At 35.3% G+C, this 288,358-nt stretch overlaps 3 protein-coding genes across 5 annotated transcripts; all 3 read left to right on the top strand.

Annotated features, from left to right (window-relative positions):
* Nucleotides 1-55,024: 55,024 nt before the first annotated feature.
* On the top strand, nucleotides 55,025-165,806 carry GGTA1 (glycoprotein alpha-galactosyltransferase 1 (inactive)). 2 transcript variants are annotated; one of them, XM_051979554.1, is made up of 7 exons: nucleotides 55,025-55,492; nucleotides 119,672-119,760; nucleotides 125,102-125,137; nucleotides 131,752-131,823; nucleotides 132,779-132,832; nucleotides 134,385-134,522; nucleotides 163,066-165,806. In XM_051979554.1, exons 1-7 carry the CDS (start codon nucleotides 55,328-55,330, stop codon nucleotides 163,757-163,759), a joined length of 1,248 nt encoding a protein of 415 aa, XP_051835514.1. In that variant the 5' UTR covers nucleotides 55,025-55,327; the 3' UTR covers nucleotides 163,760-165,806. The 2 variants fall into 2 exon arrangements, with proteins under 2 accessions (XP_051835514.1, XP_051835515.1); XM_051979555.1 differs by lacking the exon at nucleotides 55,025-55,492 and adding an exon at nucleotides 96,943-97,127.
* A 57,315-nt stretch (nucleotides 165,807-223,121) lies between these two features.
* On the top strand, nucleotides 223,122-224,743 carry LOC127550539 (uncharacterized protein CLBA1-like). Its single transcript, XM_051979556.1, has one exon. The coding sequence runs from the start codon at nucleotides 223,496-223,498 to the stop codon at nucleotides 224,519-224,521; it is 1,026 nt and encodes a 341-aa protein (XP_051835516.1). The 5' UTR covers nucleotides 223,122-223,495; the 3' UTR covers nucleotides 224,522-224,743.
* Nucleotides 224,744-258,248: 33,505 nt separating this feature from the next.
* On the top strand, nucleotides 258,249-272,107 carry LOC127550540 (N-acetyllactosaminide alpha-1,3-galactosyltransferase-like). Of its 2 annotated transcripts, XM_051979557.1 has the most exons (5): nucleotides 258,249-258,454; nucleotides 260,276-260,364; nucleotides 264,600-264,665; nucleotides 267,237-267,374; nucleotides 271,189-272,107. In XM_051979557.1, the coding sequence occupies exons 2-5, from the start codon at nucleotides 260,285-260,287 to the stop codon at nucleotides 271,868-271,870; spliced, it is 966 nt and encodes a 321-aa protein (XP_051835517.1). In that variant the 5' UTR covers nucleotides 258,249-258,454; nucleotides 260,276-260,284; the 3' UTR covers nucleotides 271,871-272,107. The 2 variants fall into 2 exon arrangements, with proteins under 2 accessions (XP_051835517.1, XP_051835518.1); XM_051979558.1 differs by lacking the exon at nucleotides 260,276-260,364.
* Nucleotides 272,108-288,358: the final 16,251 nt, after the last annotated feature.

Raw genomic sequence — 288,358 nt, 5'->3', positions numbered from 1 at the left:
GCATACAAAGTTAAGTAACTTCCCAAGGATCTCACTGTTTAAAAGCATCTGAGGATGGATTTGAACTCAGGTCCTCCTCCCTCCAGCTCAGCATCTACTGTACCACCTAAACGCCAGGTGAATCCCTACCTCAAATAAGAATCTCTCTATAGCATCCCTGAAAAGTGCTTATGCAGAATCTAATTGAAACTGTACAGAAATGGAGAATTCACTACTTCCTGAAACATGACCTCAAGACAATTTAAGTGTTAAGTTCTTCCTATACTGAAACTGAAGCAGCTGCCTCCCCACATCTTCCATCCCTTGTTTCCAGTCCAGTCTTGCTTTCTGTCTCCTCCCACTGCAGACCTGATTGAGGTCTAGTCATTCCCTTAGACTTGTTCACCATTTGTTCTCCCTCAGCTAGGGCTATTCTGGAGTGTCCAGAGCTTTAGTACAGAAGGCAGTTCTCCTCCTGTGCCTGCTGGCTACAAGCCCAGTACAATGATTCCCTCACACTCAGTGCCTGCTTTCTCACACACACAAAAATCCCTCCCCTCCCCCCCCCAGCTAAATTGCAAAATGATGAGACAATGAAGACTTAAGGCCAAATTTCCAACAGGCCTGCCAGGGACCCACCCCCAGCATCTGCACGCACATCTGCATATGAGGTGCAGCAACTGATCCCGGCTAACATGACTGGAGGAGGTAACTTGGTGATCTGGAAAGTCTCATGTTCTGTTAGGAGCAGGAGGGTGCTGGTAAACATTTAACAACCAGTAGAAAGAAAATATAAATTTAATCTGCCATATTATCTTTTTCTTAAAGTTAAACAATCAACAAAACAATAAACCTTGATTTGTACTGTTTGCTCCTTTCTGAAGTCTAAATGTTCACACTGAATCAGGCAGCTGGTATGAACTGGCACCAATATATTCCTGGTTAACAGGTTTGGTTTCATGGTTGTCTGACCTTGGAAGGTATGCTGAATGGTCTTTAATTTAGCATCAATATTCTGTGTTCTTAGTAATATCCTGCCTTCTCTAACATTCCAGGTTCTAAGGTTCTTTCTTGGAACATTTCAGTAGTCTAACATTGTATGGTCTAGTTCTTTTCCGTGTTGAATATTTTGTGTTTTCAGGTCCCTTTTTCTGTGCCCTAAAATTCTACTTCCCAAGGTCTATGATAATGAAATATAAAGTGATGAAGAAAAAATCTGTGACAAAATGTAAACTACACATAATGATACCACCTAAAGGCATTGTTAAAATCAGATCAGCTGGTTCAAGTCAAGTATTTTGTACAGTTACATTGGCAGACATTCACATATGTGTTTTATAGGTTGCAGAGAACTCTATGGACATTATTTCAAATGCTGCTAAAAGTAACAAAGTTAGACAGAAAAGGGATTATTGGCCCCATTTTACAGATGAGGACATGGAGGTTTAAATAGGGACAATGGATTTCCCCAACTTAGTAAACAAATGACTGTACCCAGAGGCAAATCCTGATCTCTATTGTTCTTTGCACTGTGCCAAAGATTAGAGAAAATTATTAGATTATTATAAAGATTATTAGAGAAAAGGATGGATTATGTTAAACTCAGAAAATAGAGATGGAAATTGTGTTACTTCTTGTAAACTGGCTCTAAACTGTAGGGTTTTTTTTTATCCTGTGGATCCCAACCCCCCCCCCCCCGCCCAGAAAAACAGAATAGTTTCTCCACCCCTACCACACCCACTTTGGTCATGCAAGCCATCCCCCTTCCTAATGTGTATCTATCTGGTCCTTACAAAATAAAAAGCAAAAAGGGAATATTTTTGCAAAGAATACCAGTTATACTGTTAGTTTTGTGTGGGACAGCATACCTTACCCAAATTAATACCCTTACTCTCAAGGTAAAAAGCAAAAAAGGATTTATTACAATCTCGTGACAACTCCTAACAGACAAGGTGTCAGTAGAGGAGTGCAAAGCACAAGTTGCAAACAGGATTATATAGACCCTAACACAGAAGTCCCCAGCTCCCCTTCTGACCTTTTCTCCCATTGCCTGGCAAGTTCTAATTTACCCAGAAATTAAATACGGATCCCAGAATACACTTTACTATATTAAGTACTTAAATGCTAATGAAAAATGGAGGGGTGGAGACAGAAGGGAAATGTTAGTTTATCTAAAATAATCAAATACCTATAGCTTTTAGCTCAACTTGTTATTGCAAAGTCTCAAGACACAATTAGGACATAGAATGAAACCACATTCTTATGAGAGGTCTTCACTCAGTTTATCCTATTCAGTCTTCTAAGGCTAAATGTCTTCCTCCTAATACCCTTGGGAGACCACGAAACATTCTTCCCCTTTAGTCATCACCAACAGCAATATTAGCAAAAGTTCCCATTGACTGAGTGCCTACTAAGGTCAAAACTCAGACTAAGTACAAAGGGGAAACTTTCCCTCTGCCTTCTGACTCTGACATTCTTTTGGAAACAAGATAAATATCTGGTTCCGAGGTATTTTTTAACTCATTTTCCTGCTCAACGTAGATGCTTTCTGAACTCCCTTAAAAATTCTGTCTATATTTTAATATTCTATACAATTCTTCCCAGCACTAACATTTTAAGGTAAATTCTACCATTATATTAAAATCTAGAGACAATAAGATAAGTTAGGATGGGGGAGAAGAATGGAACAGGAGAAGTATAGACTCTTTCAAGGGGCTTTCAAGTGTAAAAGAGATTATCCTGCTTCTGCTCCTGACAGTAATAGTAGGAGCTGTCAGTAATGGGTGTTGAGAGGCGGAATTTGGCTCCATTAAAGGGAAAAAAATTATTTAACAGTTAAAGATATTCTGAAGAGGAATGAGATGCCTTTGGAAATTGGGATTTACTCTAATCTAAAGGGTTCTAGTGAAAGGCTAGTGAAAGGCTCTGAGGCCTCGTCTAAATCTGATTCTTTGATTGTACTTAGTTTCATTTGATTTCTAAAATGTTATCATCTGTGATCCACATTTTATCTTCTAAGGGCTCTTACAGCTCTAACATTCTGTGATCTGAGACTCCTTCTATATAATCTATGGTCTGTGTAGTCATGTTCTGTGTTCTAAGGTCCTTTCTAGTTCTAACCTTCTATGTTCTAAGACTTCTTCTGTGACAACATTCTATGACTATGTGAAATACTGTATATGATTATGAGGTTCCTTTCCTCTTTTACCCAGAGACACATAGTAATTCCCAGATTCATAAACTGTCAAGATTGGAAAGGTATTTAGACCTAAGATACCTTCTCCTCATTTCTTTCTTTATAGAATGAGAAACTTGCCCAGAGGAGCAAATAAACTGTACCCAGTTACACAGCTAGCTAATGGTTAAAGCAAGAATTAAAAGCCAGATTTCATGACTCTGAGCTTATAGTTTTTTATACTACAGCACTGGAGGAATGCCCTTTTTCTGATCTTAAAGCACAGCTTATAGAAATGACTGTGTCAGCTTCTCTTGAATTTTTAGGAGTTGAGTAGTCCAATGTCACTGGATGCTATTGCCCCTATTTGGATGGAAAGAAGTAAAGCATCTTCAAAATACATGGAATATAGACATGTGAAATGCTAGTTACCATGGAAATGAAGCAGCAACCTCTGGCTTTCTCTTTCCCCCAGTAAGGCAAACAGCCCCCAGTGAATTCCCTCTAGTTCTTCTTTAGCTGAAACCAGCGCCTCTCTCTCAGGCTACCCCCACTACACTCCCACGCCCCCAGACACATGTTTTCCAAGACTCAGGCTGATTCCAGATGCTGAAGGAGATCACAGCCAACCACTCCTTTTGTTTTGCTTGAGGAAAGTTGAGATTATTAGTTTCCTATAAATTCCTGAGTAAAACTCTGAGGTCAGAGATAGCTTAGGTGTAAATAATTCTCCAAAGGCAAGATTTAATCAATGTGTGATAAATATAAAGGCATGTTTGTATGACTTTATGCAATACACATATGTGCATATGGACATGGGTATTTGGCTATGTGTGTCTGAGTCTAATTAGCTAAAATGTTTCTTATACATCTTCTTTCCCTCATTCCAAACATAGGAATCTGTTCTTCATTAGAGTAAGACACTCCCAAGGCCTTAGGACATGTTCTACATAGATTCTCAGAGCTGGGAGGAGCTTCAGAGGTCTTCAGATCAACCCTTACCTGAAACTTAAATTCTCTCCCAAATATCCCCAAAGAATAATCATCCACACTCTGACTGTAGACCTCCAGCAATGGCAATGGGAAGCTTACTACCCCACAAAGAAATCCATTCCTCTTCGGGGAGGCTCCGACTATCCAGAAGGCAACCTCTCCATTAAACTAAAACTGTGCTGCCTGCAATTTCCACCCATTCTGCCTTTGTGGGACAAAGCAGAATACGTCTAATCTTTCTTCTACACGACAGCCTCTCAGTTTTGTAAGGTAAAAATCATGCCCCCCAGGCTTTCTCTCTTCTGAGAGAAATACATGCAATCCTTGTATGAAAGACTTGCTTTCTACACCCCTCACCATCCTGGTTGACTTTCTTTGTACACAGTCCAGCTTGCCAATGTATCAAATCAAAAATCAAAATTAAATACAAATTCCACATGTATCCTGACTATAGGAGAGTAGAAAGGGCTATTATTGGTCAAAAACACTTCAGAATTGCGAAAAACTTTGGAGATTACCCAGTTAAACTCTTTCATTGGTAGGAAAAGGAAACGAAGCCCATATGGGTGAAATGACTTGATTCATATCAATATGAGATATTGAGAGCCATAACCAGGGTCCAGATCACGCCAAAGCAATTTAATTCAAAATGCTTTTCAATGTAAAAAATATGTAAATTCTTACTTCAAGAAAGGATTTAAGTTCCTCCTGGATGTAAAGTCATTGTGTGAGACAGAGAAGATACAAAGACAAAGAATGGTCCCTGCTCTCAAGAAGCACACTTTACCGGGAGCATAAAATATTTACTTGGATAGTAAATATGCCACTTGGTACAGTTGATTCAGTGCTGGACTTGAAGTCAGAATTTGAATCTGCCTCACACACTGACTAGCTGCATGACTCTGGGCACATCCCTTAGCTTCTCCTACATCTATAAAATGGGCATAATGATAGCTGCTGCCTTATAGAATTATTATAAGGATTCTGAGCTGCTGGCACAGAAGAGGTAGTTCTGGATTCAGCAAGTGCTTTGCAAGCCTTAAATTGTTATATAAACATTAGCTATTATTAGTAAAAATTCTATGTTCCATATATATTAAATGTAATAACTGGGAGGAGGGGTTCATTTTCAATCCTGTGCTTTTTCTACTACCTCACAGATGACTCTCCCCACCTTTGCTCTGGACATCATACTTCTATTACTGTGTTAGCCTTTCTGGCAGCCACATCTACCAATACTCTCAAGGCCTTCCTTTATTATTTAGATTAAAAGAACAAGGCTTCTTAAAGAAATAGAGAGGGAACATGTGAATCTCTCAGGAATTCTGCATGCATGCTGTTCCTGAGGATTAATGTTTGAGGGGGAAAACAAACAACAATCAAAACCACAACCACAAATACAAAATTCTGATGGCCAAACTCTTGAAAAATGAAGAAATTGGCAAGGGGAAATTTGATAAGTGTGTTGATTTAGAGTAAATGAAAATTATTTTCTTATTTCTCTAGTTTTCAGCACTTGCAAATGTCAGTTATAGCAATTGCTTTCATAAAGTTCATCTCCCCATTTGATAGAGAGAAAAACTTATAGAAAGGAACAAGTTTTGTCAGTTCACAAGGAATGTTATGTTATCCTAGCCATCTTCTGACAGAGTGGTGATAGACTAAATTTTCAGGATGAGACAGATTTTTGGACATGAACCAACATGGAAATTTGTGTCACTATGTATATCTCTTATGTATATCTTTTTTCTTTCCTTTTTTTTTTTTTTGAGGGGGGGAGATGAGAAAGAAAGAAAATAAATGCTTCTTAATTTGAAAAATAAAATTTTATTAACATTCAATTAAATTGAACAATAACAAATGTCAACAATTCTCTTGTACTCTAGAAATTGCAGTGGCTCCCAACTGTCCATTGTACTAAAAAATACTTTAATATTTCAAGAATCTGTCATTTCAACTGTCAATCTTTCCCCAAAAGTTTTGTCTAAGAAAAACAGAGTTAAGTTGTATGTGTGCTTTTATTCCTTGTAAGCAGGCATACATGCATGGGAGCAACAGTTAAAACTGAGCTCAGGGAAAGCTTAAGCAACAAGAGTTATAAAGACAAAAACCACAAGTCAGGGGGTGGGGGTGAGAGGTGGTAATGTATGGCAGTCTTAAGAGATTTGGCCATTGGTTCCTGGGTTGGGCTGTTTCTTAAGTCATATGGTGGCCTAATCAGGTTTGGGCCACTGGATGGGAGTTGATATGAGCCATTCTGAGTTGGTTCTCTAGCTGCTGGCACAGCAGAGGTAGTTCTGGGTACAACAAGCAAACACTGAAAAGGATTTCTGATATTCCCAGATTAAGGGATACTCAGTTTGCCTTCTTCTTGGCTGATTCTGATTCCCAGGTCAACTTGGCCTGGCTAGTAGGACAGCTTGTATAAATCAAAGTCGTTTACAAAATCTTTAACCATTTCATTTTTATGCCACCATGTGGTACTTCACTCCACTAATATAGATTGCAACCCTTTGGTTTAATAGGGTATCATGCATGGAAACAATCTATTTCCTCCTAATCAATCTTGTCTACATTTAGCTGAAATAAAACCTCAGATGACAAAAAAACTTTATCTTATAGTGCCCATACTCAAAGCCTTTCCAGGTTGGTAGGACTTGCCACAGTTTGTGCTTTAAGGATCCTGTGTCACTTCCACCAGGATGAGACATGATGGAATGAGATTGAGAGTTATCTATCTGGAAGAACAACAGGGCAAGAATGTCAAGAGAATTAATGGGAAAAAAATACAAAAGATGGTGGCCTAGCAGAACCAGACCTAAAACTTTATTATAAAGCAACAGTCATCAAAACCATTTGGTGCTGGCTAAGAAATACAGTGCTGGAGCAGGGGAATAGGTTAGATACATATGACACAATAATCAATGACTACAGTTATCTAGTATTTGACAAACCTCCAAACTCCAGCTTCTGGGATAAGAACTCACTATTTCACAAAAATTGGTGGGAAAACTGGAAAATAATTTGTCAGAAATTTGATACAGACCTACATTTCACACCCTATACCAAAATAAGATCAAAATGGATACATGATTTGGTCATAATGGGTGATGCCATAAGCAAATTAGTAAAGCAAGGGATAATTTACCTATCAGGTCTTTGGAGAAGGGAGGAATTTATTACCAAAAAAGGAGGGGAGGACATTATGAAACCCAAAATGAACAACTTTGATTACATTAAATTCAAAAGTTTTTGCATAAACAAAATCAACACAAACAAGATTAAAAGGGAATACAAAACTAGGGGAAATTTTTACCGCCAGTGTTTCTGATAAAGGGTTCATTTCTAAAATATATAAAAAACTAACAAATTTATAAGTATATAAGTTATTCTCCAATTGATAAATAATCAAAGAATATGAACAATTTTTAGATGATGAAATTAAAGCTATCTCTAGTCATATGAAAAAATCTTCTAAATCATTATTAGAGAAATATAATAACAGAAATAAAACATCTCTGAAGTACCATCTCACACCTCTTAGACTGGCTAAATGACAAGAAAAGATAATGATAAATTTTGGAGGGGGTGTGGGAAAACTGGGATACTAATGCATTGTTGGTGGAATTGTGAATGGATCTAACCATTCTGGAGAGCAGTTTGGAACTATGCCCAAAGGGCTATCAAACTGTGCATACCTTTGATCCAGCAGGGCCACTATTGGGTCTATATGATTCATCAAGAAATGTATATTTTATTTTTTATTATTATAGCTTTTTATTTTCAAGATATATGCATGGGTAATTTTTCAGCTTTGACCTTTGCAAAACCTTCTGTTCCAATTTTTCCCCTCCTTCTCCCCACCCCCTCCCCCAGATGGCAGGTAGACCAATACATGTTAAATAAAAATATATGTTAAATATAATATATATATATACATATCCATACAGTTTTTTTGCTACACAAGAAGAATCAGACTTTGAAAAAAGATAAAATTAACTTGTGAAGGAAATAAAAAATGCAAGCGGACAAAAACAGAGGGATTGGAAATGCTATGTAATGGTTCACACTCATTTCCCAGAGTTCTTTTGCTGGGTGTAGCTGATTCTATTCATTATTGAACAAATGGAACTGATTTGGTTCCTCTCATTGTTGAAGAGGGCCACATTGATCATCATATAGTACTGTTGTTGAAGTATATAATGATTTCCTGGTCCTACTCATTTCACTTAGCATCAGTTCATGTAAGCCTCTCTGTATTCATCCTCCTGGTCATTTCTTTTTTTTTTTTTTTTTTAATTTAATTTTATTTAATAATAACTTTGTATTGACATAATCCATGCCAGGATAATTTTTACATAACATTATCCCTTGCAATCACTTATGTTTTGTTTTTTCCCCTCCCTCCCTCCTCCCCCCCCCCAAGATGGCAAGCAGTCCTATATATGTTAAATATGTTGCAGTATATCCTAGATACAATACATATTTGCAGAACCAAACAGTTCTCCCGCTGCACAGGGAGAATTGGATTCAGAAGGTAAAAATAACTCGGGAAGAAAATCAAAAATCAAATAGTTCACATTCATTTCCCAGTATTCCTTCTTTGGGTGTAGCTGTTTCTGTCCATCATTTATCCACTGAAACTCAGTTAAGTCTCTTTGTCATAGAAATCCACTTCCATCAGAATATGTCCTCATACAATATCGTTGTCGAAGTGTATAATGATCTCCTGGTTCTGCTCATCTCACTTAGCATCAGTCCATGTAGGTCTCTCCAAGCCTCTCTGTATTCATCCTGCTGGTCATTCCTTACAGAGCAATAATATTCCATAACATTCATATACCACAATTTACCCAGCCATTCTCCAATTGATGGGCATCCATTCATTTTCCAGTTTCTAGCCACTACAAACAGGGCTGCTACAAACATTTTGGCACATACAGGTCCCTTTCCTTTCTTTAGTATCTCTTTGGGGTATAAGCCCAGTAGAAACACTGCTGGATCAAAGGGTATGCACAGTTTGATAACTTTTGGGGCATAATTCCAGATTGCTCTCCAGAATGGCTGGATTCATTCACAACTCCACCAACAATGCATCAGTGTCCCCGTTTTCCCACATCCCCTCCAACATTCATCATTATTTTTTCCTGTCATCTTAGCCAATCTGACAGGTGTGTAGTGATATCTCAGAGTTGTCTTAATTTGCATTTCTCTGATCAATAGTGATTTGGAACACTCTTTCATGTGAGTGGTAATAGTTTCAATTTCTTCATCTGAAAATTATCTGTTCATATCCTTTGTCCTGGTCATTTCTTATAGAACAATAATATTCTATAATATTCATATACCGCAATTTATTCAGCCATTCTCCAACTGATGGGCATCCATTCAATTTCCAGGTTCTGGCCACTACAAAGAGGGCTGCCACAAACATTTTGGCACATATAGGTCTCTTTCCTTTAAGACCTCTTTGGGATATAAGCATAGTAGTAACACTGCTGGATCAAAGGGTATGCACATCTTGATAACTTTTTGAGCATAATTCCAAATTGCTCTCCAGAATAGCTGGATGTATTCACAACTCCACCAACAATGTATCTGTTTTCCAGTTTTCCCACATCCCCTCCAACATTCAGCATTATCTTTTATTGTCATCCTAGCCAATCTGAGAGGTGTGTAGTGGTATCTCAGAGTTGTCTTAATTTGCGTTTCTCTGATTAATAATGACTTGGATCATCTTTTCATATGGCTAGAAATAGTTTCAATTTCTTCATCTGAAAATTGTCTGTTCATATCCTTTGACCATTTATCAATTGCAGAATGGCTTGATTTCTTATAAATTAGAATCAATTCTCGATATATTTTGGAAATGAGGCCTTTATCAGAACCTTTGACTGTAAAAATGTTTTCCCAGTTTATTGTTTCCCTTCTAATCTTGTCTACATTAGTTTTGTTTATACAAAAGCTTTTTAATTTGATATAATCAAAATTTTCTATTTTGTGATCAATAATGATCTCTAGTTCTTCTTTGGTCATAAATTCCTTCCTCCTCCACAGGTCTGAGAGGTAAATTATCCTATCTTCTAATTTATTTGTAATCTCAAGGAAATTTTTTTTAAATTAATGTATATGTATAACCAGAAAAATAAAACAATTGAAAAAACCAAACCCCCAAAACCCTATTCTAATGGAGAGGAAAGCAAATAAACAAATATAGACACAGATTCTATAGATACAGAAAATAAATGCCAATTTTTAAAAAATGAGGTTGAGAGGAACATCAGTGAAAGGTAATAATGATTTTTTAAAGTTATTTTTTCTAGCACCTCAAAATCCAATAAAGACTTTTCTCACAAAACTCCAATAAAACAGAGGACATGGACAGTTTTATTTTTGCCTTGCTATCATCAATGCTTAGCATTTACCTGGCACATAGCCAGGTAATAAATGTTGGTTGGATTCGATATATCAGCTCTTAAATAAATGCATCATATTTAGAGCTAGGAATTACAGTAGAAATCATCTAACCCAATCCCTTCTTTTTTCCAGGTGAGGAAATTTCAATTCAGAGAAGGAAAATGATTTATCTAAGGCCACACAGACAACTTAGTGAAACTGGGATTCAGATACAGTTCCTCTTTCTTTTTAAAATTTTGTAATTTTTTTTAATGAATAAGCATTTTTTTCTTTCCCTTCAATCTCTCTCCACACCATTGGAAAAAGAAAAGAAAAACAAAACCCTTGTAAGAAATATTAATAGTTAAACAAAATAATTTCCTACATCACCTGTGTTCCAAAACATACATCTCATTCACTCTGTCAGGAAGTGAATAGCATGTTGAAATATGCTCGGAACTTGTGGTAGGTCATTTCATTAATCATACTTCTTAAGTCTTTTGACATTATTTTGCTTTACAATGTTGTTGCTATTATATAAACTGTTATGGTTCTGCTTACTTTCCTCTGTTTCAGGTGACATAAATCTTTCTTGATTTCTTGGAAACTGTCCCTTTCATCTCTTCTTATGGTACAATAGTCTTTCAGTACATTCATATATTATAATTTGTTCAGCCATTCTCCAGATTATGGGCACATCCTAAGTTTCCAGTGCTTTTTCACAGCAAAAAGAGTTGCAACTATTTTTTGTATATATACCTTGGAGTTCATGTCTGGATCATTTGCAAATGACTCCTCATTGGTAGAAAAGATGATGACTCAGTGCTATGTGAGAGCTTAGAAGAAAGTTTCTAGATCAGAGAAAACATATGAGGTTCTAAATTTTCTTCTGGGGAGAAAAAAAACTGGAGAAAGTGTCAGACATTTAGCTAAACTAGGAACTAATCATGTCTATGATCTCCAACTTACCTTGCTGGAGATTTCAAGGAATTTCCCTCTGGGTGTGATCAGTGATTCTTTCCCAATTGGGAAAGAGAGACAGAGAAAGAAACAGAGAAAGGAGAGGGTAGGGGGAAGGGAGGGGAGGAAAGAAAGACAGAGGGAAGAGAAATGAGAAAGAGAGAAAAGAAAGAGAGAGGGAAACAGAGACAGAAAGCCCTTAGCTGGGGCTGATTTCTATATCCTATTTTTGGTCTTTCCTACTAAGGGGAAAACTATCTATTTCTGACTCTGTCTCTGTCTCTGTGTTGTCTGTCTGTCTCTGTCTCTATGCCTGTCTGTATCCCTCTATCTCTATCTCTTTCTCTCTGGATCTGTCTCTTCTTTCTCTCTCTTTTTCCTTCATATTTCTGTTAACTGTGTGATCTAGTGTTGGAGTCTTAGCCGCTATGTCCCAGTGATTAGATTATGCCCAATAAGTTAATCACTTTCTCTCTCTCTCTCTCTCTCTTTCTCTCTCTCTCTCTCTCTCTCTCTCTCTCTCTCTCTCTCTCTCTGTCTCTGTCTCTCTTCTCTTTCTCTTTTTCACTCTCTCTGTATCTCTTTCTGTCTCTCTTTGTCTTTGTCTCTCTCTGTGTCACTGTCTCTTTGTCTCTGTCTCTCTGTCTCCTCTGTCTCTCTCTGTGTTTCTCAGTTTCTGTCTCTCTGTCTCTGTATGACTTTCTCTCTCCCTCATTCTCTCTATTTCTTTTTTTTTTCTCTCTCTCCCCTTCATGTTTCTGTTACCTATGTGACCAAGTGTTGTAGTCTTAGCTGCTGCCTCAGCCCCAATAATCTGGTCACTTACTCTTTCTCTCTGGGACCTCATTAAAACAGAAGAATCTTTTACTTGTTTTCCATGGATAGCTTAATCCAATCATAGGGACTTTAATGAGATTGCCCAAAATGCATGCAAAATTTCCTCTGAAATAGTCCACATTCCCTGCTCTGTCCAATTTTGTTTTTTTTCTTACTTTCCCTTCTTTATATAAACCCTCGTCTCCTTCTGCTGTGTTGCCCCTCTTTCTTGTGGAAGAGCCCTGCAAGGTATCATGCTTTTCTCCCAAATAAATGCTCAAATAAGTGCCCATGCTTGGTTTAGAGATAATTTGAACCTGAACCTGAGATGAAACTACAATATATACCCCATCACCCCAAAATCTTTGGCATGCCCCAACATTTTGGTAGATCACTTTTCTCTGGGCTTCAAATGCTTCATTTGTAAAATGAGGAATTTGGATTAGGTGGTCTCTAAAATCTCTTTTAGCTTAAGACCAATGAGATGATTCCTCCCTCAAAAATAAAGCAGAGCTCAAGGCTTTTCTTTCTACATCTACTTCTATGAAAAGATTTTGTTTTTTCTGTCTTCCCTATGTCCATCTTAGTGACTGAAGTCACTTGAGTATCAAGGTAAATACTGGTTTAATTTTGAGTTACTCATTAAACTCTCCTATGTTTATTTTTATTATTTTGCATCATGGAATACCATAGTCTTAGAAGAACAAAAATTTCAGGTGAGCCAAGAGAGATTGGAAAAACATGTGGTAAATATCACTGGAAAGCTGCAGTATATTCCCAGGAATGACTTGTAGATGAGAAAAAAAGAGAAGGCCATTGTCAAGTAATGGTAAAAGTTAATAGTAACCTTCCTCTCAGCAGTGGATGGAAGGCCATAGATGTGAATACACCATAAGTTACAAATGGTGATTGCTCCATGGATTGGTTTTTGCTTACAGGTTTTTCTCTCTGACAATGACAAATGCAGTGAGAAGTGGAATTTAAGAGGAAATGACTAATATAAAAACAAGAAGTGACAATAAAACTTTTTTTTAAAGATATCAATCAGCAATGATAAAATTAACTGGAAAGAGATGGGCTTGTTGGGCACACTTTGAGAGTGAGAGATTCTCCATCATAAAAGGACATCCTGCTTTTTCCACTAATATCCAGGAAATATGAAAAGAACTAGTGGAAAGCTTACAGTGGGTTGGGAAGATTTAGGAAGATATGAATATGAATTTATAGTACCTAAGGGCTTTGGTAGGCTATAAGCTATACTCATAGAGGTAGTCTCTCTATTAATAAAGTTACAGATTCATTCATTCATTCATTTATCAAACAGTAAAGTACTGACATAGTCTTAATTTTTAAAAACAATGTCCTATCTTCACAAAAGCACTTGTGGTCTCACTATCAAAACATATAAAACCAGAAATAGGTTTCAGGAAGTTGCCTTTAAATAAAGGAGGACTTTGCTAAAGGAAAGCCTGATAACTATAGAATAATATCTCTAGAACGACAAGAGACATCAAAGGCCATCCAGTTCAACCTCTCATTTTTAAATATGAAAAAATTGAGGCCCATGGAAATGGTGACTCACCTAAGGTCACATAAATAATAAGGGTCAAAGTGAAGATTTAAATCTAAGTTTTGTAACTCCTGAACCATTGCTACCTCTACCACCACTTCCTTCCTCTCTTCCAAGGAATGATTGTTCCTGGAGGTCAGGATATGGACTAAATTATTTTTAAGGCCTAGTGAATTCTGGAAATTTGGGGTTATAATGGAAACAGAAGGGAGGAATTTTATGGAGAAGTCTACTAGGACTTAACAAAGGAATCACTGCTAATAGACATCCAGAAATGAAGGCATTTTGAAACTACATAAGAAGTTCTGGACATGGTCAAAGACTCCTTCCTTCTCCCTCTCCTTCTCATCTGCTTACTCTTACAATCATTCTTTTCAATTCCTTCAAAGCTTGACTCAAAACAGTCAGATATTCTCATATTTTCAAGGATGAGGTAAAGGCACAGGAGAAGGAAGAAATAATAACTAAGAGAGATATCTTTCATGTAGTAAATGGTTTCAGAGTCAAAAGACCCAGATTTTAAATCATGACTTTGATTTTGAACAAACAACATCAATGCAACCAAGATAAAAAGAAAAGCAGAAAGCTGAGAAATAATCATTATACCAAGTATCTCTGATAAAGGCCTCATTTCTCAAATATAGAGAGAAATGAATCAAATTCACAAGAATACAAGCCATTCCTCATTAATAAATGGTCAAAGTATATGAACAGACAGTTTTCAAATGAAGAAATCAAAGTTATTTATAAACATAAGAAAAAAACACTCTGAATCACTTTTGGTTAGAGAAATGCAAATTAAGACAACTCTGAGATATCAGCTCACATCTATCAGATGGGCAAATATGACCAAAAAAAGTGATAAATGTTGAGGAGAATGTGGAAAAACTGGGACACTAATGCATTATTGGTGAAGTAGTGAACTGATCTAACCATTCTGGAAAGTCACTTGGAACTATGCCCAAATGGCAATCAAACAGTGCATACCTTTGATCCAAAAATACTAGATCCATTACCAGATTTTTTTCTCAGAGAGATCATCAAAAAAGGGAAAAGGTCCTACAAACACAAAAATATTTGTAGCAACCCTTTTTGTGGTAGCAAAATATAGGAAAATGGGGGAGTGTTCATCAAGTGGGAAATGTCTGAATAAGCTGTGTTACAGGCATATAATGCAATACTATTGTGCAATAACAAATGAACAGATTTCCAAAAAACTTGGAAAGACTCGTACAAAGTGATATAAAGTAAAATGAACATAACCAGGAAAACATTGCAACCATAATTAGCAACATTGTGTGATGAACAACTATGATTAACTCAGCTCTTCTCAGTAACACAGTGATTCAAGACAACTATAAAGGATCCCCAAAGGAAAAATGCTATTCATATTCAGATTAAGAACTTATGTATTCTTAATGCTGAATGAAACATATTTTTTCATTTACTTTACTCTTTCTCATTTTTTCTTTTGATCTGTTTCTTCTACAACTGTAATTAATGTGGAAATAGGTTTTACAGATAGCACATGTTTAAACTATATCAAATGGCCTACCATCTTTGGAAGAGGGAGGGGAAGGAGAAAAAGTTGGAACTCAAATTCTTGTAAAAATGAATGCTAAAATTTTTCTTGATAAGTACCTAGAGAAAATAAATTATTTTAAAAATCATAATTTTATTACTCACCACCTATATAAAGTCATTTTCCTAAGTTGTGTCTGTTTCCACATTTGAAAGATGGACATGTTGAGCTAGAATGTTTTCTAAATTCCCTCCTAACTCTAAATCTTAAGATTTAGAGATTTAAGAAAAAATGGGTTGTTATGCCATCCAAAAGAATGTAAGCTGATCACTGGTGCACTCTTGTTGTCATTCCACCTTCTGAGAATCAAAGCACTTGGCCTTCATGAAGCATTGTGGAACAGAGGAACAGCTTTCTAGATAATCAATAAATCCAATTTCTTAACACTAACTTGCTGTGTGACTTTGGACAATTTATTTGATTTCACTGGACTTTTCTTCCTATAAGCTGAAATAAATGACACCTTTTAATCTAACAATATATGAGTCAATTAAACTACTGTCCATCAACAAGAGTAGGGATATCCCTCCTTTGTTATTACAAATGAACAGGGATCAAAATTTGAGGATGCTACAGACTAAAGGGAAAGGTCTAAAGGGCAGAAGCTTTTGGAGAAATATAAACCAGTAGGCTAACATTCTAATGCTACCACTGCTCTCAACTTGGCTACCCAACTCCCAGCAAAGCCTCTTAATCTCTGTTCCTGAATCTAGGGAGCAGAATTACCCATCAACAACAAGGGTACTATGGAGACAGTCACTACACACTGAGAATGAGCAATTGAAAGACACCCACAACTTTTCCTCAGTGAGAAAAAATTTTCAATTTGTCATTTTTGTAGGAAAGTGACTTTAGATATTACTAAATTTCCTCCCTTACTAGTCTTTTCTTTTTTCCAATTATTTGTATAGATAGCATTCAACATTCATTTTTAAAAGATATTGAGCTCCAAATTTTTCTCTTTCCCTTCATTCTCCCCCCACCAGTAAGCAATCTAATAGAGTTTATCACTTTAAACATGTTTCCACATTAGTCAGTTTGTGAAAGAAGAATCTGAACAAAAAGGAAAAACCATGAGAAAGAAAAACAAAAAAGGAACAAAAAAAAGTGAAAATAGTATACTTTGATCTGCATTCAGACTTCATAGTTCTTTCTCTGAGACAGCACTAATTTTAAAAACAGTTTATCTCCAAGGGAAATTAAGGAAGTCAAACTACCTACTTTTTTTTTCCAGAGTGAATCATGTCAGAAAAACAGGGGGTAGCAAAGGTGATGGCTCCTACTTCTAATCACTTAGTCATTCAAAAAATATAAGCATTGATTTAGTACCTTCTGTGTGTCAGATATTGGGTATACTAGGCAAAGATGAAATAATCTCAGTCCATAAGAAGTTTACATTCTCATACTTGCTATCAGCAACTAAGGCTTGAGGTAGAGAAAGGTATGATAGTAAAGGTGGTGGTGGAGAGGAGAGGGTATTTTCTTTTTTCAATGACCTCAGATCTGTCCTTTATGTCTTCTTTGACTACTACATTATAGAACATAGAATGTTAGAGCTTAAATGAATCTTAGGACACAAAATTTTAGAACATACAACAGTGGGTAAACTGGTAGGTAATTTACAGTACTGAATGTAAGGTTATGAAATAAAGATTGAAAATTTAAATACAGAAAAGAGAAATAATTTGTACAAGAGTGACATAAATAGTGATAACATCTTTAGACTCCCACTCCAATACTTTTTTCAGAATACTACAATCCCCAGTCCTACCCATGCCCTGATCTCAGCTCTGATCAAAACAAAATTCCATCCAAAATCCAGATGTTTCTAAAAATGGGGATGTTTTGCATCATGTAGATCTCACTTCTGTCCTCACTAAGAACATCTTTTTGATAAAACATTAGATTTCCAGCTCTTGGTAAGTCAGAAGAGAATCATTACACATTTTCATATTTCTTGTTTCTAATGCTGGAAATGAGGGGACCTTCTAGTCAAACACAAGATAGTGATACTACAATAATACTACAAAGACAGTGATACTATTAGAGAGTCCAGTAGTTTGAATTACAACCATACTAGTCTTAGACTGCCAATTCCAAATGTTTTACAAGTCATCCACCCTCCAAGGATTAATATTCTGTGTTTTCAGACTATATTGTTAATGTCTTTTCCAACAAATACAATTCCTACTCAACATTCTCAATTATAAGGTCCTTTTAAATTCTTTTTTTTAATCTATGGGAAAAAATTTGTGGGTCAATAACAATATTCCAAAGTTTTTTATTATTAAACAAGAAAGATGTATAGATTAATTTAGAATAGAGAAAGAGGTGAAGAGAGAGAGGATAAAAGGAGAAAAGAATAAAGACTTGAAAGTTTGCAAAAGACAAGAGAGAAATGAATGCAAAAGAAATGAGAGAGAAAAGAGTATAAGAATGAGAGAATAAAGTGAAGCCAAAGAAAATTTGGAGAGAGGAAAGAAAGAATGTGAGAGATGGCCATGGTATTGATTTGTTTTGCTTTATTATTCTTAATTGTTGCAAGGTAAGTCCTATAAGAGGAGGGGAAGGAAATAGAAGTTAGTAATGTTTTTTAAAAAAAGAAATGAAAAAGGAGCATCAATAAAAGAAAAAAATCTATGAGAGAGCATAGGAGAATAGAAGAGAGAAGAAAGGGGGAAAAAAGAGAACCATCTTTACTCAGTGAATTTCACCATCTGGACAAATCTTGTCTGAAATATTTAGCAGGAAGATCCAAGGTCTGGGAGAAACAATAATTTAGAAATTAAATTCAGTTTAATCCATCCTTTTTACCTTAGGCTAAAGGATTAAGGGACCTGTTTAGCTAGTCTCTTTAACTATAATCTTTTATCTGCATTTGGACTTAAAGCTAGAAATCTCTTTATAATATTTCACTGAATATGCATAGCATGCTTCAGAGATCACAGGGAAAAGATTATAATGCCCATTTTACAGAGGAAAAAACTGAGGCCCAGATAGGTAAAGAGATAAATTGAATTGCTTAAGGAATAGAACCTTAAGAATAGAATTCAGTTCTTGAGTGCTTGGAGTCAATTAGAAATAATTTTCTTTCCTTTTAATAAGAATTCACATGGACCAGTTGATGGGATATTAATATAGCTCCTGTCTATTCCTACAGTCATTTCCTATTTGTTAGAAAGCAACCTTTCCTTCTCCCATTCAATACAACCCAAAAAGAATAACTATATTTTTCCCCAGTGCTGGAAAAGAGAAATCAAAAAGTATTCAATATTTACTTGTGCATGCATACATAAGCTTGTATACTCAAACATCCAAAAGACAACACGTACACTCACATACACAGAAATGTTCATGTCTATATGTATTCACCAATGTATGCTTGCAAATGCAGAAATACTACACAACACAAATATACACATTATTCACAGACACTATGCTAGTTCAAGCCAGGGAAGTCATACATATTAGCTTTTAGTCCAGTAAGATTTTTAATCAGAGACTGGTTTTAAGCCAAGAAAGGAGTCCATATTCACTATTTAGTGGATTAGAGTTTTTTATTGGCAAAGAATGTGTGTGTTTTACTCAGAATTGCTTCTGAGAATCACTTAGAATCAGAAGACACTGAATGTTTATGATGATACAACATTTGCTTCTGAGAGGAGCTAATTGCTTTCCACAAAACAGTGGAACATTCAGCTAGTCAGTTAGTCAGTAAACAAGCATTTATTAAGCACTTTAGCATGCACCAGCACTATGCTAAGCACTGATGTTGCAAAGAAAATTAAAAATACCATTCTTGAAATCAAGAATATATATTTTAAAAGAGGAGACAACATGAAAATAATTAGATACACATTAGTTATATACAGAGTAAATGGAAAAATGGGTGGAGCCCAGATGGTGGGGAGAACACTCCTTTTTTTCTGAACTTCTCCCATGACCCTTAGACTAATTAGCAAATCCAGCCTCTGAAATAATTCTGGACTGAAAGAACCCATGAATATTAGGAGTGTAACAAATTACCAGCAGAAGATAATTTCAAACTCTTTGGAAAAGGTCTGTTTCAATCAAGCATGGAGGGAAGCAGGCCAGGTGCAAGCAGGCCGAGCACAGACACGGAGTGCAAACAGCACAGATCTGGGGCTGTGCCCACTCCATGTGGCAGAGAATCTATGGGGAACAATCTGCAGCAGCAGTGTTGGTCACTCTGACCTGGCTGCAAGCCAGTAGATCAGCAAAGAAGTTATAAAACATCCAACACAAACACAAAAGGTAAAGAGTGAATCCCAAAATGCCAGAATTTCATGGGACCTGGCTGTGTCCAAATCAGTACTGGAAGTCAGTCAATGCTAAAGTCAGTCAAGCCCTGACCTAGTACAGCTGCTGCCACTTGTAGAGTAAGCTTGGACAATCTCGCTTATCCTAAAAGCAGATGTCAACTTTTAAAAAAATGAGGTAAAAAAAGCAAAAAGAACTCTGACCATAAAACCCATAGGTAGGTTTTAGGGTAGAAGAGAACAGCAGATTTCAAACTCTGAGGAGATTAAGAGCAGATTGTCTCCAGATGAGGCCTCAAAGTGGGATATAATCTGGTTCCTATTGAACAAGGCTCTTCTAGAAGAAATTTTAAAAGATATTAAAGGAGAGCTAGAAGTAAAATGGGGAAAGGAAATGGGAACTTTACAAGAGGGTTTGGAAAAGAAAACAGAAATTATCTGAAGAAAATTCATTACAAAATAGATGTAGTGAAATGGAAAAAACATATAACTCCTTAAAAATAGATTTGATAAAATGGAAAAAGAAAATAACACCCTAAAAACACAATTTGTGAAATGGAAAAAGAAAACAACCCCCAGAAAAACAGAATTTGTAAAATGGAAAAAGAAAATAACTCCTTAAAAACAGAATTTGTGAAATGGAAAAAAAATTCATAGAACAAAACAACTCATTTAAAAATTCAATTGGACAAATACAAAAAAAATTTTTTTAAAGTAAATAAAGAAAATAATTCACTAAAAATCAGAACTGAATAAATGGAAATGGATGACTCAGTGAGACATCAAGAATCAGTCAAGCAAAACAAAAAAAGAAAAAAGAAAAAAATAGAAGAAAATATAAAATACCAACTGACCTGGAAAATTGATGTAGGAGAGACATTTTAAGAATTATTGGACTTCCTGAAAACCATGATGAAAAAAAAAAAGAGCCTAGACATTATTTTTCAGGAAATCATCAAAGAGAACTGCCCAGATGTCATAGAATCAGAAAGTAAAATAGTCATTGAAAGAATTCACCAAACACCTCCTGAAAGAGACTCCAAATTAAAACTCCAAGGAAAGTGGCTAAATTTCAGAAGTATCAGAGCAAGGAAAAATATTGCAAGCAGCTAGAAAAAGAAAAAAAAACAAAACAATTCAAATGCTGAGGAGCCACAATAGGGATTACCCAGAACCTAGCAGCTTGCACATTAAAGGATCAAAGGGCCTGGAATCCAATATTCTGAAAGGCAAAGGAATTTGGAATGCAACCAAGAATAAACTACCCTGCTAAAGTGAGCTTTTTTTTTTTTTCAGGGAAGAAGATGGACATTCAACAAAACAGGTGAATTCCATTTATTTCTGATGAAAAGACCAGAGTTGAACAAAACATTTGACTTCCAAATATAGAATTCAAGGGAACCATAAAATGTAATAATAAAAGAAACTCTTGAGAAATGTATCTCTGTTTATGGGTATACATATATAGTGCATTATAATTTGATTTTACTATTACAAAAAAGAAACTAGAGGTGGAAAGGGGATTATACTAGAAAAAGGAGAAAGTGGAAGTAAAATGAAGGAAATTACATCTTACAAAAAGGCAAAGAAAACCTATTTTAACTGAAGGAAAGAAGGGAAGGGGATGAATATTGTGTGAATATTAGTCTCATCAGATTGGCTCAAAGAGAGAATATTAGACATATTTGGTTACACAGAAAAACTTCTCTCCTTATAGGAAAGTGGGGAGGGAGGGAAGGGAAAAGGGAAAAGGTAGACTAATAGAAGGGAAAACAGAAATAGTAAGAGGAAAATATAAGAAAGGGGGAAGGGATCTAAAGAGGGAGGGCTGCTTGAGCCAAGTGGTGCTAATAAGTATTAGAGAGGAGGGAAAGGGGAAAAGGAAAGAGAAAAGTATAATTTGGGGTAAATAAGAATTTACAGAAATTATAGAATTAGTAGTTTTAACCATAAATATGAATGGGGTGAATTCTCTCAAAAAAGGGAAACAGCAGACTGGATTAAAAGTCATAACCCTACAATATGTTGTTTACAAGAAACACATTTAAAGCACAATGATATATACAAAGTAAAGGTAAAAGCTTGGAGCAAAATCAATTATGCTTCAGGTGAAGTAAAAAAAAAACAAAAAATGCAGAAGTAGCCATCCTGGTCTCAGATCAAGCAAAAACAAAAATAAATCTAATTAAAAGAGATAAGCAAAGAAACTATATCTTGCTAAAGAGTTCCATAGATAATGAAGCAATATCAATACTAAACACATGTGCACCAAGTAGTATAGCATCTAAATTCCTAAAGGAGAAGTTAAGAGAGTTGCAAGAAGAAATGAACAGCAAAAATATAATAGTGAGAGATCTCAACCTTGCTCTCTCAGAACTAGATAAATCAAACCACAAAATAAATAAGAAAAGAAGTTAAAAAGGTATTGAAATACTAGAAAAGTTAGGTATGTTAGATCTTTGGAGAAAATTGAATGGAGACAGAAAGGAGTACGCTTTCTTCTCAGCAATTCATGGAACCTATACAAAAACTGACCATATATTAGGACATAAAGACCTCATAATCAAATGCAGAAAGGCAGAAATAATAAATGCATTTTTTCAGATGTAATTATTTTCAACTTAATTATTGAAATGCATTCAATAGAAGGCCAGGGGAAAATAAACCAAAAAGCAATTAGAAACTAAATAATCTTATTCTAAAGAATGAATGAGTGAAATTAATAATTTAATACAAGAGAATGACAATAATGAGACAACATACCAAAATTTGTGGGATATAACCAAAGCAATAACAAGGAGAAATTTTATATCTCTAGATGTTTATTTGCATAAAATAAAGAGAAGATCAATGAATTAGGCTTGCAATTAAAAAAAACTAGAAAAAGAACAAATTTAAAAACCCCAATCAAATACCAAACTTGAAATTCTAAAAATAAAAGGATTAATAAAATTGAAAGTAAAAATCTATCAAATTAATAAATAAAACTAGGAATTGGTTTTATGAAAAATGAACAAAATAGATAAACTTTCAATTAATTTGATTAGAAAAAGGAAAGAAAAATCAAATTGTTAGTCTCAAAAATGAAAGAGGAGAACTTTCCATTAATGAAGAGGAAATTAGAGCAATAACTAGTTATTTTGTCCAACTTCATGCCAATAAATTTGATAACCAAACTCTTAAGAAACTATTTTAATGATCATTATCCTATGTTCTCCTAATTTGTTTATAATATCATTCTTTATGTCTAGATCATGAACCATTTTGACCTTATCTTGGTATATAGATGTGGGTCAATGGCTAGTTTCTGCCATACTAGTTTCCAATTTTCCCAGCAGTTTTTGTCAAATAGTGAATTCTTATCCCAAAATCTGGGGTCTTTGGGTTTGTCAAACACTAGATTGCTATAGTTATTGATTATTTTGTCCTGTGAACCTAACTTATTTCACTGATAGACTATTCTATTTCTTAACCAGTACCAAATGGCTTTGATGAATACTGCTTTATAATGTAGTTTTAAACCTGGCAGAGTTGGCCAGGTTTGCATTTTTTTTTTAGTAATTCCATTGAAATAAACTTTTGTTATTCCAGATCAATTTTGTTATTATTTTTTTGTAGGTCAGTAAAATAGTTTCTTGGGAGTTTGATTGGTATAGCACTAAATAAATAGATCAGTTTAGGTAATATTGTCATCTTAATTATATTTGCTCAACCTATCCAAGAGCACTTAATATTTTTTCTGTTGTTTAGAGCTGACTTTGTGTGGAAAGTGTTTTATAGTTTTGCTCATGCAGTTCCTGACTTTCCTTTGGCAGATAGATTCCCAAATATTTTATACTATCGACAGTTATTTTAAATGGAATTCTTTGTATCTCTTGCTGTTGAATTTTATTAGTAAGATATAAAATGCTGATGATTTATATAGATTTATTTTTTATCCTGAAACTTTGCTAAAGCTTTGGATTATTTCTAATAGTTTTTTAGTTGATTCTCTAGGAATCTCTAAGTATACCATCATATCATCTGCAAAGAGTGATAATGTGGTTTCTTCATTCCCTACTCTAATTCCTTTCATCTCTTTTTCTTCTCTTATTGTCCAAACTAGCATTTCTAGTACAATATTGAATAGTAATGGTTATAGTGGACAATCTGGTTTTACCCCTGATCTTATTGGAAATGATTTATCCTCATTACATATGATGCTTGCTGATGGTTTTAAATAGATGCTACTGAGTATTTAAAGTAAAAGTCCATTTATTCTTATACTCTCTAGTGTTTTTAATAGGAATGGATGTTAGATTTTATCAAATGCTTTTCCTGCATCTATTGAGATTATCATAAAGTTTTTGTTTGTTTCGTTATTGATATAGTCAATTATGCTAATAGTTTTTTTAATATTGAAACAGCCTTGCATTTCTGGTATAAATCCTACCTGGTCATGGTATATTATCCTGGGAATGACTTTCTGTAATCTCTTTGTTAATATTTTATTTAAGATTTTTGCATCAATATTCATTAGAGAAATATGGTTTGAATTTTTATAAATTTGAGTCAATTCTTTATATATTTTACATCAGTTTAGATCAGTGATGATCTTCAGTTCTTCTTTGGTCACAAATACCTTCCTCCTCCACAACAGATCTGAGAGATCATTATTGATCACAAAATAGATCATTAACAAAACTAATTCAGACAAAATTAGAAGGGAAACAATAAATTGGGAAAACATTTTAACATTCAAAAGTTCTGATAAAGGCCTTATTTCTAAAATATATAGAGAATTGACTCAAATTTATAAAAATTCAAGCCATTCTCCAATTGATATGAAGAAATTGAAACTATTTCTAGTCATATGAAAAAAGTGCTCTAAATCACTATTGATCAGCAAAATGCAAATTAAGACAACTCTGAGATACCATTACCTATTTCTCAGATGGCTCAGTTGGCTAAATTGACAGGAAAAGATAATGACAAATATTGAAGGGAATGTGGGAAAATGGAATAATAATACACTGTTGAAACTATGCTCAAGAAGTTATCAAACTTTCCACACTCTTTGATCCAGCAGTGTTTCTACTGGGCTTATATCCCAAAGAGATCTTAGAGAAAGGAAAAGGACTCATATGTGCAAAAATATTTGTGGCAGCCTTTTTTGTGGCAATAAAAAACTGGAAACTGAATGGATGCCCATCAATTGAAGAATGGCTGAATAAATTATGGTATATGAATGTTATGGAATATTATTGTTCTGTATGAAACAACCAACAGCATGATTTCAGAGAGACCTGGAGAGATTTACTTGAACTGATGCTAAGTGAAATGAGCAGAACCAGGAGATCATTATATACAGCAACAAGAAGATTATACGATAATCAAGCCTGATAGACATGGCTCTCTTCAACAATGAAATGACAGTGATGAAGAGAGTCATCTATACCCAGAAAAAGGACTGAGGGAACTGAATGTAGTTCACAACATAGAGTATTTTCATTCTTTTTGTTATTGTTTGCTTGTATTTTATTTTGCTTCTCTTTTTTCTTGTGCGATGCAATAATTGTATAAATATATATACATATATTGCATTTAACATATATTTCTACCATGTTTAACATATATTGGACTACTTGCTATCTAGGGGAGAGCATGGGGGAAGGAGAAAATTGGAACACAGGATTTTACAAGGGCCAGTGTTGAAGAATTGTCCACTGTTTTTAGAAAAATAAAAAGCTTTAGTTAAAAAAAAGAAAATAATATTAAAGGAACAGGTACTTTTCTAATGAAAAATTCTAAATGGTCCTAGTGCTATATGTCAGTGATACCTTTAATGATAATAGGGAAATTGAGTAGAGGGATTGTTGTTGTTGTTTACCTTCATTCTTGAAGAGAACCATGACATCAGGAAAATGTCTTGATTTGCAAGTGAATTCTACTGAAGTGAGGGAAATTTGTGCAAAGTCACCAGCCTCATTTTTTTTCTGAAGCTATCTGGATCCAATGGCCATATATAAATAAGGATGACTAGAGATGGCCCTTCCCTTCTAGAAGGAAGGGGCTGGGGGGAAAGATCTTGAGTTCTCCTTTAAGTTTGTGAGTTTGAGATTCCTATGGAACATTTCATTGAAAAATGTCCAAAAGGCAGTAGGTGATTCAAGACTGGAATTCAGGAGTCTGAAGCTAGATAGAAAATAAGAGATTTATTAAGAATTGTAACATACCATGCATTGTAGATCTAGAAATTATCTGAATAGAGATGACATTAGAATCCTTGGGAACTGGTGAGCTCTCCTAGTCAGAGAAAATAGCAGAAAAGAAAAGGGAACTAATGACAGAACCTTAAGAAATATCAATACATAGTGATATGGTTGAAGAATCAAAGGAGATTAAAAAGGAGCAGAGAGGAGAACTAGGGAAAAGCAGTGTCACCAAACCTAGAGAGCAGAGTGTCTAGAAAGAGAAGGTAATCAATAGTGTCAAATGCTGCAAAAATTAGGAAGATGAGAATTTAGAAAAATCCATTAAATCTGGCAACTAGGAGAGCATGAGGGAAGGAAAAAATTGGAACACAGGATTTTACAAGGGCCAGTGTTGAAGAATTGTCCACTGTTTTTAGAAAAATAAAAAGCTTTAATTAAAAAAAAGAAAATAATATTAAAGGAACAGGTACTTTTCTAATGAAAAATTCTAAATGGTCCTAGTGCTATATGTCAGTGATACCTTTAATGATAATAGGGAAATTGAGTAGAGGGATTGTTGTTGTTTTTACCTTCATTCTTGAAGAGAACCATGACATCAGGAAAATGTCTTGATTTGCAAGTGAATTCTACTGAAGTGAGGGAAATTTGTGCAAAGTCACCAGCCTCATTTTTTTTCTGAAGCTATCTGGATCCAATGGCCATATATAAATAAGGATGGCTAGAGATGGCCCTTCCCTTCTAGAAGGAAGGGGCTGGGGGGAAAGATTGGTACCTGGAAAAAGCAGTTTTGATTGAATGATCAGATGAGAAGCCAAATTGCAGAAAGTTAAGAAGAATATAAATGACATCAATTACCATAGGAGATTTTTTTCAAAGAGTTTAGTCAAAAAGAGAAAGAGATATAGGATAGTAGTAGTGATGGTGAGACCTAGGAAAGAACTAATAAGTGAAAAGATCGAAGGTCATGGTGAAGTTGAAGAACAAGGTTAGGGATGTATGGCAGAGGGAAAGATGGAATGACAGTATGTTGTGATGAACTAAAAGAATTTTGGAATTCATGGACATGGAAGTGGAACTTTTGTGAATTATAATAAAATCAAGAGTATGGCCATCTCTGTGAAATACAATGGGAGTAGATCATTGGAATTTAGTAGATTGAGGAACTTGGAATTTAGGCTATTTGAATAAATATCAATATGCATTTTGAAGGTTTCTTTGAATGAGGGCAGGAATTAAGGTAGAGAGAGACAATGAGTCAGGCATGGAACTCACTGAAAAAGGAAGGAGAATATTTAGCAGCTCAATAGATAAAAGCAATCAGGATCTCCATTAAATGATATACATATGTGTATGTATATATATCACAAATCTCAAAAGAAGAGATATTGTTAAGTGATAGTGGTAGAAGGAGAGTCGGGAAGTGAAAATAGGGATTAAGAAGTATTCTTATTTCCCAATCATAATAAACAAATTAGGGGTATGAAAGTATAGCTTTCTATACTAGTACTAGTATAGTACTAGAAATAATGGCAAGGGAAGCAGTATTATCAAGAAAGACATCTTAATCTGTGCTAGAAGTGGAAAAAGTTAAAGAGGAAAGAAAGATTAAAGGAAGTTTTTTTTTGTTTTGTTTTTTGTTTTGTTTTGTTTTGTTTTTTTAGAACAGAGGGCATTATAGAAAGTATAGAGAGATTCATAGCAGGATATTAGCATGGAGTACTATTGTAGTGGATGGGTTTAAGGGAATAGGCAATTGTGGATAGGCATTTGTAGACATTGGTATATATTGGTATATGTTAGTATATATGAATACATATTAATATATACATTGATATACCTTGGAGTATATTGATATACATTGGTATATATTGGTAACTGGGAATGGAGAATTAGTAACAAAGGGAAAGTATAAAGAGGTAGAAATATGCTGACCATTGAAGAATGAATCCTAGAAGAATATCAATGTTTGGAGAGAGGTCTGTTGAGGAGAGAAAAGTTAATAGATGGTTCAATTGCCTTTCTTGAGGTCTAACCTTATGTTGGTGGTTTTGTGCAGAGAAACTCTAGGAGGCCTGCTTTATAAGAGGCAGGAACAGGAATAGGTAAGGCCTTCAATCAGAGATTAGGCTCCTGGTCAGAAATTAGAAAGTGCCTATGTAAAGTGGGTCGTTCAGAAGAATACTCTGAGAGTTAAGACAGAAACTGGGATTTGGGTGGTAGAGTCATATTCTGGGAGGACTGGGTGATTGATGGTCAGGATTCTCAGTGTCAGAGCTCAGTCTAAAGTCTACTGATACTAGAAAATATTTTCTAAATTCAGTTGAATTTTTTTTAATTTAAAATTTTTTACTAAAAATTTCTTTCTTATCATAAACTTAAAAACATGAGCATTTCAATATATGAAGAATAAAAAGGATTATATGTAAAACTATAAATTTCTACCAGATATGGCTTTAAAGTGTAAATTAAATTTAACAAAAGCATAACAAAAGTCCTTATCCTCTTTGGAACATCTTTTTATTTTCTTCTGACTACTTTTTAATGTTTTATTTATTCTTTTTTCTATCCCCTCCCCCATCTCTATCAATATCCTCTAAGGAGATCTTCCACATCCTTTAAATTTATTGTGTATGTACTTACTATCTTCTCTGTTAGAATGTAAGTTTCTTGAGACCAGGACTGTTTTTGTCTTTCTTTGTATTTTTAACACAAAGCCTGGCATATGGTAAGTACTTAAATTTGTTGATGAATTGATTGATTGAGTCATTCATGTTTAATGATCAATCTTCTGAAGTCATTAGTCACAGTAATGATCAGAGTTCTGAAATCCTTTAAAATTGGTTTCTTTTGCATTATTGCATGTAAATATGCAAATTGTTATTCTGGTTATGTTCACTTCACTTTGCATCACATATAATTCATATGAGTCGTCCCAGGTTTCTCTGAATCTATCATATTCACTATGGCATAATATTCCATTACATTCATATATCACAATTTGTTCAACCATTTCCCAACTGATATGTGCCTACTTTGCTTCACTTCTTTTCCATAACCAAAAGTGCTGTTATATGATAATATTATTAGTATCATAATATTTTTATACATATGCTCTTTTTCTTCTGTCTTTAACCTCTTTGGAGTATATGCTTTATAGTGGTATTCCTGGCTCAAAGGAAAAGGTATTCACTGTGAGTTTTTTAATATAATATAATATTATTTTATTATTTTACTGAGGCAATTGGGATTAAGTGACTTGACCAGGATGCTATGTCTCTTAATGAAGCCCAAGATCATATTAGCTTTTTTTTGCTGCCACATGACTTTAAGGGTATAGTCTAAAAAGAAAAAAAAAAAAACAGTTTTTTTTCCAGAGTAAGTATTGTCTAAAGCAAAGCTTCTTAAACTGTGGGTTACAACCCCATATGAGGTAATGTAATTGAATGTGGGAGGGGAGGTCACAAAAAATTGACAATGAAAAAAGATATCAACTATTGGTACAAGATTTAAAAATAAAAACATCCATCTCATTAGCATGAAAATTTGCTTTCTTCTTTAATAAATGGTAAAATTATATATATATGTATGCATACCAAATATCTTTATGATTTATTACAAGTAAATGATTTATTTATATATTTATTTTATATAACTATATATCTGAGGTCATATAAAAATTTCTCAGATGAAAAGGGATCATAAATGGAAAAAAAGTTTAAGAAGCCCTATATTAAACCATGCTTCCCCCAAGCATAAAACTGTATATTCATCCTCATTGGATTTCATCATATTCATTTAAGCCCAGTGCTTCTATCCTAATGGGATCTGATCCTTTTGGCTCTTGATGCTGATCTATCATGCTAGCTACTCTGTCTAGCTTTGAGTCTTCCACAGAATTGATGCCTTTTTTATTTGTGCCTTTATCTAAATCATTGATAAAAATGCTAAATAGCATGGGGACAAGCACAGGTCCCTAGGGCTCTTATACTGACACTTTGGCATTCAACAACCAACAGCTGTTCTTTTAAAAAATTTAATATTTACTTTTCCCATTTACAAGTGAAAACAATTTTAATATTCTTTTTTTCAAATTTGAGTTTCAAATTCTATCCTTCCCTCACTGAGAAGGTAAGCAAATCAATATCAGTTTTACATGTATAATCATGCAAAACATATTTCCATATTAATCATGTTATAAAAGAAAATGTAGACTAATATAAAAACCCAAGAAAAATAAAGTAATAAAGTTCTTATTCAATTTGAATTCAAACTCTATCAGTTTTTTCTCTGGAGATGGATAACATTTTTCATCATAAGTCTTTCAGAGTTGTCATTATATTGCTGAGAATAGCTAGATCATTTACTTATTGTAAGATCATTATCTTACAATATTGCTGTTGTGTGTATAATATTCTGTTTGTTCTACTCACTTCACTTTGCATCAGTTCATATAGTCTTTCCAGGTTTTTATGATAGCATCTAACTCATGATTTTTATAGCATAATAGAATTCCATCACAATTATATACCATAACTTAATTTAGTTGTTCCCCAGTTAATGGGCATCGCTTCAACATCTTCAACATTTGCCACAAGTAAAGAGACAGGTATCCTTTTAATGTGGTTATCCCACCAGTTATGAAGCCATCTAATTGTATTACATTCAAGTTTTCTTTTCACCATCTTCTCCAAGAATAGTTTCAGATACTTTATCAAAAACTCTTCTAAAATTTAGGTAAAATGTATCAAAAGTATTCCCCTCATTCAATAATCTGGTAATACTGCTAAAAAAAAAAAAAAAGGAAATGAAGTTAATCTGGAAAGACCTATTCTTGAGGAAGTTGTGGTGACTTTGTTTATGAGAGGACCAATATCTACCAGGGTTCTTCTCTTCTCCCCAAATACTTTTCTCTAAAAGTCAACAAAGCTCTCCTCAAAAACTAATTGGCCTTTGCCTCTCTTGATGAAGCTTCCTGGTCACTTAAAGACATACAAAAACTCCCCTCCCAACAATATGGAATTAGGATCTCTAACTTGGTAGATTTCTGAACACAATAGATTCACCATTCCCTGTCCTATCGATCTGATTCACATCCAGATAGAGATGAAATTGGCAGAGTCTATGGAAGCTAAGTGCTATTATACCCTTGTTACATCTACTTGCTATGTTAAGGCTAAGTAAACCTTCTTTTGTTAACTGCTCAGTAACTTTCAAGGATTCTATTTAGATCCCCAAATTAAACCGGAATTATCAGGGTGCCTATGCTTATTGGTTAATTATATGTTCTAATATTTAATGTTTTATGATTTTTTCAACTTCATTTTATACTTTTGTGATCTCTTTATAAGACAATTTGGTAACTCAGACAGAGAAGTGAGTGACCACCATATAATAAAAAAGCTGGAAATAGCTCTTAACATTTTGTATTTTGTATTTATGACACTCCCTCCTAATTCTCTCCTACCCATTGAGAAGGCAAGCACTGTGATATAAATTATACATATGAAGTCATGTAAAACATATTTCCATATTAAGCATATTGGGAGAAAAAGAAAAATAAAGCAGTGAAAAAAGTCTATTTCAATTTGTATTCAGAATTTATCAGTTCTCTATCTGAAAGTGGACAATATTTTTTTCATGCTTCCTCAAATATTTTGAAATTGCCACTTCCCTTTCCTGATTTTTCAACTATGTTGATGATAAAGTTAATTTTTTAGCTAAATTTCAATCTGGTTCCCTTTCCTTTTCTTTGAAAGTTGAGACATTTGTCTTTCTCTGGGTATCTCTTGATCTTTCAGATTATCACTGACAGGGCTCAGCCACTATACCTTTCAGTTCTGTCAGTGTTCAGAGACAGAGTTAATTCATTCTAAATGATTTGAATTTATCAAGTGCAACCAAACATAATCAAAATTTCCTTACGTATCTTGGATATCAATTCCATATTAGTGATTTTTATTCTATTATTTCCAGGACAAAGTTCATTCTCAACAGAGAAAGCAGGCTTAAATAAAAATTGAATAGCTCTATCTTCTCTTTATTGTCATTTACCATTATCTCATCCATTCTAAGGAAAAGAAAAAGCTCAAATCCTTCTTTGATCCTGATTTTTCTTTTTTACCCCACCCCCATTTTGTTATTCTTAGCTTCCTCCAAGAAACTCAGTTCATTAAAAACCAATATTCTTCACTATTTTCACATGATGGCACCATGATCTCTTATTCATCCTCTATTGTTTCGTCTTTCTTCCATCTTCCGTACATGACCCTAGATTTGTTGACAAATCTACACTATGCATCCAAATTGATGTCTTCAGACGAATCTCATTCTTCTCCCTCATTGGAATTGTTTCTCTTTGAGTTTTTAGCATTTTATTTTTGAGCATCTCCCAACCAATCTGAGTTGACTTCCCCTGACAGTAATGATTGTTATTATTGTCATTCACTTATGTCCAACTCTTCATAAACCCATTTGGAGTTTTCTTTGAAAAGATCCTAGAGTGGTTTGCCATTTCCATTCCAGCTCATTTTACTGATGAGAAAATCGAGACAAACAGGATCATGTAGCTAATAAGTGTCTAAAGTTGGATTTGAACTCAGATCTTCCTAATTCACAGCTCAGTGCCCTATCCACTGAGCCACCTTGCTGCCCCAATAATAATACAACAGTAATCATTGTTTATATAGCACTTTAAGGTTTGTGAAGTATTTTACATATATGTGTATATGTATTGTGTGTGTGTGTGTGTGTGTGTGTGTGTGTGTGTGTGTGTGTGTGTAATTTGAGCCTTACAACAACCCTGTGAGGGAGGTGCTATTATTATCACTCCATTTTACAGATGAGAAGACTGAGTCTGAAAAAGATTAGGTAATGTGGCCAAGATTACAAAGCTATTAAGTTTCTGAGGCAAGCTCTGAACTCAGTTCTCACAGTTTTCAAGTCCAGCACTCTATCCATAATATCACCTAAACTGTTTCTAGATCTTAGTTCATAGGATCCTGCCTATCTTTTCTCCTAACTCTTTGAAATCCAATTTCCTAAAATCTAGGATGCACCTTAGACTATGAGGATTTCCTCTCCTCTATCGCTACTCTACAAAATTATAGTCACTTTCTCTAAAGTTCTCCTAAATCTCTAACTCCTTTTTAGTGAGATCCCGAATAAAATTCCCCCTATTGGTTCTTCCATCTTTTGAAGGATGAAAGTTCCCTCTAGTTTTAACATTTATATTTTATGAACATTTTTAAAGTTTCCATCAGCTCTAACAAGACATCTTCTGTATTATCTAAGATCATCAGGGAAATGAGGAATATGCACTATTTAAGAGATACCATGATAAAGGAGAAAAAACATTAGGTTTTTAGCCTAGATTCAAGTGCTGGCTCCTAAAACAGCATCAGTAATAGCTAGCATATATATAGTATTGTTAAGTCGGGGTTTTTTATTTAATTTTTTTCAGGTTACACATGTACATTCATTGTTTTTTATTATAGCTTTTTATTTACAAGATATATGCATAGGTAATTTTTCAACATTGACAATTGCAAAACCTTTTGTTCCATTTTTCCCCTCCTTCCCCCCACCCCCTCCCCCAGATGGCAGATTGACCAATACATGTTAACTATGTTAAAGTATAAGTTAAATACAATATATGTATACATGTCCATACAGTTATTTTGCTGGTGTACATTCATTTTTAACATATTTCCATATGAGTCATGTTGGAAAAGAAAAATCAGAACAAAAGGGAAAAACCATGAGAAAGAAAAAAACAAAGCAAAAGGAAAAAAAAAGGTGAAAATAGTATGCTTCAATCTGCATTCAATCTCCCTAATTCTCTTTCTGATGGCAGATTGCATTTTCCATCCAAATTTTTTTGGAATTACTGAAGTTCACTGACTTGCTGAGAAGAGCGAAGTCAATCATAGTTGATCATCACACAATCTTGCTATTGCTATACAAAGTTCTCAGGGTTCTTCTCATTGCACTCAGCATAAATTCATATAAGTCTTTCAAAGCTTCTGAAATCAGCCTGTTTATCCTTTTTAAAGAACAATAATATTCCATTAGTTCAAATATCATAACTTATTCATCCATTTCCTAATTGGAGAGATCCACTCATTTTTTCCAATTCTTTGCCACCACAAAAAAAAAAAAAGATGTTATAAACATTTTTGCACAAGTGGATCCTTTCCCCTCTTTTATGATCTCTTTGGGATAGATACCCAGTAGTGGCACTACTGGATCAAAGGACAGGCACAGTTCCACTGACAAACATTGTTAAGATTTTAAAAGCATTGTCTACATATTATCTCATTTGAACCTCACAACAACCCTGAGAAGTAAGTGCTATTATTATTCTCATTTTACAGAGGAAACTGACTTGACAAAGTTTAAGTGACTTTTCTAGGGTCACATAGTTAGGAAGTATTTTAGTCAGAATTTGATCTCAGTTCTTCCTGACTCTAGATCAATGCTCTTTTTACCACTTAGCTAGTGACTCAGACTCACTGAAACATGGTTTTCTTACCTTTAAAATGGAGATCTGCTTCACAGAGTGGTTGTTAGGAAAGTACTTTGTAGACTTTGGAGCCCAACTCAATCCCAACCAGTTCTAAATTGTATGTTTTAAGCTCTTTTCTAGCTCTAACATGCTATGTTCTTCATTCCAGTCCTGCCATTCGGTGTCGAAATACCTCCCTTTGTTAGCTGGGAAATTATCCAGCCGCTGCCTGCTGGCTCTCTTGGTTGGCTCTGTATGGCTTGTTTAATTGGACTGCACACATTCATCTGTCAAGGATGACTCTGTTTAAAATGGAAAAAAAATCCCATCTCCCCTATGGCCCTTAGCTTCCTGGAACCACTGTTTTCCATGGAAACTTAATCTGGGCGGCTCATCCAGCTTGTCCAGATAGGCCAGTATGGAGATATCCATTTGGAACAAAGTCCCTTTCAAAAATTTGTCCTGAAGACTACTTGGATTTTTGTTGATAAAGAATCTGACATCATTCTTGTACTGTGTGGGACAAACTTGATTCTAAACATCATGTAGGGAATCAAAAGAGTGCCCCACCTTGACCCCTTTTACTTAGTGTCTTACCTTGGACAAGGACAATGGCTTCACTGATGACAAGAGCAAAAAGTAGGGAGATAGTAATAACAACATTTATGTAGCATCTTAAAGTTTGCAATCATGATATATAACATCATCTTGTTTTATATGCATTGACAACTCTGGAATATAGATGTTCGTTTTACTGATAAGGAAACTGAGGCTAAATGAAATAAGTGACTTACCTACGGCCACAGAGCAGTATATGTCTGAGGCAGGATGAAAACTTGGGTCTTCTTGACTCTTCATTTCAACAGCTTTCATCCTAAAGTTTCTTCTGGATCTAAGTTAGAATGGCTTAAGCTCTATGTTCTTAGGTCCCTTTTGATCCTAAAATTCTGTAATTTCTTGTCTTGTTCCAATATTAGGGAGGTATATTGCAGAGAGTAATGGACTCTGACTAGGAGAGAGTTGGGTTTAACTGATCTCCAACTTTTTTTTAGCCTTAGGCTGTTCAGAAAGTCACACAATCACTTTGATGCATATGGTCTTTATTTATTTAATGTAGATGAAATGACTGTAATTTTTCCCTCACAGCATTAAGATGCTTTTTCTGACTTTTAAAAAATATGACAAGAAGAATATAATCTGGAGCAGGTAGATAGTGAAGTATTTAAAGCACCAACTCTGGTATCAGAAGGACCTGAATTCAAATCCAGCCTTAGACACTCACTAGCTATATGACACAAGCCACTTAATCCAGATTGCCTTGCCAAAAAAAAAGAGTGTGCCATGAATGTCAAATGACAGAATGTTTGTAAAATACTTTGCAGTATTTAAAATGGTATAGTATATAAATCTCATTATTAATTAGGTATTATTACTAATTATTAAGACGTTTCAAGATACAGAGAAAAACAGGGGAGAGGATTATATATGAAGCTGTGAACAATTTGATATTGTTACTCAATTGTTTTTAGTTCCTTTGTGAAGCTTTTTGGGGTTTTCTTGGCAAAGATACTGGAGTGGTTTGCCATTTTCTTCTCAAAAAAAAAAAACTTGCTCTTTTTTTACAAAGGAGAAATTGAGGCAAATGGGGTTGAATGAATTTCCCAGAGTTACCCAGCTAGTATGTTTCTGAGGCCAGATTTAAATGCATGAAGAGAAATCTTCCTGATTCCAAGCCCAGTGCTCTACTGGCTTTTGCCACCTAAATACCCCTCATCCTATAGAGAAAGGCTTATATTAAAGGAACAGTGTACTACTTGTGTGCTATTGAGAAGCTATTTATACTACAAAAAAGAGCTAGAGGAGAGCAGGGATATCTCCCGTGTGAGAATGGAAAACTATTATTATAACAAAATGGGCTTAATGTAAAGCAAAGGGCATACTGAAACGACATGGTGGGGGAACCAAATAAAAAGAACATATGATGTGTTAGGCATTATGCTAAGCTTATATTTATAAGCAACAGGCTTAAAATATCTCATTGATCATCATAACATCACTGGGAGGTGGGTGTTATTATTATTTCCATTTTATAGTGTAAGCAACAGAGACAGAAGTTAAGTGACTTGCCTAGAGTCACATAGCTAATAAGTGTCTGAGACTTGATTTGCACTCAGGTTTTCCTGACTTCAGACCCAGTGCTCTGTTCACTATATCACCCTCCCCCAAAGTTCTATACCTACAGTGGTGAAAAACTATCATTAATATTAGAATGGACCACAGCAGGGCAGTTGTACAGTCCACATAATATTGAAAAAATTCCACTCATTAGCATTGTCATATTGAAAGGTGTGTACTTTCATGTCCAGGTTGATAGGTCCCTTCATTGAACAGTTCTAACCTCCTAATTCTTGCAGAATCACACACATGTGCCTGTCTTTTTAGATACAATCAGCTTCTGATGGGCAGAGATTGAAGACATTCCACAATCCTCTTATTCCTGGCTAAATGGTTTTTGGAAACTGTGGGGCTGTTTCATCTTTCTCTTGGCAACATCTAACTTACCTTTTTATTTAGAGTTACCTGTTACTGGACATAACTGATCCTTGCAGAGAGTCCCTAGTAAGGCACTGCTGATGAGCTGAGTAAATTTCTGATTGTTAGCCCTGCACAATTGATCTGGGGAGAGTGAATTAGGAATGGGGTATGGAAAAGGGGAAGCCTGGGCAGAATTCCCTGAATGGCCAAATTATATAACTGACTGTGACAATCACTGCAGAACTGGAACACACATGATACAAAGTGAACATTCGGGGGACCTAGTTACCTTATGGGCCAAGTGCAGAGAAAAGGGGAGGGAATAATCATTTATATCTCATTTATTCTAGGCAAAGCATTATGCTGAAGACTTTATAGATCCTTTGATCCTCACAATAGCCCTGGGACATGGCTACTGTTACTATCCTCATTTGACTGTTGAGGAGTCACACAACTAGTAAGTATCTAAGGCCAGACTTGAACTAAGGTTTTTCTGACTTCAGGGCCAGGGCTCTATCCACTGTACCAATTAGCTGCCAATAGAGATTGTAAACTCAGTGGTTCCATTGGGCAGCCATGCAAGCTAATGCAATATCAGGCTGTATTGTGAGGGCTAATGTTCTGGAATAAAGCGGGAATCACATTTTAGAGAAGGCATTGATAAATGGGAAATTGATCACAAAAGGATAACCAGAATAGTGAAGGAACTTGAAAGTCACAGTGGATAGTATGCTGGCACAGGAGTAAGAAAGACCTGAGTTAAAATACAGACCCAGACACTAGATCTGTGACCCTGGGAAAGTCATTTAATCTTGCTTACCTCAGTTTCCTCAACTGTAAAATTAGAAGTAATCAGAGCAACTATCTCATACAGTAATTGTGATAATCAAAGGAGATAGTATTTGTGAAGTTGCTTAGCACAATCCTTATCACATAGAAGGCTCTAGGTAATGTTTATTTCTTTCAATTTCCCACTTCTTCTCTTCTCCCATTTCATAATATAGTTAAAGAAATTGGGGGTGTTTAATGTAGAGGAGATTTAAGGGGGATGTATTAGCTTTCTTCAGATATTTGAAGGACTCTCATATGGAAGAGAGATTAAACTTTTCTCTTTATCCCAAAGGGCAGACCTAGGAGCAATGGGTTATAAACACATTTAGATTTGGTATGAAGAAACACTTTCTAACAATTAGAATTACCCAAACATAAAAACTACCTTAAGAAAGAGAGAGGACAGTGGGAACTGAATATAGACCATGACAGTATTTTCACTCTTTTTGTTGTTGTATTCTTGCATTTTGTTTTTTTCTTTTTGATCTGATTTTTCTTGAGCAGCATGATATTTGTGGAAATATGTAAAGAGGAATTGCACATGTTTAACATGTATTGGATTACTTGTCAACTGAGGGAGGTAATGGGAGGAAGGAAGGGAAAAAAATTAGAATACACAGTTTTGTAATGGTGAATGTCAAAAATTATCCATGTATAGATTTTGAAAATAAAAAAGCTTTAATTTTAAAAAAAGGAAATAGTGGGCTCCAAAGGGCTATAAAACTGTAGCCCTTCAAAAAAAGATTCAAAAAAAAAAAAAGGAAAAGAATGTATTTGTACAAAAAATATTTATAACAGCTCTTTTTGTGGTGGAAAAAAATGGAAATTGGGGGGATGCCCATTAACTGGGGAATGGCTGAACAAGTTGTGGTAGATGATTGCTGTGGAATATTATTGTGCCATAAGAAATGATATGTAGAATGGTTTCAGAAAAATCTGGAAAGACTTAAATGAACTGATATAAAGTAAAGTAAGTAGAACCAGGAGAACCTTGCGCATACTAACAGCAATATTGTAAAATGAACAACTGTGAATGATTTAGCTATTCTCAACAACACCATGATCCAAGACAATCGCAATGGACATGTGATGAAAAATATTATCCATCTCCACAGAAATAACTCATATCATCTTAGTACAGCCCGAGTCGTAGTATTTTTCATTTTCTTTCTTTTTCTTTGACTTTTCTTATATCAAATGACTAATATGGAAATGTTTTACATAATCACACATGCTTAATCTTTAACAGGTTTCTTATTGTCTTAGGGAGGGGGAGAAGAGAAAAAAAAGAGAATTTAGAACTCAAAGCTAAAAAAACATAATATTAAAAATTGTTTTTACATGTAATTGGGGGAAAATAAAATATTATTTTTAAAAAGTAATGGACTCCTCCTCACTGAAGTTCTTCAGGCAAAGAGTTGGTTATAAAGTTGAAAGGATTCTCATTTAAGTAGAGATTGAAACTAAATGACTTCTGAGATAAATTCTAACTCCAAGAGTCTGTGAAAGTATGCATCATAGATCACAGGGTCCTCGTACTGAGAGATATCCCCACAAATTGTAGCACACACAAATATAAACAGATACACAGGAAAAGGAAAGAAAGAAAGTACACATACACTCTCATACACACTGACATACCTACAATTCATATTAAGATATAAGAGTGAATAAGCCCTTTTCAGAATTGCCTAGTTATTCCTTTAGTCATTCCTCCCTCTCTAACCACTTGATCTAGGATGATTATGAATTTTTCCACTCCCTTCTTACTGTCTTTCTCCCCTGTCCTTGTGGCTACTAGCCAGAGAGAAAGGAGTTGGATCTTCCTCGTTCATTTGAGTTGAATTATGCCTAGAAATTATATGGATTTCTAAACATTCTAGAGAGCAATTTGCAACTATGCTCAAAAAGTTATTAAACTATGCATATCCTTTGATCTAGCATTGTTACTACTGGGCTTATATCCCAAAGAGATCTTAAAGGAGGAAAAGGGACCCACATGTGCAATAATATTTGTGGCAGCCCTTTTTGTAGTGGCAAGAAACTGGAAAATGAATGGATGCCCATCAGTTGGAGAATGGATGAATAGTTATGGTATATGAATATTATTGAATATTATTGTTCCTATCAAGCTGAAGCATTTGTAAGATTGATGGTATTAAAAGGACAAGGATGGGAGCCAGTAGCCCAAGAAGATCGACAGGAACCAGAAGGAAATGAGGAATTAGATAAAGTATATGAAATTATATTACAAAAATTTGAAGAAATCTCAGTGGACAAATAAGAAGAGGGATTGAACAAGATGGAATCAGATCTCTCAGACAATTTGAAAGTCGAATAAGGCTTCACCAACCCCAGAGTTGATATAGGGCTGAACAAACACCTATTAGGACCTACCTCCCTTTTCTGTTATTCTTCCATGACATCATTTGCTTCCTACCTCAACCTAAATCAAATATGAGCAGCTATGCTCTTATTGGCCCAAACTCAATTTCCTGGGGTAGTTCCCACATTTAGAAAGCAAGATCTTTAGCCAATGAGGAGGAAGGTCAGTGGTAGAAGGGATTTTTGTGTTAGAGACTATTTAATCTGCTGTTCTGTCTCTAAGGCACCTGCTCCCTTCAACTGCTTATTTGACTGAAGTGACGCAGCTTCTCGCTAGAACGTATAATAAACCTTCATTTTGCTCCTAGAGATATTTCCAGCTTTTTTATTATATGGTGGTCACTCACTTCTCTGCCTGAGTTACCAAATTGCCTTATAAAGAGATCACAAAAGTATAAAATGAAGTTGAAAAAATCATAAAACATTAAATATTAGAACATATAATTAATCAATAAGAATAAGAATTTTGTATCAGCACTTCCAGTTATAGCAGAAAGAAACTAAGAGGGTTACTTAACAATTGGAAAATAGCTCAACAAATTGTGTTTTGAATTTAGTGGTCTTTTTTGCCATAAGAAATGATGAACACAACAGAAGCATGCAAAGACTTGTGTGAATTGTTGCAGAATGAAGGAGCAGAATCACAATAACAATATCACAATGAGCTCAATAATAACGTGAGGGAAAACAAATTTGAAAGCCCTCAGAATTCTAACCAAACAAGGACTCAGCCTTCAGAAAAGTGGTGGTCAACATCCCCTATCCCCTCCACATGCAGACATGCACACCCACACTCTTGGAAGATAGGTGATGGATTAGAGGAACGGAATCAGAAAAGAATTCTCAGGGGTAGTCACTGTGTTGATTTATTTTATTCAGCTATACATATTTATATCAAGGAAGTGTTGCTCCTCGGGGAGAATATTAATGGATAGGGACAGACATAGGGAGAAAGTATCAATAAAGCACTTTTTAAAAATTAACAGAAAAAATATGGAGGTGATAGAAAGCAATTTTGTTACTTTGATGTTAGATTTCATATATATTTATGTATATGTATAACTGTGTGTATAATATCTATCTATAAACTATCTATAGGCTAACAGGACATCTACAGCAGTGATTCAGATGGATATAGTCTCTCAGCTTTTCTATAGGCAATATAGATCTACTTGAGAAAGAAACTCCTAACTACACACTTGCTGACTTTTTATTTAAGTCACCAAGAAACTATGTCTGAGATTAAGGACTTAATATACTTGGCCAATTAAGTCACAAGACCAATTTTAATACCTTTTTATAAAAAAAAAAACAAAACCTAGCCTCATCTATGGGAGTAGGGGCTTTAAACTACTGGCTATACCAATCACCCCAAAAGGAATATACTAGACCTCTAAAATTCCCTCTAATTCTAACATTCTATATTTTATCAACATTCTTTATGTTCCCATCCACTGAACCATCTAGATGTCCTGTTAGCCTATAGATAGTTTATAGATAGATATTATACACACAGTTATACATATACATAAATATATATGAAATCTAACATCAAAGTAACAAAATTGCTTTCTATCACCTCCATATTTTTTCTGTTAATTTTTAAAAAGTGCTTTATTGATACTTTCTCCCTATGTCTGTCCCTATCCATTAATATTCTCCCCGAGGAGCAACACTTCCTTGATATAAATATGTATAGCTGAATAAAATAAATCAACACAGTGACTACCCCTGAGAATTCTTTTCTGATTCCGTTCCTCTAATCCATCACCTATCTTCCAAGAGTGTGGGTGTGCATGTCTGCATGTGGAGGGGATAGGGGATGTTGACCACCACTTTTTTGAAGGCTGAGTCCTTGTTTGGTTAGAATTCTGAGGGCTTTCAAATTTGTTTTCCCTCACGTTATTATTGAGCTCATTGTGATATTGTTATTGTGATTCTGCTCCTTCATTCTGCAACAATTCACACAAGTCTTTGCATGCTTCTGTTGTGTTCATCATTTCTTATGGCAAAAAAGACCACTAAATTCAAAACACAATTTGTTGAGCTATTTTCCAATTGTTAAGTAACCCTCTTAGTTTCTTTCTGCTATAACTGGAAGTGCTGATACAAAATTCTTATTCTTATTGATTAATTATATGTTCTAATATTTAATGTTTTATGATTTTTTCAACTTCATTTTATACTTTTGTGATCTCTTTATAAGGCAATTTGGTAACTCAGGCAGAGAAGTGAGTGACCACCATATAATAAAAAAGCTGGAAATATCTCTAGGAGCAAAATGAAGGTTTATTATACGTTCTAGCGAGAAGCGTCGTCACTCCAGTCAAATAAGCAGTTGAAGGGAGCAGGTGCCTTAGAGATAGAACAGCAGATTAAATAGTCTCTAACACAAAAATCCCTTCTACCTCATTGGCTAAAGATCTTGCTTTCTAAATGTGGGAACTACCCCAGGAAATTGAGTTTGGGCCAATAAGAGCATAGCTGCTCATATTTGATTTAGGTTGAGGTAGGAAGCAAATGATGTCATGGAAGAATAACAGAAAAGGGAGGTAGGTCCTAATAGGTGTTTGTTCAGCCCTATACCAACTCTGGGGTTGGTGAAGCCTTATTCGACTTTCAAAATTGTCTGAGAGATCTGATTCCATCTTGTTCAATCCCTCTTCTTATTTGTCCACTGAAATTTCTTCAAATTTTTGTAATATAATTTCATATACTTTATCTAATTCCTCATTTCCTTCTGGTTCCTGTCGATCTTCTTGGGCTACTGGCTCCCATCCTTGTCCTTTTAATACCATCAGTCTTACAAACGCTTCAGCTTTTCTTTCCAACCTAATCATTATAGATAATGAATTTTGAACTATTCTAGTGATGAATTGGATTAAACAAGGTATGCATATAGGGAATATTTTAATACCACTAAGCGTTATAAGGCCAAACCAGAGAAGCTGCTTCTATCAGCTTCTCCCAAACCAGGACCACCAGGAAGTATTGAATGGTGAGGTCCAGGTCCGTTCAGGAATATGAGCAAGTTTCCTAATGTCCTGAGTGCTTTCTTTCACTAGATTTCCATTGTCATCATTCGTTATACAACATGTCAATAAATTTAGTTTCACACAAATCCCTCCTTCTTCAGCCAACAAGTAGTCCAGCACAAGTCTGTAAAAATGTAAAATGGACTCTCTGGTTTGGTCAGTTAAAATAGCTACAGATCTTAGATCTACAATTGCTTGAAGTCTAATTATCTCGTTCAACATGTATATTGGGGTTTTATATCCCTAGCTTCCCTCTTGAGCCCAGGTGACTGGCACCCCAACCATTTGCTTTTCCAGTCTGAGTAATGGAGATATCTAAATTCTGTTTCCCTCTTTCCAGATCATTATATAGCTGAATCCCTAAATATTTATCTACCTGTTCAAGAAGAAAGAAAAATTTTGGCCTTATTAATCCAATATAACAGACCCCTGTCTAGTTAAGAGATAGATGGGTATAAGCAGTTAAGCCACAAATCCAGTAGTGACCCTGTAGAGCAAGTTGTTCCCCTTAGAATATGCTTAAGCTATTTCTTATAAAAGGGTAAACTTTGGTTTCTGTTGGTCTCTGGATCCTAGGGGACTTCCCCCCACAAAGGTGACATATTGACATTTCCATAATCCTTGCTCCTTCTTCCAACTATAATTGGTAATTGGCCATTGATCTGTTAAATTAGAGGTACTCCAAAAGGTGAGGAACAAAGTTCCATGTCCCCTAGGTGTCCCTGGGGTCCCATTGTACCAACTCCATTGCTAACTGTATCCACTGTAGATGTCCCCTTTCCTCTTATTCTCCTTTAAAAAATTTAATACATCACACTCTATTCTATTACACTACATTGTAGTAACCTGTAGATAGCAATATCCTTGTTCTCCTCCTGTTTCTGGGAGAGCATCCAAAATACAACTTTTCCAATCCTTCCCACATTTCAATTGGGATTCTTATCCATGTCTCACCAGCAAATAGACATTTCCATACAATTGATCATTTTTGGCTTCAGGTCTATTTTCAAATAGGTCCATTCACATATACTATTCCCTAGTTTCAAGCCTTGTCCCATCTGATTCAGGCAGTATTTCCCCTTTCCTATCTTCTGTAAACTGCCAGTGATGTTTCTCTTCTAAATTCCAGAAAATGGTCCCATTATGAATTTGAAATCAGTTACTGCCATTGGCTCAGATGCTAGGACCCACCACAGAACCAACAATTTGATAAGATAAAAGTCCTTCCTATGAAGGACTGCATGAGCAAGAGGAACTGGTTCTCATCTCTGAGAGGTAAAGGTCTGGTCTCTATAACTGCCATGATTGTCATGAGAAAACAAGTTAACCCAAAGCCCAAGGAAAGCCCCATGAGGTGCAACTCTTATTACACTGCGAGATTAATGTGCACTTCCCAGAGGAAAATATATCAGCTCCCAAACAGGTAAAGAGGCCTAAAGTGATTAATGAAAAAAAGGAAAGAGTAAAAAAAATAATACATAGGCTATTAAAATGCACTGAGTTCAGAGATTGTGCTCTAGATTTGAATTTATGAAGATGAGTCTTCCTGATTCCCTCCTCAAATTTAATTTGAAGTCTCCTTTATTTTCAACTGTCCACTCCGACAAAGATGGTTCCACAAGTCCTTTTGTTCTGGTATCATGTGTCCAGTCTCATTCCTGGGTCCGAATTGCAGTGTCTGAGGTCAGTATCACCAGGTAGGGTCCATCCCAGCAGAGCCAAATTCTCATCCTTCTAGGATCAGATCACCAGCAATCTCCTATCTGAATTCTATGAACAGGGAAACTTAGAGGAGGAGTCTGAACTACGAGCCCTTTTTATTGTAATTCTTGTAATGTTGTACCAGTGATTTAACATATCTCTTAAGAAATAAATCCTTTGTCACTAAAATAGGGTCCCAGTTTCCCATACAATAAGACTTGAAAGAATAACCATAAAATAATTCATAAGGTGAAAGTTCAATTTCTCTATGTGGTTTGGTTCTGTTCCTGACCAGAGTAAGAGAAAGGTATGTAGTCCAAGGTAATTGGGTCTCCAAAGATAATTTGGTCAGTTGCCATTCTAGTTCTTAAGTCATCCTTTCCATTTTCCCAGAAGAGAGAGGATGCCAAGAGGTATGGAGATCCCAAGTGATTTCTAAGACCCTAATCAGATAGATGGTCCACTATAACCAGCAAATATTTGAGGTGATCTACTGGTGGCAGTTCAGTAAAGTCCACCTGGATGCTTTGGAATGGTCTGATTCCCAGAGGTCATTACCCCTTGTGGAACCTGGTGTTAAGCAACCTTGTTAGTCCTTCAACAAATGAGGTGGTCGTCCACCAGTTATCAAGCCATAGTATATAGGCTAGGGGAAACATACCTTGTCAGTACAACATTACACAGGTTTTGGACATCCCAGAGACTGCCCTGGTGCAGTTGCTGAAGGACCTGCCTCACACTTGCTTTGATCAGTATCTCTCTGCCATAAGGGAATCAGCATCCTTCGGAATTCTCAACCGCTCCAAGAGTGGAGGCCTTCTCTTTTTCCTTCAGGGTAAAACTGGGAGAGGGAAGACTCGGAGGAAGTACAGCTATCAAGGCCATTATATGAGTAATCTCCTGGTTTCCAGCTTCCTTGACCTCCTCATCTACTAACCAGTTTCCCCTTGCCTCAAAAGAATTTTCTATCTGATTTCCTTTTACATGTATTACTGCTACATTCCTAAGAGTCAGTGTCTCTCTGACTAGTGTATGGTGGATCAATTCTTTGTCCTTACTTTACAAACCCTCTTTCTTCCCAAATTTTTCCAAAAACATGTACCACACCCCAGGCATATTTCAAATCTGCATATATATTCCCATCCTGATCCCTCAATAACTTCAACGCTTGATTTAAGGCATATAATTCACAAGTTTGAGCTGACCAATGGGCAGGTCGACTGCCTTTGGTAACAGTGGAAGTTTTATCTCCATCAATAATAGCAAATCCATTTTTCCTTTTCCCATCTACCATTTTAGAAGAGCCATCTATAAACCAATTTACTTCCCCAAGTACTGGGGATTCTTTTAAATCCTCTCTTTTGTTTGATAATCAATCAACTCTAAACAATAATGTTCTTTTCCAGGGGATGGTTCTGGTCCAGGGGACAAAAAGGAAGCAGGGTTAAGGTTATGATCTTGAGTGATTACTAGATCATCCTTTTGCAATAGTTTTGCCTCATATTTTAAAATTCTGGGATCTATGAGCCATCTCCCAGCCTTCTGATTTAGTATTGTCCTTACTTGGTGTGAGACACTTACTATAAAATTGCCTCTAAAAGTAAGCTTCCTACTCTCTTCTACCAGTAGGGTGGTAGCAGCTACTGCTTGTGCACAAGTCAGCCAACCTTTGCTGAAGGATCTAATATTTTTTAAAGGAAAACCACTGGTCTTCTCTGCCCTTCTTTTTTTTTGTGCAAGGACTCCCAGAGTTATCCCTCCCTCAGCAATGATAAATAAGTGGAAAGGTGGGGAGAGCCAATATAGGTGGTAAAATTAACAAATGTCTTAAATCCTCAAAATTCTGTTCACTTTCTTGATCCTATATGATAGAATTTGGACTTTCCTACAGCAGGTGTTTATACACGGGTTTAATGACAGCGGAGTAAGAATCTATCCACGAGGGGCAGCTAGGTGGTGTAGTAGGTAGAACACCAGAAGTCAGGAAGACCTGAGTTCAAATCTGACCTCAGACATGTAACATTTCCTACCTATATGACCCTGGGCAAGTTACTTAACCCCAATTACCTCAAAAAAAAAAAAAAAAAAAAAGAATCTATCCATGTCTGGCAATATCTTACTAACCCCAGGAATTTGTATAGTTCTTTCTTCATCTTAGGTTTGAGTGAGTGTAATATTTCCTCGATTCTGGCAGAGTCCAATTTCTTGCTGCCTTCACTGATCAGATGCCCTAAATATTTCACCTCCTACAAACTGCAATTTCTCTTTTTCTAAACCCCAATTCTCCCAAGAAGTTTAGTGTCTTCCCTTGTATCCCTCACTACTCATAGATCATCTACATACTGCATTTCCACCCAAGTTCCCATTACTAGGGATACTTCTATCCCGTACACTTTTCAAGGACTCGGCCAAACAAATTTAGGGACTTGGTATAGCCTTGAGGTAAAGCATACCACCTCCACTGCTGCTTTCTTATAGTTTCTGGTCTTCCCATTCAAAAGCAAAGAGGTTTCTACTATTTTTCTCTAAAGAGCAGTTCCAGAATACACTCTTCATGTCTAATACACTGAACTACTTGGCAGAACTGGGAATCCAGCCCAGTATGGTATATGGGTCCAGAACCATGGGATAGGATGGTAACACAATCTTGTCAAGCTCCCTTAAATCCTGAACTAATCTGTTTTTCCCATCCTTCATTTTGACAGGAAGTATAGGTGTATTGAAGGGTGAAATACAGGATTCTATTAATACATTTCTCAATAAGCCTTGTATCACAAGTTGTAAACCTTTCATTCCTTCTAGGGAAATTGGGTATTGCTTGATCCTCACTACTTCCTTAGGTGATCGTCATAGGGACTATGTTTGCTCTGCCTGGATTATCAGGTCCCATCCAAACCTTAGAGTTTATCCTAATCTGCTCTTCTTCATTCATTAGTGTCATTCTACTGGGGTATATACTGAGTCCATGTGAATCAACACAGTTTCTAGTTTAGTTATTAAATCTCTCAGCAACTTTAGTCCTGCTTCTGAGATGGGCAAAAATCTGTCCAATGTTTTTCTTTTTCCCATATACATTTTACAGGGCATGGTCATAAATACAAGAAAATTTTCTCCTTTAACCCCAGAAATCACCAGTTTCCTTAGACAATTTAACTCTCTCAGGCAAACAGGTAACTAAGAATCTTGATGCCTTGGTGTCTACTAAGAACACAACAGCTTTAAGGGACTCCAACCTTAAATTTATCAAGGGTTCCTGGTGGGAGTCTTTCAAGAACTCCTGACTTCTCTAATCCTCATCAAACTCAACAAGGGAATATATCTTCTGTTTCCTTCTCTGCTGGGATCAGTCTTTTTGTATATGTCCTTCTTTTTAACATTCCCAACATCTCAATGGCTTTCTGCCAACAGGGACAACAAGCCTCCTATTTCTTCCTGAATATTCCTGTCTCTCCCCTTGGGGCCTTGCCCTTTCTGCTTTTCTGTATTCTTTGCAATTCCCTGTATCACCTGGACTAAGATTTTGGCTTTCTGCTTTTGTTTCTCATCATCTCTCCTTACATACATCTTGGTAGACTCTTCCAATAGATTGGAAAGGCTTTTATTATTCCATCCTTCTACTTTCTGCAACTTTTTACTGATATCTGACTATGCATTGGTTAAAAAGTGCAATTTCAAAGTGTCCTCCAGTCTAGGTCATCAGGATCAAACCCAGAGTATTTTCTCATGTGATCTTTTAATCTATTCAGATATTCAGCTGACAACTCCTCTTTCCCCTGAGCTACCCCAAAGGCCTTTTTCATGTTTTGTGCATTTGGAACTGCGTTTTGAATTCCCGTAATTATCAGTTCTCTAAGATCCCTTATACTTCCTCGATGTACAAGTTGTTGTGATTCCAATTTGGATCTACTAAAGAATATTTCTGTTCAGCCAGGACTACTGCAGCTGGAGGATGTCTTCTATCACACTCCTTCATAGCTGCTCCTCTAATTATTCCCCTCTCTTCTTGCAAGAAGAGAGCATTCAAAATAGATATGTCACCCCAGGTAAAAAGATTAGGGCCCAGGAATTGGTAAAATTATTTTGCTAGCCCAATGGGATCTTCTAGTAAGGGCCTCATTTCCTTCTTAAAGTTCCTGACATCTGTGGTATTCAGGGGAATATTCACATATCCTATGCCTTCCAGAGCCAAGGGAACTTCTCTTAAAGGATACTATTTAGTGTTCAGGGTCTTGGGATCCAGAAGGAGGTAATTTTGGATATCCCTTTGAATTTGCTCTAATTCCTTCTATAGTGGAGTATATAGCTCCCATAGGGGTTTGGGAAGAGTTGATTGAATTAAGTCCTTTCCTTCCCTTTTCAGGCCTAGAGGCTATGGCTTCTATGGAAGCCATGGAAGAGGGGGAGATAAGAGTGGGTCCCACTGCTGTGTCTTTGGAATCTCCCCCTTTTCTACACGCCCCTTTCTACTTTGATCCTTGCTTAACATTATTTGGGCCCAGAAAACCATATATAGTCCCACATATACTGCCCCCCTCTGGATTAACAGATTCTTTACTATCAACATACAAATTTAGTTTTTGGCACATGCAATCTTCAGGGGAGCCATATTTAGGTCCAATGGTGCTTCCACAAATATCTTTGTTGCCCTAGACAAAACAACAATATCTTATCTTTTTCTTGCTTTTTCCTTTATATTTTGGCAGCTTGTTACAGTTACTTAACCTATTTCCCAAGGGACTATCTATTGGTATTTTTTATCATTATTCTCCGTGGGTGGGGGTGGGGAGGGAAGGACGGAAATGGGGAGATGGCTGGGACTGAGCCTAACCCATTTTAATTTGAATGGAATCTAAATTCCATGTGCCCAAACATACTAGGAATCACCACCCAACCTTAGTCATCCCACAGGACCTATCCTGTACAGAGCACCCCTCCAGAGTCTGTAACTATCAACTCAAGGGTCTCACAGGTTTCACCTTCTGGGCTTTGTGCACATAAATTGCTTGACTGAAGAGAAATTCCATTTAAAGTAACTACCGATTATATAAAATATTTAGGAATCTATCTGCCAAGGGAAAATCAGAAACTTTATGAGCAAAACTACAAAACACTTTCCACACAAATTAAGTCTGATCTAACCAACTGGAAAAATATTAAATGCTCTTGGATTGGGTGAGCAAATAGAATAAAGATGACAATACTACCAAAACTAATCTATTTATTTAGCGCTATACCAATCAGACTCCCAAAAAACTATTTTGATGACCTAGAAAAAATAACAACAAAGTTCATATGGAAAAACAAAAGATCAAGAATTTCAAGGGAATTAATGAAAAAAAAAACCAAATGAAGGTGGCCTAGCTGTACCAGATCTAAAATTATATTATAAAGCAGCAGTTACTAAAACCATCTGGTATTGGTAAGAAATAGACTAATTGATCAATGGAATAGGTTAGGTTCAAAGGACAAAACAGCCAATAACTTTAATAATGTAGTGTTTGACAAATTCAAAGACCCCAGTTTTGGGGATGAGAACGCATTATTTGACAAAAATTGCTGGGAAAATTGGAAATTAGTATGGCAGAAACTAGGCATTTACCCACACTTAACACCGTACAACAAGATAAGGTCAAAATGGGTTCATGACCTAGGTATAAAGAATGAGAATATAAATAAATTGGAAGAGCATAGGATAGTTTACCTCTCAGATCTGTGGAAGAGGAAGGAGTTTACGACCAAAGAAGAACTAGAGATCACTATTGACCACAAAATAGAAAATTTTGATTATATCAAATTGAAAAGTTTTTGTACAAACAAAACAAATGCAGACAAGATTAGAAGGGAAACAATAAACTGGGAAAACATTTTTACAGTCAAAAGTTCTGATAAAGGCCTCATTTCCAAAATATATAGAGAATTGACTCTAATTTATAAGAAATCAAGCCATTCTCCAATTGATAAATGGTCAAAGGATATGAACAGACAATTCTCAGATGAAGAAATTAAAACTATTTGTAGCCATATGAAAATATGCTCCAAATCATTATTAATCAGAGAAATACAAATTAAGACAACTCTGAGATACCACTACACACCTGTCAGATTGGCTAGAATGACAGAGAAAGATAATGTTGAATGTTGGAGGGAATGTGGGAAAACAGGGACACTGATGCATTGTTGGTGGAGTTGTGAACGAATCCAACCATTCTGGAGAGCAATCTAGAATTATGCCTAAAAAGTTATCAAACTGTGCATACTCTTTGATCCAGCAGTGCTACTTCTGGGCTTATACCCCAAAGAGATACTAAAGAAGGGAAAGGGACCTGTATGTGCCAAAATGTTTGTGGCAACCTTGTTTGTAGTAGCTAGAAGCTGGAAAACGAATGGATGCCCATCAATTGGAGAATGGTTGAGTAAATTGTGGTATATGAACGTTATGGAATATTATTGTTCTGTAAGAAATGACCAGCAGGATACAGAGAGGACTGCCAAGACTTACATGAACTGATGCTGAGTGAAATGAGCAGAACTAGGAGATCATTATATACCTCAACAACTATACTGTATGAGGATGTATTCAGATGGAAGTGGATCTCTTTGATAAAGAGATTTGATTCAGTTTCAATTGATCAAGGATGGAAAGAAGCAGCTACACCCAAAGAAAAAACATTGGGAAATGAATATAAACTGCTTGCATTTTTGTTTTTCTTCCCGGGTTATTTATACCTTCTGAATCCATAAACAACAAGAGAACTGTGCAACAAGAGAACTGTTTGGTTCTGCACATATATATTGTATCTAGGATATACTGTAACCTATTTAACATATATAGGATTACTTGCCATCTGGGGGAGGGGATGGAGAGAGGGAAGGGAAAAATTGGAACAGAAGTGAGTGTAAGGATAATGTTGTAAAAAATTACCCTGGCATGGGTTCTGTCAATACAAAGTTATTCTAAAAATAAATAAATAAATAAAGACAAATTGTTTGACTGCTTTGTCCTCACACAGAACCAACTGGAATTTTGCTGTGGAGTTTCTTACTTTCACTTTGCCCCAGTCTCTACACTTCTATCCACTTTACCTTGGAGAGCAAGAGAAGCCTCCTGGATGCTTTCTGGATGCCTAAAACAGGGCAGGGCACCATCCCACTCGCACCTGAGAGTTTGCCCACTTATCAAGTCATGTGATCCCGGACAAGCCCCCAAAACTGTGTGGCTCAGGCAGAGAGGTGAATGACCACCATATAATAAAAAAGTTGGAGATATCTCTAGGAGCAAAACAAGGATTTATTATAGTTCTCATGAGAAGTGGGTATCACACTAGTCAAATAAGCAATTGAAGGGAGGAGGTGCCTTAGAGACAGGACAGCAGGTTAAATAATCCCTTACACAAAAATCCCTACTACCACTGACCCTCATCCTCATTAGTTGAAGGTCTTATATTCTAAATGTGGAAACTGCCCCAGGAAACTGAAGTTTGGCCAATAAAAGCATAGATGTCTGTATTTGGTTAGGTTGAGGTAGGAAGCAAATGATGTCATGGAAGAATAGTAGGAAGGGGAGGTAGGTCCTAATGGGTTTTGGTTCAGGCCTACACCAATTCTGGGGTTGGTGAAACCTTACTTGATTTCTACAACTGTTTGAGAGAACTCATTCCATCTTGTTCAAACATGACAGATCATTTCTTTTCACCAGAGTGACCTTGATCAGCATGTACTATAAGAGATAGGGTTATCATCTGGAAAAGGCCCCATTGAATTATTATTTTGAAATTTTTAAAGTTGGAAAGAGAAGCCTTTGAAACTTGATGGAATGCAAGGAGAGTTATTTTATTAATATTGCTTGCTTAGGTACAATAAAACTTTGTTTCAGACTACTGGATTCTTGGCCTTCAGACATTGAAATTGAAAAAAAAAAAAACATAATATCCCAAATGCATTTTTTTAAATTGGCTAATCCTCTCTGTTTCTGCCTTTTAAATTTGCCATATGTAAATACCAGAAGCAGAATTTAATATCATTAAAAACAAAAGACTTCCAAGTGTTCGACCAAATAAAAAGATAGGGAGATTTTTTTCCCTCTTAAATGCAATGGTTTTAGCAGCTTTTCTTCAGTTCACTAAAGGCCAAATAACTTGATGAGCTTTTGGGGAGCCAGGCCAGTCTAGATTCCTTATTGCTTGTGAATTCCCCTTTCTTTTGTATATTGCTAAGAGAAAAAAGGAAGCTTTTCTATACAATTCAAGAATATGAAAGTAATTCTTCAATTTTCCAGTGAGAGAAAACCTAGTAGCAAAATGAACATTGAATTTAGATCAGAAGATGACTTAGATTCAAATTCTTCCTCTGTTACTTTCCTCCTGTGTGACCTTGAAGCTCACTTGTCTTAAATTTTAGTTTCCTCATCTAGTTACATAAGTGAGTTAGACTAGATAATCCTTAAAGTCCCCTCTGGCACTAAATTCTAGGATCCCCAAATTATCCTTTTTTTTTTCTCATGTGACTTCCCTTCTTTTTAAAGTTTAACTTCCCCTTTCCTATCCTATTGAAATTCAAACTCTCTGGCATTTAAGAGAAAGAGGGGGAAGGGAGAAGTCATCCATTACTTGTTTTTCCCAGAAGTATACTCCATTTCTTTTGATTTCTCAACATACCAGAATTGTTTTGGAGGGCACCTTCAAAGAAATCACTTTGCATTTATTCTTCCATATATTCTGCATATACTTCTCTGTGAATACAATGTATCTCTACAATAGCATATCAGTTACTTGAAGGGAGATATTCTCACTTTTCCATTAATATTCCTGGAGTTTACCGCAGTCCTTGGCACATAGTACATAAGTGATATATATATGCCTTCATTCATGTTATTCTTCCTGGTGTTTGGAGAATGTCTGAGCTGGATCTCCAAATATAACATGTTGGAGCAAAAAGCTTGAAAGGACTTTAGGACATAGATATTAGGATTAAAACAGGTAGGTGGCACAGTGGATCAGTAATCCTGAAGATTCAGGACTCAGGAACCAGAAAGGCCTGAGATCAAATATGGCCTCAGATACTTATTACCTGTGTAATTTTGGGCAAATCACTGAACCTCAGTTTGCCTCAGTTTCCTTAAATGTAAAATAGGGATAATAATAGTACTTGCCTGAAGTTTACAAATATTATCTCATTATCAAATGAGATAATATTTGTAAAGAGCCTAGCACATAGGAAATGTGAGCTACCAATAATAATTAGGAAGTTAGACTACATAACAGAATACTAGGACTGGAAGGAATCTTTGGACATAGAATATCAGAATGTCAAATTCTAGAATTGTAAAAGACATTTAAATTCACAGGATCAAAGATTTTGACTTGAAGAGACCTTAAATATCACCCTGTGAACTTTCTTATTTCATTGAGGAAGAAATTGAGACAGACTGTAGTGCCATAATCACATAAATAAGAAGTGGAAAAAGTATTTGAACCTAGATGAGCAGACTTCAAATATATGATTTTTTTTTGATCAACGTGTGTTAATCTCAATCCAAACATCATTTTACAGAAAAAGAAATAATTTCACTTAATGTCAGCTTCCCCATCTGTAAAGCAAGTACAGAGGCTTAACTAGATAATCAATTCATCTTGTATCTTCTTTATGCTGGCATTCTGTTTCATATTTTAACAGTTTGAGTTTTAAGCTATTTTCCATCTCTGGCTAAAATGTCTTTCGGATCTAAGGTTTAGTACAACCTCAGTCTAACTCAAGGCGTTCTGTGCAAACCACCATCAGTCAGTCCATTACAGAGAAGACAATGTAACGAGCTTTGGGTTGATTTCCTCCTTCCGGGGGAAACAAGTGGTGAAACAGATAGGATTTGCCTTTGGTAATGTGCTGCGAACACCATTTATTTCTTAATCATTTGGCAGGACCAGAGCCGAGCCCCACAATTATTTTACATCCCCTTTCCCATCAAAAGTGCCACTACTAACCCCTCCTCCAACCTCTGGATTATTGCCCTGTTGTCTTTCCACATCTGCTGTGGCACAGAGTTTAGGCAGGGCAGACTTGCCCTGAATTTTTTTTTTTTTTTTTTTTGCTAGCTTCAGGGTTTTTTCCGCTTGAGTGAATTTTTTTTTAAAGTGGGGGTGTAGCTCGCAGCTGTCTGTCTAGGGTGGGGGCTGGCAAAAGCAGCGAGAAACATTGACGGGGCGGAGAGGAGAGTTCTGGGTCCTGGGGATAGCAAGTCCCAACCGCCCTGCCCGGCATGTGCAGAGAAAGAAGAGAAAAACACAGTCACTCGAACACACAAACACACGCGCGCGGGCGCGCGCACACACATACATACACACTCACACTCACACACACCCAGTCCTATTTGTAAGGGAGGAGGAGATAGCTGGAGTAATGCATAGACAGGAGAGGAAGCCGTGGCCAGCGCCAAGCGGAGGAGGAGGAGGAGAAGAAGAAGGAGAAGGAGGGGGAGGCGGCAGCAGCCGCTGCCCCTCCGAGAACCTAGTCCACCAGCTCTGCTCCCGCACCAGCCTCATGGCTGAAGTTCTGTTCCGGCAGGTGGGTCCTAGCGACCGTCTCGTCCTTCCTTCCCTTACCCTCCCCAAGGTGGCTTGTTTGGTGGTTACCTAGCATCTCCCCCCACCTCCGCCCCGAGCCCCGGGTCGCCTCCAGATCTGGGAGAGAGTCTGAAAGGGCTCAGGACCCCGTTTTCAGTAAAGAGAAGGATGTTGCATTGTACGGGAGCTGGGGGCGAGGGGAGAAGAGGGGGGGGGGGGTTGCAGAGTGCAGCCTCGCCCTATGGGGCAATCTTGGGAGGCGGAGGACGGCGAATAAATCCCTAGGGGAGACCTAAGAACAGTTGGGTTTTCTTTTGGCACCGGGGACCCAGTTTCTCTAGAAGAGGGCTAAAGAACCCTAGCCGCAAGAAGGAGTAGAAAAAAGAGGGGGAAAAGTATTGGATCTCTCTCTCTCTCTTTCTCTCTCTCTCTTTCTCTCTCTCTCTCTCTTTTCCTTCCTTTCTCTGTTTCACGGAAAACTTAGAGAATATTAAAACTTTAAAATAATCTAGAATAGAAAATGTTTCCACATGGGTCATGTGCTACAGCTTGAAGGGACCTTAAAACCAAGTAACCTTTTTTTTTTTTTTTTTTTTTTTAATGGAGACAGAGACTCTCTCTGAGGTCTTAAAGCTAATTAGTTAGGACTTGAACCCAAATCTCCGGCCTCCGGGACCAATACTCTTATTTCTACCAAGGGTCTGGAAAGTTCGAAAACTTTCATTTTGATAGTTACTAGTTCTTGCTCAGCCGAACTTGCCAGAGAGCTAAGGGAACAATTTCAGTAGAGCCTTAAAGCCCTCTTATCCTCGATCTTTCCCCACGAACTCCGGTTCCCACTCTCTCATCCAAATAGTAGAAAAATAAACCGATTGCAAAACTCTTGAAGGATGCCCAAGAAACATGAAAGGGGGCAAAAGAAAAGAAAAGAAATAGAAAATAGAAAAAAAGAAAGAAAGAAACCTCCTGAAACGAAAAGGATGGAATTGAGAGGGGGAGGAAGAGAAAGCCTGGATTTGGATTCTGGTTTCCTAAGACTTTGCAAGGAAAAGTCTTTCCTTTCTTTCATCTGTGCCCCCCCTCTAAAGCTCCAATAGCAGCCAAATCCCCAAATCCTAAAGATTGTCCATTTCCACCTAAATCCTTTACCTGGTCCCTAGGAGCTTTATCTGGATTTTAGCCAAGTACATCCTGAGAGGTGTGAAAAGGAAGCTTCGATCTAAAATTTGTAATTGTCTGCCCACTTCCCCACTCTTCTCCTTCCTTCTAAACGGAACTTTATTTAGCAGCTTCCTGAGCTCAGAATCTTGTTCGTAGATAGTAGATATGAAATACATGCTTGTTTGTTGAATGAATATTGAATGCTGTGCTGTCAGATGAATTGATTTGTTGGTGGTAATGCTTAATTTAAAAAAAAAATTACAACGGAAGGCTCATTAAGGTGCTGCAGGAAGCATTTCCTGAAATGACCAGAAACAAAAAGAATCAATATATCTTTAAACAAATATGTTGAATTGCAGTGCAACTTGAATAAAATTCCCTCTTTGTCCAGGATGAATCTTGAACCTCAATTTTACCATTTGTAAAATGAAGATGTTGGACTAGGAAAAACCCATTTCCCTTCCAGGTCTAAAATCCTATAAATGTATGGGTATTTTAAAAAACTTTTTGATCTTCAACATCCAGCACATATTAAGGCTCTTGAACATATTAAGAACTTAATAAATGTCTGCCCAATTTAATGAAATTATATGAGATATTAAGGTATAAGGATTTCCCAATTTCTCTCCCTCTCTCACTATCATAGGTGGAATGAGTTATGTCTGGAGTTGTTGTGGAGTGTAAGAAAGTAATATGAAGAATAAAAGGAACCAATATTTTTTTAGGTACCTACTATGTGTCAGGCACTGTACTAAGTAAGCACTTCACAAATGTTATTTCTTTTGATCCTCACAAGAACTTTGGGAGATAGGTGCTGTTATTATTCCCATATTCCAGTTATGGAAACTGAGGCAGTTCCTTTCCCCCTTCTTTTAATTCCTCCCTCCACTTGGAACCTTCACCTTAACATAAATACTTGTTACAAAATAAGTTTGCTATAAGCACAAAGAATAGGATTTTTCTAGCATTAAAAATATATGCCTTTATAGAATGACCCTGTTTAGAGTAGAAAGAGACCTTAAGCTAGAAGAGATTTGAGAACATAGGTTTCTTAGAACAGAATACTGAAAATGGAAGGGGAACATCAGAGATTATCTATTCCATATAAAAGAATTTGGGTTGGGGTTGCCACATAAAAGTAAAGACTGCTGAAGTCATCAGAAATAGATGGCTGTAGTGGAAGTCCGAAAACTTGAGTACATGTCCTAGCCCTATTAATTGATTATGTGAACTTAGCAAGTCACTTCACCTCAAGGCTCATTTTCCTTGAGGAAAATAAGGGGATAGACTTGATCACTAAGATCCCTCATATTTGGGGACATTATTGATAGAATTCCACAGAGTCAGAAGCTTAGCTTAACCCTGTTTCCTTATGACTATGTATTCCAAGGGCATCATTAAAAGATAAACAGGCACATTCTTTCTTGACTCAGGATAAGCAAAAACCATTCACCCACTGAAGCACTAGGTGTGTAGATTAAACTAACTGACCTTAAGACTTCTTGATTGTAAAGACTGTTAAGCCCCCAAGCAGTTAACACAGGCTAGTAATTGGAGAGTCAGTGATCTCAATAAAAATCTAGAGCACAACTGAAAGTCTCTTGAGTTGGTGAAGAAAAAGGTGGAGGATACACTGATTATATAGGGAAATTGCATTATAAATATTAATTCATTTTTTACAGTTTACCTGGAATACTCTGCATATGTAAAGGACATTTGAATCTAAAAAGAGAAAATTTTGAAAGAGGCAACAGTGAACTAATATTATGGTAGTTTCAGAAAACTCTTTCCTATAGAAGCCATTGGCACAACTTTGAGAAACTGCATCACATAATGGGATGAGATCTAAAGTGGGCTTGAGGGGACTTGGTTTGGGGTTTTTTATTTTGATTGTTATTTTCATCCTCTGGATGGCAAAGTCTCTTTTTGTTCAATGGAGATAATCACTGCTTCTGTTTCACCAGATTGTGATGAGGAAGATAATGAGGTGTTGGATAAGAAATGCATGGGCAATCACTCTAGCCTTACAGTAAGGATATCTGGGTTCTTGTCTTGGCTCTGATCTTTTATAATGCATAAGCTTGGATATATTACTTCTCTTTGAAACTTAGCTTCCTCTATAAAATGAAAAGATTTGACTGTTGACCTCTGGTTTCCCAGGTTTATTTTGCCCTTGATCAAAATATATGTCTAAAGGCTCGGGAAGACCTTGCCTCAACTGAAGGCAAAAAATACTGAACTGATATTAGAAGGAGGACTGGGCCTAGTACAAGGCCACAGCCAACCTTAGGAGTTAGCAAAAAAGACAGAATAATCCTGAGCCAAAAATAACGAACCTAATTCCTATTGTTAAAGCTTCCTTCCTTTAGATGTCGAAAGTTATCTCATCTTCCAGAGTTTCTTATTAAAATGACTAGGCTCTCCAGAGGAAAGAAAAGCCCAAAGCTTTTATTAGCTAATGTTATATGCATTGTGATATAGCAGAAAGAATTCTGAACCTTAAAGTCAAGAGACTTGGGTGCCATATTTATTAGTTTTGGAAATTTTCAGTTTTCTTATCTGTAAGATGGGGGTTATGATTCTTGGACTTCTTACCCCACAGGGATATTGTAAGAAAAAATATTTTGTATGTGTTGAAGTCCAGATCCAGTAGTGATAAGGGTATAATAATCAGGGGCCAGGCAAAAGGATTTCTTATGAATTCTTCAAATTTATTGGTCAAACATATATATATGTGTGTGTGTGTGTGTGTGTCCTCAAGTACATTTTTTCCCAGATACCTGTACTCTCCATTGTGGGCTGCTTTCCCTGTCATAAGTTCAAAGATATGTCTTTGCTCTATTATATAGCTGAGTTTGCATTTTGCTTCAGTCCAGAAAACCTTTATCAATGTATTTAATAAGTCTGTCTCTGCTATTGTATGTAGAAAAGGGAAGTCGGTGAGCCAAGCTAATGTAAGTTTCAAAACCTGAAATGGATTCTTACCTCCTAACCTCTATATGTAAGCCTTAAAGCAATATATAAATGTGAATTATTATAAGTTAGCATAGACTGCTAAAGCCATAAGGGATAAATTGAGAACTGGAAAAGAGCTGAGAGGTCATCTGGTCTAATTCCTTCAGTTTTGCAGAAGAGGAATCAAGGCCCAGAAAGATCCAATGAATTGTCCAGAATTCCATAGCTGATAGAATCTGAAATGGGGTTTAAGTTCATGTTTTCCTGACTCCTGGTACAACATTCTATTCATGCTGCCTTTCAATATAAATTGTCAGAGCAGAGAGCATAGTATGTTCTAGTAGCAGAGACTCAAGAATATAAAATGTTAGAACAGAAAACAAAAGTGTTAGAACTACATGGGAACCTAGAGATAATTTATTTTAACTTTGTTTTATAGAAAAAGAGACTGATATCCAGAGATAGCATGGTTAGTGGGAAAATGCTGGATTTGGGACCAAAGGAACTTTTAAAATCTCATTTCTGTCACATACTACAACTTGTAAAATGGGTTGAGGTGCTGGAGTGGGATGGAGTGGGTGATCTTGGGAGTTACTTCCAGATATACATCTATTAAATTACATATATTACTTAGAAATATATATATTCAGAGACAATTATGTGAAAAGTTCATTCAGAACTAAAGATTTGAATTCCTGGATATGTTTTTTGGAGTCTTTCATACTAGCTTCTTTATTTTTGCTTGTAGAAGCAGTCTTGCCTGTCCTTATCAATTGTTTGTTAACAATAGTTTGTTAACGAGATCCCACTTGAATTCCTCTTTCTGTTAATAATTATAAAGATCCCATAAGATATTGGCTTAACCCACTACAGCTTCCTCTCACAATTTTGTCTGTCTTTGGACATCTGTCTTTTAGGGATTCAGGAAGGTGTGTGTGAAAGTGAAAAGAGCACTGGCTCTAAGGTTAGTAATAGCCAAATCTACATCAAATGGTAAGTGACAAAAAAAATAGGAGAAGGCAGTTTTCCAAGGGAGAAATCTAAGTTATCAAAGACTGTAAGAAGAAATACTCCAGATCTCTGGCCGAAGTCAGAAAATCTGGATTTGCATCCCTTGTGATTGTGATCACACACATTGGAAAATCTTCTAAACACTCTGGGCCTCAGTTTTCTGATTTCCAAATTGCAGGATCTTGATTACATAAACTAAACTAGATTCTTTCTGATGAAATTACAATGATCTATTAAGTGCCTACTATGCTCCAGGAACTATACTAAACACCTGAGATACAAGAATAGGCAGGAAATAATCACTGTCTTCAAGAAGCTTGAAAGCTAATGGAAGAAAGAAAGTAAACATTTATTGTCCCAGCTATGTATGAGGCATTATGCTATACACTAACAGATATTATGTATTTGATCATCACAACAATCTTGGAAGGTAGATGGTATCACTATGTCCATTTTACAGATGAAGAAACTGAGGCAGACAGCGATTAAAGTGACTAATAAAGATATTAATAAGAATCTAGAACTGACTTTGAACTTGACTTCAGGTCCAGGACTCTATCCACTGAACTTTCTAGCTGTCTGCCTTTGACATGGTGCAAACAACAATCTATGTACAAACAAGATATATACAGAGTAAATTGAAGAGAATGACAAATAGAAGGCAAAACACATGGTTTTGTTGTTGTTGTTGAAAAATACTCTAGATTGTAAAGTGTAAGGAATGGTTGAGAAGACTAGATTGAATGGATAAAGAAATGGATCAATATGAAAGAGAAGGCAACTGAAAGGGGAAATGGGGAGATAGGAGAGAGATAGACTTCAACTTCTGATAACTTTAGTCTTAAGCCCAGCCAGGTTTTTTTAAGTGGCTGTACTGTAAATTATACTAAGTTTTAGAATACTGCTTTGCATATAATGTAAAAAACAAAACAAAACAAAAAAACAGACTTCACTTTGAAGGGAGCAATGTTGAGTTTTTTGATTATTTCAAGATGAACAAAAATGAACACCATTTTATTTGTTCTCATTGGATACCATCATAGTAGTAGTATTACTGGGTCAAAGGGTATACATGGTTTTATAGCCCTTTGGGCATAATTCCAAATTGTTCTTCAGAACTATACTCAAACAGTGTCCAGTAATACCACTATTCAGTCGGTACCCCAAAGAGATGAAAGAAAAAGGAAAAGAACCTATGTGTACAACACTATTTGTAGAAGTTCTTTTTGTGGAGTTAAAGAATCAGAAATCGAAGAAATGCCCATCAGTTGGGAAATAGCTGAATAAGTTGTAGGATATGATTGTTATGGAGTACTATTGTGCTATAAAAATGATAAGCAGAATGCTTTCTGAAAAACCTGAGAAGATTTACATGAACTACAGTAAAATGGAATAAGCACAACTAGGGTGACATTATACACAGTAACAGTAATACTGCATGATGATTAGCTGTGAATGACAGATATTCTCAGTAACACAATAATCCAAGAAATTTCCACAGCACTTATGATAACAAATGCCATCTCCAAAGAAAGAAATGATGAAGTCTGAGTGTATATCGAAGCATATTTTTTGAATTTATTATTTTGGGGGTTGGGATTTGTATTTTCTTTTGTAACATGACTAATATGGAAATGTTTTGCATGATTGCACTTGTATAGTAGGAGAAGGCAGTTTTCAAAGGGAGAAATCTAAGTTATCAAAGACTGTAAGAAAAAAATACTCCAGACCTCTGGCCAAAGTCAGAAAATTTGGATTTGCATCCTTTGTGAGTGTGATATTGGGAAGTCTTTTAAACACTCTGGGCCTCAAATATCAAATTGCTTGTCTTCTTCAGGTGAAGGGAGCAGGAGGAAAAAATTAGATCTCAAATGTTAAAATGAATGTTAAAAAAAAATGTGTATATATAATTGAGAAAAAATAAATGTAAATGAAAAAACAAAACAAAAAAAGAAAAGAAACATCATACAGTATTTACATTGAAATTTTAGAGAGAGCAATGATATGAATGTAACCAATTCAGTTCATGCGACCCCTTTTTGGGCTTCATTTTTCTTGTTTGTAAAATGAAGCAGTGAAGATAAATGATCTCTAAGGTCTCCTCAATTCTAACATTCTCAGAAACTTGGAGCTAGAAGGCACTGAGAAGAGATCTACATCGTTCAATTTGAAAATGAATAAGTTTCTGAGACACAAACATCAAGCCTTCACTTAAAAGACTTCAGGGAAAGAAAAAAAAAAGGAGCCAGCTGGGATGGCACAATGGAGAAAGTGATGGACTTGGAATCTGGAGGACTCAGGTTTAAATCCTTTCTCAGACACTAGCTATATAATCTTAGGCTAGTCACTTAACCTCCATGTGCCTCAGTTTCATCATCTGTAAGATCTGTATAATAATAGCACCTATCCCACAGGATTGTTGAGAGGATCAAATAAGATAATATATGTATATTCTAGCAAACTTAAAGAACTATATAAATTCTATTATTATTATTTTTATTACTTATAGCCCACTACCCTTTGTTGTAACCCTATTAAGTTTTCTGAGGGACTACTACTTAGGAATTTGATCTCAGTATCAAACCTCTTTGCATTTTCTTTCTTTTGTTCTCTCATTCTACTTAATACAAATTTAATTCTTCTTCTCTATGGCAGGTCTTTGAATAAAGGAAGAAATTTATTATATCTTCTTTCTCCTCTTCAAACTAAACATTCTCAGTTCCTTCAAGGAATCCTCATATGTCATGAGCTCAAGGCTCTTCATTCTCCTGATTACTTTCTTCTGGATACTTTCCAGTTTGTCAGTATCCTTCCTAAAATGTGGAATCTAGAATTGAACCTCATAATCTAGCTATGATCTGACCAGGACAGAGTGCAATATAAATGCATAGGAACGTGGGATTTGCTATATAGAATTTTAATCTACTCCCTGGTCCTGTACACTGTGCTTCTCCTATTGAGAATGCATTATCTTTTTTCGTTGCTATTTCTCACTGTTGATTCCTTTTCAGTTTGCAGTTTGTGAAAATTCTCATTTTTGTTTTCATCTCCAGCATTTTATATTTGTGGAGTTCATTCATGCATTTATTCATTCATTCATTGTTCTTTGTTTTTGAACAAAGAAGTGAGACTCTTACATTTATTTCTATTAAATTTCATTTTGTTGGATTCAGATCAGTGCTCCAGGCTGTCAGAATGGTTTTGAATCCTGTCAAGCCGCACACTGTCAATCCATACCTAGCCCTCTCAGCTTTGCATCATCTACACCTTTGACAAGCATGCTGTCTTTATGCCTTTATCCAAGTTGTGCATATAAACGTTCCTAGGCATAGAACTTAAGTGCAGGTCCCTGGGGTATTTCATTAGCTCTTAGCATTTTGCATCCTTAAGTTCCTGCACTAATGCTCTTTGTTTGGACATCCCTTTCACTTCCTAAAACTAGAAGTTTCAAGGTCCTTTTCATTTCCTATACTTTATGGTGTACTAACTAGGAAGCGCCCTGAGGGTGCTTAGGATAGAAAACGTCTGTTTGCTTAGTAAAACTTTAATCAATGACTTTAAGGAGAAATTGGATGAAGTGACTATACGACTTGGTTGAAAGCCCTGTCACCCATCTGACATTGTGACTTGGCAAAAATATCCACACTTCTCCTAGTCTCTTTCTCATCCTCCAAAATGCAAATCATTTCTCATATATGCTTGTCTATGCAGAAGAGTAACTGAACCATCTCAATGCCCTTTAGTATTTTGAAGTTTCTGGGATTTGTCATCAGCAAATATTTTCTTCTTTTAAAAAATAGTATTTTTATTTTAATTTAATTTCCTAATATGACCTTCTCTTTCCCTTAACCTACTCAGATTTTAACCAAAAAAAAAAGAGGAGGAAATTTTGCTGAAATGCTTACCCCCCAATCCAAATAACATATCATTGTTCCATATCATAGTACTTCTATGAAGAAGGTGGGGGTAGATTTAGCAAAGATTTTAGGAAGATATAGGTAACTTGTTTGCCCTGAGGAGGGTGGGTGATGGGGTGGGGAGTGGGTGGGATAGAAAGATTTCAAAAGATTTCAAAGATTTGAACCTGGGTGAATTTTTTTTTAAAGCAACATTTACAAGAGGAACAAGTATGTAGTTAAAATATTATTCCTCATCTTATATATGAGATATCGTTCTCTAAAGGTGTTATTAGAGAAGCAACATTCGGTCTAGCAAATCTCCTTTCCCCATATGCTTATATTAAATAATTGGACAAGTGCTTCAATCCTTAGTGTTAAAAGATTGTGTTCAAAAATTTAAAATTTCTAAGTAGGTTTAACATAGGATTTAAAAATTAATTCCTTAATAGAGATAAAACACACACACACACACACATATATATAATATATATACATATACACACACATTTCATGATATATGTGTGTATATATCTGTATATGTCTGATGTATCTATATCTTTTTGAATTGGATATATGATTTCAGAGTAGAAGTAGCTCCAGGTAAAAAATTTCCTTGACCAGTTCAGATAACATAGTCTTAGAGAGTTATCTGGGTCAGTTGAGAGGTTAAGTTACTTTACATGGTTATAGGTGAAGCTTGTAATAGGTAAGAGTTTAACTCACATCTTCTTAACTCTAAAAGAGTTGGAAAAGGAAATAGCAAAGCACTCCAATATCTTTGCCAAGAAAACCCCAAATGGGATTACAAAAAGTTAGGCAGGACTGATAATGAGTGAACAACAACAACAAATAATTTGGAGGTAACTATGTGGCACAGGGGATAGAGAGGCAGGCCTAGAGTGAAGAAAACTTGAGTTCAAATGTGGCCTTAAACACTAACTAGCTCTGTGACCCTGGGCAAGTCATTTAATACTGTTTGCCTCAATTTTCTCATCTGTAAGATGAACTGGAAAAGGAAATGTCAAATGACAAGATTGTATGGTGATTAACTATGATAGACTTGGTTCTTCTCAGCAGTTCAATGATTAAAGGAAATCCCAATAAACTTGGGATGGAAAACACCACCCATATCCAGACAGAGAATTTTAGAGTCTGAATGTGTATCGACACATGCTATGTTCACTTTTTTTGGTTTGCTTTTTTTTCTTGTGGTTTTTCCCTTTTGTTCTGATTTTTCTCTCCCAACATGATTCATATGGAAATATGTAAAAAATGAATGTACATGTATAACCAAAAAAAAAAAAAGGTTGTTCTATGGGGGGAAATTAAAAAAGAAAAAAAAAAAAAAAAGAAGAAATGGCAAACCACTCCAGTAGTCACTCAATAGAGTCATGAAGAATGAGACATGACTGCAACAACTGAACAACTACCCACACACACACACACACATATGCATATGCATGTATATAGGAATATCCATTAATTCCTTCAACAAATATTTGTAAAGTGCCTATTTTGTGTAAAACATGACAATTAACGCTAGAGAAGATTTTTTTTTTTTTTGGTGGGGGAAGAGATGAAGAATTCACTTCACCAAAGCAGATTGATAACTTATCTATAATGTTTAGGTTTAGAGAGTTGCTTTGGGAAAAATGACTTGCCTTTGGTCACATAATAAGTATGTATCAGAGGCAGGATGTATGTACACAGATCATTTTCCTGTTAAAGCTGATCCTCTTTTCACTAAATCACATTAACAATAAGTATAAAGTGCCTTCCTTCATGATGAATCTGGTTTAGTAGGGTGATAAGACATGTAGATACTATAACAAACAACATTAAATGGTTAGTGCTCTCAAGAGATGTAAAATACTACCTGAAATTGGGCTTGAACTAGAGCTAGAGAGGAAAGTAATTTCTAACTGGATTTAGGGATTGAAAAGGACTGTCATGCATACATGAACTGATGCTAAGTGAAATGAGCAGAACCAGGAGATCATTATACACTTCAACAACAAAACTACATGATCAGTTCTAAAAGATGTGGCTCTCTTCAACAATGAGAAGATCCAAATCAGTTCCAATTGATCTGTAATGAACAGAACAAGCTACACCCAGAGAAAGAACCCTGGGAAATGAATACGGACTATAACATAACATTTCCATTCTTTCTGTATTGTTTGCTTGCATTTTTGTTTTTTCTTCTCAGGTTATTTTTACCTTCTTTCTAAATCCGATCTTTCTTATGCAACAAGATAACTGTATATATATAGTATTTAGCATATACTTTAACATATTTAACATGTACGGGACTACTTGCCATCTAAAAGAGGGAGTGGAGGGAAGGAGGGGAAAAGTTGGAACAGTTTTTGCAAGGGTCAATGTTGAAAAATTACCCATGCATATGTTTTGTATATAAAAAACCATGATAAAAAAATAAAAAAAAAATAAAGGATTGTCATAATCAGACATATATATGTCTAAAAAATTATTGTTAAAGTTTAGGTGATTTTTTTTTCAAGTCATAGTTACTCCTCTTTACATTCATGTATGGCATTGATGAGCACTTACTTTGTTTCCACTTCTTTGTTACCACAAAGAATACTGCTGAATGTAACTGTATCAGGGACTTTTTAAAAAATGTTTTTTGAGCTTCTTGTGGTTTAACCTATCAATGGAATCTCTGAATCTAAGAGTCTGTAACTTTTTGAAAAAAATTTTTCTCAATAGTATTTTATTTTACCAAATAAATACATACATATAAAGATAGTTTTCAGCATTCATTTTTGTAAGATTTTATGTTCCAAATTTTTTCTTACTCTCTCCTTTACCTCTCCCTTCCCCAAGAGAGAAATCTGATATAGGTTATACATGTACGATACTTATTTTTTTGTCTTTTTTAATAATAGCTTTTTATTTTCAAAATAAATGCAGATAGTTTTCAACATTCACACTTGCAAAACCTTGTGTTCAACCTTTTTTCTCCTTCTTTTTCCCCCACCCTCTCCCCTATATGGTAAGTAATCTAATATATTTTAAACATATGCAATTCTTCTATGCATATTTCCACAATTATCATGCTGCATAAGAAAAATCAGGTCAAAAAGGGAAAAAATGAGAAAGAAAACAAAAAGCAAACACACAACAATAAAAAAGTGAAAATACTATGTTGTGATCCACATTCAGTCCCCATAGTCCTCTTTCTGACTGTGTTACAAGTTTATTGGAATTAGTCTAAATCACCTCATTGTTGTAAAGAGCCACATTAAAATTGTATGATGTTCTCTTGGTTCTACCCACTTCGCTTAGCATGATTTCATGTAAGTCTCTCCAGGCCTCTTTGAAATCATCCTGCTGATCATTTCTTAAAGGACTAATAATATTGCACTATATTCATATATCATAACTTATTCAGCCATTCTCCAACTGATGGGCATACACTCAGTTTCCAGCTTCTTGTCACTACAAAAAGGACTGCTACAAACATTTTTGCACATATGGATCCTTTTCCCTTTTTAATGCACTCTTTGGGATACAGGCCCAATAGAGACCCTATCAAAGAGTATGCACAATTTGATAACCCTTTGGGCATAGTTCCATATTGCTTTCCAAAATGGTTGGATAAGTTCACAACTATACCAACAATGTATTAGTGTCCCAGTTTTCTCGCATCTCCCCCAACATTTATCATTACCTTTTCCTGTCATCTTAATAAATCTGAGAAATATTTAGTACATATACAATACTTTTAAACATATTTCCATATTTGTCATGTTGTGCACGAAAAATCAAATCAAAAAGGGGAAAAAACCACAAGAAAAAAAGTGAAAATTCTACACTTCACGCCACAGTCAATCTCTTATTTCTCCTCTGGATGCACATGGCATTTTCCATATCAATTTTATTGGAATTATCTTAGATAGCTGCATTGAATCAGCAAACTTTTAAAGATACAAATAACAGGGAAGAAGATTAAAAGAAATTGTGAACTTCTTTTGTGTATAGTAGGTTAAAAGAAAAGGTTTTCGCATAGTTAAAGCTTAAGAATGGCACTGAGAGTTTGGGGGACACCGTGTGTGTGTGTGTGTGTGTGTGTGTGTGTGTGTGTGTGTTATATAAAATAATAATAAACCATCTAATTTTTCCATAACTTTTTAAAGTACATAGTTCTGAATTGCTTTCTAAAATGTTTGTATCAGTTCATAGGTCTACCAACCTAGCATTTTGTATGTCTATTTTCCCATAACTTCTCCAGTTCTGACTTTCCATCTTTGTTATCTTTGGCAATTGTTGGGTGTGAGGTGAAACAACTAGATTGTTTTAATTTGCATTCCTCATATTATTAATATCCTTATTATTTCTCTTACTAATTCTTTTGAATACTGTTTACTCATATTTTTTTTAAATCACTGGTTTATTGAGGGAATTGTTCTTACAAATTTGTGTTAATTCACTGTATGTCTTGGTTATCAGATACTTATAATTTGATACAAAAAACTTCCTCCTTACTTATTGACAGTTTCCCTTGTCTCAATTGCATTGACTTTATTTGCACACAATCTTTTTAATTTCACAGAATTAAAATGATCTATTTTAATTTTGGTAATCTTCATCCCTTACTTGGTTTAAGAATTCTTTTACTACCTATCATTGGGGAAAATCTTATTATACACTTTCCTTCAATTTTTAAAAAAGGATCAGGCATTTGCCTAGATATGTGCATATATACATGTATGTATATGTGTGTGAATGTGTGTTATGTACATATATATGTTTGTATGTATATGTTCCCTATAGAACCCTTCTTTGTACAAAGAAAAACAAATAAGTAAAACTAGGAAACAAACTTGGGATCCAACTTTGTTGGTGTGTGCAATATTCATTTAGCATCCACAGGATAACCTAGAATAGGGAGGTGTGTTTCATTTTCTGTCCTCAGGAAATCAACATTTGTCACTGCATTTATTTCATTGTTGCCTTTCGGGATTGCTTTCATTTATTCTTACTTTTTACATAGTTCTCTAGTTTCTACTTCTATGAAAGATTTTTCTTTCAATGTGTGAAAGATGAATTGGATCAGTGAGAGGATAGAGACACTTAAGAGGACTTCAGTAATATTGAATGTTAGTGGAAATGTGTGTCTATACTAAGTAGTTGATGGTAAAAAAAAAAAAATAGAGACAGGATTTGATTATTATGTGGGTATGCATAATAAGGGAAAGGAAAGATCAAAGATGGCCTCAACATTTCAAACATAAGATATTTAGTAACTGTCCATAGTAGAGACTTGGAAGACCAAAATTAAAATACTGCCACAGGCACTTACCTGTTATGTAACCCTGGCCAAGTCACTTAATATTTTCCTCATTTTCCTCATTATAAAATAAAAGAAATAATACTCTACCTACCTTTCAGGATTATTATAAGAATCAAATAATACATGAGCTATAAAGTGCTCTGCAAACTTTAAAGATCCATATAGCTATTACTGTTACCTTTGTGATTTTGGTTGACTCATTAGCTCCTCTAATTATCAGTTCCTCCTCCATAAAGTGAAGAGATTGGACTGGAAGAACTTCCAGAGCTAAATTCATGCTCCTATAATTTCATTTATTTACCCAGAGTAGAAAGTAAATATCTTGAGGGCAGGGTCTGTCTCATTTTTGTATTTTGATCTCTGCTGTCTAGAAAGTGCCTGGCATGTCATTGGTGGTCAATTATTTTCAATCATATCTGGCTCTTCATGATCCCTTTGGGGTTTGTTGTTGTTTTGTTGTTGCTGTTGGCACAGATATTGGAATACTTTGCCATTTTCTTCTCCAGCTCATTTTACAGATGAAGAAACTGGGTTAAATGATTTGTCCAGTGTCACACAACTAATAAGTATCTGAGATAAAATTTGATTACAGGAAGATAAATCTTCCTAACATTAGGCCTGGGATTTTATCCAATGCACCACCTAGTTGCCCCACCTGGCATATAAGAAGTGTTTAATAAATACTTGCTGATTGATTGACTTGCACACAATAGTTAAGGTAAGATATGTTCTTGGTGATTTAGTCTTCAAGCTAAGAGGTAGCAGAATGTTTCCAAGACCCCTAAGCTTGCTGCTTGGTACCTGGAAACTCAGTGTCTCAGAGTAACAGTATTCTATTGTACGAGGTGGTGAGAGTCAGCTCTTGAAAAGCTTATAGATTCCAAAATGTCTTTGAACTGAATTTTTAAAAAATTATTTAATACCTACTATATGTACAATTTGAAGTGCAGATAGATCTATAGAATCATTCCAAGAAAAATGTTGTTTTGTATTCACAGCTTTAATTTTTCCCATAATCACGTCCCAAGATGACATAGTGAAAAGCCAAGGTACAGTTTGACAGGTTCCTTCAAACTAGCTCAGCCCAACCCAGTCTCTCCCTGAAAATTGGCTGCTCACAAAAGGATCTCTCACTTATAAGATTGTTCTTTTGGAAGAAACTGCATAACGTTGTGTTTTTATGGAACAAATTAGCACCCATGAAGAACAGTATATGCTTGTATGGTAATAGCAAAGCTAACCACCATATGTAACAAAGTTTTATGAGAAACTGTATCCAGTCTTAGAATTCTGGCACCATGGCTACAGTGGAATTAGGCAGTCAAAGAGTTGGGGGCCTCTAGTTTGAATCCTGGCACTTCTATTTGCTACCTGAAAAGTGAGAGAGTTGGACCCAAGTAGCTCTAATTTCCTTCTGGTTTTAAGTGTTATGATTTCTACTTACGTTGGGTAGCTAGGTGCTAGGTCTAAAGTTAGATAGACTCATCTTCTGAGTTCAAATCTGGCCCTCGACACTTATTAGCAGGATATGCTGGGCAAGTAACTTAACCTTTTTGCCTCAGTTTCCTCATCTGTAAAATGAACTGGAGAAGGAAATGGCAAACAACTTTAATATCTTTGCCAAGAAAATTCCAAATGGGGTCATGAAGAGTCAGACCCAACTGAACAACATCAATCTGTTTCTCTTTTCTTATCATTCCTCTAATGCATCTGGAATCATTTAGTCCAAGAGCACAGAATGAATAAGAGGTAGAACTGGGATCACAGAACTAGAAGGGACCTCCAAGGCCATTTAGTCCAAATGCCCAACGAGGTAAAGTGATTTGTCCAACATTTCACAAGTAGTAAAGGTAGAATTTGAATCCACCTTCTCTTTCCACTAAGCAACGTTGCATCCAAGGGTCAGGACTAGATCCCAGGGCTCCTGATTCTAAGTCCAGTACCATTTAGCTATCTTCAGCTCTTTGGTGTAGGGAGATGTCTAGGGCAGCCAAGATCACTCTAGAGAACTTAGGGTAATTTGTTATTATTGTTTTAAAGGAGCTCTGGCTTTAATGGAGGCAAATAGTCTGCCACATTTGGTGTCCTGTGGCATGAGGCCAGTGAGAAGGAAGGCCTTGCTTCAGCCACTGTGCAGTATAAAGAAGGCCGTGGAACAGAGCTGCCTGAACTGGGGCTGAAAATACCTCCTGCTTTGCTGAAACCACAGCTTGGGTCCACAGCCCACTCTGAGCAAAACAAGAAAGCCCAGGAAGGGTGGAATAAGGATAACAAAGGAGCTTGCCAAGATGGGCGGGTTTAGCGCTCTTTACTCACAGAAAGTGCAAAACTGTATCTTTCTTCCCTGCCTTGCTGTGACTGGAGGGAGATATGCATCTGACATCTGAAAAGGATAGATACATATATATACACACACACATATATATACACATGTATACATATACACATATATACACACACACACATATATATACATATGCATACATATACACATACACACATATATGCTGAATTAAACTTACAGAAAATAGCACCTCTTCATATGGCAGTTTAATATTTACATTGAGAGTTTCCTGTGACCAACCTGTGAAGATGTACAAGTGTGTTATTATCCGTATCTTAGAATAGCAAACAGAAGCTCCGAGAGGATACAGTCAGGTTTCAAACCCAGATGTCCTGGTTCCAGGTCCAGCTCTTTTCCCCTAGACACATGCTTTCTCCTAGGAGAAAATGTGAGGAGGACAGCTACTCGAGCATGTCATAAACAGTGCTTTCAGGTTTACAAGCCCTTCCCTCACAACGGCCTTGTAAAGAAGAAAATATAAATAGTATTATTCCCATTTCATGGATAGGCAAGATTCCAGAATACTTCTAGAATGTCAGTGCTAGAAGTAATCTTATAGATCATAGAATGTTAGAACATGAAACTTAAGAACCGGAGATTTTAGAGACCTTGGAAAGAACTTTGTAAACTTTTAAAAAACATTATAAATTGAAGTAATTTATTAGTCAATCCTCCTTTACAAAGAAGTTAAGGCTTAAAAACTCATCCAACTCAAATTTACATAATGCTTTAGTGTTATAATGCAGATATATTGTCTCATTTGAGCCTCAAAATGCCTCAAGTAATAATTATTAATAATAACAACATGTTTATGGTGTTTACTTTGTGCCAGGCACTGTGCTAAACACTTTACAATTATCATCTTATTTGATTCTTACAACAACCCCTGGGAGGTAAGTGCTATGATTATCCCTATTTTGCAGATGAGGAAAAAATGAAGAGCAGACAGTTGAAGTAAGTTATCCACAAGATGAGCCAGGTATAGGGCTTGGTCTTGCACCCAGGTCTCCAGGTTCCTGGTCCTGTAATCTTTCCTTTAACCCCAGTTTTACTTTTTTCTCTGGAAAAATATACTTTAGAGAAAAACCAATCTACACAAAAACAAGCTACTAGGGGCTGGAAAGAAGTGGGGAATGCTGACAGTTATTACCCAGTTATGTATAATAGCTGCTTATCTCTGATACCAAAGATCCAGAAGAACAATAAATCACATTTATATGTGAAAATTTTTGAAATGCTTTATATATTTCTCCCTTTTGATCTACATAATATCCCTTTGAAGTTAGTAGTACAAATGGTATTATTCCTGTTTTATAGATGAAGAAATCAAGAATAATATGTGACATGCCCAAGTTCACATAGCTAGAAAGCGGTAGAGTCAGTTTTTGAATATGGGTCTCCTGACACTGAGTTCAGCGGTGTTTCCACTACTTCAGCTTAGGATGTTCACTTTCCCAAGGATAATTATCACAGGCTGATATTCTAATGAATTGACTTTCCTTTAAGACATGATGGTGATGGTGATGGTGATGGTGATGGTGACGGTGATGGAGAGTGAAAGAAATTTAGGGAAGGTGACCGAGTAGTATAGCAAATGATCAATTTTTGCATAATTGCTGAGAACTACATGTAATAAACAGAACCTGAGTTCTATCTCTGTTCATTTATTTTTTGTGTCTGTCCCATGTTCGATTTCCTTAGAAAGCTTTGCTCCAAGCTTGCTCACTAATTTGATATTTAGCCTTTGCAAATCAGTTTGTCTCTCTAAAGATAGAGTTCCTAGCCTTTTGCATGTTATGCAATCTAAGGAAACTTATGGATTCCTCAGAATAATATTATTAAATGTATGAAATAAAATGAATAGGATTATAAAGGATACCAATTAAATACACTTATCAAAATATTGAGAGAAAAAAAGCTTATGATCCCCTGCTTTAGCCCCTGTCTCTAAGCCTTAGTTTTATTCACCTGTATAATGGAAAAATAATACTTTGTCACTTTCTTACCTCCCACCCCTTTAAAAAAATAAATTTCATCCACCTCTTTGATTTTTACATTACAGTAATTTCTGAATAATCTCCCCTTCCTCCAAAAAAAGAGTACTTATCCCTTGTAAAAAGAGAAAACCATTAAATAAACAAATCATAAATTATACAAGCAACAGTCTGTACCTACAAGACTTCTGCTTCTTTGGGAAGGAGGGAAGAGGGATGTTTCTTTCTTCATCTCTTTTCTAAGTTGAGTTTCCTTCAAGTATTCTTTTTTTGAAAGCTTTTTGATAAATTTGCATTGTCTCCTAGTTCTGCTCACTTTTCTTTGCACGAGTCTTTGCCTATTTCACTAAATTTTTTTGTATTTGTTATGTTTCAGAATTCAATGATATTCTATTAATTTGACTAGTCATCAATTGATAGTCATCTATATAGTTTTAAGTTTTTGCTCATACACACATACACACATAAATGGTTACTGTGAATATTTTGGTAATCACAAGGCTTTTTTTTTTCTTTTCTGTTTTTGTTTTTTATAACTCTCCTTGACGTATATACCTAAGAGTGGGAAAAATTTAGTGACCTCAATAAATGGTCAAAAAATATGAACCAGTAATACTCAAAAAATGAATCCCAAACTAATAACAACTACATGAAATTGAACAATCATATGTTAATCATTTTCCATAAAGATTAAACCAATTTACAGCTACACCAATAATGCATTAGTATGCCTGTTTTCCCACAGGAGCTCCAACATTAACTGTGCCTATTTTTTGTTATCTTTGGAAGTTTGCTAAGTGTGAGGTGGAACTTCAGAGCTGTTTTAATTTGTAGTGACTCATCTACAGCCTAATAAGTGGCAGATTCTCAATGAATATCCAGCTCTCCTAGCTACTTAATAGATATTCATCTAGCCTTCTCTGATGAGGGGAGACCCACTATGTCTGGAGCAACCTAGTGACCAGAACAGAACTTTTGGATAGTAAACTTCATTAGAAAGTTTTTTCTGATATAAAGACTAATTTTTCTTCAATTTCCACTGCTTGTGAAGACCAAAGAGAATATATCTATTCCATTTTCTACATGATAGCCTTTTATATAATTGAAGAGAAGTATCATGACCTTCCCACTTCCAATCAATCAACAAATATTTATTAAGTGCCTACTATGATCAGGAATAGTTAAGTAGCACAATAAAAAGAGCATGGGGTTTGGAATCAGGAAGACATTTCTTCCTTGGTTCAAATCTGCCCCCAGATCTTTATCAACTCTGAGCACTTAAACCAATTTGCCTCAGTTTTTTCTACCATAAAATGAGCTGGAGAAAGAAATGGCAAAATACTCCAAGATCTTTGCCAAGAAAATTCCAAAATGGGGTCACAAAGAGTCCAACATGACTGAAATTACCCAATAACAACATGGACCAACGCAGTGTGCTAAGCACTGGACATACAAAAAAAGAGGCAAAATACAGTTTTCTTTTCTGTAGGTTAAACATATCCACTTTTCAAGCATCTTTTATATGTCATAGACTGGAATTCAATTCCTAGCCTTGTTGCCTTAATCTGGACATTCTCTTGTTTATCAATGTTCTTTCTAAAATGGAATATTTATTATTACTTGTGCTTTTTTGCAATTTTGTATTTGATTATTAATAGTTTGCAGTTCTTCTTTTGAATAATACTTGCTTATAATATTCTTTAGCCATTTACTAAGGAATGCCTATTTCCTCAAGATTTCCTAGTTCTGCTTACTTCACTTAATATTAGCTCATGTAAGTCTCTCCAGGCCTCTCTGAAATCATCTTGTTGGTAGTTTCTTATAGAACAATAATATTCCATAACATTCATATACCATAATTTATTAATCCATTCTCCAATTGATGGGCATTCACTCAGTTTCCAGTTCCTTGCTACTATAAAAAGGTCTGCTACAAACATTTTTACACATGGGGTCCTTTTCCTCCTTTAAGATCTCTTTGGGATACGGGCCCAGTAGAGACACTACTGTATCAAAAGGTATGTACAGTTTGATAGCTCTTTGGGCATGTTTTCAAATCACTTTTCAGAATAGTTGGATCAGTTCATAACTCCTACAACAATGTATTAATGTCCCAGTTTTCCCACATCCCCTCCAACATTCATCATTATTTTTTCCTGTCATCTTAGCCAATCTGAGAGATGTGTAATGGTACCTACGAGTTATCTTAAATTACATTTTATTTTTCTGATCAATAGTGATTTAGAGCAATTTTCCATATGACTAGAAATAATTTTAATTTCTTCAACTGAAAATTGTTCACATCCTTTGACAATTTATCAATTAGAAAATGGTTTGTTTTCTTATAAATTTGAGTTAATTCTCTATATCAGAACCCTTGGATATAATTTTTTTTTCCTGTTTACTGCTTCCCTTCTAATCTTGTCTGCATTGGTTTTGTTTGTACAAAAAGTTTTTAACTTAATATAATCAAAATCATTTTGCATTCCATAATGTACTCCAGTTCTTCTTTGGCCACAAATTCCTTCCTTTTCCACAGATCAGACGTAGACTATCCTTTGTTCTTCTAATTTGCTTATAGTATCACTCTTTATGTTTAAATTATGACCCTATTTCGACTTTGGTATAGAGTGTTAGGTGTGGGTCAATGCCTAGTTTCTGCCATACTGATTTCCAATTTTTCCAGCAATTTTTTTGCCAAATAAAGAGTTCTTATCCCAGAAGCTGGGATCTTTCAGTTTATCAAATGCTAGATTACTATAGTCATTGATTATTGTGTTTTGTGAACCTAACCTATTCCATTGATGATTACTGCTTTATAATATCAACTTGATATTCTTAAGAAAAAAACTTGGTTTCTTAAGAAAGATAATTAGCTTTGACTATCCTTGCTCCCAACTTGTTCCCTGGGTTGGTCTATTCTTAATCAGTTTTAGCCACTGGGATGGGCTGTTCTTAGAGATTACAAAGTACCCTCTGAGTACAGGGAAGTGGGTCACAGTAAAAAATTTCCTGGAGTCCTTAGTTTATTGGGGGTTGATATGAGTCAATCTGAATTGGTTTTGTAGCTGTTGGCAAAGCAGGGGGAATTCTAGGTTCAGCAAATGAACACTGAAAAGGATCTCTGATATGTCCAATTTATGGTATGCTCAGTTTGCTTCTTGCTGAGCTGATTCTGAATCCCAGGTCTGTCTTCCCTCCTCTGGATAACAGGGGAGCTTGAGTAAATCAAGATAGTAAAGTCATTAATCATTTCCATTTCACAAGAATAATAGCGTTTATCTCACAGGGTTTGTTGTGGTAATATTTGCAAACCTTAAAGTGCTATATAAATGCTATCATCATCATCATTTTTATTAATCACATTTCTAGGTAGCACTGTAACACTGATTATAAGTTACAAAGATGTGGACCCTCATGGGTGGTGGGGAGGGGTGGGAGTGGGGGGAGGACTGTCATCACTTGGGAGTTTTCTAAACCAGTAAATCAAAGGCCAAGTCCCTATCCATATTGAAGAGTTTATGGACTAGCTAGAGAGAGATAATATATGCATATATATATATATGCATATATTTCCCTTGTGATAAAGAATTTCATATACATACACAAGAGATACAGGCAGTTTGGAAGGAAGTCACAGGCAGCTGGAGGTGTTGGGAACAGCATAATGTAAAGAAGAGTATTAGACCTGAGCCTGGACCTTATCCAGAGTTTCTAAGCTGAGGATAAGGAGGTAGTATTCCTGAAGATCATAGATTAAGAGCTGGAAAAAACCTTAGAAGCTGCAGTATTCAACTCCTTCATTTTACAAATAAGTTAACCTGAGACCCAGAGAGGTTAAGTGACTTGCTCACTGACATATAATTATTAGGAGGGGATTTGAACTTAGGAATTGTATTTCAGCATTCTTTCTTTTTTTTTTTTTGAATATATAATAGCTTTTTGTTTTCAAAACATATGCATGGATAATTTTTTAACATTGACCCTTGAAAAACCTTGTGTTCCAAAATTTCCCCCTCTGTTAAGGACCATGCCTAGGTGAAGGGGCAGGTCAAGTCTCCAAGAGCCTCCACAGCTGTGAATCATAAACTTGAAGGAGTTGCAAAGCAGCCTTCACAGAGGTTCCTTGTGGATTGGGAATGAAATAAATTGGAAGCAAGAGGGAAGAGGAGAGGTCAGAGAATGCAACTGCTTCTCAGTCTCCTTATATCATCATCATCATCATCATTATCATACTCTCATATGAAGAGATCCATTCTGCAGGTCTGAGTTAGACCTCCAGCAGCCACTGGCAGGTGGCTCCCATATCACAACACCCCCCCCCCCCACTTTGTTATCATCCTCTCCCCTAGATGGCAAGTAATCCAATATATGTTAAACATGTTGAAAAATATATATGTTAAATCCAATACACACACACACACACACACACACACACATACTTATATAATTATCATGTTACACAAGAAAAATAAGATTAAAAAGAAAAAAAGTGAGAGAAAAAACAAAATGCAAGCAAACACCAACAAAAAGAGTGAAAATGCTGTGTTGTGATCCACACTCAGTTCCCACAGTCCTCTCTCTGGGTGGAGATGGCTCTCTTCATGATAAGATCATTGGAACTATTCTCATTCATCTCATTGTTGAAAAGAGCTACATCCATCAGAATTGATCTTCATATAATCTTCTTGTTGCTGTGTACAATGATCTCCTGGTTCTGCTCATTTCACTCAGCATCAGTTCATGGAAGTCTCTTCAGGCCTCTCTGAAATCCTCCTGCTGATTGTTTCTTATAAAACGATAATATTCCATAACATTCATATACCTTAACTTTTTCAGTCATTCTCCAACTGATGGGCATCCACTCAGTTTCTTGTTCCTGGACACTACAAAAAGGACTGCTACAAATGTTTTTGTACATGTGGCTTCTTTTCTGTTTTTCATAATCTCTTTAGAATACTGACTCAGTAGAGACACTGCTGGATCAAAGGATATGCATAGTTTTATAACCCTTTGATTATAGTTCCAATTTTTTTTAGCACTTTTTCTAGTGTCATCCTGATCCTTATGGGAAGGGAGTTTCATTTTTCTTTCCTTGATATTTTCAGTACCTACCACAAAGAATCATGGATTTATTGGGAAGGGACCCTAAAAGAAAGTTGAATTCAACCCTGCATTTTACTGGCCCCCAGAGTTTTAGTGACACACAGATTGCAGGTGTTTAAGGTTCTGTTAAAGGTAAACCTAGGCCTGACTCCTAACTCCAAATTTAGTGCTTTATTGACTACTCTAGCTAACTGCTTATTAAATTGAATTGAATGCCTAAGCACACTCTCTCCTCAGCTCTCTGCAAAATATTGTATTGTTCTGAAACAAACAACTGGATAGGTACAAGAACAATAAATGTTCATTGCTTCAAGAATTTTTTGTTTCACAAACAGCCTGAAAAATACTAAGACTAAAGACCTTCTCTTCCCAGCATTTACAATTTCCTGTTTTTGTGCCAAGCTAGAAATAGCTTTTTGGGTGAAAGGGTGAGGGGTGGGGGTGAGAGGCCTCCTTGATTTAACTAGTCCCTCTTACTGATTCCCTTTATTTCCCATTCCCAAAAGTAGTTTTAGAAAAAGAGTAAGAATTTTACTCTGGCCCCTCCTCATTTCTTGTGTTCCAGCTGCCTGGCCTCTGTCCCATTCCCTAAGGGCCTGGCCCACTTTTAGACTGTCTACGTAATTCCCAGGTGTTTTACTTAAGGTGTGGCTCCCTTTTTTTTTTTTTTTTGATGGGGGGGAGGGGTTCTCATTTAAATGGGACATTCCTCATAGAACCTTAGAATACACAAAGCATATATATTATATATACACACATACATATGCACATAGTTATATAGGAGAATGTATACTGAATATTCTCTCTATACATACATACGTATACAAACATACTAGTCTTACTCTTTTATCATTACTAGAAGGAGCTTTAGCTTCTAATCTAGATACCTCATTTTACAGATAAGGAAATTGAAAATCAGAATAGTTAAACGATTTGCCTTAGGCTACACTAGCTTGTGACCAGGCTCTCTGGCGTGCTTTTTGTTGGATAAATAATAAAGGAAATCTCAATTACCTGTTGATTCTTCCTTTCACTTCCATTATTCCAATGGGGGTTCTGTAACAAAGAACTAGAAGAAATGTCATAATGATGCATTAGAATGACAAAATTGGAAGGGAACCTTAGAATAGAGGAGTGTTTCTCCAACTGTTTAGTCTCTGGAAACCTTTATTCTTAAAAAAATTATTGAGAATCTTCCCCTGACCTCCCCCCCCTCCCATCCCCGAGGTGTTTGAGTTAAATCTATCAATATTTACTGAACTTGAAATTAAAATATCTCAATATTGTTATGAAAATAGAGTTGACTTCACATATCACATTTTGAGAATCACTGTAAAAGTTATCAGAGCTGAAAGAGACCAGTATAAACCTCTCATCTAACAGTTGAACAAGCTGAGCCCTGCAGCTAGAATCTGATACAGAGTTGGAAAGCAAGCAGCATAAGACTATAAAATCAAATCTCCAAGCTCCCTGGCCAGCTGTTTCTTATACCACCTTTGCTTGAAGTAAGATTAATTTACATCTTAGGGAAGTTCTAAACAGGGGTTCTTGGGAGAACAGCTGGATTGGGTCTTGGAACACATGCAGGAATGTTGTATTAATGGGACCCTAGAAACAATTAGGAGGTATATAAAAGTGTAATTAATGAGATAGTATGGGATTTCTAACTGGGTTTGAGGATCCTGAAGTTGAGCTATATTCCCAAATGCCTCCATGAAGTTTTAACCCTGGTTGGAAGCAGTATCTATAATCCATTTCTTTTCCTACTCTGTTCCAACTTGCTTTCCTGCCTTATTTCTGTAATTCAAGATATTAACTATAATCTCTGAAGGCCTGTTTGATTTGCTTTGTAGATACTATTTGAAAAAAAAAAAGACATTATAGCACTCTGGATACTCTCTGTGGAATGCTTTAGCTATAAATTTCATAGAATCCCTGAGCCAGAAGGGGCCTTAGAACATAGACAATTAGAACATAGAATGTAGGGTCATAGATTTTGAGGTGGAAGAGACTTAAGCCCGTCTGGACCAAAGCTTCTTAAACTGTGGGTCGTGACCTCATAATTGATGTAGGGGCAAAATTTGGCAAAAGTAAAAGGTATCAAATATTCCTCCAAGATTTAATTCTTTATGTAAAATAAAACGAGCATATCCATCTCATTAGTTTTCAGCTTTGCTTTCCTCTTTAATAAATGACAAATAAATAAATAAATTAAATAAATGATAAATAATAAATAAATAAATAAAATAAATGATAAATAAATAAAAATTATATGTATATCAAAGGATTATTTTGAAATAATTTTCTCTATGATTTATTATTAGTAAATATTTCATTTGTATACCTATTTTATACACCTATATACCCAGAGTCATGTAAAAATTTCTTGGGCAAAAAGGGGTTGTGAATGGAAAAAATTGAAGAAGTCCTGATCTAGACTAACTCCCTAATTTTACAAGAAAACTGAGGCCAACAGAAGTTTTAGGACAAAAACAAAGTCACATAGGTGCTGGGTCAGGCTCTAACCAAGCCTCTAATATCCAACTCTGGCAACCTTGAATGTAACAGTTGGAAGGAACTTAGAGCTGGGAGAGACTTTAGAACATGGAATGTTAGAGCTTAAAGAGTTCCTAGAACATAATAATGAATATGTACATTCGAGTAATGCTTTAAAGTCTGCAAAATATTTCATATCCCTTATCTCACTTGTTCCTTAAAGCTTCCATATTGTTATACTATTTTACAGATGAACAAAAATATTAAAGCTTATTTGACCAGTGACAAAATGAGGGCTCAAATACAAATATTCTGACTGAATCACATGCACTTAATTCATTCACACTGCTCAGCCTCTCTTGCATAAAAGATAAAATATGAAAGCTTAAAGAGATATAAAATATTAGGAGAAAAGACAAAGAGCGTCTAAGCGTAGTTCTAAAAGTTTGTCTAGTCTGGTCTTAGTCATTAGACAAATGGAAAAACTGAGAACTAGAGTGATGAACCCTAAGGTCACATAGAGTTAGTAGGCAAGATGGGATAAGAAAAGCCTTCTTCCGGCTTGTGGCTTGTAAAGGAGAGCCTGCATTTAAAATTTTTCCTCATTTCAGAAAGTTCCTCTTTGCAGTTTAGCTGATATCAAGACTTCATTTCTCCTTTAGGCTAGTGGTGCAGCTGTACTGGCTGATAATCTGCTAGCGCTTACTTTTTTTGTGCTGAATGAGTAGTTAAGTTTAGTGCAGCTACTTTATTTCCAAGTTATAACCCAGCCAGGAATCCTTGGACTCTTGAGTTACTTTTATTTTATTATTATCATTTTTATTGATGGCTTCTGTTTTTATATCACCTTTATTTCTGAACTATCTCATCCCTCTCTCTTATTCATCTAGTTATTCTTTATAACAGAATAAAACAAGAAAGAGGGAAGGAAAGCATTTCAGCAAAACTGATAAGCAGTGTTTCATACTCCCTCCTTCTAGGAGGTAAATTTTCTTATCTCTACTTCCTAAGGCCAAGCTCAGTCATTATAGTTATATAGTGTTTAGATTTTCTTATCCTTGCTATTCTTCCCATTCAAGTGGTTTGTAATCATCACAACTGATGTAGCCAATACAATATACAGTAATTCCTGGTTCTGTTTAGCTCATTTTTCATGGGTTCATATCTGGGTTACCTCTAAGTTAATAAAATCCAAAGAGAAAAGCCAGATCTTTCTGCTATAATTATAACTTCAAAATATTATATTTTCAGAACCAGAAAGATCTTTGATTTAATCCATTTTCAATCCTCTCATTTTAATAGAAGAAAAAAAAAAAAAAAAAAACAACCTAAATACTTATTGACTGATTAACTGGCCCAGAAAGGGATGTACTTTCTAAAACAACTTAAGATGCCAGAGAGCTATGAACCTGCTTTTATTTTTGTTTTTGTATTCTTAGGTCCTGGCATTTAGTGCTTAATAAATGCACATTAAATTGAATTGTCCAAGGTTTCACAGATATAAAATGGGTATCATGATAGCTTTTATTTGCCTATCTTTCAGGTTTGTAGTAAGGAAAGTGCTTTGTCAACCTTAAAGCACTTTAGAAATGCTTGTGATTATCATTATGAACATTCTCATCAAAAGTTAAAAATAAAACCAGGCAATCTTCAGGGTCCAGGGAGTGGTACTGACTGTAAATGTTATAGGTGCCTGTAGGAGGGACAATAGACTATGGACTGGGATTGGTTAAGGAACACTTCAAGTAGGAGGTATTTTATTCCTACTTGGGTTTTGAAGGATGGAAAGAATTCATATAGGCATAGAGGAGGAAGAACATAATGAATGAAAAGAAGAGTGACATGTTCAGAATATTATGAGAACACCAAGCATAGATGGAACAGAGGGGAAGATCATGGAAGATCAGCTGAAAAGTGAATTGGAACCAGTATGCCTTTGTCTTATACAAAAAGTTGGGGAATCACCAGAAGCTATTGAGTAGAGCTTATTAATTGTTCTGGCATTGAGCCCAAACTAAATTACACAAACTATCAAATGTTCTTTTCCTCCCATAAAATAACTTATATTTCCCTTATAAAACAAGTAATGTTAGTATTATGAGACCCATTTTATAGATAAGAAAACTGAGGTACAGAAAGGTAAATAGCTTGCTTTTTGTGACAGCCAATGTGTGTTAGAGTCACTACTCAAACCTTTTATTTTTGAATCCAAGGCCATCAAATCATCTTTTCTCAACACTAAGTTTAGAGTCACTTCTCCTTGTTTTGATATAAAGTAATTGGTATCTCTGAACAAAATGTATCTTAAACCTTTCTATATTCTCTGATATACAAAATTTCAGTAAATTAGGGACTTACAAATTCGTAGAGGAAACAAAACATATAAAATATACATGAAACTGCCTGAACTAACAAAGACTTGGAAGTAGAATGGGTTCATAGCTATATTTCACTACCAAAGGAATCTGGAGAAAGGAGAAAAAAGGAGGCAGAGGGATCAAGAAGACCTGTTTCCCTCTTCTTGCTTTAGCATCAACTCTCTGCTTTACTTTGGGGAAATGACTTTCCCTCTGAGTCTCAGTTTCCATATTTGTAAAATGAATATTCCTTTCCAGTTCCAGGGTTGTGGTCTATGTTCCAAAAATTTAGTTCTAAGATGCTTTGAGTTCTGAAATTCTATGATTCTCTGGTGCTAGAAAATTTCTAATACCATATATGCAAAATCCTAAAGGTTTCCCTATGAAATTTGATCAACTGTGGCAGTAATGAGGGGCTGAGTAACTGGGTGAGGTTGGTGAAGAAATGAAGTACCGATAAGATTACTTCCTGAGCACTAATGGGGATTAGTTCAACCTTATAGTCCCACCCTTTGTGGAGGTCATGGGTAGCCCCATTTCACTGTGTACAGAAAGAAATCCAAGTTATGGCAAATTCTTGAGGTTAAATTTCCCTTAGAAACCTGTCTGGCCTATGTCATTTTTGCTGAACCTCTTTTGGGGTTAGCCTGCCATAGCTATGGTGGACATGTGGTGTCTTTTTCCTCATCCCTCCTTTATCCCTCATGATGTTTTTCTTCTCTTCCCCCCACCATGCCTCATTGTATGATGTCTTAAACTCTCCTTCTTATAGCTAACTCTTTAAGGATGCTAAAATCCCTCTATCAATTTAACCTGACAGTCAATGGTATACTCCCACCTCATGGAGTTATTTTCTTTCTTCTGATTCAATGTAAGTTCCACTAGAAAACTTGGCTTTTCCATTGTTAATTGTTAAAACCTCTTTCCTTGCTAACTATATGCTCTCCCAAATCACTTTCATATTTACCATTCCTGGCATCTATTGTATCTCCTCATTTTATCTTCTAAATAAACCAAAATTTTTGTCAAATTCTTCACATGACCAAACGCCAACATTTGGTGCCTACATCAACCTCATCACTTGGTGATGAGCCGCAAACTCATCAGAGGGATCAATGTCAAACAGACTCCAAGCTTAGAACTTCCTCCACCACAAACAAGAGTAGAGGCATGCTGGATAAGCTCTGAGAAGGATGATGGTCTGTGGTAAAAGTCAGAGCCTTCAGATTCTCCCCCTGACAGATATTTGGGCAACTCCAACCTTTCTCAAGGCTAGAGCTTGGACACTGTTTTTGGTTCCTACTTGGGATCTTCCTCCTAGTGGGGCATGGAGAACATGCTTTACAAGAAGGTTCAGAAAGACTGTCTAATGGCTACAGGCAGAAGTCCAAGATAATAGAATAATATTTCTTAAGCTCTGCTTTGTACCCAGAACTTTGCTACATAGTGGGGGATAGAAAAATAGTCCTGTCCTCAAGGAGCTCACAATCCATTGCAGGAAAGGCAACTACGGGGTGCAGTATATAAGACAGTGGCCTTGATTAGATAATTTAATCATTTACCATTTGGGGAATGAGTTTTTTTTGTTGTGTGTGTGTTTTTTTTTTTTTTTTTTTTTTTTTACCAATTTGACTCAGTTCTCTATATATTTGAGAAATGGGGCCTCTATCAGAGAAACTTCCTTCAAATTTTTTTTTCACAATTAAAATTGTTAACTGTATTTCCCTCCATGTCATTTCCATCTCTCTTTATAATATGCTCTCTCTCCTTTCATCCTGTCCCTCCTCAAAAGTGAGTTTTCTGACTATTACCTCCCTTAATCTGCCCTCCCTTCTATCACCAACCCATCTTCCCTTCCCTTATCACCTTCCCCTCCTACTTTCCAGTAGGATAAGATAAATTTCTGTACCCAGTTGAGTGTATATATTAGTCAGTTGCATTTTTCATCATGAGTTCTTTGGAATTGTCTTGTATCATTGCATTGCTGAGAATAGTTGAGTCATTCACAGTAGATCATCATATAATATTGCTGTTACAGTGTACACTGTTCTCCTAGTTCTAATTTCACTTTACATCAGTTCATGTAAGACTTACCAAGGTTTTTTCTGAAAGCATCTAGCTTATAATTTCTTAGAGCACAATAGTTTTACATCAGGATTATTTACCATAGCTTGTTTAACCATTCCCCAGTTAATGGGCATCCTCTCAATTTCCAATTCTCCAATTTTTTGCCACCACAAAAAGAGCTATCATATTTATATATGTAGCTATAAATAGGTCCTACCAGCCCCACCCTTTTAAAATCTCTTTGGTATACAGATCTAGTAGTGATATTGCTGAATCAAAAAATATGCACAAAATTCTCATATTTAAATGAAATTCATTGAAGAATATGATTATTGAAGAGATGAATTAAAGCCATCTGAATTAAGATAAAAAATGAGTGTTCAGAGGGGATTACTGTCTTGGTCCTTTGAATATTTCCAAATGAAGGGCAAGATTCTTTTGCCTTATAGAGTTTCTTCTGATCCTATGCCAATCTCCTCTGTGGTAACAGTACACATATTTATATGAGGATTAATACATTTTTTTTTTTTTACTAAGGTACGTGGGGTTAAATGACTTGCCTAGGGTCACACAGCTAGGAAGTATTAAGTGTCTGAGGTCAAATTTGAATTCAGGTCCTCCTGACTTCAGGGCTGGTGCTCTATCCACTGCACTACCCAGCTGCCCCAAGATCAATACTATTTGAGTCTAGATTGTATCTGCTTTTATAATGGAAAAAGTTCTACTACTGACTGAAGTTCTTTACTAGGAAGTCCTTGTTCTTCAAGGGTTCTTGAAACTTTATGAATGCTAATTGACTAAGGTGTGCATGCCTGAAGTAGCAACCAATATTTTCTGAGTGCTGATTTTCCAGAATGCCCTTGTATATCTCAGGAGTATATTTTCCATACTTGTGATTGGTCTCTGACTCTCATGACTCAGTTGTTGGTACCTACCAAGTGGAGAAATCTGGCATTCCCAGTAATTAACCCAAGAATGATATACAAGTTCATAGCTTTGGAAGTTGGTGGTTTTAACTGAGGATGGGCACTCTCCTCTTCATGAATATTTATAAATAGCCGTTCTTGAGAATGACTTTGACCTGGGCTACTGTTGTCTTTGGTGATGGTGCTGAGAAAGGGCAGCAAGCTTTCCATAAAACTTAGAAGAAAAAAGAAAACACTTATTGAACTTTGGCCAAGCAGATTTATAAGGCTCCTGGAAAGTAGCTGTTCCTCAAAGGCAATGATGAATTCAGCATGGAAACAAAAAAGAATTATAATTAAGCATACTTAATATGAAAAGAAGAATTCTTAGGAAAAGTCTCTCAAAAAGGGAGAAGTGCAATTATAGTTACAATCAAAAATAAGTAATAATAAAAATAATCTTAATAATCAAAGAGGCTTGATCTATTAGTCTCCCTACTATACCTCAAACTGTGGAAGTTCATCAAAATAGTTAAAGTAAGACACTGGCTAATGGAAAATAAGACTATCCTGGACAGGAACTCATTACCTCTTGCCTGAACTATTGAAATTATTTCCTAATTGAGCTTTCTGCTTCATGCTTCCCTTTTTTCTAATTCATCCTCTATGTGCATGTCAAAAGAATCCTGCTCAGTATTATCTGGTGGCTCCCTATTACTTGTAGACTGTAATACAAATTCCTCCACCTGGCACCCCTCAATTTGACTCCAATATGTGTTTCCAGACTGAGTTCATCTTAGGACCTTTCTTACATTCCATATTCCAGTCAAAGAGACCTAATATAGGCAATCAATATTCCATTTATTATCTCTGTTAGAATGAATTTTTTATTCATCAAGGATTTGTTTAGTTGTTTTTGTCAGCAAGGATCTGTTAAGCACTTAGGCTATCTTGTTAGAATCTGGAGGCAAAGTCAAAATGAAAAATAGCCTCTAATCCCATGGAACTTGAATTCCATTGGAATGATTTTAATAGGATATCAGAGCTTACATTAGAACATAAAATGTTAGAATTGAAGAAATAATCAGTGTTAACCATGTTAAAAGGGACTCAAGGAAAAATGGTTGGTACAGTAGGACCCTTCTCTACCCCACTAAAATGCATTCAAAATAATGCTCTTCCATCTTTAGATTAGACAATATGAAGTCCACTTCTTTTTTTTTTTTTCCTGTGAATCAGATGATGAAGGGCATTGTTAACAACAACAAACAAACAAACAAACTTTAAATGTTGAAGGCTTGTTTCCTCAACTGGAATCACAGGCTCTCCTCTCTTAACATAATGGAGATCACCCCAGATTAACCTCTAAGGAACCAAAATCTTGAAGCTTCCAGAATCATACAATTCTTATATCTTTTTCAGTGAGAATTATGGGGAGTTTTAGAACTCTGGGCTTAATTAAATAATTTAATATAAGAGGTAGGAGACCTATTAGAACAGAGAACTGTTACACTATGGAGCATAGAATATCAAAGCCAGAAGGGATATGAGAAATTATCCAACTTGTCCAACTCTATGATAATAACATGTCCAAGAGCATGCAATTAGTTAGTGACAGAAACGAGTTTAGAACCCAGGTTTCATTTCTCCCAGCCCAGTATTTCTTACCCTACAATAGGGCAAAAAAAATAAAATTTCACCAGTAAGAAAGAAAGCAAAAAAAAAAAAAAAAAAAAAATCAACACAGTAGTATTTAAAGTATCCAAACACTGAATGAAATGAAATAAAAAGCCTGAGATAATCATAATCATTCCACTATACTTTTCTGCCTGCTGTTGGCTATTTCACTTGCCTGAAGTTTTCTTATCATATTGGGAGGTAGCATATATGGGCAGAGCCTGTGCCCATAAAAACCAGATAAAGCATGTATTTGTTTGTACTTATATCCTCAGCACTTTAGCATAGTAATAATTGTTTAACAAGGTCTTTTCCTCTCTTTCCTTTTCTCCTTTCTTCTTTCCTTCAGCTACCTTTTCTTTCCCTTTTTTCCTCCTTTCCCATACCTGCCTCCAGTGCTAACTAAACCAGAGACATCAGATTTATCTAAACTAGATAGTATATTGTAACTATGTTGTATATATTTATCTTTCTTGTAACCAGTACTCATTTCTAATGGTAATAGTAATTGCTAGCATTTATATAAGCCTTAAGGGTTATTTGATTCTTATAGAAATCTGTGAGAGCAGCATTATCATTATCCCTTCTTGTATAAAAGGGGAAGTTTTGCCTGAGAGGTACAACAGTTTGCCCAGAGTTATACAGCCAATAAATACTTAAGGTAGGATTGGAACTTAACTCTTCCTGATGCTGATCTAGAGTTCTAAAACACTCTATTAAGAGCTGCCCCTAATAATTCAGACATACCTGGTTAGTTTTTTTGAAGGACACTTTATATGTATTTTCCCTCTGGTCAAAACCTTCAATAACTCTGTTGCCTATAATATTTGTTAGTGTGGCATTCAAAGACTGCCAGTTTTCTTAATTTAATCCAGTATTCTATCTTCTTTATAATACTGCCTTGTGAAATCCAAGCACTTTGAAGACTAATAGTAATCACATTTCTACAAAAATTATTTTCTTTATACACATCTTATAAGGTAGTAATGACCACATTATTCTTGTATCACAGGGGAAGAAGTCACAGTTTAGTGACTTTCCCAGATAGTATTGGAGATGATTCTAAAATTCCTTCTAAAATACGGGATTGTCTCTCTTTTGAAAAAGAAATGTTATGGGCATTTAGATGGCATAGTAGATAGAATACCAGTCCCGGAGCCCAAGAGTCCCAAGTTCAAATGTGACCTCAGATACTTAACACTTATTAGTTGTGTGAGCCTAGACAAGTCCCTTAACCCCATTGCCTCTCAAAAACAAAAACAACAACAAAAAGAAATGTTACTTAGCAACTGTAATGCCAAAGAAACTGAGCAAGACAAGGGATTAGAGACCAATTCAACAGTTTATTAAATGGAGAGAAATACTGGGACCAATGGATCCATGATTGATCCCAGGGCTAGACGAGACTATCATCTCAGAGTCTAGTCCCAAGTATCAGGAGAGCAAGCTTTTTATAGAATAACAAGAATAATGACATAGTGGAGGTACCTAGGTGGGGATAACCTAATGGAGGGAGATTACTGATATTCTAATGACATCTAAAATGGATAAACCTTTATCTTGTCAAACATTAAGAAGGAATGTCTATAAAACCTTTATTTCAAACATTAAGGGGGAAAGATTATAACTAAGGCAGAATAACTAAGTAGGACAATTGGAGAAACTGGGCCATGACATTAAAAAGGGAACTTTGGCACAACAGCAACCATGATAAAATAAAACCAAAAGAACAGAACTAGAGCAAGAGGTCAGTTTCCTGATTTTCCTTAAGTGGGAGACAAAAATCATAGGGTCATCAGGTATAGTGTTTGAAAGGAACTTACAAGCTAGAATGTTCTGATAGAGTTAGAAAAGATTTAAACATTAGAGACGTACCATACTAGAGAAAGTTGGAAGGAGACTTAGAGATTATCCATCTAGTCAAGCATCTCAACAAATGCATAATAAGTTTCATAGGATTCAGAGGTAGAGGAGACCTTGGAGATCATAGTCCAACACTTTTATTTTAGAAAAGTAGAAACTGAGGTTCAGAAGAGTGAAAGTGATTTGCTTAAAGATATACAAAATACCCGCTTGATATCATTCTGACCTCAGCTCAAATGCTTTTTGAGTGTTTTTTTGTTTTGTTTTGTTTTTAGGTAATTGAGGTAAAGTGACTTTTTGTGATTCTTTTTTAAAGGTAATTGGGATTAAGTCACAGCTAGTAAGTATCTAACTTTTGATTTGAATTTAGCTTCTCCAGACTCCAGAGTTGGTATTGTAACCACTATGCAATTTAGCTGTCCTCTACCCCCAAACAGGATTTTCTGTTATCAATCTTACCCTGTCTGGGGAACTCTGAATTTCCAGAATAACACAATGAAAAGAGCCCTGGTTCCTGAATTAGAAGACATGGATTAAAATTTAGCTGTACTACTTAACAAACTGTAAGATCTTGGAATAATTCCTTAATCATTTAGTTTTCACCATTAAATTAAACTCTTTGAGATTAAGGACTAATTTACATCTTTATTAGTATAAACACGTGGCATATAGTGGAATCATTTGGAATTGGAATAAAGACAAATAGTTAAATATATTAACATAATGAGTTTCATGCCTTTTTCATCTAAAAATATTTTAGGCTGGGTATACAGATTTTTATGCCTGATTTGACCTCAAATTCACAAGAATATGACTTGTATTTGTAAATTTTAATCATGAAACCACATCTTGTGCATCAAGCATGAGCTACACCTTTGACAAATAGTCTACCTTTCCAAGTCTAGCTTTGATTATATTCAATAGGGTTAAAATAGGCAAGCTTCCAGATCAGTAAAGCAAACATTTCTATCTCTTTGATGGAGATAATCTTCATTTTTCATGATGCATGTCATGCAGGTTATTTTGCAGTTTTTCCATCTCCATCTGGAATTTTCTGCAATCTCCAAACAGTTCTATTTCTGAGTACATACATGTATTTATCAGAGTTCACCATTTCTTCAAAGGGGGACAAGAGTTACAAGCACACTGGAAGTAAAAGAAATCCCCTATTTTTTTTTTTTTTTTGGTGGATGGTTTGCAGTCTGATGATTTTAATAGGTTCACCTGAATTTCTGAAAACAGTTTTAACTGATTAGTCTTGAATGAAAAAGTGAGTTTCATCAGAAAAAATTACTTCTTCCCCTCCCAAATGTTAGATACTGCAATCTTGTCTTGTCAAAGACATGTGAATTTGTTTGTTAGTTTGTTTTTTGGAGTAAGGGTTAGCAGTTTTTTTTTCCCTTTAAAGTTGTCATTTTACTGCTTTTACAATTTAAAGAATACTCCATACTGAAGAGGATTCAATAGCAATTCTTGCAGCTGTCAGGTCCCTCTGACAGGGTCGATTTATTTTTTGAGGATTATGTAATTTTCAGAAATAGTTTGTCAGTTCTTGGCATTGTTTTTCATTTTCAACTCCACTTTTCATAGCATGTTGGTGAGACTGATTCTCTGTACTGATAGCTGCTGTAATATCTCTTTGAGTCAATGAAATGTGTTATGAGCTTTTTTGTTGTTCAGTCATTTTTCAATCACATCCAACTCTCCAAGACCTCATTTGGGTTTTCCTGGCAAAGATTTTGGGGTAGTTTGCTATTTCCTTCTACAGCTCATATCATAGATGAGGAAACTGAGGCAAACAGTGTTAAGTGACTTGCCCAGGGTCACCTCCCTAGTAAGTGTCTGAAGCTGGTTTTGAACTCAGGTCTTCCTCATTTCAAGCCCATTTCTCTATTCATTGTAATATCTAACTCTTTTTCCTAAGAGTAACATCCATTTTTAGAAGTCACAGAATTTAAAACACAACAAAACAGTCCAATGAAACACATGGAATTCAGCACTCATATTCAACAGAACTTAGAAAAAAAAAGGGAAAATCTGCTTCATCTGGTTTCATCTGATCAACTCAGATACTGTGTCTAGTATCATTAAAACCCAAATGCAAGAGCTTTGCATCTTCACTGGAATAGGGGAAATCCCAGGTGAGAGAATTTCTTCTCCAAATGCTCTTTATCCTCTTTTCTTCAATTTAGAATTTTAAAGTTTCCTAGAGTGTTGAAAAGTTGTTACATTTCTTGGGAGGGAAGAGGTTGGAAGGAGAAAGTGGTGAATGGGAATGCTACCAGTATGTGATAGAGATGCTACTTTTTTGGTTGGACTCTCTGTCCACTGATGTTCACAAAATGAAACTCTCCCAACTACTGTAAATTCCAAGAAATTTGCTTGTCATGAAATAGGTCTAATAAATGCTTTAAAATAGTTTGACTAGTTGACCACAAAGGCGCTTTCCTACATAAGTAGATTGTAGCCAAATCCCAGAAAATTCTCTCCCTTGGAGGAAGATTAGAAAATGAAAGAAATCCTATCCCTAGCTAACAATGGGAAGAACATGCTTATTTATATTACACTAGGGGGAAGTGGGGAAATGGGGAATTTGTAAGGGAACTTGGTGTTGACATTGCAGGCGGATACCAATTCAAGATAACAGTTAAATTAATTGCATATCAGCTAAAGTTAAGCGATAAAGTTAAAAAAAAAAAAAAAAAAAGGCAGGAAGATAAAGTTACCCAATACTGACTAAGAGAAAGAAACACACTGATGTCACTTTATGTCTAAGATATGGGGAGGGGGGTATGTGTGTGTGTGTAAGTTTTAGTTCATTTGATCCTCTCAGTAGCTCTTAGGTAGATAGCAGAAATATTAAGTCATAGTTAGTTCCTAGAATATTAGAACATTTGAAGTCCGAAGGTCCTCTGTGTTCTGCCATTTAGGCATTTAAAGGCAGCCCAGTGGTGCAGTGGATAATATTGACAAGTTAAGCATCAAAATGATGTGGATGATGTGGCCACTAGATGATAGTAAGCACCAAAAGCTAGGGTTTGGACATGTAAAGAATTCACAGTGGCCATTCTCTTTGGCAAAAGATAGATTTATTTAGGGAAAAGGTTACAGACAAAATGAAGGGACACAATAGACTCCAGGAATGGTAAATATGAAATACTCTTGGGAGAGCATATGAAAGACAAGTACTTCAGTGGAACTCACAATTATCCAGTAGAAAGGGAGCACCCCATGAGTTTGGAGCATGTCCTTAGTTGTCAGGCTAAATCCTAAAGGATCTCAGCACCCTAAAAGAGTTTGTTAGCTATAAGGAGAAGTGGGGTAGGGCGTAGGGAAAGGATAAAGGGAAAGATACCATGAGGCACAGTACTGTGGCAGATTGACCCAAAGGAAGGCAGAAGCCATGGGAGGTCCATAAGTAGATGTTAATAAGGAAAATTTAACCTCAAAGACTCAACAGGGATTTCTAACAGGGCACACACAGCAAAGTGAGACTCCTGGAGGTTTCTACAAAGGATGGATCTCCCAGGTTTGAAATAGTTTGGATTTCAGACTAGACAACCTCCCCTGAGAGTGGACAGTGGAACTAAACTGATCTCTTATCTGTGCCTTCTCCCTTGCTCGTCTCTAGAATCAGCTCTTTAGTTTTCTCTCTATCCAAAACCCCATTCAAGACCTTGTCAATGTAGTAGGCCTGGAGTCTGGAGGATCCAAGTTCAAATTTGGCCTCAGATATTTACTAGCTGTGTGTCTCTAGGCAAGTATCTTAACCGCTGTTTGCTTCAGTTTCCTCAACCGTAAAATGTAAAGTATCAGTGCTTTACCTCGGAGGTTTGTTGTAAGAATCAAATGAGATATTTTAAAGTGTTAGCATAGTTCCTGGCCCATAATAAGTATTTTATTCCCTTCTCATTGCATATTCTGAGATAGTTTCTAGTTCATAGAACTTTCTATGTTCAGAGGCTTGAAAAACAACAAAAAAGATACATGAATACATTTGAACCTTAAAATATTGGAATTCTTTTGAATTAGAAAAGACCTTTTAATGTCCCCTTCTGATGTAGGTTTTCTTTGACTACATACCAAAAAATCTGCAAATCTCCCGGTACCCCAGGAGAGCTGATTGTAAACTGCATACATATAGACAATGGAGGAAACCCACAAGCAGTTCCAGTAAATGCTTTCAATATGCATACCCTCTAGCTATTCAGCTATTTCCTTTACATTTTATAGACTTTACAAAAAAAAAAAAAAAAAAAAGGTCAGGAACTAAAAGAAATCCTGCTAAAGGGGCAGTACTTCCTTTTGGCACTCAGACACTCCCCTTAGCACACATTTGAAGGGATCCCATGGAAGGAACAAGAAGGAAGATCATAGGATTTAGCATTGGTAGGGATATTGGGAGATCATTTAGGTTAATTGTAAGCAAATTGAGATCACCAGAAAGAAGTGGCTTACTCAAAGTAACACAGCTAGTAATATAGAATTCATATCTCAGTTTCCTACACAAAATGGAATTATTTCTTCATCACACATTACCCATGACAATCTCATGCTTCACTCCTTTCAGGTAATGTTTAAGCAACAGAGGAGAAATAAAGAGAAGCCAGACAACCAGCAGGGAGGAGGGGAGGAATTATGATTACAAAAGAGAATATCTGTGTTTGACAAATGTGGAAAGAGAGGACATATTTTATTCTCGTTGATATACCCCCATTTTGCTCCGAAGTCATCCCTTTATAATATAGAGGGGCCTGGAGTTTGGAAGAAGGTGGGGGGAAATGAACAATCTCCCAAAACTTGACTCACACCAACTCTGACAATAGATAACATACCATGAGCTACTTTATTAAAAAGAACAATATGTGACAGACCTGTTGACTCCTGCTTCTTTGCCATCTTCTGTCCTTGTCTTCTCCAGGATTTCTCTAGAAGCTGGAAGCACACTCCTCCACAAAATCCCATTTGAATTTGCCTTCCCCCTCCCTCCAGCCAATCTCAGTTATTCCAATATTGTGGAATGTTAGAGCTGGAAGCTATTTTGGAGATCCTTTAGTCCAAACCCCACCCCCACCTCCAACCATAACCTCCATTGTATAGATGAGGAAATTGAGGTCTAGAAAATAGAGAAGGCCACCTTTTGTGGTAAAAGGGGGTACTGGATTCTGTGAGTCTGGGTTTGAAACCTGCCTCCTTTTCTTATTACTTGAATGACTGGTCCCTGGGTCCTAATTTTCTCAGCTGTAATATAAAGGCATGGAACTAGAAGCTCTCTGAAATCTCCTCTAGCTTTGAATACTCAGGATTCCATATCAAATGACAAAACCAGGACCCAAATCCAAATTTTTTTTGAAATCTAATTCCAGGTTTTTCCTGCCACACAAGGTTGCCCAACTGGGGAAGGATGGGATACTTTATTTTAGATCATAAGACTTTGATTCGAAAGGGAATTTAAGGGTCATCCACTCCAGCCTCTTAATTTTCTGAAGGAAACTGAGAGGAGAAAACTGAGGCAGGAAGGACCTGGCAGAGCTAATAAAGCAATGACCAAGAAAGATTCGAACCCAGGCAATCAAATGTATCCCTTCTGCTAAGTAAGTTGCCTATCACACCACTGGAAGAAGTTCAAAAACTACTTTGATCTTAATGCTCAAGAACATCTTTTTAAAAATCCATTTAAAATGTTTATTTCTCCTTTTAAAAGAGAAATGAAACCATAAAGAAAGCAGAGTAAGCACCACAACCCCTGGCAAGTTAATTCCCTCCTTCCTCTTTGGTCTATATTGCTGTAGAGTTTTATGCCTTGGGGAGGTGTGTAAATTCTAATGCTATATTATATGACCCTGGGCAAGTCCCTTAATCTCTCTGAGCCTCAGTTTCTTCATCTGTCAAATGGGAATAATAATGCTTATCCTAACCTGTTTTACAGGCTTTCTTGTGGGGGAAAGCGTTTTTATAAACCTTAGTGTGACATAGGACTGGCTGTTATGGCTATGACTTCATTTTAGCCTGTCTGGTCATTTCTGAGACTTTGTAGGCGGGTTCCCCCACCGCTGTCAGAGGCCCCGGGGCAGACAAAACACGTGAGCCCCTGTGGGGGGGGGGGGTGTAGGAGGAGGGGCTTTCCGCTGGAGTCTCGGCTCGGGCTTCCTTTCTGTTTCTGTACCTGAATTAGCACCCTCATTTCCTTTTCAAGCAAGAAAGTCCCAGGCCCAGGCTCACATATCTCCTCTGGGAAGGTTATTCTGCTGTGCTGGGTGGACCACACAGATGTGGCCCATCCTTGGCATCTCTTGCTTGCACATGGAAAAGAAAACAAGCTTGCTTTGGGACTGTACCTCTGACAGAGTTTCTCCAAGAGTCTGGACAAATTTTGGACTTAATGGGTAGTCTGGACAAGGATAGTAAGGCAGCCTCATTGTCTCCTCTCTGCTGCTTGGACTTTTTCCAGTCTGGAGGAGGACTTGAAGAAAGACTGGGATAGGTGAGTTTGGGAGGCATTGGGCTAGCAGGGAGGCTCCTGGCTCTCTGTGTCTCAGGTTCTCACCGTTCTTGTTTCAAGATCAAATGAACTATTCCTTCTCTCTTTCCTTCCCCATCCATATTTTCCTTCAAACTCATCTTTATTTAGTCCTTTGACCTCACTGAGAGTTAGGATGGGAGATGAGCTCTACTCTACTTGAACCCTTTTGTGTTTTGACTGGGGAAGAAGGAGGAGCAATTTCACCTAGAAGAAGCCATAAATTGTTAGACCTGAGAGGGGCCTTAGAACATAGAATGTTGGATGGGGAGGAGACCTTAAAACATAGAATTTGAGAGTTAGGAGGGCTCTTGGAACATGGAATGTTGGAGCTGGGAGAACCTTTAGAACTTAAAATTCGGGAGTAGGAAGAGGCCTTAGAACAGAGAATGTTGAAACTGGGAGGGTACTTTTAGATCATATTACAGAAAGAGATCTTAGATCCGGAAGAGCCCTGGATATTGTCTAAACAAACTCATTTATAGAAACCTATAGCCCCGAAAAGAAAGGGATTTGCTGCAAACCCTTTTGGATTCTCCTCCCTTCTCATCTCTATAGATAATCTCATTTTAGTTGCTGGACCTGCTTAGTGATTTGAATGTATAAGAAAATAAACAGGATGAAACTTGAATAAGAACTGCAATGAAATATTGTTTCTCCAAATAGATTGTGAGCTCCCTCAAAAGAGGGAGTCTACCACCTACTTTTTTTTTGTGGGGTGTAAGGGCTAGGACATGGAGTGGGCACATCGCACATAGGGCAACAAGATACAAAGTAGACCTTCAGTAAATTAGTATTTGGTTGATTGAAAAAAGAAGATTAAATATCACCCAAAGGAGCTATGGGTGTAAGTGGCTTATTTTGATTGAGGCAGCCAGATGGGACTGTCAGTAAGGGGGGAAAAAAACAATCCCAGAAGCATAACCAGGAAAAAAAAATTATTGAGTTTAGAAATGTCACTCCTTGGTACACTTGGCCCAATCATTCTATTGTCTAGTGTTGTATTCTATGGCTGAAGAGAGCTGTGGAAAATTCAGAGGAACATCAAAGAGCATGAGTAAAGATAATTAAAGTCTTGAAAAAAATCACATAAAGCTGAAAAACACAAATCTGAAGTCTTCTTCCAGTGAGAGGTTCTTACTTAAAGGATGATAATTGGTATTGCATGGACTTTACAGACAAAGTAAACCATCAGTGGCAAGTATGAAGGCAATGGAGCTTAATGACTTGATCACTGGAATTGGAATTGGAGTGGTGAGTTGTGTTTTCTCTGGGTGGTTGGGGCGTGGGAATAAGAATATTTACATTGCTTATCTCCTGATTCTTTGAGGAGGTAACATTTGATAGTGTTATGGAAATGTAGCCATTGTTATTTGGGAAGTTTTAAGGTCTATGCAAGTAGTTGCTGGAGGTGGGATGGTGTGACCCTTTGAACCAAGATTCATTTTTTGCTATGTAGCTCGTAACCCTGCTGAATGGGATTCCTTCTAGACCGGGATATCTGAGTAAGTAGGGGAAACCAGTGTGGGTAAAGGTTCCTAGATATATAAGGCTGGATTCTTAACTTTTATTCATCATGGCCTCTTTGTATGTTGAAGCCCAGAAATACCATCTCAGAATGATTTTAAATGAATAAAATAGTTGAGATTTCAAAGGAACCAATTATATTAAAATGCTGCTATCATATTTTTGAAATCAATAGATTAATAAAAAAAATTAATAGATCCCTGTTTTCAAATCTTTTCTATAAGGGGCATAGTGAGTGACAGATCAAGGAAGTAAATAGTGTTGTCTTTTTTTTTATCTGGAAAACAAAGCAGGGACTAAATCCCAGTGAAGGGGATGTGATAGAAGAAATCTGAGCAAAGAAATAGGAAGTAGCAGGAAACCCCTGCGTAAACATTCCCTTCACCCAAATTCTGGTGACTCCTGAGCCTTCTAGATGTGTTTTCCCTGTAAAAGCTTTGAAGGCTGGAATTGTTCTTCCCTTTTTTTAAAGGTAATAATAGAGATGGGTGCTTCTTCTTAAGACACCAAGGGCAGATTGCACCACTATGACAGATAGGGTGGTACAGTGGGGGGAAAAAATCACTGGATTTGGCATTAGACAATTTGTGTTGAGATTCAATTCAGACTCTTCTACTTATTAAGTGAAAAGCTGAGGGAAAGTCACTGGATGTCTTGAGGCCCCAGTGAGCTTCTAAGAGTTTTTCCAACTTTAAATCCTATAATTAGGAAGACAGGTAGGAAAGCCGGAAAACCAGGAAGGATAAGATATTCAGATTTTTGCTGATCTTCTTGTGGATGGGGACGGCTTAGGAAGAAAGGAGACAACAAACAGGGTTAATTTTCTGGTGGGGAGCTTTTAAAAGAGGTTAAGCAGGTTTGAGAAGAGGGAGGAGAAGAGCCTTCAGTTCCACAAATTGGAGACTTTGGCAGTCCTAATCCTGTAGAAGAGCTTTTAAAAAAGAATGGTTTGACTTGGCAGGGGCAGTGAGTGGCTGCAGGTACAGTTTGGAATGACTTCTTAGCACCTCTAGGATTCCCTGACTGAGACTGAAAAACAAATAAAAAATATTTAATAAGGAGAAGAATAAGAAGTTTAATATGTTTGTGTGATATCTTAAGTTCTCAAAGGTTATTTCAACAGGGTGTCAAGTCTAGCAGGTTCTAACAAGATGGAAAGATCAAGCAATCAAACAATAAGCTTTTATTAGCATGTGGTTAGGTCACATGGATAATAGGACAAAATTCAAACTGACCCCATTCTCGCAGTGCATGGCTTTTATCTGTGGATTCAGTATTTACACATTATCAGTGTATATGGAATAGAAATTAAATCAGTGGAGGAAAAGGCGGGGAGGGTACTAATCCTAAGCATGAAGATCATCATCAATAGAGGGTTATATGTCTATCAGATGATAGATTGATTTCCTTGACTACAGTGGCTCCTTAAGGTTTATTATTATTAGGAAGGTGAGGTAGGACTTCGAGTTACCTTAATGGAGCCAGTACTCAATATCTATCATAGTAGCCTAGATATAGAATTGTAGGGATGCTTAGAATATTTTACTGATGTGTGGCTGAAGTCTGGAAAAGATAATTAAGTCACTTGCTCAAGGTCGTTAAAATAGTGAGTGATAGAGATGGGCTTCAAATCTCGATTCTTGAATTCCAAATCAGTCCCTATATCCATTATATCATGCTCTGCCTCCCCTTAAAATCAGTAGACATTTATTAAGTGCCTGCTATGTGCTAGGGTTACATACAAATATGAAAAACAAAGGAGTTTATAATCTAATGGAGAAAGATTTTAAAAAAGATAAAAAAGAGGTATCAAATTTAGAGGTAAAGTCAAAATAGTGCAAAATAAGTCCTGCCAGAGGAAAAAGAAAGTCCAAAATGAGTGAAATGATTGGAAATTTAAGCGATATCTGAGGGATTAACCCTTCCACATCATGGGAGTTAGAGGTTCTGCACTCCTGCAATCTGGAAAATCTATGCAAAATTTTTTGGGTCTTACCTTCATACCAAAGATATCTGAATTTTTCCTTTTTTTATTCAATGTTTATAGAATTAAAGGATAAAATACATTGATATTATACATACATTTTATGCATTTCTGAGCTAAACTTTTTGTGTGTCATCTGTTGGCCTTCATGTGTTGTCTGAGGCTTCCATAAAATTCCCATTTAATTTCTTATGTCAACCTGTGATACATTGAAACTGCAATGAGGAAAGTCTTGATGTGACAGGAATAATTGTAGTTCAATAAGGGAGAGAGGGAGAATATTTTTATATCCTTCCTAAATATAGTTTTGATATTTGAATATAATTTGAAATTTATGTGCATGTATGTATATATATGTGTATAAAGAAATATTTAATTTATGAAATTATTCAAATGATTCAATTCAAATGATGCAGTCATTCCTATCTTAAAGAGAGCTTTCCCAATGAGTTGCATTATAGGTGAGTAGAGAGAAGCCTGAATCTTGGAATGCAGGATGCCAGAGCTAGAAGGGACCTCAGAACAGAGGATGCTAGTGCCAGAAGGGATCTTAAAACAATGTTAGGGACAGCTAGCTCCTCTAGTTTAACTCCTTTGTCAGACTGATAAAACTAAGACCCAAGAAGATGAAATCATTCAATTAAAATTAAAGTTATACAGGGAGCTGAGATTTGAGTTTCAGTCTAGTGACTAAGGTCAGTCAGTGCCCTTGTCACTAAGCTATATGGCATCTTCCTTCTGCCATGTTTCCTTGGGAATTGAAGCTGAATGCCTCTTAAGCTCGTGGGAGGTTTTTAATTTGGACCTCCTGAAGTGTAAAAGCATTCTTGGGAATAGAATGTGGGTTTTACTGTTCAGCCAGATGGCAGGAGTACCTATTTCTTTGTGAAGGAATGAAAAAAAAAATATATAGACACGAGCTTCCTTACTCCTTCTGACTGGATGAGTTAAATCCAGTGTGGCTTGAGCACCTAGAAGAGAGATCAGTCTGTGACAAATCTGCCTGGGGGAATTCTGAGCATTGCATAAATGTTTCATCCAAATGATTCAATCACCCTCCTTATCTCAGACAGAACTCTTCTAATAAGTTATAGCACAAGTGAGTAGGAAGAGCACTGAACTGAGTCTGTATTTGAGACTCATTTTTGCTCCTCAACTAACCCAGTGGCCTTAGGCCAATAAGTTAAATGATTATAATGGTTCAACTTTATTTAAGACATTAAGACTTAATTAAAAATGGCTTTATTTTTATACTGTCTTTTGATCCTCCCAAGAAGTGATGCTCATCTCTTGAGTTATAGCCTCAATGAGTTAGGAAGTATATTATCACTCTCATTTTTGTTTATTAGTGCTAAGTATTTTCTAATTATCTTTATGTATTGGTACTAATTATTTATTAGTACTAATAATTTACATTTATATAATGCTCGATGTACACTAATTTGTCCCTCATAATAACTCTAGTTATTATAACCTCCATTAAATAGAGGAGAGAACTGAGCTTCAGAGAAATCAAATGATTTGTTCAGAATCACACTATTAATAATCATCAGAATTGGAATTTGTGTCTAAACCTGATTCTCTTCCTATCTAACTTCTTGGCACTATGCCATACTGTTCTCTCGAGGTCTCAGATTCCTTGTCTGTAAAATAAGATCTGTGGTTGGAAATGAAATAATCTTGAAAGTTCTTTCTAACTTTTAATATTCTAAGCTCTGTTCTAAAGCATCTTCTAGCCCTAACTATATGGTCTATATTCTAAAACCTCTTCCAATTCTAACGTTCCTTTATCCAATTTATCTGTTTGTATCTTACTAAAAAGATAGAATTAGTAGAGATAAGCAGATAATAGTCCTGTGGTGCTAAAGAATGAGTCCATAAGAAAGCATTTTTTCCCATTTCTCTTAGTTATGTGGATTCATATATGCAAGACAGAGAAAGGTGGAGTAAGAAACCATTCTCACTTGTCTTCTAACTGTTGCTTAAACTTCCTTGTTCAAAGGCAGCTGTACCTCAGGCTTTCTATTTTCTCTGGAAAGCAGAGCTCAAGTTGGATGAAGTTTTCCCAGGTTCTCAACACCTCTGTATTTTTGTTTGTAAATAAATACCTTTGCTTTCTGTTCAAGGCAAAAAAGTGAGGGGGAGATAATGACTTTCTCAGAAGCCTTGACTTAACAGAAGCGAGGGTTTAAATACTCTTGTCAGCAAGAACTTCTTACATACACACAAATCTGCAAGTAAACTCCCTTATGATTGAAAGCTGGAAGATATTAATTATAAAGACCATATAGCTTAAACTGTTCATTTTACAGATGAGGAAACTGAAGATTAGAGAAGGTGAAGTTGCTTGGTAAAGCAATGTGTCTTATGTATCTTAATGTGTGCCCCCCAAACTAGTAAATTAGATGTCATATAGTAGGCACCTTATTGCTCCAATACTAATAAATTACTTGTCATAAGAGTAGCCACCTTATTTGTGATATGCACCTTATTGCCTCAATACTAGGAAATTAGGTGTCACATAACAGACACTTTAATTGTGAAACAAATTGAAGGAAGTGGTTTTATACCTTGAGTAGTCATGTAATCTCTTTCAGAAAAGTAAAGTTTTTCTCACTGGAGATAATTTAGATATCATCCTGTCTGATGGCAGACAGATTAAAGTCTCTTAAAATCCTTTCAATTTTGGGTTTTTGAAGGTAGAAGCTCATAGGATCATGTGATTTAAAGCTTGGCAGCCCCTTAGAGATCACCTGACAGTTACTAGTACAATACCTTCATTTTACAAATGAGGAAACTGAGGTTTAAGATGTGAAAATCTGGTCTCTGCTTAAAAAAAAAAAAACAAACAAACAAAAAAAAAACCCTTTGTGTATGAAGGTTTTAGAGAAATTCATTTAAATAAACAAATAGTGTGGTAGACTGACCAGGGGGAGAGTCCCTTGGATTCTCCCTTGTTGCTTCCCTAGTTTTTAAATTATTTTTTCCTTCAAATTTTCCGTTAGGCATCAGCTGCAGCAGCTGCAGCAACAGCAGCAAAGCTACTGTAAAAGTATTTGTACATTTTAGCTAAGAGTGGCTGGTTGTTTTTGAGTTTCCAGACCTCTGTATGGGAGGGTGTGAAAGGGGGCAAGCAGATTTGTTTTGTGGTGCCAGGTTGGTGGGAGGCTCTTGTCCCCAGTGCAGGACACTGCCACAGACATGGCCTTTGGGGCCAGGGTGGAGTTTTAGTCACTGGAGCCAATGTGGTCACAGTCCAAGAGTGGGATATTATGGGCTTTTGCATTTGGCTCTGAATCACTTATCCCAGTAAACAGCTTATTTCCTGATGTTCTAGGGAAAAACGTTCTCTGCAGTCTAGAGATCAGTCTTCTGTCTAACCCCCTGCTACTGGCAAAGCTGTTTAGTCTTCACCAGGAGGCCTGAAGCCTGGCAACTTCCTTTAATTCCTGTTTCACCTGATTCAGCAGAGCTGGGTCCAGTAGAACTTTTATTTTCTCTGCATTTATACTTGGAGAAGGGAAGAAATAGACAGTAAAATATATGAAATATGACAGGTAACTATGCAAGTCCTTGAATAATAATGATATCTAATACTTATATGATCCCCTAAGGTTTGCACTTTGCCTATCTTATTTCATTTGATCTTCACAATAACCCCTGTAAATTATGATTCCCATTTTATAGATAAAGAAACAATCTGAGAGAGATTAAGTGGCTTCTTCAGGGTCACAGTTAGCTAATCTTGTGGGCCTCAGTTCCAAAGCAATCCCAATAGACATTGGACGGAAAATACCATCTGCATCCAGAAAAAGAACTATGGAAATTGAATGTAAATCAACACATGCTATGTTCACTTATTTTTTCTGTTTTTTTTTCCTCTCCCATGGTTTTTACCTTTTGCTCTGATTTTTCTCTTCCAATGTGATTCCTAAAGCAATGTGTGTTAAAAAGAAATAAATTTAAAGAAAGAAAATTGAGCATCATAGTCCCCCTGTTCTACAGCATCTCAATGAAGATCGCTGAAGCAGTTACTGTTGGAACTGCACTTAGATGGTGCTGGAAATCATAAGCATGATCTCTTAGTTCTATGAAATAAGGACTACTAGGGCTTGTGTGTGTGTGTGTGTGTCTGCAGTATTTAAAAACATGATCACTGCTAAGAAGCATATGATGGGAAGTTATTAAATACATATTAAAATATAATAATCAGGTTATTAAATATATCTTTGTATATTATTATAAAATTAAGTGTGTGATTATAAGCAAGCTGTTAATTATAATAAATTAAGTAGTGCTTTGGTCTTATGCCTGTAATTGTCTTTAAATTTGAATACTGTAATTCTCTATGATGGAAACAAACTATCCTTTCCTCAGAGCAATCCTGTGAAGTAGGTGGGGCAGGAATGAGTCTCTCCATTTAACAGATCAGGAATCTGAGGGGCCCAAGTGGTTAAACCGCTGGCTGCCAAGTGATGGAGCCAGGACTGAAACCCAAAGCTTTGACCCATTTTCCAGCGTGCATTATATCTTTCCCTGAGGCTTCTGGTAGTTTTGTCAACTCATTTCCATACTTCTATGAGTTGTATGATTTCCTTGTCATGGGTGTATTTGGCATCCTTTCTATGCCCTCTCACCTTGACACAATTTTTGTTCGTGTTTTTCTTTAAAACAAAACAAAATTAAAAAACCCACAACCAGTAGGAAATCTTTTTTAGGTGCTAGAGATTCACCTGGGGCTTTTTGAACCTTTGAGCTTTATCAGTGGATTATTACTCTGAAACTAGATGACTGACCCATCTCTTACTTCTGAAATTTCCTGCCTGAGTGACCTTGGACAAGGCACATCATCTCTTTGATCTTAATATCCACATCTGTAAAATGGAGGGATTAGACTAGATAGCCTCTGACATCACTTTCTTTTCTAAAACAAACCATGACCCTATGATCCCTTTCTAGGCTTTCATGTCCTTAATAATTTATCTGCCTAAGTTTTCCATTGATGCCTCAGAATCACTGACTTTGAAAGTTGAGAGAAACCTCAGGAGCCATGTGCATGAAAAATATATGATAAAACTGACTCATGCCATAGAAGGGATGCTGTTATATCAGCACAGTATCAATTTGGTTTGTTAGGTCCCAGCAACTTGGTAAGACTTTAAATATTGGGGACAAAGCCATATTTAGTGCCCAAAGACCAGTGGAGCTAAGTATGAGGAGGCATGTCTTTGGAAGCTTTGCAATAGGTCATTCTTGAAATACTGTTGTTTTTTTTCAAATACTTGAAATACACAAGTACGATGTGGTTGGAATGACTGAGAGAACATTTTTATTTATTCATATTATTCACCTAATCTTAGATCTTAAACATTATTTAAATGACACTTAACAACAAGCTATTGTGAATAGTGCCCCTATAATGATAAAGGGGCTAGGGACAGAGTCTTGAGCCTAGAATTTAGGAAAATCTGAGTTCAAATATGGCCTCAGATACTTATTAGCTGTGTAATCCTGGACAAGATGCTTTTTACTGCCTCTGTTTCCTCATTTGTAAAATGGGGCTAAAAATAATGCACACCTTTTAGGATTGCTGTGATGATATTTATAAAGTCTTTTTTATGAACTTTAAAGCACTATGTATCATGTGATATACATAATTATTAATGTTCATGTGAAGAATATGTTGTTTTAAAAATTTGTGATTTGCTTAATGAATGTTAAATTCTTTGTTTGAATCTTAATAGTTTTCTATTTCCTTAAAGTAAATATCAAGATGAGAACAAAAGAGAAAAAAATGAGAAAGAAAAAGTAAACAAACAAAAAAACCCATAAAAATAGTATGCTTCAATTTGCATTCAGTCTCATAGTTTTCTCTTTGGATGTGGATGGCATATGGATGGATTGGTATTGTCTTGCATCACTGTATGGCTGAGAAGAGCTAAGTTTATCATAGTTGATTGCCTAATTTTGTGTTATTATGTATAGTGTTTTCCTGGTTCTGCAAATTTCACTCAGCATCAGTAGACTTTTCTGAAATCAGCCTGGTCTTCATTTCTTATAGAACAATAATATTCCATTACGTTCATTTTTTATGGATATATATTTTTATAAAAGATAAATTTTACCATTTATCAGCTATTCTACAATTGATGGGGCATCAACTAATTTCTAGTTCTTCACCATCACAAAAAGAGTTGCTACAAATATTTTTGCACATGTAGAGTCCTTTTCTCTCTTTTTTGATCTTTTTGGGACACAGACCTAGTAGTGATAGGATCAGAGGTGGTATACAGTTTTATAGCATTTTGGGTATAGTTCCACATTGCTCTCCAATATGGCTGGATCAGTACATAGCTCCATCAACAATGCATTAGTGTCCCAATTTTCTTTGTCTACATTTATTATTATCTTTTCATGTAATCTTAGCCAATCTGACATGTGAGGTGGTACCTCAGAGTCATTTTAATTTGCATTTCTCTAATCAATAATGATTGGTTTTAATAGATGGCTTTAATTTCATCATCTGAAAATTGTCTGTTCATATCCTTTGACCATTTGTCAACTGGGGAATGACTTGTATTCTTATAAATTTGACGCAGTTCTGATTTAGTTCTAGTTTTAACCCTAGATTAAAAGCCTTTACGCTATAGAGAATAATCTCTCTTCCATTTAATCAAACATATATTTGCTTCTTCCTCCCACTTCCCTTTTTTAAAAATAATATTTTGTTTTCCCCCAATTACATGTTAAAAGCTTTTAAGTTTTTTTTTTTTTTTTTAAGTTTTGAATTCCCAGTCCTATCCTTTCTTTCCCTACTTGCCCTTTAATTCTAGGTAAGCAATAGTGCACATTAAGCTCACTTAGGATCAGCATTGCATATGCTTTGCTTGACAGTAATCAGAAGATCATAGAATGGAATTTTATCTCTAGGGTTGCATTTATCAAGGATTATTATGTGGTATTAATTTATACCTGAGAATCTTGTTAAGTAGAACTTTAAGATGTTGTTTTTACTCTACACAGTCAAGTTCATTTTTATAATCAACTTAACAATGATTGCCCATGGGGTCTTGTAATCTCTTTATCAATTCAGTCAGATATGTCTGCTAAAAACTGAGTCTATAAAACTCTTCTAAAAACCTGCAAGGTAGGATGGATTGAGTAAGATACTTGAAGTAAGAAAGATCTAAATTCAAATCTTGCTTTTGTTATTTACCAAATGTGCCACTCTGGGGAAGTCCCTTAACTTTTCTGAATCTCAGTTTCATCATTGGAAAAATTTTGATCATAGTAACATCTACTTCACAGGGTTGTTTTGAGGACCACAGGAGATAATATGTTCAAAGAACTTTGTAAATAAGAAGCATTATATGTTTATTAGCTATCATTATTTCATGGATTTTTTTTTAAGAAAATACTAAGTATTTAAATTATCCTCTCAAAGATTTCATAAGGATGAGAATACCGATTAGTAGTTATTGATGTTCTCTTGTCAATGTTTTTGTATGTATATTGTATTTTTATTGCCCTACCACCCTAGCCTTTTGATATTTTTTCCCTCATATAAGATTGTGTTTTCTCCAGAATGGTTTTCCTCAATGTGTGTTGAGGTTTGGTCCAGCTGCTCTTCCCAACTTAAGAGCTATCATAATTTGCTTATACTACAGAGACTGAAATATTAGGGGCCACAGGTAATGATTCTTCAGATATTGATAATAAGAATAAATGGACATTGACAAATTTATTTTACTTTCTGTTCATTTGACATCCTAGTTCCATTTCTGAATGCTTCTGAAATGATGTAGTTCAGTTGACACCCACACTAACCATTTTTTTACAGACTTGTTTTTGTTTCTACTGTTTTAAGCTATTTTATAAGGCAATACTGCTTACTCATAATTTTCTGCTATCTTCCTCTGGCTGTGTTAAAAAGTGATTCTGTATATTAGTATTGTTCTTGTTTATGCATCTCTAATTGAACAGAAGATTAGATTTTGGATGAGTGAACCAGTTTTGAATCAGTTTTCATCTTTTTGTTGTGGTAATCATTTTATAATGTTCAGACAAAAAAAAGTAGTAATCAAAATCATATATTCGTGTTTTTTTCCCACTTGCCTTTTAAAAAATAATATTTTATTTCCCATAATTACATGTTAAAACAGTTTTTAACTTTAAAAAGGTTTGAATTCCAAATTCTATCCTTACCTCTTTCCTTTCCCTTGTATTGCTGAGAACAGCCAAGTCATTCACAATTCTTCATTTATAATATTGCTATTACTGTGTACAGTGTCTTCCTGCTTCTGCTTACTTTACTTTGCATCAGTTCATGGTTAAATCTTTACAGGTTTTTCTGAAGTCATCCTGTTTGTCTTTTTCATAGCATAATAATATTTCATCACAATCATATACACAATCTTTCCAGCCGTTCACCAATTGATGGACATCCTTTCAATATCCGGTTATTAACTACTACAAAATTTTTGTACAATTTGTACATAAATATTTTATACAAATAAGTCCCTCCTTCCCTTTAAAAATGTTTCTTTGAGATACAGACCTAGCATTGAAGGATCAAAGAATATATACAATTTGTCTGCTCTTTGGGCAGAGTTCCAAATTGTTTTCCAGATGCTATTGTGAATCAGTACACAAGCAGTGTGTTGGTCTCAATTTTCCCATATCTTCTCCAATATTTATCATTTTTCCTTTTTGTCACATTACCCCACCTGATGGATGTGAGATGGTATCTCAGAGTTGTTTTAATTTGCATTTTTCTCATCAGTAGTGATTTAGAGCAATTTTTTTTCCCATGTGAATATAGATGGTTCAGATTTCTTTTTCTGAAAACTGCCTATTCATATCCTTTTACCATTTATCAATTGGGGAATGACTTGTATTCTTCTTCTTGTATTCTATGTAGAAGATTTAGTTGAATGTATATTCAATTAAATCTTCTATATATTATATTCAACTAAATTTATATATTTGTGAAATGAGACTTTTAGCAAAGATACTGCTACAAAAAATTCCCCCAATTTTCTGCTTTCCTTAATTTTAATTGCATTACTTTTGTTTGTTCAACCTTTTCCAATTTCATATAATCAAAATGATCATAAATTATACATTTTGTAATGTTCCCTAACTCTTGTTTGATTCTAAATTCTTCCTTTATCCATAGATCTGACAAATAAACTATTCCATGTTCTCTTAATTTGTTTATCACCCTTTATAAAAATTAAAAAATGGACCCATTTTGATCTTATCTTGATATATAATGTGAAATATAGATCTTTACCTAATTTCTGCCTTATTGTTTTCCAGTTTTTTTCAGACGGTTTTCCAAATAATGGATTTTTGTCCACAAAGCTTAGATGTTTGGGTTTATTATACTAGATTATTATGTCATTGTATACTTTATCTATTCTACTGATTCACCACTTTTTTTCTTAGCCAGCACCAGATTGTTTTCATAATTACCATTTTATAGCATTTTGAGAGCTGGTATTGCAAGGCCCCCTTTCTTCAATTTTTTTTTCATTAGTTCCTTGATATTCTTGACTTTGGGTACTTCACATGAATTTTGTTATTTTTTTCTAGCTCTATAAAACAATTCTTTGTTAATTTCATTGGTAGGGTACTGAATAAATAGGATTGTCATTTTTATTTTATATTGACCCAATCTACAACTAATAATGTTTTTTTCCTTCCCAGTTCTTTAGATGACTTTATTTGTGTGAAAACTGTTTTATAATTATATTCATAGATGTATGTCTAGCTTTGTCTGGGCAGGTAGGTTCCCAAGTACTTTATATTGTCTACAGTTATTTTACATGGAATTTCTCTTTCTATCTCTTCCTGATGGAATTTGTTGGTAATATGTAGAGATGCTGATAGTTTGTGTAAGTTTATTTCATATCCTTCAACTTTGCTAAAGTTGTTCATTATTTCCATTTGTTTTTCAGTTGATTTTCTAAGATTCTCTAAGTATACTGTCTTATCATCTTCAAAGGGTGATAGTTTTGTTTCATCAGTCCTTATTTTAATTCCTTAAATTTCTTTTCCTTATCTTATTACTTATAGCAAGCATTTCAAATAGAATATTGAATAATAATGGTGCTAGTGCATGTCATTCCTTCACCCTTGATCTTACTGAGAAGGTTTCTAGCTTATTCCCATTACAGATAATGTTTGCTGATGCTTATTTGTCACTTTAAGGAAAGCTCCATTTATTCATATGCTCACTAGTATTTTTAGTTTTCTTGATATGGAACCATATTACATTCCTGGTATAAATCCCACCTGGTCATAGCATATGATCTTTGTGATATATTGCTTTTATTTCTTTTATTTCTTTCTTTTTAAATTTATTTTATTTTATTTATTTATTTTATTTAAAATGTATCAACAATCAGTAGAGAAATTAGTGTATAATTTTCTCTCTCTGTTTTTATTCTTCTTGGTTTGGGTATCAGCATCATATTTATGGCATAAAAGGAATTTGGTGAGACACTGTCTTTGCATATTTTCTTAAATAGTTTTTATAGCATCGGCATCAATTATTTAAAAGTTGGTAAAATTCACTTGTAGTCCATCTGGCTCTGAGGATTTTTTCTTAGGGAGCTCATTGGTGTTCAATTTTCCCCTTAAGATTGAATTATTTAAGTATTCCATTTTCTCTTCTGTTACTCTGGGCAATTTATGTTTTTGTAGACAGTCATCTATTTCATTTAGATTGTCAAATTTATTAACATATAATTGCGCAAAATAGATCCTAATAATCATTGGTGATTGGTGGTACCCTTTTCATTTTTGATAATGGTATTTGATTTTTTTCTTTCCTTTTAACTCAAATTAACCAATAATTATTATATACCTATATTGTATATTATTTATATCATGTCCATATTTTGTCCTTATATAGTTATATATTATCTATATTATCCATCAATTTTATATCTATATTCATATGTAGATTTCTGTATCCAACTGAATGTATGTGTAAAGAATTCCCTTTTTGGAGTTAATTCTGATGAAACAAAGGTTCAAATTTTACCTGCCATCCTATTCCACTTTCTCCTAAATTATAATAGCTCTTTCATGTCTCTTTTATGTAAGATAATTTACACCCTTCTATCTTCCCCCAACTTTTTGCAATACAATCTTCTTTTTCACCTCTTTATTTTGTTTTTGGGATGCCCTCCCATCAAAGTCATCTTATATGTGTATTTCCTGTTTACATATATTCTTTCTATTTGTCCTTATAGTAATAAAGTTCTAAAGAGTTACAAAAATTATCTTCCCATGTAAGAAAATAAAGTTTATTTGACTGTCAGTTGAAAATATTGACATTTTAATCTTCTTTTTTCTAATTTGATGTCATCTAATCTTTTTTAACTCTTCCAGAAAAAATTATTCATGATATATAGATATGAACCTTCTTAGTAATTTGAGTAAAAGGCATTTTTTAATACTCAAAACTAAGCCACATTTTCCAAAATTCTATTCATTCTCTGTATCTGAGCATTGAAGTCCCTAGGTATATCATGTTGTGTGTTTGTTGTCAAGTTCTTTATGGAATTTCTTTGCCTTTTTATCATGTCACTATTGTTGATATGTAAACTACTGTTAGAAAGTAAATTCCCTTGTGGGCAGTAACAATTCTCTTTTAGCTATATCCCCAGTGCCTAGCTTATAAGCATTGTAGAACAAGATGACAAGTTTCATGAAATGATGTTTCTTGTTGCATTTGGTTAGGATCTCAAGGAAATTAATTGCCAACTTTTCTAGGATCTGAAGAAATTAGTTTGTGTGATTATATTAAACATGGCTAAATGAGTGGTAAAGTTGAGACTAGAACCCAGGTCTCGTATCTCCCAATTCTAATACACTATTATGTAATAACCATGATTAGATTTCCAATTCATAGAATCATCACTCAGTTTCTCTGTTTAGAGAAATAAGTTAAGGAAATTGAAATGAGGAGTTCTTAATTTAAAAAAAAATTTTTTTCCCTGAGGCAATTGGGATTAAGTGACTTGCCCAGGGTCACACAGCTAGGAAATGTTAAGGGTCTGAGACCAGATTTGAACTCAGGTCTTTCTGACTTCAGGGCTGGTGCTCTATCCACTGCACCACCTAGCTGCCCCCAAATTCTGAATTCTTTAGTGCAATTGCTCTAATCTATTGCTGGTATACTTAGCCATTCACCCAGGGAAAAAGTATAGTTAGCTATATTGTTACTCACTTTTGCTGTAATGTTTTTTATAGTCACTGTGTGAATGAAGTACAGCTTATGTGATTATCTTAGCTTTTCCTCTATTTGACTTAGCTGTGGACTCTTAGCAGATCATTATCATTTTTAATTTAATGAGTATTTATAAAGCACTTATTCCATATGGAAGGTCTTATTAGACCCTAGAGGAGCTAGAATAGACAGATAAGTGCTTTGGTGGATAATATTGGATTTGATTCAATGTCTATTTTTGAAACTCATTGAGTGACTCTGGGTAAATCACTTAATTTCTCTGAATCTCATTTTTCTCATCTTTGAAATGAGGGTAATAATACCTTATAATATAATACAATATAAAATATATAATACCTTATAAGGTATATACCAAAAATACCACATATACTTCATACTTTTGCTATATTTGTGTATTTATTCTTATTAATCTTAGGATGTATAGTAGCATAAGATATATGCAAATTTATAATATAATATAAAGATAGGTAGGTAACACAATTGAGCAAGAATTAGATCTGGAGTCAGTAAGCCTGAGTTCAAATCCAGCCTCAGATAATAGCTATGTGATTCTAGATAAGTCCTTTAACCTCTATTTGTATTGCTCTCCTACTCTGTAAAATGGAGATATCACCTACTTCTTCAGGGTTGTTGTAAGGACAAAATTAAGTGATACTTCTAAATTACTTGTAAAGCATTTTGCAAAGTTAAAAGTGCTACAGAAATGCTATTTCAATACAATAATTAGAAGTGCATAAAAAGATGCAAATAAAAGGCTATGAGAGATTTTTTGGGGGAACAGTGCTTTTTTTTTGAAAGATGGCAAAAGTTTCATAGAAAAGAGTCTTAGAGTCTTAAAAGATGAATAATAGGATGGTAACAATTAAGGGGGAAAATCTTTCAGAAAAAGAGAGGGGGAACTGAAACAGCAAAATTTAGTTGAAAGAATATTGGATTCAGAGTTAAAGGGTTTATACCTCAGTCTCTGCTACTTTTTACTTTTGTGATATCCGATGATTTTCTTGCCCTCTATGGGTTTATCACTTGTAAATTTGGACTGCAACATTTCTAAAGTTCCTTCCTGATCTGAATCTTACAATCCTCTGATTTGAGAAGAATTATACTCTTTCAAGTATTTCTCTTCCAACTAGACAAGATGATCAGCAGGCCATCAGCTTTCAGAATTGAGGCGATCTTGAAAATTGTGAGCAGTCTCCCTTCACTCCAGTTTGGCTGCCAAGTAGCTAATTATCTTCCAGGAAAAAATGGGAATGTGTTTCTAAAGACATGTTCTCTGCCAAGAAGTCTCTGAAGAGTCAGTGATATATGTTGTCTCTGAGGCTTGGAATATAGAAATGGATTACTTGCAGATTCAACCAACACCATTCTGAAATGCTTCGCTTAAGAAAACAAGATTGAATCATTCGGGAAATATTCTCACTTTTAAGCCTCAAACAAAAACATCCTTTAGGTGCAGCAAAAACTGGGACAGGCAAACATTTTGTCATGACAGAAAGAAGTTTGTTTTAAGTATTGTCTTTCAAACATCAGCTTTTCGAAACAATTTTAAAACAAATGTTCAGTTTGTCTAAGAGAAATCACGTCAATCTAATTCTGACTCTCCTGCTGAAAAATTTAAAGGTCTCCAATGTGTGGGTCCTTGGCTTAGTTTTCTTTTTCCTACTGTTCATTTGTAAGAGTAAATGTTCTCATGCAACTAGAAAGAGACAATTTCAATTAGCCACTATAATTTACTACAATGTGTAAAATCCTGTGCCAGTCTAGTGGTGAAATGACAAATAACTGTTATAAAAGAGATAGATATTTTGATGTAATCTACAGAGAGCTGGCCACAAAGGCCGGAAAACCTTTGTTCACACTCACCCACAAGCTACTCTCCACAGCTATAAGCTGCAGAGAAGGAACCAATTTGCTCTAGCAGAGAATTTATCATTAGCAATTTCCTATACTGAAGAAATCACAGTTCTGATTTAAAAAAAAAAAGAAAGAAAGAAAATAAGAGAATAAGGTTAAATGCAATAAAGAGGGGAGGTGAAATTCTATGAGAAAGTGAAGGGAGAAGTGATGATTTTCACCAGATATTATTGGCTTCTTGGAAGAGGTAGCATAAGGATTAGATCATGATGGAAGAGCCAGCCTCCAATTAATGAAATTAGGAAAGGAAGACAGATATGAATGTAAGCCCAGAGACAAGAGAAAGCTGAATGAAAACCAGATTTTCAATGGAAGATAATTAGGTTACTGAGTTATTGGTGGAAACTGCTTCCACAGTGCTTGATATATAATAGGTATTTAATAAATAATTATTAATTTTTATTGATTGATTGTAAATGCCACATTTTTCAGATTCTAGCAGTATTATATTATAGGATCATATTTAGAGGTAAAAGATACCTATGAAACTGCATTAATTAACTTCATTTTATAGATTAGGTAGTTGAGACTGAGAGAGTTACTACACAGTAAGTGTCTGGGGTGGGATTTGAATTCTGCTCTTTCTGACTCTTTCAAACACCCCTCATCCCCACTGTTCTTTCATTTTTATTTGTCTTGCATTCTCTTGTATTTATCACAGTTTCCTCTGTAGTCGCCTATCCCATAACAGATCATTCTCTATTTTGTGATGATAGGGGAATGAAAGAGACAAGAGACAGAGAGACAGATGAGAGATACTTTTTGTTTTGTTTTTTCCTCTTAGGACTTGATGTTTTCAAATTTGAAAGAACTAAAAGTTGCAAAAAAATGTGTTAGGTTCTTTTTTTTTTATAAGTCCATCTCTTGTGACAGTTCTTTCATATAATTTCCAAAGTAGTCTGAAAGAGGTTATAAGCAAATCTCAAGTCTGTTTTCTCACCTAATGAAGTGCCAAGACTTTGCATAGCAGGAGCCATATTTGAAAGTGAAAGTTATTATAAAGTTGGTACCAAAGATAATAACGAGTCTATACATTCTCCATGATACTAAGGGAGACACTAATGTTACTAATTAAACATATAAGGGTTAAGGCTACCTACCATATTTAGAGGTGATAATCATCAGGCATTTATTTAAACAACTATGTGTCAGGTCCTGTGCTGAGCATTAGGGATGCAAAAAAATGGGCAAAAGACAGTCCTTGTCCCCAAGAAGCTCAAAGTCTACAGGGGGAGGAAAGAGGGAATGGGGAGAGACAAAAGGCAAACAACTATGGCCATTGAGAATAATCGGGAAAGGCTTTTTGCAGAAGATGGGATTTTGGCTGGAACTTGAAGGAAGATAAGAATGGGAGCCAGCTAGTGAAAATACCCAGATGAAGTAGCTTTTTCGAGCAACAGCAAGGAGACAGCAAGATTACTGGATAGTAGAATGCATGAAGATGAATAAGTATTAAAATCTGGAAAATAGGAAATTTTCTTTTTAAAATTTAACAATTACTCCATTCTTCCTTTCACACAGAAAGGCTATAAGTGTGGTAGAAAGAACATGATTTAGGATTATAGAAACTTGGTTTAACCTTTGCCTCAAACCTTGACTCTTTACTTCCTAGACTATTTACTTGGGCAAGTCATGTAATCTTAATTGGATTAGGTGATTTCTTAGGTGTCTCCTTGCTCTAAATCTATGAACCTGTAATTCCATTCTTCCCACATACATACCCAATGGGAATTTGAGATCTTCTTTGAATTTGACTTTTAGGTTAATTTTCTCTGCATGACCACTGTTGATTTGTTAACTGAGTCACCTTGCAACTCTCTTCCCAACATATCTTGTGTTTTCCTCTCCCTGTCATTCTTAACTGATTCCTTCATATAGGATGAATTTTCTTAGTCTATTCCTCCTTTCCAGTATGAGTCAAAAAATTCCTAGGGCAATGAGGGAAATTGTTTTCTATTTTATCCTGGTCAGATCATTTTAAGAATGACACCAACAAACACCTAAGTGATACAATGAATGGTTGGAGCTTTGGTCTTATAGGAATGAAGTTCTGGATTCAAATCCAGCCTTAAACACTTAACCTCAGTTTGCTTCAGTTTCTCTCATTGTAAAATGAAGATAACAGCACCTATCTCACAGGGTTGTTACAAGGATCAAATGAGCTAATACTTGTAGAAAGTAAAAGTATTTAGCACAATACCTGGCACATGGTAGGTACTCCACAAATGCTAAATACATATTCTTTTTCTCTCTCTCCCCAAACTGCCATATAATAAGGGTACTGGAGACTGTAACATAAGACTTCTTAAGGGAACTGATGACATTCAGCCTGGACATTAGACTTAGGATACTTGTATTCAGGTATTTGAAGAATAATGACATATGGAAAAGGAAATCAACCAATTGTGCTCGCCTCTAGAGTAGAGAACAAAGAACAATAGGAAGGAAGTAAAAAAAAAAGAAAAAAGTAAAACCATGCTTTTGTTGGCAATTGGGTTTAAGTGACTAACCCAGAGCCAAATAGCTAGTAAGTGTTAAGTATCTGAGTGAAATCAGATCCTGACTTCACTGCTAATGCCTTATCTAGCTACCCAACATTGATCTTCATGTAAAAAAAGAAAAGAAAGAAAAAGTGTTTTCTTCAAAAAGTTGATTAAAATTGTGCCAAAATAACTGAGTTCCCTGAGGTAATGAGACGTTCATCCTTGGAGTTAATTCAAACAAAGGTTGAATTAAAACATAGTTTAAAATATAGGTAGTTGGCATAGGTTGGACTACTAATTAATTTTAGAAGTTCCTTATAATTCAGAAATTGTGTGATTCAAGGGCAGTTCAAATATTCTCTCTATCATAAAGCCTTATTTTACTCCCTCTGTAACTGGATATGATTTCTCTTTTGGAGACATATAGATTAAAATATAGGCATGATGGCCTGGCCTTATGATCAAGGATGAAAGGCACTCCATAAGGGCAGGTAAAATATTCCCTTAATATCTTATTTATAGGATTAAGATTTTTTCTAATAGAAAAGACAGGAAGGGAGAAAATTATTTAAAGGTTTCTTCCAAGCTAGATATAAGTTTCTTTAAATTAATTTATTTTTAATACACATTGCTTTATGCGTTGTGTTGGGAGAGAAAACTCGGAACAAAAGGGAGAGGAAAAAAAAACAGAAAAAGAAGTGAATATAGCATGTATTGATTTACATTCAATCTCCCTAGTTGTTTTTCTGGATGCAGATGGCATTTTCTATCCAAAATACACTGGGATTGCCTTGCCTCACTGAACCATTGAGAAGAACCAAGTCTTTCAAAGTTGGTCATCACACATTCTTAATGTTATTGTGTACAATGTATTTCTCATTTCTTTCACTCAACATCAGTTGATGTAAATCTTAACAGGACTTTCTAAAATCAGCTTGCATCATTTTTTATAGAACAATAATATTCCGTTACCTTTATATACCACAATTTGTTCAGCCATTCCCCAATTTGATGGGCTTCTACTCATTTTCCAATTCTTTTCTACCACAAAAAGAGCTGCTACAAACATGTTTGCACATGAGAGTCCTTTTTCCTCCCTTTATGATTTTCTTGGGATCTACACTGAGTAGCAGCACTCAAGCTAGATGCACACAGCATAGAAAATAGCAGATATGATGCAGGAAAAGTATATGATAAAGAGGGTCAGTAATTAACAAGAAGAAGGCCCATGACCTTAGATGCCTATCCTCAAATGCACAACATATGAGCAATTAGAAATTTAGGAATCATCTAAAGAAAAGGAACCAAGATGGAGAAGGCAGAGGTTCATCTATTGAAGAACCTAAAAGAATTTAACTGATGAAGAGAAGACTTGGGAGTTGGGAGAAGAGAGCATGATAACTCTCTTTGATAATTGAAAGACCTTCCTGGAAGAAGGGATTAATAGTGCTCTACTTGACTCCTGGAGGAGGAATTAGGAGCTATGTAGGGATGTGGAAGAGGTGGAATGTTAAGTGAATTTAAGATTGATGGAACATGCTTCCTAAGTTTCAGGGAATAGGAATCTATTTAAAAGGGCACTAAGAAGGGATGCATATGTGCTCCATGGTACTTCTCACGCTACCTGGGAAGTCCACATTTTCAAAATGTTGTAGAAGTGCAGGTGTAAGTTGGATTAATTAGCTCCTGAGGACCCTTTGAACTCTTACATTCTATTAGCTTCTTTTAGGATCATTGTAATATCCTCTTGGCCCTGGGACCTTTTGTTGGCCAATCAGTGAGAACCTGAGTGATTTGGGCTTATCCAATTCATTTGCCTGTCATGGCTTCACCTCACTGATGTCATGGATATCTTTCCAGAATGAAGAACAAACAACAGTTTCCTCTTTAATGACTCTTCTCTCTTCTGAATTGTATATAACTAATGATAATAGCTAGAGCTTCATGTTTTGCTAAGCACTTTACAAATATTACTTCATTTTATCCCAAGCCTGTGAGGTACATGCTGTTATTATCCTCATTTTACAAATGGAGAAGCAGGCAGAAATTAATAGGATTTGCCCCGGATCACACAGCTAGTGTGTCTAAGACTGGATTTGAACCCAGACTTTCCTGAGTCCAGATCCATTCAACAAATCTTCATTCAGTGTGTACTCTCAGAAAGGTCATATGCTAGACACTTATGGGATACAAAGGAGATACAATCTCTGTTTCCCTGCTTCCTTACTATGCACTTAAGTTAATGCATTAATGCATTATTTGTACAGCGAGATAGACAGGTTTTAGTCTGGGCCATTGAATGTTTTATAATTTCTTCTTTTCTTCTTCCCCTCAGGAGAGAATAATGATCTCCAAAGGAAAAATCATTCTATTTCTGCTGATTTTATTAACTGCACTGGTGGTGCTCTGGGGCTATAATAACAGGTAACTCTGACTCTTCAGTGGATGCAACTATTGTTTTTGCCCTTCTGTGCTTTCTCTGCTGAAATAGAAAATGAGAATTGGCAGCAACAGATGATCAATAAGAAATTCTAATTTTCCCTTTCCCCAGCCCCACCTTTGTCATTGTACTTGGATTAAGCTTGATGCCTTTTCTATTTCAGACACAGTGTGGCATAGGCAAAAGCATAACACTGGGTGTTAGAAAGGTGATCAGGTCCCAATTTTACCATTTATTAACTTGGAGGCCTTAGACACGGCACTCGTTCTCTTTGGACATCCCTTCTGTCACCTGATTGCAATTTCATTTCATCTTTAAATTAAAAGATTTTATACTTGAAAGAGAGTTTAGAGTTATTTTCATCTAGTCCCCTTATTTTACAAATAAAGAAACCTAAACCCAGATACGTTGGGTCATTTGTCCAAGGTCTTAGCTAGTTCAGTCCCACAATCAATTATTCAGTATCTGCTAAATAGAAGGCACTGTCTGTGCTGAGGATAAAAAATAACAACAACCAAAAAATAGTTTCTGTCCAACCCTTTCCCACTACTACCATCACCACCATTAATTTCCTATACTATTCTATAGAATTACAATACTATATTCTATTGCCATGCTATTGCTGCTGCTACTACTACTATCATTATTATCACCACCAACAACTAACAGTAATTCACATTTCTATAGCTCTTTAAAGTTTATTGAATATTCTTTTTCAAATAGCCTTATGGAACATAAAGTTTTATTATCCCCGTTTTAAAGCTGGAGATATTGAAAAAGCAGAGCCCAGATTCAAACCTGGTTCTCTGACTCCATATCTCACATAATAGTTTTTATTTTTCCAAATATACACAAAGATATTTTTCAACATTTACCTTTTCAAAACCTTGTGTTCCACATTCTCTCTCCCTCTTCCCCTCTCTATTCAGCTAAAGAAGCTCTTATTTAATTGATTGGTATACACCTACTATCTTGTTTTTGTATCTGAGCAATTCTGGTTGGCTCTAGAAAACGTAAGATCTAATTGAAATTGCTCTTTCTTATATATGGGGTCAATAATTGAAAAGAAACAAGAAAATTAATCCACCATGACTTTTACGAGCCTAAGATGTTTGTAAGAAGACCTACTGGCTCTCATTGCAAATTAACCCAGACTCTTAATCTATCTATGTCTTTGGATAAAACCTGGGATTCTTGCTGGGAAGGGTCTATCATTATTGCTATCTGGAAAATAATCATTTTGTTCTATATTTGCCAATAAAATTACCTCTTTCTTCTGGAAGTTTTAGCAGAAGAGATTCCGGTTATATAGAAGCAATTATCACCAAAAAATTATATGAATCTAGGCAAGATTCTATAATACCTACACAGGTTGGAAGATATGGCTGTATTATTATTGTTACTTACCTTTGGGATTGCAAAGAAATAAGTAAAATGTCATGGGATAAGAGAGATCAAATGTTTTCAAAAAAAGGAAGAAAGTGGATTTCACAAGTCATAATTGAGTGAATTTGATTTCAAACTTGGGGAAAATTCTAGGACAAATTTTTACACAGATAATTTGAGTGCTCAGAATGTAAAACTGATAGCCACAACTAGCCAGCATTACTTAGAATAGCTCATGCTAGAATAACCTCATTTCCTTTTTTTCTTAAAGGATTAATTGATTAGTATATCAAGGAAATGCTCGTAGATAAAATGCATATGGATTTCAGGCAGGCATTTGACAATCTCCCACAATATCCTCATGGACAATATGCAGAGGTGTGGGCTAGATCATGGAATAGTTGGACACATTCAAAACTAGGTGAGTAACTGTACTCAGAGAATGATAATTGATGTTTTAGAGTAATCCTGGAAGGAGACTTCTAAGATCATGCCAGAACCGTAGGGCCTCAGGCATGTAAAACCTTTTAATCAATGACTTGAATTAAATGAGATCATGGCTATAACTATAAAATGGCTTATAAATGTAAAACAATTTTATTAGTAATGCTATACCATTATTATATTAATGTCATAGATATAACATTTTGGTTAATGATGAGAGGGAGTTCTGGAATGATAGGAAACTCCCTCCCTCCCCCCTCTGCCAACTAAAGTCTTTACCTCAAACATCACTAAAAAAACTGAACCCCTTCATGGAGAGAGTTCTTTCTCTTTGTTCCTTCTCATATGAAGAAGTTTGCCCTTTTTTTTTTTTAAGGCAAAAATTCTTCATCATAAAACTTCAATCCCTCCCCTCCTATTTCTTCCAACAAACTGTTCCCTCCAGCATTCTTTTTATTTCTTTCTTTCTCCACCCCCAGGTTCTATCCTAACTTCCCTTTTCTTCTTTTATGTCATCTGCCTTGGTGGTGTCATTAGCCCTTGAATTCCATTTCCTTTTCAATAGAGATGATTCCCAAATCTATACATGCAGTCTTAATTTTTATCCTGAATTCTGCTCTCATCATATTTGCCTTTTAGATATATCAGACTATAAATTATATATATATATGTACATATATATGTGTATGTGTGTATAGATATATATACACATATATCTACATATTTATATATATACACTATAGAAATTTAAAAATCAACATGGCAAGTTCAAGATAATTCATTATCTTTCCTTCCAAATCTCCTTTCTTCCCAATAATAATTCTTTTATTGGCAAGGCCACCAGTATCTTCTTTGTCATCCAAGTTCTGAAATCATCATCAGCCTTGAATCCTCACCTGCTCTCACTCCACATTTCCAATTCTATAACTCTTGTCATTTCCATCTTCACATCTTTCATATATGTCCCTTTTCTTCACTCATACAACTACCTCTTGGGTGTAGGCTCTCATCACCTCATACCTGGATCTTTGTAGTAGCCTTCTAGTTGATCATCTGGCCCACCTCTCTTTACTCAGTATAAACTCCATTAGTTTTTTATCAATTATCTGCAAGATCAAATATAAAGTTTAATCTGAGGCTAGCTAAGAAGGTATTGTAGTATTTTTAGGCAAAGGATGGTGGAGGCTTAGCCAGAATTGTAGCAGTGGGTATAGAGGTTTGCATCTTCAATGGCTTGCTGCTTTTTTCACCAAACTTCTGACATGGTTTCATTGTCTTATTCCATCACTGTCTTATGCCCTATGCCCAGTCAAAAGTTGCAAGAAAGGAATTCAACCTGTGACTAGATGATTAAATATGATGGATGTAAAGGCCTATATTTGGGTTCGTGTCATTAGCTGAACAAGTTAAGGAGAAAGGATGATTGGATAATGTTTTATGTGAAGAGGATCTAAGCGTTTTAATGGATCTTGAGCTTAATATCAATCCATTAGTATAACATAGTAGCCTAAAAAGCAAATGTTATCTTAAACTTGATTGAGAAATGGAATGACCAGAAAAGAGGTATGTGAGAGCCTCAGTTTGTTCTCCCTGAGTTATATCTATAGTAATGGTATTCAATTCTATGCACCACATTTTGTGAAAAACATTACAGCCTACACAACCTTGAGAGGAAACATAATAGATTGACATGCCATGTAAGCATTGTGAAGAAATTAGAAACATGGAGCTTAGCAGAGGGAAGACTTATAAAGGCTATTTTCATGTATTTGAAGGACTGTCCTGAGGAAAAAAGTAAATTAGATTCTTGTTCTCAGAGAGCAGAACTAGGAGTGAAAAAATGAATATAAGTTGGAGTGAGGCAAATTTAACCTTAATATAGTGGAGATCATTGAATTGAGCCTCTTGTTGGTGGTATTATGGAGACAATTCCTTTTCCAAATATCAGTTGAACGAGTTTATCTCTGATAAACCTTCCAAGTCTGAGGTTCTAGGATTCTGTATTTTTTCCCCTACCCAGAAACGTAGAACTGGTGAAATGGGGAAGAAGATATTCCCATGCACATTATTTTCTTTATTTTTAGCATTGCAGCTAAGTTAATAAGATATAAGCAATGATTTGTGTAGAGTTTTAAGATAACAAACGTAAGTCCATTTGAACATAATGATAATAAAAAGTCCCTGAAATTTATTAAGTAGTGAAATGATATGGGCCAGCCTACTCTTTAAACAAATCTTTTAGGCAGCTGTCTTGTGGATGAAATTAAAAGAGGAGAGACTTGAGGTAGAGAGGCAAATTAGGAGGATGTTGTGAAGTCCAGGTGAGAAGTGTTGAGGGCTAGGATGGTGGCAGTCTGAGCGAAGAAAAAGGGGCAATTGTTAGGATTTAGCAACTCATGAGACTTGGAGGATGAGGAAATGTAAGAAGTAATGTATGATTCTAAAGTTGCCCACCTGGGTGACTGAAAGAATGATACTGCCTTTAGCAATAAAAGCACAATTTGTAGAAAGAGATGGGATTTTTTTTTTGGGGGGGGGGGGGAGAAGAAGTGAGGTGATAATGTAAAGAGATCCAAAAATCTGTGAAAGTCCATCCATATTAACAATTGCCTTAGAGTATAGAATTTGCTGGCAAGTTGAGGAACACCTGCTGGAGGAATAAGTTGTTCTGGGAGAAATGAAGCTGGATATCCTGGGAGTGCAGAAGCAAGGAGAAAATTATTACCTTGAACAGCTGCTATTGAAGATTCCAACTAGGTTATAACCCAGCCACCTACCTCCAAGGTGGTCAATCCTGGTCAAAAGGGGAATATTGGTAACTTCAACTGTAGAGGGAATGGATTAGGGGAACTATGATAGGTATGATTGTATGGGAGATAAATCCTACAAATGGTTACTCTGGGTAGGATGGGGTAGAAGGAATTGATCAATCTTCTCAACTTCAGCAAAGCCCTCAGGTTCGGGTTATATCTATGGAGATCACTGGTTTAAAGTCACATATTTGTTTTGTGACTCATGTGAGAGTAAAACTTGTGAGCTAAGTAGCAGTCATATAATTTTCTCCTCATACTCAGAAACCGTTATTAGTATATTAAGAGAACGCATTTTTATCTTATTTTCTCTTTAAAATTTTCAAAATAAACTATTGCATAATGAAGTATATTGGAATACAGAAAATTGGATACTCTTAAAAACCCCTTTCCTCCTGCTATTTCCCTTAATGGTGTTCTCTGCTAAAGTGTGACTGGTGCCCAAGGTCAAATAGAAGTTGGTTTGAACAGAAGCCATTTGGCTTTAGTTGGCATTATACAATTGGCTATACAGTTTAAGAGTAATAATATCAGGCATGTGTCTCCTTAGTTTTATTTCTAGGATGGGGGGATCTTTGAGGGACAGCTAAATAGTAATATCCAGGCATTGCAGGCCAGGATGTTAATTTTTTTTTCACAAAGGATGTTTGCCTAGATTAATATATTGTTTTCTTTTTGTTTACAGCACAGAAGGATCTCTCTTGTGTATATACCCTTACCAGTAAGTGCCTTTGTTTGACAAGTGTCCTGTGTGGAAGCCAATTTTAGTAGGAAACAGTGGAGTGATGGCAATGAATCCCATCATGTTAGGTTAACAGGAAAAAAGGGGGGAAACAAAGTATGGTATAGTGGGAAATACACTGGATAGGGAAAAACAAGTTTAGAATCTTGTCCCTGGTCCTCGTTCTCTGTGTTACACAGAGCAAATCAATTAAGCACTTTGGATTTTAATTATTTTTTCAATTGTAAAATATGTGGATTTGCTCCAGGATCCTATGGTTCACGGGAGAGGGTGACATGAACGGCATTAGCCAGAGAGCACCAGGTATATAACCCTGACAGGGAGATGGGTCAGTGAGGGCTTGTCAGAAACCTTGTTAGGGTGCAGCAGGATTCCAAGAGCACGTTCTGGCCCACGGCTCGGTCACTCTCCAGACACAGCATTCACCCATATGTGGGAATGCCACAGGAATATGAGGACATCTTTCTGTGTCCGCCTCATACAGACTATATTAGTATTTCTGAGTCCTCTTGCTTTTTGTTTGGTTTCTTCCTCAACAATTTCCCTTCCCTAACATTAATGAGGTCACCCCGTGTCTCTTAAAAAGGCAGTATGGCATAATGGATGGTGTTCAAATCCCACTTCAGGTCTTTACTGGGTGAATCTTGGCAAGTCACTTAAGTCTCTCAGCTTCAATTTCCTCATCTGTAAAACAGGGACAACAGTAACCTTACATAATGGTTGTGAGGCTCAAATGAAATAATCATAATCTTAAGATCATCACAAACAGCTAAGTGCTAAATAAGTATTTCCTGTCATTTCTAAATCTCTGATACAATGTCATTCTCACAAAAGTGGTGTTTCTTGTCCGTTCACCATCTTGTCAGTCTTCCATTTCTCACTCCTATAGTCCAGACTTGAATATCCCATTGAGACCCAATGGAGAAGGTACAGCCTGTTTTTGACACCTCAGTCTTCTTTCTGGCGTAATTTATATTAACTTTCTGGACTTTGCTTTCCTATAAAATGAATTCCAAAATATTCTCAGTGTTTTCCTTCCTGGAGTTGGGGAAATCACTTGTTCAAGTGTAAAATATTCTATAGATGTGAATGAATTCTTCTCCATCATTACAGAATTAATGCTAGAATTTTTTATTATAACTACAAATATAATATGTATCTATTCATTTTGAAATTCTAGGCGTGTGCTACATTATTTTCCTCTAACCATGAGGAACCATACCAATATAATATGTATCTATTTGTTTAGAAATTCTAGGCGTGTGCTACATTATTTTCCTCTAACCATGAGGAACCATACCCAGATATGGTTCTTGCTTTTAGGGAATTTATGTCTAGTAAATACAGTCTGTACTGGTTCTTGTGGTCAATGTTGAGTCTGGGATTTCAAGGAACTTGGAAACAAAGCCTCACCCTCAGTTGACCTAACTGTGAAATTTATTGATAGCTTAGAGACTTAGATACTTAAGACTGCTTCATTGTTACCTTAAGATCCCAGTCTGGACTGGCTCTAGGAATTTATGCGGTACAGATAACTAGTTCCAGGAAATCAATTCTACTTAGATCTAATCTGACATTAGATTCCCTAGGGCTAAAAGTCTAAAAGAAACTAAGTATAAAACTAGGAATTATTTTGAAATAGGAGCAGCTAGGTGATATTGTGGACATGGCACCTGGAATCAGGAATACCTGTGTTCAAATTTGGCCTCACACACTAGTTGTGTGATCCTGGGCAATCATTTCATCTTGTTTGCCTCAGTTTCACTGTCTGTAAAATGAGCTGGAGAAGAAAATGGCAGACACTCCATTATCTTTGCCAAGCCCAAATGGGGTCCTTAAGAGAGTTGTTCATGATTGAGCAACTACTAAACAATGACAATATAACTAAAGCAAATTAAGGGACTATAGAACTTTGAAAAATTAATCAAAGATTAGTATCAACCACCTTTAGATACATCAGGCATTGGTAAGTCAGGTAAAGGTAAATAAAGTTGATAACAATTTCTTTGGAATCGCGGATGTTTCAGCATTCACTCCCAGTTATCTTGGCTATGTGAGTGGTCTTAAAAGTAGCTGCACATGGACATGAGATGTGCAAGAAGAGAATACGGACTTCCCTTTTCCTAGGAGGACTGGTTTCTGTCCAGATCTATTCTAACTGGGCTGTGGTAGCAGCTGGTGGCAGGGTCAGTGGAAGACAAGACAGTGAGGGATAGAACCAGGAGCTGGTCAAGGATATTGGCAAGGGAGCAAAACCAAAGACATGGAGGGCCAGCATGTTACAGCACCTAGTGCTTCAAGGATGGTAGGTGCAGCAGAAGCACCTCAGAAGCTGAGATGTGTTCCAGAAACCTGTGAAAATAATGACGTTGTCTCTACCAAAGATTGCTGTTAAGATATTAGGAAGAAAGCAGAAAATGAAGGTGGGAAATCACAAAACAAGGGACAGATATCAGTATCTTGCTTACCTCTACAGAGGAGTCCTTCTTAAGGTTTCATTATGCCGACGACAAAAACTGTGGTCAAATGAAGCTTCAGCTCTTCAACAGATCTCAGCCCTCTTTGGAGTTATGGGCCCCTGGCCCAAGCCCTTAAACAGGCATCTGTATCATGCCGGTTCAATATGACTCCTGTGTTAGTCCAGACTATAATAGCCCCTTAAAGCTTCTGCAGATGGAATCAAAGAAAATATAAAAGACAGAGAGCTGATTATGCAGATGAGCTGCTTTTTGGGACTACTCTTCAATGCAATTTATGTGCTCCCATTCATCTAGCGCCCAGATGAAAAAATGGACCTGGGCCATGTTCTTCAGAAGGTCTTCAGAAAATTGCTCCCTCATGGCAGCCAGCTGTGGACCATTTGAATGAACTAGCACCATGGCTAAATTTAGATGCTACTATAAAAGAGAAAGATAAACATCTCTAAAAGTTCAAACATCTCAAGACCCCAGGTCCAAGAAAGACAGAAGACATAGTCCAAGAAGAAAATATTTTTGAAAAAATAAATCTCTGTGGTTGAAGAAAAGGGCTTAGAATCTGGATAATCACCAAGTATATTCAAAGTGTGTTCAAGGGAAAGTTTGTAGGCTGGCTGGACATCATGATTGCCTAAAGGAAAAACAAAGGCCTGAGGAATCGTGATTGCCTCCAGTTAAAGGGGAAGACATAAAATAAGGTAATACTTGAGGGAAAACTGTTTATAAATGTCACAGGCACACCCAGTTCAGTGTCTCAGCAGTGTAAGTAAAGCAAGTCGACCTCTACTTCAGATAAAGTTGACACAAATTAAAGAGGTATCTGTTAATCAAGCATTCCTTTCAGCCTAGAATTTTAATTACTTGACTTCCTTCAGCAAATGAAAGATTGGCCCACACATTCTGTGCCTCCATTTGTCATTAGTAAGATCCAGGTAATATTTGAGCCCTATTATCCATTTACTGCAAATAAGGCCCCATTATTCAAGAATTATGATAAGAACAGGATATGAAGGTAACCATATTTACTTGGGAAAAATAAATGATATATTCTGAGAAAAAATTCAAAAGTTTAAAATTTTAGCTTTATTTTTTAACAACCTGATGACCTCACTTTTAGTCTGTAGGTCATATATCCTATATAATATCTTGAATGAACAATGAAAATTCCATAAATTAGAGGGATTATAATAGTAGTAATACTTAGTCATTCACTGTCAGCACATCAGGTTATATTGCTGTATCTAAAAAGTATATATTAAACCAAGATTTTCAAAAACAATGAAGCATGTTTAATCAGATTGTTCTCAGCCAAAATCCTTTTAATTATAATATGTTTAAGGAGAGCAAATGATTCCCCTGCCAATATTAAAGTATCATTTAAAATATTATTTATGATACCTTTATCTCATTTAAAAATTAGGATTTTCTATATATTTTTCAAAATAATTTTGTATGTTTTTGTATATACATAATTTAAGTAGGAATACATACATATATTAAGGAATTGTGACCAAAATGTACTTTTACAGAGAGTAGTTAAAAAAAATTTAGAACATTCTGATATTATTTTCCTTCTAGGTGAGGAACATAGTCTAAACCAACCTACAACAATGTAGAATAGGAAAAGGAGTTGGGAATGAGAAGGTTGGATAGAAATAATGGTACTGGTCATCTTAAAGCAGAAGGAGTTTTAAGATTGCCATAAGAGGAAATTTGGGCTCATCTTTGACTCTACTGCTTCTGATCCCTATGATCTTGGAAAAGTTCTTTCTCTCTCTTAGTCTTAGCTTTTTCATAAAAAAGGGGGATTGAATTAATATTAGTCTCTAAGGACCACTTCTAGCTCTAAAATCTTATGATCTCATTTAATTTCATTTAAGTTGATTTCTTTCTCCCACTAAACATTCATTATCCCAGCCTATACTATAGGAATAATAACATTTCATCGTTGTTAAAATTATTGCTGTTCTTTTTTTTTCTTTTCTTTAAAAACAAAAGCCAAACTTTAAAAACTGTTTTTAAGCTGTTTCTGTATTGGCTGTAATTGTCTCCATCCCTAGGATGAAAATTTGCTTGTAACGATAGAAAAGAGTTAAGCAAAATTGAGACAGTGACTTCATGTCCAATAGTACCTACAACACCCTACTTAATGCAAGAAAAAGAGGTTCCTGCCATTGATTCTTATTGGGAACATGGGTAAAGAGCCTTCTTCAAGACTTGGAGGTTTAGGGTTCCAGCAAAATGAACACAATAGTTATAACCTGTTGTTGTTGTTCAGTTACAGTCCTGTAGATTCTTTGTCTTCCCATTTGGGCTTTTCTTGGCAAAGATACTGGAATGGTTTGCCATCTCCAACTGATTTTACAGATGAGGAAACTTTCAGAGTGAAGTGACTTGACTAGGGTTACACAACTACTAAGCTTCTGAAGCCAGATTTGAATTCAGGTTTTCCTTTCTCCAAGCCTAGCCCTCTATCCGTTACTTTCTTCTTTCTTTTCAAAATTTGTTCATAGTTCAGTATGACAGCTAGATGGACATGAGATGTTCCCATTTTCTACTTCAGATACATGCTGGGAGGAAAATAGTTTATAAACTTGGAAACTGTAGAAAAATGGGCTATCATCAATATTTTTAAACATAATAAAGTCTCTTGTGAAGCACATAGATCAAGCAGTTATTTCTATTTTATGGACATGGAAATTAAGACAAAAGTCTGAACTGATTCTTTGCTCTTGTGATTTGCTCAAAAGTCCTAAGAATATAATTCTGGCAGAACAAGGTCCAAAACTAAGTTTCCTCTTTCCCTAGTGCAATTCTAGTTTCTTTCAAAATCACCAATACACAGTGAAAGAAGTGTTGGAGAGATGGCTCCAGCATGATGGCACCGTCTTTCATTTTGGAGAGAATTTAAATCCCCTTTTTTTGCAGCAAAAGGACAAATTTCTAGGTTAGTAATAGCTACTACAATGCTGTAAGATTTTAAGTGTGGTTTCTTTATGGTAGCTTAGAGTTGAGAGGCCACTCAGTTACCCTACTTCCTTATTTAGCAAGCTGATAAGCAAACCATGTTCTGTCCCTATCTCTGCTCCCTGCTTCATGGAGGACCTCATTCTTTTGGTATGTAGACCAGATAGGACTGTGCACTAAATAGAGGCAGATCCACCATAACCAACAAGCATGAGGAGCCTTTTTTTCTAAAAACCTATTAATTTTGCCAAGTTCAATTTGGTTACCTTGATGTCATTGTAGGAAAGAGAATCTGGGGTCAAATCAAAGTTCTGTTACATAGTGATTTCTTTTTTTTTGGGGGGGGGGTATGTACTTTATAGTTTCTTTTATTGAAGCCTCATTTTTTTTTTTTTTTGCATTTCAGTCATTTCCTGATAACGTCCCCACAAACTATTTTCCTCCCAGCATGTATCTGAGGTAGAGAATGGGAACATCTCATGTCCATCTAGCTGTCATACTGAACTATGAACAAGTTTTGAAAAGAAAGAAGAAAGTAATGGATAGAGGGCTAGGCTTGGAACTTTTCTTGTAACAAATTAAATGAATTAAGCAAAATTAGCTGACTGGCCTTACTTATCTGACTTTGTATACTATATTTTGCACCTGTGGTACTCCACCCTTTACCAAGAGGATGGAAAAATATTTCATCATTTGTTCTCTAAAACTAAAGTTGAACCAACCATCAGCCTCCATTTACTTATTTTTAAATGAAGGGATTGGACTAGAAATAACTGGCATAGATTTTGGGCTTGATGTACTCCATTTTATTTGATACATATAAAAATCCTGAAGTAGGCTTTGTTTAAGTGTTCTATTCACATTGCTTCCCTTCCTAAGAAGCCTTTTCCTACCTTTATCACAACCTGTTCATCTTTTCTCCCTACTAATCTACTGACTGTATAGTTTGTTTTTTATTGTATTTACTTATTTATATTCTGCTGGGTTTTCCTCTGTAGAATGAAAGTTTGTGAGTTAAGAAAAGCTTTGTTTTTAGTCTTTGTGTTCCTATTATCCAGCAATTAGCAACATACCTGGTCCATAATAAGTGCTTAATTAATGCTTATTGATACTGAGTGACTAAATTAATAATCTCTTTTCTTCTTCCAGATCCAAAGGGAGCATTAATAGCAACGCCAATGTCCAGAAGAGATGGTGGCTGTCCAACTGGTTTAACAATAGGTGAGGACATCTGTGATAGGTGAGCTGTTTTGTTCCATGAGCATATGATTCCCAGATCCCACACATTTAAAATTACTTTCAGTTGACTTTTTGAATAGACTCCTTTTCCTTGCTTGTTAAAACATGGCTGGGACTCTTGCTTGGTGAGAGGAAATTATGACACTTCAGTTTTCATCAGTTCACTTCTGCTTCAGAATGTGTGTTGTCATTCCCTTGTAGGAATAACAGTGTATGAAATTTATAAGGAAACAGATTTCCTCTCATTCAGAGGAGGAACTTGCTCTTTCTCAGAACTGACCAACAACCAATGAGCTGCCCCTGAGTCGAGTGAGTTCCCTGTTACTGAATATGCACAGGGAGAAGATAGCTATCTATCATGACTGTTCTGTATAAGATTTCTTCATTAGATGGAAGCTTGGACTGAGCAATGTCTAAAGTCAATTTCCAACTCTGATTCTATGAGCTTAGTCCTGCCAAGGACCACGCAGTTCAGAGAACTTTTAACCCTGTTGGTTGCCTCATTCTCTGAAACAGAGATAGCCTGATAATAGTGTGTCTTTCAAAGTCAGGATAACCTGGGTTTTAGCAACTGCCTCTGGTTGGGTGACACTCTACCACTCTCCATAGTGCAGTCATCTCTAAGATGTTGAGTTACAAAATGACTACTGATTGGCTTTAAGTTTGACCTCATCTGGAGAGAGGAAATCAATGAAAACTTAGTCAAAAAAGAGAGGAAGGAAAAAAGGTATGTAAAGAACAGTAGGCATATCCCAAGCCTTTTACTTAAAGATAAGTCTCCAGATTGGAGCTCAGGTGCAGGTGCAGAAGACCTGCATAAACTGATTTTCTTCACCTCTGTGTAATAAGTGTTTGATCTAACATGATCTTAATCATTTTGAATTATATCCAGTGTCTCCACACTCATTGTATTTTTTTTCTCTCTGTTTGTATCCAGGAGCCAGAATTATCATATTGAAGAACCCCAGCTCTCAGATTGGTTTAATCCCAAGTAAGAGACACTCTGCTTCCTAGAAAGTTAATGTTCGACTTTGCCTAGTGTGAAGTTAATGGTGTTCTGTGACCAGTTGTCAGTAGCCTGGGGAATATTCCAGATGGAGGGAAAGGGAACAACTCTTTTTAAGCATAAGCACTGAGTTAGAAACCTAAACCCTGGAGATTTTGAGCTGCGTGCTTTAGAAACAAGTGACAGTTCCTACATTGAGTGGGCAATCATGCAGTGTCAGAACTGGATGGGATTTGCAAGTGTGGCTAGTTTGACCCACTTAGGTTATAGATACCCAAATCAAGGAATAGGCTCATTGCAAATCTTATAATGGCCCTTCTACAAGCCTTCAGTTGGAGTGTGGATGACCACAGCTCAATAGATAATGTAGAGAGGATTCTTAATTGTGTTCAATTAAGACCCTGTCTTCTCAATTCTTGTCCAACTCTCTCAGGGGCAAGTAGATGGTGCAGTAGATAGAACATTGGCACCGGAGTCAGGAGGATCTGAGTTCAAATATAGCCTCAGATACTTAACACTTCCTAGCTGTGTGATCCTGAGCAAGTCACTTAACCCCAGCTGCCTCACAGAAACAAAAACAAAACAGAGTTCGTGTCTCTGTGTGTATCAAAAATGGTATTCAGACCCAGGAATAGAAGTAGAGTTTAGGGCTTTTTCTGTGATCTTCACATTCCCTTCTAAGACTGATTCCATGATTTGTTGAAGAGCATAGAATGTCATGGAGTGGTGGAAAGAATAATGGATTGGGATTCAGAAAATCTGTATTTGATTCCTACTAATTTTATTTACTCCCTGTTGACCTTGGATGGGTTACTTTCTGGGCCTCATTTACCTCTTCTTTCATGGGTATGAAGTAGGCATCCTCTATGGTCCATTCTGTGTCACTGTCTCAGATGCTGGCTCACTCACCTGCCCCTCTTATATTTCTATTATACTGAGGAACTTGTGGGAATCTGGGTTTGGATGAAATGTAGGTATCAATGTCTTTCTTTACCCACTTTAAAAGGCCCCTGAGAAAATTATAAGCAAAGCAAAGCTGATGTTTACCAGTGCGAGGCTTGATCTGAATCATGGGTAAAAGAGAAGATAAAAAGAGAGTGGACAGAAAGAAGAGGAAAGAGAGGGTGTAATGTACAGTGGGTAGTGCCAACAATAGCTCATTGGTTGCCCAAACTCTGCCCTATAAGCTGTTCCCCTGGCAATGGCAAGATTCTAATCTATAAGATTTCTTTGTAGTTGGGCCTCAGGGAATAAAACCCCAAATCAAATGTGATGATCCGTTAGCTGGAGGAAGATTTAGTCTAATATCCTTATTCTCTAAATGAGGAAAGAGATTCAGAGAGAGAGAGAGAATGTTGTAACATGCCTGTGGTCAATGAGATACTAAGTGTAATCTAGAATTTGGACCCTGATCTCCTGACTCCAGTTCCAGCACACTTTCTTCTCCATGGGCCCACATAATCCTAGTAATAGGCTTTGCTAATCTTAGCTACTGTTTTAATGAAAGGAAGTTTGATCTATTTACTTCTCCCCCCAGAGAACGCCCTGATGTTCTGACAGTGACAAATTGGCTTGCTCCGGTCATATGGGAGGGGACTTACCATAGAAAGATCCTGGAAGAATATTATACTAAGCAAAAGATCACAGTGGGCTTAACAGTATTTGCTATTGGAAGGTAAGTACTAAAGGTACTTCTTCATGTCCATGTTTTCATGTGAAAAATTGTGATGGACCCTTAAAAGAGAAGTAATGGACTCAGGGTACAAAATGAGATGTTCATTTTTTTATACATCACAAACATGGGACTCACATTTCTTGAAGGTTTTAATTTTTGCCTTATTTTTCATTTATCCTTTTTAGTCATGGCAACTTGTCTATCAAACAAAATGAATAACAAAATGGAAATATTATTAGATGGGGTTTAAAGAGTCAGATCAGGTCTATCACTAATTCTTTATAACCTGGCTGGAACACTTTCCCATCTTTAAGAGGGCTGGTTTTAAAAGTCCTTTCCAGGTCTGATGTCTTATTATTCCAAAGGTCCTCCATGTGTACTATTTGAAAAAACAAGCCTTCAAAAGAAAACTGCAGCTTGTAGACCATCAGCACATTCTTATCTTCTCTTTTCCCTCCCAGAAATCTCCCCAGAGGCCTTCCTCTAGCACCCTTTGTCCTTCCATAGGTATCAAGGCAAAACTTCTGTGTTATCCCTCATCTTCATGACATATGACTCTTCTATTTTTCTGGTCCTACGTCTCACTGATAATATTTGTTGCTCTGCTTTATGAGTAGAATCTGTTATTGTTAATATACTGCACACTATTCCTATTCACAGTGAGTCTCTCCATTGCCCTTTTTTGATTGTTTGGAAATTGTGATACTTATATAATTTTCATTCATAGAGTTTTATTGAAGAACATTGGTATTAAAAAGATGGTCTTTGGAAACAAGGAAGGAACTCAAGATGGTTAAAAATATTTCATAGTTACACATGGACAATTTTGTCTTCCTGTCTCTGCTTCTTCAATTTTGGGCCTATTTATAGTTTATCTGATGTGTTCTCTCAGATCTAATTATTGATGGGCCAGCTCCATGTGCTAGCAATCCAACTGTCAAATGTTGGACAACAGGTATTATCTTTTTTTTTTAAATTATAGCTTTTGATTGACAAAACATATGCATGGGTAATTTTTCAACATTGACTCTTTCAAAACCTTCTTTTCCAACTTTTCCCCTCCTTCCCTCTACCCCCTCTCCTAGATGGCAGCTTGTCCCATACTATGTTAAAGTATATGTTAAATACGATATATGTATACATATTTACACAGTTGTCTTGCTACACAGGAAAAATTGGATTTAGAAAGAAGGTAAAAATAACCTGGAAGAAAAACAAAAATGCAAACAAACAATAACAGAAAGAGTGTAAATGCTATGTTGTGGTACACACTCATTTCCCCCGTGTTCTTTCATTGGGTGTAGCTGGTTCCAACAGGTATTACCTTTATCCACTTAGTTTTCCTTGGATAGAATATTAAGGTAAACTCTTAAGTGCTTATAGGTCTATTTAGGAGTCTGCATTATCTTCGGGCTTGATGCGATCAATTCATGTTTTCCCATAAATAGAAGCATCTGGAAAACCTCACCATCTAAAGACAGTCTTTTCATTGTAATGATGTGCTGGACACCATCCATGACAGTGACCAACAGTTTATATTTCTCTATTTTCTGTCTTGCATGATAACAGATATCACAGGAGCATCAATGTCATATTAAGGTCATCCTCATGAAGTGGCTAAAAGCTTCAACATATTTCCTTGGTTTATCCCTTAGATGATATTTTAAAAATCACAACAGCCATCAGATTTATTTCTGTTGTTACATATATCAAGGATAATTTACAATCTTAACATAGGAATGGGAGATATTTTGTTAGTGGAGAATGTTTGAAAATGCATTTTACTTACATAATCACAGAAACCAAGTAGCGAGTAGGAAAAACACCAGATTTGGAAGCAGAAGACCTGATATTGAATTTTAGCTCTTCTATTTCATAGCAATAATATCTTTGAGAATTTCACTGAAGATGTTGGCTTTCATTTTGCTTACAGTAAATTATATTGATTTTGCTGATATCTAAGTAAGATTCCTTCTACCTCTGTTCTTTACTACCACCTGTTATCAAAGCTTCCTTATAGTTAACAAGATATAAAATATATGTGACCAAGTCATGGAATACATTATTTTCACTAATCAAGACCTGGCTATATAGTGTAATTTGTGAAAACTTGCCTTTTTCTCTTTTCATATTCAAATCCAGGATATCCTTAATAGATGTGTAAAATAATCTCCTGAAGATTTTATGGAAAAAGAAAATACACATTTGGGTTAATAATTAATATTCTCAGCTCCATCTTTTTTGTAGTAATAATACCTGTGAATTTAAAAATCACTTGCTATCTTCACATCTTGCTAAAATCTTGAGAATTGACCATTTAAGTGACCTCAAAATCGTATTGCCACCAACAATAGACTTCCTCTATTTATAGTCTGTCTGGTCTCTGTTTTCTTCCAATTTTTGTTTTCTTTGGTACCATTTTTGCTTTCTCATTCAGCACATTAGGGACTTTGAAGTTAACAAGAATCCAAATATTGTGGTTCAGACTCGGTCAATCACTGGGACTGTATACTCACATTCTTGCCTTGTAGAACCTGCCAGAGCCTGTGTTCTTTTGGCAGAGACTTTGGAAACTCGTCATCATCTCCACACCACAATGTGGCAGTAGAATAGAACTTTTTGTGTATATCTAAGGACAAAATCCAAAGATCTTGGGGAGAATCAGTTAGTAAACATTTACTAAGCATTTGCTGAATCCCAGACACTGTTGTAAGCATAGGAGATCAAAAAAAAAAAAAGAAAGAAAGAAAGAAAGAAACAAAGAAAAAGAAAAATACTTTCTTCCCTCAAAGAGCTTACAGTCTAATGGGAATGAGAACATATATAAATAGGGAAAAGGAGAGGTAATCTTATAGTGGGAGGTATTAGTAACTGGGGTGGTAAGGAAAATGTAGTGATCAGGAAAGGCCTGTCACAGAAGTTAGTATTAGAATGAATTTTGGATGAAATCAGAATTTCTAAGAGGTGAAAGTGAGAAGGGGGAGCTCTCCAAGTGTAGCCAGTAGAAAGGCCTCGAGATTAGAGATGAATGAAGCATAGTATGACAGGAATAGTGAATAGGTCAGAATGGAGAAACCATAGAATATATGAAATATGGTAATATTAAAACAATTGGAAGGACTCAGGTTTTGAAGAGTTTATTGCCAAAGAAATAATTTTTTTAAAATAGTATTTTTCCCCAATTACATACAAACAATTTTTAACATTTATTGATTTTTTTTTTATTTTTGAGTTTCAAATACTGTCTCTATCTCTTTTCCTTCTTTTTTGAGACTGTTAAAAAATCTGAAATAGATTATACATTTTCAATCATGTAAAACATTGCCATATTAGGCATTTTGTGCCAGAAAACTCAGGAAAGTAAAAAAGCTTCAGTTTGTATTCAGATGACGTAAGTTCTTTCTTTGGAAGTAGATAGCATTTTTTTATCATGAGTCCTTTGGGGTTATCTTGGATCATTACACTGTGGAAAATAGCTAAGTATTTCACAGTTGTGCATTATATAATGTTGATGTTTCTATGTACAATGTTCTGGTTCTGCTCACTTCACTTTGCATCAATTCATGTAACATCTTTCCAGATTTTTCTGAAATCATTCTACTTGTCATTTCTTATAAAACAATAATGTTACAATACATTCTTATATAACAACTTGTTCAACCATTTCCCAATTGAATATCCTCTCAATTTCCAATTCTTAGTCATCATAAAAAGAACTGCTATAAATATTTTTGTAAAAATAGTTTTTCTTTTTTTTTCTTTTTGCTATACAAATATAGTAGTGATATTGCAGGATCAAAGCCTTTCTGGCATAGTCAAAGAAGCAATCTTTAAAAATTCAATTTTATTTTATTTTCAAGTCCAAATTCTCTCCCTTTCATCTCTCTCTTTATTTCCTGCATTGAGAAGGGAACAAAAGACAAAACTTATTATAAACATGTAGAGTTAAGCAAAACAAATGGCCATGTTAAGTATGTTTAAAAACAAAAAACAACTCATAAGCCTCAATGTGTACTTTGAATCCATCACCTCTCTATGACTGGGTGGGTAGAATGTTTCATGAGAGCTCTGGAACTGTCACTGATCATTGTGTTAAGCCTTTCAAAGTTGTTTGTCTTTGCCATTGTTATTTTTATAAATTGTTCTGCTCACTCCTGATTTTATTCACTTCCCATCAGCTCATATCAGTCTTCCCAGGTTTTTCTGAAATCATTTCTTTCGTCATTTCTTACAACCCAATTTATTCAGGTGTAGGAAAAGAGAATTAAGAAGGAAAGGTCAGATGGGACAAACAAAAGAGACTGTCCAGAAAGAAATAGTCTATTATGTCGGTGCTGCCAAGAGATGAAGAATTAAGAGTTGAGAAAAGGCCATTAGATTGAGCAGTTAAGAGATAACTGATAACTTTGGAGAATGAATAATATTCCATCATATTCATATACCATCGTTTGTTCAGCCATTCTCCAATTGATGGGAACTCCCCACTCAATTTCCAATTCTTTGCTAACACAAAAGCAGGTGCTATGAATAATTTGTATCTATGAAGCCTTTTTCTTTTTGTTTTATTTTCCTGGACAAACAGAGTTCATACTTGAATCCAGAGGCAATAGGGAGCAGGGGAAACATTGAAGTTCATTGAGTAAGAGAATGATGATGAAGTTTGAAATGCTTTAGGAAAACACTTTGACTGTAATGTGAAAGACCTAAAGCAGTAAGAAATTAGAGGCTATTATTGTAATTGTCCAAAGTGAGAGGTGATAAAGGTCTGAGTAAGGGTAATGGATATGTAAATTTAGGGGAAGATTTATGAGAGATGCAAGATTTAACATCTGATTGAATATATAATGTGTGTGAGGACTTGAGAGTGACATTAGGTTGCCAGACTATAGGATGATAGTTCCCTTAACCATTATAATTATAAAAAACTTCCGAAGAGAAGAAGGGTTGAGTAGAAAATGATAAACCCTGTTTTGGACCTATGGGGACATCTACTCTGAAATGTCTAATACAATTGGTCAGAACTGGATTCAAGAGGGAAACTAGGGCTAGATATTGGGAACTGGGAATCATCTGTGTAGAGATGTTAATTGGACCCCTGAGAACTGATGAAATTATCCAAGGACTAAGAGAAGAAGACTTGGGACTTAAGTTTGAGAGACACTTTGAGAGACAACTTAGACTGGGAAGGAAGAGTGAGACAGGAGACAATCAAGAGAGATTATCTAGAAAAAGATCATCAACTATCTTAATGAAGGTAAAGTCAAGAAAAATGAAAATGGAGAAAAAAGACCATTAGGTTTTACAATTAAGAGATCACTGTGACTTTGAACAATGAAGCTTCAGTTCTGTGGTGAGGGTCAAAGCTATATTGCAGAGAAGTTAGTGAAGGTTTAGTGGTAAAGGAGAAGCTTCAAATGCCTATGGCTTCTCAAAGGAATTTTAACTGAGAAGGGGAAAAGAGCTATATGAAGATATTGATAAGGTCTAGTGAAAAGTTTTGTTTATTTTTTGAAGGACACTTTAATGTGTTTACAGGCATCTAGGGATGTAGTAGAAAATTAGTATTAGAGAAAGTAGGGATGATGGGGAGTGGGAGTGGAAGTGGGGGAAGAAGATGGGAATGGGCAATGGGTGTATTACACCAAAGAATATAGAATCTTAAGTATGGGTAGGGTAGAAGGACAACTTCCTCTTCACAGACCAGAATGAGGGTGGATGATGATATTTACAGGATGTAAGATGAATAGGAGAGAAGAAGGGAAGGAATTCTTAGTAAATGGTCTCAGTTCTAGTTAGATTTTCTGGTGAAGTTTGTGGCTAAGTTCTTAGCTGAGAGAGTGGGGGAAGGGCTTGGCAAAGGAGACTTTCAGAAAGAAGAGAATCAATTAAAACAAGTCAGTAAAAGCATCTTTTTGTTCCAAGGAAGGCCCCACTAAAATTAGATAATAAAAATTTGTTGTAGATTCAATCACCAGTTTTTGTAACTTCTTTGAGTTTTGTTCCGCTACACAGGAGCAGTAGCCTAGGCAGATGGTAGAAATAATCCAGAGTGCAGCTATAATTTTGGTTCCATTTTAGGCTACAGATTAGTCATTTAGTTAAACTTTAGCCCCATTTTGCAGCAACACATGAGTAGGAGTTCAGGCAGATGGTGGAAGTAATTCAAGGAAGAGTTATAATCTTGACCCCATCATAGATAGACCACAGATAAGTTACTTAGCCTTATGAGACAAGTCTCATTTGCATGATTCGAGTAAACCATATTGTTCTAATAATAGAGATGAAAAATTTCTGAAAATTCTGAAGCCAAAATTAAAAAAAAACACCACACATTTTTTTCACTGCCATGGGGAATTTTTTCTAATGTGTCTTATTTTCTCAATTATTTCTCAGAAGTTTTTGCATCAGTTTTTAATTTTTAAGCTTTCTTGTAAACTTTTGAGGCATCAGGTTTGTTCACATTGAGACAAATTTCTCCTTTTGTGTGTGTATTTTAGAATGTCTTAATAGAAAGAATCTTGGATTTAGAGTCACAAGATCTGAGTTCAAATTTTAACTCTGATGCTAATCAACAGTGTGACCCTAATCAGTCAAGCCATTAAATTCCTCTAAGACTCAGTTTCTTTATCTGTGAAATGAAAGGGATTGGATAAAGATATCTGAGGTCCCTTTCAGTTCTAAATCCCATGTTCTTTGAATTGGATATACACTTAGAAGTGGTCTATTCTGATATCTATCATTTGGTAGATTTTTTTCTTAAAAAATCTGTAATTTCATGTATTGTGGAATATATAGGAATCTGAATGAACTAGGCAAGAAGAAAGAAAAACTGAAAACCATTTTAAAGACCTCAGAAAAGAGGTGCCACAGGTTCTAGATGGGTGCTCTGGGGAGAGATTCAGAGATGAGCAATGTTGGTTTGGTTCATATCCCAGAGGCATAGCAGGATTTCACTTCCCATTTCTTTTTTTTTTTTTTTTAGCATTTATATAGTACTTTAATGTTTACAAAATAAATGCTTTGCAAAAATTTTCTTTCTTTTTTTTTTTTTTTTTAAATAACTTTTTATTGATAGAACTCATGCCAGGGTAATTTTTTACAACATTATCCCTTGCATTCACTTCTGTTCCGATTTTTCCCCTCCTTCCCTCCACCCCTTCCCCCAGATAGCAAGCAATCCTTTACATGTTGAATAGGTTACAGTATATCCTGGATACAATATACATGTGCAGAACTGCACAGTTTTCTTGTTGCACAGGGAGAATTGAATTCAGAAGGTATAAATAATTCGGGAAGAAATTACTTCCCATTTCTAACACCATCTGAAGCTTTTACAAGAATGAGGCAGGAATCCCAGATCAAAAGTGATCTTGAGGTTCTTTCACTGAACCAGTAGGGGATCCCAGATGACTGATAGGGGTTGAGCCCAGCAGCAGTGTACTATGACTCAGCCCCAAACCATGTTGAGGGAGTTGCAAAACTCCAGTCACAGAGCATCAATCTTGCCTTTTTCTCTGGATCAGACCATTTTAATACCACTGAACATTTACTAGCTCCCACTCATAGAATGGAATCTCAGAGTAATACAAAATTCAGTACCCAAAGAAAGCAGCAACAGTGATCAGTCTCCAGATCTTCCTTCAAGAAATGTGCTGTGTTTAGAGTAAATCTCAAATCCAAAGTCAGGAAGTAAATTGGAAGAATGAGCATAGAAAAAGAAATCTATTATGAAAAAGCTATTATTGTGGCTGTGATTCTAGAGATTATAAACTCAAAGAAAAGAATGATTTCACAACCTCTACCAACAAATTCTCAAAGTAGAACACAGTTCTGGCACAGATTTAGCTAGCATTCCTAGAAGAGATGATGCAAGAGCTTGTTTTTTTTTTTTTAAGTTAAAATGTTTTTTTATCAATGTAAGAGCACTAAAGGAAAAATTGGAAAAGAAGTGAGAGCTATGAAAGAGAGAATTGGAAAGGAAATTAACATATGGCACATGGGGTATAAAACTTGTCCCAGCAGCAAACTCTTTAGAAATTAGTATGATGCAAATAAAAGTTAACAACTCCATGAAATAATAAGAACTACAAGATTTTTTAAATAGGTGAGGGGGTGTGAATAGAAGAAAATGGAAAATATTTCATCAGCAAAAATTACTGATCTAGAAAACAGATTGAGAATTTAAAAATCATTTGACTACTTGAATGTTATAGCCTATAAAGAGCTTAGACATCCTATTTCAAGAAATCTTTAAAGAAAATTCTCCAGGGCCAGCTAGATGGAGAAGTAGATAGAGTACCAGTCCTGAAGTCAGGAGGACCTGAGTTCAAATCCAGCTTCAGACACTTAATGCTTCCTAGCTGTGTGTATCAAGCATTAATAAAGAAAGAATTCAAATATTAAGGAGCAACAGTGAGAATTACACACGATTAAAAATAGCCATCTCTATAAAAGGAGTGGAGAGCTTACAATATGGTTTCAGAAGGCAAAAGATATAAATCTTAAAGCAAGAAAAACTTATCCAGCAAAACTGAGTATGGTGTTACTAAGAAGTTGGAAGCGGGTAAAAGGGGTGGAGAGAAAATGAACTTTTAATGAAATAAAGAGCTTCCAAGCATTCCTAATTAAAATATTAGAGCTGCAAATTTGAAATTTCAAACCCAGGAGTTGAGAGAAACATAAAAAGATAAGCATAAATAAACAATCACAAGGGACTAAGCAAGGATAAACTACTTATATTTATATGTATGTATGAATGTATGTGTATGTGATACACATATACATATATATCATCTCTGATACATGTCTCACTATTGAATCCTTTATTTATCTGAAGTCCATCTAGGGAATATAATTAGATAAGTCATTATATCTTGATGTCTCAATAAAGAATGGAAAGGGAAAAAGAAATGGAAAGATTAAAAAAATTATCTCAGAATACAATCGATACAAAAAAAAGAAGGTGGGGGGAACAGCTTACACTTGAACCTCATTCTCATCTCAGCTGGTCAGAAATAAAAAAGTATACACACAAACATACATACAGTTGGGTACAGAAATATATTTCATTTCAACAGAGAAATAGGAGGAAAAGTTGAAAAGAGGTGATTAGGGAGAGAAGGAACATTAAAGGAAAGATTGGTCCTAAGCAAAATAAACTCTAAGGATGTACAAATATAGGTGTCAAAGAATGGGAATCTGAGGGGATGCCCATAATTAAGGAATGGTTGAACAAATTCCAGTATATAAATGTGATAGTATAAGATCAACACAGGGAAGAAAATGATTTCAGAACATTTTGGAAAGACTTGTATAAACTGATGCAGAGTGAAGTAAACACAACCAGGAGAACATTTTATCCAATGGCAATATGATAAAGACAAAGTACATTGAAAGAATTACTGATTCTAATCAGTATAATGACCAACCAAAATTCCTGAGAACTAGTGATAGTACATGCTTCCTGTCTTATGACAGAGAGTTGTAGGATTTGAAATACAGAATAGCATATATACATGCATACCTGTGTGTATATATGTATGTTTGTAGATATGGCCAATGAAGAAATTTGGTTTTGGGGTTTTTTTGGATGTGTGAACATACTTATAACAGTCTTGTTTTGTTTGTTAACAATTGGGGGGGTGAGGATGGAGGGGGTAGAAAAGACAGAAAAATGAAATTTTTGCTGATTGAAAAAAAATAGGATAATTTTTCAAAAAGTGCCTCCAAGAATTATATCCTAATTATACTACATCTTTTAAAATCCAACAATAGTGGGAGCATAAGTTATCCTTGATTTTTGGTCATATGAATTCAGTTCTTCCTATTTATTTGTAAAGTTTTTTTTTTTGTTTTGTTTTGGGTCCTTTTGCACATAAGTGATGCTTCACAAGTACAGTTTCTGAATCAGATCTAAGAAATCTTCAGGGAGTAAACACAGCTGACCTTGAAGAAATTATTAAAGATAATTTGTATAAAGATGTAGAAGAACACTGGAGTTGGAGTTGAGGATTAGGTTTGAATTTTGGCTACAAGACCATAAACCAAAACCATGATCCTTCTAAGCCTTAGTTTCTTCCTCTGCAAAAACAAAAACAAAAAAGAGAATATTTGTACTTGCTATTTCAGAAAGCATGGTGAAGACACTTCTTGCTAAGATTCTCCATGAATGTGAACTGTTGTTATTCCTTTAAGATCAACGGTATTTCTGGAAGTGCTTGATTTTTATTAAGCCCCCAGAAGACATTATCTCTCTAATTAAAGGGTTTGAATTTTTTTTCTCTTCCTCACTCTTTTTTTTGACGACGACAGGAATGAGTACTTTTCCTATTTTATGACTTAGGATCTTAGAATTTGAAGGTGAAAGGGGCTTTAGAGATGACTTAATTTCATTCCTTTATTTATTAGGAAACTGAGACTTGGAGATAGGAAAATATTTGTTTAAGATCACACAGGTAATAGGTAAGCAGAACTGATATATGAACTCGGATTCTTTGATTCAAAATTCAACCTTTTTGGATCATTTCTTCAATTTTTCTTCTGTTGGCTCTGCTGTACATCTTTTGGAGGAGACTTAGCTCTATTCATTTGGGGGGAGGGACAGGTTTAAACTTCTGAAGCTAAGGAAAAAGCCCTAAGATTTATTATCCTTCCTTCCCATTCCTCTGTCAATTACTCCATTCCTCAAATATCCCCTGTCAATTGTTTGCCAGTCATAAACACATTCTCTCATTCTCTCTCTCTCTCTCTCTCTCTCTCTCTCTCTCTCTCTCACTTTACAAAGACAAGCCTTGCTATTTTTTTAATATAGGCATACCTCACATAATTCTGTCTCCCACACCTGCACTGTTAGTCAAAGTCATTAATACAATATTATCAAATCCCAGCATAACCTGATGAAATCTGTAATCTTTTGTCAATTGATTGCTAAAGACTCAAGTTGGATATTTGATGATGAATATAGTCATTTCACTGTCACACCTTTAATAATAGTAATGATTTATTTCCTCATCTGTAAAATGATCCAGAGAAGGAAATGGCAAACCACTCCAGTATTTTTGCCAAGAAAACCCCAAATAGGGTCACAAAGAGTTGGACATGATTGAAACATCTCAACAACAACAAAGTGGGTCTGTAAATTTTACAAATCATTTCCTTCATGATCCTGTGAAGGAAGAAGTATGTGTGTCATCACTTTGATTTTATTGATAAGGAAATTGAAGCCTTAAGAGTTCAGAATGACTTCATGAGGGTCGTACAATCTGTTAGTGGATATTCTGGGATTTAAAGCTCACTGTGAGGTCTGTGTTCTTTCTACTACATATTGTTGCCATTTTTCCTGTAAGACTCATTGTTCCCTGTCAAATTATTTTCCACAACATCATTTTTGGGGGGAAAGGGAGTCTTAACAATGTTGGGAGGGGTATCCCTGTCTGGTTCTTTGGAAACAGTTCACAGCCCTGAACTGTTCTTAATTTGTAAAGGTCAGATCCCATAGTGATTTGGGACACTGAATCACATCATTTTCTTTTGGAACTTTAGGTCCCCTGGGACCTAAACAATGGAGAAGACCATGGTACAGCTGAAATTAGATTTGGAGTCAGAGGTCCCAGATTTGGATCCCAACTTCATTTATTTATCCAGCTAGCATTACTTAGTGTTTACTATATGCTAGGGACCTCCAGATGCTGTGCATACAAAAAAATAATAACAATAAAAAGTAATTCTTATCTTTAAGGAGGGATATGCAATTAAGCAGAGATGGGTGACACAATCATAGGAATGTAAATCCAAAATATATATACACAAAGTAATTTGGGTTGGGTGAGGATATGGTCGGGGCTGCAGAGGGAGCCATGATGGAGCCCATGTTGTTGGTTGAGTTAAGCCAAACCTTGGAAGACAAATAAGACCCGAGGAGGAAAAGTAGATTCTAGGCATGAAGTAGAAGGGAATACCTATACAAAGGTAGAAATGGGAACTGGAATTGTATCCAAGAAACAACAAGTCAGTTTATTTGGAACAGAGTATATACCCTGAAATGACGCATAGTAAGCCATAAGTATAATAAAGAAAGATAAGCTGGAGCCAGATCTTGAGTGATGATAAATGTCAAATTGAGAAGTTTTGTATTTTTTCCTAGAGACAAGAGGAGCCACTGAAAAATCTTGAGCAAGGGAGTAATATTGTCAGACTTTGGCCTTAGGAATATCCATGTGGCACTTGTATGAGGACATTTTGGAAAAGAGAGATACTGGAAGCCAGGAGAGCAACCAGAAGCTACTGTAATAGTTCTGCTATTTGCTAAGTTTTGCTATTTGGGGGGAGGTCATTTGACTTCCCTGACGTAAATCAATCTTTTCTAAAATGAGAGTGTTGGACTTGATGATTTCTAAAGTTAAATGGTCTTAATCCTGCGATCCTAAGCCATGACCTATGGACTATTTGCCTCTCCCCAAAAGGATTTCTATGGATTGATTTGCTAGCAGACCACATCCCCCTTTGGCATGTATGACAAATAAGCCTGACTCACTGCGATTGGATTTTGTGGTATTCAGCTGTAATGCTACTACTAATTTATCTGCAAATGGCAGCCTCAAGAGGAAACTGCAGCTTGTGGAATATGGCACCAAGACAGGAGTGAGAGGTTCAGTGTATGTCTTTCTTCAGTGAATCCATTGGTTCTACAGATGTTGAGATTATCAAGATGGGACATAACTTTTTGGATCACTTTCACATAGTCATAAACCTTTAGAGATGGAAGAGAAGTTAGGTACAATGATTTTCCTGTATTTACTGAACATAATCTTGGCTTTCTCTGTGTATACTCATCCATCTTTTAGGTTGAAGCTCACGTTGTCAGGTTACTGGAAGGAATCCTCGGGTCTCTATATAGTCTCTTTTATAAATAAGACTTTATCTAGTTCTGAAATTGAGGCCCAGAGGGATGAAATAACTTGCTTATGCTCATGTAGCAAGTAAAGTAGAAAATCTTAGAACAGATCCTCGCATCAATAATAGAATTTAGAACTATAAAGGACTTATTATCATTAGGTCATAAAATTTGAAGCTGGACAGACCCTTAGAGAACTTGTAGTTCAATCTTTTTCTTCTTTAGATGAAGAGTCTTAGATCCAGAGAAGACAAATAGTCTCCTAAAATCATACAGCCAGTAAGGGGAAAGTGGCTTGTACTAGTTTTCTAATATTCTTCATGACATTGAAATTATATAAATTTGTATTTCTACTTTTGAAGTGGATTTGACTTTAACTGATCACAGTGGTTCCTGGCGACCTAACTCCCTTGGTAGTCTATACATATCAGCTTAGTAGAGTCAACTGAGCCCATGGCAAGGGACCATAGTTTTAAACAATATTCTGCCACTAGCTTCCTATGTGACTGGGGGCAAGACATTTCCTGCCTTTGGATCTCAGTTTCCATCTGTGAAAATAAGATCATGGCCCCACTCCATAAAGGCTGAATTACCAGCTGTTGTTAAAACACACTACCCTTACCTCCTAACAGAGGCACGATGGACTTGGGGTTCAGAATGTGACATTCTTTCATGGATAGGGGAAATATCTGTCTTGGGTGGGGGGGAGGGGTTGGTTTTGTTTTGTTTTAACTTGGCTATGCTTATTTATTATAAGGTTTGAATTTGTCATTTTTTTTTTTAATTGGAGGAGATGTGATTTGAGGGGGAGGAGGAGCTTTCCATAATGTCAAGAAAATGAGTCATTGAAGTTGTTTGTTTGGGGTTTTTTTTAATGTACAGAAAAGTGTAGAAGTTCAGAGACAAACAGGACAGCTTAATAAATACAAGTTGCCTGACATGTTGAATTTATTATTGTTAGTAGAGAACAAAAAAATTCCTTAACTGAAATATTTTAGGGAGGAATTATTAACAAAGGGGAGACCTAAAATAGGTGGCTTGCTCCCCTAAACCTCTAAAAATTGCACATTATATAGGATTCAAATAAAGGAGCAAAGAATAGAAATAGTAACTGATTGGTTAATACATAGTAAGTTTTCCAAATAATGTACCTAGATTAATTAAGCTTCACATAGATTAATTAAAACATACCCAGGAAATCAGAAATTCACTAGTACTTCTAAATATCAATCTTTGCATCTCCTGAAGTTTTCTGGGGTTGACATGAGCCAATGTTTAACTTAGAACATTATAATGTTCTGGTTTCTAAGCTATATATATATATATATATATATCTGTTTTCTTGTCATACAGGGCTAGGTTTAAACAATACCATAAGGTTTTTCCACAGTTCCTTCCCTTTTGGGCTTTAAGCCCAACATTCTTTTTCTAGAGGAAGCACAATTGCAAAAGCAAATAACTAGGTTAAGGTTTAAAATAATCCAAGTCAAGGGAGGCATCTTCTTCACTCCTCACTTTGTCAAAAGTTTGATAGAATTCCTTTAAGGAATGACAGACATCAGAGTTCTGGCAATCCATAATCAGAGGAATCAAACTGGGAAAGTATCAGGGGATCCAAGTCAGGGGAACTTAGATAGACACTAGAAAACAACTGCACTACACAATACAGGGAGATTTTCCCAGACATTTAAGAACACATGGAGTCACAAGTGTCACAACAAGCTTTTTTTTCAAGACAAATTTATAATTACATGCTTCCTTCGATGTCATAAAAGTTGAACAAACTTACTTAAGACAACTCTGTAGGTAAACTAAGTCAGATTGCAAATTAAACTATATTTTATCAACTTATGTCATCTTGAGTCTTAACTGTCTGTATAGATATGTAAGTAATCTGATACTTGGAAACATTTTCTCTCAGAAATCTTCAAATTGACTTCATTCTCAAAGCCTTTGTGGAAGAATGTTCTTAAGTTTTGTTTTCACATAGTGATATTAAGTTCAAACTTTATGGAGATAACCTTATATTTATCCTTTTGTCATTGTCCTTGGTAGCTACATTTGAAAGCCAATCATATCTATGTGTCTATATTCTAGTTCTTAGAGAAAACATCTAATCTTGTTGCTTTTTCTTGGAGTAGTTTACTACTCCATTAAAATTTAAAATTTACATTTTTATCATATCACATCTTCTACTTGTCTTATTCTCCCTTTGAAGGTATATTATCCTTAAATTATCCAGAAAGAATGAGGAACTTTATTGACTAGATTTTTCACATGAATATATAATTATTAGTGGCCACAATTACAGAATAGGAAAAAATAACTTAAGTTTTTTTTCATATTTACATTCTTACTATAGTAATTCTGAGATGTTTAGATTTACAACAAGATTCATCAAACAGAAAAACTTTTATAGTTTATTTGTGCGTTTGCGTACAGTCCTCTTTTTCTATACAATTTTGTATATAGAAATGTTCTCTTTTATTGGTGTTCATTAAATTCAGGATGAATAAAATGAAGAAGTTGAACTAGATGGTTTCTTTTGCTTCTTTTAACTAAACTGTTCTATATTCTGAAGATGTTCCCAGTTATATTTTTTTCTGTGACCTATATTTTAAAATAAGAGACAGGTTCATAAAGAGTTCAAAGTCACAGAATCTTGAGTTGGAAGGTACTTTTCAAGGCTGCTTGTCCAACCTATAGTTGAACCAGAAACTCTTCTATAATGTCACCAGCAAATGATCATCTAGCCTCGATCTGCATATTTCCATGGAAGTAAAGCACTAAACTCTAAAACCATCTTTGGATTGGAAAGTGTTTATCTATATTAAGACTAAATATATTTCTCCATGGTATCTACTCATTGCTCTCAGTTCTGCTCTCTGCAAAGCAAATTTTAATACCTCTTTCATGAGACAGTCCTGAAATACAAAAGTCATGTCTTTCCTTCCTGCTTCTCAATTTTTTTCTTCTCTTAAGTTAAAAATCTCTAGTTCCTTCTTTTGACATTCATATGAACTGAACTTGGGACCCTTCACCATCCTGATCATCATTCACTAGGAATTCTTTTAAGATTTTCAGTGTCTTCCCTAAAGTGGAACCCAAAATGGAACACAGCATTCCAGATGTGTTCTGACAAGGTAGAGCAAAACTAATGACTTTCTTCTGGGCATTGTGCATGCCTTCATGTAGCCCAAAATTACATTAGTTTTCATCTATTGCCATATCATAATTTGACTCAGTTTTAAGACCCCCAGATCTTTTTTTTTTTTTTTTTTGGTTACAAATCTTGTTTTTGTTGATGATTATTTTTTTTTAATCACGTCAACATAGAAAATAAGAGGAAAATCTTTTACTTTAAGCCCCTAGATTTAAGAACAACATATAGGATGTCTCCTTCTAGATATGAATAAATAAATTCTTTGCTCATATTCTTTCTTTTTTCTTAAAAATACAGTTTTAGTGTATTCAGTTCTGAAATTGCTGATTTCTGCATCACTTCATACACATTTTGATGTATTTCCCCATGTACTTGATATTTTTCATTTTAACAGCAGCATGATATTCTGCTAAATTAATGTTATATAATTCATTTAGCTCAGAAGCTATATAGAGTTGTGAGTAGAGAGCAAGCCTCAGCCAGGAAGACCTATATACAGATTCTTCTTTTGAAACGTATTATGTAACATGGTCAAATCTTCTTATTCTCTCAGTCCGTCTTAAGGAACTTTCTAAATCTCTAAATTGTTGAGCAGTTGTTAGTCATGAATAGTGATAGGTTCTTTACCAGAACAATCATAGGTCTAGTTCCCAACCTTACTTCCCCACCCCTACCTCATCCCACCCCCACACAAATCTAGCCATTCTCCAATTGTTGTATTATGTACATTGTGTGTTTTTGATAATATAAATAAAACATCTCTGAATAGTTTCATATAGATAATTACTTTTTTCCTTATGAATTTTTAAGACATTAAATCCCAATAATGGATTTCCTGGTTTAAAGGTATGATACATTTTTCGACTTATTATGTTGCTTTCTGAAATATTTGCTTCAGTCTACAAACCAACCAACAGTGAATGAATGTTTCCCTACATTATCAATCATAAAAGTCTGTTTCAAAGCTCAAAGAGATTATGTAGGTAATTCATTTTGCATATTTAACAAAATTTTACATATCCATTATCAATATTAACAAGTAAGAATGGTGGGGATGAATTTCCCTTTTTAAGTCTCCTTAATTGGCTTCCTTTGATATTTGTTTTTTATTGTATATAAGGTTAGATTGTAGTTTCAAATACAGGGTGTCCCAAGTTTTATTTTGGTTTTGAGCTTTAACAGCTTAAAGCTTTTTTAGTGTCTTCAAGTTGCACAAAGATGTTTGAGATACCTTTTATCTATCCTTTGTATCATATTGAAAAAGTCCTTCTAATCTTATATTTCCAGATGTTTACAACATAAATGATTGGAATATTTTATCAAGGGCTTTATCTGAATCTAAGGACATGGTCAGATACTCTTAAATTTTCCCCTTATTGACAATATTATTTCTCCAGATACTTTTTTAATGTTATGATGGATTCATCTTTAAATGAATGGTTGTATTTTATTGGCAAATTTTGTAGTCTTCTTTCTTAACTTTGTGTGTGTTTAGTTGAGATATTCACAACTGACTCTCTGGTTATTCTACCTCCATAATCTATATAATTCTGAAATTCTTCTTTTACTTGCTTTTCATCTTTCTTGTTGCTTCACCTTTAGGGCTTACATTCTCTAACCCACTAAAAGCTATTGTCATTCTACCCTTCCTGGCTTTTCTGAGCCACTACCCCTGTTCTGGCCTCACTTTGCTCCTTTCAAAATCTCAATCTTTTAGTTAACCAGTTAAACATTACATTGCCCAATGACTCTTTAATCTCTTTCCACTTTGTCCTGATGTCCATTATCTCACCTTGTGTTTCATGATCTGTCTTCTCCACCCATGCTGGGCAAATGCTACCGAAGGCTGGCCCATGGCAATGCTGACTAATTCCACTACAGATTTATGTGATCAAACCTTACTGGGTCATCACTTCCATATGCCAACTATTTTACTCTATCTCCATGAAAATATTACATTTCTCATGCTCAAATATCTGTACCATTGCTGCCCATTTCTGTCTTGATTGCTTCTTCTCAGCAGATCTCACTTTCTTCTTAAATCGAAAAAATTGAAGCCATCTCTTGTGAGCCCCTTCCTCACTCATTAAATCACCCCAGCATCATCTCCTATCACCCATTCCCTAATACTGATGTGTATCCCTGTGTTCCATTCTGGTCTCTTTCCTCTCTCTGTGTCCTCTCCCTTAGTGATTTTAGGGATCCCATGGATTCAATTATCACATATCACTTCTATGTCTCCTGTGTGAGATCCTTCTAAAAATAGGTCTCATAGGTTTATGTACTAGGTCCTCTTTTATCTATACATACTACTTCATTTGATGATCTCATCTACTCCAATGTATTTAATTACCATCTGCATGTTAATTTTTTCCAGATTTACCTTTTTGACCTTAATCCTTTGCTGACATCTAGTCTCACATTTCCCATTGTCTTTCAGAGTTCACGAACTGGATTTCTAGTAGACATTTTAAACTCTACATATCTGAGAATGATTTCATTATTTTTCTTCCTAAACCAGAGATGGGGAACCTTTTTTCTGCCAAGGGTCATTTAGATATTTATCACATCATCTGTGATACAAATACAGATGATACAAAATTATCAGCTTATACAGTGGGAGGTTGCTATACCTAGCTTTCAGCTCCTTATCTTCTGAAGATGTCTTGACAAATGATTTCTTTGGCTTTATATGGCCCTTGAGCTGGACATTCCCCATCCCTCTTTAGGCCCTCCCACTCCTTTCTTCCCTATTTACTCTAGTGGGCAAACCATCCTTCTAGTATTTCAAGTTCATGACCTAGAAGTCATCCTGGATGCCTCACCCTCTTTCACCCCTTTCCCCATTACCAAGGCCCATGAATTTCCTTTTTGCAACTTCTCTAGAACATGCCTTTTCTCCCCTAACATTCCTCAATGCCCCTATAAGCCTTCTTAAGCTCATGCCTACATTGTTGTCATACTCTGATAGGAAACCTGCTATCTCTGGGCAAGGTAATGTTTTCCTTGCTCTGCTCACACCACTGAGCTTGTGGACTTCCTTTTAAATCCCAATTAAAATTTATGCCTCCCCTACTTTTCTCCTCATTTTATTGTTTTCTCTTTTTAAATTATTTCCCATTTATTCTGTATGGGAACTTCTTTTGCATATATTTGTTTGCATTTTGTCTCCCCCATTATATTGTAAGCTCTTTAAGGACAAAGTTTCTTTTGCCTCTTTTTGTATACCAAGCTCTTAGAACAATGCTTGGCACATAGTAGGTGCTTGATAAATGTTTATTGAATTTATGCAGATGCCTACCAAATCTATAATTCAGACCTCAACACTCTCCCAGATTTGTGCTCTGAGTCACTAAATATCTATTTAACATCTCCATTTCAATCACATAGGCATCTGAAACTCACCATTTTGAAAACAGAAATTATCTTTTCTCCTAAATCCATCCTTTCTAGCTTCCTTATTTCTATTAAAGGGCCTATCATACTTCTTTGTGGTAATCGGAGTCCACAACCTTGACTGTTCACCTTCAGTCATTCCTATAGCCAATCCGTTATCAAGTTTTGTTTATTCTACATCCTCTTACATCAGTCTCCTTATCTTTACTAATGTCATAAACCCTAGTCCAAACTCTAATCACTTCTCACCTATACTATTGAATTTGTCTTCTAATTGGTTTGCCTACATCTAGTCTTGCATTTCTACAATCCAATATCTGGGTATGAAACTGATATTCCTAAATGGAGATGTAACCAGATCAGTCCTTTGATCAGAAAGCTTTGTCAATTCCCTGATGCCTTGGTTATACAAAATGTGAATGTGTGGGATCCTCTCTTTGGCATTTAAAGTTCTTTATAATCTGACTCCAGTTTATTCTCCAGGCTGATGATATTACTTCCCCTCATAGGCTCAATGCTTCAACCAAAGTAGCCTGTTTATTATTCCCAAACATATTCTCTATCTTTTGTGCCTTTTATTCTAGTGATTCTGCAAATCTGCATTTCTCTCCCTCTTCACTTCTAATTCTTGAGATTGGTAATTTAACTCAAACTGCAGCCCAAATGTTACCGCTTCTTAATACTTTTAACATTTTTTAACTGCACTTGCTTATCTCAAACGTTATATCCCCAATGTAATATTCATGAGTAAGGGCAGCAACTGTCTTTTGTATTTTTATACTCAGTACCTGGAACATAGTAAATACTTAATAAATACTTATTGACTAATTAATTGAAAACAAATTTCCTATATTAAGAATATATAAATGGAATTGTACACAATGCATGGCAGCTACAAATAAAGCCTGAGAAATCACTGAATTTTCCAAATGTTCAGAAAGCATATAGATCCAAATTATTGACCAACTTGAAAGATCATGACATAGCAACCTGAGGAAAACATCTGGGGAATAAAAACAGAAAAAATTAACAAGATGTTCTCCAGAACATGCTTAAATTCCAAAACTATTGTGATAAATGGGGGGAGAGGGCAGTGCCATAAGCCTAAAGAAGATGTAAAGATAACATTTGCCACAAGACAATAATTAAGATTGCAATCTATTAAAAAATTTTTCATGGATGCCTTTTGCTATCACTAATGTAGTTGATTTTTATTAATAAAATGAGTTTTATTAATTAATATTAATTTTTGAATATGCCTTTTTCCCTTTCTTGTCAATGAGTCTTTTTTTTTTTTAATAATAAAGATTTTTAAACACAACACTTAAGCAAAACAAACCAGACATTGTTCAACCTTCCACATATATACATAGTTTCCTTATCTTTACCAAGAAAGGTAGTGGTCAGACAGGTGCATTTCTACATTTCTCCTCTTAAGGCCAAGCATAGTCATTATTACACACTATTTCACAACATTCAATTACAATGATTGATCTTTCCATTTACTTGATTGCCACTCCTTTGTATCTTAGTTTCCTTGTTTGCTTACAAGATTCTACTGTCGTTTTGCTGAATTTCTCATATTTGCCTTAATTTGAATTTCTTTCTCAAAGAAAGTGGATTATAACTTTGTAATTATTCTACTTCTTTCCTGACCCTCTTTTTTTCCTGAAACATCCTTCTGAAACTTTAGCTTATAGTTCTCATGCTCTTTTTACCATGCTTGTTTAAATACTTACCTTTTTCTTAGGAAATTGTTAGTTCAATACTTCATTGGAATAGCTATGGCTCTTTGTGAACTTCTCAACATCTTTTTACTTATCAGCTATCTAAATTCTTTTTAGTTTTAATAGAAAAAATAATTCTAGATTCATATTCAAGATTTTTTTTTGTCAGCTTCTATGTCTTTGATTATTCCTTCTTGAAAAAGCAACTAATTACAGCAAAATTGCTGGATACAAAATAAACCCACATAAGTCATCAGCATTCTTATATATCACTAACAAAACCCAACAGTTAGAGTTACAAAAAGAAATTCCATTTAAAGTAACTACTGATTGTATAAAATATTTAGGAATCTATCTGCCAAGGGAAAATCAGAAACTTTATGAGCAAAACTACAAAACACTTTCCACACAAATTAAGTCTGATTTAACCAACTGGAAAAATATCAAATGCTCTTGGATTGGGCGAGCAAATATAATAAAGATGACAATACTACCTAAATCTATTTATTTAGCGCTATACCAATCAGACTCCCAAAAAACTACTTTGATGACCTAGAAAAAATAACAACAAAGTTCATATGGAAAAACAAAAGGTCAAGAATTTCAAGGGAATTAATAAAAAAAAAAAAATCAAATGAAGGTGGCCTAGCTGTACCAGATCTAAAATCATATTATAAAGCAGCAGTTACTAAAACCATCTGGTATTGGCTAAGAAATAGACTAGTTGATCAATGGAATAGGTTAGGTTCAAAGGACAAAACAGCCAATAATTTTAATAATATAGTGTTTGACAAATTCAAAGACCCCAGTTTTTGGGATAAGAATGCATTATTTGACAAAAATTGCTAGGAAAATTGGAAATCAGTATGGCAGAAACTAGGCATTGACCCATACTTAACACCATACACCAAGATAAGGTCAAAATGGGTTCATGACCTAGGCATAAAGAATGAGACTATAAATAAATTGGAAGAGCATAGGATAGTTTACCTATCAGATCTGTGGAAAAGGAAGGAGTTTATGACCAAAGAAGAACTAGAGATCACTATTGACCACAAAATAGAAAATTTTGATAATATCAAATTGAAAAGTTTTTGTACAAACAAAACAAATGCAAACAAGATTAGAAGGGAAACAATAAACTGGGAAAACATTTTTACAATCAAAAGTTCTGATAAAGGCCTCATTTCCAAAATATATAGAGAATTGACTCTAATTTATAAGAAATCAAACCATTCTCCAATTGATAAATGGTCAAAGGATCTGAACAGACAATTCTCAGATGAAGAAATTGAAACTATTTATATACATGAAAATATGCTCCAAATCATTATTAATCAGAGAAATGCAAATTAAGACAACTCTGAGATACCACTACACACCTGTCAGATTGGCTAGAGTGACAGGGAATGTTGGAGGGGATGTGGGAAAACAGGACACTGATACATTGTTGGTGGAATTGTGAATACATCCAGCCATTCTGGAGAGAGATTTGGAACTATGCTCAAAAAGTTATCAAACTGTGCATACCCTTTGATCCAGCAGTGCTACTACTGGGCCTATACCCCAAAGAAATACTAAAGAAGGGAAAGGGACCTGTATGTGCCAAAATGTTTGTGGCAGCCCTGTTTGTAGTGGCTAGAAGCTGGAAAATGAATGGATGCCCATCAATTGGAGAATGGCTGGGTAAATTGTGGTATAGGAATGTTATAGAATATTATTGTTCTGTAAGAAATGACCGGCAGGATGAATACAGAGATGACTGGCGAGACTTACATGAACTGATGCTGAGTGAAATGAGCAGAACCAGGAGATCATTATATATCTCAACAACGATACTGTTTGAGGATATATTCTGATGGAAGTGGATCTCTTCGATAAAGAGAGCTAATTCAGTTTCCATTGATCAAGGATGGACAGAAGCAGCTACACCCAAAGAAAGAACACTGGGAAATGAATATAAACTGCTTGCATGTTTGTTTTTCTTCCCGGGATACTTTCTGAATCCAATTCTCCCTGTGCAACAAGAAAACTGTTCAGTTCTGCACACATATATCCTATATTGTATCTAGGATATACTGTAACCTATTCAACATGTAAAGGACTGCTTGCCATCTGGGGGAGGGGGTGGAGGAAGGGAGGGGAAAAATCGGAACAGAGGTGAATGCAAGGGATAATGTTGTAAAAAATTACCCTGGCATGGATTCTGTCAATAAAAAGTTATTTAAAAAAAAAAAGAAAGAAAGAAAGAAAAAAGAAAAAGAAAAAGCAACTAATTAGATGTGTGTGTGTGTGTGTGTGTGTGTGTGTGTGTGTGTGTGTGAGAGAGAGAAAGAGAGAGAGAGAGAGATAATAAAGACACAAAAACAAAGTAAATGACCATTAATTGGGAAATCAATAGTAAATGGTGGTGTGTGAGTATAATGGAATATTATTGTATCATTATTGTATTGGTGGGTTTTTAGGATGCATATATATATTTTTAAGCTGTTTTGTTTTAGGGCTAGGGTATGAGAGATGATCCATCCATTTCCTTTGATCTTTTCATTCTGACATCTTGTATCCATTTCCAAAGTCCACATATCATTTTCAGATGAGCATGTCTGACTCCTCTTTTCTCAATTGGTACTTGTAATGTTGATTTTTTTTAAAATTAAATACAAGATTTTACATTTACCTTTATTAAATTTTATCACTGTCATCCAGTATTGTGACCCATTGAAGTCTTTTAGAGACCCGAATTTTGGCCCCTGGGTATGTTAATTTTCTAAATTTGATAAAGTTGCCAACATAGGCCTTTGCCTAAGTCTTAAGAGCTGTGCCAGGTGAAGGTAGATAAACATTCCTATTCTTTAAGCATTGACCTTTCATGTGGAGCAGAACAAGAACAATAGTTGAGGTGGGAGACTCAGGTAATAGACACCTGGTATATTGTTGTCCCCTGGTGATCAATAATGAATAAATGGATGAATGAAAGTATTTATTACATACTGGCTCTGTGCCTGGTTTAACACACTGGGGTTATTAAGATGTTGTTGCTATTATTGTTTGTTTTTTGTTCTCAAAAGAGCATCATGATATCAGGGAAGTCATGCCATTACATACAAGGGAATTGGATTTAAATGAGGGTGAGCTATACAAAGTCATCAGCCTCATTTTCTCCTTCAGAGCCATAGGGGTTCAGGACTACTGGAGATGGCCCTGGATGAAGTGGGAGACCTTGACCTTTTTAATAGGTCTTGGTTTTAAGTACAAAAGCAGACTGTGCTTTTCTTCTCCCCCTTCACCCACCCCAGGAGGAAAAATAAACATTCTAATGAGGAAAATCCTATTCTCTGGGAGTGGTAGAGGAAGAGTCTAAAAAGTTAGAAATGGTGTGTTGGGCCTAGGAAAAAGATTGACATAACCTGTTTGGGAACATTGGTAGAGTTGATTTAATGGTTCATGGCCCCCAAAATAACTGTAGCTCTGTCCTTAAAATTTAATTTTTTAGAGTTACTTTGTTACATTGTAAGATAGAGTATACATATATTCTTTCTATTTTAAAGATTAGGAAATTGAAGTTTTATAGAGAATGAAAAATGATTGGTTAATAGATTTAAATCTGGAGCTTAATGATCTTAGAAAAGCATGGATAGACTTGCACAAAATACTGAACAGTTAAATGATCAGAACCAAGAGGATATTGTATAAACTAATGTTATTTTAAGAACAACTTTGAGGGAGTAAGTCATTTTGACTCTTATAAATAACCAAATTAACTATAGCAGATCCTATAAAGGCAGACCATCTGCATCCAAAGAAAGAATTGATAAATAGAATGATTTTACACACACACACACACACACACACACACACACACACACACATATTTGTGTCTAAGGTAGCCATGGAGGATGGGGGAGAAAAGGAAAAAATTTACATAACTATCATATATTTAAAAGAAATAGCAAATTGTACATAATAGATTTGCAGTTTTATGTGTAATCATCTTTTTTTGTTCTACTGTGTTATAGAAATGTTTTTTTTAATTGAGTTCAGAATAAAATAAATATATATTTTCTAATCTGGAAAGGACCTTTGTCAATCTATAAACATTTGTCAAGTACCTACTATTGTGTGATAATGTACTAGGCATGGTGCAAACCTAGACTGTAGAAGCCATTGATTTCTTTTTTTTATTATTACAGCTTTTTATTTACAAGTTATATGCATAGGTAATTTTTCAGCATTGACAATTGCAAAACCTTTTGCTCCAACTTTTCCCCTCCTTCCCCCAACCCCTTCCCCCAGATGACAGGTTGACCAATACATGTTAAATGTTAAAGTATAAGTTAAATACAATATATGTATATATGTCCAGTTATTTTGCTGTACAAAAAGAATCAGACTTTGAAATAATCTACAATTAACCTGTGAAGGAAATCATAAATGCAGGCAGACAAAAATAGAGGGATTGAGAATTCTATGTAATGGTTCTTAAGCATCTCCCAGAGTTCTTTCACTGGGTTTTGCTGCTAAGCCATTGATTTCTACTTTCATTTTATCGTAAGAAAATTTGGGCTCAGGCTAGGTCTTGAAGCAAGGCAGCTTGCCTTAAAATGCTGCTTTCTTTCTGCTACTTAGAATTCCAGATTTGCTCCTCATAAATTGTATGACTTTGAGGAATTCACTTTTCTCTTTCTAGACCTCAGATTCTTCTATAAAGTGGGGAGTGGAAGGGGGGGAAGAAGGAGGTTAACCAGCTAAGGTACTCTTCCTCTCTTCTCTCTCCATGCCTCCCACCCTTAAATCCTATGCCTATGACTTGCTTGAAGTTACATGGTGAACAAGGAGTACAACTAGTGTAAGTAAACTGCAGATTTAAAAAAAAAAAAAAACACAGAAAATAGAATTTATGAATGAACATACTGAACTCAGAAAGACTATTCCAGGATAAACTATGTGAAAAATTATTGGTCCTCTGAACTGAGGTTTATATTAAATCATTGATTTTCTATTTTTAAGAAGTTATTTAGAATGTAGTACTGATGGTTAAGATCATCAGAATCTTAGCATTTCATATTGGAAAGTGTCTCAAAGGTCATCAAGTTCAATTTCCTAGTCATTATAAGGACCACTTCTGCAGCATCCTCTAGAAGTGGTCGTTCAGCCAACCCTTGAAAACCTCATTGATACTGAAGAATATCTACCACCAAAAGCAGCCTCTTCCCCTTTGAGAAATGTTTACTTGTTCAGTGGCTTTTTCTTAATGAATTTTAACTTGATAGTTGAAACCTGCCTCTTTAAGTTTTCTTTTCTTCAGCCTAAGTGTAATGATAAAAATCTGGGATGAGGAAAAGAGAAGCTGAGTCTTAAAGTTCCTAAGTTGTTCAATTTATTAGTTTGGGTTAGAAAATACCAAGAAATTGAATTCAAGACTTCTTAGTAATCAAGGATTCATGTAGCAATCAGACCAACTGTTTATGTCATTTACACAGTGATTATACAGACTTATTTTACTCCTGATTGGTTGGGGCTGCTTATATCAGTAGTTCCTCATTAGAGATGAGGAACCATTTGTGATGGGCAAATACCTTATCACCAGATTGACTTGTTTTCTCCCCCTGTTCAACAAAAGATCACAGATTAAAAATTTTGTGGTTGGATTTTAACTCACAGAAATAGGGAACTTTTATAGATTTTACTAATAAGACCTATTATAATCGAGTCCAAATTTGATACACAAACATTGATTCTGATTAGATATACTTAATTAGATACAATTCTCAATCAGTAATTAAATCATGGAATTTCAATTATATAATTTGACAATAGACACCTGAAATTACAAGTTTAAGGGATTTCAAAGTCACATAATGAGAGGACCAACAAATACATAATAGATTGCTTATTGATGCATAATAAATTTAAAATAATATGAAATAAAATAGGGAATCAATTTTCAATTTCACATTTCCTCCTTTGATTCTTTGAGACATGCCTCCAATGAATCTTATAATTCTTACAACTCTATAAACCATATTAATATGCTTAGGAATGATCAGTATTCACTGGAATTAAATAAGCAATTTGACTATAGAGAGCAACAGTCACATGGTTCAACATTTTATGCAAAGCCAGCCTAAAGAGGTTTGAGTATTTTTGGTACTGGTTGATGTTAGAAATAGCTCAGCAAAAGGTGTCACATCTCTTTATATCTTCTCCCTCTGCATGTTATGGTAGGATCAGGCCCTCATGATTCCTTCAATAGTGCTTTGAAGGTAAGCAGCCTATTCTACAGACTAAAGCCTTGTTACCTAAGACGAATGCATTGACAAAATCCATTCGGAGCTATCCTCTTCCATAAGTTAGCTTTTCAGAGACAGTAGTGCATAAGAAGATCAGGGTTGCTCATGTTCCTGGCCAGGTAGACCAAAATCCCACGACTTAACAACCTTTGGAAAATCTCATGGTAGACAAACATTCTATCACAAAACTGACTTATCTTTCTCCTTCCCCCACCTTCCACAATTAGCAAAACCTCACAAATTAAATTTTTATGATTGGATTTTATCTCAGAAGAATAAGAAAGTCAAGCTCTTATATTTTTACTTATGCAATTATGCAATTAACTCTGAATTTGATTCACAAATATTGATTCTGATTAGATATGCTGATTAAATAATAATTCTCAATCAATAATTAAGTTACTGAATTTCAATTATATAATTTCACAATAGGCAACTGAAGTCACAGGCTTAAGAGAGTGCAAATAATGAGGGGGGGCAACCAATACATAGTGGACTGACCATTAATACATAATAAATTGGAATTCTAAAACAATAACATGGGTTGTCAATTTTCAGTTTAATATAGGCATACACAATTTCTTTAATTGATTTTCATATGGCATAGTTTTTGATGCATTCTTTATCAACACAGTCATTCTTCTGGTCGCATTCCAGTTTGCCAGTGACAAACTATAACATGGAGACCAAAATACTTAAGATAACTAGATAGACTATTCATCCAAAGTCCATCCATGCTTTCAGTTGTGAGAGAAAATGGGAAGGAGAATACGGTTGACAGCTAGGTGGTACAGTCTGAATGTCACATCTTGTTTCAGACACTTATTAGCTGTGTGACTGTTGACAAGTCACAACCTTTGTCTACCTCAGTTTTCTGAAGTACAAAAGGGTTTAAACTAATAGCATCTCCTTCACAAATTGTTGAGAAGACTAAATAAAAGAGCATATGTATATGTGTATGTAATAATATATAAATGCTAGCTATTACTTTTATATGGTTCAGTACGACTCATCACTAAAACATATCATCATCATCTAAGAGGATACCTTGACTTTTTTCTGGTTTGTTTCATAGGTACCTTGATCGATATTTGGAGGAATTCATGACATCTGCTGAGAAGTACTTCATGGTTGGCCAGAGAGTCATATTTTATATCATGGTGGATGACTACTCTAAGATACCTTGGATAAAGCTGGGTCCCCTTCGTACATTCAAAGTATTTGAAATCAACAGAGAGAAGAGATGGCAGGATATTAGTATGATGCGCATGAAGATCATTGGGGAACACATTATAAATCACATCCAGTATGAAGTTGACTTTCTCTTCTGTATGGATGTGGATCAGATCTTCAAGGATGATTTTGGGGTAGAGACTCTGGGGGAGTCAGTAGCTCAACTACAGGCCTGGTGGTATAAGGCAGATCCCAGTGAGTTCACTTATGAGAGAAGGCCTGAGTCTGCAGCATACATCCCTTTTGGCCAGGGAGATTTCTACTACCATGCGGCCATTTTTGGTGGCACACCCCTCCGGGTTTTGAACCTCACCCAGGAATGCTTCAAAGGAATTCTACAGGACAAGGAAAATGACATTGAAGCTGAATGGCATGATGAAAGTCATCTCAACAAGTATTTCCTTCTCAATAAACCTACAAAAATCTTATCACCAGAATATTGCTGGGATTACCATATAGGCACCTCCTCAGACATTAGACTTGTCAAGATCGCTTGGCAGTCAAAAGAATATAATGTGGTTAGAAATAACTCCTGATATTTTTGATGGGATGGTATTTCTGGATTAGAGTGCCTAACATTCTGGCTAATTCCTCAAAGCAGTTGCACTTAAAAAAAAAAAAAAAAAGCAAAGCCAAAAATTTATTTTGAAAGTTATCACCTTACTCAAAAGCAAATTCGCCAAACTTCTTTCTTTATAATTTTCAACCTTCGGCATGGGTGATACTGGATAAAGAACGTGTCAAAGGAAATTAGATGTAAATACACACTGATTTTTTTTTTTAATCTACTGTGGGTAATGGGGAAATATTTTGACTTTAATAAAATAAGACTAAAAAGATTATATCATAAGTATTCAAGCCAGAAACACTTATTCCATAAGTGAAATTTTAATCACCCAAAGGTTGGTGAGGAAGATCTAAATCAGGGATTGGTTCCTTACAACTTTGTAATATATCCCTCTCTTCACCTAACCTGAAGAAGAATGATGACAACCTGCCCTGTGCCAATACTTTATAAAGACTATGGGATATGTATGACACAACCTAAGTTTACAATTCTTAGTTGACTATCAAGGGGTTTGTTGCCTGAGCCCATTTGAGGACTGTGGTTATTCCTGATGAAAAGTGATGTTTTTGTGTGCAGTTTGTAATAACATTAAGAGCCGCGACTATATGATCATGGGGAGTTTCGTAATGAGACCCAAGGTCTTTATCTCAGTGACTCTTCCAGGACTAGGTATTAAATATCTATCAGCAAGAGGCAGATGGACTCCTAAACAAGTATTAAACCATCTGCATGAACTGACAGGGCAGAAAATGTAAAATAATGTCTGGCAACTGGTCTGTGGCACTGCTACCTGAGATCCCTATGGTGCACTAAACATGGTAGAGATGTGAGATTGGTATTTAATGACCTGTGTTACAAGAGTGAGGAAGGTATCCTGGCTTCTGGCTCCCAGGAGACTCAACAAATTCACAGGGCTACCTAATGACTCTCTACCTGGCCAGTGTTTTCCTTCTCCATAGCATCATCTTGTTTTGTACTTGCTTTAGCTACAGTTTCCATCTGTGTTTTTTATACCCAAAGTGAGGACAAAAGGTTGGGAGAACATAAAGACAGAGAAAGGGCTAGTAGGGTACATAGCTATTCTGTAAGAAAAGGAAAAGAAGCTTTAAGTTCTTTACCTTGGGGTTTCTCTGAACAAAAGAAAGCAGATGTAAATGCTTTATTATTCATCTAGTGTCAACTTGTACTACTTCAAGAGACAGGACAATGAATGAGTAGTGATATCTGAGTGAGCAGCAAGAGTGGAAGAAGAAAAATACACCAAGTAAATGACTGTGGGTCCTCAAAAATGGAATTCCATAAGAATTATTATGAAAGCAAATTTAGATGGTAATGTTAGCCTTTCCAAAAACATCATTCTTACAAAAGACATTGGTATTCTCTGAAAGAAACTGTACATGTTCTTAGACCTCATTGATAATTGAGCCATTAGCTCACTAAGAAAGCAGGAGAAGGAATGTATGTTGATATTTATTTTCCTAGCTTTCTTTCTGTTCCAGCTAAAGTTATTTTCTGTGTCCTCAAGGGCCCATTTGTCATTGCAAAACTCATGTTAACTACCATCCAGAGGCTATTTTGACACAGTGTAATAGTAGTTAATGGGAACATTCTCCTGTTTCCTTTCCCTATCAAACACTTTCTTTGTAAAAAAAAAATAATAATAATAATAATAAAATTTTAAATGCCTGCAGGGAAAAGTAGGTCACTTGTCAATCCAAAGTCTTTTGATCTCTATAAATATAGTCAATCTATTTTAGACTAAATTTGGATAAAGGAGGGCTAAGATTTCCACCTGTCACTCAACATGGTGTATCCTTAAGTGTTTTGGTTCCAGGTTTAAGGAGCAACTTTAAGAGGAGTTGCTGATTAGCTCTCTTGCTTTTTTTTTTTCTTTAAAGGAAAGAGTCAGTCATTGGAATTCCAATTGGAACAAATTCAGTATATCTTTAATGATTGCTCTTAAGAGCTTTTAATATCATTTAAGATGTAAAACAAAATAAATTATTTTCTCAGAATATATTGGTGTGTTCATTGATATACCATAATTAATCACTTCATCATTTTTCACATAACTTTGTCTCCCACATTGCATTGCCTTCTATAACTTATCGTTCTGCAAAATATACCTTTCCCCTGGGATCTCTTCTTACAACTCATTGGAGCAGGTAAAAGGTGACATTTAAAGGTTCCTTCCATCTCCTCTGTTTAAGGAAAGAGTCCAGGCAATCCTCCCATCATTTCTTAGCTGCTTATCTGTCTTCATCATGTTCCAATGATGAGTGCCTTCCCTTTTCACCTTCCTTTTAGCTTCTCTTCTAATGTGTGGTCTTTATGTGAGTTCTTTGAGATCTGAGACTATCTTTTTGCCTTTCTTTGTATCACTGGGTACTTAGCACAGTATTTGGCACATAGTTGGTGGTTTTAATAAATGTTTATTGACTATATGCATGCATTTCTTTCCCAAGAAATTGAACAATAACAGTATTGGTAGTACTCTCAGAGGGTAAAATTGGCCATATTGAATCTGGGGTTTTTTCATTTTAGGACTCTGTAGGTTTGTATAATCATTTCTAAGTAGCATATAGAATTTAAAAAGATTCAGTGGTATTGAGTGAATAAATAATGAAAGACATAATTATTAAGCTCATACTATGTACAAGTTACAATTGGGGTAGAAATAGAAAAGGCAGAGACAGTCTTTTATCAAGGCACACTATGTAATTTCTACATGCTAATAGGAGAGACAACACATAGCTTTGAAGTCTATGTCAACTGGGAAGGTGGTATGATTCTTAGAGTGCAACAGACAGCATAATTTTTCATATAATTCCTGTAAAGATGACATTAGATAATACATATTCTCCTTTCCAGAATGAGTAGAGTGAATATCTTATAAGATAGTGCTTTTAAAAAAAAAAAAGAAAACTTTTATTGTCCTCTTTGTCTTTTATTTGAAAGCTAGATTTTCCATATCCACCATTTCCTTCTACCACACATAGTGTTTGACCAATAACTTTGTTATTTTATTTATTTAAAAATGTATTAGCATATTTTTTACTCATCATCTTCATTTCCCAATCTTTGTCTTCCAGCAAGCCATTCCTTATAATAAAAATAAGAAAGGAAAGAGAGGGAAGCAATTCAGCACAACTGATCATATCAAATGAGTCTAAATAAATACAGTATTCCATACCCATATACTCTTTTCTTTCTGTCTTTCTTTTTCTTCACTCCCTCCTTCCCTGCCTCCCTCTTTATTTCCCTTCTTTCTTTCCTTTTTTACTCTCTCCCTCCTTCCCTTCCCTTTCTTCCTTGCTTTCTTTCCTTCGTTCTTTCCTTTCTGCCTCCTCCTTTCATTTCTTCTATTCCTTTCTTTCATCCTTTCCACTTAATTTATTTATTATATATATTTTTTGGTTCTGCTTATTTTATTTCATATCAATCTCCACATGATTATTTTTAGTGTATTCCATCTCATTGTAATTATCCCCCAATTGATGGGCATCTAATGTGCTTCATGACAGAAAAGGGAACAGCCTCATGTTATAAGCATAGCTCAATTCCAAAATAAAGTTGTAAGTATGAAATAGACTGGGGAAATGAGCAAACTAAAATAAACTGACCATAGAAAGTTTGTATGAGGACAGAAAAGACCAAGAGACAAAATCAGAAAAAGATAATATCAAAACAACTACAAGCAAAACAATAGGGAAATTTTTGAATTGGATAGGTCAAAAATTCCTGAGATGTCTCAAAAAGGATTTAAAAAAAGGTAGAACAAAAATTGGGGGGGAGGGGGATGAGATTGATGCAAGGAAATTATGAAAAGTCAACATCTTGGCAAAGGCACAAAAACTCACAGAAGAGAATTCTTCAAAAGCAGAATTGACCAAATGGAAAGAGGTACAAAGATTCCCTGGGGGTGGGGGGTGGGGTGAGGAGGACATTCCTTAAAAATTAAAATTGGGCAAGTGGAAGTCAGTAACTCCATAAAACATTAAGAAAGTATTGAACAAAATCAAAATAATGGAAAAAATAGAAAAAATGGGAAATTTTTCATTGGAAAAACAGCTAATCTAGAAAATAGATCCAAGAGAGATATCCTAAGAATTATTTGATTTAAAAACAAAAATTCAGCCAATATCATTTAAAGAAAACTGCTCTCATCCTAGAACCCGAGTAAAGTAGAAATTGAAAGAATTTATCTATCACCTCCTGAAAGATACCCAAAATGAGAAATCCTAGAAATATTATAGTCAAATTCCAGAGCTCCCAGGTCAAGGACAAAATATTACAAGTAGCCACAGAGGGACAATTTAAATATTAATAGTATTACAGTCAGTATCAGACAAGATTTAGCAGCTTCCACATTAAAAGTTTACAAGGCTTGACATGAAATTCTGGGGGGGAAAGGGGCAAAGGAAAAAGGATTACAACCAAGAATCATCTACACAAAAAATCAAATAACTGTTCAGGGAGGAAATGGATATTTAGTGAAATAAAGGACTTTTAAACATTCCTAATGAAAAGGCCAGGACTGAATAGAAAATTTGATTTTCAAATATAGGATTCAAGAAAAGCATAAAAAGGAAAACATGAAAGAGGAAATCATAAGAGATTCAATAAGTTTAAACTTTTTTATATTCCCAAATGGAAATGATACTTGTAACTTGAAAACTTGGGCAATTATGAGTATATATAGACAGAGGGCAGGGATATGAATTGACTACAATGATTTCAAAAATATTAAGGCGTAAGAAAGAGGGATACAATGGGTGGGAGGGGGGAGAGAAGATAGAATGGGGGTAAATGATCTCATTAAAAAACCACAAAAGAGCTTATATATCAAAGAAAAAGATGAGGGTGGTGTGGGCAATGCTTGAACCTTACTGTCATCAGAATTAGTTTAAAGAAGAAATAACATAAAGTCCATTGGATATAGAAATCTATCATACCCAAGGCAGAAATAAGAGAAGGGGATAAGAGAAATGGCGTGACAGGGAACCTACTGATAAAAGAAGGCAGTGATCAGAACTAAAACAGACTTTTGAGAAGGGACACAGTAAAAAGAGAAAATGGCCAAATGGAAAAAGAAACTTATAATCAATTTCTCTAATGAATATTGATGCAATTTTTCTTTTTTTTTTTTTTTTTTTTTTTTTTTTTTTTTTTTTTTTTTTTTTTTTTTGCTGAGGCAATTGGGGTTAAATGATTTGCCCAGGGTCATACAGCTAGGAAGTGTTATATGTCTGAGGCCAGATTTGAACTCAGGTCCTCCTGACTTCAGGGATGCTGTTCTATCCACTGCACCACCTAGCTGCCCCAAAGCAATTTTTAAAATAAAATATTTGCAAGGAAATTAAATCAATATCTCACAAAGATCATACCCTATGACCAGGTGGGATTTATGCTAGGAATACAATGCTGATTTCATATTAGGAAAACTATATGCATTAATGTCTAAATAGATGTTTAAAAAAAAAAAGCTTTTTTGACCAAAAAAAATTCATTTCTTCTAAAAATACTTGGAAATATAGAGGTAAATAGTGTTTTCCATAAAATGATAAATAGTACATCAAAACCCATCAGTAAGCATTATCTATAATGGGGATAAACTGGAATCTTTCCCAATAAGCTCAGAATGAAGCTAGGATGTCCATTACCACGAGTTTTATTCAATATTGTATTAGAAATCCTAGCTATACCAGTAAGAGAAGAAAAAGAAATTGAAGAAATTAGTATAAGTAAGGAGGAAACAAAACTATCACTCTTTGAAGATGATATGATGGTATAACTAAAGAATTAACTAAATAACTTGTTGAAATAATTAGCAACTTCAGCAAAATTGCAGGACATAAAATAAACCCACATAAACCATAAGCATTTCTGTATATTTCCAACAAAGTTACTTTCTAGAGAAATTCCATTTAAACAACTTTAGACAATTTAAAATACATGGGGGTCTGTTTACTCACTGAGATAAACCCAGGAATTATATGAACACAATTATTAAGCACTTTTCACAGAAATAAAATCAGATCTAAAAAATTGGGGGAAATTAATTACTCTTAGATGAACCAAGCCAATATAACAAAAATGGCAATTTTACCTAAATTGATTTACATCTCATAAATTTTGGTATTTGATTTATAGTGCCTTACTAATGAAACTGCCAAAAAATTATTTTATAGAGCTAGAAAGAATAGTAACAAAATTCATCTGGTAGAATAAAAGGTCAAGAATATCAAGGGACTCAATGGAAAAAAAAAAAAAAAAAACTCTGTGAAAGAAGGTGGCCTAGCAATGCCAAATCACAAATTGCATTACAAACTGATAATTATCAAAACCAATTTTGACTATGAAATTGAATGGTGGATCAGTGGAATAGATTAGGTACATAATACACAGTAGCAAATATCTTGGCAATCTAGCATGTGAAAACAGAAAGATCCCAGCTATTGGTACCAAAATTCATTATTTGACAAAAATTTCTTGGAAAACTACTTTGGCAGAAACTAGGTACAAACTTACATGGTATACCAAGATAAGATCAAAATTGGTACGTGATTTAGAAATAAAGGTGATGGCATAAGCAAATTAAGGCAATATAAAAAATTTATATCAAATCTATGAATAAAGGAAAACTTTATGATCATACAAGTGATAGAAAACATAACAGGATATAAAACTGCTAAATTTGATTACCTTAAATTAAAAAGAATTTGCAGAAACAAAATCAACACTGTAAAAATTAGAAGAAAAGCAAGAAACTGGGAAACAAAATTTACAGGATGTTTTTCTGATAAAGACCTCATTTCTCAAACATATAGAAAATGAATGCAAATTCATAAGAATGAATCATTTCCCATTTGACAAATGTTCAAAGGATATGAACACATAATTTTCAGGAGAAATAAAATCTATCTATATTCATATGAAAAGATGTTTTAAATCACTAGTGATTAGAGAAATGCAAATTAAAACAACTATGAATTTTAAAAGAGATAATAACCTAAAAGGGGTATTAGCCTATAGAATAGAGTATTAGGGTTAAAAAACCCTTTAAGTATTATATAGTCATTCTCCATTTGTGAAATGTTAAAATCAGAGGGAGGTTAGACTAAGTTTGAAGACAAAATTAATAATGAAACATGAACTTGAACTCCGAGTTTCTAATTCCTATAGTAACATTTTTTCCATTCTGCCCCACCCTGAAAATTATATGAATAATCATAGAAAAATAGTTTTCAAAATAACCTCTGATTACATATTGTATATGCATCAGGCAATACAAATTTATTAAGTACCTACTATATGCCCAGTACTATGCTAAGTTCTGGTCATATAAAGATTTGACAGTCTTTGCTCTCAAAGAGCTTATAGTCTAAGTCAAGAGATGGCATACAAACTACTATGCATAAACAAGATATATATAGGATAAATTGGAGATTATCAGAGCAAGAGGACACTGTTATTAAGGAAAATTGGGGAAAGCTTTGTGTAGAAAGTGGGATTTTATCTGAGACTTGAAGGAAAAAAAATGATATCCAGGAGATGAAGAGAGGAGAATTCCATGAATAAAAGAAAACCAGTAAAAAATGATGGGAATTGGGAAAGAGATTCTTTTAATAGTTGATAAACTTTTATTAAGTCCTACTATAGGCTGACACTTGAGTAGAAGTAAAAGCCAGGGAATTTGTTATTTTGAGCTAAGACTGAGCAGTCCAAGACTAGTGTGGATTCAAGAGTACAGTATAAAAAAGACTAGTTCATTAAAATAAAACTAAACTAGCTAAATTGCAGAAGAGAGAAGAGTATATTTAGAACAGAAGTGATCACCTATGAAAGAAGTGAATATAGAAAAATTAGGCATCATGGTGAGAATTAGAATAGGGTTTGATATTGCAAGGTACAGGGAAAAGTGGAATAACAATATATGTTGAATTTCTGGGCAAAGGTATAGCCAATTCTGTATGTGGCTGAGATAGGATGAGGAGTATGCCATGAAAAATAAGCAAGGTAAGAATTTGGAGGTAAAGATGTTTGAGGGAGTATCAATATGCACATTGAAGTCTCCCAGCATGAGGGCAGGCATTGGAAAGCAGAGGAAAAATTGAGTCAAGTACTGAAAGCTTATTATCATCAGTTATTTGGTTCAGCCAAGAATTATACATATATACACATACATATATATACATGAAATCAGATGCTTTCCAAATATATGTACACACATATTCATATACATACATCTATATCTATCTATACATGTTAAGTAACAAATTATAGTGAGTAGAGCATTGAATTTGGAGTTAGGAGAGACTTGGGTTAGAATCTCAACTTCCACACTTAATAACTATATGATAACCCCAGTCACAGTTCTGTCATCAGCAAAATGGAGATAATTACACCTGGAGAACCTGCCTCAATGGTCATGTTGCTGTGGTGATCAAATGAGATAATATGTAAATTGTTTTCAATTTTAAATCTCTATATCACTGTCAGCTATTATCATCCCTACTTTAAAGAGCATGAAATTGAGGTTTTGAAAGGTTAAGAGGTATAACTTGCCCACATTTTGCTCTGGATTCACAATATATTGTTTAATCTCTTCTTCATCTCTTTTTTCCCCATCTTAGGAATGAAAATTGTTCTCCAAATAAAAAAAATTTAAAAATAACTTTTTTTTCTGCTTTGGTCTTTAGGAATTTACTTGTAGGTAACCTTTATATAATACTTACGAGCAAAAGTGTTGTTTTTCTTCTGGTGACTTCAAAATCTGGCTCAAACCTATTTTTCCAGACTGGTTTCACATTATTCCACTTTATGTAACTCTATGTTCTAGCCAAACTGCCCTCTTTACTGTTCCTGGCATGACACTTTAATTTCCTGGTCCACAACATTCCACCTCCTTCCTTTGGACCTTCACACAAACTGTCACCATGCCTGGGATTTTCTTCCTTCACCTCTTGGAACCCTCAATTATCTTCCATGCTCACTTCAGATGCCATATCCCATAAGAGGTGTTGCCTGATGCTTCAAATGTTTACTGCTTTCTCCTTCCTAAGTAATGTGCTTTTGCTTATTATATATTTTATAATTGCTCCTATATATCTGTAACTTATTCCCCACCCCCCAAATAAAATGGGAACTCTTTGAGGACAAAGAATATTTGGCCTTTGTCATTGTATATCTAGAGCTTAGCATAGTCCCTTGAACCTGAATACATAGTTTTTTACAAATTAATTAAATAAATAAATGAACTTAATTCAGCCAAACTAATACATTATATTAAAAAATATTTTTCTTAATTTAATGGAAAAAAACTAGAATTTCCATAACATAGTATAATTTTAAAAAAAAACCAATAATAGCACGCAAAACTGCAAATCCATTATGTATAATTTGCTATTTGTTTTAAATATATAATAAAGCTATTTAATAAATTATTTAATATTTAATTATTTAATATAATAAAGCTATTTTTTCTTCCCTACTACCCTCCCATGGCTACCATTAGATACATATGCTTATGTATATACATATACATACATGTAAATTTATTCTATACATATTTTGATTTATCAGTTCTCTCTCTGGATGCAGGCAACATCTTGTTATATCTTTTAAAGTTAATTTGAGTATTTATAATAGTCAAAATGACATTTGTTCAAAGTAATTTTTATTATATTTATTACAGTTTTTTTTTATTTTCAAAACATATGCATGGATAATTTTTCAACATTGACCCTTGAAAAACCTTATTTTTCCAAATTTTCACCCTCTTCCCCCTACCCACTCCCCTAGATGTCAAATAATACAATATATGTTAAATATATTAAATATGTTAAATCCAATATACGTATGCATATTTATACAATTATCTTGCTGCATAAGAAAAATCAGATCAAAAAATGAGAAAGAAAACAAAATGCAAGAAAAGAACAACAAAAAGAGGGAAAATTCTATGTTGGGATCCACACTCAATTCCCTAGTTCTCATTCTGGATATAGATGGCCCTCTTCATCACAAGATCATTGGAACTAGCCTGAATCATTTCATTGTTGAAGAGAGCCACATCTATCAGAAGTGATTATTGTATAATCTTCTTGTTGTCATATACAATGATCTCTTGGTTCTGCTTACTTCACTTATCAGTTTATGTAAGTCTCTCCAGGCCTCTCTGAAATCATCCTGCTGATCGTTTCTTATAGAGCAATAATATTCCAAAACATTCAAATACCATAACTTGTTCAGCCATTCTCTAACTGATGGGCATCCACTCAGTTTCCAGTTTCTTGCCACTACAAAAAGGGCTGCCACAAACATTTTTTGTGTATGTGGGTCCCTTTCCCTCCTTTATGATCTCTAGGAAATAAGCCCAATAGAAATACTCCTGGATCAAAGGTATGCATAGTTTGATAATTCTTTAGAGCATAGTTCCAAATTGCTCTCCAGAATGGTTGAATCAATTCACAACTCCACCAACAATATACTAGTCTCTCAGTTTTTCCACATTCCCTCCAACATTCATAATTATCTTTTCCTGTTATTTTAGCCAATTTGAGAGGTATGTAGTGATGCCTCAGAGTTATCTTAATTTGAGTTTCTCTGAACAATAATGATTTAGAGCACCTTTTCATATGACTAGAAATGATTTTAATTTCCTCATCTGAAAATTACTTGTTCATATCCTTTGACCACTTATTAACTGGAGAATGGCTTGAATTCCTATAAATTTGATTCAAATGAGGCCTTTATTAGAATCCTCAAATGGAATTTTTCCCCTTAGTTTATTGCTTTCCTTCTAATTTTGTCTGCATTGGTTTTGCTTGTATAAAATATTTTTAACTTAATATAATCAAAATTATGCATTTTGCATTTAGTAATGTATCAAGTTCTTCTTTGACCACAAATTCCTTCCTTCTTCACAGATCTGAGAGTTAAACTATTCTTTGTTCTTCTAATTTGCTTATAATATTACTCTTTATGTCTAAATCATGATCCCATTTCAATCTTACCTTGGTATATGGTGTTAGGTGTGGATCAAAGTGTAGTTTCTGCCATATTAATTTCCAATTTTCCCAGCAGTTTTTGCCAAATACTGAGTTCTTATCCCAAAATTTGGGTCTTTGGGTTTGTCAAATACTAGATTACTCATTGACTATTTTGTCTTGTTAACCTAATCTGCTCTACTGATTGACTACTGTATTTCTTAGTCAGTACCAAATTGTTTTGATGATTGCTGCTTTATAATATAGTTTTAGGTCTGATATAGCTAGTCCACTTTCATTTGCATTTTTTTCACTAATTCCCTTAAAATTTGACTTTTTGTTCCTCCAGATGAATTTTGTTATTATTTTTTTCTAGCTCTGTGAAGTAATTTCTTGGGAATTTGAATGGTATGACACTAAATAAGGAGATTAATTTAGGTAGTATTGTCATTTTTATTTTATTAGTTTGGCCTATCAATGAGCACTTGATATTTTTCCAAAAGATTAGATCTGACTTTATTTTGTGTGGAAAGCATTTTGTAATTATGTTCATATAGTTCTTGACTTTGTCTTTGCAGGTAGACTCTCAAATATTTTATATTATCTACTGTTATTTTAAATGGAATTTCTCTTTGTATCTCTTGCTGCTGGACTTTGTTGCTAACATACAGAAATGCTAATGATTGTGGATTTATTTTGTATCCTGCAACTTTGCTAAAGTTATGAATTGTTTCTAGTAGTTTTTTTAGTTGATTCTCTTAAGTATACCATCATATCCTCCACAAAAAATGATAGTTTGGTTTTCTACTTACCTATTCCAATTCCTTTAATCTCTTTTTCTTCTCTTAGTGCCAAAGCTAACATTTCTAAGACAATTTTGAATAGTAATGTGATAGTGGCCAAAACTTGAAACAAGGTGCTGTCACTGGAATTAATAGAGACAATGGTTATGTACTTAATTCACACCTTTAAGAGAGTTTACACATTAGTTCACATTTTTAGAGTTCACACCTTTGGGAGAGTTCATACCTTTGGGAGAGTTCACACATTAGAGTTCACACCTTTAAGAGAGAATATATAAGGAGGAGCTCCCACAAACCCACTAGAGACTCTGGGAGATTCACAAGTCAGGATTCACTTCGGGAAATTCATAAATCAGGATTCAGTCCAGGAGCTCCCACAAGTCCAGAGAGAACCCACAATCCTACTCTCGGAGGAGGAGCCAGATTCATTCCATATTCCACTTTTGTGCTGGCTGGAGGCTTTGGATTCAGAGAAAGGTAGAGGCTGAAGCTGGGAGAACCAAAGGACTAGCAGCAAGAGCTCTCAGAACCAAGGAGAGAGATAGGCCTCTAAGAAAGCTAACGGGACTATTTTGGAAGAGACAATAAAGGATCTGAACTTTTAATAGCTGATTGCATTTGAGGTGATTATTACTCAGAACTGAAAGGAAGGCTGCCCCCAAAAGCCCCCCAAGAAACCTGCTCACAGAGAACAATTGTATTTTAGAGAAGAGAATATTAGAGTGGGCAACCTCGTTTTACCACTGATCTTATTGGGAATGGTTCTAGTTTGTCCCCATTACATCTGATGCTTGCTGATGGCTTTAAATAGATGATATTGATCATTTTAAGGAAAACTCCACTTATTCCTATACTTTCTAGTGTTTTTAATAGGCATGGGTGTTGAATTTTGTCAAATGCTTTTTCTGCATCCATTGAGATAATCATATGATTTTTGTTTGGTTGGTTATTGATATAGTCAATTATGTTCATGGTTTTCCTAATATTGAACCAGCCCTGAATTCTATAAAACTTCCTGGTATAAAGCCTAGTTGGTCATAGTGTATTATTCTGGGGATAATTTGCTGTAATCTCTTTGCCAATATTTTATTTAAGATTTTTGCACCAATATTCACTAGGGAAATTGGTTTATAGTTTTCTTTCTCTGTTCTGTCAGAATCTACCTGGTTTAGGTATCAGCACCATGTCTGTGACATATGTCTATGTCATAAAAAGAATTGCATAGGAATCTTTCTTTTCCTATTTTTCCAAAGAGTTTGCATAATATTGGAATTAATTGTTCTGTAAATGTTTGGTAGAATGTAAATCCATCTGGCCCTGGTGATTTTTTTCTTAGGGAGCTGATTAATAATTTGTTCAATTTCTTTTTCTAAAGTGGAACTATTTAACCAATTTTTTTCTCCTGTTAATCTGGGCAATTTATATATTTGTAAATATTCATCCATTTCATATTTATTGGCATACAGTTGGGCAAAATAGCTACTAATTATTTCTCTAATTTCCCCTTCATTGGTGGAAAGTTCATCCTTTTCATTTTTGATACTAACAATTTGATTTTCTGCTTTTCTTTTTCTGATCAAATTAAGTAAAGGTTCATCTATTTTTTTTAATAAAACCAGTTCTAAGTTTTGTTTATTAGTTCAATAGTTTTTTTTACTTTCAGTTTTATTAATTTCCCCTTTTATTTTCAGAATTTCAAATTTGATATTTACATGTGGGATTTAAAATTTATTCTTTTTAGTTGTGTGCCCAATTCATTGATCTTCTCTTTCTCTATTATATGCATGTAAGCATCTAGAGATATAAAACTTTCTCTAAGAAGTGTTTTGGCTGCATCCCATAAATTTTGGTATATTATCTCATTATTGTCATTCTCTTGGATGAAATTATTTTGACTGTATCTATGATTTGTTGTTTCACTCATTCATTATTTAGGATAAGATTATTTAGTTTTCAATTAATTTTTGGTCTATTTTTTCCTTGGCTCTTTATTACATGTGATTCTTATTTTATCATGATCTGAAAAAGATGCATTTATTATTTCTGCCTTTCTGCATTTGATTTTGAGGTTTTTATACCCTAATATATGGTCAATTTTTGTATAGGTTCCATGAACCACTGAGAAAAAGTATACTCCTTTCTGTCTTCATTCAATTTTCTCCAAAGATATATTATACTTAATTTTTCTAATATTCTACTTGCCTCCTTAACTTCTTTCTTATTTATTTTGTGGTTCAATTTATCTAGTCCTGGGAGAGCAAGGTTGTGATTCCCCAATAGTATAGTTTTGCTGACTATTCCCTTAACAATTCCCTTAACTTCTTCTCTAAGAAACTGGATGCTATATCGCTTGGTACCTATATATTTAGTATTGATATTACTTCACTATCTATGATACCCTATAGCAAGAAATAATTTCTTTCCTTATCTCTTTTAATTAGATCTATTTTTGCTTTTCCTTGATCTGAGATCAGAATTGCTATCCCTACTTTTTTTTTTTACTTTATCTGAAGTATAATACATTCTGTTCCAGCCTTTTACCTTTACTATATATGTATCACTTTGTTTTAAATGTATTTCTTATAAACAATATATTATAGGATTCTGGCTTTTAATCCAGTTGGCTATCTGATTCTGTTTTATGGGAGAGTTCATCCTATTCACATTCACAGTTAAAATGTTTAATTCTGTATTTCCCACCATCTTATTTACTCCAAATTATGTTTTTCTTTTTCCTTTCCCCCTTTCCCTCCTCCCCAGTATTTTGTTTCTGATCACCGTCTCCCTCCAACAGTTCCTCCTCCTTTCTTATACCTTTTCCCGACTACTTCTGTTTTCCATTCTATTAGCCTCCCCCTTTCCTTTTCCCTTTCCCCTCCCAACTTCTCTATAGGGTGAGACAAGTTTCTCTGTGAAGCCAAATATATCTGACATTCTCTCTTTGAGACAAATCTGACGAGAGTAAGATTCACACAATGTTTATATCCATCCTTTCTTTCCCTCAATTATAATAGATCTTCTTTGCCTTTCCGAGATGTAATTTCCCTCATTTTACCTCCATTTTCTTCTTTTTTTCCCAGTACAATCCCCTTTCCTCCTCTAGTTTTTTTTTTAATATTATCACAATAAAATCAAATTATACTTGCTCTCTCTAAGTATACTCATATCAGAGGTATAGTTTTCAAGAGTTCTTTCCTTTTTACCTTTTTGTTTTTTTTTCCAATTCTGTATTTGGAGATTAAATTTTTTGTTCAGCTCTGGTCTTTTTAACAGAAATAAAGGAAATTCACCTGCATCATTGAATGTTCATCTTCTTTCCTGAAAGATAATGCTCAATTTTGCTAGATAGTTGATTCATGGCTAGAATCCAAGTTTCTTTATCTTTTGGAATATCAGATTCCAGGCCCTTTGATCCTTTAAAGTGGAAGCTGCTAGGTCATGGGTAATCCTGATTGTGGTGAAATGTTCTCTTCTTAAAAACTTTGACTAATAGAGAACTTATTACCATACTACTTGCTGTTATCCTTTCTAGAAAGTTTTTCTCTATTTACAATCAAATTCTTCTTCATTATTTCCACACTTTAATCCTATTTCTGTCCTCTAGTATCATCATTCTAATGACAATCCTTAACATCCTTGAAGACCTTCTAGTGTTCATTTGAATATTCTTCTCCTTCAAATTAACTACTCTCAGTATCTTCAGTGTATTTTTTCTATGACATGATGTCCAGATTCTTTAACAAGCATTTTTTGAATGGTTCTTAATATTGTGCATGGCACTAGGGCAAGCATCAGTACAAGTCCTTACCCATGGAGCTTATTCTTTTGTATGTGCTAATGATAAATAGATGACTCTAATTCAAATAATCAAACATGATGAGTACTTTAAAAGGTCACAAAACAAATTGCTAAGTAAGACTCATGTGTGATGACCACATATTTTAAAATCAGCCAGAGTCAGGAATTCAGGTTAAGGGAAAATCTTCAATCTTTATTCTTTGTGGAGGTGAAGGGGGATGGCTATAGCAGTGTGAGCAGCTGCGACAGGAACCCAGCCAGCAGTCTCTTTCTGCCTCTCTCTCTGCCCTTCTGCCTCCACCCACCAAAATTGTCCCTACGTCATTTCCTATACAACACATCAGGACTTGCACAAAGAGAGGGCGGGGGCCATTCTTTCTCCAAGCATATATATTAATAGAGCATACTCTAATATCATTTAATAATTAATTAGTTAATTGATCAATTAGTAATTTCAATTACTATTTAGCCTCACGTGCTTGGGACCTCAGTGCATCAACTCAAGCCTCAGCCCATTACACTCATGGATGATGAGATTGTTACTAACCAGGAATATCATGGGAGACTTCACAAGAGGAAAATAATAGGTTTAATTTTCTTAGATTTTCTTGTAGAAAAAGTAGAAAGATATGGTTACATGAATTCAGAACAAATTGGGTATCCTTATTACAAGAGTTGTCATCAATGGTTCATTATCAACATGGCAGGAAGCTTCCAATGAAATTTATTTTGGGGATAATTCAATAATTTGGTGGTGAATGGGTGGAGGATGGTGAAGAATCTTGAGTCATAATATATGAAGATCTATTGATAGAGCTGATGGTGTTTAACTTGAAAAAGAGTTCTGTTGGAGAACTGGACATGATAGACTTTTTTTTCAGAGTTGTGGCATAGAAAGGGAATTGGATTTGTTCTGTTCGACCCAGATGGCAGAAGATAATAGATATATAGATATAGATATATCTATATAACATATAGATTCTATGTATAATCTATATTAATATATAATATTATAGATATATGTATATATCTATATAATACATAGATAAATTTGATAGAGGTTGCAAAAAGATAAAGAAAATGAATATTAGGGGGGAAAATACTTCCTAGGATTTAGAGCTGTCCAAAAGTGAAATGAACTACCTTAGAGGTGATGGGTTTTCTTTCCTCCAAGTTCTTCCAGAAAAGGTTAGAAGACTACTTCTTGATTTTGTTACAGTGAGAATTCTCTTTTGGCATAAGATGAACTATTTATCCATCAAGATCCCTTCAAACTCTTAAATTCGTGTATGTTATGACTGTATGAAGGACATACCCTTTATTTTGAATTTTAAAGAATACGTGAAATGAAACAATAACAAAGACAAAAACTTATTACTGTGCAAATATAATGACCAAAATTGGTCTCAAAGAAGAAATATGAAAAAGTATTCTTCTTCTTTGAAAAACTGCTCATGGGTAATCCGGATTGTAGTGATCTGTTCTTTTCTTAAAAACTAACTAACAGAGAACTTATTACCACACTACCTACTGTTATGGGTGTAAAAAACTTTTATATGTTATCTGACTCAGTATTTTGATTAGCTTTGAGGAATTTCCTTTTCTCTCTTTCTTTTTTATTTTTTTGTTACAAGGCTTGGCTCTCTAGGTAGGAGAGGAGGTAAGTGGCATGATGGATGGAACCCTAATTCTGGAATCAGGAAGATATGAGTTCAAATGCAGCCTCTAATACTTCTTAGCTGTGTGACCCTGGACAAGTCATTTAAACCTGTTTGCTTCAGTTTCCTCATCTGTAAAATGAACTGGAGAAGGAAATGGAAAACTATTTTAGTATCTTTGCCAAGAAAATTTTGCCCTAAAGGGGAACTTGACAAGTCAAAAGTATCTGAAAAAAATGACCAAACAGAAACTCTAGTTAGGGGAAAGGAAGAATGCATTGGGAAATGAAGGTAATATAACAACAAAAGATATAAACAAAGATTTTAAAAGTAAAGACAAAATAAAAATTCAACATCTGAGGAATGAGAGACTGGCAAATCTGAGTTTAGGGAGAAGTTGTTTGGATATAAAGAAATAAGAGAATGTAGAAAGCATCAGATGAAAAGGAAACAGTGCAGGTTGGTTAGAGTACACAGTTCTATTATCTTGTTTGTGGACCTCTGGACATGCTTCAGGTTATGGTCCCCATAGAGATGTAGTGTTCATTCAGTGCCAGGTCTTGGAGAACAATTACTGCATATAAGGGAAGAATTATTGAGCATAAGAAATATTTCCATCCCCACTAATCCCATATAAAATCTAAATTTGAGGAATGACTTTTGTAAAATTAATGCTCTAGTCATATCTTTTCCCCCAAAAGCCAATTTTTTTATTGCTTATTATTGCATATTTCATTTATTTTAAGTAATTGCCTATTTAAAAGGGCATTGAATAAGAGTTAAAACAAGGAGTGCAGTTGGTTTATTAAATTATATTGGGGAAAAAGATAAGCTCAAAGAAGGGAGAAGACCAAATGTTTGGAACAGAAGGCATGATGACTGAGGACAGAATAATGCAGAATGGCTAAACTTTTTAGCTTGCTTCTGTGACTACTTTGTTTCTGTGGACTATAAAGGAAAAAGTGAAATGGTTAAATGGGAGCTGATGAGTAAAAGTAGCCAAGGTAAGGAGGGAAATGAGAAGAAGGCAATAGCTATCTTCTATGAGTTCAATGTTTCTTGGTTTACCTGAACCAAGGTGTCGCAGGGTACTGAAGAAATCTGTAAACGTGGGAACTGAGTTGCTGTCAGAGATCTTTGAAAGATTGTGAAGAACAAGAGGTCCTATAGGTTCTGAGAAGAGCAAATGTCCCAGTCCCCAAAAACAGTTAGAGTGGACTCTGCATGTGGGCTGGGTGAGCTTAATTTCTATTCCCCACAGTTCTCTCTTTGGGTGCAAATGGCTCTCTCCATTACAAGACCATTGAAACTGGCCTGAATCACCTCATTGTTGAAAAGAGCCATGTCCATCAGAACTGATCATCACATAATCTTGTTGTTGCTGTGTGCAATGTTATTTCTATTGGTTCTGTTCACTTCACTTAGCATTAGTTCATGTAAGTCTCTTCACACCTTTCTGAAATCATCCTGCTGGTCATTTCTTACCGAACAATATTGCATAACATACATATACTATAGCTTATTCAGTCATTCTCCAACTGATGGGCTCTATTCAGTTTCCAATTCCTTGCCACTACAAAAAGGACTGCTATAAGCATTTTTTGCACATGTGTGCCCTTTACCCGCTTTTATGATTTATTTGGGATACAGGCCTAGTTGAGACACTACTGGATCAAAGAGCATGCATAATTTGATAGTCTTTTGGGTATAGTTCTGTATTACTTTCCAGAAAGGTTAGATTAGTTCACAACTCCATCAACAATGCATTAGTGTCCCAGTTTTCCTACATGTCCTCCAATATTCATCAGTCTTTTTCTGTCATCTCAACCAACCTGAGAGGTTTGTAGTGGTACCTAAAAGTTGTCTTAATTTGCATTTCTTTGATCAATAATGATTTAGAGTATTTTTCATATGACTAGAAATGGTTTTAACATCTTCATCTGAAAATGGTCTGTTCATATCCTTTTACCATTTATCAATTGGAAAATGGCTTATAGTGCTATAAATTTGTGTCAATTCTCTATATATTTTAGAAACAAGATCTTTATCAGAACTCTTGGAAGTTTTTCCCAATTTACTGCTTCCCTTCTAATCTTGTCTGCATTAGTTTTGTTTGTACAAAAACTTTTTAAGTTAATATAATCAAAATTATTCATTTTGTATTCCATAATGTACCCAAGTTCTTCTTTGGCTACAAATAATAGCCAAAGCTCCTTCTCATTCTTTTTTCCAAACCCATAGAAGTTCAATGGCAAGACAAAAATCAAGATGAGTGGTGATGACCCAAGATGCAGCGGGTGATCTTCTAAATTAAAATCTTGCCCAGGTCTCAATTTGTCTGAGACCACATTCATTCAGTGGCTAAGAGGACAACTTGAAAGCATGGTAAATTGAAATAGATATAAGTAAATGTAAATAAATATTCAACAAAATTGAGTTAAAGTCAAAACATAAAGGAACTTCAAAGCACAAGCTTGGATAGACCTAAAACAAGACCTTGGTGAGGGGAATCAAAACATTCTTGAGTGGATCTGAAGGAGCACAAAATTATTCTTAGTCATCCTCAGCATTCATGGACAATTTCCAAGGTTAGGGCAACTTTCTGGATTCAAAGAATCTTTAAGCATATACATTTGGATTTAAAGAGTATAATAATTTAAAAGTTTTCTGAATGATATAATAAATGATAAATAATAATCAAAAATAAGAAGCTAGAGGAAGAATCTCATTTTTTCCTAACTCTTTTGTGACATATAAATTCTCTTAGTCTATTTGTGAATCCTCTAAATGTAGTTTAATCTGTAACTTGACTTAGTTTACCTATAGAGTTTGTTTGATGAGTTTTGTTTCCTTAGGAGATATATGAGATTATGACTCTGTTTAAATTTGTTCAACTTCTGTGACATTGAAGCAAGAATGGGATTATGGATTTGTCTTTACTTTAACTTTTATGGCCTAATAGAAATGTATAAGATTGCAATACATAAATAAATTATTTTTCTGTCATTCTGACAAACCTTTGCCTGGAAATAGCCTTGTCAGAATCCTCATAATTATTCAGGTTTTTTTGGAGGTCTGAATTTGTGCTTGAGCATAAAAGTAAAACCTACGTTTTTACTTCCACAATTTCTGCATTGTGGTAAATATAAATTTGACAGTAGTTACCCACAACATGAACCCAGAGAGAAGATATTTTTCACATAAAAAATTTGGTGAGCCATGAAGGGATAAGAAGTAACATTGGAAAGATTAGATTCCACTACAGCATTTCTCTGGTTTGCACAAAGATTTATTTACCCTGGAGAAATTTTAAAGGAGAAAAATTCAACCAGGCCGTAAAGACCGCTATTCAAAAAGAAAAAAAATTCACAGAAAAGGAAGTTAATTTGTTTTTTATGTATGTCCTCTGTGTTTCTGCATATTTTTGATTTTTGTTTCTTGCATTTGAATAATGTCTGCTGAAACTTTTGGGGTGCTCAGTTTGATAGCTAACCAGATATTCTGATAAGCAATTCTCTGTGATTCTAAAACTAAGATTGAATTGAGAAACTCTAAGTTTCAACAGGCAGGATAGGGTATTTTCTCCCCTTAATCTCAATACCTTGTGCCTTTTTTAAAATCTTATTTTCTGCAGGCATATAAGCAAACAATTTGTGTGTTGTGGCTATTGCCTCTGGTTCAATCTAGATTAGGCACAGTATTTCTGACCATTGCTTAAGTCAGGGGTCCTCAAACTATGCCCCATGGGCCAGATGCAGCAGCTGACGACATTTATCCCCCTCACCCAGGGCTATGAAGTTTCTTTATTTAAAGACCCACAAAACAAAGTTTTTGTTTTTACTATAGTCCTGCCTTCCAATAGTCTGAGGGACAGTGAACTGGCCCCCTATTTAAAAAGTTTGAGGACCCCTAAAGTGATCCTGGTTCAGTTTCTGTGGTCTAGTATAAAAAGCACTGCAACAGGTTTCTCAGAAATTTCCTTTCTGATGTGGTTCTGATTGTGATTTGATGCAATGGTGTGGTCACTGTTTGTGACCCTGGTAAGAATGCACCTCTGTACCACTTCACACCTCTCAGACTTAGATGGCAGGAAAAGATAATGATAAATGTTGAAGGAGATGTGGGAAAACTGGGTTACTAATACTTTGTTGGTGGAGCATGTTAATGGATTCAACCCTTCTGGAGAGCAATTTGGAACTATGCCCAAAGAGCTATCCAACTGTCCTTTGTCCTATCAAAATAGCCTTTGATCCAGCAATGTCTCTACTGCTTCTATATCCCAAAGAGACCATAAAAACCAGAAAAGAACATACATATGCAAAAATGTTTGTAGCAGCCCTTTTTGTAGTGACAAGGAACTGGAAACTGAGTGGATGTCCCCAGTTGGGGAATGGCTGAATAAGTTATGATATATGAATATAATGGAATATTATTATTCTATATGACATGATGAGCAGACTGATTTCAGAAAAGCCTGAAAAGACTTACATGAACAGATGATAAATGAAATTAGTAGAACCAAGAGAACATTGTACATAGCAATAACGAGATTATGTGATAATCAACTGTGATGGACTTGGTTCTTTTTAATAATGAGGTGATTCTAGGTAATTCCTTGTGATGGAAAAAGTCATCTGCATCCAGATAGAGGACTATGGAGATTGAATGTGAATCACAACAAAGTATTTTCCTCTTTGTTGTTGCTCTTGTTTCCTTTCTTTTTTTATTTTTTCTCCTTTTGATCTGATTTTTCTTGTACATCATGATATATATGGAAATATATTTATAAGAATTGAATATATGTAACCTATATAGGATTACTTACTGTCTAGGGAAGGGAAGAGGAGGAGAGGGAGAGAGAAAAATTTGGAATACAAGATTTTGTGAAGGTGGATGTTGAAAACTATCTTTGCATGTATTTTGAAAAATAAAAAGCTATTATTATTATTTTTAAAAAGAATATACCTCTGGCACATATCTCAATATTATATTGCAGATAGGTAAGAAATCATCTGTGGATCTCATTCTTTCTTTTTACTGACTCTTACAGAATTTGTAACAATACCAACAATAAAGCTTGGACTGACATATAAAAGCTTATTTTGAAGGGCTCAATAAATTGACTCTACTCTAGTGAATTAGCTTAATTTAAATTAGTCTGTAATTTAGTTTCAGTGAATTAGTTTTAGCAATAACTGATATAGTAGAAAAATTTGCTTCTAAAATCATTCTCTTTTTTTTTGTTCCCTCAGATTCTAGTAAAAAATGGGAAAAGAGTCCTTATAAGAAATCCAAATTATCTAGAACTCAGTTTAGATATCTTTATGAAAAAATTTTTTAACAGGATTAATTTCAAGAGACAGATATCCTTGGTCTCAAAAATGATCCTTTGCTATAAGAAATTATGTTACTATAGAAAATCAATGTCTTTACTAAATAACTTATTGATACTTTGGGGCAGAATTTTTGAGCATTTAGGGAGAATAATTTTTTTAATTAATTAATTTTATTTTATTTTATAATAACTTTTTATTGACAGAACCCATGCCAGGGTAATTTTTTTTTACAACATTATCCCTTGCACTCGCTTCTATTCCAATTTTCTCCCTCCTTCCCTCCCTCCCCTCCCCTAAATGGCAAGCAGTCCTATATATGTTTTTTTTTTAATTTTATTTAATAATAACTTTGTATTGACAGAATCCATGCCAGGATAATTTTTACACAGCATTATCCTTTGCAATCACTTATGTTTCATTTTTTCCCCTCCCTCCTTCTTCCCCCCCCCCAAGATGGCAAGCAGTCCTATATATGTTAAATATGTTGCAGTATATCCTAGATACAATAGATGTTTGCAGAACCAAGCAGTTCTCTTGCTGCACAGAAAGAATTGGATTCAGAAGGTAAAAATAATCTGGGGAAAAAAAACAAAAATGCAAATAGTTTACATTCATTTCCCAGTGTTCTTTCTTTGGGTGTAGCTGCTTCTGTCCATCATTTATCAATTGAAAGTGAGTTAGGTCTCTTTGTCAAAGAAATCCATTTCCATCAGAATACATCCTCATACAGTATTGTTGTTGAAGTATATAATGATCTCCTGGTTCTGCTCATTTCACTTAGCATCAGTTCATGTAAGTCTCTCCAAGCCTCTCTGTGTTCATCCTGCTGGTCATTTCTTACAGAACAATAATATTCCATAACATTCATATACCACAAGTTACCCAGCCATTCTCCAATTGATGGGCATCCATTCAATTTCCAGTTTCTAGCCACTACAAACAGGGCTGCCACAAACATTTTGGCACATACAGGTCCCTTTCCCTTCTTTAGTATTTCTTTGGAATATAAGCCCAGTAGTAGCACTGCTAGATCAAAGGGTATGCACAGTTTGATAACTTTCTGGGCATAATTCCAGATTGCTCTCCAGAATGGATGGATTCGTTCACAACTCCACCAACAATGCATCACTGTCCCAGTTTTCCCGTATCCCCTCCAACATTCATCATTATTTTTTCCTGTCATCTTAGCCAATCTGACAGGTATGTAGTGGTATCTCAGAGTTGTCTTTATTTGCATTTAGGGTTAGGGTTAGAATAATTTTTTTTTTTGAGGATAAAAAATTCTGTCCTAAAATTGAAAAACAGGCTGTTCAACAATTGACTCTGAAAACTATTCCTAAAAATGTGTCTAATACCTTTAATAATCAGAACTTTTGTTTCTGGAATCATTCTACAGGATCCTAGTCTAATGATGTTGATTGGTTGTTGTATTTCATTCTTGAAGAAGACCAAAATGATATTATTGTCAAGTACAATGTGTTTGACTGAGGCTGATCAAACCAATACAAGCTCAAAATGCCCTGCTACAGGTCAGACACAAATAGTCCCTCTGAACATTAACAGTGCATCTCATGTTTCTTCTGAGCTGATTCAATTCTGCTTTGCTTATAGAACAGAGTACCTTCTCTAATGAGGGCATGCTATACTGGGTGGTCCTGTGCCAGTGTCTTCCATGTCATACAATTGATTCTAAAGTTCTTTTGAGAGACTTTGAAAGTATCCTTGTATCACTTTTTCTAACCACATTGTGAGTGCTATGTGAGTCTTCCATAAAATAATCTTTTTGGCAAGTGTACATTTGGCATTTAAACCATCAGTTATAACAAATGGTAAAGTTATAAATACTGTAGATATGTTCTCTTATCTTGGCAGTATACTTTCCAGTGATGTCCACACTGATAATGAGATTGACACACACATTTCCAGAGCTAGCTTAGTGTTTGGGAAACTCCAAAGGAAAATATGGGAGAGGAGTGGTATTAGATTGACTACCAAAGTGAAGGTTATAGAGCCATTGTAGTGAACCTCACTATTGTATGCCTGTGAAACCTGGACAGTATACCAGCACTATGCCAGGAAACTGAATCACTGGGCACATTGTTTGAAGTCTAATGTTATATGTCTGCATTATTGGCAAGAAGACCTTAGTTTCTAGTCCTTAGAAGGAACTGATACTTGAAACCCTGAATAAGAAACTGGATAATTCAATGCTATTATGTAAATTAATATCATTTTCTATCTAAATCATCCCTCTTTGCTCTTTGTAATATACTTCAATTTTAATCTTCTAGGTTAAGGAGGGCTCTGGTAAGAATCTTGTTAGCAATAATTGAGAGAAGAAACTTCACCCCCATGATTGTCACAGGATGATCTGTTTCCACTTCTTTTATAGAAATGGACAATGGAGGGCATACTAGCCCTGAAGTCAGGAGGACCTGAGTTCAAATCTAATCTCGGAAACTTAGCACTTCCTAGCAATGTGGGGATATGTTCTTAATCACTTAACCCCAATTGCCTCAGGAAAAAAAAGGAAATGGAAAATGGAGACATCCTTGAACTACTGGGCGATAATCTCCTCTTGCCATATAACCCAGACAACATCAGTTAGTTTATGCTTGAGCTAAAAGTGTTTGCTTTTACCTTGTTTTGGAATAGAATCAACACCAGACATTTTGCCACATGACAGAAGCCTAATGACATTCAAAACCTCTTCTTCAGTTGCAAATTTGGTGAGAGGGATTGACTTCAACCTAAGGTATACAGTCAATGGCTTTAGCATTGATTGATGATGATCTGTTGAGAATATTATGGAAGTAAGATTGTATGGAAGAAATGCCCAGTTCTCTAAGATCATGGCCTTATCACTAATCAATATGGCTCTATCAGTGCTGGGTAGTTGAGATACATCACAGTTGTTATTATCAGCATTAAATTTAATTTCAACTGCCTTCTTACTAAGAATCCCATATCTCTAAACTTTGCTTGCTCTTTACTTTTGGTGGTTAAATGCTGCCTTCTTAGAGATGGAGGAAAGAGACTGAAATCTAGGCTAACTTCATGTTGGTCCCTATTATTATGGCTGTTCCAGAAAAAGCATGTATTCATTTCCAGTTTGGGTAAGTTGCCATTCATTTGATAGCCTTTACCTGCTAAATTCTCTTGCAACAAGAAGTTTATGGTATTTTGTGTTGTCTATAAGCATATATACATCCCATGTACAAATGATGAGTGGAAACATCTTTGCAAAAGTTTATGAACACTTTTTTTCTGTTTTGACCACAGGGTAGGATCCCTACAGTAAGCAGACCAAGCAGACAATTTTTAAGGCACTTTTTCTAGCTCCTTCTTCCCACCAAGAGGTAAGCAATTGACTATTAAAAAAAAAAAAAAAAAAAAACTACTCAGATACCTAGGTAGCTGCTGATTTTCACTGCTGCTTGAGTGCAAAACCATATTATGGGCTGTCAGTATGCAGGGCTGTGATTACAGTTCCCAGTGTATCCAAACTTGCTGCTTTGTCACTTGTCCATTGCCACAAGGCTTTGAAATGGGTGAAAATGGTAAAATGGCATGGATGATGTCTTTTGACTCACATATAAGTTGGATTTAAGTGAAGCAGAATTGCATAAAATCATGGGCCTCTCTCTTTCAGAGATTGAAGTCTAGTGGTAAGACAGAAGTCAAGATGATAAGTAATGGCTTAGGATACAGTGAAAGACCCTGGCATCTTCAGTGTCTAACCAAGATGTAAGTGTTCAGAATGCCTGCTTTTGCTGCCTTCCTGGACACTGAAACAAATTGTTCACATCCACCAATTCTACTGAAGGAAGTTTTCATATACTTTACATCCCTGTAATTCACTAATGGGTTTGAGGCCCCTTGGTAATGCTCAGTATTATTTCGTCCATCTGCCAAATTTTTTTACCAGAGTGTGGCCACTACACATGCTATAGTTTCTTGGAATCACAGGTGAAAGTTGGGTGGCAGTTAGACACCAAAAGTAAATGAGCAACCCTAAAAAGGGGTCAGCAGCCCTTATACCAGAAGTACAAGTCTTCCCTAACACCTGTACACCCAATGCTTCCTATATAATCAAAACCTAAATGACATCGTTTAAAACTGATTTTCATTGTTGTTCTTCAGTGATATCTGTGCTCTGTGTATAATAGACTGTGGATTTTCCCCCATCTCTGCATCATTTATTGAATGATTAGTAGATATAGTTAATTAGTAGTTCCTCAGACAGTCTTTGTCACACTGTCTCAAAGTAGAACTGGCTGTCTCAGCTAATAGTTATCTCCCCTTTATTCTGTCTTGAAGTAAAGATCAGATGTCCACTTATCCCCCTACTAGAGTTAGCTTTGATGACTTTGGAGGAACCATCCAACTCTAAGATTCTGTGATTCTTTAAAGCCTCTTCTGAACTAACCAACTGAACAACTTTCTCTTCTCAACCCTCATCTAGCATTTATTTCTTTTTGATTCACCTCTTATATAATAGAGTACAATAAAGCTAACCATGTGAGTTGCTTAATTCCTTACTAGGCTAAAAGTTCCACAAAACAAGGAAAATATCTTATCTACATCAGAAGAATGCTTTACATAGTGTAGGAGGCTGTTAAACATTGATTATTGTTATCTCTTTTTGAGTCAGAATTTCCAAAAATAGGACAAAGGAGATTCCTCCTTTCTTGTGTTAATGAGAGGTTGGGCTTCCCTGGGAAAGAAGGGGAATCATGTCTATCTGTGTGTCATTAGCCAGAAGAAAGTGGGGGTGAGGGGAGAACTGGCCTGAGCTGGTCAGGTTGTAAGGAGGAAAGATAGAAGAAATATTCATGAAAAGTATTTTTTTCCCACCAGAATTGTGATTTCATCAAAGTAAAGTGTTTCAAGTGAGGAACTGATATAGATAATAATAATGATGATAATAAGTGATAGTGATGATGATGATGATGATGATGATATAAAATCTTTTAAGATTTGCAGAGCCTTACAACTATTATCTCATTTTGTTTTCATAACAACCTTGCGATACAGTTATCATTGTTATCCCCTATTTTACAGATGGAGAAACTGAGGATAAGAGAGGTTAAGTCCTTGTCTGGGGTCACACAGTTAAATGTCTGAAGCTGAATTTGGACTCAGGACATCCTGACTCCAAGTCCAGCATTTAATCCACTGTGCACCTAAGCAGATTAGCACCTTCTCCACAATTCTAATTTTGGAGATTTGCCTGGGTATACTAAGAACTTTGATGGCTTACCTGAAGTCCCATAGCTTATATTTGAACTCTGAGCCAAACTATCTGCCACACAATGCCCCTCTAGTGAGACACTGACTCTATGACCTATAAGAAAAACAATTTGTTTGTGAATCTGCCTTTAAGCTTCCAAAGAACTGACACAGAAAACACTATATGGGGAATCAAAGAAATTACTCCTAAGAGGACCTCTGGGCAGAATTCTCACACCTTTTTCCTTTTCCTATGCCTTTGACTGAGGGGTACTTTTTATCAAGATGACATTCAAAATTGAAAGGCTCAGTCTTATTGTCAATTTATTGTGTCTGAGTTTCAAAAGCCTTGCCTGGAGCCTACTGGTAAATATATAAAAATCCAGACCATGGGAAACTCATGTCAGGTATTACTGGTTTTATCAACCTTTTAATCAAAATGGGAATTGGATAGATATATTTGGAAAATGCCAACTTGAACTCCATGGATCCTATTTTGCATTTTTGACAAAGAAAACAATACTTGTATGGGCAAACTAAATATATCTTGTTTGGCAAGAGTTTGGGTCTTCAAATAGAGAATCAATTTAGTTAACACTTTTGTTCAGTTGCCATAGGCCAGTGGAGTGAATCCTTTGAAAGTGACCTTAGAGTGAAATGAACAGAACCAGGAGATCATTATATACCTCAACAACGATACTGTTTGAGGATGTATTCTGATGGAAGGGGATCTCTTCGATGAAGAGATCTAATTTAGTTTCAATTGATCAAGGATGGACAGAAGCAGCTACACCCAAAGAAAGAACACTGGGAAATGAATATAAACTGCTTGCATTTTTGTTTTTCTTCCCGGGTTATTTCTACCTTCTGAATCCAATTCTCCCTCTGCAACAAGAGAACTGTTCGGTTGTGCACACATATATTATATCTAGGATATACTGTAACCTAGTTAACATGTATAGGACTGCTTGCCATCTGGGGGAGGGGCTGGAGAGAGGGAGGGGAAAAATCGGAACAGAAGTGAGTGCAAGGGATAATGTTGTAAAAAATTACACTGGCATGGGTTCTGTCAGTAAAAAGTTATTTAAAAAAAAAAAAAAAGAAAAAAGAAAGTGACCTTAGAATCAAAGCATACCTTACATCAGCATCCACTCAAAAGGACAGCTCATAATCTTTCCCAGAATCTGATTTAATGGATCAAACAGAGGATGTCTAATAAGAAGAACAAGATAATGTAATAGAAAAATAAGTGAATAGGAAGAAAAATAAGTAATAAGGAAGATTTACCCATAGATACAAGGGGTATAAGACATCATAGTTTTCTATAGCACTGAGAGAAGAAACTGTAAGGGGAACATATATAGTCTGGGAACACAAGAGGAAAAGAGATCTACATATGTCAAAGTAACACATGTAGGAAAGAACTTATGTGTAAGGTACATGTAAGTAGCCTGGGAAATTCAAAATTCTGAGTGTACATCCAAGTTCTTTTCTGTCTCACTGCTAAGGTTCTTTGCTACTCTCTTGCTAACTAGTCAAGTGATGTTAGCTGCTACAACCAGTTATTCTCTGTAGGTTCTTGGCTGCCATCTATTGGATTGGTAAACCCAGAAACATTGCAATAGCCTTCAGTTACTTTGTGGTCTCCTCTTTTAATTCTTGGCTATCTTCTCTTTTTGAGATGCATCTCCAAAAACCAGACAGATCAGTCCTTATACATTTTTTCTGTACTGTAAACTTGTTTGCCTCTGGCTCCTAGATTACGGGTCCCAGTCTCGTTTTAATTTCAGTTTAGAAAATTTCTTTCAATTCCCATAGTTCCAATGCAAATTCATGCAAATTTAATATCAGGAACCAGATCTCTTGGGTCTGGGAGAGCTAGTGACTTTTTGCTTACATTCCTGCCAACAACAACAATTACCACCACCATCACCACCAAAATAATAATAATAATAATAATAATATGCACTTCTTTGAAGTCTAAAAGTTTTAAAAAGCACTTTACATAGATTGTTTCATATGATCTTTTAGACTACCCTATGAGATAAATGCTATTTTGATCCCAGTTTTTACCTGGGGAGAAAATAAGTGACGCATTTAAGCCTTAGGGTCATATAGCTAATAGATGTCTAGAATTGGATTCAAATTCAATGTTGATTTTTATGGTTGTTGTTTATTTATTTGTTTTTCTTTTTACTTTGAGTGGAATAGTCTATTCTTTGTATCATCTAGCTTCCTCCCTCTCTATGGAAATCCAGCTTGATATGGACCCATTTGAGAGTGAAATCAGCGGAAGTGGGGGTGAGAGGAAAGGAAAGGGAGGCAGGGATTTATTTAGTTATTTTGAATATAGTACTAATGAGAACAAGGTGCCATCCCAACTTTCCAAGCTTGCTCCATACTGTTAACCTCCCTATATAGCCTATATTGTTTTGTCGAGGTTTTTTTTTTTTTTGTTTGTTTGTTTGTTTTAATATTTGGCTGCTTCTGATAACTCCTAGGAAAATACTTACTTCTCATTACTTTCCTATTTATCTTGATCATTAAACTTCTTAATATTTGCTAATAAGTATTTTATGGCAAGCCATAAAATTACATTTTCCTTGATGGTAGATGAGCATTCCAGGATACCTTGTATTAAGTTGAGTCCTCAATGCAAATTCAAAGTGTTTGAAGTCTTTAGTGTGAAATCATGGGGAAAATGTTAACATGATGTACATGAAGACCATTGAAAACCATATTGAAGGCCACATTTAGTATGAAGCTGATTTTTTTTTTTCTATATGAATGTGGAGCAAGTCTTTGAAAATGAATTTGGTGTGGAAACCTTAGATAAATCTGTGGCTCAGCTCTATATGTAGTTCTACAATACAGGTTCTGATGACTTCACTTATGAAAGTTTGAATCAGCTGTGTTTATTCCTTTTTGACATTGGAGATTTCTATTACCAACCAGCCATCTTTGATTGTATACCCTTAAAGGTTTGAACTTCACCCTGAAGTGTTTCAAAAGAATTATATATGACAAAGATATGGGCATTAAAACAGTGAGGCAATAGAAAGCCACCTAAACAAATATTTCCTTTTCAATAACCTCACTACAATCTTATCCTCTAACGATTGGTAGGATTACAAGAAACAACCATCTACAAATATTGAACTTGTAAAGCTTTCTTGGCAATCCAAAGAGAATAATGAATGTATCACTAGAGTTCTTTGATTTTTTTTCTAATCTGGATAGAAGACTGTATTTGGCTAGATATTCCCTCAATATGTAACTCTTAAAAATAGTTTAAACTTTAATTTGCCCCTGAAATATAACTGCTTTTAGAATAGCTAATCTGTATTTTTGGATTTTTTAAAATTTGCTATAATTCTGGATCTTCTAATTTCAGTGATAATATATTAAAATTTTATATCTGTAACAGTTACTACTCTTAATCCCCACTGCCTACTGTCCAGTTTATATCACATTTCACTATTCCCCCAGGGAATGGTGGTGATGGTGATGAATGATGGTGAAAAAACTAATAATAGATATTCTTTTTTTCTTTTTTTATTAAAGCTTTTTATTTACAAAACATATGCATAGGTAATTTTTCAGCATTGACCCTTGCAAAACCTTCTGTTTCAAATTTTCCCTTCCTTCCCCTCATCTCCTCCCCTAGATGGCAGGTAGTCCAATACATGATATATATATATATGCAGTTATCTTGCTGCACAAGAAAAATCAGAGCAAGAAGGAAAAATGTGATAAATATTCTTAAAGGAACCTTTAAATGGGTTAAGAATATCTATCATTAGTTCAAGCCCCCATTAACTGTACTCCTCCCATATTGAATCCTATATTCAAGGTTGCCAGGTCAAGATCCTATATCCAAGTATTATACTGTCTGTGTCTAGAGCTTAAAAGGATTACTGAAACAGACCAAAATTTCAGAACTAATTCAGGGTAGCTACAGGGCTATAGAGATTGAAGTTGGGGGAATGGACTTTGTCCACACACCCAGATCAGTGCTTGGTATTTATGCTCTATACAAACAGATTTTTACTGGATGGATACTAATAGAAAGAGAACAATTATGCCTCAGTCAGATAGGTTTAAAAACAGACATTTTCAGCTATTCAGTGAATAGAAAAGAGGGAGCTTCCATTCACATGTAAAGAAAGTAACTCAAGTCCCTGCCTTTGTCCACATTTATGCCTCCATCTGGGCATGCTCAAAACATGGCTACATATCTTTTGTGGGTAAATGAAGAAACATTAATAAAAAAGATCAAAGGAAATAGAGCCAGAAATAATTTCTTCAAATAAAGTACTCACGGTGGTGTGGGGCAAATGAGGATTGTACTCATTTATGATCAGAGAGTGTTCAGTGTGACCCTCATGTGGAAGGTATGTAAAGCACCAAGAAACACAACTGCTCTATGATGCAAAGGTTTTTTTTTTTCAAATTTAATTAATTTTATTTGTGAAATTAAATTAGTCCTGCATTAAAATATTATATTTCATGAAGTATAGTATTTAAAGCATAGTCATAATAATTTGGTGGGAAGTTTTAAAAAAAAGTCATATGCTACTAGGCTAATATTCTATTCAATAAAAAGCAAATGTGCTTCTGAAAATTTGTAAGATCATAAATTTAGAGCTGGAATGAACCCCAGAGGCCATGTAGTATCACTCTCTGGTCTTCTGTACTTGAGGGTCTGAGGCTGAAAGGTTAAATAATGTTCTTAAATGCTAAGAAACAGCAAATCTGGAACTTGAAATCAGGTCCTCTGGTTTTAATCCCAATTCTCTTTCTACTTTACTATGCTGCTTCTTTTGTATTGTTATGCCACAGTTTCCTTTGATTATTCTACCTCAATTTCCCTGAATTGTTCTGCCTGGTTGCAACATCCCCCCTTCTAACCTTTAAGACTGCTATAACTTAGGAAACTGTGGTATAACAATACTTAGTATGATAAGATCTGGGGATACAAATAAAGTCCCATAGTTGAGGTAGATGGAGATAGATTATCATGGGAACTGGTGAGGTTAAGGAACTGGAAGGCTGGAATATTCAAAGAGAACTAGATTTAAGATAGAGAAGAAAACTGTGAATCAGGTATTGAACTTATTGAGAAGGGAAAGTGATCTGGGGTCCATAGATGAACACAACAATCATCTGGAAACAATGGAGTGGATTTTAAAGGAAGAGAGTTGCTTGCTAATTGAAGGGGACAGGTCCAAAAGTGGCCATGGGAAGAAAAGAGTATGCCAGCTTTTCCTCATGGTTCTGTGTATCAGATGATATGAGAAAAGGAATAGGTTTGGAGAGGGTGTTAGGAAATGTATTGTCTTTAAGAGAAAGCTAGGTTTCTGTGAACACCAGAAGATGAGAGGTATGTAAGAGGAAGGGATCCAGGATGAAGGAAAATTTGTTAAACTAGAGGATTCCTGATGCCACGATGGAAAGAGAAGGAAGAGGAAGATAGGGACTTAAATGACCAGCAAATGAAAAGAATTTAAAAAAAAAAAAAAAAGGCTTATTCCATTAGATTTGTTATGGAAAGAGCCATCCATATCCAAAGAGAAAACTATGGAGACTGAATGTGGATTATAAGTATAGTATTTTCATTTTTTTGATATTTGTTTGCTTGGTTTTTTTTTCTTTCTCATTTATTTTTTTCCACTTTTGTTCTTATTTTTCTTGCACAATATGATGGATATGAAAATATGTTTAGAAGAATTGCACATGTTTAACCTATAATGCTATCTAGGGGGGAAAATGAGTAAAGGGGAGAGGGAAGGAGAAAAATTCGAAACAAAAGATTTTGCAGAGTTGAATGTTAAAAACTATCTTTGCATGTATTTGGAAAAATGAAAAGCTATTATAAAAATGTTTGTTGAATAATTGCTCAGAGATTAATTGCTCTTCTGTTCTCTATAACCATTAATACTGAAAAACAATGATTAATTTGTCAATTGAGACCCTTGTTTCAAGATTCTGGATTTTTCCCTTTGGTATTTTCTTTGCATTCACAACCTGTCTGGGACTTGGTTTCTTCATCTGTAACACAACAATGTTGGATGAGGTATGCTATAATATATCTTCCCACTCTAAAGTCTATGATCCCATGATCTTGTGAAAAGGGCATGGGAAAGAGGAGAGACACAAATTAGAAGAAGCTGAGCAAGAAATCTCATTTAAGTCTCATTCCCTAGGCTTTTCCTGTAGCCAGGGTTCTCAATATGCAGGTAAGAGATAGAGACAGAGAGAAAGATAAGAGACAGAGACTGTGGTCGGGGAATGTGGGGGAGAGAGAGGGAGAAAGCGTGCTATCAACTCCTTTGACAATCTGGTGAAACAAATTATCTAAATATTATAAAACAAGTACCTTCAGAGGGAAGAACTCCTGCTAAGAAGAGTCAGAAACTACATAAGCTCTGTAGAACTGACTGTTGCTATTAATGCCAAAGAGACAGCTGGGCAGGACTTCAGAGCAGTGTGGATGAGCCATAGTGGATGAAAATGGCAAATCAATGGCTAGAGGAAGAAAGATAATCAAGTTAGCAAGTGCATGCATTCAATAAAGATATGCATTTAATGTAATTTGATAGAAAAGCAGATGCAGATGGTGATGTAACCTTTTGAAGCATAATTATGCTTACAAAATAGACTTTTCAATTGTATTCTTTGAAGAAATTTTTTTTTCAATCTCATTAAAAAAAAAAAAAAAAAAACCTCTTCTATGATTCTGCCATTGCTTCTAATGTTTTCTTCCATTTATCCCCACACCTCTGTACTTAGTTATGGGACTAGAATCTCAGAAAGATCTGAATTCAAATGTGGCCTCAGATATTTACCAGACATGTGACCCTGGCTAAGTCATTTAACTTCTGATTTCCTCAATTTCTCCACTTATAACATAAAGATGATGATAATAATAGCACCCAGGGTTGTAGTAAGGATCATCTGAGATGATAATTGTAAAGTGTTGGGCACATAGTAAATATATCAGTGTTAGCAACTACTATTACTATGACTACAATAAGATGCCAATGGCAATGACAGACAATGATTACTACTATTACAGTCTCTATTTCATCATTACTTCCTATTCAATTCATGTCACCTTCTATTCAATTCTTATTCCCTTAACTTTTAAATTCAGTGGTCTTTTCTTATGCTTCATTTTCCTTGGCTTCTCTACAGGTTTTGGTACCATTCATGACCATACCCTTCAATGGATTCTTCTTTTTCCCTGATCTTTTTGATGCTAATTTCTCCTGGTTCTCCTTTCACTTTGCTGGAGTAAGCCCATTTCTCATTTTGTTACTGTTGAGTCTTTTCAGTTATGTCCAGCTCTTCTTGACCCCATTTGAGCTTTCTTGGCAGAGATAACCATTTCCTTCTCCAGCTATCCTAAGGTACTATCCTTAGGTAATCTCATTCATCCATAGAATCACAGGATCACATATATCAAGCTGAGAAGGGAAGTCGGAAGCTATCAAGTAAAATCCTCTTATTTTACAAATGAAGAAATTGGAACACAGAGAAATTAAGTTCCTTACCCAGACAATACATTTAGTGGGTGTTAGAGGTGAGGTATGAACTTTGTTTTTTCTGACTTCAAAGCCAGTACACTATGCACTATGTGGGTTCTTCTTCCCATTGATTCAGCCATTACCACTATTCAGTTGATTTCCAAATCTATATATCTAATCTTAATCTTTCTTCCAAATTCTATCCTGCATTTTACCTGCTGCTGGATTTCTCCAAGAGCTGGATAAGGCTCTCCAAAAGATACATTAAGCTCAACATGAACAAAACTGAATTGGCATTTGGTATTTGTTGGATATTAGATTCTCTGGGGAAAACTGGGGGGAAATTGCATGAAAAAGAAAGAAGGAAAGGAAATATACATTTATGTAAATTCACACTGGGCAAAAGCATATTTCAGTGGAGGGAGAATAGGATCCTACATTATAAGATGTTCAAATTCTATTTTTGAAATAAGCTGTATGTCCTCAGCCAAAAGTCACTTAAAGCTATATGCTGGTTTATTTATCTGTAAGACACAAATTATATAATACTGTATCCAGTTCATAGGTTTGCTTTGGGAAGGCATTTTGTAAGCTACAAAATGTCATAGAAAGTGAGTCATTATGTTGATGAGAGGACATTTTGCTACCTCATTTCTTTTGTTCCAGTTCCGGTTATTAAAAAAGTTCTATACGGGGACAGCTAGATGGCACATGGCTAGAGCTCTTGTGAAATTATGTTCCGGTAATTCCAGGTCCTGGAATCAGGAGGACCTGAGTTCACATGTGGCCTCAGACACAGTATTTACTAGCTATGTGACCCTGGACAAATCACTTAACCTTAATTGCCTGAGCAAAAAAAAGAAGAAAAAAGTTCTCTATTACCATCACTTCCAAATAAAATCTTTCCTTTATCTTTATTTATGTATTTTTTTAAAGTTTTTTTTTTTCTTTTGAGGCAATAGAGACTGACTCCAGGGCCAGCACTCTATCCACTGTGCCTTTTAGCTGCCCTCCCCTTACTTTTAAATAACCATACACATACACACACACACACACACACACACACACACACACACACACAGTTAAGGGAACCCATCTGATGTATGAACTGCAATTAACAGAAAAGAAGAAAAAGGAACCAGAGTTTCCTCTGACCTTGTGCCTCTATATCTTGATTGCACGTGTCCCTTGCAGTGTAAAGAGTATTAGGTTGTATTAGAGAACCTGGATTCAGCAACTTGTTTTTCTATTTACAATGTGAATGGCTTTATGCAAATCATTTCCCTATTTATGGTCTCAGTTTCTTCATCTGTAAAATAAGGAGGTAGGAGCAGATCTCCAATATTCTTTCTAGTTCTAAACAGACACCTATGATAAATCCCCCATCTGAATTAGTTGCCTCTTACTCTATGAATCAAGGAGGGCTCCTGGGTCTAAGAGAATACTACTTCTGCTTAGACAGTTTAAGTCCCACTTTAATAAGGCCTCCAGAGTCTGCCATAGGGATGTAGCTGAGTGCAGAAAACCCAACCTACCAGGGTTGATAATAATCAGACTCAAATAAATCTATGATTTCATCAATATCAATGTTCCATCCAGATCACAATTTACGCCTTTCCATCTTGGGGTGATTCTTGCTTTCCTTCAGATATATTTGCTGGGAGTTTTTCCTCACATTCTCTTATATAATGAATATCATCAAGAAAATCTCTTCATATCTTCCAAGCTGGGGCACTTCCCATGGAGTTGAGTGTGTGTCTTCCTTCTTCCAGTAGATAACCTGCTTGAGTCCCTTGCTAAAGGGCTTATAGCCCATACTTGGTCCTTTTATGTCCCCATGAATGGGGCTTTTGTCAAAGATGACTGGCAGCTGAGAGGTCAGTATATTAGATAAGTTCTACCTCTTCCTAAGATTGGCCAGTTCTCTCTTGGATTTCAGCATTTGGGGTTGGAGGAGGAATGGTAAGCAGAAGGTAGAAAAAAATGTTTCACTCCCTTCCCCTCCTTGGCAGCAATGCTACATTCACATACTTGCTGAAAATTTGCTTGCTGAGATGAACCTGAAACTGGATCTGTTTTGCATTTCTTTCCCTGAGCACAAGACACCAAACAGTGATTCTAAAAAATGGAAATATTGAGGATACCAATGAAGCACATAGGCAGTCCATCATTTCTAACTCCTTGCTCTTATTACACAACCAACTCTTCTTTGTCATTTATATATTTCTTTGATTGTAGAAACTTATGAGGCAAACTAGTTGAATCTTTTCGTTTTACAGCAGAGGAAACTAAAATGGGAAAAAGTGAGGAAGTGACTTGTCAAGTTCACACAAGGAGTAAGCATCAAAAGCAGGATTTGAACCTGGGTCCTCAAACTCCACAGCCTTCATATGTTCATGTATATTCAGTGCTTCAAAGTTTACAAAATAACCTATATCAAACCTATATAAAAATTCTTGCTTTTCAATGATGAAAGACAGGAAGAGAACTTGGAATCCAAAATTAAAAAAAAATAACATTTTAAAAATTTGCATTTAATTGGGAAAAATATTTAAGAAATATTTTAAAAATAAATTTACAAAATAATTTCCTCATAAATTATTATGTAGGGCACTATTGCCAGAATTATTTTATACATGGGAAACTAATGTTCAGAAAGATTAAATGATTGGTACAAAATTATAAATTCACTGTCAGAGTGATTTAAAGAGATTCTTCTGGTTTTACATTAGCACTCTTTCTACTATAAGGGAAAGGAAGGGAAAAAGCATTTATATAGCACCTGCTGTGTGCCAGGCACTGTACTAAGCAGTGATTACAAATATAATCTCATTTGATGCACACAACTTTTTATTATCCCCATTTTACAGTATAGGCAAACAGTCTTATTCATATACCTAATAAGTATCTGTGATGGGATTTAACTCAGGTTTCTTGACTCCATGTCCAGTGCTCTGTCCATTCACCTGCTAGGCACATAAAAGTCCCAAATCTTAGAGTCACAAACTCATGGGAGCATTGCCATAAAACTGACTTCCATTCCTTAAGCCTGACTGATCTGGTAGAGACTCAGTTCGTCAGGCCTGATGGACCCTTCATCATTCTTACTTATGTGAACAGACCTTCTATATATAACAGCAGGACATCTGAATTCTGGTCTTATTGATCAGATCTCTGATTACTTCCTCTGTTCCCAGGGTGCCCATCTCTAAAGAAGAGTTTGATTCCTACTTGGAGAAGAAGAAGAGAAGGGGACACAAGGCTATCTCTTCTATTCTCCTTATAAAAAGGGATACAGGACTAGAATATGTGTATGTGTATATGTGTGTATATACACACAAACATATATATATGTACATATATACATAACAGATATAATATACACTATATAATAGATATAACATATGTGTCTATATTTGAATATGTATGCATGTATCTGTATAATAGTCTAATTATATGATATTTAATATATCATTAATTAATATAATTAATACATATAATATAATAATTATATAACTATATAATAATTTATTTATCTACCCATCTATTTATAACAGCCCCTGAATACTGCTAGTGTAGCACATTATTATTTTTATAGATTCAAATTGCTTTAATTGATGCAGTGGATAGAGAACTTGGCCTAGAATCAGGAAGATATGAATTCATATCTAGCATCCAATACTAACCATGTTGCCCTGGGCAAGTTACTTAACTTGTTTGCCTCAGTTCCTCAACTGTAAAATAGTTATTATAAAGTTACCTATCTTCCAGGGTTGTTGTGAAAATCAAATCGAATCACTGAAAAGTGTTTAGCGTAGTGGTTGGCATAAATGTTTATTCTTTCCCCCAGCTCCCTTTCCCTTAAAGAAAAAAAAGATGTTCTAAATTTATATCCAAATACTTGACTCTATCCCACCAAATGCTAAGCAGAAATCAAGCAGAAGTCAGAGAAGTTGTATAGATTAGAATATATAATAGAATACAAACTGAATGAAGTCTGTTTCAGCTCAACCAAGAGAGAGACCTTTTTCCTTTTTTTCCAAAAGAAAACTTCCTGAGGTCTCTAGGGAGAGTCTGTGAAGGAGTTAGGTGGACAGACAGAGAGAGGCCTAGAGTCATGTCAACAGAATTATTAAGTGACTGCTAGGGCCAGGTGTTGTGCGAAGGCTAAGGGGTAAAAAAGGAAGGCAGACAGTCCCTGCTCTTAAGAAGTTCATATTCTAATAGAACTTCTTAAGAGCAGGGACTGTCTGCCTTCCTTTTGTCTCCCATATTCTAATAGGGAGACAATATGGAGACCAAAAAAATGATGTCCAAATGAGCTACATAGAGAATTAATTGGAGGTAATCTCAGAGGGAAGCATTAGCATTAAGGAGACTCCTATCTTCCTGGAGGAGGTGAGATTTGACTGAGACTTGAAGGAAGCAAAGGAAGCCAGGCAGAGATGAGGGAAAGAATTCCAAGCAGGGGAGATAGCTAGAAAAAATGTCCATAGTGGAGGGGAGTAGAGTGGAGCAGAGAAATGCAATAGCAGAAGCCGTTGTTACTAGATTGCAGAATACTTGAAAGAGTGTGATGTAAAGTGTGAGGCTGGAAGGTAATAAAAGGCCAGTTAATGAAGGACTCTACAAATCAAACAACGTTATTTTGATCCTGTAAGTAACCGGGAGCCAGCCACTGGAGAGGAGTTAAATGGTCAGACCTAAGCAGAAGTTGGGACTAAAGTGGGGAAAGACCTGAGGCAGGAACACCAAGCAGGAAGTTTTCTATTTCTGATATCTAAGATGGAATGTTATGCAATAGAACAGCTTTCAGAAAATATTTATAAATTAGGGGTGGAATTGCTTCCAACTTGAAATAATATGATTTTATGATCCTATGACCTGATAGGTTCAGAAGTGAATGAGTTTTCTTGGAGGTTAATGGGCAATCACAGGCCAATTCTGTAAATTGTCAGAGGAGTAGGAGCCAGTGATGAAAGAAAGGGAAAATAATGATAGCATTTTGTTAGGCAGGCCATATTCCATAAAGGAAAAATGGCAAACTAAGAAAACTAATGTTTTTGAGGCTCCTGTCAGAAAGAGAAGGGAGCACATATATTGTTGCTTGTCCTTCATTCTCGAAGAGAATCAATGACACCAGAGCTATGCAAAGTCATCAACCTCACTTTATCCTCCAGAGTTATTGGAGTCCAATGGTAAAACATAGGTCAGGATGACTGGCAGTGGCCCCAGATATAGTGGGAGACTTTGACTTTTTTAAGTTAAGGTCTTTCTCAGATCTCAGTTTGTCTGAGGCAACTCCTGAGTTCAGTAATTAAATTCAAATTAAATTAAATTAAATTGAGCAATTAAAATCTAGGTAAGAATTAAAGCCAAAAGGATGACCTAGTTTGCCTTCACAAAAGAATCCAGGCATATGTAGGAGAGATCATGGAGGTTGAAAGGTAGATAATGGTAACTAATTGGGTTTGGGGGTAGGATGAGAGTGAGGAATCCAGGATGATATTTAGGTTGAGAGCCTACATAGAATGGTAGGACCCCTGACAGCATCAGGAGAGAAAACCAGAACTGAAAAACTTTAGAAAGAAGTTTATTAAATTGTGGGGTGGGGTGGGGTGGGGAGCTGAAAAAGGTAGTCTGTTCCACTCCTCACCCCATAGTTTCTGGAAGTTTAAATTATATACGGTTCAAACTAAGGAAAAAGGAAACCGTAGCTGATTAGCCAGCACAGAGTTTCCAAATAAGACAGGTAGGTTGCTTGAAATTATAATTGGGAAAAAATGTCTTACATCAGCCTTAGGATCTGGATTCCCTGGAAGATTTTTGGGATCAGCATTACCTGAAGTGCTTAGTTAAGCATTAAACAAGTCTGACCTCTAAGCAGCAAATCTGGTTTCTTAGCACACACAGCTAAATTCAAACATTGTTTCAAAGTCTTCCCACAACAGTAATAGGGAAATTAGGAATAGGACATTTCAAACAGGACGTCTTGTAGACATGCTAAACTCAATATGTCCTCAAAGAACTTACATTCAATTGGTAGGTCAGAGGGAGGAGGAAAGAAAAGTAATAACATACATAGACATGTGCACACATATGTATATATGTTTACAGAAAGAGAGACATACATATACACATTCGAGGTGTCCCCAAAGTCTTGGTAAAGTTTAAGCTTTAATAGCTTAAAACCCTATTAAGGTTTTAGGGGCAGCTCGGTAGTATAGTGGATAGAGTACCAGGACTAGAATCAAAAGACTCATTTTTCTGAGTTCAAATCTGGCTTCAGACACTAGTTAGGTAACCCTGGCCTAGTCAATTAATCCTGTTTGCCTTAGTTTCTTCTCCTATAAAATGAGCCAGAAAAGGAAATAGCAACCACTCCAGTATCTTTGCCAAAAAATCCCTAAATGGGGCTACAAAGAGTTGGATATGACTGAATAATAACAAGAGTTTTAGGATATAAAATAAATGAAAGTTATTTTATTTTATTTTAGGAGGAAAAGCTAGAGGATCTGTAAAGACTTCTTGAAGAGAATATAAACAGGAGAATGTAAACTATCTGAGGGCAAGACTTTTTTTTCATTGAATCCCAAGCACTTAGCACAGTGCATTACATACATCAAGCATTAAGATTAAGTAATTAATGTTTATTTTATTGGATTAGATTTGATTTTATTCAATAGGAGTTTACCTACAATTTAGTAGAGGGAAAAATTAGTATAGAAACAATTACAGTTCAAAGGACAATAACATAAATACAAAATAGAAATCAAAGTAAAGTTCTTTTACTCGATCTTCATTAATAATTCATTTTCTTAAACACCATGATTTGTAGACTATTGGAATTTTCTGGCTAGAAGGGACTTCTTAGGCATTCAATATTTGTAGAAGATGAAACAGAAAACTAGAGTTGTCAATTGCCTAATTTTTTTACATTTTTTTCAATTAACAAGAAATTATTGTCTCTCCTTCCTATTCAATTGGAAAAGAAAGAAAAGCAAAACCCTTGTAACAAATCTATATGATAAATTAGAACAAATCTGCTACTACCCATGGCTCAGTCTTTACTTTGAGATAATTGCTTTGTTTTAAGGCAGTGGTCAGCAAGTCTCTGGAATGGTTAACCATTATGTTGATTAGTTTTTAAATTTTTCAAAGATATTTATCATTATGATGTTGTTTTTGTATGAATTATTCCTCTGGTTCTGCTCATTTAATTCTGAATCAGTTCATACAAGCCTTAACAGGTTTCTTTGAAACTGTCCGATCATTACTAAAATGCATTTTTTTAGTTCATATATCTACTCAGTAAGTAATCTGAGGTTTGAAACCAGGTCTCAACTCCCAAAGCATTGTTCTCTACCCTACACAATGCTTTAATTTATATTTAAAAAATAATCAGAAGAAATTTAATTTATGAGTGAGTCAACTTTGTTGTACAGATTTTTCAGTGAAGAATAGACAGGGCTGAAAATCATTCAATCGCATACATATTATTGCATTGAACTGCTGGTATCATCACACTATCCAAGTGATCCTGTTCTTTTGTGACCTCTTTCATGATAAAGAATGTCCCTCATTTAAGCCATTGCATATAAGACTCACTAAGATCAAAATGGAGGCCCTTATCACAGCTCACTCCTATGCTAAAAGCACATGCCATGAGACTTTATTTTGGTCTTGAAACAATCTATATTTTTTTTCTATAGGTCATCTAAAACCTGACTTTTTTGGCCTCAGAAAAAATGTATTTTTCTTTGTTCTGTCATACTTCATATATGCAATGCAAGTTGCTTGGCAAAATGGCCTTACCATCATTTTTCTCCCTGTCTTTCATCATTGGCCCCTGTTCCTTTGACAGTTTACAGAATTGGCCTGTAACTGCCCATTAACCTCAAGAAAACTCATTCACCTTCGAATATATCAGGTTATAAGATCATAGGGTCATCATATTTCAAGTTGAAAGGGATTATACATAATCCAATCTTACCTTTAATTTTATACATATTTTCATCTAGAAAGTTAATAATAGAAACTTAGTGATGTAAAGAATCATGGTCAATAAGATTCCAGGAAATACCATTCCAGAATATATTCTCTTATAATAATCTCTCTGTGGGTATGTTTTCTGCAAATCTAACACAGCAGTGGGAATATATCCTATTGTGTATACTTTTATTAAATCTAGTATTTAAATTGGACAAAGCATGAAACAGGTTTGGGAATAGTCACAGCTTCCAACTACATCAGCATGAGGAAAATAAGACCAAAATGAAGGTAATGTTAAAAGATATTTACAGAAAATTAGTATTTGAGAACTATGAGCAAAAAAGAGGCTGTAACATCTTGAAAAATAAGTTGCTATTTTCAGTAAATCAGAGATAAACTTCAACAAACAAATTAAATGAAAGATGAGTGCCTCTTCTATGCAAGTCCCTATGCTAGGCTCCATAGGGATGCAAAAGAATGGGACACCTGTTATTGATTAGGCAAACTCTGAAGCAGGAAAAGGGAAATCTCTGCCTAGATAAAGACTGGGCAGGATCCAAACTGGAAGATGAGCAATCACTTTCTCCAATGTGAGTTAGGTGGTACCAGGATATCAAGAGACTGAAATTCAAACTCTTGAAACATGTGGGGAAAACTGGCAGTAGGAGCTGAGATTTAGGAGAGGAAAGCCTTCCAGATCAGTTGGCAAGACTCAGTGAGTAGGAGGGCTGGAGAGCCAGTTATGTGTCTGGCTCAGTCTGATTCCACAGTTTGGATCTTTTTATGGAGGCTGCTTATACTTTTGCCTCTTCATTCTCTGGCTTCCTTCAAGTCTTACCTCAAACACAGCTGGTGCCTTCCTCTCTGAGATTACTTCTCATTAATTCAGTATATATTTTATATGCATGTCTATGTCTCCTTAATTGTTTACATGTTGTGTCCCTCATTAGACTATGAATTCGGGGGTTAGTTTTTTACCTAGCATAGTGTTCAGTGTATATAGTAGGGCTTAATGTTTTTTATTGAATAAAAACAAGCAATTGTTAAGATCTACAAGAAAAATAGGAATTGACACAAATTTGTAAAACCAAAAGTTATTTTCCCAACATATGGAGAAGCAAAGGATATGAATAGACAATTCTCAAAAAAAAAAAAAAAAAAGACACATCTTCATAATAACTATATGTAAAAATGTTTCAAATACTAATAAGAGACCTGCAAATTAGAACACTTTTAAGGTCTTATCTCACACTCATTAAATAAGCAAAAATGATACAAAGTGAAAGAAGTCAATGTTCGAGTTACAGTAGGAAGTTGGACACCTATAGGAATTTGGAACCTAATACACATCAGATGGAAATAAGGATTACAGCAACCATTCTGACTGGGACAATCAAGGAACTATTCCTGGAAGAGGTGGCATTTGAATCAAGTTTGGGATAGTTTCCCAGTTTACTTCTACCAAATGTTTTCTCTCAACGAGGTGTACAGTGTACTACAATCAGAGGTTTGAGCAGCACATTCTTTGAGAATGACGTCAGAGAAGACAATAGCATCATTCCCACAATCTGATCCCAGTCTCAGATCAGTCCCAGTCACTCTTCTGACAGAACTGGTTTTGAATCCCAGTTCTTATTCCCATGAGAAACTTGCTCTCTGTAACCCTCAGCTCACCTTTTGGTGAAATGGGAAGAACAATACTCTCCTTAGATATTTCATAAGGTATTTATGAGGTAACTCAATTGTAAATATTTAAAATATGAAAAAGGATTAGGAAAGCATTTTTTAAAACTACATTCTCAAAATATTGTCCCTTCCAGCTCTAATATTACTATTTCTGAAATCCTTTTCAGCTCTAACATTCCAAGTCCTATATGCTACTACCCTGTTCACTCACCCACTTTTTATGATACTAAGCAGAAGTTTAGGTTATATTATGGTATAAGAATGGACTGCCCCCAAGATATTGGCAGTTTAGCCTGATCTGAAGAATTACCATTGATACACAACTTGGGTATTTCATCTCTATGGTGATACTGAGTCAGTTTCTTAGTCTACTAAAATATGAGTTCCATTCAATTTTTTTTCCGTAATTATAGAAAAGTTTTTTCCAAATTTAAAAATTTAAAATATTTTTTAAAATTAAAATGCTATCTATTTTTATAGGAATCATCATGGAACTATACCTCCTGGTAAGTGGGGAGGGTTGTTTGTTTTTTTACATATATTCTAGATTACAGCCAAGTTTGGTGACAAGTCAGTGAGATGATTTTAATGGTGGCAATGTGGTATAGTGGGAAGAACTTAGGATTTGAGATCAAAGGAACTGAAGTCAAATCCTGGCATTGCTGTTTATTGAACAAGTCACTTCTCATTTCTGTGCCTCGGTTTCCTCATATGTAAAATGAAGAGAAGTCATAATGACTTCTAAGGTCCCTTCCACCTCTAAGTGTATGAGCCTACAACTCAGCCTATGGCTCCAAGTTAGGTGAACATGAAAAATACCACTGAGACCAGCAATGGAAACAATTGTAGATCGGAGAGCAGATGGTCATGCTGCCCACTTAGGGAGGTGGATGAAGGCTCATCATAATCCAAGGTGTTTGGTATTTGGCGAAGGGGAAGACAGGGCTTCGTGTGGCAATGGATTCCTCAAAGATTGGCTAGTTAGCCATTGTGGAATGCTCAAGGCTTAGTTATTCACTGTACTTGGTAGGCATTTGCCGCCATACATGGGCCTCCTAAAACAAATGATCATAATCCTCTCTACGTTAATTTCCTAGAAGTTCTACTTTTTAAACCAGAATCCCCTCAGCATGAGGGATCCTCAAACATCCCTAGAAGGCAGGTGGGGGCAGGAGAAGGGGAATTATTATCTCTATTTTGGCAAAGCTTCTGCAGCTCAGAAGCCGTGAATTACTTGACCATGTTCAGATAATAAGGTAATGGATGGGGTAGAGGACAGGAATCCAAGTCTCCTGCTCCGAGTGAATAGTTTCATTTGCCAACAGGATTATAGAGGTATTCTTTGATCCAAAGGATGGAATCGTTTCCCATTACATTCCACGCCCCCTGCTTCACCAGCTTTACCTTCTGTTTGTTCTCAGGAAGAAGCCAGACAAATTCTTCAACACAAAAAGCCTTACTCATCACCCTGGCTTGCCTCCAAGTAAGAATCAAATCTTTTCTGGTACATCAAGTAGATATCCTCCTGACTTACTTAATTATGAGGTTTACACTTAGCAACAGCATGGCAAGTGTTCCAGATGTGTGTGCCTACCGAGGGGCAAAATCTTTGAAGCCTTTATTTTATTCTTCCTCCCCAAAAGGTCTTGTATACAAAAGGAAGCTCTGATAAGGATCAGGCACAGACAGTGAGAAAGTTGACATATTTGACCTTATACCTAGAGGCCTGTTTTACTGGGAAAAAACAGGCCTTCCGAATCTGTTTGGAAAATAAAATTAAATTCATTTGCCATAAGAGGATGTTTATTTATATCTCTGGCCCTTGTCCTAAAGCAAAGGATATGGAGTTGGAGGTGGGAAGAGGAAGACAAGATCCAGATAAATGGAAGGATGGAAAATTCACATTTTTTTTTGAGACAGCTTATTTCCTGCTTAATTGTATACATTCATACACACACACACACACACACACACACATACGTATGTGTATAAATACATTACTATGTATAATGAATACAAATACATTTATAAATATATATATACACTTAAAATATATCTACATATGTATTATATATGATTACATATGTGTATAATTTTTTTTGATGAGGCAATTGGAGTTAAGTGACTTGCGCAGAATCACGCAGCTAGGAAGTGTTAAGTGTCTGAGATCAAATTTGAACTCAGGTCCTCCTGACTGTGGAGCTAGCAATCTATCCACTGTACTATCTAGCTGCCTCCATATGTGTGTGATTACAAGAGGGACTGTGTCTGTTATTTGATTGGTTAGAAAACTCCCAAGTAAGGAAACTTTACTTTCTCTACAAATACTGCAACACAATCTTAGAGAGTTGCCTATGATTCCAAGAGGTTAAATGCACAGCCAGTATGTGTCAGAAATAAAATATACTCAAGTTCACCCAGCTCTCTGTTTGTCTATTCCTCTGTCTTTCTGTCCCTTTCCCTCTCTCTCTCCTGCCTTCTGTTTCCTCTCTCTCTCTCTCTCTCTCTCTCTCTCTCTCTCTCTCTCTCTCTCTCCATATAAACGTGTGTGTATATGTGAACTTTAAGAAAATTAAACCCCAAAATTACAATTAATCAAAAAAAAAGGTAAGGCACAATCATTTAACAACAACAGTATGGGGCTTTGCACTTGTAGCATAAGTCATCTAATTTTTGAGGCAGGCATAAGTCTGCTGAGACTAAGAGGTTAGAGTTCTTGGCCAAGGTCACCCAGATAGGGAGGTGAGAAAGGACAGAAAGAAGAGTACTAGCTAAGTTTTACTATGAGTTCATACTCAATTTTTAATTGAGGATGAAGATAGGCCCATACAGGAAATTTAAAGTCCATGAGACTCAAACCTAAATCAGACCTTAGACATAACTTAATGTTAAATACCTTTACTTTACTTACATATGACATACATTCTAAGTCCCAAAGAGGTTAAATGAAACTTGCCCAATATCCTAAAGCACATAAATAACAGAGCTCAAGTATTCCAACTCCAGTCCCAGAGCTCTTTTCATTACGTCATCTGTCTTGTGATTACTCTTCATTTCTTGTTTCTCCATTTCTTCATATGGAATAGAAATCTGTCTCCCTAAAACTGTAACCCACTGATTCAAATTCTGCCCTTGAGAGTAGGTATTTGAAGACAGGCTCCCTCTTAAGTCCTCTTTTCTCCAAGACTAACTTAGTCTGTTGTTTCAGTCGATATGTTTCAGCACGATATCATTTCCAGGCTTCTCACCATGCTTTTGGATGAACTTACCCTCTTCTAAAATTACCTCCATTTGGTTACTATTCTTTTTAAATTTCCCATAACTGGTCAACAATATTGTAGATGGGGACAAAGGATCATGGGATTATCACCGCTCTTACCACGAACACTATGCCTCTATTATCTCAAGCCAAGATTACATTAGTTTTTGTTTTTGTTCTTTTAACTACTAGGTCATACTGTTGACTCATTTAGAGCTTGCTGTCTGCTGAAATTCTTAGGGTTTCCTTTTCAAGATGATTAAGTTCAGTTTTTGAACATGTATGAGTTTATTTTGCCTCTGTTAATCTTCATCTTGTTAATTCCCTCAATGAAATTCTTGTCTATATTTTCCCATAAATTCTCCAGTATGGGTCTCTCCAGTATGTTGGTGGCTTCCTCACTTTCTCTAGATACTACAAGACCAATGGAGCGTATAAACCGTCTTTAGCTTATTCCTTGTTATTGTCAAGTGATAAGCCCATCTTCCTTTCGGCTTAAAATTTTTGATGACATCTTTTACTCTCCTTCTTACTTTTACTCTCCTTGCTTATAATATCTGCCTCTACCATGTGCCTTGGATTCTCAACTTAAAAGACTTCAGTGACTCTAATATTGTATGGCTTAGAGCCAGACATCATTAGCTATCCTTCCCAGCATCCAAAATTTGGCAAGTATGCCTTTTGGGTCTCTACATTCAACTTATTGATAATTTAGCCCTTGGTTCAAAGGACCAGTTGTGTGGGACTCTGTTTTCATTAATGGAATTGATTTCTTAACACTGTTTGCTTGCATAAAGTGTGGGTGATGTTGGTAAGAGCTAGAGAGAATAGAAAACTAAGCTCTTTCATATTTCAGCCTCAAGAGATAATGTTCCAACCTCTCTTCAAATCACTAAAGGGAGAAAAAGACCTTTAAAAGACCCTGACATAGAGAGGGGCTGGAAATATCTAATATATTTCCATCACCAGTGTGCTAGACTAGAAATTTCAGGAAAATTCCCTTGGGTGAGATCTGGAACTCTCTCAATTGAGCTGAGTTATCTCCTTCTCAGTGAGTAAATTCCTTCACTCTCTATTATCTGGTATATATTCTCTGTATACTTTTCTCAAACTTCTATTTGCTATTTGTTTGGACAAATGGGCTTATTGTCTATTTGCTGATTTTATACATTGCAGAACTGGCATTTGATTGGAAGTCAAGTCTTGAATATATGGGGGCATTTCTTTCCAACTAAATAATGGTAACAAGGAATAGGACTTGAACCCCAAAATCATATTCCCTAAACTATTAATATTTTAGAGAGCAGATTCTATCTCAGTACCCTGTTTTCCAAGGAGACCAGTCTCTGGACTCAACCTCTCCCTTTCCTTCCTGGCAAGAATAAATGTCTCCCTTTGAGGAAGGTGAGGAAAAAGACACTAAAGATATTTATTCTTGCCTCCCTATTAGCTACATCTAGACAGATCCATGGAGATACACATAACCCATGTGTCCATATGGGAAAAAAATAGGGCCACAGCCCCCTTACAAAATAAAGTGTTGAATGGGACAGAGCTACAGCTATGACATGCTCTAATTGATTAATCTACGGATGCCAGTGTGGAAGCATATCTTCCAGGAAAATAAACATTCATTACCTTGATTATTTGAATTCAAAATAATGGCTCTTATGGTTCTCATTTCTAAAGTCCTTAAAATTTTACAAAATATTTTTTTCATAAAATAATGGTCAGTCACCAAGCATTTGTTAAATGACTACTGTGTGTCAGACATTGTTTTAAATGCTGGAAGGCAGATGCAAGTGTTACCACCACCATTTTAGAAATTAGGAAAAATAAAGGTAAAGACATATGATTAAGCTGAGAAGTAATAGAACCAGAACTTGAAACTAGGTTTTTGAAATAATAGTTGATTTTTGCTGCCTTTATTTCCTAATCTCTAAATGGGATGAACTCATCTCATCAGAATGTGGCCTCAGCCTATGCCCTAATTGTGACTAGAGACTTTGTAATAACAAGTTGAGCTACAGCTAAAAGCTGCAGGTGTTCCATTATCTTAGATAAACTTACTACATTACCTTCCTGTTCCCCCACCCCAACCTTTTCATTAGCATTTAAGTACCTAATACGGTAAAGGGTGTGTTATTGAATAGCATTCTTGGGGTAGATTTTCTTGTCAGAATGGGAGTCTCAACTCCCAGCCAATGGGAAGAAGGGCCAGGAAAAGAGCTTCTACCGTGTTTCCCTGATAATAAGATAATAATAAATTAATCTTATTAATTTTTTGGACAGAAAAACACCAGAGGGCTTATTTTCAGGGGAGGGCTTATTTTAATGAACATTGACAGCAATTTTAATAAACAGGTAAATGTGAACAAAAAAAAGTACCTTTATTCAATAATGTTTTAACCCCATCATGCTCCCTGAGTGCTCCTTCTATCCTCCATCATGCCCCCTGAGTTCTTCTTTTATCCTCCATCATGCCCCCTGAGTTTTTCTTTTATCCTCCATCATGTCCCTTTTATCCTCCATCATGCCCCCTCACTCTCGCTTACATCCCGGGTTTTTATGTTGTCCTGCCTCAGCTCTCCTCCGCGGCTCTGCTCTCAATGGTGCCAGCAAGCAAATCACTGGGGAAGAACAGGATGACGCGCTCACTGCTGCAGCTCTGATTGGATGCAGCTCAGAGCACGGCGTGCATTTCACCCAGGAACAGGGGGAGGGGGACGGTGCATACAGAGGGTACTGTAATGTAGCATGTAGCGCAGGGGATCACCTTCACTACAGTAGCAATCTCAATAGGGCTTATTTTCGGGGGAGGGCTTATTTTAGAGGAATCTTACACAGTAAGGGGAGGGCTTATTTTCGGGATAGGTCTTATTATCAGGGAAACACGGTACAATAAGGTCTATATAATCTTGTGTTTTGCAGTTTATGCTTTGCACTCTTTTACTGACAATACCTTGTCTATTGGAAGTTGCACTTTCTCATGAGATTATAATAAATCCTTTTTTGTTTTTTTACCTTGAGAATCTCTAATTTTAATTCAGGTAGGGGATCGTAGCTGTCTTCCACATCTCTCTCTCTTTCTTTTTTTGAGGCAATTGGAGTTAAATGACTTTCCCAGGATCACACAGCTAGTAATGTCAAGTATCAGGTCCTCCTGACTCCATGGCAGGTGCTCTATTCACTGCCTCATGGTTACCTTTTTGCATTTTTTGACATTGTTCATAGCTCCTTCTTGAGTATCATCACCTCTTTGATTTCCATTGCTCTGCTCTGTTGTGGTGTTCTACCCATCTGATCATTTTATCTCTCTCTTTTTTTTTAATGTTTACTATTTTTTTAAAAATTATACCTTTTTATTGACAAAACATGTGCATGGGTAATTTTTCAACATTGATCCTTGCAAAAACTTCTGTTCCAACTTTTCCCCTCCTCCCCTTCACTCTCTCCCTTAGATGGCAGGTAGTTCCATATATGTTAAATATGTTAAAGTATATGTTAAATACAGTATATGTATACATATTTATATAATTATCTTGCTGCACAAGAAAAATTGGATTTAGAAAAAAGGTAAAAATAACCTGAGAAGAAAAATAAAAATGCAAGCAAACAATAACAGAAAGAGTGGAAATGCTATTTTGTGGTCTATACTCATTTCCCAGTGTTCTTTAGCTGGATGTAGCTGGTTCTGTTCCTTACTGATCAATTGGAACTGATTTGGATCCTCTCATTGTTGAAGATGGCCACTTCCATGGAAATTTGATCATTTTCTCTTAATGTTTTTAGTTCAATACCCTTATGTTCCCTCCTAAATCTTCTCTTACTTTCTACTTCCTGGTATCTGTTGATAGCACCATCATCCTTTCAATCATCCAACATCTTCTGTTTCTCTTTTCCCTTCTTCATTGCTAACACTCACCTTTCATCATTTCTACTTTCACTACATTTCTTGAATCAGGCCCCTCCTCTCCATTAAAAAAGCCATTATCCTAATTTATATCCTTACCATGTCATGCTTAAACTATTGTAATAGCCTTTTTAATTCCCAGCCTCCAGTTTCTTCTTTTACCAGTTCATATTTTATGCATTTTATTAAACCAATCCCAACCACACTATTCTCCTGTTAAAAATTCTTCAGTGAACTTTTACTGTTTCTTATTCTCACATTTAATGCCTTGTTGGTAGAAGTTCATTGCAGTCTGACTCCAAGTCCTTTACTCTTTCCCACTAAGCTGTATTGCTTAGATGAGCTCATAGGATTTTAAAACTGTAAGGCAACTAAGAAATGTGCCGATGTCACATTCACATGATAGTAAACCAAGAAGGATTGGTAGCTTGTAGAAATAGACATTACTAGAAAATTAGACATCTTCTCCAGGCCTCCTCATTTTTCATCAAATCCTCTAATCATATTGAGTATATATCTTTTAAATATTGATCTCTATTCCATCACCTCTTTCTCTATAAAACAGTGGATTATAGTTGAGGAAACAAGATGGATGGTAGATTTTTTTTTTTTTTAAGAGAACCAGTCACAGGAGATTGATGCCTTATGGGCATATTATTAACTTTGGATCTGAATGGCATCATTGAAAAGTGACATCTCCAAGAGTTTATTAAGCAAGAATCAAAACCTACATAACCTATATAAGATTGCTTGTATCTTGGAGAGAGGGAAGGTAAGGAAGGTAGAGAGAAAGAACATTTGGAACTTAAAATCTTACAAAAATCAGTTGAAATTTGAAAAAAAAAAGTTGAAATCTATATTTACATATAATTGGAAAAATAAAATACTACTGAATAAAAAAAGAAACAAGATCTATCACTACTAATGTTAATTTTAGTAATTGTAACTAACTTCTTTTAAATCTAAAAAGAATAACTATATGCCATTTCTCTAAAGTGATGAAGAACATAAATTATAGATGCCTTACTGGTAAGTACCTTTGTTCTATAAATCTTTTCTCCCCTTATGGGTTGGTGCCTGGTTCTGGTTAGATAATGATAAGGTGGCCATGATAAGTAGGAGTCAGGAGGCTAGGTAAATAGGAGATATGCTACATAGAAATATATTATCATATTGTATTTATATTATATATAATGTTATTTATTTTAGCATTAATGCTATATAATATATACAACATTGTATTTAGAAATACATATTTTATTAGATAAGTGTATGTATGTATGTATATGTATACACACATATATGAATAAAATATATGATATCCACACACACATACGCTTTAGCTCCAAGTGAGCACCTAGAAGAATGGTTAACCAGTTACTAGGGAAGACCCCTGACTTAGGCACTCAGCAAACTGGTCAAGCATACCTACACATTGGCATCCCCATCTTGATGACAGGACACATTCGGAGACTGAGTTTTAAATCTCATAGATTTAATTTTCCCTAAATGGCCTTGCTGTTTTCAGCCAACTATTTTAAGACTTTACCTCATTCAGGACCTTTTCATCCCTATTTAACATGGTTTATTTTTGTCTTTCTTCCACAGGAGCCAACATTTCAAACATATCCCGTGCTTCACTTTTTACTTTCAGGAAGGATGCAACAAAAGAATCTCTGCATCAAAAGAAGCCTACCTGTTAGACCAGTTTGATTTTGAGTAAGGACAAAATCTCTGCCCTTATCTTCCCTCCTAAATCTTCTCTTACTCCCTACTTCCTTGTATCTGTTGATAGGACCATCATCCTTTCAATAGTCCAACATCTTCTGTTTCTCTTTTCCCTTCCTCATTTCTAACACTCACCTTTCATCATTTCTACTTTCACTACATTTCTTATGTATATATAGGAAATGGATACAGGGACCAAATCAAAATGAGATGGTAAGTTTGTTCCATGGCATCAGCCTGGGGGAAATTCCAAATGTTGGGAGAGAGAGGTTGGATTTTTTAAAGTCTCTGTCTCTTTTCAAATACTCTGACTTATTTTAAAAAAGAAAGAAAGAAAGAAAAGGGGGGAAAAAGGCAACTTCAAGCCTGGGTTCTTATATAAATTTAATGAAAAAAATTTGGTATACTTTTCTTCTTTCCAGATAGAGTGGAGTGGAAAAAGTCAAAGAATTTTTTTAGAGGTAACTATTATTACTGCTCTTTTATAATTGAGAAAACAGGCACTCAGAGAAGGTTAATGACTTAGTCAATGTCACAGCTGAACTGTGTCACTGAACCAATATGCAATTCCAGGTCATCATCATCATTGGAGTCGTCATCTCTTTCTCCTCTCTTCTTCCTCTCTTCCTCCTCTCTTTCTCCTCCATCTCCTCCTTTTCTTCTCTTCTTTCTCCTTTTTCTCCATCTCCTTTTCCCCTCCTCCTATTCTTCTTCCTTTTACTTCTTCTTCTCCCCATCTTTCTCCTACTCTTCCACCTCTTTCTTTTCCTTTCTTCCTTCTCCTTTTTTCTTTCTCCTTTCTCCTCACCTTGTCCTCATCTTTTGATATCAAGTTCTGTGTTTTTTCTCCCCATGCCCTTTGTCTACCTAGCAATGGTTTCTTTGCATCTTCTACCAGCAAATGTTTCTATCCTTTTATTTTTCTCTGGTGGAGAACAATCGAAGGGATGAAAATAAGACAGAACTGGTGAATTCAAAGGAAATCTGGTTTATTTAATGGAAATTCTATTTGACTATGAATTCCTGCCTGATGTATATAGCCATTTCTGATTTATAGTAAATTATATGAAAATTACATGTTTTAAACCAAGTATCCTTGAATATACAGAAAAAGAAATGAAAGCCCAGAGAGATGAAGACAACTGAAATTTTATAGCTAGTTTGTGGAAGAATGACAATCAGAGAATTTCCAAATGAAAATGATTACAGTTATCCTAACCCCTCCATTTTATAAATGAGGAAGCCAAAGGCCAGAGGGGTTAAGTGACTGACTTACCTTGAGTTTCTAAGCAGTAGATAGTATAGCCAGGTTTTGAACTAGCTAGTCCCCAGCCCTAAATCTAATACTAATTTCATTACCTCACTGCCTCTCTGATAAAGCCTAGCTCTCCTGACAGCTTTGATAGAAGCAATAAAAAGATTTACTTTGAGAGGGAGGAAGCACTTAGATTGAAGCATATTTTTTCACTTTATTTTTTCTTGTGTTTTTTTCTCTCATAACATAGCTAATATGGAAATATATTTTGTATGACTTTACACATTTAACTGATATCATATTGTTTGCCTTCTCAGTGGGTTGGAGAAAAGCTGAAGAGAGGAAGAGAATTTAGAACTCAAAATTTTTAAATTTGAAAATTCAAATAAATAAAATGTATTTTAGAAAAAAGAAAAGGAAGAAAAACTTCATGAAAATCGCAGAGAATTTAGGAATCTCAAATATCTGAGGGATGTGACAAAAATAAAGACCTTGATGTTCTTTCTATCCTCTTTTTCTCAATATATTCCCAAAGCCTACATGAATTTTTGTTTTAGAATGCGAACCAGTTTTGAAGCAAGCTTCCAAGTTAATGTGTAAAAGTAACTAGAAGTGGCGAGTTTTTCCTTTATAACCACAACCATGGTTTCAAATAAATAGCCTGGAAACATGAGAAAAGATACAACTGGTGTCTCCTGAGGTCTTTCCTAATTGTTCTAAGCAGTCTCTTTTGTTCTCTGGAAAATGGCAAGGCTATGGTTTGTACTCAAGCTTCCATTGTAATAAATTTTTAGGGGGTGTAATTCCAAATTATACTTAATTTTGGTGGCCAATACCAGCCCCCATCTATGTAAAAGTGGTTTTTTTTTTTTTTTCCGCTTTACTTTCATTTTGCATGTTTGTTTTTGGTTTTTTGCTGAGACAATTTGTTGAGACAATTAACTGACTTGCCCAGAGTCACACACCTGGGAAGTGTTTAAGGGTCTAAGACCAGATTTTAACTCAGGTCCTCCTGACTTCAGGGCTGGTGCTTTATCTACACCACCTATCTGTCCTTGCATGTTGTTTTTTCAAGAGAACGCTTAGACATCTTAACTATGATAGATTGGTATGCTCCAATTGTGTGGGAAGGCACTTATATGAAAAAATACCTAAAGCATCATTACAAAGAATAAAATATCACCATGGGCCTTTTTTTGGCCTTTGGAAGAAAGGTGCAGAGAATAACTGCTTTCTTTTTCTGTATATCTTGAATATCAGACCTTTAAAAGAGGGATTTATTGCAAATTAGGTATGTAAGGTTCAGAAGCAATTTGAAGACAATGCCATGATATTCAATAAGCCCCCAAACATCAAATATTGGGATAAAGACTCTTGGAAACCTATTTTCCCCCCTATTTTCCTTTCCAATTCTAAGTGTCTTGCTCTTGTTTGGTCAAGAACATTTCAATTTGATGTTAATTAAAACTTTTTGTTTTTGTCTCTCATGATTCTTTCCATTTATTGTTAGGTCAAGAAATCTTCTGTCCATAGTTGTGAAAAGCATCTGCTTCCCTTTCCTTATAAATTGTTTAAAACATTCCCTTTTGTACCTGTTTGTATACATTAAAACTCACTGTAATATATGCTATGAGATATTTGACTAAGCCCAAATTTCTCTCAAGCTGCTTTTCAGTTTTCCCAATAGTTTACATAGAATAATGAACCTTTACCCTACCTATGAATGTCCTTGGGTTTACTCTGAAATTGCTTGGGTTTATTCTGAAATTGCTTCTGAATCAATTTGTTTCAGTTATCAACTTTTAATTGTTTTGATATTACTGCCTTGTGGTACACTCTTTTAGTTTTAGTACTTCTAGGTATTTAGCTTTTTAAAACCTCAGTTTCTTCATATGTAAAATGGAAATGATTGTAGTAGCTATCCTCAATGGTTTTATTTTTGTTTTTTTTAGGCTCAAATGATATAAAGTATATGAAATGCTTTGAAAACTTTAAAGAACTATATGCATTATAGTCATGGTTGTTGTTATTGTTATCGTCTTCCTGCCCATTTCTGTCTTCAGAGGTTTCATAGCAATGTACTATTTGGCTCTCAACCAGTATATAGGGCTAGTTTTCTCTTTTTTTTGGGATTCATAAAGTGACTGTCCTGAATCCTCAGGTGACAATATTGTCACTTATTAATACTTCTTGCACTTAGAATGTCCCAAGCCTATCTAATTTTTTTTTCTGCTTTATACCCGTGCTCCATAACTTGATGGTCTAATCAGAGAGGCTGTTCAGATTGTTGTAGGATTCTTTCTGGATTCAAATAAACCTTTCACTCTTATTGGCTTATGGTGACTCTGTAGCTATTGATCTCTTTCTTTCTCCAGTATTCTGAGTTAATATACTAACATTAGCCCCACTCCCTAAATCATTCAGATTTTTAGAGTCATTTCTATTTGTCTGTGTTTTTTTTTTAACTTGAGAGATCAACTTTTCCACTCCTAGCTCTTCACATACTTTTCATATTGGTCCACCTTATTACTAGAAGCTTTGTCTATCTTAAGCTACCCCTGTCCTCCCTTCTTCCCTTTTCTCCTTTTCTCTCTCCATCCCTCCTTTCTTTCTTCCCTCTTTCCTTCTCTGTCCCTCCCTCTGAGGAGATAGCATGCACAATGGAAAAAACATTGATTCTATTATCAGATGACTGCGGTTAGATCCTTCCTCTGAAACTGTGACCTTGGGTGTGTTCCTTTACTTTCCTGAAGTTCAGTTTCCTCATCTGGAGGATGAGGGTTGGGTCAAATGGCTTTTGAGGTTCTTCCAAGCTCTGGATATATGAACCTATGAGCAAATATGTTTTTTTCTGAACAAATTTGTTAAGCTGATGTTGAATGAACAGAAGAAAAACTTGATGCTCTAGATAACAGATTGTTAAGCACACCTTTGCTGTTTCTCACTAAGATAGAATAACTTGGCAAGAACATGGGGCTGGCTCAGCACAACCTTTCCCTACCAATAAAACATGGCTCAAAGAGTTTATTGTACATGGGCTTCAGTAGCACAATCTTGTTAATACTAGGTATCTTACTGATAACATCTGTGAATATAAAATTGCCTATTTCTCATTTATGTCCAAAGTATGGATATAAAACCTTGAAGAAATTGATCAAATCTGCTGATAAATGTTTTATGGGGAACCAGAAGTTATATTTTATATCATGCCAGATAGCTTCATGAAGATTTCTCTAATTGTGTTAGGTAGATCCTGTTTGAATATTCAAAGTCTTCGAAATCACTAGGAGGATGAGGTGGGATGATAACATGCTAGGGATAAAAATTATTGGGGAATATATCATAATCCAGGATGCAGTTGACTTTCTTTTCTGCATGGATATAGATCAAATCCTTAAGAATGAATTTCGATTGGAGACTATAGGTGAGTTGGTTGTTCAGTTCCAGGTTAAATAGTATTCATAAAATTTTAATGATTTTAATCATGAGAGGCAACCTTATTCAGCAACCTCTCTTTAACTAGAGGGATTTCTATTACATTATTTCAGTCTTTGGAGGCACATCCCTGCAAGTACTAAAACTCACCCAGGAATGCAAGTGGACTTCAGAACACTTAAGAACAAAGAGAATGAAATTGAAATTGAGGGGCATGATGAGAGTTACATAAACAACATTTCTTTTTTAAACAAACTTACATAAAATCTTATCACCATAATACCAATGGGACTACAACAGTGAGACAATTCACATGCTAAATTAATCAAGATGAGTTGGCAGTCACACAACAATAACATGATTAAGAATAATTCTTAATTTATGATCATACCATTAAATCTAACCATTTCCTAAGGAAAGAAACAATTAAGAATTTTTAAAATAAAAAACCTAGTCAAAAAAGTCTTCTTAAATAGTACATGCACACATTCTTTTTGCTCTCTGAAATAGCAAACTTTCTAACATGGATAATGTGGGATAATAAATAAATCTATGGTAACTGGATGTAAATGCACATTAACTTTATGTCTAAAGGGTACAAACCAATTTAATCAACAGTTGTTAATCACTGAGAAACACATTTGCAAGAGAAAGGCAGTTGTACTATAGATACAGAAAGAGACATAGAGCCGGCCGGGCCGGGGAGTCCGCGGGGCGGCCGCGCTCCATCTCCGGGGCAGCGGGCGCGGGGCCGGCCAGCGAGCATCCATTCCGGCCCGGCCCGGCCCGGCCCACCCCGGCCCTCCCCGGCCCGGCTCTCTCCTTGGCCAGGGCTGCTGGCGCACCCGCAGCGACGGCGCAACCGGCGACGCTTTGTGCCCAGCTTGGACGCGTACCCCCGGACAGGTCCCTGAATGGAAAGGCCGAGTTCCCCGAGGTGGGCAGCAACCTTGCCGCGCCAGCGGCGTCTCCTTCCTTCGAGGCAAAGGAAGAAGTGAATGGCCCCTTGGCACGGGCCCCTCTCTGGTTTCTTTGACACAAGCCGGTGTTTTTTGTTTTAATCTCCCCTGAAAAATCTCCCTGCTGAAAATGCAGGATCAGCGCCCCGAGACCAAAAATTCCCGAGGACAGGAGAATGCCAGTGGGGCCTTCCTCAGTGACCTCGTGGAGGCGGTGGAAAGAGCTTCAGTCAGCGAGTCCCCCAAAGGGAACGAGGGGAATTATGTCCCCGGGAGCAGGGACTGTGAAGAGGGGGCTCCGCGATTGGAAAGCCAAGCCAGAAATGCTGCCTCCGGGGCTGCTTGGCAACCTGAAGTGTCTGACGGTTGCAGCTTGGGCCCCGTGGAACACAACAGCTCCTGGGGGGACTTCGAGGGCTTCAGCGAGACTTCGGACAAGTCGGACACTTTCAACACCCTGGACATTCTGGAGCGATGGTCAGCCCCCGGGACGCGAGAAAGCGACCCTGACTTAACTGGATGTGCCGCAAGCTCTTGTGGCAGTCTGCAGTTTGATAGTATGAGGGAAACTGCTGCTATTTCACCTAGTAAGGCCAATCTCAGCTATGAGAATATTTTTAAGCTTGTCTTTCAAGAAGTACCAGTACAACAAATGACTGAGGATATTTGCACCTTACACCATTTTCTAGAAAAATATAACGAAGAAAATACTAGCAGCAAACCTGTAAAGAAGCATTTTTGTTCTGAGTCCCGAAAACTCTGGAGGATTCTCCAAGATGAAGATGGCACATCTACTTCAAAATGCCTCTGGAGTAAATCTCATTGCCAAGACAATTTCTTACTTGTTCTTGGAATAGATGCTGCTCAAAAAGATCTTTCCGGAGGTAGTAATCATGTTCTGGAAGATTCTAATCTGAAAGAGACCGAAGAGTTAACAGAAGTAAATGGCTTTAGTCTTAATAATTGCAAGGCACTAATTCAAACCAAGCTCTCTGGATCCTCAGCTTCTCGACACAACAACCTGTTTATGTACAACTTGTTTTTGAAGAAGACTCCTTCCAGTGGAAATATGCAATACATAACAATTCCAAGAAAGAAAAAACTTTTTACTGCCCGGAATCTAAAAATGAAATTTTTTAATAGTGATGTTTGCTAAAGAAAAATACTTTTTATCTTTGAGGAAAATATTACATTTTGCTACTGATTTGGTACTGGAAACTGGAAATCATAGACATCTTTGAGATGATAAACTAGAAATTCTTAGCTGTATTTTCCTATGGCTACCAGTTTGCATATGAATTAGTCAAGGGTAAAAATCAGGACTTTTCTTTGAAGAGCTTGCTCTTCATTTTTAAATGTATTATTTTCTGGCCACCCCCAATTTGACACTAGCAAAAAAGAACTTACACAAATTTTGCTTTAGTTTTCTAGTCAACAAATACCCAGGCAAAATCTTGAAAAGGAATGCACTGCCAATTTTAAAAAAAAGCTTAGGGATGTCATATATTTAACAAAGTTGTTAGATCCCTACTCCTAGGTAGCTATTGGAAATTCAGGCTTTGATAGCCTGGCTCTGGGCCTCATTTCATGGTAGCAGCATGAGATTAAATATCACAGATAGCTGAGGGACAAAACCAGCTCTTCCAATGGCTCTCCAATGTCCTGACTCATTTGGTGATCTTTTGTTGATGACTAGTAGAACTGAACATTCTTAGGAAAGGTTCAAACTGTGACTAGATGTCCCAAAATGTGAATATTTCAGTGTCAGCCTATTTTGCAAAGTTATTTTCTTTATTTTCAGGTGACATACATTGGCCAAGCCAGGATAATGTCCCTGTGGAGATGTCTGCTTAAATGCTATGATGCTTGTTTGAAATGTTAAAATATTGTACATAATAGGTTTAAAATATGTTCCAACTAAAAGATTTGAGAAAACTTAAAGGTATCTCCCTGAAGTATCTTAATCATAACTTAAGCTGTTTTTCCCTAAAATATTTGTTTTAAGGGTCTTTCTGGAGACATAAAACTCAGTGCTGCGTGTTATGCACTAAACCTGGGATAACTTGACATTTTCCTATGTACTAACTGCTGACCTTGACAAAACAGCACTCATGGACAACAGTTTTATTCCATTTTACACTTTGTTTTATGGAACATCCAAATGAAAATTTTCTCCGTGTCTCCATTGAAAAATCAACCCTGTTAAAAATGGCAAGAACTAACAAATCCACACTGACTTTTGTAACATTTTATCAAATAAAGTTCCCTGAATAAACTTTCAAAAAAAAAAAAAAAAAAAAGACATAAACAGTCAGACTATTTCAGTGTGGAAACAAGTTTTCCTTAATTGTTCTTCTAAAAGAGGATTCTGTAGGAAATGGATGTATGTGGAGAATTATTGAGAAGTGAAAAAGATAGTTTGATTGTTTAAAAGCATTACTGAGATATTTTGAAGGCTAATACAAATAAAAATAATTTAATGAAGATGACAGAGATCGTGGTTTGATTTCCTATGATTGTTTAAAGTACTACCCTAGGTTTATATAACTTTGTCTTATGTCAGGTGAATGCTTGTTTTGTATATGATGTGACATCATCTAAGTTTATAATGGTTACTTATCTGTTCATGGCTGATGGGTTGCAATCATTTGAGGATCTAGAATCTCAGAGTTGAAAGAGATCATAAATATTAGAACATAAAAATCTTCTTTATTTCTAATTTTTATGATGCTATTGGAAGTACCATATGGGAGTACCAACAGGGATTTGGAGGGATGTTGTTGGTAAAGGAACAAAGCTCTTGGTCCAGAAGGTTTTGAAGGTGAATTCTGTCAAAAATTTAAAGAGCAATTAACAGATACTACACTAATTCTCAAAAACAATTCCAATACCTTAACTAAGAAAATAAAACAAAGAAAAAGAACTATAAGCCAGTAGCTAAAATAATTGACACCTTTTAATATTCAATGTTGAAAACCTATTTAGTGAGAAACAATTAGACTTCTAAGTGAATATTCATTTTTTTCTATGAACTATCAACCCAGGTTTTCTCTATCCTGTACTTATAAGAGTAATATGTCTTTCCTTTTTAGTGGTTATTTTCAACAGTTTGATTAAGTTTTTTCCACTCAATAAGTATGCTTTTTTTTCACTTCTCCCATAAAAAATAAATTCTTATAACAAATACAATAAAGCAAAATCAATGTTTACCTTTGCTGATTTTCTTAAAATTATGTCTCAGTCTGTACCCAGAGTACATGAATTCTCTGTCAAGAATGAGTAGCATATTTCATCGTTGGTCTCTGGAATCATGGTTGGTTTTTCCATTGATCAGAATTCTTAAATTTTTCCAAAGTTATTTAACCCTACAATGCTGTTGTTAGTGTGCAAATTATTTTTCTGATGGTTCAGCTCATTTTGCTTTGCATCAGTTTATATCAGTTTATAAAATTTACTAGTTTCTCTGAAACAATCCCTCCATAATTACTTATGATATAACAGTATTTAATTTTCTTCACATTTCATACTTTTTTGAATTATTCTCCAATTAATGTATACTTTTTTGGCTTCTAGTTCTTAACCAATGCCAAAAGATCTCATATAAATATTTTTGTGAACATATCCTTTTCTTCTTTGTTTGATTTTTTAGGATATCATACACAGCTGAATAACTTTCAGATATAATTTCAAATTGCTTTTAGAATGCCTGTACCAATTCATAGTTCCACTGAGTGCATTAATGTGCCTATTTTTCTGTATCTTTTCGCTTTGTCACTTTCCTTTTATATTTGATATAATTTTATCCTTATAAAGTCCTGAATAATGAGGTTTTGTGATAAGTGATCTATGTATTTAGGAAAGCAGAGATAAAAGGCAAGAAAACTGGTTATAGAGCTATAATTAGATCAGTTACAAGGGGATGAGGGCCCTAGGATGGTAGGAGTGAAAGAAAAGAAAGAATGCTAGAAATATTAATAGAATAATCTAAAACATAATCTAATTAGCTTTAGGGCAGAGCATAGTTGGGGGAATGAGAAAAGCAGTTGGGATAAGCAAAGGGAGTAATCCAAAATAATTTCAAGATTTCAAGTCTAAATTATTGAGCGAATGACATGCCCTGGATAGAAATAGGGATATCAGGAAGAGTTATCTTTAGGACAAAAGATACTCAAGTGGAAGACCTGCCTCTAACTGTGTGACTCTGGGCAAGATACCTCATTTCTCCGGCCTTAGTTTCCTAATCAATATGTAAGGGTGAGAAGAAGAAGCGTTTTGGTTTCCTCACTCCCCTCCTCTCTTCACTTAACCTCTTTTCTCTTTCATTTTCTCTCCATCTCCTATCTCAATAAGTTAGAAGACAGCAATATCATTGTATGAGTAAAAATTGGCCAGACTGTTGCAAAAATTTAAGTATTTAAGCCTTTGGTAGTTTGGTTAAGATGGAAAGAAAGCCAGCAGTCAAGGAAAAACTTAGATGTTCTCCTCTTGGATTTAGAAGAGAGATTTTTTTTCTCTACTCCCCTCGTTGGTCATATCTTCTAGAAAGAGAGGCATTTGATCATAAGGTGATGCCTTACCCAGCATTTAGCCAGTTCCAAAAAGTTTGGAGTGAAGAAAGGAAAAACGCTTACCTCAGGTAGACACAGATACAGTCCCTTGAGACAGGAAGCAGCTGCCAGGAGAAGGAATTCTTGTAGCAAGGGAAAAAAAAAAAAAAAAACAAAACAGTGACAATAGACTGGAGAGATAATTCACCCTAGCAATAAGGAGTTGAAGCACTCTGAAAGGAAAGGATATGAATATTCTGCATTTCCAAAACTGAGAATTCTCTTAGCCACATATATGCCGCCTCTCACTCTACTCCGTGTTTGTGAACATTTTTCCCAATGACAGTGTGTATTTGTGGAAGTACACCCCAGGTTTATTGTGGGAAGTAGGGAAGGGGTTGTAGTAACTGTTATTACTAGGTCATTTTTTTGTCATGCCCTTGCTTTGAATTAATTGTGTATAACCCCTGTCCCAAGGCCCATTGGTATGGGACTCTCTCCTTACCAGTCCCAGTAAGGGATGAACCCTCTATACTGCACGACAGGCAGGTAGATCCTGTTTAAAGGCAGTTTCAGTTCTCAGCCATTCTCCCTTTGGGATTCACATTTGGGTGCTCTCGGCTTCCATCTTTGAGAGTGTTGGAAGAAGCTAACCTCGTTTTAGATTGCTGAGGGAAAAGCCTGGGAAGACACAAGAGGAGTGGCCAGTCTCCATCATGTCCCTATTCCCAGTTGCTGTTCGAAAGACTGTGGGGGATTTCCCCTTGGGTGAGATCCAGGACCCATTCCTTTGATTGAGCTGAGCTACCCTGCTCCCGACAGGAGATCTCCTTCATTCTGTCTTCTGCATTGTCTGGTATATTCTTATGTATACCTTCGGTGGTTTCTGTTTTGCTAAGATTTGGATAAATAGTTTTTTTTGCTATCTGCTATGTGGGCTCATTGTGGTACTAATACTTGATGGGAAAGAGGCCATCTTACCTATAGAGCTTGGGGTCTAGCTTTTCCCTTCAAAATGACAAAGCAATCAAAAGTTGGCTGGAACTCCATCATACCCCCTAGATTAACAATATTTAGGAGAGCAGATAGATATACTTCTAGTCCAATACTCCCTCTTTCTGAGGGTGGCTTCTAGACTCAATCTCCTACTTCACCTCCTGGAAGAAATGAGTCTGCCTTAGAGAAGGGTAAGTGGAGAGGAAGTTAGAGATGGCTATTCTGTCTCCCTTTAAAGTACACACAAAGACAGGCTTCTTACAATACATGGAGTCTTGCTACATAAGTGAAGTCCACACTCCCCCTCCTTCCTTAAATGTGTTTATTGCTTATGAGAAACACACCAATGGGAGCTTATAATATTAGCTGTTACCACCACAGACTATATCTTGAACACAAGATAGATGCTCTTCTTTCATGGAATGTAACAAGTATTCCCTGAGAGATTCCATGCAAAAATAGGGGATGGTAAACCAGATGATGTGTAAAGTCTCTTCTAGCTCTATTATTTTAGAATTAGAAAATAGATGAATGAAGTCTGAAAAGATTTACCCAAACTGATTCTAGGTGAATTGAGCAGAACTAAGAGAACATTGTACATAGTAACAACAAGATTATGTGATGATCAATTCTGATGGACGTGGCCCTTTTCAGCAATGAGGTAATTCAGGTCAATTCCAATAGGTTTGTGATGGAGAGAGCCATCTGCACCCAGAGGGAGTCTAATGGGGATTGAATGCAGATCACAGCATAGTATTTTCACCTTTGTGTTGTTGTTTGCTTTTTTTTTTAATCTCATTTTTTTCTTTCACCTTTTGATCTGATTTTTCTTGCACAGCATGATAAATGTTTGTGTTTAGTAAATTTGCATCTATATTGAATTGCTTATTGTCTATGGGAAGGGGTGGAGGGAATGGAGGGAGAAAAAATTTGGAACACAAGATTTTGCAAAGGTGAATGTTGAAAACTATCTTTGTATGTATTTGGAAAAATAAAAAATTATTATGAAAAACAAAAGAAAAAAGAAAGATGCTATCATTTGTGGTTTGAGTGGCTAATTTCTAGACACTAAAAAGGATTCAATATCCTCTACCTCTTCCACAACATTCATTAACAAATGCTTTTCAAGTCAATGATAATGTGGTTTATTCTACAGCCACATTGGAAATGAGAAGATATTCTAACACATAACTTATGTATTCTAGCACAAGCAAAGAACAAAAGTTCCTCCTGGTCTCCTAAAGTGCTTTCAGAGGAGAAAATGGGCATTTTGTTCAAGTTAATTGTCAACATAGTCATGTAAGCATTGATAGCTACAGACATTGGAGGATAGCAATAATTCATCACAATATCTTAGTCCTTCCATTTTTTAAGTCATAAAACTGTGCTGTTAATGTGTCTCTTTGATGTGTTACTAGTTTCTCCATTCAAAGACAATAGATCTTAAGGTTGTAATGGGCTAAGATAGGGACAAACAAATTAAGGATTAGAATCCTTGGTTTTTATATTTTACTCAATATCTTGAGCTAGGATCTCTAATATTCCCCTATCTTTACATAATGAAAATAAACTCACAATGCAGATGGTTACAATCTATACTAATAATCTCTAAGTTTTTTGATTGTGAATCTTCAATGAATAAAATATTTCAAACATGTACCTAAATATATATCAATTCACATACATAAGTATTGATGAAAAAGGATGACATATCAATGAAATAAATGTCTTAAATATGTCATCTTATTAATGGTATAAAATTCATTTTCCTCTTAGCAGAATCATTAATATTCCTAGTGAGAACAATATGATTTAAAATGCTTCATAATATTTGAAAATTTTGGTGTTTTGTAGTATTCAGGTTTTTGTTTGTTTGTTTGTTTGTTTTTTTGCAGTAAGAATGCAACTCTTAGATTCCTTTTGGGTTTTGTTTTGTTTTTTTTTTTTTTTTTTTTTTTTTTTTTTGGCAAAGATACTAAATTACTGTGCCATTGCCTCTCTGATTCATTTTATAAAGGAGAAAACTGAGGCAAGCAGGGTTAAGTGACTTGTCCAGAATCATATAGCAAATGTCTGAGGCCAGATTTGAACTCAGGAAGAGTAGTTTTCCTGTCTCCATGCCCAGGATTTTATTGACTGTACCACCTAGATGTCTAATACTTTGATACAATGATGCAAAGTTCTGGTTCTAAGTTGTTTTTAATTGTTTTAACTGTTCTAAATTGGTTTTAACAGCTATCATTACTTTCAAAAAAAGATACCTCAAGATAGGTCCACTCAATTGAAAGAAGCGAATCATTTGCTGTACTTACTAAATCATATTCCTTTTTCAATGCCATATGTCAATTAAACAAAGATTTTTATTGGAATTTGATAATTCAGTTTGTTCTTTTCTGCTGCAATTTCTCTGTTCTAACAAGTTAATCAAAAAGGATTGTGTTTTTAACAAATTGGTCCAAATCCACCGAAACTCTTCATTTAGAAGATTTTTAAACAAGTTAAAAGTTTTTGTTTCCAAATTTTTTAAGTGACCAGAAAAGAGAATCTGTTTTGTTTAGTTTTTTTTTTTAATAAATGACATTAATTTTGGAAACAAGGGCCTATCTACATATGGGCCTCTCTCTCTTCCCCCTATCATTCCTTTCGTCTTTCTTGTCCCTGCCTGTCTGTCTGTCTCTCTCTCCCTCCATAAATCTCCCTCAGGGAGGCAGCACTATCACTGGATGAGCAAAAATGTTTTACTACTCATGATGGTTCCATACTATCATTAGTTAATGTCTCAAATAAGGATGTGCTGGAGCTAGCTCTTAGTGGAACTGATGTACTAAATTTCCAGTGTGAGCATTTATATCTGAGAAATTAGCCAATGTTTCAAATCAGGGCTTGATTTATCCTTTTGACTATTACATAGATGAAAAATGGTTTAAAAAAAAAAAAAAGGTTACAAAGGCAAACTACTTAAAAGTTTTTCAGAAGCACATTTACTTTGGTAGGAGAATCAATTGTTAAACATTTACCAGCATACCTCTGTTCTCAAGTCATAGAATGAACTTAGGGAGAAGGTCATTGTTAACAAGGGTAGCCCAGCCAAAAGATAGGCCAGAGTAAATCGATATCTTAAATAATTCTGATCATTTCAATTTTTAATTTTGCCCAGATTCTTGCCATCTCGGACTAGATCATCACTATTTTTACCTTATAATGTTACTTATGAAGAATTTCTACTGAGAACATGAATAGAGTAAATATGCTGCCATCTCTGATAACAATTATAATTGCATCAAGGAGGTTAGGGTTGGTTAAGAAGAAGTACTATAAATCTATTTTTAAAAACCTTGCAGGAAGCTTTCTAAACTGAACAAGACCCTCTTTATGCAAACTACTCCATTGAAATACAGTTCTCTCTTCCACATTGGGGGTGGGGAGTAGGAGTAGGAAGTGTGGATGCAGTGCATCTGCAACATGGGAAATTCATGTAAAATTTTTTGATCCTCCCTTTGTAACACAGAAGAAGTCTGAATTATTATTGAATATTAAAAGATAAAGTAGATTAATATTACACAATACTACACAGATATTTTATGCATTTTTGAATATCTAAACTTTTTCTGTGTCACTTGCTGGTCTTTGCATGTCATCTGTGGCTTCTGCAAAATTCTCCCAAAATTCATTCCCATTTAATTTTTTTACACTGACCAATGATATATTGAAATCATCATGGGGAAAGATGTTAAGCAGTAAAGAAAAAGACCAAGAAAACTGTAAAATTACCAGTTAATGGTTCTGCTAAGAGGCCAGGATCCTACATCTTATGAGGATTCTTGCTTTTATTTTGTATCCTTGCTTAAATAAACCTTAGCATTTGACGGCAAAAACCCAAGTCACCTCTTTACTTAGCATTCCAAAAAGAACCCAGCACAATTGGTGGCAGTTGTAGGACATTGAAATAATAATAACTAGGTTTGGGAAAGGGAAATAAGCTAAAAGTGAAGGATTCCCAGTATCCACATGTCTACTCACAAGTCCTAAGATGCCCTACAATTTAATTCATTGGGTAGAAAAGATAGATAAAAGTTAATAAATTATATTACACATTATGTATTTATAATATGCTATATTTATAGTCTGCCTATAGTCTGCATACAACTATAGTCTGTATACACATAGTCTAGTATGTTATATTATGAATGTTATATTTATAATAAAAGTTATATATGCAATATAAAAATTTTATTGCAGTATTGAAATTAAAATGAGACCTTGGAAATGAAACAAGAAGTGATAAATTCCCTCCTCTCTCCATATGGAACTAGCAGGTACATTCTGAAGAGGCACGGAAAAAAATGGAAAAACTGCAATCATTAAACCCAAACCATTTACAAAGAACCTTAGAGAAAAAATAAATTTGCCTCTCTGAAAAGTCTGTTTAAAATAGAAAGTCTTTCAGGGCTAAATGTGCAAAGAAGCTAGAACTTAACAACCCCTCCCGGTGACATTACTTGCCTCCCACCCCAGAAAAGAGAATTTGAAGACTTCTGGGACACACCAAGTCTTCAAATTCTCTTTTCTGCGGTGGTGTATACATACATACATACATATATATATATATATATATATATAGAGAGAGAGAGAGAGAGAGAGAGAGAGAGAGAGAGAGAGAAAGAGAGAGAGAGAGAGAGAGAGAGAGAGAGAGAGAAAGAGAGAGAGAGAGAGAGAGAGAGAGAGAGAGAGAGAGAGAAAGAGAGAGATCCCCCACCCCCCAAAAAAAGGTTCATTTTGCATTGAATTTGTTTGGCAGTTTAAATAGATGAGTGAATGTCAGCCATTTTTTCTTGTCTTTGCATATATGACTACATACAATGAATTTTTTCAGTTTCTAATGAGAATAAAGTTTAAAAGAAGCTGCAGTTATCTGTGATGAAGCCTCTTCAAACTATCTGATTGGAACTAGACTTTGAGTTCAAAAGAATTTTTCTTGGTAAGATGGCCTAAAAAAACCAACAAAAACTAGAAAAATACAATGAGTAAAAGATTCTCTTCCCTTCCCCCCCCCCCCAATATTTGTTGCATTAGAGAGACAGAAATGAACAGAGAAACAGAATTTATGATGAATTTGATAGGCTTTAGTGAAAATTATTTTAATGAGGATAAGATTTCATATTAAAGTTTCTTCAGAGAATGAATGATGACCTTTACTATGGATTATGAAATAGGTAATTTAGATTTTAAGGCATTTAGATATTCCAGCAAGCATTTTCTTGAGTATGCTCTTTCCTTTCATCTCGGAGCACTTCAAGCCATGATTATCATAAGAATAGAGACTATAATAGAGGGTAAGAATGCTCTTATATTTGATAATAGCTTTACTTATCTTGTAATGGACATGCAATTGTGTCTGGAATGCATTTTCTTTAATGAGGGCTAAGTTCCAGAATAGAAAAGATATTATACATACATACAGATAGATATATGTGTGTCTGTATGTGTACATGTTTATATATATATAATATAAAATATAACATGTAGAAAAGATATATATAAATGTCATCTACTATATTTTATCTCACAGAAGATGTAGATGTAGATCTTAGAAGCTGTGGAAATTATTCCATTTTCATTAATAATTCTGATTAAACTAATCCATATTTTACTGAAGATTATTTTTTCTGTAAAATTTGCTCTCTTTTAAAAAAAAAAGATCAGTGATATTATAAATTGTTACCAAAGTTTAATGACCCTGAATTTATGAAACATTTGATGTATGTATTTTTAAATTATATTTCAGTATACCAGTAAAGATGGTAGAACAGCAAAAAGTAGTATATCCTAGGTCTCTCACATCCAAGAAAACTGAGGAAGAATATTAGACCAAGTAGTGAATGGGAATCCAAGAATAAACCCCAATGGGTAAAGTTTCCAACCCATGATTGTGAATCCACATTATAGGCAAGTAAGCAGGAGTATTCCTACAGATTAGTACTCTGACCCTGCAAAATAGGATCAGTGGTTTACAAACCAGGGTTGGGTCTGCTGCTCTGCCACTCTGAACCCACGGTGGATTAATTGGTGGATTCAGCTCTCATAGGCAAAAAGAGCTAGGCCTGTCTACAGCTTTGTGCCTATGACTGAAGAGTAGGTTCTCATACTCACATTGGGGCATAAAGTTACCAGGGCAGGACTTGTGGGCAAGGCCAACAGCTCTGCATTCTGATGCTGGAACAGGTCTGTGGATTTAGTCCAAAAGGTACAAGATTGCTGTTGTATTGCCCAAATCAAACCAGTGTCTAGAGCCTGCAAAACAAAGCAGGAGGGAACTAATAGAAACATTAAAACATAGCTCAAATCATTCCTAGGATTATTAAAAAGCTTCCTAACCTGAGCCACTCTCTGTGATATTTGAAGCAACAGAGCATTCAATACTTGGAGAATGTAGTCACTGAAACCTAGATAATAGAGATCAGGACTATACAAAGGCATAATATCTCTCTAAAAGTGCAGAGTTTGGCCCTAATACAAAATCTCCATCTATACAGGAAGTAAGACAAAAAAATGAGTTTAAAAATTTATTGATGATTAAGCACAATTATAGAACCAAGATGCCTAAGACACAGCTCCAGGAAAGGAATAAAACTTGAAAATATTTATAAGTAAAGTTTCAAAGGAAAACAGTTTGCTATAACATGAAATAAAATCCTTGGGGAAAATGGAACAAGAGATTTTTAAAAGAAGGATTTTAAATAGTATGATAAATGAAATGAAAGCTCAAGAGGAAAGAACTGGAAAAGAAATGAGATATCTGAAGGAAACAGAAGAAAAATCAATAGCTCAGTATAAGAAGAATACAGCCTTGACCAAATAGCAGACCTTCTGAAAATTAGAATGCATCTAACAAAAGTTAATGACTCTAAAAGACAAATACATATGTTAAAAAAAAAAAAACTGAGAAAATAGAAGGCATCTTATTTTAAAAAACAATTGAATAGAAAATAGATCAAGAAGAGATGATCAAAAAATCACTATATTTCTATAACACAAGGACCTCCAAAAGAGCCTAGATTTTAGATTTCAAGAAACCATGAATGAAAATTGCTCAAATCTAATAGAACCACAAGAGCAAAGTGAAAATAGAAAGAAACCACTATTCCTCTCTTGAAAGAAATCTCCAAATTAACACTCTTGGAAACAACATAGTCAAAATTTAAATTCAGGCAACATTGCCAAAGCTTCCAGGTCAAAGAAAAAAAATTCCACAATAACCAAAAAGAATTTAAGTACTAAGGAGTTGCAGTTAAGATCATACAAGATGTGGTGTTATCATTTAAAGAAACAGTGTTTAGAATAGGTATTTCAAAAAGCAAAAGATAAAGACCTACAATAAAAAAATAATTTACCCAGAAAAATGGTATATAATCTTCTTGGGGGAGGAGAGAGGACTTGAGAAAATGGACCTTTAATTATTGTACCAAAGTTCCCTTTTAATGTCGTGACCCAGTTTCTCCAATTGTCCTATTTCATTATTCTGCCTCAGATTATAACCTTTCCCTCTTAATGTTTGATGAGATAAAGGTCTACCTCAGTTGCTCTGCCCCCAAATCCCAGGGGGCTATAATCATTCCCTCTTAAATGGTTGATGAGATAAAGGTTTTATATCTCTAGGTTATAGATATTCCTTCTTAATGTTTGACAGGATAAAGGTTTATCCATTTTAGATGTCATTAGAATATCAGTAACCTCCCTCCATTGTGTCATCCTAGGGGCCTCCCCATCATTAGGTTATCCCCACCTAGGTACCTCCCCCATTATGTCATTATTCTTCTTATCCTATAAAAAAGCTTGCTGTCCCAGTACTCAGGACTGGATTCTTTGAGATGATAGTCTCATCCCTCCCTGGGACCAAGATCCATCTGGTCCCAGTATCTCTCTCCATTTAATAAACTATTGAATTGATCTCTAACCTTTGTCTTGCTCAGTTTCTTCAGCATTACATAATGAAAGGTGACCTTGTGTTAACTCCTAAAGAGCAGCTGCAGTCTTGCTTTTGTGTTCCCAGTGCTCACTACAGTGCTTTGCACATTAAGTATAAAGCACATAATGCTTTTTCTTCACTGTAGTCTTCTTAAAACACAATTATAAATCAAATTTCTAATACCTTTTAATATTGTTCTCTTTTCCATTAATGTGCTCATTGCATAAATTATTCTCTAGACTCTGTTTCAACTGATTTAATCTAGCATATGCCTTGTACAAACACAGCTATTTCTAAATTGTTTTATCCTTGTAGAATACAGACTTCTTGAGGGCAGAGACTATGTTTTTGCCTTTCTTTGTATCTTCAGCACTTAGTACCTAGTACATAGTAAGCAATGAAATGTTTGTTCACTGATTTTTCTTTCCAATTTTTCCCAAATTCTTCATATTCATCTTTTTTTACTATGTTCTATTCATTTTCATAAATTCTCCACAGAGCACCCATACAATGAAACATTGCTCTTGTTCTTTTTTAGTTTGTGGATACAATTGTAGTACTTGGACCAAACTTATCTTTCATTCTTATTAAATGACTAATCCATCTCCTTTCTGAGTCCGGCATATCTTTGATGATTTCAGCTACTGTGCTACACCCAGAACTAAAGTTAGGAATTTCTGCATTAAGTACAACAGCCTTATGGCTGATTCTGGAGCAAATAGCACAAGCTGTGCCTTCAATTGAGAGACAGAAAAAAACACTGCTCCATGCACAGGGAGACAGGGACTCAATTATATCATGGGGAAGAATGGGAGATTGAGAGAGAAAGGGAGGAGCCATCCTATTATGTTTTTTGTTTTTCCTAATTTAACCAATTAGTCTTACCTAGTAGATGCTAAATTCTATTGCTTCTGCACCACCAAAGCATCACAATAGCTGCCACCAGCCTGCTTTATTTGGCTACTTGGGACAAAGCCCCAATCCTGCACCCTAGTTACAACTCTGGTTGCATTCCAGGACTTAGAGGTGAAAGAGATTTTAGAGATCATCTAGTCTATCCTTTTTGTCTTGGTTTATCTAATGTCTTGGTTCTCTCTTAGTTTCCTAAGTTAACTATATTTCAGCCCATTCTGGTATACAGATTCCCCTATAAGATCTTGGAGATTTTCAGTAAGGGGAAGTCCATTATTTTCTAAATTTCAGCCCATTCCACTTGTATACCACTCTAATTGTAAGGAAGTCTCTATCAAACTGACATCAATCTCTATAACTTTCACCTATTGCCACTAACCTGGCCCAAGCAGAAAAATTCTAAATTCTCTTCCATATGTGAACCATTGAATTGCCTCTAGGCAGCAATTAGGTGTCCTTTATCCTCCCCCTAAGTCTTCTTCTTGATAGGTGTGCCCACAGTTATGAAGACAGGAAAAAGCAGAAGAAAGATCTGAATCCCTGCACTTCTAACTCCAAATCCATTGTTCTTTCCATTACACACCCAACTCTCCTTGTCTTCTCCTTAGAAAAGAGAAATTGATGATTTTTGTTGCTCACTTACGTTCAGCTCTTAGTGATCCCATTTGAAGTTTTCTTGACAGAAATCCTGGAATGGTTTGCCATTTCCTTCTCCAGCTCATTTTACAGATAAGGAAACTGAGGCAAACAACATGAAGTAACTTGCCCACACAATTAGCGTCTGAGCCCATTTTTTTTAACCCAGAACTTCCTGGCTCTAGACCTGGCTCTCTAACTACTAAGCTACTTCGCTGCCCCTTAGATGATGACTACAAATTGTCAAACCCAGACTAGAGAGGTAACTGTAGAAAATTTTAATTCTTATGATAATAGCCAGGACTCCTTCCTCAATTTTTGCATAATTCCATTATGCAAATAGTATTGTTCTGAATTAGATGGCAATTGATTCCTCAGCATTATCTGGTATCTGATGGTTACATACAAATATAAAAATACAAGTTGAAGAGAGTTGAGTAGATATATACATACATACAATATTGATCTATTGATGTAAAGATACATAATGCAGCTAGGTAGTGCAGGGAATACAGCAAAAGATATGGCATCAACCACATGTGTAAAAATATTTGTGGCAGCCCTTTTTGTAGTGGCAAGAAACTAAAAACTGAGTGGCTGCCCAACAGGTAGAGAATGGCTAAATAAATTATGCTATTTGAATGTTATGGAATATTATTGTTCTATAAGAAATGACCAGCAGGATGATTTTGAAGAGACTTACATGAATTGAGGCTGACTGATGTAACTAGAACCAAGAGAACATCGTACACAGCAATAAAATCAATTCTGATGGACATGACTGTTTTCAACAGGGAAGTGATCCACGCCAGTTCCAATAGTCTTGTGATGAAAGGAGCCATCTGCATCTAGAGAGAGGACTATGGGGAGTAAGTGTGGATCACAACACAATATTTTCACTTTTGTTACTATTTGCTTGTATTTTGTTTTCTCATTTTTTTCCTTTTTGATCTGATTTTTTTCTTGTGCAGAATGATAATTGTAAAAATATATATAAAGAATTGCACGTTTAACATAATGGATTACTTGTTGCTTAGGGGAGAGGATGGGAGGAAGGAAGGGAGAAAAATTTTGGAACACAAGGTTTTGCAAGAGTGAATGTTGAAAACTATCTATACATGTGTTTTGAAAATAAAAAGCTTTTTAGAAATTTTTTTAAAGACCTTAGTCAAGAAGACTGAGTTCAAATCTTACTAAATATCTTTGCCAATAAAACCCCATAGGGGTCACAAAGATTCAGACAAGATTTATCAACTAAACAATATAAGTAGGGTGTGGGAAAAGGGAAAAAGGGGAAAGAGAGCACATCTGTTATCTGTGAGTGCTAAATATTAGGAATACAAATATAAACAAACAAGACAATGATTTTACAGAGGCCAACTATTTCTTCATTCCTTTCTAGGCTGTAGAGCTAACTCATCTCCACACGATTTTCTCTACTACATTCCTTGGGGTAACTTCAACTGCCACCCCCACCATCCTCAGCTTTTCACCTCCATTTTATTTGTCTTCTCCCTTTAGAATATAAGCTCCTTACCCAAAGACACCAGTTTCTGGGATAAGAATGCATTATTTGACAAAAATTGCTGGGAAAATTGGAAATCAGTATGGCAGAAACTAGGCATTGACCCACACTTAACACCATACACCAAGATAAGGTCAAAATGGGTTCATGATCTAGGCATAAAGAATGAGATGATAAATAAATTGGAAGAGCATAGGATAGTTTACCTCGCAGACCTATGGAAGAGGGAGGAATTTATGACCAAAGAAGAACTAGAGATCACTATTGACCACAACATAGAAAATTTTGATTATATCAAATTGAAAAGTTTTTGTACAAACAAAACAAATGCAAACAAGATTAGAAGGGAAACAATAAACTGGGAAAACATTTTTACAATCAAAGGTTCTGATAAAGGCCTCATTTCCAAAATATATAGAGAATTGACTCTAATCTATAAGAAATCAAACCATTCTCCAATTGATAAATGGTCAAAGGATATGAACAGACAATTCTCAGACGAAGAAATTGAAACTATTTATAGACATATGAAAATATGCTCCAAATCATTATTAATCATAGAAATGCAAATTAAGACAACTCTAAGATACCACTACACACCTGTCAGATTGGCTAGAATGACAGGGAAAGATAATATGGAATGTTGGAGGGGATGTGGGAAAACAGGGACACTGATACATTGTTGGTGGAATTGTGAACACATCCAGCCATTCTGGAGAGCAATTTGGAATTATGCTCAAAAAGTTATCAAACTGTGCATACCCTTTGATCCAGCAGTGTTTCTACTGGGCTTATACCCCAAAGAGATACTAAAGAAAGGAAAGGGACCTGTACGTGCCAAAATGTTTGTGGCAGCCCTGTTTGTAGTGGCTAGAAGCTGGAAAATGAAAGGATGTCCATCAATTGGAGAATGGTTGAGTAAATTGTGGTATATGAATGTTATGGAATATTATTGTTCTGTAAGGAATGACCAGCAGGATGAATACAGAGAGGACTGGCAAGACTTACATGAACTGATGCTGAGTGAAATGAGCAGAACCAGGAGATCATTATATACCTCAACAACGATACTGTTTGAGGATGTGTTCTGATGGAAGTGGATCTCTTCGATAAAGAGAGCCTTCATTGATCAAAGATGGACAGAATCAGCTACACCCAGAGAAAGAACACTGGGAAATGAATATAAACTGTTTGCATTTTTGTTTTTCTTCCCGGGTTATTTTTACCTTCTGAATTCAATTCTCCCTGTTTGAAACTGTTCGGTTCTGCACACATATATTGTATCTAGGATATACTGCAACCCATTCAACATGTAAAGGACTCTTGCCATCTGGGGGAAGGGGTGGAGGGAGGGAGGGGAAAAATCGGAACAGAAGTGAATGCAAGGGATAATGCTGTAAAAAATTACCCTGGCATGCATTCTATCAATAAAAAGTTATTTTAAAAAATAGAATATAAGCTCCTTGAGGGCAGGGACTGACTTTCTTTCTGCTTGTATTTGCCTTCCCAGCATTTAGCACACGCTTATTACTTCTTGGCTTGAAGGTTTCATTCCAAAGGGAGAACCTAATACATAAAGCAGAGCTGGAACAAGGGACAAGGATGCTGGTGAAGAGGTGGAGTTCCAAGGGTGAGGAGGGAAACTGGAGATAAGGAAAGCATAATTTGGTGTGAGCCAGAAAAGAGTTTGAGATGTTTACTAGATGCGTAGTAATCCTCTAGAGATTGAGAAACTGAAATGAAGTTTCAGGTCATTGACACATATCCTGACTCAAATCTGATTGCTCACATCTTAAGTCTTTTCCCAAAAGCAGCTCATGCTTTCTGTCCTTGGCTGTACCTAATAAATCTGCATATTGCCTGATAGAGACCTCCATACCTCCCATTGACCCAGTTCTCTCATCAAGTTCTGCATCTAGACTTCTCAGCACTTTGGTCTAAAATAAAGTACAAGACATGCATGAAGTGCCTATTTCAAAGTCAAACCAAAACTTTCAGATGTTCTAGAGGCTGCTCGATTTTTATTCTTTCTGTACCCTTCTTGTTCTTTCCTGAATACAAATGTTCTATTGACTACATTCACAAGAAAGGATCTTGGTCTTTTACAAACACTATGGCAACTGACCCAAGCAAACTTTTTGGATTTGGCCTGTTCTCCAAAATTGGATCTTGCTTCCAGTGCCCAGGGTGAGGATGGCTTTTCTCTCTGCTTGGGGTTTTCCTAATTACATCATGTGTCAATACTACCCTAGGTGAGACTGGAAAATAATATTGATTTGAAAACTAAGATAATTAGAACAGATATGCTAATTTCACATTTTTCACTGCTCAGATACTTAGTATGCAGAAACAATTTCCTGAAATATTTCTTCCAGACCTTGTACAAGTAATTGTCAACTTCTACAGTAGAGTAAATAACGGTCAGTTGTTGATATATGCTAGAATAAGGTCATATTAAAGGCTTTTATCCCACAGACTAAAAACATGTATCTGCACTCTATCAGTAATGGCTTTTCTCCCCCTTTGTTTATTTTTAAGATTCAGCATAAGGTAATGGAAAGAAGACTAGTTCTGGAGCAATAAAACCTAGATTTCAATCTCATTTCTGTTCCTTAGGCAAATGACACCACATTCTGAGCCCCAGTTTGCCCACTTATAAAAGAGAATAACAATATATTTACTAAGATGCCTCAGGAGCTTGTTTTGAGCACAAAAACAAGATAATGAACTTAAAACACTGCAAAACTTAAGGAGCTACATAAGCTCTCTTTATTCCTATTCTCTCTAGTGGTTTTTATTAGGAATAGGTGCTGTATTTTGTCAAAAGCTTTTTCTTCATCCTATTGAGATTATAATATGGTTTCTGTTGGGTTTGTTATTGATATAGTCAATTATGGTAATAGTTTTCCTAATATTGAACCAGTCCTGCATTCCTGTTATAAATCTAACTTGATCATAGTATATTATCCTGCTAATAAGTTGCTGTAGCCTTTGCTAATATTTTATTTAAAATTTTTGCATCAATATTCATTAGGGAGATTGGTCTATAATTTTCTTTCTCTGTTTTTGGCTTTTCCTGGTTTGGATATCAGTACCATATTTGTATCATAAAAAAAAAAAATTGGCAGTGCTCCTTCATTACCTATTTTTCCAAATACTTTATATAGCATTGGAATTAATTGTTTTTTAAATGTTTGATAGAATTCACTTATGAAACCACCTGGTCCTGGAAATTTTTCCTTAGGGAGTTCATTAATGACTTCTTCAATTTCTTTTTCTAAAATGGGACTACTGAGGTAATTTATTTCTTCTGTTAACCTGGGCAATTTATATTTCTGTAAATATATATCCATTTTGGTTAGATTATCTGACTAGCTGCCATACAGTGGGGCAAAATAACTTGAGGAGCTACTCTAGATAATATCAGATTGAACAGAGTCGTGGTTCTTGCTTAAGGATCTTATAAGCCACACTCTTGATGTTTCCACCAAATCTCACCTTACCATTGGGTTTTACTCCTAGGACAAATGATGTCATCCACTAGAAAGGCTTTTAATATCATAGAAGCCTCTTTCATTGATGTTACTTTTCTAAAGCATTTAGGCATATTATCTATTTATTTATTTAATATTTTCCCCTAGTTACATTCAAAACAAAAAAAAATTATATTTGTTTCTAAAATCTTTGAATTCTAGGTTTTCTCCCTAACCCCATCTACAATTAGAAACCACTTGTGAAGTTAAACCAAACATTTTCATAAAAATCAAGTTGTGAAAAAAAAAATGTTGATCTCCACCCTAATGAAAACAAAAACCCTCAAGAAAAATTAGGTTACAAAAAGAGAGAGATAGAGAAAGAGAGAATTCTTCAGTCTCTATTCAGGTACAATCAGTTCCTTCTCTGGATAGGATTTTTCATCATAACTTCTTCATAGTAGTTGTGATGATTGTATGCCTGAGAATAACAAACAGCTATTCATCCTAGAACATTGATATTATTTTGTTTACAATACATTTCACTTTGCTTGAGTTAATGGAGGATTTTTGGGGGGGTTTTCTTTCTGAGATCATCCTGCTTATTATTTCCCATAGAATAATAATATTCTGGGGGGTGGAGCCAAGTGGCAGAGAGGAGGCATGTCTTTATCTGAGCTTTTTCTATTGTTCTTCAGATTAACACCAGATCAACCCTCTGAACTGGTTTTGGAGTGACACAGATATTTGGTGTGTAACAAATTTCCAGTAAAAGATATTTGTAAGAACTTCAGAAAAGGTCTGTTTCAATTGAGCACAAAGTGAGGAAGGTGAAGGCAGCCAAGCCCAAGCTCAATGCAGAGACCCAGAGTGGGTAGAGTCTGTGTGCCAAGGAATCGATCAGGAGGAATCTACAGCACTGTTAACTACTCTATCCTAGTTGCAAGCTGGTGGATCAGCAAATTAGCTGTGAGACAGAGTCAACTCCTCTGTATATACCTCTGAACCCCAAAATAATGCAGAACTTGGCAATGCCTGCCCAGTTTTTGAGTTCTAGGTTTTCTCCCTAACCCCATCCACAATTAGAAGCACGACCCAGCACAGCCACTGTCACCTGTAGAGGAAGCTTGGACAATCTCTCCTTTGCCCTAAAAGCAAATCTTGACCTTTTTAAAAAATGAGCAAAAAAGCAAAAAGAATTCTAATTATAGATAGTTTTTATGGTGAAAGAGAAGAACAGATCTCAAATCCCGAGGACACTAAAAGCATATTATCTCCAAATGAAGCCCCAAAAGGTGATCTGAGTTGGTCCCCATCTCATAAATCTCTCTTGGAAGAATTCAAAAAGAATCCTAAAAGAGTGTTGGAAGAAAAATAGGGAAAGGAAATAAGAACATTGCAGGAGAATTTGGAAAAGGAAACACAGAAATTATCTGAAGAAAACTCCTTACAAAATAGATTTAGTGAAATGGAAAAAGCATATAATTCCTTAAAAAATAGATTTGATAAAACGGAAAAAGAAAACAACTCCTTGAAAAACAGAATGTGTGAAAAAAAAATCTATTGAATAAAACAATTCATTTAAGAATTCAATTGGCCAAATACAGGAGCTAAAGTGAAGGAAATAATTCACTAAAAATTAGACTTTAACAAATGGAAATGAAAGACTCAAAGAGACATCAAGAATTAGTCAAAGAAAGCCAAAAAAAAAAAAAAAAAATGACAAAGTAGGAGAAAATGTAAAATACCTCACTGATCTGGAAAATAGATGTAGGAGAGACAATCTAAGGATTAATGGACTTCCTAAAAACCATGATAAAAAAGAGCCTAGACATAATCTTTTAGGAAATCATCAAGGAAAACTTCCCTGATGTCTTAAAACCAAAGAGTAAAATAGCCACTGAAAGAATTCATTAATAATCTCCTGAAAGAGATCCTAAAATGAAAACTCCAAGGAATATTTTAGCTAAATTTCAGAATTATTGGATCAAGAAGAAAATATTGCAAGCAGCCAGAAAGAAATGGAGTCACAATTAGGATTACCCAAGACCTAGAAGCTTACCCCTTAAAGGACTGAAGGGCTTGGAATCTGATATCCCAAAAGGTAAAGGAACTTGGATTGTAGCCAAGAATTGACTATCCAGCAAAACTGAGCAAGATCTTTCAGGGAATAAGATGGACATTCAATGATATAGGTGAATTTCATTTATTTCTTATAAAAAAATCACAGCTAAACACAGATCTCGAGAGAAGCATAAAAAGGTAAAAAGGAAAGAACTTTTGAAAACAATAATATTCCATCATAAATCCATGTATTTAGGTATGTTATCCCATCTTAATCTTCATAAAATCTGAGCCAATCAGAGCTATCTTCTCAAAGAATGAGATGCTTAAGGGAGTTCTAGCGAGATCATTTTACCTTGGAAATCAACAAAAGCAATTTATTGCTGGAAAAGCATTTTGGTTGATCAAGTATCAAAAACCATTTTTTGGAATACATTTCCTTACAATGATGGATCTTGCTCCAGTGGCATTTCTTATAAATAAAATATCTGGACCATCATAGATTTAAAGCTGGAAGAGATCTTAGAAGTCATCTAGTCCAACCATAAAATATCTTGATAAGCTCAGGTCCTTCACTGAACTCAACTAATACTCCCCACAAGCACAATTACCATTGCTAGTGGTACTACAATGGCATGACCATAAATGAAGTGTCTGATGAATATGTTTGAGACCCAGAGATCTCAGTGGGAGGCTGGAGACAGCCTGTAACCTTTTGCCATATGATTGATTCAGAGAACACAAATGAAAATATTTCTATAAAGTGGTACATGAAATATGTGAGCTGAGAGTCAAGTAAAAGCAGAGGAAATAACACTTTTTTCTGTGGACAATAAGGAATTTCTTTTTTTTTTTTTTTTTGGTCAGAAATGGTGTGATATAGTATCCAGAGCATGGAACCTAAAGTTAAGAGTTTGTTGTTAAATTATTTCAATCACATCTGACTTTTCATAACTTCATTTGGGGTTTTCTTGGCAAAGATACTGGAATTGTTCACCATTCCTTCTCTAGCTCATTTTTATAGATGAGGAATTGAGGCAAACAAAATTAAGCGGCTTGCCCAGAATCACATGGTTAGTGTCTTTATTTAAATTTAAACTCAAGAAGATGATTCCAGATTCAAGGCCTAGCACTCTAACCACTGCACCTCCAGAGTTAAAAGATCTAGGTTCAAACCAAACTATTAATTGGCTGGGTGACCTCAGCCAAGGCATTTTTATTTTTCAAAGACTTAGCTTTCATACTTGCCACATGAGAATAACATAACCAAAGAAGGTAGGTAAATCTCTTTCCCTAGGATACTATCCTGAATAAGATATAAATTACTTAGACAAAATCTGAATTTTCCTTTTCCTGAGTATATGGTTTTTATTTGGAGAGCAGCAGTGGGCATTACTGAGCTGATAACATGTTAATGAACTGGCCCTTGTTCTTGGCTTTTAAAGAAGAATTCTCACCAAGAGATAAACACAGAAGGGAGAGATACCTGGGCCAGTGAAGAACATAGAAGCCAGACACAGAGCAAAAAAAGAAAAAAAAAAAAAAAAAAGCATAGTCATGGAAATATATACAAGCACACATCAATGGGAAACACAGAAGTACAAAGATACATAGCTCCATGTACAGGGCTTTAGATGTTCCCTGTAATCTCTACAGGGAACTACATGCTCTTAAGGGTTGTTATCAGATAGGAACACAAAGATACTTTTCAAGAGAGAGAAAGAATTTATAGAATCTTATAAGGTGGGCAAGGAGAAGGAATAATTCTAACTCCCTTGCACTTAAAGACCACAGGTTTTCTCAAAAGGAGGATTAGCATAGTTGTGAACCGTATATATTGAGGAGCAATCGATCTAACTCTGTGCTATTATAACCACAATATCATTGGATTAAGAGCAGGATAAGAGCAATCCATATGTATGGATTGTATAGATTGCAACGAAGAAAGGTGGAATCCATCAGAGAGTAGGGCTTGCTGAATGCCTTCCAAAAGTAGAAAAAGTTTTCCAGATTATCAAAAAGTCCAGGTAAAAGGAATATCTTTTATAAAACCAGTATCTTGTTAGCCAGCTGAGCTAAGGATCCATTCTTGTAGACACAAGTTTTGCTGAAGGGGAACTCCGGAGAAAGGGAAAAGATATAAGAATTATTGTTAAGACAAGCCTCAAGTTGAATGTGACTTGTCGTGCATGGACAAGGATTCAATTAAAAAATGTTCTATAAATACAACTATTACTCAGGCAATCATTTTTTTCTACTGGGGGTAGTTATCTGATCTTTTCTGAGATCTCTTGAGGGATTTTAGATTTCACTAAGAAGATTCTTCATTGTTTTGGTATTCAGGACAATATCACTAGCAAATGAGAGAATCAGAACTCAGAAATATAAAGAGGCAATATGTTGTAGTAGATAGAGAATTAGTCTCTGAGTCAGGATAACCTGGGCTCAAGTCTCCAAGAGATATTGCATGTAGGTGACATGAGAAATCATTGAACCTTTCGGGGTCTCAGGAAACTCAGGAAACAATAAGTCATGAGGAGTTGCTAATCTTTCTTAATGGAGGAAGTTTCCATGCTTGGAGCTGCCCATATGGATTAAATCAAAGCTTCTTAAACTGTGGTCACTATCCTATATGAGACTTCATAACAATGTGGGGATGTCATAAAATTATGATTTATTATCAACAAATATTTGATTTTTGTGCCTATTTTATATACTGACATATCACGTAAAAGTTTCTCAAGCAAAAAGGGGTAAATGGAAAAAGTTTAAGAAGCCCTGGATTAAATCACAGATCAAAAACTATGTGTAAGTGTAATAGGGTATGCTTTGTACATGCTCAGATCTCCTGCAATAGTGGCACTCTCTTCTTGATAGGGTTCCCTCTCCTCCTATATTTCCTTTTCCTATAGGAAGTATAAGATTCTTGGTTGACTGAGTAGCTGGAACAGACTGCATTTTAAAAATTTTACATATTGGGGCAGCTAGGTGGTACAATGGATAGAGCACCAGCCCTGAAGTCAAGAGGATCCAGTTCAAATATGGTCTCAGACACTTAACACTTCCCAGCTGTGTGACCCTGGGCAAATCACTTAACCCCAATTACCTCAGGAAAGAAGGGAAAAAAAAAAAAAAAAGAAAAAGAAAGCAAAATTGCCATACTGGAATACTCTCCTTCTTTCCTTTGTACTCTTTTCCGCAATGTTCAGAAGGTAAAGTTCACAATTCATCAAGAGTGCCAAATCTAATAGCCTTTTTTTGAATCCTCATCTTTCTGGAACACTCACAATCTTTAATGCTATTCGTCATCCTCTTTTCACAAATATTCCTTTGCTAGATCTTTATCCAGGTCATGCCCCACTAAGCACTAAGCCCTCCAAGGGTCAGTCTTTGACCCTCTTCTCTTCTGTCTCTAGAGGATCTTTTTTTGTGAACTCATCAGCTTTCTAGTTCTGCTCACTTCAATTTGCATCAGTTCATAGAAATTTTCCTAAATTTTTCTGAAATCCTCCTTTAATCATTTCTTGCAGAATAATAGTATCTCATCACATTCATATAACATAAATTGTTCAACTATTTACCCAGTCTCCTCAGTTTTCAATTTACCACTATAGAGTTGCTGTAAATATTTTTTAACATATAGGTCCTTTTCCTTTCTTTGATTTTTCAGGAGAACCCTTCAGTTTTAAATAAAATTTGGCAGGATCCCTGTAATAAAATAGTCTAAAAGTATTATTATTAATTAACAATATAAGGTTCATATAAAAAAAAAAAAAAAACAACTTGCAGTGTTCCATGGTTTCTTCTGGCACTGTTTGAGAAATATTGCTCAAAAAAAGATGCAAAAAAAAAAAAATGCTTAATGAACTGCAGACAAGGCAATAATGAGCTTTGCACTAACTTAGAAAGAAACCCAAAGAGAACCTAGTTCAACCATTTCATTTTAAAAATGATGAAAAAAAGGATCCAGAAAGTTTGAGGAAAGGTTTTATATATATATATATATACACACTTATTTGCAAAGTCAATATGAGAATCTAGCTTCCCTAGTCAGCTTGTTATATTTCTGATTTTCTTTATGAGGTTGTAATGGTGGTAAGTGGAGAAACATTATTTTAAGAGTACCAATTAACTTCCCTAAAAAAGCACTGTGGCAAAATGGGTAAAGTCAGTCAGGAAGAATGAAATGCAGGTCCAACTTCTAGCTGTATCACCGTTCAGTCATTTCAGTCATGTCTGATTCTTTGTGACCCTGTTTGGGATTTTCTTGGCAGAGATACTGAATTGCTTTGTCATTTCTTTCTTCAGCTCATTTTACAGATGAGGAAACTGAAACAAATGGGGTCAAATAACTTGCCTAGAGTCACACAACTAGTAAGTATTTGAGACCATGTTTGAATTCAGGTCTTCCTAACTCCAGGTTTGGTGCTGTATCTACTACACTCCCCAACTGTATCACTATAGACAATTAACTTCTTAGTACCCACATAACTCTGAGCATACATATACCCATATTTATATTTTATGTATGTATATGTATATATGTACATATATGGATATGTATATAGGTATAAGTGTATATGTATATATAACAGATGCATTGCTGATCTGAACTGCTACAGAGAATTTTCACAGTAGGCTCTCCCAACACAACAGCAATAAACTCTTTTCTACTTTCCCATGGTATTTTCTCCTACATTATTTTTTAATATTAGAACAACACCTTTTATTCAATGATCCTTTGAACTACAAGGTTCTTGCTTGCTCCCTTAAGTTCCCTGAGCAGCTCCCCTTTGAATAGAGACTCCCTAAACCAGTCCCTTTCTGCCTTCCTTATATTCCTAAAATCTGTACATACCCCTTACTGACCCCAGGACATTGTTGTCTTATTAGTTAGAGCAGAGACAATCCTCACATTGTCACAAATAAATGCAAGGAAGAGCCAGGGACCCAGAAATAAAGCTAATTCCATGAATACAGAATTTAATAGCTAATTCTACGTAATATCTATGAGCTGCCTTCCATCTGTCTTTACACTAGGTAGAGAAAATGAAACTATTATCACGTATTAATTTTCTCACATCAAGACACTTAAAAGAAATATAACATTGAATGTGATCTAGGGATGGTTTTCAAACATTTAGAAAAGGAAGTGGTGATCACTAATAGTCAATCTACATTGGCTTTGTCAGTAACAGGCCATGTAACCTCATTTCCTTGTTTAAAAAAACAAATTTTGATAAAACATTTGACAAATTATCTGCTGTTATCCCTGTGGTCTAAATAGAGCAAGGTGGGCTAGATAGGAATGACCAGGCTCAGATCTGGTCAAATGAGAAAATAGAAAGAGAAGTCAATGGTCATAGCCTTGGAACTAGATATTTCATTGTAAGGAGGTCAATGACCAAAAAAAAAGACCCATATACACCCAAGTGTCCATAGAAGCAAAGTACTTTTATAGTAGCAAAGAACTTGACCAAAAAAGCTACAAATTTAAGAATGACTAAGTAAGTTGTGGTATGTGTGACAGATAATTACTCTGCCTTAGAAAATGAGGAATATGATGGATGCAAAGAAGCAGGGGAAGATATATATGAACTGATTCAAAATGAAGCAAGCGCAACAAGGAAAACAACATATATTAATGACTACAACAATGTAAATGCAAATAAGAGCAACAAAATCTAAAATGAATGCTGCAAAATTATGATGAGCTATCAGCCCCCAAGAGGACATATAAAAGGCTACTTCTTGGTCCTTTGCAAAAGTTTAAGATTATTTATATGAAACACAACATATATCAGACCTCTTCAATATGTTGGTTAGTTTTATTGAACTATTTTTCCCCTCTTTTTTATTCTTTGTTATAAAGGATAGCTCTCTGGGAGAAAAAGAGGGAAGTACACACTAAGAAATGTAGGTAACATAATGAACAAAATATATGAACATAACATATATGAACAAAATCATTTTTAAAATAAGTGTCAATAGATTTATTCCAACTTGAAAATAGTGTTCCTAGCAAATGCACCCAGGAATCTGATCTTTGGACCTATGTATGCTAAACATTTTTATTAATGACATGAACAAATGCATACATAGAACACATAAAATTTACAGATTTCACAGAGCTAAAAGTAGTTGCTGAGAAATTGGAAGACACCATCCAGAAAAGATCTCAAAAACCTGGAGAATATAAATTACTGAAGAAAAAATCCATTTTTGATAAAAATTTTTAGGAAAACTGAAAAACAATTGAACATAAGTTAGGCTTAGATACCCTCTTATACTATATACAACATGTTCAAAATGAACACCTATCTTTGAATATTAAGGATCACATTAAAAAATTTGAACAAAACGAAATCAGGTTATTTTACAAAGATTACTAAGGGGAAAACTAACTAAACAAATAGACAATTTTAATACATAAAATAAATAAACTTTTGCATTAACAAAATGAATTAGAGTAAAAGTAATAGTTTTGGGGAAATGTTACCTATAAAAGTCAAAAACCAAAAAAAGTCAAAAGCCAGAACACAGATAGAAGTAACTTAGATATATAATGCCAAGATCCTTGCACAATAGAAAAGTGCTCAAAGGATATGGACAACTGTAAAATGAAAAAATGGAAGTTTTCAACAACTCTATGAAAGACTACTCTAAATCATTAATAATGAGAGAAATACAAATTAAAACTGTGAATTTCTATATCCCAGCCATCAATATAGCAAAGATGACCCCCGAAAATGAAAACTGAGCAGATCTGGAAGGAGAGTCACACTAATTCATTGTTAATGGAGTTATGAATTGGTTGAACCATTCTAGGAAACAATTTAGAATTATATCACAAAAGTCACTAAATTGTGCATTGCCTTTGACAAAGCAATACCACTAATAAGCAAAGAGGATATAGAGAGAGGGAAAATGTTCTATATTTATAAAAGTATTTATTCTTGTTTTAGTGAAGAACTAGAAACAAGGTAGATGACTGACTTTCAACATAATGGTATTTGAATGTAATGGAATAACACTTTAAAGTAATATATGATGAATTAAAAGAATTCAGAGAAACTTTGGAAGATTTATATAAACTAATGCAGGATGAACTAAGCATATCTATGAAGACAATATATATAATGATCAAAATAACATAAGAACACTGATAAAGTTCCTCTTATGGGGCTGGCATTTCACTGGATACTTAGGCCTGTATTTATTTAATGTTTTATACTTTATAAAGTATTTTACATCCATTTTCTGATTTGATTGTCACAATAACCTTATGAAGTAGGGAAAAATAAGTTTACAATCATGACATCAGAAGACTAATAATGATGTCTCATACTTCTTGGAAGAGAGGTCATGGACTACAGATGTACAATGAAACTTTCACTTTCAGATATTGCCCATGTCTTGATTTGATTTCTTTGGTTATATTAATTTGTTCAAAAGAGGGTTTTTCTTGGGGGAGAAGGGGCAGTGAATAGTAATAGAGATATAAGAGTGAGAAGGCTGATGAGCAGAACAGTCAATGACTTTATTCTCCAGGGGGGCCTGACTTTCTCCAAAAACCACTTTTTTCTCTTCTTCATACTCAGTTTCCTTTCAATAAAGCCAAAGAAACTCTGGCTGTACAATACTATGATTTCTGACCCATTTTAGTCCAACAATACATCCCCTACCTTCATGAATGTATTCTTTCTGCTCTGTGAAAATTTAAAATTATCAATAAATTCTCTTTTAAATATTAAAAATGTTAAGGAAAACCTTTTCCATGACACAGGCCTCACCGTTGGTGAAGATATTATATCTCTTTGTTTCATAACCCAATTGATATTGTTCTCAGAAAACTGTTAAACACAGCTCTCTGGTGAGAACATCTGCCACAGAATCTTACGTATCCTTAAATTATAGAGTATAGGTAGGTTAAAGTCCCACTAACTCTATCAGCTAAGTACATAAATACCTATACATTTCTATAAACACAATTCCAGATGTGAATTACCTAAGCATGTATGTATTATATATGTTTATTTAAACATTTAAACAAATTGTATATCTATGTATACATATGTTTTGTCTATGTGTGCATATCCTAACTCCAAAGTCAATGACTGCTTTTTCCATTTAGCTAGGCCTCTAAGAAGATAAACAATATGTAAAAAGAGAGAAGCAGAAAACTGAACTCTGAATTAAGGATAAAAACAATAGGTCAGTTTGTCTGAAATATAGAGATGGAGGTGCATGGAGGGAAGGAAATAATGTCAAATAAAAGTCTGGAAATATAGATTGGACCCTAACTATGAAAACAAATTGTTTTTAATAGTATTTTACTTTTCCAAATATATGTAAAGATAGCTTTCAACATTCATTTTTATAAAACTGCATTTCAAATTTTTCTCCCTCCTTCCCTTCCTTTCCCCTCTTCCCAAGACAGCAAGAAATCTGATATAGTTTAAATATGTGCAATTATAAAAGGCTTTGGATACCAAGTGGAGGGTTTAAATTTTATCCTTGAGACAATAGAGAAACACTGAACGTCATTGAACAGGGGAACAAGTGACTTGTACTTTAAGAAGATTATTTAACTGTACATAAAATTGATTGAAAAGGAAAGCATAAACTAAGGGTCCAACTAAACTGCTTTTGCAATAGTGTTGGCCAAAGATGATGAAAGCTTGGAACGTGAGTAGTGGCCATGTCAATCAATGAATTAAATCAATCAACAAGCCTTGATTAAATAAATATTAAATATTATATGCCCAAAATTATGTTAAGTTCTGGGGAGACAAACACAAAGAATGAAACAATCTCTGCTCTCAAGGAGATTGTGCTAGAAACACATACTCATAGAAATATATAAAGATTAAAAGGGTGATAGTGCAACCCTTCCTCACCTGTAATGCTTCTAATCCCTAGATTTTTCAAAAATCAAATCAATTTAGGCATCATATGAGGCTTCCACTGACCTACTTTCCCTCTCCAGGTTGCATTTTCTTTGTATTACTTTGAAATTACTTGGTATTTTCTTTGTTTTTTACAACTACATGCAAAACAATTTGTTCCTCCAAAAGGAATATACTTCTTTTTGGACAGTTTGTTTTTGTTTTCATATCCCCTGCACTTCGAATAGTGCCATATATAGTCAATGCTTAATCAATGCTTATAATTGACCAATAGAAATAAAGATGTTTGAAAGGCGCATGGGACATCTAGCTGGACAGAAATGGGTAATATGGAACTTGATGGAGTTCATAAGAGAAACTAGAAGTTGGATAAGTATTTGCTTTCAGACCCTAAGTCCACTAGCTTCACCCCAAATGTTTTTCTTTTCCTAATGCAGAAATCATTGTGATACCCAAATATCACACATCTCCCAGGATACTCCTGTCACAGCTTTCCAAATGCTAGAAATGCCCCCTCCCCCAATAAGGTAATTTCAGCACAGGGATCAGAACATCTCAAGCTGCCTGAATATAAGTTAGAGGTATCTCAACACTGTATGAATCCTCTATCAATCTTCCTAAAATGATTTTTTTCCTGCAGAAACACCCTGAATTAATAGAGATCCAAGTTTGAAGGCTCAAAATGCAACCTCAAATTATACAATCCAATTTTCTCCCACTGAGTCACATTTCCTAAGCTTGCACACCATTGTCACACATAATCATCACCAATTACTCTAAGTCCCAACATAATTTGCTCTCATCTTTATTCTTTCTGCAGTTTTCTAGACACTTCATGCCCACTCATTCCACACTTAACAAATATGAGCCAATTTCCATCTACTTTCCTCCACTGATCACCAGCACAGGGCATATGTCTTAATACCATCTTATAACTTGGGGTTTAATTGTGCACTACAACAAGATTATGTGATGATTAACTGTGACAGTCTTGGCTCTTTTCAACAATGAAATGATTCAAGGCAATTTCATTAGACTTATGATAAAAAGAGTCATCTGCATCCAGACAGAGCATTATGGAGACTGAATGTGGATCAAAGCATTGTATTTTCACTATTGTTGTTTGCTTGCTTGGATTTTTCTCACCTTTTGTTTTTTTCATTTCCCCTTTGATCTGATTTTTCTTGTGCAGCATGACAAATATAGAAATATATTTAGAAGAATTGCATATGTTTAACCTATATTGGATTGCTTGCTGTCTGTGGGAGGGGCCAAGGAGAAAGAGAGAAAATTTTATAATACAAGGTTTTGCAAAAGTGAATGTTGAAAACTATCTTCACATGTATTTGGAAAAATAAAAGCTATTTTAAAAATAACTTGAGCTTTTGTAGAGGCCAAACTCTGGAAAAGTATATTTGAAACAAGAATACTTACAAGGCGTTAATTCAGTGGAATTGATGAGATGAGGGTTCTCTATTTCACATATATACTTAGTACTCAGCATGGTGATATAATGATTCTCTAGTTCGCACATATTTAGTATGCTGTAATGATATAATTGTATTAAGATATTTAAGGCTGAGAGGACTGGAAATGAGGTTTGACCATCCTCTGGTAGCTCTCCTGACTCCAACTCCTCCATTCAGACCAAGACTGGGTCAGATTGTGACAAACACAAACTGTGAAGGGACAATAAAGACTTTGGACTCTATTCCTGTCCATCCTCCTGGTAACTATCCTGCTGAGACTAAGGCCTATCTGACCATTGGAGAACCTTCAGAAAGCTAACCCGAACATTAGGCTTCAAGTAAGTCAATCAATCACTAGACATTAATTAAGTACCTACTATGTGTTAGGCACTGTGCTAAACTCTGTTAATTGTCCTTCATTCTCAGAAGATTAATGGCATTAGAAATGTAATGTCATTGCATTAGAATTACTGTATCAAAGAGTACATGGTAGGACTGTAAAGTTGAAGGTCTATGCTGTGAAGGGCCTTGAATACCAGACAGAGGATTTTATTTTTACCAGGGAGTCAATAGGGAGCTACTAGATTTTACTGAATATAAGTGGTGACATGGTCAGACTTGTCCTTTAAAAAAATTACTTTTAGTGGCTAAATGGAGGTTAAATTGGAGTGGGGAGCAGGTAGACCTATCAGTAGGTTATTACAATAGTCCAAGTCTGAGTTAATATACAAACATGGAGCAAAGGGTAGGAGAAATGATCCTCTTATATAAATGTTAACTATTATTATCATATGAATCTAACGATGTGTCAGGCAATGTGCTAAATTCTTTATAATTGCAACCTCATGAACTTCATTCTTATCTCACAAAAGAAGTTTGAAAACACATGTTTCTTTGCATATGGATATATTCTTGTTTATTGATTTTTGTCAGGTTCATGGTAAAAAAGAAAAAATTTTTAAATATAGAAGACTTTAAAATCTTAAGTATTTAATAATAAATCTTAACTCAAGAAGAATTATTATTATTTTTGTACTCTGCATATGGGAATGTTTATATTCATTAATATTATGTTCCTAGTTGTTTTTTTTTTAAGAAAAGCAAAAAAAAAAAAAAAGAATAAGAAATTGGCAAAAGTGGGATTTTTGCAGCAGTGATATAAGATGTAATTGAGAATAATTCAAACCACTTTTGAGGAATTTCACACAATCAAGTTATTTCCATGGTATGACCCTGAAAAATCAATATGTTGTCTTGGCCATAATTTTTGATCATGGCTAACAAAAGAGATAACTTTATTATAGTATACTATTTTGAATAATTTGGCATAGGCTATATTGCCTTTCGTCTTTTAAGTATTAGAGTCCATTCCAGGCCATCAGACATAGCTTCTAGCAAAAGTTTTCTGAGAATAATTTCCAGATGTGCTATATATTTCAGCCAAGATAACATGATTACCAACCATTGGAGAAGCATATTTCTCCCACGAAAAGCATTCTCTATGAATTATGAGATATCTCATAGGATCATCAAAACTTCAAATCAAAGGGAGTCTCAGGAATTGTATATATACTCTAATCTCCAAAGAAAGGATAAATCATCTCAACAAGTGGTCAACCACTGTCATTTCAAACACCTACTTTTAGCAGCAAGAAATTCACCATCTCTCAAAGAACTGTCTACTTTTGGATAGGTATTCCCTATGAATCCTATTGGGCTCCAAAAAAGATCTATATTCCAAAAAAAAAGAATAGAAGATCCAAGAAAAACAGAAACTCCAGAATAAAAACATTTGACTCAATGCTTCTTGAAAAGAGATTGTTTGGGCATCTACATGACTGATCATCAATCATAGGTAAATTTGAAAAGATCAAATGTTTTGAAAGCCTTTTTTCTGACAAGAACAATAAAAGATTAACTGATTTTGGCAACTCTACATAGATACTGATAAAATGCTTTATTCATTCAATTCTTTTTGCCTTCACAAAATGTCATCTTATCATTGCTTAGAACTGGCACAGTAGACATTATCCACTGGGCATGTGACATTGTAATAACATCTATTTTCTTTTTTAAAAAAATTTAAAATATCTTTTTATTTACAATTTATATGTATGGGTAATTTTATAGCATTGACAATTGCCAAATCTTTTGTTCCAATTTTTCCCCTCCTTCCCCCCACCCTCTCCCCTAGATGGCAGGAAGACCAGTAGAATAACATCTATTTTCATAGATGCTTTATTCTTGAACCAAGTCTTCTCTCTAGTTGCTCTCCATGGCCAATCAGAATTATTTTCTGAAGGAATCTAATTCTCAATGGGGTTCTAGTTTGTAGCATTCCATCTTGGAAGTCAACAATAGAAACTAACTGATGGAAAAGGTTTGACCAATCAGGTACCAGGGAATATCCTTGTGGTAAAAACTTCCTTATAAAGTTAATCTATCATCGATACATTTCTTATAAATCAAACTTCCAGGGATAAGATACCTTATTCTGCTTACAGTTAGTGCTACAGTAATATCAACACATGTGAACTGGAACCAAGAAGGTGTTTACTCCCATTTGCCCTTCTCCAAGGGCATGAACATGAAGTAAGTAGGAAGAAGGGAGAAGTATTGTCTAGTGGAGCAAGCAATAGCTTTGTAGTCAAATATTGTCTCTGGTGCTTCTTACATTTGTGATTACAATTTCCTTCTCTGAAAAATAAAGGAATTAAATTAGATTATTTTTAAAGTTATTTTGATCTCTAAATCTATATCATAACAGCAGTTCTCAAATATTTTTATCTCAGATCCTCTTTACACTACTCAAAATGACTATCTACTTTTCAAACCTTTATTTGGACTGAACTGAAAAACTCTTAAATACAAAAAGACTCCCTTAAGGGATCTAAAAAAATCTCAAGCATCTTATAGTTTGAGAATCACTGCTCTATATCTGTTTCCTGTCTAAAGGGCCAGAGATTCAGGTAAAGAGTAGGATAGATTACTAAACCTTTGTCATGAGTAAAATAACTGAAGATAAAGATTGTCATATTTGAAGATTCTTAATGAAAGCCAAAAGCAGCAACTTTCTGAGAAGTAAATTGCTATATTTAGCCAGGAATTGCCATTTGAAACAGAATTAGAGAGACTTTTGTGTCCCTATGTGACATTATCTCTCAACTCTAAGTCTTCTGCATGGACAAAGAAAGAACCATACATAAAAGAAATCCAAATAAAGTTGGGGCCATTAAGCTGCTGTGAATGCTCATCAATCGGCCGGGGGGGGGGGGGGGGGGGCGGGGGGGTGATCAAGATTAGATTATTAACATCAAGGAATTCTTGCTACAATTCTTTTTTTTTTTTTAATTGGCAAGATTGACTGTAATTGTTGTTCAGTCATGTCTGATCCTTTGTTATCCTATTTGGAATTTTTGTGGCAAAGATATCAGAGTGGTGTGCTATTTCTTTCTCCAGCTCATTTTACAAAGGAAGAAAATGAGGCAAACAGGATAAAATGACTTAACCAGGGTCATACAGCTATTAAGTGTCTAAGACCAAATTTGGACTCAAGAAGATTAATCTCTAGCCACTGTGCTACCTAGCCTCCCTTCTATTGGCTGACTTCATGGTAAAAGGTATCATCATCAGTTGAGGAAGACATACCCCAACTATATTGCCACAGCAACAGCCCTTCTGCTATGGCTCTATATTTTTGTGTTCTTGGTATCAATATCCTTGGAATGTTATTTTTAGGAGCCCTATAACAAAGTTCACCAAAAGCTCAGAGCCTTAACCACAACATTGAATCCATCCCTGATTTCTCTCCAAATACATGATCTGGGATCTTCCATTCTGACTAAGGAAAGGTAAAGAAACTCACAGTTAAAATATGAATATTTTTCCCTTTGGGTCTTTTTACAAGCCCAGATATTTCTGTGAGTTGGCCCTAGGAGAGGCAGAAGCATCATGACAGAAACTAGGACATTTTAAGGTGCTTTCCAACAGAGAGAATTCTGCTAAAGATAAAATTACTGCTTTTCAGAGAGTGGGGAAAGAAGCAGTTTCCAGAATGGACAAATCATGAAGCTAATTAGGCCATTCCTGCAAGACAGTGTTTAGACACAGAGGAGACATTCAACCTGCAGAGGCCTTGTCAAGTTGGCAGATGACCCTCCATAATGTAAAAAGAAAAATATGGTTATGAGTATACCCTGACCTTGTGGGAGGCAGGGGAGAAGGAAGAATAAAGTCTAAACTAATAGGCTGCTTATGGATTATCTGGGATGAGCTCATCTCACAAGAATATTGCATTATTCAATGGTCATAAATAGTTTCTTTTTTTCTAGGAGTTGGGGAGGCAAGCTGGACTGTGTTTCACTACAATTTTCATTGTAATCTACTTTTCCTGTGTTTGTTTCTTCCTCCCAGGAGAGAACAATGATCTCCAAAGATAAAATCCTTCTCTTCCTGCTGTTTTTGCTAACTTTGGGGCTCATTATTCAGGAATTTGTCAATAGGTAATAATGAAATACTAACAACTGCAAGTTTTGTTTTACTTTTGATGACTGAATTCAACTATTCACAATGTTGTAGCATATTTTTTAAATGGACAGAAATTCAGGTTAAATGAATAGAGCATTCGTTCTTTCCCATATCTTTGTTCCATCTCTGGCACTAAAGAGCTTTAAGTAGCAATCATCAAATAAATATTGTAAAGGGTCTACTTTTGCACTAGACACATATGCTAAAAACTGAGGATACAAAAACAGAATGAGAAAGAGACAGGGGCATGGGAGGGGGGCAGTTACTTAACACCTGATATTTTGAGGAGGATGGAAAGAGCTTTGAAACTAAGGGGCTCCAATAAAGTTGTTATAGCAGTGCCATGGAGAAAGAATGCATTCCAGACATTGGGAGCAACCTATTCAAAGTCACAGCGATAAGAAAGAGAATGCTGTTTGGCTGGAATTTAAGTGTGAAGGAGAGTATTGTTAAGTAAACATGGAAAGGTAGATTGGAATCAGATTGTAAAGGGCTTTAAAGGATATTTGTACTTTATTCTAGAAATAATAGGGAGGTACCTAGAGATCTTGAACAAAGGAAGAATGGGAAAAGATGGGGGTAGGGAAGAGAAGGAGAGAGGGAAGAGGGAGAAAAGGAAGAGGAGAGGGAGAGGAAATGGGAGTGCGAGAGGGACAAGAAAAGAGGAAGAAGGAGAGATTGTATTTTAGCATCTGTGTAGAGAATGAATTGGAGAGAGAAAAGATAGCAATATATATGTTGGATCCAAATGAGAAGCAGCTACAACAGTCTCAAGTATAACACTTTTTATCTTTTCTTCTGAATCTCAGAAGATGGAAAAAACTTCATATTGTTCTCTTTTATTAACTTTTGTGGTTGGAAAATTTTTAGTTAAACTATAATAGTTACCTTATTGAGGTAACTTATCTTTTTTAAATGAATAAGTTCTAGGACTTTGGTAACAAAGGAGTAGTATCAGATTTTAAAAAGAAAGAAAATATATCTGTAGATAATAGATAGACTAGGAAAACCAAAACTAAGATTATCTATGTTGCGTTGAATTTTTATTTTGCTACACATTTTCCAATTATACTTTAATCTAATTGAGGTCACAGTAGGAGTTTGGCTTCCAGAGTGTGATACCATATGTTCAAGCATAGCCATACCTTCCTGCCCACAGCAGCTGGATCCAAGTTGAGGGCATTTTCACATAGTGGTCCCATCTTATAAGCATGATGAGCAAGTTTCTGTTTGCCTTGTGCCTCAAAGGTGATGTCTGGCAATTAGGACTAAGCTTTTAAAATTTCCTCTTTAGAAATTGTTATTCAGCCACTTTGGAAGTCCCTGATGGCTGAATCAAAAAACACATTTTACACCTACATTCACACATGCACAGTACAGCAATGACAGTGTTTGCTTTACATGTGCTCACAGAAATAACAAGTCACTTTCTTGGGAGACTAAAGATATGAGTTCAAATCCTGGTTCTTTCACTCACTAAATTTGTGACTTTGAATAAGTCACTTAATCATTTTAGATTTCCATTTCTTTATGTATTATATTTATCGTTTTCACATTGAGGAGGTTAAGGATGTAGTGTTATCCCCCATCTAGGATCTAGAAAATCCACATAAAAATTTTAGGCCCTCCCTTCATACAAGAGAAAAGTTATTTTAGTATAAAATGATAAAATATGTTTATATCACATAGGTACTACACATATATTTTCTCTGTTTCTGAATTTCTAAACTTTTTCTGTTATCTACTGGACTTAACATGTTATCTATAACTTCTACAAACCCTCCTTCCCCTAAAAAATTCCATTTAATTTTTTTCTGCCAACAAAAATATATTGACACTGTGATGGGGAAAGTCACAATATGGAAGGGATATCTGTAAAATGAAAAGGCTGAACAGTTGCTTCCCTGACTGTAACAGTCTATATCTGTATCATCTGTAGTTAAGGGTTGTCTTTATCTTTGTTGGACTAAGTAATGGAGGCTACTCTACTGGTGTCATGGGCCCTGAGAAGGCCACCAACTAAAGTTGTTCTGGAAGAGAATAACCCTGGCCTCCTAGTTTTAGAAGGGGCATCTGGAACCAGCTGTGGCAAATATTCTATCTAGAAATGAGTTCAAAGGTTCCACTTAGGAAAAAGAGACTGAAAACTGGAGACTAATAGGCTCTTTTCTATAAAATACCGATGAAAGGCCAAGGGAAGCATCAGAGACTTATAAAATTTCAGAGCTATAAGAAACCTCAGAGGTCTAGCCCAACCCATTCCTGAACAGTAACCTTTTTATAACATCCCTCTTAAATGGATAATTAGCATTTATTTGATGCTCTTCAGAGATAGAGAACTTAGCATTTCCTGAGAAAGCTCAGGCTATTTTTGAACAACTCTCAGCGTGAGGGAATTTTTCCTGTCTCCTCACAATTTCTCCACAGTGTTTCTAGTTGTACCCTGGAGAACTAAACAGAGCATATGACAACCCTTGAAATAATTTGGGGAACTTAACAGAAAATCAAAAGCCTTCAGGGACTCAGGAGAGACAAGAGGTAGTGAATATGGTAAAGTGCTCACTGATTCAGAGAATAAGGACTGACTTGGGATTTAAAGCAAATGGACTTGGCTAGGCACAAACTTAATAGTGACACAATGGAGAGGACTCTGGGCTGAGAATCAGGAAGACCTGAGTTCCAATTTGGCCCCAGACACTTAACTAGCTATATGACTCTGGGCAACTCATTTAACCCTATTTACCTCAGTTTCCTCATCTGTAAAATGAACTGGAGAAGGAAATAGTAAACCACCCCAGTACCTTTGCCAAGAAAACCCCAAATGGGGTTACAAAGAGTCAGGCATGAATGAAAGGACTGAATAATAGAATCAGTCTCTCTTCTATTAAAAATGGTCCAAAGTTCCATCTTCCTATTGAGTACTGGGTTTTAAATCATCTTAAATAAATGGCTTTACCTCATCTTTGTATAAATCCTCTTAGTCTAAGCTCTATAAAATAAATGATCACTAAGGTCCCTTTTCCAGGTTAACTCCTATGCTCCTAAGTGGATAGTGAATATGCCATTGTTCATTATCAGGACACATTAAACCCTGGTCAAACCAAAATGCATCTGGTCCATATGGGATTGGGTATAGCAGAGATGCTATTTTGCCTACTATTTTCCAGTTGGATTTCTCTAATAACATTGAAAGCATCCTACCAACTAAAAGCAGTCTACTTTTCTTGTCTTAAAACAACTTATCCACAATTCATCCTTTTCTTATCCCCTCAGTGTCTACATTAAACTCCATTCAAACTTGACTATGTACTCTTTTCTCCTTGACAGCATGGTGAAATAAAAAGATTACTTATTGGTCAAAAGTCATACAAATTGAGCTTGAATGCTTGGGCAAGTCCCTTAACATTCCTGGGACTCCATTCTTTTCATCTATAAAAGGAGTGTTCGATGGGATTAAAGCTTTTCTAGCTCTAAATTTATGACCCTATGAAATTATTTAACTTCTATGGGCCTCTGTTTCCTTATCTATTAAAAAAAACAAGGCAATTAAACTAAAAGGTCAATCTTGAAATCTTTGATCCTGTGACCGCTTGTTTTCCTAATCCCATGATTTTAATTAGTCTCAATTCCTTTACCTGTATTTCTCTCCCCTCCTTCAAAAGTACTTAATACCTTAGAAATAATCTATAGTCTATAATCTATAAACCTTTTTCCATATGACAACACTTGAAATAATCTGAGAGAATCAAAAGCCTTCAGAGACTCAGAAGAGACAAGAGGAAGGGAATATGGTACAAAAAGTGCACTTATTTTACAGATGAGAAAGCAGATTCAAAGATTAATTATCCTTCAAGACCTAAGTCTAATATTACCTACTTCCTTGATCCCTTATATTTGAAAATGCTCTTTCTTTCTTTCCATGAACTTCACAAAACAATCTCTTTTTATCTCTTACATACACATTCTCTTTTCTATTATACTTGGCATTTGTGTCAGAGTTCCTACGAAGTGGGAACTCCCATGAATCTAAGGCCCACGCCTCATTTATCTTGAATTTCCACTACCTAGTGCAGTGCTCTGAACCAAATTGAAAATGTCCATGTGCCTCACAATGAATTGTTTGATCTGACAGATATTTACAAATGTAATGTAACCAAATGATAGCCAGTGGTCCCATAATCACCATTTTTACTTTTCCATTTGCACACAGGGTGGATCAGCTGAAAACATCTCATCAATCCCATACGCTTCAGCTGTCAGACTGGTTTAGCCCCAGGTAAGAACAAAACCTCTGCCCTACATGAAGTCAACACTCAGGGCAGCATCCAGCAAGTGGTGTCAGGTGGCAGCAGCAACACAGGAGAATAATTGAGATGGGAAAGGGATGTTTATTCAGAGAGGCTTATTCACCACTCAGTGGACTCAACTGTAATGGCCTATGCCCGTCTGTCTTGTGTTCTTGAATTCTTGTTGTCGTTCAGTCCTTTCCTTCGTGCCTAATTTTTTGTAATCTCATTTGAAGTTTTCTTGACAAAGATGCTAAATTGTCATTTCCTTCTCCAGCTCATTTTTACAGATGAGGAAACTGAGGCAAACAGGGTTAAGTGACTTGTTCAGAGTCATATTAGCTAAGACAATCTCTGAGACTGGATATGAATTTAGGTCTCACTCCAGGCCTTTGTGTTCTTGATATGCAGGATAAAAAGGAGGGATTAGTTCTGGGGTGGGGCTAATCAGGGCACAATGCCTTTTATATGACAGGCACATAAATAAATCTTGAATTAAATTTGATTATGACAAAAGAACTGAGTGGACCTAATTTATTGGCAGACATTCAAGAGAAAATTGGGGCAGGTTATAAGGCCAGGAAATGACATAATAATTGCCTTGTGCATTATTCTTTACAAAGTGTTTTCTATACATCACATATATAAGCACACTGCTTACTTGTCTATGAAATACTGGGAATGCCACTCAGGTGCAGGGAAAAAACACTGATTTTGTCAGTAGAAATATCCTATACTTGAAATCAGAAAACCTGGGTTCAAACTGTGGCTCTTCCATTTATTATTTGTGTTAGCTTGAGTTATGTAACTAATCTGGCCTTCAGCTGCCTCATTGACAAGATGCAAGGGTTGGACTAAATGATGTAGAGAATATCCTTTTCACTTTGTAATCCATGAGCCTATGATCTCATAAGATCTTTATCAAAAAAACCCAAAAAACTAATGAAATAGGAAGAACAGATATTCATTCAATATCTAGATGGATCTGTGATCTTTTCTGAGATAGGTATATACTCTACCATGACCATCCAAGGGTAGGAGGTACTTTTATTTAATCAAAGCACCTCTACTCCCCCACCTTTGGCCAAAGGAGGACTTTGAATGGTCCAAAGAATGTCCTAATGGCATCTTCAGATCACTTGACCAAAGTTTCTGCTTCAGGAGTCAAGAAGGTATAGATTCATGATTTCACAAAGAACCCAGCACCTAGAACATCTGTCATAATAAAAATTAGAGTTAACTGTATAAATATACTGGCCAAACTTGGCCCCCAAAGGACAAAGAAAAAAGTATACTTCCCTCTCTTCAATGATAGAGAAAAAGGACTCTGGTGTGGAACATTGTCTATATAAAAGCAGTCTTAACAGATGTATTACTTAGTTTTATAAAACTGTCTATTTCTTCTCTTTGTTTCTTTTTTATTCTTTGTTACAAAGAATGGCTCTCAAGAGGAAAGGATATATGAAAGTGATATAAAAACAAAAGATGTCATTTTTTTCAATGATAGAATTAAAATTGGTTCAGTTTTCCTTTCCTTTTTTTCACCAAACTATTTTTGGCAATGGGGTAAGGATGAAGATAGGAATAATATTAGGGATAGAGCTAGGGAGTAGACTTGTGATTTTATTATTATAGAGAACTCCCAGATGAAAAAATTTCTTCCAACAATGTAGATCAGCACCTCCACTCTGCAACTTACAATCTTAGAGAGTTGCTTTTGTTGCCTTTGGTGCAATGTGATATAAATATCTTATTTTTCATGCTACTGAGACAGTCATAACACAGTATAAATAGCACTGGATTTAGAATCTAAGACCCCTACTTTCAAATCCTAGCTCTGTGAATTTGGGAAAGTCATCTCTCTGGACTTAACTTCCTCCATCCATAAAATGAAGAGGTTGGGTTAAATAATTGTTAATGTTTTTCTGTCTCTAAATCCTATTTTTGCTTCCTCTTCAACAATAACACAAAGCAGTGTTCTTAAGTCTTAACGTTTACCCACTAGAATTAAGGGTTGCCCAAGGGAATCACTATCAGGGCCATAACATAGGCTAGGGAGACAGGAAGAACTAGACCAGAGGAAAGACAAGAGAGGGGAAAAAAAGAAAAGCAGAAGGTGTGGAAAAAAGATTATCCAAAGGTTTCTTAACTTTGACAACCTGGTGAAGCTTCTACACCCTTTCTGAGAATGTTTTTAATATAACAAAAAGGTCATAGATTTACAAAAAAAAAAAAAAAAGTAGTTATATTAAACTGGTTTTCCAAATACAAGAACAAATTTCACAGATCCCAGGTTAAGAGTATCGTGAATGATGGTAAGATGCTAACAATTGCTTTGGATGCCATTCACTGCTTCCATACTAAAGATGTCAACTCCTGACTTGCATGCTAATGCTCTGAGAAATGCCAAAACTTTCTATTCCTAAGGAAACCCTGAAAGTTGGACCCAGGAAGCATAATCTCATGTCATTCTTCTTATTATTCATTTGCTTAGAAAACATTTGATGTTGTCTTAGTAAAAGAGAAATTAGTTCAATTTGCTTTGTTGTTATATCCAACAGAAGACGCCCAGAGGTTAAAACAGTGACTGATTGGCTTGCTCCTATCGTATGGGAAGGAACTTACCATAAGTCAGTTTTAGAGGATTATTACAAAAAGAAGAACATTACAGTGGGTTTGATGGTATTTGCTGTTGGAAGGTAGGTATTCCTAGTAACTATCCTTCATTTCTGCTTTCTAATTTTAGACATGTACATGGGAGGAGGGACTGCACATGAATTTAATAAAACCCACCAAAGCATTAATATTTAATGAAACATTATTTATACGTGTTATTTTTAGGAATCCAAGAAGGTAAGACCCTTTCCTCAAGAATATTCTAATCTGTCTATCCCTTATGACAACTAACAGTGTGGGATTTCAGCTGAAAATATGGCACTACTTTATACAAAAGGCTGCTATTTTTAAGTATGACTCAAAGCACCCAAAAAATTGTTTGATAGCTCCTGTTTTCAAATTCCCTCTCCTTAGAAAACCTTGGTTAGTCCCAAGGAATTGCACTAATGAGGACTGAGATCTCTGTGGAAGAGACTTTATCCTTTTGAAACTCATAGACATAAAAGAGATTACTCTTTGGCCCATCTAAGAATTCTGAGATGTAGGGGAAATGATAACAAGTCATTATTAATACTAGAATTTTGTCTAAAGTCCTTTAAAGGTTAAATGTCTTAGTCCCACCATGACTCCTTTCCATGTTTGTAGCAATGGCTTCTTCATTACAGGCTTCCATAAAGGAGAAACTTGAGATTAGGTGATGCTTAAAGAGGCTGCTATTACCATGGTTATTAATGATTGTTTCAGGGAACTTGCTGCAGACTCTTTGAAGGGAAGAAAATTAACTCCTCATATGAGTCAGATGTTTGTTAATATAATTATTTATATCATTCTCTTTCTTGCAGACTGTGAACCCCATAAGAGCAGGGACAATATTTTGCTTCATTTTGGATCCCCCCTCACATAGTTCTCTGTACAGATTGATGGCCATCAAATGTTGATATTGTTAAAGATGCTCAAAATAGACAAGAAGAATGTTTGCCATATCAATGTTTTCATCTCTTTTAAATTCTACTCATTGCAATTGCTTATGGGAAGAAAAACATATTGCAAAGGGAGATTCAGGACTCCTCAATTCTATGTGCAAATTAATTTTTAACCCCAATTGAAGACCTTCCTGTTCATCCCTGTTTACTTTCATCTTCATGTTGCTATTATTCTATTTTAGCTTTGACTCTGTCTTTCATTATAGAGTCACAATGTCAGAGTTGGAAGGGATTTCAGAGGACATCAGATCTCACCCCACCTGAAAAAGAATCCTCTCTATCAATCAATCAACATTTATTAATGCCTATTATATGCAAGGCATTGTACTGTGATAGAGATACAAAAAAAGAAACAAAAGTATTTTCAAGGAACTTTCCATCTAAATCATATACATTGTTGTATAGATAAGCTATAGATAAGACATGTTGTTGCTCTTTTTCAGTCATTTCTGACTCTCTGTGACCCCATTTGGGGTTTTCTTGGCAAAGATATTCCAATAGTTGCCATTTCCTTCTCCAGTTCATTTTACAGATGAGGAAACTGAGGCAAACAGGATTAAGTGATTTACCCAAGATCACACAGCTAGTAAGTATTTGGGGCCAGATTTAAACTCAGGAAGATGAGTCTTTCTGATTTCAGGTCCAGAATTCTATCCATTGTGTCACCTAACTTCCTCAGATAAGATAAATAAGAAACAATTAATAGAAGGAAAGCACTGGAATGAAGAGAGGTTGATAAATGAGCATACAAACTTTGCTCAAAGACCCCAAATGAAAGAGTACACTGTCTCCTGAGCTTGCCCATTGCACTTTTGGATCCTTGTAATTATTGAGAAACTTTGTTTTTTTGTTTTGTTTTATTTACATCACCTAGATTTGCTTTCTGCGGTTTTATTACATTGCTCCCAATTCTGCTGAGCACAACAAGACAAATCCCTCCCTTCTACTTACTTGAAAGCAGTTATGCCCTTTCTAAGCCTTCCCCAGGCTAAACAACTGCATTTTCTTGGAATGATCTTGAAGTCCTTTACCATCCTGCTCATTCTTCTCTAGATACTCTCTAGCTTATCATTGTTCTTCCTAAAATATGATTTCCAGAACTGAGCACCATATCAGCTATGGTTTGACCAAGATTGAATACAGTGAGAATCTCCATTATTACTGCATGCTCTTCTTTAAAAATGAATTATACTTAATTTACTTTGGAGTTGCAGGGTAGATAGGGATTGGCTTGAGAATCAACTATTCCTACCTCTCAGGGTTGTTGGGAGGATAAAATAAGATAAAATTTTCAAATCACTTTGTAAAACTTAAAATATTATATAAATGCTAGCTATTATTACCACATCTCTAGGCAGGTACAGGTTTCCACAAGAAAAAAAAAATGGACAGTCAGAGACAGTCAGAGAGAGACAGAAAGAGAGAGAGAGAGAGAAACAGAGAGAGAGAGAGAAACAGAGAGACAGAGACAGAGAGAAAGACAAAGACAGAGAGCAGTTATTAAGTACTTATTATGTATTAGACACAATGCTAAGCACTGGGTATAGAAAGGCAAAACACTCACTGCCCTCAAGGAGCAGACGTTCTAATGGTACAAGACAACATAAAGATATATTCAAAAAGATAAGGTAAAGGTTCACTTTTTAGATCCGAGGGACATAGGCACAGTTGAAAGTTAATGTGTAAAGAAAATAAAAATAGCATCCAGAACACAAACAACACATTTTGGACAAAACCAGAAAGTGATATAAATGCCCTGGAAAGATAAGGTAAAAGCAAATCCATCAAAGCCAAGGACCAAAGAGAAAAATTACAATTTCTAATAGGAAAATGAGATGAAACAAGATTCATTCTCTCTCTCTCTCTCTCTCTCTCTCTCTCTCTCTCTCTCTCTCTCTCTTTCTGTTCTCTCTCTCTCTCTCTCTCTCTCTCTCTCTTTCTGTTCTCTCTCTCTCTCTCTCTCTCTCTCTCTCTCTCTCTCTCTCTCCACACACACACACACACACACACACACACACACACACACACACACACACCCTACCTATAACTTGTAGTGATAAGTCAATTCCAGGGAGAACTACCTTCCTGTGGGATATTTATAGTCCATGGGACAATTATAGTACTAGATGTCCATTACAAGTAGAGCTCACTTTTACCTCTGATTTTTATTCCTGCTATATTCTATTTTTCACCTCTGATATACCATTCTCTCAAAAAATTGATGGATGTCTTTTATTACATTACCATAGATTTCCTCATTATTCTTCCTCTTTCCCCATCCAGAGAATCATCTTATATGACAAATAGTATTTCTAAAGACGAAAGAACAAGTAAAAACTAGGAGGAAAAAATCAGTACAACTAATCAATAAATTGAAAATGATTAAAAACATGCACATTGTGGTGTACTTGTGAACTTCCCATATCCATGAATGGGTGGGTTGGGAGTATCTTCTCAGTTCTCTTCATTCAAATCATTCTTGACCTTTATAATTTTGCATATTCCCTTTTGATGTGTGTGTATGTGTAGTTCTTTCCATTTACAATGCTGTAGTCAATGAGATTATTGTTTTCTTGCCTCTGCTTACCTCATTCTACATTAATTCATGTAGATCTTCTATGTTTCTTTGACCAAGAATAACATTCTTTAGTACATTCCTCATTTTTGCACAACGTTAATATTCCATTACATTTATATCTCACAGTTTGATTAGCTATTCTCTGATCAATAAGCATTTACTTTGTTTCCAATTCTTTGCTATCGCAAAAAGTAGCTATTTAATTAATTACTTTTTATATTTAATACATCATTATAACTAAAGCACAACTCAATAGTAAGCAAATACATCGACTTCATTTTTTATACAAACCCTTCATTTCTATTAAAATAACTGCTTTTCCCATTCATTACCCAGGTATCTTGATAACTATTTGGAGAAATTCCTTTCCTCTGCAGAAAAGTACTTCATGACTGGTCATAAGTCAATTTTTTATATCATGGTGGATGACTCCTCCAAGCTGCTTTGGATAGAGGTGGCTCCTTTTCATACAATGAAAGTATTTGGAATCCAGCAGAAGAAAAGATGGCAAAGCATTAAGATGATGCGCATGAAGATTATTGAGGATCACATTGTAAATCATATCCAGCATGAAGTTGACTTCCTCTTCTGTATGGATGTGGATCAGGCATTTGAAAATTACTTTGGTGTGGAAACCCTGGGTGAATCTGTGGCTCAGCTCCATGCTTGGTTTTATAAAAAGAATGCCAATGATTTCAATTATGAAAGGCGACCTTCCTCTACAGCATTCATACCTTTTAATATGGGAGATTTCTATTACCATGTAGCCATCTTTGGTGGAACACCCCTTCAGGTTTTGAAACTTACCCAAGCTTGTAACAAGGGAATGCTTCAGGATATGAAAAATGGGATTGAGTCTTTATGGCATGAAGAAAGACACTTGAACAAATACTTTTTTCTCAACAAACCTACTAAAATATTATCCCCAGAATATTGCTGGGATTTTTCATTAAAAGACAATTCTGATATTAATATTGTCAAAATATCTTGGCAAAACAAATTATATGATTTTATTTAAAGTTGTGTACAGTTTTTATGAAGACAGTGAAGAAGGTGGATTCAACTACTAGTTTTTTGAATTAGAAAGTTTATCATTCTAGCCAGCAAGTAAAAAAGGCACCTATTTTAAAACATTTTGGAAAAAAAAAACTAAGAAAAAGCCATGTTCCCAAAAAGCAAACTTTCCAAGCCTTTTCTTGCTTGTAATCTTGAACCTTGTAATATTAATGAGGAATAAAGAACAATTCTAAAGTAATTAGATAAGTGGTAATTTTATACCCATTTGGAGAAATAGGAAGATACATTGGGCTTTAAGAAAACAGATGACCATAGGGCAATTAAGTGACAGTGGAAAGTGGAAAGAATGTCCATCAATTAGGGAATGATTGAGCAAATTGTGAGACATGAATATAATAGAATACCACTGTTTTATAAGAAGTGATAAGCAGGTGGATTTCAGAAAAACCTGGAAAAACTTACATGAACTGATACTGAATTAAATGAGCAGAACCAGGAGAACACTGTACACAGTAACAGCAACATTGTACAGATGATCGGTTTTGATAAACATTACTCTTAAAGACTCATGATGAAAAATGCTATGCACATCTAGAGAAAGAATTAGAGATTGAATGAAGATCAAAGCATACACTATTTTCACTTTTTAAAAATTTGTTTTTTCTTTCTCATGGTTTTTCTAATTCTTCTTTCACAACATTTCTAATGTAGAAATATATTTAATATGATTGTATATTTATAACTTATAATCAGATTGATTACTGTTTTGGAAGGAGTTAGGGAGGAAGGGAGAAAAATGGAAATCAAAATCTTATAAAAGTAAATGTCAAAAACTAATAGAAAGGAAGGAAGAATGGAAGGAGGAAAGGAAGAAAGGGAAAGAAGGAGGGAGGCAGGAAGGGAGAGAGGAAGGGAGAAGAGAGGGAAGGGAAAAGGAAGGGAAAGGGAAATAGGGGGAAGGGAGAAGGGAGGGCAGCTAAAAAGGGGGAAAAAATCAAATACCAAGAAGCCATAGAATTATCCAAGACTTAGCAGCTTCCAAGTTAAAGGATCAGAGGACATGGAATATAATATTCCAGAAGATAAAGAAGCTTGGATTACAACCAGAATCAACTACCCAGCAAAACTGAGTACCATCTTTCAAGGGAAAAGATGAATATTGAATGAAATAGGAGACTTTCAAACTTTCCTGATTGAAAAAAACCAAAGCTGAACAGAAAATTCAGTCTTCAAATACAAATAAAAAAAAAGCATAAAATGATAAACAAGAAAGGGAAGAAAATCAAATTTTATTATTCAATAAAATTAAACTGTTTGCATCCCTACCTAGGAAGACAATAATTATAAAATGAATATGTAGCAAGAATATAATAGAGGGTTGTTGACTTTGATGCAATTATATAAAAAAAATTAACAGTGAAAAAAATTTTATTGAGAGAAGAGAAGAGGCAGAATAGGGTAAATTACATCACATGAGGCACAAAAGACCTATTAAAGTAGAGGGAACAGGGGAGAGAGTAAGCATTGTTTGAATCTTATTCTCATCAGATTTGACTCAAAGAGGGAATAACAAACACACTTAGTTGTGTATAGAAATTAGTTTATCTTTAGGGAAATGGGGAGGGGCAGGGAAGAAGGGAAAGAAACAGGAAGGGGAGAATCTGAAAACATAGGGCATAAGTAGGAAGGGAAAGGTAAAAGGGAATGATACAGTGGATAGAAGAAAGGACAAACTGAGGGGATTGGGGATAAGAAGCAAAACACTGGTGAGAAGAGACAAGGTGAAGTGAGAGAGAAAAGCAGGGGAAAACAGGATGAAAGGAAATACATTGTTAATGACTATGAATGTAAATGGAATAAACTCTCCCATAAAATAGAAACGAATAGTAGAGTGAATTGAAAGCCAGAATCCTTAAAATATGTTGTTTATAAGAAGAAACATTTAAAGCAGAGAGATACACATAGAATAAAGATAACAGGCTGGAATAGAACATATTATGCTTCAGATGAAGTCTAAAGAGAAGTTAAGTGAGTTACAAGAAGAAATAGACAGCAAAAGTATATCAATGGAGTATCTCAACTTCCTTCTTTCAGAACTAGATAAATCCCATAAATCCAAGCACAAAATAAACAAGGAGATAAAATTTCAGAAAACTTAAATATGATAGACTTCTGGAGAAAAAATGAATGTGGATAGGAAGAAATATATGTTTTTTTCAGCAGTACATGGAACTACACAAAAATTGACCATATGTTAGGGCATCAAAATCTCCTAATCAAATATAAAAAGGCAGATAAGTGCATCCTTTTCAGATCATGATGCAACACAAATTACATGTAATAAAGGAGCATAGAAAGATAGACCATAACTTAATTGGAAACTAAATAATCTAATCCTAAAGAATGAGTGGGTCCTATCTACCAAAGGAAAGTCAGGAATTATATGAGCAAAATTACAAAAAAGTTTCCACACAAATAAAGTCAGACTTAAATAATTAGAAAAATATTAAGCGCTCTTGGATCGGCCGAGCGAACATAATAAAGATGACAATACTCCCTAAACTAATCTATTTATTTAGTGCTATACCAATCAGACTTCCAAGAAAATATTTTAATGATCTAGAAAAAATAACAACAAAATTCATATGGAGGACAAAAGGTCAAGAATTTCAAGGGAATTAATGAAAAAAAAAATCAAATGAAGGTGGCCTAGCGGTACCTGATCTAAAATTATATTATAAAGCAGCAGTCACCAAAACCATTTCGTATTGGCTAAGAAATAAATTAGTTGATCAGTGGAAAAGGTTAGGTTCACAAGACAGAATAGTCAACTATAGCAATCTAGTGTTTGACAAACCCAAAGATCCTAACTTTTGGGATAAGAATTCATTATTTGATAAAAACTGCTGGGATAACTGGAAATTAGTATGGCAGAAATTAGGCATGGACCCACACTTAACACCATATACCAAGATAAGATCAAAATGGGTCCATGACCTAGGCAAAGAAAACGAGACTATAAATAAATTAGAGGAACATAGGATAGTTTATCTCTCAGACTTGTGGAGGAGAAAGAAATTTGTGACCAAAGATGAACTAGAGACTATTACCGATCACAAAATAGAAAATTTTGATTATATCAAATTAAAAAGCCTTTGTACAAACAAAACTAATGCAAACAAGATTAGAAGGGAAGCAACAAACTGGGAAAACATCTTCACAGTTAAAGATTCTGATAAAGGCCTCATTTACAAAATATATAGAGAACTGACTCAAATTTATAAGAAATCAAGCCATTCTCCAATTGATAAATGGTCAAAGGATATGAACAGACAATTTTCAGATGATGAAATTGAAACTATTACCATTCATATGAAAGAGTGTTCCAAATCATTATTGATAAGAGAAATGAAAATTAAGACAACTCTGAGATAACACTACACACCTGTAGATTGGCTAAGATGACAGGGAAAAATAAGGATGAATGTTGGAGGGAATGCGGGAAAACTGGGACACTGATGCATTGTTGGTGGAGTTGCGAACGAATCCAACCATTCTGGAGAGCAATCTGGAATTATGCCCAAAAAGTTATCAAATTGTGCATACCCTTTGATCCAGCAGTGTTTCTATTGGGCTTATATCCCAAAGAAATACTAAAGAAGGGAAAGGGACCTGTATGTGCCAAAATGTTTGTGGCAGCCCTGTTTGTAGTGGCTAGAAACTGGAAATTGAATGGATGCCCATCAATTGGAGAATGGCTGGGTAAATTGTGGTATATGAATGTTATGGAATATTATTGTTCTGTAAGAAATGACCAGCAGGATGAATACAGAGAGGCTTGGAGAGACTTACATGAACTGATGCTAAGTGAAATGAGCAGAACCAGGAGATCACTTTACACTTCGACAACGATATTGTATGAGGATGTATTCTGAGGGAAGTGGATTTCTTTGACAAAGACTCAGTTTCAATTGATAAATGATGGACAGAAGCAGCTACACCCAAAGAAAGAACACTGGGAAACGAATGTGAACTATTTGCATTTTTGTTTTTCTTTCCGAGTTGTTTTTACCTTCTGAATCCAATTCTCCCTGTGCAACAAGAGAACTGCTCGGTTCTACAAACATATATTGTATCTAGGATATACTGCAACATATCTAACATATATAGGACTGCTTGCCATCTAGGGGATGGGGTGGAGGGAGGGAAGGGAAAAATTGGAACAGAAGCGAGTCCAAGGGATAATGTTGTTAAAAAATTACCCTGGCATGGATTCTGTCAATATAAAGTTATTATAAAATAAAATAAAATATTAAAAAAAAAAAAAGAATGAGCGGGTCAAACAACAAATTATAGAAACCATAATTTCATCCAAGAGAATGAGAGTAATGAGACAACATACAAAAAGTTGTGGGATACAATCAAAGCAGTTCACAGGAAAAATTTTTTTATTTCTAAATGCTTACATGAATAAAATAGAGAAGAGAAAAATGAATTGGACATGCAATTTAAAAAACTGGAAAAACAACAAATTAAAAATTCTTAATTAAATACCAAGTTAGAAAATCTGAAAATCAAAGAAGATATTAGTAATATTGAAAATAAGAAAACCACTGAACTAATAAAACTATGAAAAAAATCAATAAAATAGATAAATCTTTGCCTAATTTAATTAGAAAGAAAAAATCAAATTACCAGTTTCAAAAATGAAAAGGGGTGGATTCACCAACAATAAAGAGGAATTTAAAGCAGTAATTAGAGTTATTTTGCTCAACTGTAGCCAATTAATCTGACAATTAAATAAATGCATATTTATAAAAATATAAATTGCCCATATTAACAGAAGAGGAAATAAAATATTTTAAAAACCCTATTTTAGAAAAATATATTGAATGACCCATCAATAAACTTTCTAAGAAAACATCTTCAGGATCAGATGGATATAAGTGAATTCTATCAAACATTTAAAGAACAATAATTCCAATTCTATATAAACATTTGGTGAAAAAGAAGTCCTGCCAAATTCTTTTTATGCCATAACTATGATGTTGACATCTAAACCACACAGAGTTAAAATAGAAAAGGAAAGTTCTAGACCAATTTCTATAATTAATATTAATACAGAAATTTTAAATAAAATATTAGCAAAGAAATTATAGAAATTTATTACCAGGACAATATATTATGATCAGGAATTTATACCAGGAATACTGGATTAATTCAGTATTAGGAAAATTATCAGCATAATTGACTATATCAATAACAAAATTAACAGAAATCATATTATTGTCTCAATAGATGCAGAAAAAGCTTTTGACAAAATACAGCACTCACTAGAGTCACTAGAGATCATATAAATAAATGGAGTTTTCTTTATAAAGATAAGCTATCTCAAATCATCAGTAAACATGTATAAGAGGGATAAGAGGTAAAAAAAATGCCCATTATCACCACTATTATTCATAACTGTACTAGAAATGTTAGTTTAAGCCATGAGGAAAAAATTGAAAGAATTAAAATAGGCAACGAGGAAATAAAATTAATACTCTTTGTAGATAACTTGATGGTATACTTAAAAAATCCTAGAGCATCAACTAAAAAACCAGTGAAAATGATGATCAAGTTTATCACAATGTTTCAGGATATAAAATAAAGTGACATAAATCATTAATATTTCTATATATCATCAACAAAGTCCAGCAGCAAGAGATAGAAAGAGAAATCTTATTTAAAACAATGGTAGACAACATAAAATTTTTGGAAGTCTATCTGCCAAGACAAACCCAGGAACTATACGAAAATAATTTTAAAAATACTTTTCATACAAATAAAGTCAAATCTAAACAATTGGAAAAATATCAATTGCTGATGGGTAGACTAAGTTAATATAATATAATGGCTCTGGCAAAACAAAAATGAGGTCCCTGGCTGCCTGGCAAGTTATTGTTGTTGTTGTTGTTTTTGAAAAAGTGGCTCTGCCAGTCAGGTCTAGTTTTGTGAAAAATATTTGCTTGATCTAAAGTTCATGATTTTTACTTATTTATTTAGAAAAAAAAATAAATACAAGTCATTCCTCAATTGATCAGTAGTCAAAGGATATGAACAGGCAGTTTTCAGATGAAGAGACTAAAGCTATCTATAATTATATGAAAAAAAATGCTCAAAATCACTACTACAAAAATGCACATTAAAATATCTCTAAGGTACCACTTCACACCTACCCAGATTGGCTAATATGACAGAAAAGAAAATGACAAATGTTGGAAGGTATATGGGAAAACTGAAACACTAATACATCATTGGTGGAATTGTAAACTGATCCAACCATTCTGAAGAGCAATTTGGAACTATGTCCAATGGGCTATAAAACTGTGTATACATTTTGACCCAGTAATGTCACTACTATTTGTAGCAGTTCTTTTTGTGGTGGCCAGGAAATGGAAATTGAGAGGATGCTCATTAATTGGGGAATGGCTGAGTTGTGCTATATAAATGCAATAGAATATTATTGTGCTGTAAGAAGTGATAAACAGATAAATTTTTTTAAAAACCTGGAAAGACTTACATGAACTAATGCTAAGTAAAGTGAGCAGAACTGGGAGAACTGTGTGCACAGTAAAAGCAAGATTGTATAATGATCAACTACGATATACACCTCTTCTCAACAATACAGTGAACCAAGACAATACCAATAGACAGACTTGTGATGGAAAATAACATTCACATCCAGAAAAAGAACTAAAGAGACTGAATGCAGATCAAAGCATGCTATTTTCACTTTTTGTTAGCTTTTATCCTCCTTGTGTTTTTCCCTTTTATTTTGATTTTTCTCATATATGATTAATAGGGAAATAATGTTCAACACGATTGTGTATTTATAATCTATATTAGATTGCTTTCAGTCTTGGGGAAGGGAAAAGGAAGAAAGAGGATGAAAAATTTGGAACTCAAAATCTTACAAAAGTGAATGTTGAAAACTATCTTTATATATAATTGGAAAAAATACTATAAAAATCAAATTAGGCAAAGAAAAAAGAAACAGATCAATGGGACATAGTGTACATACAATCTATAACAGCAAATAAATATAGTAATCTTGTATTTGACAAGTGTCAAGACTTAAGTTTTGAGGTTAAGAATTCATTATTTGATCCTCCTGACTCCAGGGCCAGTACTCTATCCACTATGCCACCTAACTGCCCCAAGAATTCATTACTTAAGGAAAAAATTATTGAGAAAACCAGAAAACAGTATGATGGAAATTAGGCATGGACCAATATCTTGCACTATTTACCAAGATAAGATCAAAATGGATACATGACCTAGATATAAAGAAAAATAGTACAAGAAAATTTGAATATAGAACATATTACTTATCAGACTTATAGATAGGCATACAATTATAAATCAACAAAAGATAGAGAGCAGAGTGAGGATAATTTTGATTATATTAAGTTAAAAACAGGTTTTGTATAAAAAAAATAAATGTGCCAAGATCAGAAAGAAAGCAAAACATTTGGAAGGAATTTATTGAGTTTCCTCAGGTCTCATATCTCAATTATATAAAGAATTCTGTAAAATCTAAAAATATGACTCATTCCCCAATTGATAGATGGGTCAAAAGATATGGACAGGCAGTTTTCCAATGAAAAAATCAAAACAATATATAGTTATATAAAAATTATCTAAATAATTGTTGATTAGAGAAATACAAATTAAAACAACTGAGATATTATTATACCTTTTAGTCAAAAATAATTGAAGGGGAAAGTGACAAATGTTGGAGAGAAAGTGGAAAAATTCATTATTGGTGGAACTGTGAAATGACCCAATAATTTTAGAGAACAATCCAGAATTATACCTAAAGAATTATTAACTGCCTTACCTTTGATTCAGCAATATAACTATTAGGTCGATTTCCAAAGACAATTGGGAAAAAAGGAAAAGGACTTACATATTTTAAAATATTTATAGTAGCTGTCTTTGAGGTGGAAAAAAATTGGAAATTGAGGGGATGTCCATCAGTTGGGTAATAACTGAACAAGTTGTAATATAAGATGATTGCGGAATACTAATATTCTATGACAAATGATGAGCTTGTTGCTTTTTGAAAACCGTGGATAGACTTACACAAAATAACGAAAGGTGAAATGAGCAGAACCAAGAAAACACTGCATACAGTAACATCAATATTGTTTTAAGAACAACTTTGAGCAACTAAGTCATTTTGATTTTTGTAAATACCCAAATTAAACATATAGGACATGTGAAAGGAGATGCTATCTGCATCCAAAGAAAGAACTGATAAATAAATATATGTATAGAATGATTTTACATACTTATGCATATTTGTGTCTAATGGTAACCATCTTGGGGGGAGAAGGAAGGAAAGAAAAAAAGGGGAAAATAAATTTACATAATAACTTTATTATATATCTAAAAGGAATGGCAAGTTGTAAATAATAGATTTCATGCACCATAATCCTTTTAAAATTTATTATGTTACAGAAATATTTGTTTTATATATGAAAAACAATTTTAAAAAAGAAATGCAATGATATTACTTCATTATATGTGTATATGTATACATGAGATATATATGTATGTGTATGTAGCTATATGTGTATGAAAAGGAAATTCAGAAAAAAAAACCCTGGAAAGACTTTATGAACTGAGACAGCTTGAAATGATCAGAACCAGAATAATTTATATAATGATAATGAATATTGGAAAGGAATATTTCCACAATATTGGAAAGGAAAACAGGTTTGAAAGACTTAAGGATTCTGATTTATGCAAAACTTAATCAAGACTCCAAAAGACAAATAAATAATCATCCTTTTTGAGAGGGAGGTGATGGAACATCTGGCATACATTTTTTACAACAGCCAATGTATGGAATTGTTTTTCCTGACTATGCTTATTTGTTACGGGGAGACTTTTATTTATTTGTTTATTTATTAGTCTACTTGATCACTTATTAATTTAATCATTTGCATTTATTCATGTATTATTTATATCTTTATTCATTAATTATTTATATACTTATTTATTTATTTTGGTAGAATTGGAAAGGATATTTATGAAAAATAGGAGGTTGGTAATATTGTTGCCCAAAAAAGAAGGGAAAAAAACCCTTCAAACAATATTTTTAAAATACACACAAAGGAGTATGTAAAGAAATTCAGAAAGGAACACAGATTAGCAATTCCCTATTGGCACTACTATGTTAAATGAAAATGTACTTTAAAAAAATAAGTTGTACATAAGAGACTACAAAAGATGATTCTTTTTCTATTCATCTTTGTACATGTAAATGTCCACATTTATATTTATAAAAACATTTTAAAGGAAATTATTTTATGATTGTAAGTGGTTAAGAATAGAGCTAATAGGAGGAAAGTAATATCAATAAAACATTGAAAATTATACAGAAGATGTTCAGAAAGTTCACAAACAAAAAAATGATATCACCATATTGTTAGTATGCACTTTCTAAAAATCCAAACTATTTGTGATAGAAGTCCATAGTTTCATATACAGTCTTCTATGTTTTTCTTGACATATTAAAATATTTGTGATTTGAAGGATTGTCAAGTTTATAATATTAAAGAAAATTAAAACAAAATAAAACAAAACAAAAAACAGTGGTCAATTTGAAGCCTTTCAATTACTGATGAAATAATGGTTCCTCTCTAGAATTTCTTTTATTCTTCTAGAAGCACCAGCATTTGTCCCTCTTCCTTTTCCCCCACTGAGATCAATAATATCTACTGAAGTAAATACCTTAACAGATAGAAAACATTCATAATGTTTTCCAGGAACCTTTCCTTCTACAGTGGAAAATGAGTTGAATAACCAAAAATATTCTGTTTTCAGAATGAGCAGGATATAGGAAATGATATAGGAGAAGACTTTTGAAGATATTGCATCTTGATATTTTGCCACTACTCTAATTCATCAAAATGCTAAACAAATAATTAAATGTTTGGAAAAGCCTACTTATTCAATAATAAAATAGATTCGTAAATAGTGCTTTCAAATATACGAATTCATTTGACCTTTACAACAATACCATGAGCATTTGGCAGAGTACATCTTTTTGATGGAGAAAATAAGGCTGAGAGAGAGAAATGATCAAGGTTTCAGAGCTAATTAGTGATAAGCCTGGATATAGTGACTATTACACACCAGGAACCTCACTTTCTGACCATGAATCTTTCTTTGATTCCCTTCACAGCAGAATTATTCTAGCCCCCTTGCCAGGATTCTTAATATCCTCTTTTTATCACTCACTTTGCTTCCCAAGATTCATTGTGGGGGTTGTGGGCTCGGGGGTTGGTGGGACTATTTGGAGGGTTGGAAGGCTACTGATATAGAGGTTGTGCAATTTTTTGGAAGGGGAATAATTAGGGAGATACAATCGTAATAATCTCCTTGCTGCTGGAAGCACTAAAAGTGACATTTCAAGAATATGGATGCTTGGGCCATTGAGGAGAATAATGGCTATAGTGGGAGTTAAAAAAAACTGAAAGTTGCCAAAGAAGCAAGCAAGTATTAGACCTGAGATAGAGTGTGGAGGGGATTTATTTTGAATAATATTTTAATTCCCCCCAATTATATATGAAAAAAATTTTGAGTACCAAATTCTATTCTTCCTTTTCTTTTCTCCCTCCTCCCTAAGGAAATAAGCAATCTGATATAGGTTATATATATATCTAAATAAATAAGCCATATTTTCATATTACTCAATTTGCAAAAGGAAAGTCAAATCAAAAGAAAATGAAAGAAGGAAAAAAAGTGAAAACTAGTATGCTTTTATCTGTATTCGGATACCATCAATTCTTTCTCTGAAGACAGCATTTTTCATCATGAGTTCTTGAGACTGATATGGATCATTGTGTTGCTGAGAATAGCTAAGTCACACACAGCATATAATATTGCTGTTACTCTATGCATACATACTGTATGTATATTCTCCTGGTTGTACTTCCCTCTGTGTCAATTTATGTCTTTCCAGGTTTTTCTGAAATATCTTGCTTGCTATTTCTTATAGAATAATGACCTTCTATTACAATCATATACTACAACTTGTTCAGTAATTCCCCATTTGATGGACATCCCCTTAATTTCCAATTCTTGGCCGCTACAAAAGAGCTGCTAATTTTATTTTCACAAATAGGTTCTTTTCCCATTTTCTCGCTCTTTGAGATACAAACACAGTCATGGTATTTATGGATCCAAAGGTATGCACAATTTTATAGTCCATTGGGCACAGTGGAAAGGGATTTCTGAACTTTAAGATACCCAATCTATTACGACTTTAGACATTCTCCTTATACATTGGGCTGCGCAGCTAGGAACCATGATATTTAAAATTTTTTTTGATTTCTTATGATCTTATGATACACACATGGGATAAGAAGAATATATGGGATTGGAAAATGAATGCCAATATGAATGGGAATTTTTTTCCTGCCCTGGAGAAGTTTGGACCATTAGACTTAGTAGAATGTTACATTCCATAATATTTATCTTTTGTTTTATATTTTATTATGCAAACAATTATCTTGTTTCTTATCATGACTATAACTCAAAGACAGCTGAATTAATTGCAAGAACTAAGAAAGAAAAAGGATATGGACAAATATTTGACATTAGAATAGAGTCCTAGAAGAGCCTAGGACAAAGTAGTGATAAAGCAGTAGGAGAAGGGTTTGATGGTCAATTATTTTGTGTCTTGGGGATTCCTGACTATTTGTAAGAACTTGACTCTACTATTACATGTGCACACTCACATTTTGGGGTATTTTTCCTGGAGCATCAAATGTTAATCGGAATTACCCTGGCATGGATTCTGTCAATATAAAGTTATTATTAAATAAAATTAAATTTAAAAAAATAAAGTTTATAGAGTGCTTTGCAAAAAAAAAAAAAAAATGTTAATCGGGTCATCAGTCTGGAAGTCCTAATACTCCTACCGAATCTTGTTATCATCCACTGAACCTACATGGAAAGCTATTTAACTTCTTGTTTGCTTAGCTGCAAAATAGGGATAGTTATTTGAGTACTACCTGTCTTCCAGGATAGGGGTGAGAAGGTTCTTTGACAAACTTTAAAGTGCTATATTAAGATATTTTTAGGTAGCTAGGTGACATTAAGTACAGCACTGACCCTAGAGGCAAGAAAACCCAAACTCTAATCTAGCCTCAATACCTACTAGTTGTGTGACTCTGGACAAGTCATTTAACTCCTGTCTTCTTCAATTTCTGCAACTGTAAAATAAGAATAACGACAGCACCCAACTCACAGGATTGTTGTGAGGATCAAACAAATAATATCTGTAAAGTCCTAAGCACAGTATTTGGCACATTTTTTATTGTTGTTCAATTGTGTCTGTGTAATGCCCTGCGTGTCCAAAACCATAATAAAAACAAAGAATGGGACAAGGACAACCTGTGATACGCAGGGAGTGAAGCCACTAGAAAAATCTGACTAACACTGTAACAAAACCTTTGAAAGTGAAGTTGGGAGCCTGAAATTCCCACCAGAGAGCTGGTCATGAGGGGATATAATTTTGATACCAATTCTCCTTTTCTATTCATCCAAGGATGACTTATGACAGGATCACCTGCATCATGAAAGACTATAAAAACAGGCCAAGAAATGGCCCTCAGAGACAAAACCTTTATTCCTCAGAGAGCACCTGCTATTTAGATGAGAGAAGGGGAAGAAGTCATATACTGTTTTTCAATTGTGTCTTACTCCCCATGAATCTATTTTGGGGGTTTTCTTGGCAAAGTTACTGGAATATATTAGGCTAAATGTATTAGGCCATTTCCTTGTCCAACTCATTTTACAAATGAGGAAACTGAGACAAACACAGGTTTACACAAGGTCACATAGCTAGAAAGGGTCAGGCTGGGTTTGAACTCATGAAGATAAGTTATCCTGATTCCAAGCTCAACATTCTACCTAATATCTATTCCTTATATTTCTTTGGACAGAGAAGTCATTTATAAGGGTATGAATACCCACATGGACAGAGGGAGAAGAAGGTGATAAGGGGAAGGAAAAGGTGGAGGAGCAGAAAGTAATATGACCAGCTGGAGCTAACTGATTGCGTACCCAGTGGGGCAGCTGCTTCTACTCATAGATTTGGATAGAATACTAAGGGGTTAAGTGAATTATTCAGGGTCACCTGGTTAAAGTGTGTGTCAGAGATGGGAATCTTCCCAAGTCAAGACCAACTCTCTATTCAATCCTCCTTGTTGATTCCCCAAAACTAATTTCTGCATTACCTGAAATGAACTGCAGAACTCCACAGAATGTGCATTCAATGTTCATAAATGAGTCCTTAGGAAGTGGAGAGAGAGGTTTTGGTATATTTTATTTTGGATTTAATTGCTTTCTCTTTTTTTCCCCTCCAAAAAAGGAATATGCTCTTATTGTTCATGAGAACAGATCTCAAAATCTGAAAAAATTTTAGCAAGAAATGTATTAGGTCATTTGGAAAGGAAAGCAAGTCAGAAAAAAAAAAAAGGTGTGGCTCCCTTTCACCAGCTCTGAAAGGTTTACATTATATAGGATTTGAACAAGAGTAGCTGTCCAAGAATCATATACAGTTAAACAATTTCTTCAAGAGGATGACTTGAAAGCCAGGTAGATGAAGATAGATACGAATAATATAAACATTCAATAAAATTTGGTCAAAGCCAAAAAACAAGCTTGAGCGGGCCTCAAACAAGAATACTTTGGGTGGATCTATTACCTAGGAGAATTCAAAATACTTTGTAGATGTCTCTAGCATTTCTAGAGTTACAGAGGTCACATGAAATTCTAAATGCAGACAACCTTTAATAACATAGGGTTGGATTTAAATAGTATAATATTTTTTCCCAAACAATGTTAAAAAGATTCTGCTCCTGGTATTGATTTTACTAACTACACTGGTAATGATTAGTGAATATTCTTACAGATAACCGAGAAACTATGATAAATTTAGCTCTCATAACTGATTTTTAAAAGTTATTTTATGGACTTAAAGAAATTTATAGATATACACATTAATTTCTTGGTAGGAAGTGGGCAGGGCATGGGACTAGATCTGTGATTTTGCTGGTACAAGAAATATTTGGCAAGAAAACTCCCTTTCTTCTTTCTCAGACATTCACTAGCTATATAATTCTGGGCAAGTCATTTAACATCTCTGTTTCTCATTTTCATCAGCTGTAAAATGAGGAGTTGGATTCCATGGCCTCTAAGGTTCCTTCCAATTCTAAATCTCTGATAATGCACATCTATGCCTGCTCTGAAACTTACAGTCTTAGTTGCTTGGGAAAATAAGACATTCAACAATTTGCCCAATGTGTCAGAAGTAGGAGTTAAATCAAGATCTTGCTGATGATTCTGAGATGTTTCTCTCCTCCCTCTCTCTTACTTTCCACATGTGATAAAATGAGTTGCTACCTCTTTCTTGTACCCAGACCCACCTTTGTCCCTAACTTGGACAGAAGTCAAAGTAGTATTCTATAACAATACACATGAATTGAAAATTAAATGGCAATTTTAAAAATTGATACTATTTTAATAGCTTTTTATTTTTCCAAATATTTGCAATAGTAGTTTTCAACATTCACCTTTGCAAGACCATGTGTTCTAAAATTTTCTTCCTCTCCTCCTCCCTCCCCAAAACACCAAGGAATCTGATATAGGTTAAACATGTTCAATTCTAAACATATTTCCATATTCATTGTACTGCTCAAGAAATGTCTACTCAAAAGGGGAAAAAAACACAAGAAAAACAAACAAACAAACAACAACAAGAGAAAAAATAAAAATACTATCCTTTGGATAGACATTCAGTCTCCATAGTTCTCTCTATTGATGGGAATGGCTCTTTCTATCCCACGTCAATTGGCAGTGCCATGAATCACTTCATTGTTGGAAAGAATGGTATTTATTTTTTTTAACTTATCCCTTCTTGTTATATCCACTTCACCTACCTTTTTCTCTTTTCTTGGAAACATTTATGCAGCTGGAAAAGAACTGCTCTCTTGAGGACGATATCCTCTCTTTTGAAAATCTATGTCAAGGCTATATTCAAAAGTTTTGTTTTCTGCAACTGCTACATTTGGTAAGAGAATCTTTGTTTGTTGTTGTGAGTCTTACGTTCCAAATTATGCTGAAAGCATTTATTTTCAGCTTGTGCCTCAAAGATTGGTTTGAAAACCATCCAGATTCAGAGCTGAAAGTTACTTTAAAAATTTTCTAGTTCAGTCCCCTCCTTTTGGGGCAGAGGTGGACTGGTGGATAAAGCACTGGACTAGGAATCAGGAAAAACTGAGTTTGAATCCTACATCAGATACTTACTGGCTTTGTGATGCTGGTCAATTCACTGACCCTCTCTGTCCATCAGTTTTCTCATCTATAAAATGAGGAAGTTGGACTACATCACCTCTAAGGTCCTTTCCAGCTCTAAATATATGATCCTATAATTTTGTAGATGAAAAAACTGGAAGTTTAGTAAGATGGAAGAATTTACCCAATATCATATACCTCATAAGTGGCAAAACCTAACATGTTCCTTCCATTGCATCACAATCATGGACAACCAACAAACAAGACCAAATCAAAATCTGCTCAAATTAAAGTCTTGTCAAAGTCAAGATTTTAAGAGACTTGTAAAAGATCTTTCCTTTGGATTTTGGGGGAGGGGAGGGTTTGTTTGTTTTCTTGAGGTTTGCATTTACTTTAGGCTCAGCTGTGTGGCAGAGGGTATGATTATGGTGCTTGAGAGTATTGACCATATAGTAGGCACTTAATAAATGCTCAATAAATGAATGACACAACATCTATACTAGTGTCAGTCTTTCATTTATCTCAGTGTAAAAGACTGCATCCTAAATCACATTCTCTAAGAATTTAACAACTTCTCCCACTCTGTTCAAAATTCACTGCCATACCAAGTCAAATGACCAATATGGAGTTTAGTGCCCTTGAAATTATCCGGCAGGATCTTCTAATTTGCTATAATTCTTTGCTTTTTTTTGTCTTAGACACAATGATAATTAACAGCAACAATTCAGAAGACTACTAAAATGTCCAATTCTCCATTATTTAAAATCATTGGATGGTATTTTTAAATATGTGTGCATATTTACATATACATACATGCATATATACATACATATTTTATGTATATATGTGGGTATAAATATATGCATATATATATCTTTCAGAGAGATATCAGATATTTATGAATGGGAAAGGAGATGGACTAACCATATTTTGAGATGAGGGCTCACACATCCTGTGTTTCCCAATGACACTCACTCACTATGAGAATTCTAGAGGAAAGTCCCCAATATATTGTAGAAGATTTATGAGATGAAAGGACATGGACAAAAGTTGCCAAGGATGAGAAGATATTTGGTGAATTGTATAGTGTGCCTCTGGAGAGAGTTACATTGATGATATTACAGAATTA

The sequence above is a fragment of the Antechinus flavipes genome, chromosome 2 (genome assembly GCF_016432865.1).
Source record: "Antechinus flavipes isolate AdamAnt ecotype Samford, QLD, Australia chromosome 2, AdamAnt_v2, whole genome shotgun sequence".
NCBI classification, from domain to species: Eukaryota; Metazoa; Chordata; class Mammalia; order Dasyuromorphia; family Dasyuridae; genus Antechinus; species Antechinus flavipes.
The sequence above is the reverse complement of the archived record's forward strand: the minus strand, read 5'-3'. Positions and strand labels throughout refer to the sequence as shown.

Bases quoted from the DNA above. Each gene is read 5' to 3' on its own strand.
- GGTA1 (XM_051979554.1), top strand. From the start codon at position 55,328: ATGCATAGACAGGAGAGGAAGCCGTGGCCAGCGCCAAGCGGAGGAGGA. The intron at 132,833-134,384 runs GTAAGAGACACT...TTCTCCCCCCAG, and splicing joins TCAGATTGGTTTAATCCCAA to AGAACGCCCTGATGTTCTGA. The intron at 134,523-163,065 runs GTAAGTACTAAA...TTTGTTTCATAG, and splicing joins ACAGTATTTGCTATTGGAAG to GTACCTTGATCGATATTTGG.
- LOC127550539 (XM_051979556.1), top strand. From the start codon at position 223,496: ATGCAGGATCAGCGCCCCGAGACCAAAAATTCCCGAGGACAGGAGAAT.
- LOC127550540 (XM_051979557.1), top strand. From the start codon at position 260,285: ATGATCTCCAAAGATAAAATCCTTCTCTTCCTGCTGTTTTTGCTAACT. The intron at 264,666-267,236 runs GTAAGAACAAAA...TATATCCAACAG, and splicing joins TCAGACTGGTTTAGCCCCAG to AAGACGCCCAGAGGTTAAAA. The intron at 267,375-271,188 runs GTAGGTATTCCT...TTCATTACCCAG, and splicing joins ATGGTATTTGCTGTTGGAAG to GTATCTTGATAACTATTTGG.